The sequence below is a fragment of the Triturus cristatus genome, chromosome 7 (genome assembly GCF_964204655.1).
Source record: "Triturus cristatus chromosome 7, aTriCri1.1, whole genome shotgun sequence".
Lineage (NCBI taxonomy): Eukaryota > Metazoa > Chordata > Amphibia > Caudata > Salamandridae > Triturus > Triturus cristatus.
Window position 1 is genome coordinate 239,694,320 of NC_140590.1, and position 288,358 is coordinate 239,982,677.

The window sequence follows — 288,358 nt, forward strand, 5'->3', positions numbered from 1 at the left end:
TAAACCAACAGACTATTACATAAATGGAGCCTGGGTAATTGTACAACGGCAAAAGTGCTATGAGTGTATCACTTTATAACACCATAAGTACTTCCCGTGTGATTTCAGAATCAATAAGGCACTGCCTAGGGCCACCGAGGCTTCAAGGACCGGCGAGGCCCACCCTGCATATTTAAATAAAGCCCCGGAGGTTGCTGATCCCCGGTCTTGAGTTGGCCTCGAAGCCCCCCCGAACAATTCGTAAACAATACCCGGGGAGGTGTCGATCTCCTAGTCTGCGAAACGTCTCTATGCCCTCCCGCGCCTAATTTACATGTGACATTAAGATCTCCAGTGCTAGAGAGACCCCGCAATATAATAATAGGATTGGCCCCGGAACATTACCCACCATTGGGCTCATTTAAATGAACGGGTGAGACCCTGCTTCATTTTTTTTTTCTCCATTTTTACCATCCGGTTCCGCTTTATTGAAACGATACGAGGTTTTCCTTCTCTGGCTTCAACGAGGCAAACAAGAATTTACTATCACAGGGTGCAAGCAATGCTTCCGTCCTGTAATAGCAAACATAAATGTCCCGCGCTTGAACCACCCAGGACATTGTATGACCTGCGCCTGGGAGATGGCGCTCTATGGGATCATGATGCTTTGTTTAATGCATAACTACAGAATTAGTATAAACGCAAACTAACACTACTTGCACACGTGCGGTACAGCAACCAGAGTGTAGTGAAGAGGCAGAGGAAGCCCAAAATCAAAAAATATAAATCCTACCAGAGGTAGGATCACATAGTTCGATCAGCCGACGCCCCTGGGATGAGTAGAAACAGATTCACCAAGAAAACGGGTCTTCAGCACACGATCCTGGGATGAGTAGAAACAGATTCACCAAGCGCAAAATCTTGGTGAGTGCTGCCTTCTTTTCACCTTCTCCTGCTCGTCGCCAAATTTATGTAGTGAACAGAATGACAGCAGTGGATCCGATAAGTAGATTTATTACAGAAAAAGAAGACAGCTTAAACAGCCACCACCCGGACCAGACACCAAGGCATCCGTCTTCTCCAGCACCGTGTACAAACTCCCCAAGATTCCCCTCATGACAGCCCTACATTCTAACATTACATACTTACATTATAGTATCATTACATACTAACATTGTACTATGACTTACATTGAAATAGTACACAGAGCACATCACTTTACAGCAATGAGCTCACGGTTTAATCCCCAAGTCTTCAGACCAGTAGGGTTGAGTAGTTTGCTTCCCACTCCCTGTATAGTATAAACACATACTAACACTACTTACAGTTATACTGCAGCGGCCAGTATGCTACAGTGCCCACAGCCCATCACTTTACAACAATCAGCTTGGTTTGAATCCCGAGTCTTCACACCAGTAGGCTTAGTATTTCGCTTCCCACTTCCAGTATAGTATAAACGCACGGTAGAGCTCAGTAGTTCGCTTCTCACTCCCTGTATGGTATAAATGTCTTCTAACACTACTTCCACAGGTATCCTACAAACACCAGAGCACATCACTTTACAGCAATGACCTCCCGGTTTAGGCTCTAGGTTTCATACCCGACTGTAGCAGCATCTCATCTCAGCACCATGTCACTCTGAGCAACACCACACTTTCAGACCGGTAGGTGTGACTACTTCGCTTTGCACTCCCCCACAGTGATTACAGTGCTCCTATCCTCCTGTTTCCTACTCTTTTTGCCCTTTTTCCCCCTTACTCGCTTCAATGGAATCACAAAATGGTGGCCAACCCTTCCTAGTTGCAACCGCTCGCACCGCTCACAACCAATAAGCAGCAAGCTTGTGCTCGTAACGCCTCAGCCATTTAGATGGCAGAATTCCCAAATATCAATATCTGTAAATTTCGATACTTCTATAAAACTACTGAACGGATTTACACCAAATAAACAAAAGCATGGTTTCTAGACCAAGACCCTTCTCCCTGCAAATTTGGGACAATTCCGTTCACCCGTTCGACCTGTAGCCTTGTCTAAAGTTTCCTATTGAAATTAACATGGAGAAAACACGTTTTGGGACCCCCTTTTTCTCAGACCCCCCAGACGAATAACCCCCAAACTTCCCAAATAGGAACTGATATGAACAAAGAATTAGTATGGAAAATTTCATGAAGATTCATCAAACGACGCGAAAGTTATAAGCAAAACAAAAAATGCTCTTCCTATGGAAACTTGGTCCTAACTATAACTACCTACAGGCGACCGCCAGTAAGTAAAATATAAATGTATGTATGTATGTATGTATGTATATATATATATATGTACCAGCACTCACAGGAACAGTTCCAATCCCAGATTTTATTGAGAAATTAAAACGAACACGACAAGACGCGTTTCAGCAACCGCCTTTTACAATATTGGCGGGCACTGATTAGAGGCAGCATTTAAACATCTCCTCCATAAACATCAACATAGGACACCGGACTTTCTTCAGTCCAACAGTGTTGGCCATTTCTTAACATCCAAATTGACACAATGAAATAAAACGGCAATTCCACTTCGAAGCCTGTTTCCTAAGTTATTTCGACCTGAATGGGCACTCTTCACTATTTGGAACATAAGATTCACAATTGCCACAGTGTTACCCAAATACAAGAATCCGACCTGACATCGTAACTTTGGCTCCATGGTATATCACCCTGAATGGGCATATTCTTTTTCATTTTCAAAAACTCAACACACATATAATCTATGTTTCTAATAACATTTGCACAATTGTGAGCACTTGATATACTCCTAGGATGGAGTATCATATAAAGTATCTTGGTCATGATCTCTTCTTGTTCTCAATTGCGTCAAATTGATCGCATGGCAGAAGGTCACTTTAGAAACAAAATCCCCCCTTCTCTTTTTTGCAGCAAGTACATGCCATAACACAATCCCTATAAATGGATATCCAATTCCTCCCCACTGTTTAGACCCCTCTGCATTTTTGTCTGATTGTTGATAATGTTACTAGACTCCAATCTACGCAAATGTAGTTGTCTATCCCCTCCTCTCATGTTGGGGGGAACATGATCCATACAAAAGAATCACAGCAGATCCCTGTTGCTTTGGTGGTGTAGCTCAAAGTGGTGTGCCACCAGATAGGTGACATCCCTGTTTGTGATGGCGTTCTAAAACGCGCACTTTCATTTGGTGTTTTGGCACGTGTGGGGAAAGTATGAGTATTTAATGTCGTACAACCCACTCTAAAGTCCTTGGGATATGTTTGCACTATAGAAATCCACATACATAAATAAAGAATGCTGGCTTACTGTACCTTCCTGTGATCAGCTGATGTCCATCACCCCTTTCCACCCACTACATATGGGTGGAACGTATTACTGGTGGTCTGTGTGAACTGATGCACACAGAGCAGCAAGTATGTTTGTTGGTCCATGTTTATGAGCGTAGGAGTTGAACAGTCAAATTGTCAGTGTAACTGTTTACATGATAGGCTATATAAGCATGTGTCCACATGGTGCATACTTGTGTGCATTATATACAAATCAAACAAATTGGTTTGGTCAATTTCTGACTCTCCCCATGTCTGGCTGTCACCTGGAAAATGTAACAAATGTATATTTAAAGGGACAAAACGAGAAGGATGGAGCACTAGAAGCACTAATGGAGAACTATGTTGAACCAGTTCTAACCACATTGAGCTGGTCCCATGGGCACTTACCCATCATATATCGAAGGACACAATGACAGACAGTGGGGATCATGTGTCCAGGATGCGATGAGGCACAGAGATGATCAGTAGCAGTGAAAAGCACTCAATGACAATGGATATTGACACTGGCTATACTGACAGATGCAGGACAGTATTAGTACTTATTGAGTGAACTATAACAGGAAATATTGAGGGATACTTGGGGAAATGGCTGTTTTGTGGGACAATGGGAGGCAGTTGCACCAGATGTTGTAAAAAAACACTGCTAGTGCAGAGAACAAGTCTTCACATCCCTTTATGGCTATTCTATGGTTGTTCTTTATTTGTCTCACTCAGCTTGTGTGTTTATACTGCACAATCATTATGGTGACATACATTTAATACAATTGTAGCTTTAGGGCAGTAAGTGTTTTTCCTAAGTAACTTATCCTGCTGATGGTCCGTCACATTATTTGGAATGAGGATCAAAATATCAACTTCAGAGGGTTGCTTCATTGTATATAGTTATTTGCAGGGATAATTAACAATATTTAGGTCTGGCTACATACAGCATTGTTTGCGACAATTCAAGTCTGAACCACAGAAAACATATAGAGAGCTTTGGATTAGCCTCCTTCAGCCTTCAGTTGTTACGAACAGCCTTTTTCAGAACTTGCTTGAAAAAGGTTTTATTAACATTTTGTTTCACCTCTTTGGAGTATATTGTCCCCACCATAATACCATTGGCTATTAGGTGTATTATTAAGGCCAAGGAGAGCTCAGAGAATGGATTGGGTAGAGTCCAGCACAATGGAGGTACATTGTTCCCAGGAGCAGCAAAAAGGTGGCTGTCCTGAGATACAGCTTCAGCTCTCCATTCTCATTCAGCATCCTCTAGCTCAAGACATGGGGTAGGGGCATGAGGCTCCAAGGAGCCACTTACCTGCTGATGGGGCTCTAGATGAGGGTTATACTGGGGAAAAACAGAGACACCCCTCCTCCTGTGACAGCAGCATCTCCGTGGGCAGGAGGCCTCCATGGTCTGAGGACGTGCACAATCCACTACAGCCAGTTCCTCCCTGTCATATATGGTTTCAGCTGTGGCTTCTCCCGCAAGTGCTCCCAGCTGCCGATGAAGAGAGATCCAACAGTGAACTGCCCCAGGAAAGCAAAACTAGACATTATAGTATCAGAGAGCAAACCTCTACTCCCAATTCAAGTTCAGGAACCCATAGTTACAGTGCTTGGGGCTGAGTAGAGGATGGTGCACAGCTGCCACAGGGGGATGGCGCTGCATCGTCTGGAGAGGTGGCATACCTAAATGTGTAGCATAGGAAGCAGTTACTGCCTCGAAAACACAAAGAGTTGCAAATAGGATTTAGTCACGTGCTTTCCCTGTCTATGTTGTGATCTGACCCTCAAAAGCTGCCCATCCACCATTGGCATCCCTGCCTGTGGAATTGTCTGACACTTATCTACTAATGTTTTAGCTTAAAGTCGACCTATCCAGAAAAAAGATACTTAAGGCTATCACATGAAATAGCCTAACATTAAAGCCTCATCCCTGCCTGGGTAAAAGGATTTGAACTGTTTCATGGGAACAAGCAAATTGCCACATGAGAAAATAAGAAAATGTTAGAATAATAATTCATTAGCAACTTTTGTTGATGAATTTGCACAGACAAAAAAGGACCAATAAATCTCAAGTTGACTTAAAGAAAAGTGTAAAACCCTACAGAGCTAAGCAAGGAAATTGGATAAGGCCCAGCTAAAAGACACAGATGACACAAATACAAAACATTCATGCTTTACCTTGCTTATTTGAGACAGATGAAAATATCACACTTTCTTTAAAATGTTACTAATTCTTTATGAGTGTTGTACTTACATGTAAGACACTCATTCTGCATCAAGAGCGTATAACTTGCCTGGGCACACTACAAGCAAGACCTTCAGGGTTGAAGTTCTTAAATTGTACCAACTTTATCACCAGTCATCCACGCTTTGGAAGGGTTACCAGATTCACCAAAGTTGTCAGTTATTTTGTTGTCTTTAAAAAACACTTATCTCATATTTATTTTTTTATTGTATATGTTAAATCAATATTACAATATGAAATTAATTTAGAATGGTACAACTGGGCATGATTACTGAAAGTAAACAATAATGGCTAATCATATCTGAACTTGTTATTTATGTGAAGTCTCGTTTTAAGCTGAACTGTATGCAGTCAAATACTACTTATTTCAATTAAATACAATCAAAAATACTAAAAATACTTATAGGCATAATTATAATAATTGCAAATAGTTTAAAAACAATTGATAATTGCAAATAGTTGAAAAACAATTGACTGTGAACTATACGTCTCTAGTAACATTACTATCCTATAAAGCAATATTTATCTTAGTTCCTAGAAAATGGTTTTAAAAAGTTCAATCTTAAATTTAAACCATTTTGGAAGGTCAAACAACGAGAGGATTATGTTTCATGTTGCTATATGGTTAATATGGAAACTTTACATTTATGACCAGGCAACGTGTAAGTAAAAAAAAAATTTAATTGGAAAATGTAGTTGACTTCATTAGTCAGCTGATTGCAATTTCACCAGCACTCCTACCACAGAGACCCATTATTTATGACATAATTTAGATGCTTCATGATCTATTCTCAAATTATATGAGAACCAAAGAATTTCACAAGTACTGCAGGAAAATGGCATGAAAACTTCAACTAAACACTTGTCTCCCTCATGACACTTAGTGCCGGTTATTGCTCTTCCTAAACTCAAAAGAAAGTAAGGTGGCTCAGAAAATTAAGCAATTGCTACTGATGTGTGTGTATGACTGACTGGTAATCAGATAGATGTCTTCTGGGCTTGATAATATGCCCTGGGGAATTCCCATAGAAGCGCATGGTCTGGTGTCAACATGGCCTTCTATGGGAATTCTCAAGGGCATATTATCAAGCCCATTATCGCCGGTTTAGCGGCAGTTTTCTGCCGCTAAACCGGCGATAATGTTAACGCCGTCCTTGATAATATGCCCCTTAGTACTACTGACTTTGGAAAAAAAACCAAAATGCCTTTTGAAAAGGGACCACCTTTTCCCCATTGGTTTCCTGTCCAAAGAAGTGAAATCTTTAATTTGTGAGTCTTCCATGAGGCCTGGTGAAAAAATTCCCTTTACTTCTTGCCTGTTAAGGTCAGTTGGTACCTTCAGGACCTTGAGGTCAGCCTTCAGATATATCCAGTGTTGTTGTACTGAGAGCACCTAAACCAGGGTTGTAAGACCTATCGGCTGACTGCTCTCTGTGGGCACAACCAAGGTCTATTCTTATGTTCTGGCTACTGTTTTACATAGCACAAACATGTTCTGACTTAAGAGAGTCCTAATAACAAATAATATCATACCTTTCTGTCAAGCACTAATTAATTGTGGTACTATGCACTATGTGGAAGCCAGTTGTATTTTACAAGTCTAAATGAACTCAGTTTTGACTTGAAATCCCTAGTCAATATGTCAAAACAAAGCTGCCATACAACACACAGAATAAAACATTTGTTCACATTACGTTGCATGCATCCCATGTAGCTATATGCCTCTTCGCCTTTGAGTGTGCATTTACATGTCCATTCTTCACTTTAAAAAAATAAGAATAGATTGTAGGCATGGTGGCTTCACGAACCGGATAAGAACTTTTCATAAGATGTGACAATTTATCCTGATGGCATGCCATGAATACTAATGAAACAGTCAGTGAAATATGAAGGCCGCACTGCTAAAACAAGTTTTACACACCAGGGATTAATTACATTTGTTCACTTTCATACTGCTCATAGTAAAGAGTGACACTTAAATATTCATGAAAAGGAGAGAAAAAATGTATGTGGGGAAAATTATCCCGCAAATTCATTTTGAATCTCGCTACGTCTTTCAAGAAAACATTTCTGAAGACTTTGTAAAACAAGACAAGAAAGAACATTCCAGGTTGGAAAAGACCAATGGCTTTATCCAACTTTTTATGTTAGCCTTCTCTCCACGCTGACAGGTTCAGTTGACTTATTCTGTCACATCTTATGAAGTCTTTGGGGTACTCGTTGGCCCTGAAAACATCCTTTGGCACGTGCGTGATCCCGGTGTTCGCGCAGATTATTTGAGGAAGAGAGACACGCCCCAGAGCAGTGCGTTGCCAGTCCTTGAAAACACCAGGATTCTGCCACCAAAATCTGGGGGACATTAATAATAAAATGCAAGTGTTAACCCTATTTCCAAAAGGTAAAAGAGTCACATCAATGCAATGACTGTCAAATGACCTTCAGAATACTTTCCAGAATTCTAGCATGAACAATCAAGATTGTATTTCACACACATCAACGCTCTTTTATTAGGATTCATTTGACAATAAAGCCTCTGAGGTGTAGACCCTTATTTTAGTTGAATGATGTTTCCACTCTGTCTGGTTTTAGAACAAAAGAAAATATTGTAATTCACAGAGATCAAAGCTTTTTCAATAGGATTCATTTTGACTGTACAGCCTCTAACGTGTGAACCCTTATTTTAAAACATAAAAATTGCTGCGAATGAGATACACACTTTCCCCCAAAATGTGCATGTGCATGTGTTTTTCCAATTTCCAAATAACAAACCAAACAGATAGATTTTCTGACTCTATAGTTGTATTATGTGTGGACATTTCCACCTGTGGTGTTGGATGTATATGCCTGTAGGATGTATGTGTCCAATGTGAGCATGCTTCTTGTGCGTCTACGATTTCTGCATGGATGCATTCCTCCTACATGTTTGCTACCTGTCTACCCATGAATATTGGTACGTGTTATCTAAGTGTGCAGTGTTGTCTTCATATTTGCATTCAGTACATGAGAGTTAGACCTATTGGCTTTCTCAGTGATTGTTTCTTCTGATTTGTTACTTCAACCACAAACACCCGGTGCTATGAGCTGTTGGGCCCGGAATAGGCATTACAATGCAGGCTCAATGTTTCCAGTGACTTTCACTCATGTAGATCATCAATATCGGTCTAATAGTCGGTCCTTTTCAACTCTAATTTATCACTTGCTCTGAACAGATGGTAAATGAGAAGTATAGGTACAACGTGGCTCCGCAGGGCGGTACAATGCCTCCAGATGGCGTCAGAGGGCTGGGCAGGCTTTTGAAATACTGGCTGTAGTCAGTGGCCTAAAGTAACTTGAGGGGGGCCACCTGCAAAGAACAAGGTGGGGGCCTTCCACAGTTCGGACCCAAGCAGGAACTCTCAGGCCAGGGGCCAGCTGCCCATGCACAGTGCTGTAAGGGTCCCCCTGGAGCTTGGCCCCCATCCCCATCCCTTCCGCACTGCAGGGTCTGCGGTGGCTAATGTTACGCCAGTGGCTGTTGCTTTGAATGCACACCCAGTGGTGTTGCATGTGATCGGGTGGGGTGTGCACTGTCATCAACCAGCAGTCCGTTGTCTTTGCAGGCTGCAGTTTTATCAGGTATGGATACACCTGGAATTGTGGCTGTGGGAACAAAGTAGAACTTGCTTTTTGTTGGAGCGGTCTACCCCCTAGGAATACTAATATGCAGACACATAATGAGGGATTATACTCTAGACCAGTAGTCTAAGGAGCTTATACCGATTCTGGCGGTCCATAGACCTCCAGACTCGTGGAGACAGTGGTCTTGCGGCTGCCTTATTATGACCAGGGCAGTCGTGCCACCCTGGGACCACTGCAAACACCAGGGATCAGAGATCCCTGGCGGTGGCGCAGCGGTCTTGAGGCCGCAATTTGCTTGGTGGGGCTGCTGCAGCTCCACCAAGCATATTACAAGTTTCCTCACCACCCCACTTTTCATAGGGTGCGACCGCCATGAAAAGTGTGGTGGCGAGGAAACTAAGGTGCCTCTGTGCCATGGGGTGCACGTACCCCCCTGTTTGCATTCACTCCCATGTTCCTGCATAGAACAAAATGCACAACATTGTGCATTTCAGTCCGTGCCGGAACATGCTTTGACGTTCCCATTGCGTTGTCTATTTTAAAGGCACTGTCATGGGAATGCCAAATAACTGTCCACCAGCGAATTAAAAAAGCCATAATCTGGTGGTTGGTCTGTTTTGGATTTGGCAGTATGGGAGCAGCATAGCAGCATGGCGGCCCTGCTTCCACACCGCCAAAGTCATAATATGGCACTTAGGGCAAGATGTATGACCGTTTTTTGCGGTTGCAAAGGGGATTTCGGCCTCTTTGCGACCGCAAAAGGGTCAGCATAATGTACGAACCCTATTTTGCGAGTCGCTAATCTATTAGCGACTCGCAAAATATGGTTAGCAACTTGCTATTAGGAAGGGGCGTGCCAAGGGCGTCCCTTCCTAATAGTGAGTCCATACCCACTGTATGATTGTTTTGCGACCGCAATTGCGGTCGCAAAACACTCATAGTTTACTACCCTTCTCAGAAGACCCCTTCCTTTTTGTGAATGGGTGCGCAAATATTTTTTAAGAGCAGGCAGTGATCCTAGGGACCATTGCCTGGCCTTATAGAATGAAACTGAAAAGTTTCATTTTTCTTTTTTGAATGCAGCCCATTTTGCTGTAAGGAAAACGAACTGCATTTTAATAAAACTGCTTTATTGACAAAGCAGTCCCAGAGATGGAGGTCTGCTGACCACAGCAGGCCATCATACCTGGCTAGCCATTCCCAATGAGGTCGCAAATTACGACACCCTCATTATCATTCATGAGGCATGCAATTTGCGACCCCATTGGGAATCGCAAACAGTGGCTGAGACACTGTTGTACATTGAATTTTGTGACTCGCAAATTGCGGATCGCAAAATTCAATGGTCGTACATCTGGCTCTAAGTGATGTAATGATAACAGTATTGCTGATAAATACTTGAGGAAGAAATAGTTACACAATGTGTGCCCTCTCTTCAAAGTGAATGTTAAAAAGTTAACTTTACCACTACTTTACTACTAACATTGGATTGATTTGACCATCCGGAGTCAACAAGGTGGTAGCCCTTCCAGTAGAGGTTTGCTACTGAGGGTGGAGAAGAGGCAGAATCAGAACTTGCATGGAAGCGGTACATTTGGCTTATATTAAAGATGACCCTCACATGTATATTCAGGAGCAGAGCAGGGAAGTGCATCACTCCAAGCAGACTTGGATTTTGCAAGTTGGAATGCTCTTAGAACATTGAATAAAGGCAATTTTTAAGGCTATTTCCAGTAACTGATCTCACCTTTATATCTAGTAAACCATGGCAATTGCATATTAATTAAATAGCATAATGGGTTTGAGATAGAGTCTGGGATATCACATTAGGGTTTCAGATTTATTATTACCTGTCTCCGTTACGGATTTTCCTAAACTGCGTTCCTAAAAGGCAGGATAAGAGGGGTCCAACTCTTCCGTTCTTGACAAAGGGCTCTGCCACTCCTCCAAGCCAAATGTCAATATTTTCAGGTGTCTTGTACACTTCAAGAAGCTTTCTGGCAAGCTCTGTGTTTTTCAGGACCAAGGCCAGCTCCAGCAGGTTTCTAGGGGCCGAGAGATTGCAGAACCTTCTCCAAGAGTTATAGCCTGAAACAAACAAGGAGAAGATATGGATGTCATGGTAGAAGCACAAGCATCTTAATAACCAGTTAAAGAATGTGGACATGCACATCCTCCTTCGAAACAAGATAGTTCCTGAACAGGAAGGTTGTCTCCTTGGTTTACTACCACCACGTGTTCTCTCTATTCTCTCCCATCTGATGGGATATTTTTCAAAAGATTATCTCATATTTTGCAAAGATCTGCAGAACGTGCCTCAATGCTAGTGTCAAACAAGCTATTTTGTTTCCTTTTTTATTGTAGACCTATGTCCCGACTTTGGTAGTGCAAGTAAACAGGAGTTTGCACAGGGATTGGGCATGGAGTAATTACGAATTTATGGATGTGATAATTCCTTTGCCTGTTCAATTTTCCCCTGAAAAATGTTGGCAGGTTAAACCTGACAAAATTGATTGTGGAATAAAGCCAGAGAAGAGGCCAAACATTTAGAATTTGGTGCGTTGTATACCACATCTGCATTTTATGCCTAATTTCCAGGGATATAACTGGGAATGAAGAGCATTTACCACACTGAGTAAATATGTCAACAAAAGGCTTAGGAATTTACCGGATGCAGTAAAAACGACCCTGTACTACATAACTAGTAATCACGGTGTTAGAAGTAATAATATAATTATTTTTCTTTTTGCTTCAATTTTGGACTGTCTTACTTGGACTCAGAAGGCAAATATTATTTCTCAGTTTGCTGGCTTATTTGCGGGCTGCTTATTGGTGCTTTATGGCTTAGCAAAAGATCCTAAAAGGTGAAAACATTGAGGCCCAGAATTACTAAGCATTTGCACTGGTGTAAAGTAAGCATGATATCTAACCCCCAGTTTAAACAGTATTTGGGGCTGCAAAGATGCCCTTTTCTTACTACAAACTGTACTTTTCTTTGCTTTGTGCTTTGTTTCAAGAGGATGTTACCGGAACGGGTGAGTGCAAGCACCTGTAGGTTTTAAAGCAAAGCCTGGATGACTAAATTAGACAGACTGGGAGTTGAAGCAGACAAAGGTAGAACAAATGTGTTTGTTTATTAAAAAACAATGGGCCCGATTCACAGGACTAAAAGACAAAATCCTAAACTTACTACCATTTTGGTATTCACAGAAGGCACTTACTCATTTCGGTATTCACAGCAGTCCTAACTTTAGGACTCCTAAATGCCTTCTGTGAATACCGAAAGTCTTAAAATTAGGATTTTTCTCAGTTTAGGAGTCCTAAAGTTAGGACTCCTAACTTTACTACTACTAAACTGAGAAAAATCCTAATTTTAAGGCTTTCGGTATTCACAGAAGGCATTTAGGAGTCCTAAAGTTAGGAGTCCTAACTTTACTACTACTATATTGAGAAAAATCCTTATTTTAAGACTTTCGGTATTCACAGAAGGCATTTAGGAGTCCTAAAGTTAGGAGTCCTAACTATACTACTACTAAACTGAGAAAAATCCTAATTTTAAGACTTTCGGTATTCATAGGAGGCATTTAGGAGTCCTAAAGTTAGGACTCCTAACTTCTGTGAATACCGAAATGAGTAAGTGCCTTCTGTGAATACCAAAATGAGTAAGTGCCTTCTGTGAATACCAAAATGGTAGTAAGTTTAGGATTTTGTCTTAAGTTAGTTCAGTGAATCGGGCCCATTGTATTGCAACAAAGCACTACATGTGTGCTGCAGTGCAGAACACACAACCAATGCAAGGGTTCCTTTTGGGGCTGTACCTAGTAGACCTGTCAGACCTCACCTCTCAGTGTATAAGGGAAAATGAAGGCCTGATGTGGATTCTCCAAGCAATCATTTTGTAGGTCAAAGCCTACTAGACAGCGCAGTTGTCTGGTTTGCTAACATCGTCTTTTGGGCATTCTGAAAGCTTCCCTGGGAATGCATTCTTCCCATTGCTGACCATTGGATTTGTGGTTTGTAACTCACATTTGCTTGTATTTTATTTGCTGACTTTATTTGATTTAGGCTGTCCAGCTGGAATTTGTCCCTCCGGTGGTTCAAACTCTGTTTACTCTATTCTTTCATTAACTCAATTTCTTTAAACAAGCGGTTAAATCAATTATTTATCTTGTCACATTTGCTGTGCACTCAAAGACACAGGTCAAATGTCATGCTCCATCTTCAGAGAGAGCTTGGTGTTGACTTTTCTTTCTCTGACTTCAAAGTGAGAGAATTTATGTGACAATCTTGCTCTGAAAGAAAATGCTTTTTTCTAGCACACAACAAAATGGAAATGTCTGTAAATGCACAGTGCTGATATTTCAGGATATATCAGAATTTAGGAAGTAGAAATGAAGCACATTTTTTGTAATTCTGAAGTGGTCTATCCCACTCCTTTCCAATCTACCCCACTCCACTCAAATCAACCCCAGTCTACCCAACTCCACTCCAATCTACCCCACTCTACTCCAATCTACCCCCTCGACTCAATCTACCCAACTCCACTCCAATCTATCCTCCTACAGTATACCCCATTCCAATCTATCCCACTCCACTTTGATCTACCCAAATCCACTGCACTCCAATCTACCCCAATCCAACACACATGCACCCCAATCTACCCTACTCCACTTCAATCTATCCCACTTCACCCAAATACACCCCAATCTACCACAATATACAATTAAACCAGTCCACTCCAATTTACCCCAGTCCACTTCAATCTTCCCATGACCACTACACCTATGTCTACCCCAATCTACCCCACTCCACTCCAATCTACCCCAGTCTACTCCAATTTCCCCACTCCACTCCAATCTACCCCATTCCGCTCCAGTCTCCACCCCACTCCAATCGATCCCACTCCACTCTACTACAATCTACCCCTCCTCCACTCCACCACTCAAGTACACTCTAATCTATCCCACTCCAACCTACCAAATCGATCCCACTATAATTGACCCCACTCTACCCCACCCCAGTCTACCACACTGTTACTCCAATCTATCCCACCCCACTCCAATCTACCCGACTCCAAGCTACTACAATCTGCCCCACTCAACTCCAATCTATCCCAATCTACCCCACTTCACTTCTTCTCAGTCTACCCCTCGCCACTCCAATCTACCCCAATCTACCCCACTCCAATCTATTCCACTCCAATTCAATCTACCCCACCCCACTCAATCTACCACACTCCACTCCAATCTACCCCAATCTGCCGGACTCCACTTCAGTCTACACCCCTCCACTGTAATCTATCCCACTACGAAGAAGTTTCTTCTTTTCCCCCAAAACACAGATGCTCAAATATTGATGACAAAAAATCATACGAAAGTGACATTCATGTTTTCTATTACAATATGTTTACACAGCACCACTAAAAATAGCTTTATAGAAAACTGTGACGAAGAGAAACCATATGTTTTAACTAGACCATTGATCATTTTGATTGGTATGGTATGCTATTGACTGTTTGTGTGTGATGTTTCTATACATAACAATTGGGATTGTGGTTTAATACGTTGTATTGTATTGTTTTCTTATTGGAAAGCTGAATATCTTATTACCGCGAAGCCCGTGATCTCTCCCGCGCTGCATGTTGAAAGAAGCCAAGTCAAATCCTAGTTTTGGAGGTCTCTCAAAGAGCCTTTCCCGCACCTCGTCACTGAGGATCTTGTCCTGCATATTCAGCTTTGCCTCATTTGCCAACAGGCCTCGGAGCAGAGGGTCAATACCTCCTGCAAAGACAACAGCCAATGAGTAGAGGGTTAATGTCTCTTGCATAGACAACAGACAACAAGCAGGGGGTTAATACCTCCTGCAAAGACAACAGACAATGAGCAGAGGGTTGATACCTCTTGCAAAGACAACAGACAATGAGCAGAGGGCCAGTACCTCATGAACAGACAACAGACAATGAACAAAACATCCGACTAAGCATCATTGAACTAAGGAACTAGGCCATTGCTTTCACTTTGCAAGATTGAATTTCTATGATAAAATACAAATTCTGTATTTCTTAATGAGTATTTTGTGGAAGTGGGCAGCAACTGGAAAGACTGGACTGTGGTTGATTGAGATTCTCTGTACTGTGAGCAAAGAATATTTACTCAAGCTCCTTTGGTGGGCCTATGTGTGCATATATCTATGTTTTAGAATTTTGTGATCGTAGATTGTGTACACAATTCTTCTGTATTTTATTAAGTATAAATGTTTGGTTAACCTGTCTCTCCTGTACAATTTAAAACATATTTTACCCACTATTTAATATGGAGAAAATAATTATCAAGATTCAAACAAGCAAAAATACAACATAAGTAATAAACATTTAAATGTACATAAATTGAAATGTACTTACTATTAATAATTGAATACCATGTCAATAAAGAAACAACTAAAAATGGCAATATGGCAAATACTTTCTCCCTTCTTTTTTTTCTCATTTATGTCCTACTATTAAATTTATCTAGGATAAGAGTGTAAAATATAGGCATAGCAGGGCAGGTCCATGACAAATATTTAGGATAAACACGAGGGTCCTCATTACAATGTCGGTGGGAAACATTTCGGACCCTCTGGTTATGATGCAATGTAGTCAGTGGGTCAGTCGGAATCGGTTCTGACCAGCATTCGGAGAGTCCGAATCGGTCAGAGCCAGATTGCACAGGTCTACGGACCACATTTCCGACCGACCAATTACGATGTCATATTCCGACAGTCTTTCCGATTCGGTCAGTCTGATATGGATCGGCTGTCGGAAACTGACTTTGGGGGCCGGTAGCAGGCCCCCCTTCACTCGGAGGCCTCTGGTAAGGGCCTGGGGGTACCCATGGGTCCCCTCTTTGCTACCATGCAAAGTATGGCAGACACCATGGGGTGCCTGCCCCAGGGTGCAAGGTTTTCCGCACCCACCCCTTTTTTTTCAATGGGAGCCTGTGTAGTCGGTCAGAACATGGGCTCCCTTTGAAGTCAATGGGAGTCCGACCAAACAGTGTTCGGAAACATCGTAATCGGTCGGCCAGACTCTACAAACTCGAGTCGGTGTGAAACCATTCCGACAAAGAGCCGGTCAGAATGCTTTCCGACTGACATAGTAATGAGGCCCTGAATATATAAATGAGTTTTACTTGGAGTCATTGAATATAATTTTATGAGGCGGAGGTCTCAAAATATGATGCATATCTGTCCCGTTTGAACCCACGTTTGATAATCTTGGTCTGGTATCATCATGACAAATCCACTGATTCAAAACAATCAACACAATATCTGCTACTTTATTGTCATGCCAAGTCAGCCAAGTGTTGCTAAAATAATAACATAAAATCCATAAAATATTATAGTCCATTCAGTACAGATCCTTTCATTTTCCAGGATGTTTGAAAGTCAAGTTTTATGTACTGTACACACATATTAATCGTCCTTAAAAGGGTATCCCACAGATAAAAAGAATGAAGCACTAACATGTAGGTGCCATGCACAGTGCAGAGACAAAACAGCTACGGGGTCTGAAGCCTCTGATACAACCTTGACCAAGTGGCTATACCTCTGCTAAGCTTTGACCTGGAAAAACAACCTACAGGCTACAATATGACAAATGGCGATGTGTGGGGATCACACTTTGAGTCTCTAAGATTATGAAGGGAATCTGTCTCTTTTACTTAACTGAGAAGTCTCATTGGCAAGGACCTGGCTGGTCTGTGCTTTCTAAAATAATCCAGGTGATTGAGCTTCCGGTGTGTCAAATTATCTTAGTCAACTGTGAATGAGAGAGAAAGGTTTTTAAGAGCAGAGTGCTTTTGTATTCCTCTGTCGTTTATGGGCCTGGACTTGTGTTAACCTTGCAGCCCACTCCAGGCTTCATGGGAGTTGGAAGGGACGGTGACATTTAGAGACAGGAGAGGACCAATGAGAGGCCTCTGTGTGCCAGAGTGGGTGGTGTGAGGTCGGCTAAGGTGACACTGTATATAGATTAATATGAGGAGTGGCCTACGCAGAGACAGCGGGGGCAGGTGAGGGACTCTCTTGGCCACAGAGGTGGCAAACATTAGTTTGAATATTTGTGTGAACACTTGTAACATCCCACGTACCTCATTTCTGACAGCAGCAGCCGTTGCAGCAGGCCTCCCTTCCAGCTCTGCTTAGCCTTAAAGTTCAGTAAACAAGGAGCTTTTATGAGTTTCTCTATTAACTGATTCGGTCTTTTTTGGTAACTCAAAGCCTAGCAGTGTTAAAGGGCGAAACGAAAAGTCCCAAAATGCAACACTTTGTTGGTTAAAAAAAAAAAAAGCAGTCCTGGCTGCAGGTGATGTCGGATGGTCCAATTAGATTAGGGAGGGAGTGAGCATGGTTGCCTATGTTCCCAATTAAGTTGAAAGACCAATTATGTTTTAGCCAAGTAAAGGCTTTATTTTAGCCGTCTTCCACTTAAACTTCCACGGTTTCAATGCTAACAGGAAAACTACATTTAACCCTCTTGTTCCCAACTCTCCCTCTAATACATCTCCTATTGTTGGTGTATGTGGGGGTTAGACACACTTCAGGGGTGTCACGGATCTGTTAGACCACTGTATTGCAGAAATGGGCGAATTTGTAAAATATATATTTCGCTACAGAAACGTAACTATTTTATTTTACATGCAATAAAGTGTTACTCAATGTATCACACACAAGACTCTGAAATATCACACAGAAGCCAAATAAAGGCATGAAAACGTTACAAAAAAACAATCTGAAAACTCGTAAGCTATGCTGCTGCTCCTTAACGGTGTGGACAGAAATTCCTGTGTCTTGAGCTCTGAAGAGCAAATGAGCTGGCTCATTCACTGTCAGGGATGTTAACTAATCAGTTGGCAAGAGCACTGGATGGTACCCTCAGGGAGTGTTCCATTCAAGCAGGCAAAAGCCATACCACCAGTGGGTGGAGATGGCTGCCATGCTTGGAGGTGCAGAATATTATTAACACCTGCAAAAACAACAGGTCTCGCCTATAACAATTGTTTGCTTTTCTACTGCTTATTGTTTTCTTAGGCAAATGCTGTGCAGGCAGGGTGCGCCATCTTTTATGGATTTTATTTTGTCTGATGAAAGCTATTCATAATGGTTGCCTCACATTCTCCCACAAGTGTGCTGGCCATCTTTGAATGGTTAATTCATTAAAAAATTATCTCCACGCATGTGGGCACATGTGCACGCATTGGCGGCCATTTTAAATAGTTAAACAAGAATTTAAGATGTTTTCACATATATGCAATGGTGGGAGGTAGTGGTACTCAGTGAGCAGAGAAGCCTGGGCAGGCACTTGGACGTTGAGAGGATAGTTTTTAATCTTAAAGACAGCAGGATGCCAAGGTGAGAGAAGGATAGCATGGACAAGGAGAAGGAAAGAAAACAGATCCCTATATGGACTGCAACGCTAGCTCTGATGTCAGCTGTGGAAGGAATCATGCCATCCAATCAAAACATAGTGAGAGCAAAATGATATTTGGGTGTGATTAACAGAAGTATAAGGAGGACAACAATTGTATCAGGAATAGGGAGGTGACATGGACAAGATTGCAATCCATTCATGAGAAAAGGGCACGCCTAAAGCCCCCTCCAAGTATTGTTCTGTTCACGATAGCTCTCAGACAATGCAATCCCCTTATCTGCTAGATGAGAAACATGACACAGTGAAGGGAGTGCAACTAACTAAGTCTGACACCTAGCTAGCAGGAAATGGACAGGCAGTGCTGAGGCAAAGTTCAGGGTTAGTCTTTCTGACCATAGACTGGAAAAAGATGTGTACACACAATATTGCAAGAGATTTCCCGTGAATAAGAGAATTTGCAGGTTGTGACTTAAATGGATACAAGACAGAAATGCATCTCGAAGGAGATGCCCAAGATGCCAGACATGACCATAAATAAACGCCTACAACATCCAGCTGTGTGTGTTTCTAAGCTATGGCCAACAGATCTGAAACCGCAGGGATCACTATAGTCTTGATGACTTCACGAAGATCAATACCTACCTTATGCACAGGGCGGACAGAATGATGAACTAGTTAGGAGCCAGATAGTTCCTCAGCACATTTGTTTTAACCAGTGGGTAGTAGCAGATTGTTATTCTCCTTTCTTCCAGAACCCCCTTTATTGTTGAGTAAAGTAATGCCATAACACTATCTGGACTGAATAAAATTGGTATTGTTTACTACCTGCTGAGATGCCAGAGAAAAGAACTGTTCACTCTACTGCCTCATTGATTCTGGCCAAATGACACCTCTGAACTTTCATCTTTTCTGCATAGAGCACACTATTTAACCCAACCTCACTCGTGACTGAGAGACTTCAAAGGGTACGTTATCTGCTACAGCAGGACTTTATCATAAACGAGCGCCTAATAACTACACCAATGTTTCTAAGATAAATATACATTATAATTGTTCCCTGGGCATCACCAAAGCAAACAATAACAGTGCCATTTGAGAGAGAAAAATAGATTAAACCACACGGTTTGAGAGCTACACGTTGTGTTTTACCTTCTGTTATGACTCTCCAGGTGGCAAAGAACGTTTTATGAAGAGGAACCTTATAATTGTCACCGAGGGGTTTATAATTATTGTCCAAGCGGTAGACGGAGGGTGGAATTGAAGTATGACCAAACCGAAAGGCAATGGAGAAAATGTTTGCAACTCGCGGGTCCTCATCCTCATCATATCCAGAATACTCAGGAATTTCCCTCTGATACCTGTCGCCAAGCACATGAGGAAGGTAGTCTCGGAATGTGATTATCTGGAATAAACAAGCAGAATTGTTGACAGGCAGATTTTACTTCATCTTCAGATATATTTCCTACCTGCATCCCACCCACTCTCTTCTACTGTCCAGCGGGTGCAGGGAAATTCCATCTTGTCTTCAGCACATTTGGAAAAAATGTATGTGTCCATGTTGCATGTTGGAGCCTTTCCTGTCACAGGTACAAGTCCTACCTACTTAAGTGAGGTACCATTGTTATTGAGAGACTTAGAGGGATGGTAGGAAATGAGTTACCCCTGTGGATTCCAGAAGTTTCCATCACAGAAATGTGAAGGTAAAATGTGCTTTATAGTCAAGATTTAATGTTTGCAAGGGATTCTCGGTAGGAAAACCTGGTGGAAGTAACACAAGCTACTGCATCCTGGATTCCCCTAGGTGTCTGTTTTTCAAAAATGTGCAGGTTTGCTAGATTACCCTTGTTGCTGGCTGAGCTAGGGTACAGAATCCACAGCTAGACTCATTGCACAAAAATGGTCAGTTTTTAGTGAAAAATATGATGTGTCCATGTTGCGTTTTGGGTCCTTTCCTGTTGCGAGCACTACCCCTACCTACACAAGTGAGGTACGATTTTGAGGGAATGGGAGGTGATAAGACATTTTGTGCTCCCTGCAGATTCCAGAACTTTGCATCACAGAAATGTGAGGAACATTTGTTTTTATTGTCAAAGTTTGAGGTTTGCAAGGGCTTCTGTGTAGGAAAACCTTGTGGGAGTCACACAAGTCACTCCACCCTGGATTTCTCTTGGTGTTTAGTTTTCAAAAATGTGCAGGTTTGCTGGGTTACCATAGGTGCTGGCTGCGCTAGGGCCCAGAAACCACAGCTGGGCACATGGGTGTTGTCTTACATTATAAGCCTCCCAGGCTTTTGTTCAGCAGCACAATATCTTAGTGTGCACTTGCATGGTGTTTGGACAAAATATCAAGGAAAAAATACCAATTGGACAAAATACCGTGTCAAGAATATCAAGGACAAAAATATTGTGAAGGTAAGTTTCTATGGGAATACAAAGTTGTACGATACTTAACTCCACATCTGCGTACCATGATGATATATATATAAACAACATTTACTGCCTTACCTGTTTGGGTCCGTCTCTGAAAGGAAGTACGAGGAGTCTGGAAGAAGGTTTACACGGAACGTGGTTGCTTTCCGGTGATGGGACCCCCACCCCATAAGCAGGCAACCGCATGCAACCACGCATCAAGTTGGATTCCGAAGAGGAGTATTTGGCGGTTTGCCCCCTACAAAAGCTGGATATTTCGGAGCCAGTCGGCGATCGACAACAGCAGGGTTGGAGGACCCATTGAAGACGTTACCCGGCGGTGAGTAATACGGCTTGCTGTGTAGGAGGGGAGGCAACAGTGTAAGGGCAGGAGTAGGAGATCGGCGGACGCCGGTTTTCCGCGGAAAAGACTTTACTCGCTCTGAGAGAATGTCTGCTGACATATTAAGAGAACGAGAAGCGGCAGCGGATGAATTGTTTAGCAACCCGCCTAAATTTATTCCGAGTGTAGAAGGCTCACAAGGAAGTCAAGGCATCGTGAATCAGGATGTCAAACAGCTATTAAAGATTTTAGAAAAGAAGTCCAAAAAGGAAATCACCAAATGGTGGGAACATCGATCGCTCACCAAATATGAAGAAGTGGGGAGAGTGACTCGGGGTCTCAGGATCATGTTGGCTCCTAGTTTTGAGGAGCCTAACCCCGAAATGCTTAAAGAATGGGGAGAAAACAATCTGACAGCCTCCATGAACCTGGTAAAGATTTTAATTAAATATGCAGCGATAGATCGTCAAAAACTACTAATTGAAATGGAAAAAATAAATGAAGAGCTGGATAGATCAGAGTTGAAAGAGTTTATAGCAAAATCCCGCAAAGAAATGATTGAAAGATTATGTAAACATGAAGATAGAATAAAAATACGTAAAGCACATAAGTTTGCCAGAGCTCAGGATGACTATGAACAGGGGCAAATATATACCTTTTCGCAAAAGTTTGACCACGCAAAGAAATTGAAATATGATGACAAGCGAACAAATAGAAACCCTGTTGTACCTCCACAACAAAGCCATGTAGAGGAAGTATCCGATGGAGACACAGAGTCATTCATAAGTACATCAGGCTCTGAATACAGCAACTTAGGAGGTCAAAACAGTAAAACCGTATTAAGTCTGGGTGAAGAGATCGATTTTTTAGCGGAGGAGCGACGCCAGACTCTCCGTCCGAGAAATCGGAACATACAACAAAAAAAAAGAGAAACGCAAGGAGAAGAGCTAGGCGCAAAAAGCAAAAGTAAACAGCCAAAGAAAAAACAACAATGGTTCAAGAAACAGCGTTAAATGATCAAACCATCATAAATCTATCGGAGGTCACACTCACAGAAGCAGAGAAGCAGCTCTTAGCATTAGGACTTAATTACTGTGCTGAAAGTACATTTAATTACGCTAGCACGCGAATTGATATATTTTGTTTCATAAGAAAATTAAAGTTAAAAAAATTCTTTACTATTAAAGCAGGAGTTCAAGCTACAATAACAACTCCCGAATCCAGCAATGATAATGTGCAAACATTATTAGCATCAGATGCCTCGACCCTTCTCACCCTTCATGAACTAAATACACCTGGAGATGACACTCAGCAACCAAATGAGACAACTGATTTAAGTACTCAATCAAGACTACAGGCAATTGATATTGCACAAAAGGGTGCAGGTGAAAGCCCATTCAAATCAAAAAGCACCTTTATTCCTATGATGCCGAAAGACGCAATAGACATTTTCCATGAATATGTGACAGAAGATCTGAAATGATTATGTCATGCCACAAAAAAGAAAAATTATTTCAAGAAAAACTACAGGGACATGCAATATGTTAAACTAATGAAAAAACTAGGGGGCAATCAAGAAATAATCATCAACAAGTCAGACAAAGGGGGAAACATTGTCTTATGGCCTAAAAAAGAATACATTACGGAAGCCATGAGACAATTAAATGATGAAAAATGTTATATGAGGACTAACATGAAAGAATACAAGGCGAAAGAGGACCTCAAAAAACGACTATCACAATACAAACGAGAGGGATTGGTTTCATCCACCAAATTCAATTTTTTGCACGTTGAATGCCCGGTTATTCCCATCATGTATTTAATCCCCAAAGTGCACAAAATGGTCTCGCCAACACTAGGTAGACCCATCATTTCTGCCATTAACAGTGTCAGTGAACACATCTCGCAATATGTAGACTACTATTTGCAGGATTTTGTGAAGAAATTACCGAGTTACGTTAAAGATACAGGAGATTTCTTGAACAAAATAAATGACACCAAGTGGGAAGAAGGTCTCATTTTAATCACTTTAGACATTGAGTCGCTTTATACAAGCATCAATCATGAAACCGGACTCAATGCTGTCAAATTCTTTTTAGACAAGAGACCTGTCGAATATTATGGGCACAACAAAATGTTATTGGACTTGATTACATGGTGTTTAAATAACAACTACTTTTTGTTTGGAAAAGAAACCCTTAAACAGGTTAGAGGTGTAGCGATGGGATCCTGTTTCTCCCCCAGCTATGCTTGTTTACATGTTGGCTGGTGGGAGGAACAGGTCCTGAAAAGGGTTCACAATGTGCATCATGTGCGGCAGTGGCTGCGTTATATAGACGATGTCTTTATTGTTTGGGATGGAGATGAGGAAGAAGCTCAAGAGTTTATTACAACTTTGAATACCAACTCTAGCAATCTCGTTTTTACCTCCAAAATAAGTATCCAAGGATAGAGTTTTTAGATGTACAACTCATGATTATTAGCAACAAATTAGAGACATCGCTATTCAGAAAACCACAGCAGGAAATAGCACATTACATGCAAGCAGTGGGCACCAAAAACACCTCATAGAGAGCATACCCTACGGCGAGCTACATAGACATAAACGCATTTGTAGCACAACCCATGAATTTGAAGGTTGAACACACGATGCACTTAACAGAATGCGCATCAGAGGCTACAGCGAAAGAGTACTCAGCAATGCGTTAAGGAAAGCACAAGAAAGGCCAAGGGAGATGTTACTTTTACCTAAAGAGACACTAGGGGATACAATTAAAGAGGAGGACAATCCTCGCCTAATTACGACTTATAACAAACAAGAAAGAAAGATTAAGTCGATTATTAGGAAGAAATGGCTTATTGTCCTTACTGACGGAATATTAGGAAACAGACTCCCTGAATTACCTGTAATAACTTACAGAAAATCGAAATCTATGAGGAGCCAATTGGTTAAAATGAGCCCAGAATTAGGCTCATCAGGCACATGGCTTAAACCAAGGCAGGGTTTTTCTAAACTTTCCTCATGCCGTGCCTGTAAATTTGGCATTAATACTACGCATTATGCAGTCCCATTTTCAGACACTAAGGTGGCTATCAAAGGTAGCTTCGGATGTAGAACAGAGTATGCTGTTTATGTGCTGGCATGCACCTGTGGCTTACGTTATGTGGGAAGTACTAAGCTACAGGTGCATGTCAGGATTTTACAGCACCTCAGGGCGATTGTTAATAATGATAGTACAGATCCGGTCGCCAGACATTTCAAAGCCACACACAATAATGATCTAAGCTGCCTCACATATTACGTGATAAATGCTATTGCACCATTAAGGAGAGGGGGCAATAGGGAAAAACTACTAAGGAAATTGGAGACACGCATTATTTTAGATCTAGACAGTAAGGTACCCCATGGTTTGAATACCACAGAGGACATGCATAATGTTTTATGAATAGCAATCAACATCTTGCCATTTCGTGATTGTATGTCAACAATATTTCCAATGATTGTTTTGCATGTACATTTGGTCGTAACAGAATAAGGGATCAGTTTTCATCTATTACACGTGTATTAATTAGGGAATCGTTTTTTGTACTATTTTTTTATGTAAATCTATTAGATAAATACAGAAGCACTTTTTATGGGTGTTTTTAGTATTACTTTTTTTGTCGCTGTTCTTATCAATATTAAGATGTCAATTAGATTAGGTTTTTTAAGTCCATGGGTTTTATATTACACACAGTATGTTTTTGGAGAATTGTTTAGCAGCACTAAGCACTTTTTAGATATCACATGTTTCAATAGGAGAATAGGATGATAGGAACAGTAGCATCCGCATTACAACCTCAAGTATAAGTTATTGTATTACAGAAACACATGAGATGTTGCAACTCAGCCTAATTTAGGTGGATATTTAGAGACATATTGATAACTGTAAGGTGCATTCAAGCAGATAATTATCTATGCTAAACGTAGGGAGGAAGTGCATTGCATATGATGACATTTTAGGTCATGATATCAAAGAAATAGAGAATTATTATCACCAGGAATAGGTGAAATAGATCAATTATCTTTTTTGCTGCTATATTTATATGTTCCATCTTGCATATTTGCACAAATGCGAATTTTTGCACAAATATCATAATGTTATATTTATTGAATATATATTTATTATTGTATATTTGTTATCACATAGGCTTTAGTCACTTTTTACCCACAGGTATGCGTTGGCATTTTTAGTTATTTTCAATTGTCTCTATTTTCAGCATTATGCTGATCAAAATATGCAATTTGTATGCATTTATATGTGTTTTCTGAGATGCGAATTATTTTCACAATGCACAAACAAATATGCTGGTTGTCTTTAACAATAATTCTTCTATGTCTATGAAAATGTGATTCACCAGTGGGTGGACAACTAGCATTTAAAAATAATGGCGGACGTTTGCTTTCTCGTGTGATCAAGGGCACAGGGTGCTCGAAACGCGTCGCAGAGGGAGACAATAAACAACATTTACTGCCTTACCTGTTTGGGTCCGTCTCTCTCTCTGTTCGTCGAAAGGAAGTACGAGGAGTCTGGAAGAATATATATATATAAATATATATAGCCCACAAATCCTGGAAGTGCGGAGCTTCAAGCACGGCGGTCCTGGATGGGCTCCGGTAGCCCCATAAATCCAAAACGCTACTTTTCGAGGGTCCCGAAAAGAAATCCAGGACTCCCAGGAATGCTGTATTCAAGATTTTAATCCAGGCAAAGTCGTAGCCTTAACCAACGCGTTTCGCAATAAAGCTTGTTCACGGTATGGCTTGCAATACAAACACATCCTCCTTACATATGCGCATTCAACAAAAATAGAAATGGGACTAAGGAAAGAATATGCTTTCAAAGTCTGAGCGCCATTTTACAGTGGTGTAAAACAAAGTTAGTTGCAACCCAAACATGAAATTTAAATGTGCATTTCATGTCAATATCTAGCGTATCCTTGATTATGAACAATATTTAAATAGACAAAGATCAATCCATTTACAAAATAGTATGTGGTCTTAACAACAATAGAAAGTGCATACTCTGAGATACAGACGTCAATGCCCCAGTGGGCAAATATTACTAGTGTCATAGCGCAATTAAGTTCAAGCAATAGCATTATTGAATCAATACACACTGCAAATGTCATCATGTGAATCAACATGTTAGCCCAAGTGGGCATTATCTGTGTTCTGCAGTCCATGGCATGCCACGTACGAATATAGGGTTTAAGTAAAGGTTGTATAAACAATCCACTTGGCGTTTCCTCAAGTACAATAACTCCACGTCAAATCAGTTTTAGGAATGCTACATCAAGGAGAACAAAAAAGAAAAGGAAGGGAAAGAAGGGAAGCAACATCGGTCAGCATGATTCATTAGGCAACGTCACGAAGGTGTACGCTGCTCGGTGATCCGTGCGTGTAACGATTGAATCCTTGCAGCGGGGGCAAGCGGAACGGAGCCGTCAGACCTTGGAACTTTACTATTGGTCTGTCAGGCACGGGTTTGCTGTTTAAAAATTAAGGCTGGTATCCAGGTTGGGTGCAATTGAAATGGCTTCTAATATAGAAGCAAAACGGAAAGCAACTTCAAACAGACTTTTTTTCACACAAGGTACAACTGACTCTTTAACACAAGGAGCATCCAGTAACGAATATGTTCAGATCAATAAGGAAGTACAAATCCTGGCATTATACGATCAACTGGAAAAATTATATAAAAAAGAATTAGCCAAGTGGTGGGAAGCAGAATCCCTACAGAAATACATCGATGTGGGACGTGTACCTAGAGGATTACGTATATATACAGTCCCCATGTATGAACATCCAGACCCAGAGATGCTGCAAGAATGGGCTGGTAATTACAAAGAATGCTCTACAACAATGATGCGTATATTAATTAAATACGCTTTGAAGGATCGTACCAAGATTTTTGAGGAAATCAATAAAATAAGTGATGAATTATTGAAATTGGTCCCCCAAGAGGCATTGGATGAATTCAATACAACAGTACAACTTAAATTGGATAAAATTGAAGACAAAATTACTGGTAAAAAACTGCGGAATTTTATAAGAGACTTTAAAGATTACCAGTCAGGTAGAACTCTAACCTTCCATGGGAAATATGATCATTTATTCCTGGAAAGTGGTACTATGAAACGTAGTGGAGTTCCAGAAATAACATCAAGATGTGTAACGACTGAAAAGATTTGACTTGCACTACAAATTGCTGTGCACCAGTCACAGAACTACATTCTCACTCACTGCTCTGTGAAGGTGCGTCTGAGCCGCAGGCTCCATAGCTGCAGCAATACTCAATAGGGTTGTGCAGTCTCTGACCTCTGTGATCCTATCACCTCTATGGGTTGGAGCAAGGACCCTCTTCAGACGTTTTTGACCATGCTGAGGGTTATGTGTCAGAGGAAGTCCAGCCTAGCTTTGGAAGGGTGCCAATGCCACCATTAGGGGTAGCATACAGGGCAATATTTTTGTTAGTTGTTGCTTCTAATAAATTTGACAAGTGTATGATAATATTGTAAGATTGGAAACTTTACCCTGCTTTGTACCATTTATTATGTGCATGTCTTGTATGTATGATTTATAAATTCGCCAATAGTTTGGTATAGCAAATACATTGGAAAAATAATGTGGCTACAGTCTTGGCATTTTGGAAGACCCATTCAGTTGTTTTAAGTAGTGTACACCAAGAATGTGATGGTTCTCACTGCTTCATGCATGTGGAAATAGTGGTTAATACAGTAGGGAAAGACTACAGATGGGCTGATGACTGGTGAACTTTGAGTTCTGTGTGGAATCCAGCAGGTGAGGAAAGACTGACAACTAGGAATATTACTGTGGAGCTACAAATGATGTTTATACATAGAGTTGGAATGCACATGAGGTTTAGTGCTTATTTATTTGTGAGTTTTATATAGCGTGAACATGACCCTAAGGTATCAGAGCACTTTACAGAGTAAACACACAATAATAACATGAGGTAAATAGAGAGTTTTATATATATCTATAATGGTAAATGTAATGGTAAAAATGCAAACAAAGTACAGTGGGGTATGGAACAAAATAACAGCACGTACCGGGGTTACAAAGAGCATTAAAAAAGATACACTGTAACAATTATATGAAAGAAGTGTCCAAAAGACGGTAGGAATACAAGAATGCAGAAAGTTCAGAGGTAGATATGATAGGGGGTTGCCAGGTTAGGAAGAGTAGATGCATAGATTCACACAAGGAGGTGGATACATATGGCATCTTAGCATGAACGTTCAATCAGCTTGGCGCTTTACAGAGTAGGAACAAGATCAGTACATGAGGTACATAGAGACCAAAAAAGAATATATAGTACACAAATGTAATTGAGATATATAAACAGAATAGCACCGGTTCCAGAGATATATAAAAGTGTAAATCAAAGAAGAGTACAGATCAACAGAGTATATATAAGTACTGAGGCAGTTATGGATGCAGTGTAGGGAGACAAGAGACACAGTTTTCCCCAAGGTAGCTATGCGCAAAATAATGAGGGGGGGGGGGTGGTGATGTGAAGCATAGGTCCAAGACTCAGGCATGTTATGGGGTGACGGGAGGTGGCAGACAAGTTGAGGGCGGTGTCAAACAGGGAGCAGGGCCAAGTCCTCTATGAGAGAGGAATTTTTTCGATAAGATTTTTTAAACTTTTTTCTTGAAGAAGGATGTAGATGAGTAACATATGGTGTCAGTGGGGAGAGAGTTCCAGATGTTAGGGGCCATTCCAGAGAAGGGACAGTATTAGGCTTTCTTACATTTTTGTAGCTTGAGCAGTAAGGAGCTCGTACTTCTGGAGGATCTGTTTCCACCCAAAAGGGTCAGTTTCTGGGACAGGTAGGAAGGGGTGTTGTGGTGCAAAGCTTTACGAGTCATGCAAGCAATTTTGAGGTGAGTCTTGGCCTCGAGTGGTAGGTCAGGGGTGATGTGATCACTTTTTTAGATCCTGTGATGTGCCTTGGTATTTTGGCAGACCCATACAGAGTTATTTTAAGGACTGAACTTAAACTTGAAGTAAGGAACTTGAAGTAAGGAGTAAAAGTTCTTTTTTGGAGACATAGGGTTTCTGGAAGATCCTTCCTGCAGTAGATGACACACAATTTCATGGTTGTGTTTGTCAATGATGCCCAGAATGGGATGAATGTCATCTGCACAGGAACAATGAATGGGTTCTGGTTCTTGAGGATCTAAAGTGGACTTGATGAAAGTGTAAAAGAGTACAGGTGACAAAGTGATCTTTGGGAAACTCTACCTAAAACCTGGTGAGTTTAGAAATGTTCTAATGTAGGTTGTTCATGAGCTAAAAAGCAGAAGACCCAATGAATAGGGAAGGCTATCTCTTCAGTTTAGCAAAGGAAGACCTTTTCATATACAGTGCAGAACGCTATGTACATATTAACTAGCACCATCAGTCAGGTATCTCATTCTTCTAGAACTATGTGGGTGTTGTTGGAGATTTTGAGCAGTGTAATTTATCTACATTTCCTGAGAAGAAGCTAGAGTGTACTGAGCTGTGGGGATGGTTGCTGTTGAGATTGTTTTGTTGCTGAGATGTAATTCTTTTTTCAGCTGTGTTTTATTTTATGGGGAAGTAAGATATGAGATTATAATTGGTATTGGCTCTAGAGTCTAGAATGACTTTTCTGAAAAGGGGGTGATCATGTTTTGTTTCAGGTATTGTACTGAAAGGTAGGTTAGTTGTTCACTCTCACAAGTGTCTTGGTGGTTACGTTGCTGCTAAGTCCTCTTGTCTTGACTGGTAGTCGTGAGAAAAGGTATTGGTGAGAATGTCAGTGTTATTAATTCTCCCAGACCTTAATTTGTAATATATAAGTGACTGGGACCAACGTGTGAATACCAATACTGTCCACTATGTGCCTCATTTATCCTCCATCACAAAATGCTTTCACCTTTACTTATCTCTCCTGGCTTCTTTTTCATCCCTTCTTTCTCCCTGTGTCACTGTGTTTCTATATTTGACTTCTTTTTCCACCATTTATCTTATTCTCTGGATCAAAGTGTGAAAATCAAAAAATAAGACCTGGTGCCCAAAGGTGAGTGTGTTGGGCCCCACCTACAACCACCAGCTCAACTTCTGTACATGAGATGAGTGGTGATGGCTTTGTCGTTCTGTTAAATGTTTGGAATTTGGGCGAGTTTTATAAATGATCACAATGGATATATATATATTGCAGAGGACTCAGTGTTTGCTGACTATTGTGTGTTCTAAGCAAAAGGAGTTTATACCCAAGAAATTTATTTCAAATAGGTAAACGGTTATATTTTTGCTTCAGTGATTTTCAAGTTTAATCCATTGTGATGCTTGCTGTGTGCATTTCTCAGCTAAGTTTTTGTAAAATTTTGATTCAACTGATTCTCAGGCTTTTTCAGCTCTTGTGCGCTTTGCTATGTAAGGAAAAGTCATTGAACCATTACGTTATTTGTATTTGTGTGCTGGACATAGGGTAGCAAAACATTCAGGTATTTTGGAAGAGTAATGAAGCAAGTACATTACACAAACTGGTTCACCATGTTGTTATTGATGATGCTGTCTTTTGGGGAGGCGGGTTGTTCAAGGTAAGTATGATTGTCATGGCTTTGTGGTAGTTTGCTCTATATGTTTTGCTGGAAGACAATTAATTGGATCAAGTAGAATGAGGCAATGGCTTTGCAGTTTGAGTTTGGCCCTGGTTTGAAATTCAGGAGTAGGATGGGTTTGCTTTGTTATTTGGTGTAAGCAGAGATGAGTTGTTCTAGGAATAGATTTGGTTGGATTTGTTTGGTTAACATTTTCGTGAATGGACTTTGTGTTTGACCGATGAACATTCTTCGTGAATAATGCAGGGATAGTGAGGTTCACATGTGCAACACTCATTGTTATATTCACATAGGTGGTGTTCCCTTCTTCCAAACTTGTTTATATTGAACATCATCAAAGTCCAAGTCCTCACTTGTTGAGACACGTCTCTTAACACATTGACATTTCCCAATATGTGATTTTGATGCCTGATTCATAAGTCTTAACCACTGACCTTTCTTTTTGATCTTGGTAACTCGTATCTTATGAAGATAAATAGTTAATAATTTTATTATTGAGCACAGATAAAATAAACACAATTTCTAATAAAGCATATGGTAGAATGTGGGATTTGCTATGGCACCTCACATTAAAGTGCCATAGGAATTGTATGTGTTAACGTTTAGTATCTGGTGCATTAGGCACAGTAGTGGCTCCTGTTGTCGAATTGTTTAATAAGGCAGACCTGTATAGAGCAGCTAACATACATTAAACTGTAGGGGTGTTACTACAATTTAAATTACCCAGTTAAAATCTTGGAACGATTAGTTAGTAAAGCACTCTCCCAGTTTTTGGAAACAAACAACATCCTGGACAAGGTGCAATTTGGATTCCGACCAGGCCATGGTACGGATACTGCCTTGGTGACCGTCATGGACGACCTACGTATGCTTGCAGACAGGGGACAGTCAGCTATAATGATTCTTCTTGACCTGTCTGCCGCATTCGATACGGTAAACCATGAGATTCTTCTGCCCAGGCTTCAAGAGGTGGGGGTTGAGGGCACTGCCTTAAAGTGGTTCCAATCATACTTATCTAATAGACAACAGGCAGTAGCCCTCCCCCTTTTCGCTCCAAATTTCCAATACCTTGCATGGTGTCCCACAAGGATCGACGATTAGTCCCATACTATTTAATATCTATATGAGCCCTTTACTTGCTGTTATGAGGGCTCATAACATTAATCTAGTAAATTACGCGGATTACACCCAACGTATCTTGTCCTTAGAGGGTGAGCAATCCGTATCCCTAGATTTCCATGCCTGTCTGCAGGACACAGCACTTTGGCTTAGGGAGAATTCTTTTCAATTTAATTCTGACAAGCAGGTAGAATTCCCCCTACACTTCCGTCTGACTTCTGGCCTACCCCCACAACTACTCCATTCGTTCCCAGGTACATAATCTGGGAGTCATGTTTGATAATCAACTGACACTTGAAAATAATGTTAACAAAACAGCCGGGTTCTGCTTTACCTTGATTCGAGCACTCAGAAAAAATGTCACAATGATCTCAATACAGGCTAGAACACTGATAGTCAGTAGATTGGACTACTGCAATGCTCTGTTGTTGGAGTCACCTAAGTACCTGATTGAGAGATTACAGCGAATACAGACCGTGGCGGCCAAGCTGGCATTGATGAGAGCACGCCGCTCTTCCGCCTCTCAGGCCCTCTCAGAGTTGCACTGGCTTCCAATCTCGCAGAGGATACTTTTTAAGGCATTGTGCATTGTGTTCACTGCCTTGCATGGCTGCGGACCCAAATCACTGCAGGACAAATTTACATGGTATGCCCCCCCCCCCCCCCGAATGCTTTTTTCCACCTCGGCCAACCTGGTGAAGGTGCCTAGAGTCAGGAAAACTAATCCAGGAGGCAGGGCCTCTAGTACGGTAGCCTCCCGCCTCTGGAAAAAGCATCCGCCTGATATTAGACAAATAGATGAGCTCCTGCAATTTAGAAAAAGGGTAAAAACCTGGCTCCACCCTCAAGCTGGCCTATCTACTTCCTGATAATTTTTCTTTTTAGTAAAGTGCTTTCCACTGGTATTTACACTTAGCCAGGCATTCGTATCACACCGCCAGGGTACCCATAGGATGTTAGTTGCGCTATATAAATGCTGATAATAATAATAATAATACATTCTTTAATACTATAAGATTTACGCTCACAAGTGCGATCTTTTAATTACTTCTATTTTCACAAATCATTCAGTTGCTTGCTGTACAACTTTGCATTCAAGGACTGTAAAAGAAATCTCCCTTAGCGGAAATTATTATTTTAGCTATTTTCTTGGCTATTTTATTGTGCAGGATGTTTGCATAAAAGATACATCTTTATGCCAGCCATTTAATGATCGAGAGAAGGCACAGATTTACCAGTTGGTGGTTCACAAAGTAGAATTATGCATGACACAAATGTGGCTGGCTATTGTAGTATTATGTAGCAGCAGAGCATTTTCCATTATTATACTTTACAACTGATGCATGGTTGAATAAATTGTCTCATAAAGTAAAAGTAACCTTTTGTCTGAAACTGATATTACCAACAAAGATTTTACTTCACATATCTTCTACAAATAAAAACAACTGTGAGACCTATTATTCCAAAAATCATAGCTTTATCATCCTAATTCAACAATCTGACAATATTTGTTGGAGCGTAAACCACTCAGAATTTCAGGGCCTGATTCACCAAGATAAACTGAGACGAAAATCTAACTTTACAACTTTTGGTATTCACAAATGACATTTACAAGTAGTAAAGTTAGACTACGTTTCACTCAAGTTTTGTCTCAGTTCAACTTAAGTTTTGTTAGACTTCAAACCAAACCTTAAGTAAAACAGATAAAAGTCTAACTTTACTACTCATAAATGCCCTTTGTGAATACCAAAAGTCATTAAGTTAGACTTTTGTCTCAGTTTAACTTTGTGAATCAGGCCCTCAGAGAGCAGTGTTTTGCTGTCAAATTGTTTATTGTGCAGGAAGCTAGCATTTCCAGACTTTTCACTCATGTGAAAAATTCTTACAGCTATGACACTTTGTGGGTATTTATTTTTTATTAAATTTCATATTTAAATTATTCATATCATGGGGTTTTTGGTGTTAGAAACAGAACATGGTCTGGGTTTCCTTCGTGTCACTAGAAATAGAAAAAGAAGCAGAGTGCAAATGTGTATTTCCTTCCTCTTCCTCAAATCCTTCTCTTTGGACTTCCTTGCTGCTACGTCCCCCTTCTTCCTTTTCCCTCACTTAAAGCTTTTCAGCCCTCATCCATCTCTAACCCTCCCTTGCCCTCTTTCATGCTTCCTTTGCCATTCCACTTAAACCCCCTCCCCCAAAGCCCCAGAGAGGAAAAATAAAAATGGTAATTTATTACGAGTCGAGTGTCAGGATGGGGCGAGGCCACTGCTGAGTGACAGCAGTAGAGAGGAGGTTAGGTTGGCTAATGCACTGTTTAAAGTGCTTGTGTCCTTTTGGCCGGCCGTCTTGCAATGACCAGCCAGACATACACACTTTAAACCTCTCAACCCTCTGCTGTCTTAAGACAGCTGGGTTGAGAGTAAGTGCAGGCCTCCAGAACGCTTTGCGGCGCTATCTGAGGCCGCTCTCACCAATCCTGGTGCTGCTCCCTCCCCGTAGATGCCAGCCGCCACTGATTACCCTCTCCTTCACTCCCCTCTGGTCCCCTTCAGTAGCTCCTCCCCTTATGCCACCTACTCAACCTTTCTCTTCAACAACTCTCCCTCTACATTGCTCGTCTTTCACCTGTTACTTACTCATTTTCTGTCCTCCTTCTATCATGTTCTTCTCCCCATTCCCCACCTCTCCTCTTGCCCATGTTTTCTACATTTACAAACTTTCCTCCCTTCCCTAATCCTCTCTTCTATCCTTTGTCTCACTATTTCATTCTCAACCTCTCCATCCACATTCTAATTGTTCTTTTTCCAACTCTCTCCTTCCCATACTATACCTGTCTTCCTCCCCTCTCCTACCTCCCTGTCTCTCTTAGTATTGCACTTTCCTTAATCACTCCTCATTCATCCCTCCCTCTTGTACCTGCTCTAGCACTCTTTTTTATTACTCCATCCTCCATCCCTCCCCCATATTCATTTTTCTCACTCTGCACCTCCCTGGCTCTCATTTTCGCCTCTGCTCTTCCTTATTCTGTTACTCATGTAGTAGCAACTAGTTCCCACTCTGAGACCGACTTGTGCGTCTTCTAGTTATGTTATCTGTTTGCTCATTCTTCTTCTAGACTGTTTTATCCATAAAAGCAAGGCTCAGTTGGTATTTATATGTAAAGAGATCTAATACCTCACTGTGTTCCGCGCTGTATAAAACTGTTATATAGATAATTAATAATCAAAATTGTAATTTGAATAACTATTCAAACAAGTCCCATTGATGATTTTTTCAAATAGGAAGTACCTTAATGTGCATTAGAAGAAATGATTGCAATGCTACCAGTTCTGTTCTGAATGTAGTGGCACTCTACATAGAAGGAAAGCCAAAAAACAAGCGTCCCGACTTCTCAGGTGAGCAGTGAAAACTTAATCGGTAGCTGGATAGAACTATATATATGAAAAAGCAATTCTTCAGTCATAACCTTAATGAGTATTCATGGATTCAATGTCTCACCTATGTTTGTAAAACAATTTTTGACATAAGGTCTTAAAATTGCACTAAAATTAAATGAAATGTCAGTGAGATGTATAGAGTGTGCTCATACCCAGGGGTGTCGAGTTGCTGGGCTCAGACGAAGATAACCGACTGAACTGAGGCAGGTTGCAAAAGAGAGGATCTACTGATTAAAAAGTGATGCTTTAAGGGCTTTCTTGAAGGCTGACAGATCTGTTTTCTTTTTCAGTTCTTTTTCAGTTCAGTGGGGAGGGAGTTCCAGAGTCATGATGTACTGCCCACAAAACTCCTTCCACCCCATTGAGATTTTTTACATTTAGGGACAACCAGGTTGTGGGCCACAGCAGAGTTGAGTGACCTTGACGGGATGTACCAGTGAAAACATTGCCTGAGATAAGCGGGGCCGCTACTGTGAAGCGACCTGAAGGCAGGACTTAAAATCAAAGTTCTTCTTGACAGGAAGCCAATCGAGGTAGATGTGCGCGAAGGAAACAGATTCATGTTTGGGAATGCCCAAAAGTGGTTGAGCAGTCACATTTTGTATGGTCTGAGTTATATTAAGGCATTTTTCCAGATCTTGACAAATAGGGCATTGCAATAATCGATTCTATAAAGAATGACGGATGATATCACGGTTTTCTGTGAGTTCATTGGGATAAAGAAAAGACTTTTCTGAAAAGTTTAATTGTAAAGAAGGAGCCTGAGGTGATGGAATTGACAGGGCCCTCAAATTATAGTTTATTATCGAAGACTACGCTTAGATTCTTGACCATTGTTACTGGAGTCCAGAGTTCCAGAGTGACAACATAGGGGACCAAAAGGAGGTATTCCTTCCAAAAAGCAAAACCTCAGTTTTACTGGAGTTAAGCTTCAAACAATTGTGGGACATCCATTTTCCTTATTTTTTTTTTATTTCAAAGTATTTTATGAATTTTATAAACAAGTACATTAGCATTTCTGTTATGAGGTTAGCCAAACATAGTTTGTATTGCAGTGATTACAGGTACTTTGAAATATATGTTTTGCTAATCCCCTCTACATTGACTTGCTGGGAAATTAGGCAAAGGAAGATAGAAAGAAAGAAGCAGGAAAGAAAGGGGTAAAAGGAGTATAGAAGAGAGGTTCTGTAGCAATGAGCCTAGTTGGGTTTATAGCCATGTGACAAAGCCGACACCCCACTAGTTTGCCTGTGGTGGGATTGATAGTCCTGTAATGCCCCCCGATGCCTCCCCGAGGGGAGGGGAGGAGGGAATCGGAATGACCTCAAGGGGGTTCGTAGGAGTCTAGGTAGGTGTCGAGGGAATTCCACTTCCCCCTGGTAGCTGGTCTCCAGGGGGAAGTGGAAGTGAGCTTTATTTATGAAACCAAAGATTTTCTCTCAGAACGTTTTGAGTGATGGGCAATAGTAGATAAGGTGTGCTAGGTCCCCCTTCTCCTTGCTACAGTTCCAGCATAGATCATCTTCCCTGAGGCCTAGTGAGAGTAATCGAGAGGGGGTCCAGAAAGCCTTGTGTAGTAGCCAGAATTTTGTTTGTGATAGTATTGGGTAGATTTTATTACGTGAGGCAGAGGTCCAAAATATAGCCAGTTCTTGCTCATTAAGTGAGATATTGCCTTGTTTTACCCAATAGTTAGTTGTCTTATCGTTAAGTTTGGTGGAGTTTGGGCATAGAAGTTTGTAGAGGTGTGATACCTGATGACCTAGTCTGTTGATCTTCGCCATATACTGTGTGATTGACGGGTTGGCAGGCGATAGTTTGGATTTGGATAGGGCTGTTTTGATTTTCAGGAAGTTGTAGAACTCAATGTCTGTTAGGTTATGTCTAGATTTCAGTATGGCAAATGTGGTGGGGTATCCCCCCTTCCTATAGTTGGGCTGGGAGGGAGATGCCTTTCTCTATCCATGTGTCAAGGGCTAGACATTTTCCCTTGTATCTGATCTTGCTATTGGCTCAGAGTGACTCCAGCTTCGACTCCTTTATGCTGGTCTCCATTTTCTTATCTATTCTTAGTAGGGCAATTTTTGTGTTTTTAAAAATGGAGCTGGAGGCATGAGTATGCTTGTTAGCTGTTAACAGCGCTATTGAGTTTAAATTGTTCAGTATAGCTCTCTCGACTTGTAGCCATACCGGTGTGTATCCATGAGGAGGTGATATCCAGTAGGATCCTTGTTTTGCCAGAAATGCTGTTTAGAAGGTTCTAAAGTCTGCTAGATTTAACCCTCCCAGTTTTTTCTCCAGTCTTAGTTTTGATGCCTATATGTGCCTTCTGCCCACGCCATAGGAATTTAGTAATCAGGTTATCTACTTTATGGTGGAAGTCATCTGTGAGTAGAAGTGGGATCATGCTGACAGGTAGCTGATCATTGGGGTGAACATCATTTTGATCGTTTCGATTCTGCCCCACCAAGTTATAAATTTTGGGGACCAGGCCTCCAAGAGTTTCTTTATTTTTTCTAGCAATAGTTTCTCATTGTTACCTAGTGTGCTCATGAGGCCGTTACCAAAGTGTATACCTAGATATTTGATAAACCCTGTTTGCCAGGCCAGACCGGAACCCCCTAGGGTGTCCCTAGTGCAATGTATGTTCAGGGGTTCGTCCCTGTTGAGCTTATATCCTGAGTGTCCTAAGTATATCCCTACGGTGTCTATCAGGGCCTCAATTGAGGTCTTTGGTTGCTCCGTTACATTAAGAATGTCATCCGCGTATGCGGCCAATTTTATTTCAACACCATTAATATTGACCCTTTTATATTCGCGTTTGCCTTGATGTCTCTGATCAGGGGTTCCAATGCCAGCAGAAAAAGTGAGGGGGACAGTGGACAGCCCTGTCTAGTGCCGCGTTGTAGCGTAAGTGGTTCTTAGAGTGACCCATTAATGACAATACGTGCTCTTGGGTCCCCATACAGCGTCATAACCTTCCATATATAATCTTCCCCTAAGTTGAAGGATTGCATGCATTGCTCCAGGACGGTCCATGATACTGTATCGAAGGCCTTCTCGGCATCACGGATAATAGCTACAGCTGGCTCTGTTTTTTTTGCTGTATGTTCTAGTATGTGGCAGAGGAGTCTGGTATTGTCGTTAGACATTCGGGTTCTTAGGAAACCTACTTGGGAGTTGCTTATTAAGTTGAGTAGGATGGAATTTAGTCTGGTTGCTAGGATTTTTGCATATATTTTGCAGTCCACATTAATTAGGGATATGGGTCTGTAGTTTTTGGGTCCTTATCCGCCTTTGGGATGACTATTATGTTGGCTTCCGACATGGATTGTGATACCAACCCATTCTCCTCACAGGGAGTGAACACCATCTTCATGGTAGGTTTCAGCTGCTCTAGAAAAGACTTGTAAAAGGTGGCTGTGTACCCATCTGGGCCTGGGGCTTTGTTATCCTTCATAGACTTGACCGTCATTTCAATCTCGCCGATGCTAATTTCTTGCCCTAATCTCTGTGCTTCTACACTGGTTAACTGTGGGAGGCCAAGTCTGTTAAGGTATTTTGTGCACGCCTCCAGATCCAAGATCTGGTCATTTTTATAGAGTTCCTAATAAAACTCTTGAAAGTTTTTGAGGATGTCTTTGTGTCTTGTGTGGGTTTGTTGTGTGGGTCTGTGATGGATGAGATGATAAATTGGTTACGCTTGTGCTTCAGGTAGGAGGCTAGTAGCTTTCCCGCTTTGTTTTCTTCGCAGAGGTTAATGGCCTTGTACTTGTCAAACCACAGTCCGGCCCTCTCACTCAGGATCTTATTGTATTCATACTTTTTTCTAGTTAGGTCCGTTAGGAGTTTGGTATCGTGAGTGGCCCTGGCATGGGCCGTTTCTAGGCTTTTGATGTCCTGCTCGAGCTGGGTCAACTGTAAGCTTGTGTTTTTGTTTATTTTGGACTTAATTTCGATAATTGTGCCTCTGACGGTAGCCTTCAGTGCGTCTCATAGGGTAGTGGGACTAATCCCCGGAGAATCATTGTGTCTAAGGTATCCCCTTATGGCCTCCTCAATCATTTTTTTGTTTATGGAAATAGCTAGGATGACGCAATTAAACCGCCACCTCCAGGGAATGTCTTCGTTGTGGCATCCGCTCAGCTTTAGGCTGATACATGAATGGTCTGACACTAACCTAGGTGCTATGTCAGAATGTTCTATTAGGTGTGTGTGTAGGCCTGTGATTAATATGTAGTCTATCCTGCTGTACGAGTTGTGCGGGTTAGAGTAGAATGTGAAGTCCCTAGTGTCCGGGTGCTGGAGCCGCCAAGGATCATTGAGGTTGAATTTGGAGCAGATATTCTTTAGTGTAGTGTGTGCACTTGTGGGCTGGTATTGGCAGGCCGACTGTCTATCCAATATGTGCCTGTGCTGGTTGTGTCTTCGCGGAGGGTGTTAGGAACTTGCACAGTGCCTGGGCGTTTCCTTAACTCGGCTTCCCTGTCTTCCTCGCTTTGACTTCTTTGGCTGTGGCACTGACAGGGCTCTTGAGGGGACCGCAGGTTCAAATTAGCACTCCAGAAGTCTGCTGTGATGCCGGCCTGGCCAAGGGGGGGACTCGGCAGGTCTGTCAGGTGCGGGGAGCAATTTCCTCCCTCTGTGATGGTTTCTAAAGCCAAACTGGGAGGTGTCAAGGTGACCCTGTTCCTCAAAGAAGGATGTCAGTTGAAAGTTAATAGCTTTCTTAATGATTTTTGTAGAGAATGAGAGGCGTCAAATAGGGCAGTAGTTATTAGGATGAGAGGTCCATATTTGGCTTCTTGGGAAGAGGAAGGATGGATGCTAGCTTCCACTTCATTGAGAAGTATCCTTTGCTGAACACCTGAATAAAAATGTTTGAGCGATGCACAAAAATGATCTCGGGAGCAATATGTATAATTTTATGGGGGCAGGAATCCAGAGGGGAGCCCAATTTAATTTAGGTGAGTAGGGTCATGACTTGTGCTGGGAAAAGTGAGGAGACGGTGGACAGAGTGACAGGGTCCTCTCCTGAAGTGGGCTGAGGGCAATTGTGTTATCTATAGTGGCCGCAATAGGTCCTGACACTGCAAGAGATACGTGGGGTCCTGGGTTGACTGGGGAACATCCACGGGCAGAGCCTGGCTAGGTCTGTGATTTATTGAAAAAAGGTTGAAGACTGAATTCACCTTGAAAGAAATAGGCGAATACGTTGCAGAAAGCTGGACTAATGTTATTTTTGTTTTCTGAAGATTCTGTTTTGTGGGTGTAGTAGCTAGTTTTATCTTTGAAGGTAAAGTCTTTGAAGGTTGCTAAAGAAGGGTTGTATGTCTCTTTTTCCATTAGATCATAGTTGAGTCTCCATTTAATTTCGAGCCTGCAGCATGCCTGTTTCTGGTGTCTCAGACTTTCCATTAATCAGGGTTCGGAAGGCAAGGTCTTGGACTTTTATAGTGCTTAAATGGTGCTAGCTGATTAAGAGCAGAGTTAATCCATTGATCGTCGGAGCTGGTTGCCAAGTCAAGGTCATTAGAGGCTGCAAGCTGAGTTGGGACTATCGTGGTTTTTAGGTCTTGCCTGAGACAGCTCTTTAGCGCTGCTCTCGCGAGAGCTTTTGTAAATGGGGGATCTGGAAATGCAAACGAGTGCTTTCAGGCCTCCAAATACAGTGCATGTGCGCCGGACGGGCGCGCGCACCATTTGGAGGCCTGAAAGCACTCGTTTGCTTTCACTTTTGCGGGCTGCACGGCCGCTTTGATGTGATCGCGATCACTTTCACACAGTGCATGTGCGCCGGGCGCGCGCACCATTTGGCACCCTGCGTGTACATTTCGCGGGCGCTTTGATGTTCTCAGTGAGCCGCGCGGCCACTGCGAACATCAAAGCGCCCGCGAAATGTACAAGCCATTTGCCACCCCCTCCCTTATCGCACTTCCTGCTTGTCTTGTTCCTACCTCATCGTCGTCATCTCTCCCATTGCAGCCCCCCCACCTCTTCTTACCTCAGCATTACCCCAATTATGATTATTTTCTACTTCTATCTTCCCTCTGTCCTCTCTAAATTTCTTCCCTTCTCTTCTCCCATCTCTTCCTCCTTTTCTCGCACCCAATCTCTTTCTTTCGCATCTCATGGGATGGCAATGACTTTATTTGCAACAGCTCGTGGAAATACTGGCCCGTGGTTCATGTCACTGTGAAAGGAAGGTGTGATAATTGGAATTAGAAAGTTGTACCGATTTTAAAGTCACTGTGTCAAGAAGGCTTGCAATAGAACTCATCACAGTGTGGTCATGTGTTCACTGGGAATCAGTGGATTTGGTTTAAAATTTCACGACAGGAAATACGGTTTGGTTTGAATCAGAGGTGTCCAAAGTTGGGCCCACAATTCAGGATCAAACAGGAGTTAAACTGTTCTCATTTGGTTAATTGTATCTGTAACGATCACACATGGATCTCTGGAAGATCCGTCATGGCGTGGGCCCTCGTGGACCAACATTGTCTTAAAATCACAGAGAGTTAAAAAAAGATTGGTTAAAAAAAACAGTGTAGCAGAGAGTTTGCTTAAAATCTCGAAGGACGTCGGCAGGCTCGGTTTGAACTCAGTCTGTTGGTGAGACCGGTTACATGTACCAGTGTGTCGGCGGAGTTGGTTCAAAGCGTGGGTGCGAGGCAGGAGGCAAGTGCATGTGGACACGAGTCATACACCAGACCTCAAGGCGCTGTTGCTGCATTGTCGACAGTAACACAGCAGTTATATCCTGCAATAAAACGACATTCTTCAGCCGCAAACACATTTCACAAATGAAGAATTAATTTAAATAGCTGGCTTTAACCCTCCACGCTTACTTACATGCTCAGAGGAGGTAAAAGCAACGCAATTCTTAACCCCGCTAGCAGACTTTGTGTAATATATATGTGAAAACATCGACAGCCAGTCTCCCTGACTGGTCCTCGTGACAGCGGTCTAGCGCGTCACCGTGAAAAAAATAAAATTGACCACCGGACAAAATTTGGTGTATATAAAATCGGGTGCATATTAAAAAAAATCCCGCCGAGCCTGGCAGGCCGTGTGTGGGTTGCACTGTGTTCACTAGAGCACAGCTTCCGGGGACATCTAGTGAGGACGAGGGAGATGGGCTTCTTGAGAACAGAAACAGCTCGATGCTAGCTATGGCCTATTCATCAGGAAGGCGTCTGTCTACCTCGAAGAGGAAGGGCTGGCTCGGTCTTGGGGCACCATCTGTAATCCGGCCTTCACCCCTTATCCCTCCACACATCTAAACCAAAACAGCCCTGTGTTTTCACTTCTTTCTTTTCGGATAAACAGGTTCGTTTAAATCACAAATCTACCACCTGCTCCGCTTCCACCTCGCTAAGTGCATTTCATTGTGTTTTCCCGCCTCCTCCGCTGCGAAACAAAACACCAGGAAGTGAGCCTTCTTGTCAGCCGTGGTCGCCCGGACTGGAACCAGGGCTCCCCCTATATGAATATACAGTTTTCAGATAGCACGTGACATAATACTGGCTTGGTGTTTTTTTTTCTTTCTTTTTTGTTGCTAGTATGCGTTCAGGCTTGCACAAACAGATGACAATACGTGCTCATTGGCACATCCTTCTGTTGTTAAAGTCCTGATTCTTAAATTATTTTGCGCGGCTTGGTTTTTAAAAAGCTACAGGAAATGTATATCCCACTCTGTGCCCGGATCTTCCCAGTTGCATGTCAAGTCATTGGGACTGGCGGCTTGTCCAAATGCAGAGTGCATTTCCTAATGCAGAAACTTTGACAGAATAAAGACATTTTTAAGTCTCGCCTGAGACAGCGCTTTAGCGCTGCTCTCGCGACAGCTTTTGTAAATAGGGGATCTTGAAGTGCAAACAAGTGCACTTCGTCCTCATCGTCGTCATCTCTCCCATTGCAGCCCCCCCACCTCTTCTTACCTCAGCCTACCACGCCCATACGCACTTCTCTGCATTACCCCAATTATGTTTATTTTCTACTTCTATCTTCCCTCTGCCCTCTCTAAATTTCTTCCCTTCTCTTCTCCCATCTCTTCCTCCTTTTCTCGCACCCAATCTCTTTCTTTCGCATCTTTTTATCACTCTCTTTTGCTCAACCCTCGCTCGTTGCCTCTATTTACCTGTCTCTCTGCATCTTCTTATATACATCCGTCTCCTTCTCTCCGTCTCTTTCGCTCTCTACCCTCTTCAAGTATTTACCTCTCTCAATTTCCTTTGCTTTCACCCCACCCTTGCTTAGTCACTTCGATATTTCTTTATGTCTCTGTCCTTCTCCAGACACCCCCCCCACACACACATACACTCCGAGCGCTCTCTCTTAACTCTCTAACACTCGCCCTCCCCTTTCTCCCTCTCTGCCTCGCCTTTATGTCTCCGTCTCAGCACCCTCTCCCCGGGTCGTTTCCCTCTCGCTCTCTCTTACACTCTCTCTCTCTCGTTCGCCCTCCCCTTTCTCTCTCTTTCTCTCTCCCCCTTTCTTCACCGCCCCCGCCTCCAATTTCCCCATCCCAGTATATGTTGCAGTGAGGGTGTGGTGGGATCTGATTGGCTTGTAGGGTGCCTTTGGGCAGCCCCACTTTTCTCCCCTGCTGGTTGTTCAGCTCCTGCCACTTGTTGTCGTACCTAAGTGTGGAATTTGCGTAGTCGTGCTATGCAAAGCTCATCGAAACGGTAAAAAATCTCTGCAAGCCCGCAGAAATTCCACAAACAAACGGAATTGCTTGTTCGCGATGCTTTTTTCCTGTTCACGAATGCTGTTTGCGTGCTCGGGGGGAAATATCTCTCAAACACGCATTTTGAGAACGCGAAGCCGCGGAACTTAGAATTTTGGGCAATTCCGCGTTCTTCGCAGAACGCGAAATTACCCAAATTTTGCAATTCCGCGAGCGGAACGGAATTTACCGTCCAGGCCTACTGTTAACAATTCACTCCAGCTTAGTACCAGTTAGAACATTCCGGTGATGGTGTCACATCTTCAAGTCTTCAGCTGTGGCTGGCACTGGAACATTCTGCAGAACAGCAGAACCCATTTTCATACAGGGGTCATACACAGTGAAAAACACTTTGTTACACAAGAAAAAGAGTTGCTGTGAATTCTCTTTCGACTATGTAACTATCAGTCACTAAATAGTGTATCAATATTACTCCTGCTGAAACAGTCACTTCTATGCAACAACTTTAATTGTCATTTCCGTTGTCATACACTTTGTCTTGCGACTGAGAGTTTCTGGCCTGCTCTGTCATAGAGCTCTTAGGTGAAGATAATCAACAGTCTAACTTAGATTATAGTGAAGACTGATATTTATTTAGCAATAACTATGGTTAGCATAATGCAGCACACATAGAAAGAGGAAAAAACAAGGAGAAGTAAAGTTATCTCTCCTCGTTATGCCACCCCTGGGAAGGCGCACAGTTTTGACGCAATGCCAGGTTTACAGATCCTAGTAAATCTGGGAATTTGTCAAAAGCCATGGGTGTTGCATGGGAAAACGCTCATGAATGCCTTCTTGACGTAAAGTAAGGCAATGCAGCACCTTGCGCTGCCTTGCCTTACTCCATATTAATGAGGCCATTAAAAGACTCGCAGAGCGGCTTTGCGTCGCCTCCTAGATATGATTGAGAGGCCTGCTCCACCAGAGCTTCATTAAAAACGACGCTCTGGCAGTGCAAGCTTCTTATCAACAAAGCCTTAAATGTACAGAAGCCAATCAGTGAGGTCAAAGTTTGGATGTGTGTCTATAACAAAATGTGAAGTTATTTCTGGTGAAACTATGTATTCAATGAATGCACATCACCCCATATCTCCACGTCTCGGACGCCATATGACGAAGACTGGCTATTCAGAAATTTGCAATTATTTAGCATGTATATATGCACAATACTTCCCTCATAGCACATAACACATAATACCTGAACCATGGCTCCAACTATCTTCCTAGTCTCCTGATAGATTTTCTCCCCATCCCATGTTGGATTTAAGGTCTTCAGGATTCCAGCAAGGCGATTGTGTTCTCGCAGAAACAAGGTATGCATAGAAAGAAGACCCATATGTTCGTTGGCGCGATTGTCACCTTGGGGACATAGATAACGTTTGAGTTTCATATATAAATATATAAGTGCGTATAAATTATGTTCATTTAATTGGTTATCATTTCAAACAGAAGTGCTGCAAAAATGTAACACCCATGATATGTTGAGACACACTGTAGTGGAAATGAGGATAGATACAAGGCAGTAGAGACCAGCATTATTTTTCAGCGTAATTTTGAACCTCCGTTTCCAGCAGACGTGATGGTACCCTAAAGTGTGAAAAGGTAGCTTTCAATTGCATTTTCCTAATGGAGAAGACCGATCTTACAGCTTTATGTTGAGTGGTTGTGTGCAGGGGAGTCAGCAGGGAGACGATCTAATGGTACGGAAAAATGTGAAGGTCACTGATGGTCACTGGAAGGCAACTTGAGGGCAGTATGAGGGACTTCTTTCAGGCGTTAGCTAGTGCCTGGGTCAAAAGCAGATGCTCTGCATCTGGTAGAGAGTGTTTCTCCGTTCACCACAATTCACATGATTAACAGAGGTGTCTCTTCACATTCCCTCCTCCCATGTGCTTGTTCAACCTCCTGGGCAAGGTAGATTTACTGGCCCCAGCCCTTACATGAACTCTACAATGTTTAACAAATGAGTTTACATGAGGGACAACTCTTCAGGCATCAGTTGGAAATCATAGACTTTTATTGTACTCAAAACGTCCTGGATTCTTGCCCAGGTATGCCCAGTTAAGTTGGGTGCTCAACTCTCTGCTTTGCTGGCCTTTCCGTTTCTACAGTTGCTTTCTGCCTCCAGGTGAGCGCAATGTTTATATAGAGAACAACCAAGGTCATGTGTCCAAGTGCTGAAGCTAGCTCTCAGCCTTCTCGGGATACACTTCAGTGGACCGAGAGATAAACAACAGATAAATAACACTGTGCTTTAGTCCTCTGAGATATTAGCTTGAGCATCAATGTACTGAGATATAACCTTGATGATTCAGGCGACCAAGATCACACTAGAGAAAAAAGGCATTTGCAATGCAATAGGTCTCGCATTTGCGGAAGTCTGAGCTATTGGCATTGTAAATGGCACTGCCTTTTATTTATGTGTTTTGAAAACATGCAAGTGGGGCGTAAACACCCACAAAAACATTGCAAAGGATGACCCCGGCAACTATCGCTAACGAGATGCAGAGTAGGGGTTCTCGAGCAAAAAGCCGCAACAACACCACACCTCAACATTCTCAACGACCAGCCAGATCGGCGATAAGATCACAAAACATGCGATAAGGCATGTTAGCAGCAGGAAATTAACACCTGCTCTGACCTGGCGCAAAGTCAGACAACAACCTGCACCATAAAAGGAAGCCCAGACCACAGCCTCACCTGAAGAACAACAGATGCCATGGAGCCACTGATCATGCAGCACGGAGCCACAACAGGGCCACAACAACCACCGCCACCACCCCCAGGACCACCACCCCTCTTAACCCCCAGTCCCCCTCCTCCCCACCTCCTCCCCCGGACCACCACAGAGGCAGTGCAGACCAAGACAGCGGACCTTCGGAAAACGCACCAACCTCACACACCCAACACCAGAGAATGTCATTGCCCACTACAGGCTCAAAAGGAAAACCATCCTACGCATCCTGAGCACCATTGCCCACAGGCTGACGGTACCAACACAGCGGACAACCAACATCCCTCCGCAGACAAAGCTGCTGGCTGTGCTGTGCATGTTGGCCTCTGGGACCTTCAAACCAACAACCGCCAGAGTCAGAGGAGTCTCACAGCCAGCCCTATCAAAGTTCATCACAACTGTCTTGAATGCCATCATCAGCTTGGTACCCTAGTACCTATACTCCCCCCACACTGTGCAGGAACTGCTGGAGACCAAGCAAGCCGTCAACGCCATAGCTGGCTTCCTGCACGTGTTAGGGGGCAATTGATTGCACACATGTCCTACTTGTGCCCCCTGGTGACACTGCACACAATTACCTCAAAAGAAGGCATAAGTGTGCAGGCAACAGTGGACCACCTGGGAATCGCCACCATTGTTTATCCAAGAACTCAGATCTTTCTCTTTTATATGGTAGTGGCACTAGTTCTTCTGATCCCAAGAATCCGATCTTATCAGTGATGCACAAATCTTGGCAAAGGGGGCATCGTATACTAGGCTCAAACGCGCGTATTCATGTTAAGGCTCCTCTTTGGAACAATTCAGCTATTCGTATCAATGGTTGCACTTTATCCTGGCCTTTCTGGCAAGCAGCTGGTATTTACTCCCCAGATCAACTTCTTCATGATGGAAATTTTAAATCATTTTCTCAATTATGTGAGGAATTTAATCTTCCTATACAACACTCCTTTAGATACTCTCAACTTCAACAATGTCTGAGGAAACACTTGGGATCTCCCCCTTGGGTGTTGCAGGTGTCCCCAATACTATCTTACCTAAATCTGTGGGGAAAGTTTAGAGGAGTGACCTCTGGTCTTTATAAAACCTTTATGTCTCCTTTATTTTCACAATCTCTCTCGTATGCTCTCCAATATAAATCGTTTATCTATTTCTTATACGGCTTCTGAATGGGACAAGATACTGGAGGGATTACATAAAGGCGTTCGTGAAGCAAGGATTACATTTTGTATATTTAAAATCCTTCATGAATGGCACTGGTCACCAACTAAGTTACATAAAGCTGGATTGCTTTCACACACTAAATGCTGGAGATGTTCCACCTCTGGTTGTGACATAGTTCATATCATTTGCGATTGCCCAGCAACAAGGTCCTTTTGGTCCTTTGTTGGCAAGACTTTACATTCCACAATACCATTATCCTTACCATTTACACCTGCCACAATCCTTCTACATGATTTTCGACACTTTCCAAAACTTTCTAAATCACAAATACGTCTTCTGCACACTGCATTGGCTACACCTAAAATCTGTATTTTGCGTCATTGGAAGTCTCCTTCTCCACCCTCTCAGAAAGAATGGCTGGTGGCAATGATGCAAACAGCCCTACATGAGCGCTCAATTTATAACCTTCAAGATCAAGTTGATGTATTTCTCCAGACCTGGTCTTCTTTTTTAAAAACTGAAATTAACACTGATGCCAACTCCACTCTCTCTCCTAATGCAAACACTTGAATTAACTAATTCATTATTTTATATTTTGTGTATTTCCTTTCTTTTTCCCTTTCCTTTATCCTTCATAAATTTATTTACCCCACTCCCGTCCTCCTTCTCCTCCCTCCCTTCCTCTGGCTCTATTATCTCTCACTGTTCTCTTATTCTCTTCTTTACAGTTTTTCTCTTCTTTTCTTCTTTCTTCTACTTTTCATGTCAATTTTCTCCTCCCTTTTTTTTTTTTAATTTTTGTGCTCTGATCTAATTATTTAAATTTTCTTGTACAAAGTCATTCTCTTTTATATTTAGATTTATTCATATGTTATATATTATAATATGTATAATATCCAGTTCTTATTCATGTTCTTTATACCATATATCTACTCACTTATTTATTCATTTTAATATTTATATATAATATGATTTCTTATTTATTCATTCATATTTATCATCAACATATGTATTTAATATTATCAATAATTCATTGTTTTATTATTTCTGTGTTACTCTGTATTTCATGATAAAATTCAATAACAAATTTCAACACAAAACTATATTTGTATTTGGGACAGCATTATAGAAAAATCCCAAAGCTCCCCATCCCGTTTAAGATTGAGGAAATGAAAAAACTGTAAATAATAAAACAAGCAATCCATATTGTGTACATGACTGCAAACATAACACCATACTAAGGGCCATATGTAGGAAGCCAAATACCGGTCGGTAACGGCCGATTTTCGGTAACTATCCCGTTACCGACCGGTATTTTGGTTTTTGCTATGTAGGGGGCTGATTTCAGGATTCGGTAATTTACCGAATTGGTAAAATTACCGAATCAGTAATTTTACCGATTCGGTAAATACCGAATCCTGAAATGATATGTAGGGGGAGTGTCTTGTTGGTGTGGGGATTCGTTATTTACCACCAACTAATAGTTGATGGTAAATGACGAATACCTGTAAAAATGCATTTTTGTGCAATTTGAAGTGTGCAATGTGGCAGACATACATGCCCTAAGGGCATGTATGTGCGCCACATGTGCACACATGGACGAATCAGGGGTGCAACAGGGTGTCAATGTGACACCCTGCCACCCATGATGATGCCTCCCCCATTACCGATTCGGTATTTACCGATTCGGTAATGGCAACTGGCTTCCCATTCATTCCTATGGGCCTCCAGGCCCATAGGAATGAATGGGAAGCCAGTTGCCATTACCGATTCGGTAAATATCGATTCTAAAATACCGACATTTACCGAATCGGTAATAATTTACCTACATTACATTTACCGATTCATAAATACCGAATCGGTAAAATTCGGTATTTAAGAATCGGTAAATGTAATTTACCTACATATGGCCCTAAATACCTTAACAAGCCTTTGCAAAACTACTGTGAAAAGTAAAGAAATGCATATAATTTCAAAACTTGTAAAGACAAAGTATATGTGTTACCAATAAACAAAACAATAAAGCGAGCAAATCATTCTGTACATACCTGCAAACATAATACGTTTACTGCTGTTTTTATGAGGGAAGAAGGACTGTGGGAAATGTTGTTCACCGCAGGAGAGTGACTTGAACGCACTGCCAGCCATCACATCCCAAACAAGCGGGATTAGCCTTGGAAAGACACCCAAACACGCATGAGTCCTAGCAAAAGTAGCCCAACGCTGGAAAAAGTCACGGGGAGTAAATAAAAGCAGCGATGAGCAGTGGCAGAAAGGAACAATTAAAAAAAGAGTTCGCCTGCATAACATCTGAAGAGGAACAGCGTAAGGAAGCTGCAATTGGCCGGTGTACCTGAGCCTTGCAGGGAAGTGATGTATCGGCAAAGCAAACGAGTTAGGAGGCAGCGAAATAAAAGAGACACTGAAGTGAACCAATGGTGAGTAGGAGGAGGGGAAAAAAGTGATGGTATTGATTACATGCAGGTCTTGCAGACAGCGCATGCGCGCTGTAGGCTCGATCTAAAAAATAGTCAAAAAAACAATAACAAACATGGCAGTTGCAATACCAAGTACATACTTTTCAACAGAATTATAGCAGAATGCGTTCTAGGCAATCGGCAGATTTGAATGCAAGAGTAAATGGTGAAGCAATTTTTCTTAATCTTTAAAAACAATTTGAATTCTATTTTCAAATTTCCTTTTTATTGACTCAAAGCAAAAGGATTTGTTTTATATAAGTACACTTTTTGGAAGTCTATCACTATTTAGTTTGTGGGGTATAGGCTTACCACAAAGTTTTCTTAAGAAAACGTAAGAGTTATTTAATTACCGTACTGCAATGCTGTAAAATTACAAAATACAATTTAGAAAGCCAGAGTGGATTAATTAAAAAAGCAAGACATTTTCAGGGAAATAACAATGTATTGTTGGTTGCATGTGTGCCTCTAAGTGACAGCTATTAAAATATGATGATAAATTTAAAAAAGGAAGTTACTATGGTGTTTTTACATTTCGTGATGCTTTTTCTCTGCCTGATGGCCTTGAGTGGTTTATCTCACCTTCAGACATCCAAATGACCTGGTCTTTTGCTTCCTATTATCAAACGTTGTTTCCAGCAGTTTATGATACAATACCAGTATATCTGAGCATAGGAAACAGGCAGTGATTTCGCTATGATACTGTGTAGCCAGCCCCTTCCTCTATGACTGGCAGCTAAGCTGGCACTAATGATCTGAATATTCTGTGAAAAGACCAGCCGATTTTTATGTAGTTCAAAATATGAAACATTTCCATAATCCAGGCCCAAATTAACAATTGATCGAATCAAGATAGCCCTTAATTCAGGGGTAGTACATTTTATTATTTTCTTGAGGGGACGTCGGATGGAAAATGTTGTTTGCAAATGCTTAATCTACCTACGCGTTCCTGTAGAGGATTTCGTCTTCAATGTTAGGCTGAATAAACTGGCCAAAGGTACCCAAGAATGTTGATCAATGTTTGGAACTAGCTTTAGTTACAAATAGAATGCTTTCCATGTTGCTCCCATTCAGTTGGGCGTAGTTATTTTCCTTCGTAAATCACATTATCCAGAAAAGTGAGAAGTGGCTGGGATTGTGCTTTATTTCCTTCTTTTCTTTTCAGCAAAATCAAGATGTACTTTTTAATTATGTTCAGAAATCAGCAGAAATCCATAAGTAAAGGCTGAAGAAGCAGTGAGAAGGGAGACCTTTTAGGATTCTCAACAGCGACCAAAGAGTATGGGGGCCTACATTCTGCTAGTTGATGGCCCACCGCTCTTAGGAAAAGAGAGGTGGCGATGAATGGAAAGATTTTACCACAATCCTTTAAATTAAGGATTAGCAACCTAATTTCACACATTGGTCTGCATTTTAAACATGTTGGCTTCAACGTTAACTAATGCTTTTTTGGCCTTACAGCTAGATTGAACGACTAGCTAATTATTATTCAGAATGTTGCAATTGTTATGTTATGTGTTGTTATGTTATTTTATGTTATGTTATATTATAAGAAAAGTGAATTGGCATAGCGCACAACTCACCTGGGAGGGTATCTTGGTACCGAAGGAAGAGTTGTATGTACTCCAGCAAAGCCTTGTAGTAAGTCTAGCCCCACAAATGGCCAAGCACAGGAAAAGGTAGAAAATAATGGAGGCAGGGACTTACAATAAAACCCCAAAGAAAATACTTACATTATTCTGATTATTAAAATTAATATATTTCTATACATTTTATAATGTTAGAAAGTTACATAACATTTACCATTACATTTGTGATAACTTAATAAATAATGAGTAGCTAATTATTTTGAAAACATTAACCTTTTAAACTTTTATAAACGTTTTGAAATGTTTTACGTTGATTAAAATATAACTGTTACTTGAAATTACTATATATTAATTTATTAATAAAATGCTAGTGATGGAAGTTTTTTTTAATGTTTTAAGAAAATATTTATATGAAATAATAAATTAATATATTTTAATTGGTCTGTTATTTAAAAAACATTTAATTTGATGAGTTAATATGTTGTAATTTCTTTTTCATAAAGCTTATTATTTTAAGCTATACTTTACCATAGGAAGATTTCCATCCCAATAGTGGAGGTTTCCAGTTACATGTGAAAAGCTACTTGTAGTAACTTTACTCTGCTAAATTCAATCTTAGATATTCCAACCCTTGGTTTTAGGAGGTGGGGACAGGCACTTTTATATTGATGTAAATTGACACTTTTTTGCTCACTTTTGGGCTACATTTTGTGCTACATTTGGGCTCTTTTGTCTCTGGTGGCCATCTTGGGAGACTTATTTGTTATGAAGTTTCCTAATTTCCTCATTTACTACAGTCTCCTCAGTAGGAAATACTTTCAGTTTTTTTTACTTTGATTCCATCAAGAAGGCATTCAGATATGTCACACATTTGCCATAAATTCAGAATGTTAGCACTGTAGTTGCTTATCAGATCACTGTAGTAAAGCTACTGCTTACCAGGGAAGTCTGCTGCTGGTATTGAAAGTGCATGTTTCAGTCTGCATGTCAGACTTCTTTATTGAAATAGAAGAGGATTTGAGAAGTCATTCAAAATGTGCCCTAATTTTTCTTTTTTCAGCACTAATCATAATTTCTATGGCAAAATGAACCCCCTCATTGTGTTCCATTTAAATTAAACTACTCACATGCTACTACTCACTCGCTACTACTCTCTACTACTCACTCTCTACTACTCACTCTCTAATACTCTCTACTACTCTCTACTACTCACTCTCTACTACTCACGCTCCACTACTCTCTACTACTCACTCTACTACTCTCTACTACCACTGGCCACCAGGGATGAGGCGCAGGTGGGAGCCTGCGGGTGGTGGAGGGCCTCGAATCACCGGCGGCAGCAGAAGACAGCGGGGTGATGGTGGAGCTGCAGCGGGGGGCGACCTACCAAGAAGGTCAAGGGTCGCTCTCCTCACTGCGCAGCGGGCGCCATATATGGGGAGGTGGGGAGGGAGGAGCAGCTGGGAGGCGGGAGGCAAGGGACGGGTGGAGCGAAAGGGCGCGGAGGGGGCGGGCCGCAGGGGAGGCACAACGGGGGAAAGGAGACCGGCGCGGGGCATGGACTTGAGGAGGGGGCACAGAATACGAAAAGCACAAAATCAGAGGGCACAGAAATACAAAGTAAGCACAAGTCAGCGGGGCACAGAAATACGAAATAAACACACAATCAGAGGGTCACAGAAATCAGTGGTACAGAATAAAAGGGGGCAAACTGGCGAGGGGTTCAGAATCAGAGGGGGGCACGGAAGCAGGCGGCGAGCGGGGGGCAGGGGGGCACAGAAGAAGGAGCGGGCAGACAGGCAACGCAAGCAACAGGCACAGTGGAAACGAACCTTAGGCCACCACTGGCCACCAGGGATGAGGCACAGGTGGGAGCCTGCGGGTGGTGGAGGGCCTCGAATCACCGGCGGCAGCAGAAGACAGCGGGGTGATGGCGGAGCTGCAGCGGGGGGGAGCGACCTACCAGGAAGGTCAAGGGTCGCTCTCCTCACCGCGCAGCGTCTGCCATATATGGGGAGGTGGGGAGGGAGGAGCAGCTGGGAGGCGGGAGGCGAGGGACGGGTGGAGAGAATGGGCGCAGAGGGGGCGGGGCCGCAGGGGAGGCAGCGGAGGGGGAAAGGAGACCAGCGCGGGGCACGGACTCGAGGAGGGGGCACAGAATACGAAAAGCACAAAATCAGAGGGCACACAAATACGAAGTAAGCACAAGTCAGCGGGGCACAGAAATACGAAATAAACACAATCAGAGGGGCACAGAAGTCAGTGGTACAGAATAAAAGGGGGCACACTGGCGAGAGGTACGGAATCAGAGGGGGGCATGGAAGCAGGCGGCGAGCGGGGGGCAGGGGGCACAGAAAAAGGAGCAGGCAGACAGGCAACGCAAGCAACAGGCACAGTGGAAACGAACCTTAGGCCACCACTGGCCACCAGGGATGAGGCGCAGGTGGTGAAGGGCCTCGAATCACCGGCGGCAGCAGAAGACAGCGGGTGACGGCAGAGCTGCAGCGGGGGGAGCGACCTACCAGGAAGGTCAAGGGTCGCTCTCATCACTGCGCAGCAGCCGCTATATATGGGGAGGTGGGGAGGGAGGAGCAGCTGGGAGGCAGGAGGCAAGGGACGGGTGGAGCGAATGGGCGCGGAGGGGGCGGGGCCGCAGGGGAGGCAGCGGCGGGGAAAAGGAGACTGGCGCGGGGCACGGACTCGAGGAGGGGGCACAGAATACGAAAAGCACAAAATCAGAGGGCACAGAAATACGAAGTAAGCACAAGTCAGTGGGGCACAGAAATACGAAATAAACACACAATCAGAGGGGCACAGAAGTCAGTGGTACAGAATAAAAGGGGGCCCACTGGCGAGGGGTACGGAATCAGAGGGGGGCACGGAAGCAGGCGGCGAGCAGGGGGGCACAGAAGAAGGAGTTGGCATACAGGCAACGCAAGCAACAGGCACAGTGGAAACGAACCTTAGGCCACCACTGGCCACCAGGGATGAGGCGCAGGTGGGAGCCTGCGGGTGGTGGAGGGCCTCGAATCACCGGCTGCAGCAGAAGACAGCGGGGTAATGGCAGAGCTGCAGCGGGGGGGGGAGCGACCTACCAGGAAGGTCAAGGGTCGCTCCAGTGTGTTCAAGATTGCAGTTTCATAGCTCTATTATCTTAATAAATAGCCACACTGATGAAATTACATAATTGCACAGTGAATGTTACCTTTTTCTGAGTTCATAGCAATTTGTGACTATCTTAAGGTAATAGGAGCAAATGAGAAATAGTCATGTTATGATCAGACGGTTTTGTGACTTAGTATTTAATTTTTACGCTAAAGCTTCATTAATGATAACAAATGTGAAGTCGTTCTGCAAACGATAAGATTGTTTTGAAAATATTTTATTTATTGTTAATTAATCATATGATTTTTTTTGTAGAGTAATGGTTTTAATTAACTAGGCAATTTATAAATGAACTTGACACCTCCCAGTTTTCGTTTTTTCCAGGAAGGTTGTAGTTTGCTTCTGTCACTTAAGATATCAACCAGCTATGACCCCTGTTATTTTGGTGAACACACACCAGATTACATAATGAAAAGTCACTCAAAATGTGCCCTAATTTTTCTTTTTTCAGCACTAATCATAATTTCTATGGCAAAATGAACCCCCTCATTGTGTTCCTTTTAAATTAAACTACTCACTCGCTACTACTCTCTACTACTCACTCTCTAATACTCTCTACTACTCTCTACTACTCACTCTCTACTACTCACTCTCTACTACTCACTAATACTCACTCTACTACTCTCTACTACTCTCTACCACTCACTCTCTACTACTATACTACGCACTCTCTACTACTCGCTCTCTACTACTCTCTCTCTACTACTCCCGCTCTACTACTCACTCTACTACTCACTACTACTCACTCTCTACTACTCTTTCTCTACTACTCACTCTCTACTATTCACTCTATACTACTCACTCTCTACTATTCACTCTCTACTACTTGCTCTCTACTGCTGTCTACTACTCACTTTCCACTACTCACTCTCTACTACTCTCTACTACTCACTCTCTTCTACTCGACTACTCTCTACTACTCACTCTCTACAACTAAATCTCCACTAGTCTAGTACTCTCTACTACTCACTCTCTACTACTCTCTACTACTCACCCTATTACTCTCTACTACTCTCTACCACTCACTCGCTACTACTCTACTACTCTCTACTACTCGATCTCTACTACTCTCTACTACTCACTCTACTACTCACTCTCTACTACTATACTACTCTCTACTACTGTCTCTACTGCTCACTCTATAGTACTCTCTACTACTCACTCTCTACTACATACTCTCTGCCTCTTGCTCTCTACCTCTTGATCTCTGCTACTCTCTACTACTCACTCTCTACTACTCCCTACTACTCACTCTACTACTCACTCTCTACTACTCTCTACTACTCACTCGCTACTACTCCACTACTCTCTACTACTCACTCCCTACTACTCACTCTCTACTACTCTACTACTCCCTACTACTCTCTCTCTACTAGTCACTCTCTACTACTCACTCTCTACTGCTCTTTACTACTCTCTCTACTACTTCCTCTCTACTACTCGCTCTCTACTACTCGCTCTCTACTACTCTCTCTACTACTCACTCTACTACTCACTCTACTACTCACTATCTACTACTCTCTACTACTCACTCTCTACTACTCTCTCTCTACTACTCTCTACTACTCACTCTACTACTCACTCTCTACTACTCTCTACTACTCTCTATCTGCTACTCACTCTCTACAACTCACTCTCTACTACTCTCTACTACTCACTCTCTACTACTCTCTACTACTCACTCTACTACTTACTCTACTACTCTCTACTTCTCTCTACTACTCACTCTCTACTGCCCACTCTCTAATACTCTGTACTACTCACTCTCTACTACTCACTCTCTACTACTCTCTACTACTCACTCTCTACTACTCACTCTACTGACGTATCTACTGTCTACTACTCACTCTCTACTACTCTCTCTACTACTCTCTACTATTAATTCTCTACTAATCTCTACTACTCACTCTACTACCCACTCTCTACTTCTCTCTACTACTCTCTCTCTACTGCCCACTCTCCACTACTCTCTTCTACTCACTCTCTACTACTCACTCTCTACTACTCTCTACTACTCACTCTCTACTACTCACTCTACTCACGTATCTACTCTCTACTACTCTCTCTACTACTCTCTACTATTCACTCTCTACTCTCTATTACTCATCCTCTACTCTCTACCTCTCTACCTCTCTCTACCTCTCTCTCTACTTCTCTCTACCTCTCTACCTCTCTACCTCTACCTCTCTACATCTACCTCTCTACCTCTACGTCTCTACCTCTACACCTTTACCTCTGCACCTCTACCTCTCTCTACCTCTCTCTACACGCACACATATTCACATATATATGCATATATATGCAAATGCATTTATATATATGTATCTATATATTCATCAAAAAGGTGCTCAGATATGAGGCCGCACTCCGCATACAGTTAGGTAAACAACCTCTTTATTCAATAAGTATGCAACTTTTACCCCAGTCATTTATTCCTCAGGCCTTACGCGTTTCAAAGGTTTGTCCTTCTCGTCAGAGGCCAACCATGCAGAAAGAAAATTTATCGCCGGTACAGCACCTCTACCAGGCTTATAACCATTCAATGAGCATCCGGTGGGCTCGGTGATGTCACTTGCTTTTCACAATGCCTGCTGGGTGATGTAGTTACATTCGGCGTTTTCCTGCCCTCCAGTGGGTTTCAAACTGCATGCATAATCCAGGAAAGGTTATTGAAAAAGCCCTCCAGTGGGCCCCAGGGGAGAAAGTGCATACCTCTCAATTTCAAACTGCAGCGCCGTTATCGAAGGGGTTCGGTCCCCCTGCCGGTACCTCATTGCTTTCAGGTTGGTGCGTCGCCTCCACGGCCGGAGCCGCCGTGATTTGACATTCATCAAAAAGGTGCTCAGATATGAGGCCGCACTCCGCATTCAGTTAGGTAAACAACCTCTTTATTCAATAAGTATGCAACTTTTCCCCCAGTCATTTATTCCTCAGGTCTTACGCGTTTCAAAGGTTTGTCCTTCTCGTCAGAGGCCAACCATGCAGAAAGAAAATTTATCGCCGGTACAGCACCTCTACCAGGCTTAGAACCATTCAATGAGCATCCGGTGGGCTCGGTGATGTCACTTGCTTTTCACAATGCCTGCTGGGTGATGTAGTTACATTTGGCGTTTTCCTGCCCTCCAGTGGGTTTCAAACTGCATGCATAATCCAGGAAAGGTTATTGAAAAAGCCCTCCAGTGGGCCCCAGGGGAGAAAGTGCATACCTCTCAATTTCAAACTGCAGCGCCGTTATCGAAGGGGTTCGGTCCCCCTGCCGGTACCTCATTGCTTTCAGGTTGGTGCGTCGCCTCCACGGCCGGAGCCGCCGTGATTTGACATTCATCAAAAAGGTGCTCAGATATGAGGCCGCACTCCGCATACAGTTAGGTAAACAACCTCTTTACTCAATAAGTATGCAACTTTTCCCCCAGTCATTTATTCCTCAGGCCTTACGCGTTTCAAGGGTTTGTCCTTCTCGTCAGAGGCCAACCATGCAGAAAGAAAATTTATCGCTGGTACACCACCTCTACCAGGCTTATAACCATTCAATGAGCATCCGGTGGGCTCGGTGATGTCACTTGCTTTTCACAATGCCTGCTGGGTGATGTAGTTACATTCGGCGTTTTCCTGCCCTCCAGTGGGTTTCAAACTGCATGCATAATCCAGGAAAGGTTATTGAAAAAGCCCTCCAGTGGGTCCCAGGGGAGAAAGTGCATACCTCTCAATTTCAAACTGCAGCGCCGTTATCGAAGGGGTTCGGTCCCCCTGCCGGTACCTCATTGCTTTCAGGTTGGTGCGTCGCCTCCACGGCCGGAGCCGCCGTGATTTGACATTCATCAAAAAGGTGCTCAGATATGAGGCCGCACTCCGCATACAGTTAGGTAAACAACCTCTTTATTCAATAAGTATGCAACTTTTCCCCCAGTCATTGATTCCTCAGGCCTTACGCGTTTCAAAGGTTTGTCCTTCTCGTCAGAGGCCAACCATGCAGAAAGAAAATGTATCGCCGGTACAGCACCTCTACCAGGCTTATAACCATTCAATGAGCATCCGGTGGGCTCGGTGATGTCATTTGCTTTTCACAATGCCTGCTGGGTGATGTAGTTACATTTGGCGTTTTCCTGCCCTCCAGTGGGTTTCAAACTGCATGCATAATCCAGGAAAGGTTATTGAAAAAGCCCTCCAGTGGGCCCCAGGGGAGAAAGTGCATACCTCTCAATTTCAAACTGCAGCGCCGTTATCGAAGGGGTTCGGTCCCCCTGCCCGTACGTCATTGCTTTCAGGTTGGTGCGTCGCCTCCACGGCCGGAGCCGCTGTGATTTGACATTCATCAAAAAGGTGCTCAGATATGAGGCCGCACTCCGCATACAGTTAGGTAAACAACCTCTTTATTCAATAAGTATGCAACTTTTCCCCCAGTCATTTATTCCTCAGGCCTTACGCGTTTCAAAGGTTTGTCCTTCTCGTCAGAGGCCAACCATGCAGAAAGAAAATTTATCGCCGTTTCAGCACCTCTACCAGGCTTATAACCATTCAATGAGCATCCGGTGGGCTCGGTGATGTCACTTGCTTTTCACAATGCCTGCTGGGTGATGTAGTTACATTCGGCGTTTTCCTGCCCTCCAGTGGGTTTCAAACTGCATGCATAATCCAGGAAAGGTTATTGAAAAAGCCCTCCAGTGGGCCCCAGGGGAGAAAGTGCATACCTCTCAATTTCAAACTGCAGCGCCGTTATCGAAGGGGTTCGGTCCCCCTGCCGGTACCTCATTGCTTTCAGGTTGGTGCGTCGCCTCCACGGCTGGAGCCGCCGTGATTTGACATTCATCAAAAAGGTGCTCAGATATGAGGCGGCACTCCGCATACAGTTAGGTAAACAACCTCTTTATTCAATAAGTATGCAACTTTTCCCCCAGTCATTTATTCCTCAGGCCTTACGCGTTTCAAAGGTTTGTCCTTCTCGTCAGAGGCCAACCATGCAGAAAGAAAATGTATCGCTGGTACAGCACCTCTACCAGGCTTATAACCATTCAATGAGCATCCGGTGGGCTCGGTGATGTCATTTGCTTTTCACAATGCCTGCTGGGTGATGTAGTTACATTCGGCGTTTTCCTGCCCTCCAGTGGGTTTCAAACTGCATGCATAATCCAGGAAAGGTTATTGAAAAAGCCTCCAGTGGGCCCCGGCGGAGAAAGTGCATACCTCCCAATTTCAAACTGCAGCGCCGTTATCGAAGGGGTTCGGTCCCCCTGCCGGTACCTCATTGCTTTCAGGTTGGTGCGTCGCCTCCACGGCCGGAGCCGCCGTGATTTGACATTCATCAAAAAGGTGCTCAGATATGAGGCCGCACTCCGCATACAGTTAGGTAAACAACCTCTTTATTCAATAAGTATGCAACTTTTCCCCCAGTCATTTATTCCTCAGGCCTTACGCGTTTCAAAGGTTTGTCCTTCTCGTCAGAGGCCAACCATGCAGAAAGAAAATTTATCGCCGGTACAGCACCTCTACCAGGCTTATAACCATTCAATGAGCATCCGGTGGGCTCGGTGATGTCACTTGCTTTTCACAATGCCTGCTGGGTGATGTAGTTACATTCGGCGTTTTCCTGCCCTCCAGTGGGTTTCAAACTGCATGCATAATCCAGGAAAGGTTATTGAAAAAGCCCTCCAGTGGGCCCCAGGGGAGAAAGTGCATACCTCTCAATTTCAAACTGCAGCGCCGTTATCGAAGGGGTTCGATCCCCCTGCCGGTACCTCATTGCTTTCAGGTTGGTGCGTCGCCTCCACGGCCGGAGCCGCCGTGATTTGACATTCATCAAAAAGGTGCTCAGATATGAGGCCGCACTACGCATACAGTTAGGTAAACAACCTCTTTATTCAATAAGTATGCAACTTTCCCCCCAGTCATTTATTCCTCAGGCCTTACACGTTTCAAAGGTTTGTCCTTCTCGTCAGAGGCCAACCATGCAGAAAGAAAATTTATCGCCGGTACAGCACCTCTACCAGGCTTATAACCATTCAATGAGCATCCGGTGGGCTCGGTGATGTCATTTGCTTTTCATAATGCCTGCTGGGTGATGTAGTTACATTTGGCGTTTTCCTGCCCTCCAGTGGGTTTCAAACTGCATGCATAATCCAGGAAAGGTTATTGAAAAAGCCCTCCAGTGGGCCCCAGGGGAGAAAGTGCATACCTCTCAATTTCAAACTGCAGCGCCGTTATCGAAGGGGTACAGTCCCCCTGCCGGTACCTCATTGCTTTCAGGTTGGTGCGTCGCCTCCACGGCCGGAGCCGCCGTGATTTGACATTCATCAAAAAGGTGCTCAGATATGAGGCCGCACTCCGCATACAGTTAGGTAAACAACCTCTTTATTCAATAAGTTTGCAACTTTTCCCCCAGTCATTTATTCCTCAGGCCTTACGCGTTTCAAAGGTTTGTCCTTCTCGTCAGAGGCCAACCATGCAGAAAGAAAATTTATCGCCGGTACAGCACCTCTACCAGGCTTATAACCATTCAATGAGCATCCGGTGGGCTCGGTGATGTCACTTGCTTTTCACAATGCCTGCTGGGTGATGTAGTTACATTCGGCGTTTTCCTGCCCTCCAGTGGGTTTCAAACTGCATGCATAATCCAGGAGAGGTTATTGAAAAAGCCCTCCAGTGGGCCCCAGGGGAGAAAGTGCATACCTCTCAATTTCAAACTGCAGCGCCGTTATCGAAGGTGTTCGGTCCCCCTGCCGGTACCTCATTGCTTTCAGGTTGGTGCGTCGCCTCCACGGCCGGAGCCGCCGTGATTTGACATTCATCAAAACGGTGCTCAGATATGAGGCCGCACTCCGCATACAGTTAGGTAAACAACCTCTTTATTTAATAAGTATGCAACTTTTCCCCCAGTCATTTATTCCTCAGGCCTTACGCGTTTCAAAGGTTTGTCCTTCTCGTCAGAGGCCAACCATGCAGAAATTTTTTTTATCGCCGGTACAGCACCTCTACCAGGCTTATAACCATTCAATGAGCATCCGGTGGGCTCGGTGATGTCACTTGCTTTTCACAATGCCTGCTGGGTGATGTAGTTACATTCGGCGTTTTCCTGCCCTCCAGTGGGTTTCAAACTGCATGCATAATCCAGGAAAGGTTATTGAAAAAGCCCTCCAGTGGGCCCCAGGGGAGAAAGTGCATACCTCTCAATTTCAAACTGCAGCACCGTTATCAAAGGGGTTCGGTCCCCCTGCCGGTACCTCATTGCTTTCAGGTTGGTGCGTCGCCTCCACGGCTGGAGCCACCGTGATTTGACATTCATCAAAAAGGTGCTCAGATATGAGGCGGCACTTCGCATACAGTTAGGTAAACAACCTCTTTATTCAATAAGTATGCAACTTTTCCCCCAGTCATTTATTCCTCAGGCCTTACGCGTTTCAAAGGTTTGTCCTTCTCGTCAGAGGCCAACCATGCAGAAAGAAAATTTATCGCCGGTACAGCACCTCTACCAGGCTTATAACCATTCAATGAGCATCCGGTGGGCTCGGTGATGTCACTTGCTTTTCACAATGCCTGCTGGGTGATGTAGTTACATTCGGCGTTTTCCTGCCCTCCAGTGGGTTTCAAACTGCATGCATAATCCAGGAAAGGAACCCCCTCATTTTGTTCCTTTCTAAATTAAATGTTTTAAGAGTTACCACTTTATTCTAATCAAGATGGCTTCAGGTGTGCCATGCGTTTGTCATAAACAGGACTGTTAGCGCTCTAGTTGTTCTTTAGAACACTCTGGGAAGCTGCAGTAGAACACAAAGGAATCAACTGACAGTCTCTGCCCTTGTTGGATGTACATGTTTTACTGAGAATGTCAGACTTCATTCTCACATGACTGAGAAAGATAATGTGAATTTACAGCAAATATGCTCTCAGTTTAGCTTATAGATCACCTTCCAAACCTCTGTGGGAAAAGCATGAGAAAATAGTTTTCTCTCAAACATGATTCATGATATCCCAGCAGAAGGCTTCTTCACATGGTAAAATCACCTTAGAACACACCACAATTCCTAAAATGAGTATGGTACCATCAACAAATGATTTATAATGTAACTAAAGTCTTACTACCTTCTATTAACTGCAATGCTTTTTAATGAGGTGCTATCATGTATAATGGTCCCAAGATGGCTGCCAACACGTCTTGGATGAAGTGCTGACAGCCAATCAGATCTCACAATGAGATGTGTGGTTAGGCTCCGCCCAGATATATCTATGATTTTACTTTTGATTTTCTCAGCAACTACCGTTCGGATTTACACCATTTAACCAAAAGGCACGAGTGTGAACCAAGGGCTACCTCTTTGCCAAATTTCGTGTAATTCCGTTCAGCAGTTCGGGATGCAGCTGCGATTAACGGTTCCTATGGAAAATTGCACCCCCCAAGTGGCCCAACCTATTAATTACATTCCTGTACTGCGGTGGCCCTGTGGCCAGAGTCATCTATGGCAGTATATCTGTGTCCACTAATCTTTACAATTTCCATTGCCTCACATATGTAGTCTAACATAGTTTAAAAAAAGAGAATGTCATTAATAGGTTGGGCCACTTGGCCCGAATTGTACATTTACAGGAAAAGACAATGTATGAGTTAATATATTTTCTTCTGCATAATTTAGTATGTGATGAGAGAACAATGTACATTAATAATGTTTTCTGATGCCTAACATTGACAGAATCCTTTTACATGCACGATGAAGATAAACTAAAAAAAACAGTATTTTTTCCATGCCGATACCTCGCAGTGGTCCTTCTTCTATGTTTTGTATATGCACTGTATAATTGGTGATCATCTGTGGTTTAAAGTTGGCCTTGTGAAGAAGATTGCCAGATCGACAGGTGTTGCCAGTAAACCTTTTTGAGTACATCGACTCTGGAGTGCGAGTCTTTATTTTCTACCCGACTTTGGGAAAATCGGAAACTTTGCGTGCCATTTACAGCCGGGAAACGACACCCGGAAACTCGCACCGACCCCGTTTGGAGTGGAGTCGGTTCTGTGTCGGAGCCTTTCCTCACAAAAACTCTCTAAACCGGCTCCCACCGCCGGATTGGAAGTATACGAAGCAATAAACGGAAAGGTCCAAGTCTACGGGATGCTGCGGGTAAGTACGGGATGAGTGTGCGTGTGTCGAAGGACACAGGTTTACTTTTTCGCGACACCCAGCAGTTCCCCACAGCGACCCAGTTTCAACATACCTAACAAATCCAAGGCAGGGGAACCGCGCACCTTTGATTTAGTAAGAGGAGGCAGCAGAGTGACCTTTGATGTACGGCATATTATCGTGAGAAAATGAGCCAGGGAAAACAGGCGGGCACAGCGGCAGGACCGTAAATAGGAAATGCAGAACACAGGAACAAGAGAGCAGGGAGATCGGACGAAGAGCGCTCCCTTTTCTGTGAAAGTGAAGAGGAATGAGGTGGGGGCAGCAATGAAATGAGCACACCTATGGGAGAAAAAGGCAAGGACAAGAGTTTAAAACAGTCATTGTTCCACTACAAGAAGCTGCAGAAGCGTGAGAGCAACAGATGGTGGGAAGTTTCCTCCCTGGGCAACTACATCGAAGTGGGGAGGGTCCCTAGGGGACTCAGGATTCTGATCACACCCACATATCAGAAGCCACATCCCAAACTACTGGAAGACTGGTCAAACTTGATGGCAGAGACATGCAAAAACATGCTGGGACTACTCCAAATATGCTTCCATAGAGTTAGAAACAATAGTCAAAGAAATTGATAATCTCAAAGAAGAACTAGACAAACATCCTGACCTGAGTGAGATCAAAAGAGCCTTGGAACAGATGGAAGTGAGACTAGACAAATATGAGACAGAAATTAAACAAAAGAAAAAACACACATTTTTGAGAGATAAACAGGACTATGCCAGTGGACGAATTCTGACCTTTGGAAGAAGATACGAAGGGCCTATAAAGCAATTTAAACAAATGGGAACAATGAGACAACAGGAGGCAGCATCATCGGAATCCGGCTCGGACATCTATTCGGATGTAGAAGACCTGCAAGGTGGCCAAGGAAGAGACCCCCTCACTTTCAAACCCCTTGAAGAATACCGTTTTTTACAAACAAAAATGACACTCAGAGCGAGACCTCCGGAAAGGGGAAGAGAAAGAGGACGAGGAAGAGGCGCAAGCACAAGAGAAAACCAACAAGGAGGGGAGGAAGAAAACACAAAAGACAACATGCCACATGGGAGAATAACGAGGCATACGAAACGGAAATGAAGGGTGAGCAGAACCTCACAGTTGTTAATTTGTCCTCACATGAATTGACATTGGCAGAAAAAACATTGCTCGAACTAGGCCTGACTTTTTGCCCCACGGCCAACTTTGACTATAGTAAAACCAGAATTGATTTGTTTTTGTATGTACGGAAACTCAAACTTATGAAAATGTTTTTAAACAAAGAAAAATGTGCCATAGAGGGTACATGTAGAATGACAAAGGGAAAGGAACAACTGCCAGAACTACTATGTTTAAATGACATTGAGGGACTAGCATGCCTAGCGGAGTTGGGAGGAGAACTAAATGAATGGTCGGATGAACGTGATCTTTTAGATCAGATGGGTTGTGACATAAGGGGTAGAACTCCAACGGTGTTCAGAGCTAGATCCACCTTTAACCCCAATTTACCACATGACAATCTGGACACCTTCCATGAGGTGGTTACACGAGACCTGATGAAATCTGGAGCAACAGCAAGAACAGACATGCACACAACCTCACTTTAGAACAGCGTAGAGCCCTAGGAACACTAAATAAAGACCCCAGTTTTGTCATCAAACCATCGGACAAGGGGGGGAATGTGGTCCTGTGGGATGTAGAACTATACGAAAAAGAGGCCATGAGACAACTCACTCTCTCTGGTAACTATGAGAGAACTAGTAAATCGAGTTATGATGAAGCCACTAGTTTCTTCTACAGCAAAATTGACCACTGGAAAGATCAGGAACTTCTTGGGGAACAAGAATACAAGTTTCTCTACAAGAAACATCCCACGGTAGCATGTTTCTACATGGTACCGAAAATACACAAAGAATGTGTGCTTTATTGCCAGTATTAGGGCTCTCAGTCTTGGTTATATGTAATTATTGCATTTATGAAATAATGCGGCAGGCAGCCACTTGCTTGGTGCCAGTAGTAAGGGCCCTCACTCCAAGTTATGTTCAACTCTTGGAATTCAGGGACAAGATAATGTGTACACCTGTGAATCGTGGTACTTGACCTCCCTCCTTTCAGAGGGCTAAGAATGTTTACACAATGTCTTCCAAAAGTAATTACATCAGCTTGTGTTTATTTGTAAATTGCTCCGTAGTATTGAGTAGTGTGTGTGTAATAAATGTACTTTTCCTTTTTCTAAAGCAAAGAAAAACAGACCGGACAGTCATTTATTGAGTGTTATTATTGTGTATCTGTAAATGTTGATTACAAGCTCACACCACCTCTCTTGAGTAGGCCTTGGACTACTCTGCAGCGCTAACCTACGAGAGTCAAGCTCTACAATGGGGTGTTTGGTTCCCAGTGGAGGTCAAACATAGACCCATTTATTGTGCAGGCCACACAACGAATGCCTCATTTTCCAACACAGAAGCCCTCCTTATGATGTGGGGCGGTCTGCGACCAACAGGCTGTTGATGGCAGTCCGCCCGCCATCCAAGGCATCGGTCCTATAGCTGCATTACAATGCAGCCTGTTGGACCACAGAGGTCGGGAGTGGGACGTTGGGACGGCGGTCAGATTTCTAACCCTACAATGCCGACAGTGCCATAGGGATTAGGATATCCCTTTTCGACTGCGGTCTCAACACCATGAACTGGCAGACGGAAAGGGACTTTGTAGGCCCCAAGAAGGGCCCCTGTTCCCTGTAGGCCACTGTTATGTGGCCTTGGGGGCACATGTAGTGCTCCCCTACATATCCATGTACCCTGTGCCAGGCACCGCATAGTGCCTGGCACACTGTGCATGGATGTGCAAAAAGTGCCTTTTACTATTTTGGCTTGTGTTGCAGGCCTTTTACTGTGTCGCTGCACAAGCTGCAATAGAAAAAAGGCTCTCCTGCCCGAAACAATGTTGGTCGGCAATCTGACTCACTGCTATCGTAAAAAGGCCCAGAGTGAGTAAGAATGAGTGAAACTGATTGAGAATGAGTGAGAGTGAGTGAGTCACAGTGAGACTAAGCAGTCAAAATGGGTGAGAATGAGAGAGACTGAGTGAGAATGAGTGAGCCTCATTGAATCAGAGGGAGATGGTGTAAATCAGAAAGAGTGGCATTGAATCAGATTAATTAGAATAAATGAGATTGAGTGAGTCAGTGAAACTAAGATTGAGTAAATCAGAGTAAATAAAAGTGAATGCAAGAGCGATGAGTGTAAATTAATAAGACTGAGTGAAAAAATTAAACAGTGCAAGAGATTGTGAGCAAACTCCTGGAAACTTCTGAGACGAAGTCAGACTCGCTCACTGGAATTTGAGCCTCGGATTATGAACACACACCACTTTAAAAGGTCAACCGCCACCACTGGATTTGTCATATTGATATAAGAGTGATACATGAGAGGACTTGTGCATCTCTGTGATGTTCTAAGGTCATATTTCACTAATAGAGCACATGAAAAAGAAATGAGTTCAATACATTTGACACTCTGTCTCTGTCAATTGTTTCAACATTCACAAGCACTTATTGCAACGATTTCCAACAATTGCATTTCCAGATGTTTGCAGACGGGATCAAAGTCAACATCTCTCTTGGGAGCGAAATAAGGAGCCAGGTGAGAATCATGAAGGAACTACATTACTCCTGCTTTTAAATGTATAACATCTACCTACACCTTATAGGGTCTCAAGGCATGTTCCAATGAAGGATGGGTCATGTTCTCTATGCCAAAAACGTTTGAAGCAGCCCCCATTGCAAAAGGTTGACCTAAGGGCGTGATATGTGACTAAGGCCCCCATTACTAGTGGGCGGGTGGTAAAAATCTCCATTATTTCCATCCCCTGAGTCTCTTTCAGGGATTGGAGTTTTTTTTTCTCTGGTAGTCCAACCTGAGTCTTTGTCTGCTTGAAGCAGGTGAAATCACTTGGAGGATTCCTATTCAGCACTGTGTTTCCGCTGAACTCATAGGGGCAGAATTACAAGCCCCTTGCAACACTTTTTCGCCCGTTGCGTCAGTTTTGTGACGGAGCGGCAGCGTAAACAGTGCGCCATATTTACAACGTGACACATCTAGGGAGATGCATCATGTTGTAAAGCCTGTACCACATTATGCCCGCTTCAGGTATAATGTATGCAGGCTGGGCGTTTTGACGCAAGAAAGCCTCGTAAAAGTGACAGAGTGAAATCTACAAGATTTCACTGCACCACTTCTATGATGCCACTGTGTTAAAACATTACGCCTGCTTGAAGCAGGCGTGAGGAGTGATGCAGCACAATGAGTATAGGCTGCACCTGAGCATTGCTGGAGTTGCATTGGGCTTGCAAAACGATTCCAGCAATGCGTGACCTTTGCGCCAACAGATGCGTGACTCATCTTTCAATCCTTGCACCATGTGCGCTGCATTGTGAATGCAACGCATCCACTGTGGCGCAAGGTTTTTTTTGCACGACGTAAGTAAACTTACGCATCTCTGCTATAACGCAGAGGTGTGTCAGTTTCTTGTAAATCTGCCCCATAATTCCTATGGACCCAGCAACTATATTTACTGGGCCAAATAGAATTACCAGGCCACTCTTAATTAGGGTATGTGACATTCAGGCTCATGCATCAAAAGAAAAACCGGTCGCAAACGGGCAGATTCTCAGAATCTGCCCCTTTGCGACCGGTATTTTTGCATTTGGGATGCATCATCCCAAATGCAAAAATCGCAATTTAAGTAGTGTGTAAGGAGTGTGGCTCAATGGTTAGAGTGGCAGACCCTGAAGCAGAGTTCTGGCCAGGGACCAGGGTTCAATTCCCGCCTTGGCGGGGCTCGGGCTCAATTTCCTCGGACCTGTCTATTCTCACCTCAGTGCCTATTCTAATCACAGGCCCCACGCTGCAACTCTGGGCAATAGCTTGCTTAGCCTCCACACTGGCCCCAACAGCACTAAGAATGCCTGGCTTCACCCTGGGGGTGCCCAGTAGTGGACACCTCACAGGGAAAGCCGGGAGGGGTTCCACAGCGGTATGAGTATCAGTGCCAGGAAACCGCAAAGGCAACACTGCAAGGTGGCCATCTGGTGACAGTGCGCTCTATAAGTACCTTGACATTTACATTTTTACATTTAATCTCTAAATTGCGATTACTTAAATTGCGATTGCATTTAAGGAATCGCAAATTCAGATTCCTTAAATGCAATACATTAAAGTAAAAAAACTACCGATTTCGCTAATAGGGGGAGCAAATTACCATGAGGTTGAACTTCATGGTAATTTGCAAAAACTTTGAAAAATGCACTGTGTGTGCAAGATGTACTCATATGCAGATTTTAGGGGTGCAACAGGGTGTCCTTTTGATACCCTGGCACTCTTGAAATTGCATTCTCAATTTGCGAGTCTCTAATTGAGAATCACAAATTGAGAATTTCTTCCCATTAATTCCTAGGGGCCTCTAGGAATGTTTAGAAATTGCTATTTTTTAAGGGATTTCTACATGCATATGCTTTTGCTATTCCTTAATTGCAATTCCTTAAACACCGCAATTAAGAAATCGCAAAAGCCAACATTGATGCATGTGTCTGTTAGAGCTTGAGTTAAGTCAATTCAGGTCAAGTGTGATTGCAAACAAGTTCATATAATTAGGTAGTCAAAATTAGATAACCGTCAATTTAAGAGCATATAAGACCCACCTGAGTACTTCTAGGGTTCTGCAATTGTTGCAGGTTTTCATAAGTACTCACACTAGTAACCATTTTGAAGTATGAAAATAAATAAGTGTACCCTTCCAAGAGAAATTTTGTTGTTTGCGAAATGTACAACATTTGTGTGTGATTTTGCCAACTTGAGATGGGTTCAAGTAGAAGCTGTTTTGCAGAGCAAGGTATTTACTCCTCGAAACAGTATTCTGCTGGTATCCTACACTACGGGGCAGATTTATAAGCCCCTTGCGCCACTTTTGCATCACTTTTCCCATGTTAAAAGTGACGCAAAAGTGGCGCAAGGGGCTTATAAATCTGCCCCTACGTTTTTTGTTCAGCCAAAATTTATTCAAGATACAGGTGAAATAGATTTCACGTAATATGTGAATATTCACAAAAAATACATTCATGTTTGGAAAAAATACACCCTCAAATCATGAGTAATCGTTCATCTGGAAAATGCACCCAAAAGGTGGATACGCTGTGTAAGCACATCATATTTCTGCGGGCAAAATCCCACTATTCTTGATTCTGTGAATCAATATAATATTTATTGACCTCCTAAATGAGAATTTCTTTGTTGAAAACATTCTAAAACCGGGTAATAGAAAAAGAAAAAAGAGAGCAAGGAAAACAAGCACATAATGACTGAACAATCAAATAAAAGTACACGAGAGGATTCATGAATGAACATGCACTACCTCATGGGCGAAGTGAGCCCCATTTGCACTGCTATTGCTCTTATTAAACTTTTGACTTTTAGCTACTGTAGCCTCAAATTGTGTCTCTTTCTTATTCAGGTACCTAGTAAATGTCTTGATGACATTCACTAATAGAAGAAACTGAAAAATGTAACTTTTATTTTAGAATTCCAATCTCTAAAATCAATCGATGCTCATATTAACAATAATACACATCTAGAAATGTCATTAAGAAATTGTAACTTTTGTTTTGTTCTCGCCTACACAGCGCATGCGATGTGCTGCGAGACGTATTGTTTATTAATCAGTGGAATAACAACCTGCCAAACAGCATACTATTAGTTATTTTTGCGGCCGGTTTTAGTTATTCTTGTTGCCAGTCTCATTTTTTTTATTGGTAGGCTTCTGTAGGCTTCCCTTCCTTCCGTGTTCTAGCTCCTCCCTGGAGCGTGGACAAAGTACATGTGTTCTTTCTTGTCTTTGTTCTTCGTCATTTTTTACAATGCACTATTGTTTTATAAGCGGTTTGGCTATTATTCCTGGACAAGCAATAGGCTTTCCTAAATTTAACACAGGCATGCACTTTCTTATTTATGTTTTTGTTAACTTTATCTGCTGTCTTTATTGATGCTTTAGTTGCTAACGCCCACAACTATACTAATCTACACCAATCTGCTCTATGCTACTTCTCTCTATGCCACTCCACTCCATGCCTCTGTACACATCTCCACTCTACTCTACTGCACTCTACTCTATGCACTCTAATCTATGCCACTCCACTCTAATCCACTCCAGGTCACTCCACTCAATACCACTCTATGGCACTTTACGCCGCTCCACTCTATGCCATTCCATTCCATGCCACTCTACTCTATGCCAACCCGCTCTACACCACTCCACTCCCCTCTATTCTGTGACTCTCTATGCCACTCTACTCTATGCTACACCTCCCTATGCCACTATATACCACTCTATGCCAGTCTATGCCACTGCATGCCTCTCTGCGCCACTCCATGCCCCTCTGTCTCTCCACTCTATTCTAAGCCACTGTACTCCATGATATTCCACTCTAAGCCACTCCACTTTACTCCACACCACTCTGTGCCACTTCACACCACTCTACGCCACTCCAGCCTACATCACTTCTCTACATCACTCTACTCCACTCTATGCCACTCTACGTCCTCTATGCCAATCACCTCTATACCAATCTACTCTTCTCTACACCACTCTACGGCAGTCCACTCCACTCCAGCCTTTGCTACTCGGCGACACTACCCTTCACTTTACACCAACTCCATGCCACTCCACTCTACACCACTCCATGTCATGCCAAACCACTGTATGGCACTCTATGCCATTCCACTGTATGCCACACCACTCTAGGCCACCTAACTCTAAACCAGTCTACTCTAAGCCACTCAATGACATTCTATGCCACTCTACTCTATGCCATTTTACTCTTCATCACTTGATGCCACTCTATTCTACATCACTGTACTCCAGGCCACTCTGCATCACTCTACTCTACTCTACACCACGCCATTCCATTCTGCACCACTCCATGTCTCTTTACTCTCCACTACTCTATGCCTCTCCACTACTTCACCCCACTCTATGCCACCCTACTTTACAGCAGTCTACTCTACGACACTCTACTCCACTTAACTCTATTGCACTCTCTTTTATGCCACTCTACTCTACACCACTCTACTCTATGCCACTCCAATCTATGCCACTCCTGTCTACGCCACTCTTCTCCATGCCACTCTCCTCTATGCCACTTTAGTGTACTCCACACCACTAACTTTTAGCCACGCAGAACAATAGCCACGCTGGTGGACAACATGACTAACAGATATTGGCAAAGCCAATAGCTCTCACATAGGCGAAACCAATTGGCTTTGCTAATGCTCAATATTCTTATTACATATTCTCTTGATGCTGATAGTGCAGATAAACCTCACACCAGTCCAACACCTCACATCAGTCCACAACAGAAGGAGAAGAGCTGTTTGAACAGTATGTTTCAGGAACAAAAGTTTTTAACCTGAAATTGCAGTGGTCTTCTGCAGTTCTAGTTTGCAGGGGGATGAAGTCATAAAGTTCAAGGCCCCCCGCTACATTCTGGTGAAAATATCAATGCCTGCTTAAAATTCCTGCTTGATCTCACAACTTATTTCAACACCAACAAATATTTAGAGCTACTTAACACCCTCACAGCATAAATGACTTTCAATAGCAACATCCTGCAACACTTCATACCATACCAGAAAAACAGAGTGTAGCTGATCCAGAAGGGTTCCAATAGATCTGAACACCACCACCCCGCTTCTAGGCAACAGTCTCTTGCCAAGGTTTTTGAACCTGTACATGAAGTCGACTTAATAGCAGCTACATCAGAGACACATACATGGGGTTCACACATATCTATCGGTAAGTTTCAAGTGTTTATGAGATCAATCGCCCGATCTATTTTCTTGCTGCAATCCAGGCTGGATCTGGAGCCTAGCAACCACTGGATCTGGAAAGCCTAGCAACCTCTGGATTTTTGTTATCTCGATGGAATAAACACTCTGCTGGCTAGTGACTGTAGGATCCACAGAACTCCAAAGACAAGATGCCAGTTGCTATCTTGCTATGCTTCTAAGTCATAGAATGCGGTCTCAGTCAACACCTACCAGGTGCTACTCTTTTTCCACAATATAACACCTTTCCGCAACACCACTAGGATGCGGAAGATCCCCTAAAGAGGTTGTACTTTTCCCATGTGCACCTTTGACTCACTCCTCAGAGTCCGACCATCCCTGTGTGCTCTCTAGCAACTCTGTCACCACCACTTGCTCCTGTCTGTGCTACTTTCTGTAAAATCCTTATAGTGTGCAGTGCTGAATTGCCTTGTAGCTATATTCATACTAAATAAGTCACATACATAAATCACAAGATCTATTTATTGGAATATCTATAACTGTAACACTTTCATTGTAGCAGATGATCCCATTGATAATATCTTGGTTATTTAGACTAAGTACTGAACATGGTAGTACATTTCATGATTGCAATGATAGATCTTACCAGCACTGAAACATGGAATTCCCAAAGTTGCATTGATGGATGCGCATGCACTATTTGGGTTAGCTTCAAAGGGCAGAAATGGTCTGGTTCCATCCTGAAACCTATTGTTGACAGCTAGCAGCCCCAGATCATTGGTCTTATTCCTTAGCTTGTCAGCTGTAGAGGGTGTACTTCCATACACCATGCCGGCATCAATGAAGGAGGTTAAGCCATTCAGTTGCTCTCTGACTATTGTTTCAGTGGGGCACGCTGGACCAGTGCGAAATAGGGCAATGCAGTTGCCCCTTCTATCACCCATTGGATCGTTTGGCGGTATCTGAAAAACCATATTATAGATTATGTGAGCAGTTAATGTTATATCAGTCCACCATATTCAATTTAACATGACATCTAGTGAAGAACATTGATGGTATTCATAACCTGAGAGCTCAGAGAGTGAACCAAAAAAAGGCTAAGCGGATATTGCAAATGTTACTTAATAAACAGAGGTATTTAAATGTATATTAACATTAGGGTCCTCTGTTTCAGGGAAATCACACTGATAATAAGATAATATGATGAAAGTAATCAATCAATCAAACAGCATTTGTAAAGCACAACACAGTCACCCGTAGCGGTATCTGGGCGCTGTGTCTCAGTCGAAGAGCCAGGTTTTGAGTCTCTTTCTGAAGTCTGACAGAGCTGGAGGGGAAGGTCGGTCCAGGTCTTGGCAACAATGTAGGAGAAGGAGCATCCCCTGCTGCGGCTTCAACGGATGTGGGGTGTGTGTGTGAGGGTGAATGAAGAGGAGCGCAGGTGTCTAGAGGGTTGGTTGAAGTTTAGTCGAGGGTTGATGTAGGCAGGTCCTGCGTCGTGGAGGGTTTTGTAGGCGTGCCTGAGGATTTTGAACTGGCATCTCTTCTGGATGGGGAGACAGTGGATGTCTCTGTTGTGTCCTGTTATTCCTTGTGCTCGTTTGTCTCCAGGTCTTGGGCTGGAGTATGGATCTTTGACCGCATTCCAGGATGGCTGGAGATCGGGGACGAAGGAGAGAGAAGGACTCTATTCAGGATGGTGGTTGCCCGTTACTTGTATCTTCAATAAAGATTTCTACAACTGCCACGGCCTTCCTTAACCTTTTAACACTGGTGACGATCAAACCCAGTTTACTGAGGCGAGTGTATGTGTGCCAGTGTCATTTTGCTGCCGCGCCGCATTTCTCTGCAACAATTTGCTGCTGCGGCTGAGTGTGCCCATTCAGAGGACTTCCACAGAGGGAAGGAAGCTCTACCCATAATTCGCCACCAACTTGCACTTTGTCTGTTGGAGCAGCCACCCCATGCGCATGTGCGCATGTGAGCATGTGCGTATTATCGCGCATACTCAGCGACCATTTTGGTCACAAAACAAGGTCAGGAAAGTTAAATAAGCCTGACAGTGACCACATCGCTATACACTCCATTCATTGGTTGTTTTCTGCGGCAGCCATGTTGTTTGCTTGACCCAGGACTGTCTCAGAGTCATGCAACACAGTATTTCAAGAATTCTGTAAGTTTTAAACTGTTGTTTTGATTTTTGTTATTTGCTGGCTCTTTGGACAAGTGACTCGACTATAATTTCAGGATACAAGCTCTATGCTATTTTACAATTAAAACATTTTCTATATTTTGCAATCTTTTTTCTTTTCTCTACCACAATATATACAGTCTTATTTATTTAGTGGTAAAAATGTAGAATCCAATGCATCAATCCTCCTGCACCTTTTCAGCAATCTCCAGGGGAACCGCCTGTGTCTTGGAAAGAATGGTTCAGAGTGTTTAATGCCTTTTTGGGCACAGTTGATGGTTTTCAATTTAAACCTGAAAGGAAAAAGTGTCTGTTGGATCATTCTCTGTACATAGAAGCCCAGGAAGTATTTGCACACTTATATGATCTACTAACGGACGATATGGATGAGTATGAATTAGGAGTAGCAAAACTTGAGGAACATTTCTGTAAACCACCAAACTTAATTCTCAGAAAGCACCAGTTCTTTTCTGCAGAATCTATTGACACTTATGTAGCCTCATTGCGAGCATTAGCTAAGTGTGAATTTGGAACATTCACTGATCAGCTTATCAGAGACCAACTGGTAACCAACAAGAGAATACAGGAACGTCCACTGACCTGCAAGAATCCATTGCTTGAGGTTGTGGTTGATATTGCTAATAGTATGCAAGACTCAAAAGACTCACTCAAATAATTGAATAAGGACACTGAAGATTCAGTACTCCTAGTGAAACCTATCAAGCCTACTGTCACTAAATTGCCTGATAAGAAGAAAACATTTAGTTGAGGTGGTGCATATTTTCGTTGTGCTTCAAAGCTTCATGGGGCCTCATTCAAGTACTGTCCTGCTGTGGGTCAAGTGTCTCAAATATGGCACATCTGGCCATTTTACTCGAGTGTGCCCTTCTCAGGCAGGTAACAACAATGTGAACATTGTGGATGAGGGACATGATTTGGTCCACAGTAGGGATAATATGCCTCTATGTGTTAGAGTTCATGAGAATGATTTACCTAAATTGAGAGATCCTGTAGAAAATTATGCCATTAATGATAAAACGTTGCTATTGCTAACTGATTCAGGTTCAAAGATAACCATTTTTTTTAAAGATGCGTAAACTAATAAGAATTTTACTGATTAGTTAGAAATTCCAGTTATTGGACCCTTTGGGTACAATGGTGAAATAATTGATCTGGAAGGTGTTTTTCTATGCAATAATACAATTTGGGGGCTGAGAAGTTCAGGGAAAAGCAAAACTGGGTATATGTTCAGGGAAAAGTCCATGTGTCACAACATGGTCCTGGCATGCTGGGGTGGCATCACCAAGGGTGTTTGGGAATTATTTTAAAACCGGGGCATACTGACCAAATACTGCTGGTGGATGACGGTAATACTCCTAGTAGTAGTAATGACCTGAAGTTGGTATTGGAGGACATGTTTGAAGACAAATTAGGAAAGTTGATTGGATTCGAACATATTGTTAAATTAAAAGAAAATTGCATGCTGGTCAAACATAAACTTAGATGCATTCCTCTAAGCATTAAAGGCAAATTGGATGACCTAATTTCACAACTATGCCATGATGGCGTCATAGAACCAGTGGAGTTATCCATATGGTTGTCTCCGATCGAAGTATCTTGCAAGAAAAATTATGAGTTAAGGATGTGCACAGACTTGAGGAGCCTTAATAAGGCTCTATGGATGGATTAGAATCCTTTGCCTTGTATTGAGGAGAAGAATCACACATTAAATGGTGCCAAGTGCTTTTGTAAGCTGGATATGAAATCTGCTTATCAGCAAGTGGTACTAGCAGAGGAGTCTAGGCACCTCATAGTATTAGTAATGCCACCAGGGGAATTCCAATTTTGCAGGATGTCGTTTTGCCTAACGTCAGTGGTAGCTGTTTTTCAACGAGTAATTGGAGAAGTTTTGAAGGATTTGAATGAAGTCTTGGTTTTCCAGGACGACATTCTAGTCTATGCTGAAAATGACACTGAGCACATACACAGATTAAATGCTGTCTTGTGTGCACTCCACTCAGAACCAGGGGTTTGAGATTAAGGAGGAACAAATGTAGTTCGGAGTGGATAAAGTTGAATACCTGGGTCACATGGTATCTGGAGAGCTCATTGCACCATGACCCAGGTTACTCAAAGCTATTGAGGAAGCCAACACGCCTGCAGATAAAAAGCAACTCCAAGCTTTCTTTGGCATGTGTGAATTTTATGCTAAGTTTATTCATAGTTTTGCCACTAAAGCAGAGCCTTTGCTCAGATTCCTAAAAAAGTATCCAAAATTTGTTTGGGAGGAGGTTCAAGAGCAGTCTTTGCTTACAATCAAGAAGGAATTAACCAATGCTTCATTGTCTCTTTATGCGCCTGGGAAACAATTGTTTATGAAAGTTGATACCAGTGGGGTAGGTTTGGGGGCTGTACTATCACAAAACAAAGGCACTATGAGCGTATCCTTACTTTTGCCTCATGCACACTTAAACCATAAGAATGTCTTCATTCAGTAATTGAAAGAGAAATGCTGGCTTGTGTGTGGGCAGTGGAAAGATTCAAGGCTTTTGTGTGGGGAACAACATATCTGTTACAAACTGATCACAAGCCTTTCATTCTGATCATTAGTGGCTAATGTTCATTTACGGGAGCTGCTGCCAGATTGGTCAGATTGAGTGTGAAGCTTTTGTAATATATCATTTGAGGTACAATACAGTCCTAGGGGCAGGAATATAAAAGCTAATTGTCTGCCACATCTCCTGTCCCCTCAAAATGATCTTGAAATACAATCAGAGGACATACAGGATGAAGATTGCTTGGTGGCAAATATTGTTTGGCATAATATAAATGTAATAGTGAAGAAGTCTGGAGGGAAGAATTGAGCCAAGATAGCATTCTGACAAAGATGATAGAATACATGACAAACGGGTGGCCCAGAGAAAAAAAACTTACCCTTGACTTTACAACCTTACAGCAAGTTACAGGCTGAATAATCACTTGAAGCGGGTCTGTTGTTCAGGGAGGACAAATTAAAACCAGCATGTAATGTAAGAGATTCATTGATGCAACTAAATCATAAAGGGCATTTAGGCATGATGCTTAACCAAAAAAGGATTAAGGAAAATCTATTGGTGGCCAGTTATTGGGCTGGACGTGTAGAGTGTGGTCAAGAAATGTTCAACATGTTTGAAAAATGATAAAGGTGTCAAGAGTGCAACACCTCCCATGGTAGCAGTGGCAGCCCAGAGAAAATATGGGGTAGAGTAAGTCTGGATTCCCTTGGTCCATTTAGTAGATTGCCTCATAATAACCAGTGTTTTACCATAGTTTTAGTAGACCATTTATCCAGATGGATTAAAGTAACATTTGTGAAAAATGCTCTAATAAAACTGTAATCATCTATCTGGATATCTTTTTTCAAGAGAGGGTTTTCATCAGAGGTGATTTCCGACAATGGAGTAACATTTCTTTCAGAAGACATGGTGACATTTTGATGCTGTTATCAAGCACAAAAGATGTAGGGCCATATGTAGGTGGCCTAACATTTACCACTTCATAAATACCGAATTTTACCGATTCAGTATTTATGAAGTGGTAAATGCTATGTAGGTAATCCATCGGTAATATTTACCGATTCGGAATGGGTCGGTAATTTAGAATCGGTATTTACCGATTCGGTAATGGTAACTGGCTTCCCATTGATTCCTATGGGCCAGGAGGCCCATAGGAATCAATGGGAAGCCAGTTACCATTACCGAATCGGTAAATACCGATTCGGTAATGGGGGGAGCACAATCAAGGGTGGCAGGGTGTCACAGTGACACCCTGTTGCACCCCTGATTCCTGCATGTGTGCACATGTGGCACACATACATGCCCTAAGGGCATGTATGTCTGCCACATTGCACACTTCAAAGTGCAAAAACATGCTTTTTCACAGCCATTCGTCATTTACCACCAACTTTTAGTTGGTGGTAAATAACGAATCCCCACAACAACCACACACTCCCCCTACATATCGTTTCAGGATTCGGTATTTACCGAATCGGTAAAATTACCGAATCTGTAATTTTACCGATTCGGTAAATTACCGAATCCTGAAATGTGCCCCCTACATACCAAAAGCCTGAATACCGGTCGGTAACGGGATATTTACCGAAAATCGGCCGTTACCGACCGGTATTGGGCTTCCTACATATGGCCCGTAGTCTTTATCAGCAGCAAAGTAATTGTGAAGTAGAGCGGGCTAACAGATTGATAAATGAATGTGTCAGAGGAGCAATCATTGAGAGGGTGGATGTGATGGATGCTGTCAGAGCCATGTTATAGTCTTATCGCAATACTCTGTATTGTGTAACTGGAATTCCACCTTTTCAAGTTCTTAGGGGAAGGGTTATTCAAGACTAGTCAGTCAGCCAAAATTAACTTTATTCTGCTACTTAAAGCCATAAAAGTAAAACAATAAAAAATATCATAAAATCCTACTCAAGACAAAGTTAATAATCTGCAGCCCCCATTGGGAACAGCAAAATAAGAAGCACACCATCATATAATATGGCAGTTCATAGAGAGTTAAAACACATATCATAAGAACCATGACAAAACATGAATAAGAGATCAACCAGCATAACATAGTTCAACCTGAGAGTACAGAATAAAATACAATTTGCCCCACATACCCTTGCTCATATTTACACCTAAAAATAAGAGAAAAAGTCATATTAAACAGGACTGCAACATACAGAGAATAGAAATATGTTATATTTTTTTTAAAATTACATAGCATGAACCTAAATCTAATCGCCCCTAATAGAAAACTGGCTACACCAAAACAGACCAGAGGTGACGCTAATGTCGCCGGCCTAACCTGTACGAAGTTACAACTTCTAAGCAAAGGGAGGATAAACTTTCTGTGCAATGGATTGTAATATTTGCAGAAAAACAATATATGGAAGGTGTCTTGCTCCGAGAAGTTGTCACAGGGGCAGGGTTTTAGTGTGCCCTCCCTAAACCTAGCCTAGGGAAGGCTAGTAGCCAGGGAACCATATTCAATCTAAATCTTGTTAGAACAAAGAGATTGTATGGTTTATTAATATAAGATAGATATGGTTGCATATGTAGGTCCAGGCTCAGTGTGACAAATCTTCTCACCATGGGTTTTTTCAGTTTGTTCTCCTCCCTTAGTCCCTTTCGTCTGTCCAGGAACTGTTGCTTGACGTCTCTACTGGCCAGTTTACCTAGAGAAATAGGACTCAAAAATAAGTCTGGGCAGCCAAGGATTTCCATTTGGTCCTTAATATTTTTCAACCAAGGAATCTCTAACACCTTTTCTAGGGTAAGGCAGTCTTGGATGATCAGTTGGTTTAGGTTAGGGGTCGTTTGGGCCCAAATTCTCAGCCAACGTATTAAAGGCGCAGCCACGATCTGGTCAGAGATAAAGCCCGCTCCCAATTCCTCATGAGTGCGGGGAGCGGTTTGGATCCTAGTCTTTTAGCAAAGTCTAGAGTATGCCCCGATGCTCTAGCTAGCACATTCTTTTTATGGACATGCTGAGTGCGCCAAGTGAGTTGGTCATCAAAAAGAACCCCTAGATAGGGGAAAGCGGGGACTTTTACTAACTCTACTCCCTTGCAATAGAATTTAGCCTTCGCTACCCTCCTCGAGCCTATGGTCATAGCATGCGATTTTTTTAGGTTAGTAATTAAGTCCAACGACTCCATAAAATCTATAAAACAATTTAAAAGGAGTTGCAGCCCCCTTGCTGTTCTATCCATTAAAACCACGTCATCGGCATACAGAAGCGTGGGAATCATTTTGGAACTGGCTCTGAGTATGTCTTTACAGCAAGAGACCTGAGAATCCCCTAGTTTGTTGATATAGAGGGTGAACAGAAAGGGGTCCAATATGCGCCCCTGCTGGACCCCTCTTTTTATTGCCCAGGAGTCAGTGAGGCTGCCCTCTTCGTTAAAGCGTGCCGCCGCTGTTGTATTTTTGTGAATGGCTGCCAGAAATGAGATCAGGTCAACATCTAGCCCTATGTCTTGAAGAATCAGCCACAGGTTTGACCTATTAACAAGGTCAAACGCCGAGGTTAAGTCCATAAAGGCCAGATGAAGATCCCCGCGCTTTACAACTGTATACTTCCCTATCACCAGATGGAGGTTAAGGCATTGGTCCAACGTACCCCTCCCCTGCCTAAAGCCATATTGGAGGTCGGAGACTATACTTGCTTGTTCAAGCCACTCTGTTAAACGCTCCAACACGACTTTCCCCATAATTATGGCTGCGGAGTCAAGGAGCGAAATAGGCCTGTAACAAGCCGGATCACCCCTTGTCCCCTTTGTGAAGATTGGTATGACAACCCCTTTTGCCCATGATGGGGGAAAGTCAGACACACAAGCTGCATTAAAAACATGAGTTAAAATCTTAGCCCAAAGCTTGCCTTGTAAAGATCTGTCGGTACTCCGTCAGGACCTGGAGCTTTTCCCCCAAGAGTTGTAGTGATCGCTTTGTGAACTTCATCAGTTGTAAAGACAAGGGGGAACCTACTAAGCCATGAACGGATATCTCAGTGGAAACTCCTAAAGTCATATCGCTGTACATTTTCCCAAAATGTTGCACCCACGTCTCCGCAGGCACTTAAGAATCTTTACTGGAGTTTTGTGTGTCGTCAAACATAGGACTGTTTACAACAGACCAGAATCTTGAACTATTAGCCAGCACACTGGCTTACCTAAGCTCCTCCCAAGCCATCTCCCTCAATTGCCTTTTCCTGCTTTCTACTGCAAGTTTATAAGCCTTCCTTATGTCTTTGACCCGAGAAGCCACCCTTGGCTTTTGCTTAAGCTCCCACATTAGTTTTTTGTGAGTGTTCATGCAGGCTTCATCAAACCATTTTTTACATTTTGGCCGCCTAGGTCTATTGGCTATAGTTAAATCTGAAACAACCTGCTTCCCAATTAGGTCAAAAGCATTTAGCACAGAGCTTGGTTGGGAATCCTGGTCTGTGCAAATCCTAAACTCCTGAGCATATTTGATGAGCAGACTATCAATGAAACTTTCAGGGGTAATCCTTTCCCACCTCACTCTACAAGCTTGATCTTTAGGGGCAATATTAGCATTAGTAAGTTGGGTCATGATCCGTCCCTTGTTGACAGCATTTAAATTAAGGTCCAGTATCATGGGATTATGATCACTGACACAATTTTTTATTATGCTTAGTCTACCTATTACCGTCAGCAACGGAGATGATACCAAGATGTGGTCAATTATGCTTTCATGGCCATGACCAACATAAGTAGGCACGGGAACAGTCCTGTCCGATTGTTCAAGGCATATCAAGTTATGAGCTGATAGAAGACTTTGTAAAAAAATACCAGACGAGGTGTGGTCAAAATGATTTAGCCCCTGTGGGCCACATTCCTCCTCCAGCCTGGCTGAACAGATAGTGGGGCAAAAAGGAACGTTAAAATCTCCCAGGACTAGTATGTTATAGTGTAGTGTTGAACTATTTCCATAGTTTTCCAAAAAGGCCGTGAGAGCCATAAGATGCTCTGTGTCTTGAGTTCTAGTAAAAGAAATATAAAAATTAACCACTAAAAGAGTTGGGAGGTTCTTCCCTGTCAACTCTACCACTAAAATAAGGGGAGAACAAGAATCAATCAGCCTTGCCTTATAAGAAAGCTTGAAGTTGATCAGCAATAATAGCCACCCCCTTGCTCTGTCCGTGCTGGACGGTATACCCAATTTACAAAAGGATATAAACCCATCCAGATAAAAATGCTCATTAGACTCCCAGGTTTCCTGTAGAGCTATAAAGTGGTGAATAGCAAGAAAACGTTCCCAAGAGACATCGCCCTTTTTTGTCCTTAAACCAGCAATATTCCATGTTAAAACTTTCATTGTATCATCGTCAGTTATTATTGGCATGACCTGAGATTGTTGAGTCAGGGAACAAGAAGTGGTAGAAGTTGGCAAACTGACCATGGGGACAAGGTTTTCTTCAACCGTTGTTTCAGAAGAACTATCCATAACAGCAAATACTAAGTTGGAAAGAGGTAGTCAGTCTTGGGCATCGATACCAGAAAAGGCCTGCAACCTGTTAGATATGGAAATAGGGGAGACAACCGACAACGGGAATCTTACAGAAGGCTTATAAAAAAATCCCAGTGGAAAGGCCCAGATAAAAGTGGGATTCTTAATACAAGAATCTTGGGCCCTTAGTATTGATTTAACAACCAATGGGTTACGGAAGTCAATTACCACACAATCCCAATCGATATTCTTTGGAGATAGTCCCACCCACCCGACTCTACGAACTGTAATTATGTTTTTACTCATAGGAACCCTGAACCCTTTGTGTTTGGATAGCCAGTCTACAGATTTATTACGCAATTGGATCCATGATTCAGTTTGATCTGGCCTGAGAGGGGGCACACCAGCCAAGACCAAAACATACGGGAATCCGGCCGGAGGTAGGTCTAGTACATCTCCAGAGCCCTTCACAATCAAACGATTCATCACATTTGGGCCACCCCTACCGTTATTGCTGTCTCCAATACTGGTGTTGACCTGGATATTGGGTAAAAGACTCGAGGGCCCCGCAGGCTGGGACAGTGTATAATCAGACGGATTAAAAGAATTGACCATCCCACCTGTCTCCAGTCCACCCGGCCCCTGGTTGATTGTATTTCCCCCGGGGCCAGATGCCATAGGTAATAATCGAGATGTGACCGGAGCCCTAATACCCATACTAGCTTTGCCTGCTAAATGGCCAGGTTCCCTGTTGTTACCCCCCACAATCCTGTTCGCTTCCGGTATTACCAGAGCCATAGATGCTTCAGCTGTCCCCCGCACTGCACATTGACACCCACAAACCTCCCAGTTAGATGACACATTGCTAATATTTTGAAGGTACAGCAATTTTTCCTCAATTACCCCTAATTTACGTAATAGGGGGGCTAGAAGAACAGTTATTAGAGTCTCTAAGTGTTTCCAATAATCAGGGTCACTCCTAAAGTTCGCCCTGGTACGGAGGTCAATATTTGACAAATGGGACATACCACCAGTGACTTCTGAGATCTGATGCTCATGAGGCCCTGACTCTTGGTGCGTAGGTTTAGGGTTATACTTCTTCCTCTGTGCCACTCTTGCCCTTGTACGTTTCGCAGGCGGCTTACCATTGCCTCGCGTCAAAAGTTTAACGGGGCGTGCCATACTTTCCCTTAGACCTCTTTTACATCTGGTTGCAGGGTCACCTTGGGCTGGGCAAATTATATTTGAAATATGGGCTGGGGATAACACCGGGGGCACAGGGGGATCTATTATCTCCAAGGTTTGATTAACTGTTGAATCCTGGGTTTGACTCATTGCTGTATTTTGGGCAGGTTCCAGATTGTTTAAGAGGCCCCTCTCTGGAGCTACCCGGTACGGCAACTGCATAATCAGCTCGATTCCCATCAGAACTTATAATCGGGATGTCAGCGCATGACGATCCAGATGTTGTGATGTGCCCAATCGAGATTTAGCCATAATTAAGCCTCCCAAAGGTGACCTTTTTTGTCCTGAGTAAGTGTCCATGGAGAGTCGTTTTTCAGTAAGCTGGATTTCATGTGACAGGACTGACTCAGCCCTAGACAGAAACGCATCCAAAGTTCCCGCAACCCCACCCCCTACCCATGCTCCTATTGCCTTACGTTTTGAAGTCATAGTCTGTTCCTAGAAATGTATGTAGCACAGAGTTCTAGACAGTCTAGGCAGTTATACGTATTACAATAAATAATAAATAATTATAACCTTATGTGATAGCTGCTGGAAAAAAATGCCTCCTACGACTAAGCGGGGTGGCCCAGCCCTGCCTCCTCCTGCCTCGGATCGGGCTCAGATGGGCCCGCCCTTGGTCTGGGCATAGTCCGCGCGTGCGTCCCGCGATGCGGGAGTCTGCAGGCAATTTTAAAGCGCCCCTGGTGCTGTCGAATGATGTTGTGGCCGTGCGTGGATGATAGGGAATGTGGAGGGTGTAGTCCGCTAAACTGCACCACGACCAGGAAACAGATCAGGGACCCGTGATGCGGGAGTCTGCAGGCAGTTTTAAAGTGCCCCTGGCGCAGTCGAATGACGTTGCAGCCGTGCGCGGACGATAGGGAATGTGGAGGGTGTAGTCCGCTAAACTGCACCACGACCAGGAAACAGATCAAGGACCCACGATGCAGGAGTCTGCAGGCAGTTTTAAAGCGTCCCTGGTGCTGTCGAATGATGTTGCGGCTGTGCGCGGCCGATAGGGAATGTGGAGGGTGTAGTCCGCCAAACAGCACCGCGACCAGGAAACAGATCAGGACAATTTAAAACCGGCCTGGTTAAGTATTTTGTCTAAAAAGGGGGCAGGTTTCAATGTTAAGCAATGTTAAGCAAGCTGTGGTAAAAATGTGTGATAAAATTGAGCAAAGTCAATTGAAAAACAGAACAAGGTATGAAAAGTGAAAAAAAAGGAAATTCATTCATTTCCAGAAAGGAGATTGGATCCGCATCAGCTTACCGAGTGTTAAGATAGCGAAGGGCAGGGTAAAGTATGGTGCACCTTGCCAAGTCGTTGAAGTAACTTTTAATGGGAGTGTAGCTCGGATTAAAAGTGGACAGTGGTGGAATGTTGCCAGAGATGTAAAGTTCCACGTCCGCATGTCCCTGACAGAGGAGATGAAAGCCATCAGTCTGCCAAATCCGATATTGTGGGTGGGGAAAATGGTTGTGTTCATGAGAAGCGTGGGATGTTTAAGCATTTTTTCATGACTTAATTTTTTGCTGTCATGTTATTAATTGATTAATGTTGTTTTTCTTGCTTTCCATATCGTTTACTGTTGATTCTATTTGTGGTTTGTTTACTGTATTATTGATCATGACAGGTTATTCTTATTTTGGTTACGATGTTGTGTATATTATATGCAACTTTTTATGCTTTTTTTATTTTTTGTTATATTTTCAGTTATTCGTGTAATGAATTTAGTATGAAATAATTTGCTATTGTTTTATTGTACATGGGGAAGATGTGTTGTGTCCTGTCATTCCTTGTGCCTGTCTGTCTCCGCGTCTCAAGCGGGGCTTGGGTGTAAAACTTTGGTTAAATTCCAGGGCGGTTGGAGATTGGGGAATGAGGAGAGAGGAGGATGCGTTTCAGGGTGGTGGTAGCCCGTGGGTGGGATCCATCTAAAGATTCTGAGGAGCATGCGAAGCGTGTAGAAGCAGGAGGAAGAGAGTGCATTGACTTGTTATTTCATGGTCAGTTGGCTGTCAAGGATGATCCGTGGTTGCGTGCATGGGCGGTCAGTGTAGGTGTAGGTCTGAGTTCTGGAGACCACCAGCTGTAGTCCATGCGGATGTGTCACCATCAACTGAGGAAAGGCTATCCTAAAATGCATTGTGATGCCATTGGTCTCTACTGAAATATACTTTTCTCTCTTTTTCTACAGTGAAGTGAAATGCAAAAGATTGAATTTTATTTATTTTATTTTTATAGGAATTGTAAAACATGTAATGCAGTTGGAGCAGCCTCAGAGTGCTACCTTGAGAGCTGCATCTGTTCACTGTAATATACTGTTACTCGTTGAGATGGCTGTACTAATTATGACACTATTCAAACCATCATCCTTCAATGGTGCAAGCAATATTGAAATTTGAAATCTTGGCAGGAAATATTACAGTAATGTTGGGTTTCTCCCTCAACCGGAAGCCACATTGGACATTGACAATCACCACAATCTGCTCATTCAAACCTCCTTAAAAATATGTTACTCTGGGCCCCAACTCACCATGATAGGAAAGCAGTTTGCTTCTTTAGCACAGGTTGTGGTGCACTCCGCTCTAGTTCTGTTGGGGCTAGCCACAGGGCTCTCGGGAGAAAAATCAAGATCATGGTCAATCCACTGGCCCCATACCATGAATATTTGAGATCTTTCCTGGTCCAGTACCACTCTGTCATCCAGATATCGAACAACACGGTTTGATACATCCCTGACCTAAAGAAATAAAAAGTGAGATGTTTGGGATCAATAAGGCCAAAGACATTTGTAGCTGATATACAATGAACTCATACATGACAGAATTTCTCAATTCTACATCAACTCCTCGTATATATCAGATGATTCGAAACTCTTTAATGCTTAACATAGACATGCGTTGTTGATATCAACTTTCACTGCAACTATAAAACATGGCACTGACAAATATTGCTCTGGAGGGAATCTTTAGGTTTAACTCAACTGTATACAGAGACTACTCGATGCCACCAAATTGCTTGCAATTCTCAAAGTGCAGAACTGAGTGTAAGATTTTTCTTTCGTGGCATGCACGATGCTGCAGGAAACAAGGTATGCTGCAATTTTGCAGCACTGTAACTGACTCGCGTTAATATTATCCTAACCTGTGAATTTGTATTGATGTTTCAAAAATCTTGCGCATGCCCAGTTCCGAATGCAGCATGACTCTTTGAGTAAGACAGACAGATTTCAGCCCTGGTATATTCAGGGCCTCATTTACAAGAAAGTGCAGCAGCATGGCAGAGCAAGCCCTTTGGCTGCGCCACGATGCAGCACTTTCAAAGCACATGTATGGTTCATATCTACAAGATCCCGAAACAATCTGGAATGGCAAGTTCTATGTGTCCTGCATTAGCACACATAGAACTTGCAAAAAGTCATATTTAGGTCTCGCCTGGCATTGCAGCGCGAATGCGCTGCTATGGCTTTGCGAGGCATGCAGTACATACTGTAGTGTGGCAGCTTTGTGGAATCTCCGCCCACTCTCTGCCCATTGGCTTTTGTCTTAAATGCTGCCTTCCGATTGGATTGAGGCTTGTTAGTCCCTCCTCATTCATCATTTGTATCCTTCCACAGCTATTGGCCCCTTTACTCCTAACACTATTTTCTTCCCTGTCTCCCCACTCCACCACCCGCTCCCTCAGTCTGTGGCTTCAACCCCTCCCCCCCCACTCCCGCTCATGATTTCTTGCCCGTCGGCACTTCTGTTTTCATCTTTATTATTGCCACCTTGAAATATGTGAGTTCAAGATGCGTGCTGTACAAAACCTTCTCGTGTTTAGTAAACTAGATTTTAATGTTACTCTAAATATAATAAGACACTAGGCAACATTCGGGGTATGACGCCTCTTAGTTCACAAATGGCATTGTTGTCAGGCGGGAGGAGCGTCAGTGTTTTAACTCATGCTTAAAACAAGCACTTTTGATAACTTCCTCTCAATTCAGTGCTATAATCTTGTGTAATGAGGTGACGCGCTAAAGAAATGCACTTTTTTTAATTCTGAAGAGACATTATCGCACATTTATATCATGTTTACTGTATGATTAACATGCCGATCATTTTCACGGCTCGCCCACTGGCTCGTATGCGCTTGGCTCGTCACAGGCTGGCTCTACTTGTTAATTAATATATTGGCTTGCACACCTCTAACAAAGAGAGATGAATAGATACATGACAGTGAGCCCAGTAGATGGTAGAGAAATAGACTGGTGCAGATAAACAGACAAAGTCAGTTTCCATTGCCTCACGTCAGAATCATCACTTTCAATGACCTGGAAATCTGCCGGCAACTCCCGCATGCTCCAACTTCATCCCCTCACCTATTCTTAGCAGAAGTGGTAGATTCTGAGCTGTGCACTGCAGGTGCAGAGGAGCACAGCAGAGTCTGTAGAAGCGTTGGGATCCCTAGCCTCTCCGAGTGGGCACCTAAACCTTTTGGGTGCCTTCACACTCAGGATAAATGAATACATTTTGTTCTGTGCTTTAGTCACCCCTCTGTGAGCACTGTCTGGTAGATGAAGCTCTGTGCTAATAAACACATTCAGAGAGGTGGTTGTGTACAAACAAACATCAGCCATAATACCGTACGTTTTGAATGTGCAGTTAATTACCTGCTCATCGAGTACCTCATTGGCTGATCATTCCATGGCACTACCAAAATTACATTTGGACACATTTGCTCAACTGTAAAACACTGCCTTATATGGGTCATTTAACAACTCGGGGCTTTGGGGTTAGGTAACCTACTTTGGATGCTGTGTAAAAGAGTAAATACAAAAATTCATGCAATCAAAATTAAGCAACCAGTACTGTCTAAAACACTGTGAAAACTGACACACATTCTGGCATTTTGTTTAGTTAATATCGATTTTCTCATAGATGCAAGTAAAGTACTCCTAATATCTTAATGAAATCTGCACACTTTTAACTAATAGCACCGGGCAACCTTTGACAGCTAGGCAATGAATACATTTTCATGTACCCCCGAAGACCCCCTGCTCCCCGCCAACTTGGCAAACGTCATTGCATCCCAGTGTTTGGGGGATAACCAAGATGCAGGAGAGTGAGTCAAATAGTCTAGAAAATGAAAGAGAAGCCAGGATTCGGATTCACATGCTCCAATCCTGATTGCGTTGGTTAGTCTGTAAGCACTACTTTTATTAATGAGTTGCGCATTAGTAAAGCACCACGTTGTGCATGTGTGGCTACACTTCACCCATGAGGTACGTACCAAGCAATTGTTGACACAATCCACACTTTGCGTCTTTTTCAATTTATTTATTACGAAGTGCAGGCCCTTTCCAAGGGATTATGCACACTACATACATTCACTCCAAAAATAAAACGTCCAGGTAAAAAACATTGCCATTTACAATGTCAATAGCTCTCACTCCCAAATGCGAGACCTATTTGCATTGCAAATGCTTGTTGTAATTATTGTTTATGTGCAGGAAGGAACACCTTCCTGCACAAAAACTATCACTAGAGGTGATTTCCTTGTTCTATATGTGCTGCAGAATACAGCATACATAGAAAGAGAAAAAAAACGAGGAGAAATGAATACATTTCTCCTTATTGCGCTTCCCTATGCCTCCCCTGGGGGAGCGTAGCATTCAGAAGTATTTCCAGGTTCATAATTTCTCGTAAATCTGGAAATGTGTCAGGTTTCATGGGTGTTGCGTGGAAACACCCACAGCAACACCCATGAAACGCCCTTTTCACTCAAAGTGCTGCGTGTAAAGTGGCCACATTTACAAGGACAGGAAAAGCCACATAGGGTGGCTTTTCCTGTCCTTGTAAATATGGGGCAGCAAAATGCGTCGCTGGTGCATCACAAAAAGTGACGCACCAGCAGCGCAAGGGGCTTGCGAATAAGCCTCTCAGTTTGTACACTATCACAAAGCTCTTCTTAGTGCATACAAGAATTTCTCCAGCTAAATTATTAGCTGGCAAGGAAATTGATAACTGTTCACGTGAAAAATGGCTCGAATTCCTGAAAGAGAATATTAGCTAGTTAAAGGTTACATGACAAACGTGCTAACACAATCCTCCTTTATGAAAAGGCAGTGGTAGGTCAGTCACTGTTGACAGATAGGGCATTATAAGATGGTTAAGAAAATTGTTTTACACTGGAATATGATCCAAAATGCCAGAAAATAAGTCGTCTGTTCCTAACTGTAGAGATCAATTATCTACTCTTGCATTTTTCTATCTGTAAGTAATCAATTTCTCCCCTATGATAACGGCTTCCTGTATGTATAGCATTAAAAGAGAACTCTATAATTGGAGGCTAGAAACATCATTAAAATATATTTTAACATTAACACATGTAGGGGCATATTCACAAGGAAAGTGGCAAAGTGTGTCGTTAAGCCAAGAAGGCTAATGACACGCTCTGTCACTTTAGAAACGCAGGGCTGCACCATATTTACAATTTAGGGTGCAGCCCTGTGTTTCCCCCTGCGCTGGCGCTAAATTTAGCTGCCTAGCGCCAACGCAGGCACCTTTGCACCATAGTGCAAGGGTGTCTGCATTGAGGGGAGCGATTGTTTATGGGCAGGAATGTGTCCCTTCCTGCACATAAACAATCTGAAAATGTGATGTGAAACTTCTATGTTTGCTGCCTAATGCAGCACATATAGAAGGTGCAAAACATAATTTTTTTTAATGATTGTTTATGTGCAGGAAGGGACACCTTCCTGCACATGAACAATCAAAAGCGTTTTGCTGTTTCCATGTGTGCTGCACAACACAGCACCGGGTTTTACCTGATTTTAGTTTTGGCGCTGCCTCATATTTACGCCACCCTTGTAAATAGGGGCAGCGTCAAAATCAATGGGTGTTGCGGTGGAACTCCCACAGCAACACCCATTGCCCTCCCCTTTCATGCTAAGTATAGTGTGAAAGGGGCCTTATTTGACAAGTAGCATTAAGTGTCTTAACTCTGCCTTGTAACTAAGGTGAGGCCCGTATCTTTAAAAGTCACGTTGTGGTGGCGATAAGAGCATATAAATATGCCCCGTAGTGTCACCTAGAATTCAACTGAAAAACACCAGTTTCCAAAAGGATGTTGTTTAGGGACTCAAAAATATCATATTCCTGCAATCCTCTTCTCCTCTTTTCAATATGTTGTCTTGGGATAACAGCAGAACTTTAGGACTCGAACACAAAGATGTATCCCACTCTTATTCTAGTGAAAGCAACTCCACTTCTTTGGACCCATCAAGTCAGTGTTTCAGGAAAATCGCCATTGAATTCTGACCAATGTCACCATGCACAAGAAAGACACCATGCACATTCTTGTTGTGCCTTTAAAGAGTCTACCTGGAGGCACCCTACATTTGCTATGACATACAACTATTGACTGTGTACGCATACATTCTTTGATATGTGATGACAAATGTTTATAAGTATTTCTCTCCGATGCATCTATATTACACGATTATAACTCCATCATAAATCAGGGAACGGTAAGACCTGACCCCCCTTTAACTATTTGTGCAACTCAGATTTTTTTAAAATACGTGACTCCAAGATTACCATTACGCCATCACATAATCTAATAGCAGTTCTGTTTTATTTGAGATGCAGGAGAAGTTTACCCTTTTCAAGACATTTTAGTTTTTATAATTTATGGACCATGAAGGCTTGTCTTATTCATTAAAGGCTCGATATATTTTCTCTTTTAATATCCGTGGTTTATATAAAAAGAAAGAATTAAGTCGAAATTGAGCTATGAAATTCTTCTAAGCATTCTCCCAGGTAGGTGTTTTCTTTGTTGTCTTTCCAGGTTGCAAATAATCCATGAAAATTGTGCATAATAAATCCTTCAAAGTATATCTTGATGTTAGTTAGACCAACTCTTCCTCTCATTGTCAGAATTTGCAGTCAAGTCCTTTTAATTAAAGTTAATTTTGCATATAGTTTGAGAGTCAATAGTTTCCAAATTAGTTGTTTTCTCTTTAGGTCTCTCAATTAGAGGGTCTAAGTTGATCCCTGACATCTTGCTACTCTCTCTTTTCCTTATAATTGTGAGATAGGTTAATACTTTTATTTAGCCCATTGACACAGCCGAGGTGTTTTTCTAATCTGATGCTGCTTTTAGATATAACTATTCCTATACATTTTCCTCAGTTCATAATGCTACTGCTGCACTCTGTGTCGGTCTCAACTTTAGGCTACGTACCGCTCCCAAACTGCTAGGTATGCACACCTTCATCTATTAAAATACTTTCCACAACACCTCAGTCATCACATCAAAAGTTCACCCTACCATATTTCAAGCGTGCCTTTGAGACTCACTCACCTCCTCCAACAACTATAAGAGACTGAACCCCTGGATGCACTGAAAAAAGCCGCCACTGTATAAGCTACCGGGCTCACCCAGAAGCAAACATACATGTAGTAGCATTTGTGTTCACATGGGCATTAGTTGTTTCATCTATGGCCTATCTTCAGGATCGCATGTCCATCCACTTTCAGGTGAGTCATTTAGTGACTGCAAGAGCTGAGTTATTAGCCCAGAGACTCAGTGAGTGATAATGTGAAGAGAGATGATAGGAGAGGCCAATCACCCACCACAGCCACTCCAAAGGCAAGCATGAAGAGCCTGCCAGAAATCAGGATTTTACTCTTTTATAAGGAGATATGTTCCTTGGGTGTGATATCAAACATTCATCACAACTAAATTCGGCGTGATTCTGAATCAGACTACAGCAGTCAGAGACACTAGCCACCTTGAACAGATGCAGGCGCTGCACCACAGGCAGTGTAGCAGTCAACCGGCCTTGGGACAGCCTGTGATGACATCACTCCAGACAAACCAACAGAAAACCATTACTTCCCTTGAAAGGGTGAACATTGGCAGCTGCTGTGTCTGAGGCCCTGTGCACCCTTTGAGCTGCTGGTGAGCTTTTGGACAGGTGGTCTTCCTCAGAGCTGTGGTGTATGGACTCTGGGGTAATTCCAGCTGCAGTGTTGTCATGGATCTCCCCCAGAGGAGGAGGGGAAATCAAAGAGGGCAAAAAGTTCAATAAATTGATCAGGATATACAGGCAACCGAGAAACAAAGAGATGGAAACCAAGAATGTGTGAGACACAGTTACCAGGAAATTAACGCACTGAGAGGTAGAGGTAAGTGGAAAAACAGGAAGACCATTTTTTGAGAAGGAACTGACTACAAGATCAGATTTAAAAAATGTGAGGATGAGCAGAGAAGGAATTATAACTGGAGTAGTGAGGACAAGTTAATGAAAACACAGAAAGAACAATCTGGACAGATATTACAAAGATAACAGAGGTTGCAAAAGAAAAAAAAGGGGAAAGGACAGCCAGAGTGATATCACCCCTGGAACATGGAAGGTAGATTTTGAGTGGCCCATAAAAAGTATAGATGAGATAAGCAGGAGAAGATTCAGAATGTGCATCACCCCTGCACTGACAGGATGGGCAGCTCCCCTGGGACCAGAAGGATGGAGAGAGAGGCTTGTTGGCATGACAGCAGTCTGACAATTTCTGCAGGAACATTGAAGATGTGGGGCGGATCTTGTTAGAAGCATGATAATTGAAAGCATGAAGATCTGACTACAACGAAAGCAAGCTCATTGAGAGCGGTCCCCTGCATTGCTGCACAAACACTCAGACGTTTATTTCACCTAATGACCTGATAAGTCTAGAGTGGCACTTTACCATTTAGAGGCTGTGAGGAATCTTACTGACAGACTATGTGGAGAGAAACACAATATTGATGTCAGATGATATTGAACAATCACACTGCCTACACAGAAGAACCCTCAAGCAGAACCCTGTAGTCTTTAGTGGTGTTCTGTGCTTTCCTTGTCAGTTTGGTCTGAGCAGTAAGAGGAACATTTGAATATATATTTTCCTTAAATGAATAGTTAATCTACAGGCCCATTTCAAGCAGCATTAAAATGGGAAAGTAAACAGTTATAAGGGATACTGACTGGGAGACTCCCTTGGAAGTCTGATCAGGGTTCTGTTTACCACAGCCCAGGCACAAGTCCATGCAGTTGAAGATGCAGACAGAAATCAGAGAACCTCGCCTTTTATTTCCTCCGAGCAGTTGCTTTTCTTTTTTTCCATTTTTTCCAGGCTCCAAATGTAAGTCAATGGGAGCAGAATATTTTTAAACAGGACAGGTTTAGTTTGTCATTTGTAAAAAAAGCCTAACCCCATCCATAGCTGTTCCTCATAAGTCCCTCTTGACCTATCACAGCAAAGCAACGTAAGCCAGGACTGGTAGACATGTACTTATGGTCGTGAAAGGCCCAGAGGTCCTGTTCTGTCCTAATCAAACCGATAGAGCAAATATCTCATGGACAGTAAACAAACCTCCTCGTCTCACAGAGGACTGTCACACGGCCTAGTAATAGCCTCACTTAATACATGCGTGTTGTACCGTGAGCCAGTGACCTCACACTGTACTTTAATCAATGGGCCTTGTATATAGTTCTCGGAGATCCCACACAATTTACACACCAGTGGCCTAGTAAGAAGCATGAATGGCCACAAACAGTGCAGGGTACACATGGCATCAGTGAGCCAAAAAAGCAGCTGCAACAGTGGCTCCAGTAATTTGTGTAAACGGCGCTAAACTGTAGATTGTCAATGGACCTAAGTCAGAGGCCCTACAGACTACATTGATCAATGAACCTGGTGGCAACCGTGTGTGTAGGAAATTGGATTACAGTTTGGGAAAGGAGCAAAACACTAGTAAAGTAGCAACTACAATCTCTGTCAGGATGAAACACAAGCAAACCCCAAATTATCCTATGCTTAACCCTCCTACTAGCTTGGCACAAGCAGTCAGACTTAACTTAGAGGCAAGTATTTGTGCAGCACCTCCAACAGTAACAGAGTGAAAAGACACCACAAAAAAATATCACACCAACTTAAAAAAATAGAGTAAATTGTAATGAATTATTTGAGAACAAAATTTAAAAAATCCAATATGTAGAACCTAAGATATGCAATTTAGAATTTTAAATAAACCTGCATTTAAAAGCGCGAAGCGCCAACTGTGATTATCTGTCTTCGTCGGACCGGGACAAAGTCACAAGTTCAGGCAGAGTGTGCTGGAGTGAGCGTTGGCTATAGGGACCAAGTCAGGCCTGCTGATCCAAAGTACCCTAAAATCTGGTTTGCATAGCGTTGTGAGATTCTGCTTTGAGGATTTGCTGTGCCTCTGCTGTTCTGAGATGCTGCAGGGCTGTGGCTTGTGATGTGGAGTCCTGTATCCTCATCGAGGATGCAGTTCGATAAGGGGATTGTGGTAGGAAGTCCTACATCGAAGATGCTTCATGCACCAGCTGTTCTTAGGAGCTTCGGGGTTGTGATGCATAGTCCTGCGTCATCGTCAAGGAGGCCGTCGACATGGGGCTGTCTATGTGGAGGCCTTTACTGACAATGCATGACACAGCGTTAGTTCTGAGGAGCCTGCAAACTGATAAGCGAGGCTAAGCGAGGTCTAGCATCTGGAATGTGTGGCGCTGCAGAGGGTTCTCTGTGAGATGCATCACATTGCATCTGTTCTGCTTCACAGGTCCTCAGCCGGCTGGCAGAGTACCATTAGGTCGACTTCCAAAGGTCCAGGACTGAGTAGGCACCACTAAGGGGGTAGGACTCACGGCAGGTAGACCACAGGTATTGAGTTCCAGGTGATTAGAGCCTTTTTTCTCCCTGAGGCTCTGATCTGAAGGCTAGCCAACTAGCCATTAGATCATTCAAGTGGTCCTGAGTTCAAGATACAGCCCAGTCCATCACTCAGGCAGCAGGGCAGTTGAGTAGCAGTTCTTCTTACAGGGCAGCACAGCAGTCCTTCTGAGACTTACACAGGTTCGGAGATGTACTGAACAGTTGGGTCTAAGGGTCCATTACTTAAACCTGGTGCCCGGTTTGAAGTAGAAGAAGGTTCTGGAGGTTTCCACCCATAATTGTGCTTGAAATTTCCTGCCTGCCTGCCCTGGGCCCAGCTTGTGAGGGGCCACCATAGACTAGTGTCAAACCCTTTGTGAGTGTGCCCAAGCATGGCCTTTGCTATGTGCAAGTGTGATAGGTGACAACTCCTTCCCCTCATCAAGTCAGAGATGGTCCATCCAGCTAATGCCTATGTCCTTTGTCTTACTGTCTGGGAGCCAAACACTAAGGCCAACTGCCAGTTACATCTAGCCATAGGACCCAGGATGCAGCCTGCAGCTGCAGGCACCAAATGGTTAGGACAAGAAAATGTAAACTTTCCAAAAATATGTATATAGAACAGTCCAGCCCGAACTGCAAAGCCAGGTCCTCCCCGAGCTGAAATGAAGCAACCCAGGATAGGTTACGCTCTAGTTACGGGCTCATCATCCAGGTACAGCCTGTTCCAGTGACATAGTGTGCATGGGACCCACATCTGGTAATGAAACAAGTGGTCCGTGACTGCTTTAGAGAAGAACAAATTGTAGTTTATCATGTGTGTGTAGCTTAATAAGCCAAACACTGGTAAAGAATACCAAAAATGAACGCAACAACATACCCTGCTGTTGAAGATAGCATTGTTCAAAATGTACAGCCAATGTAAAACACGAAAAGCACCAAGAATTGTTTAAGTTCAGTATATTTAATTTCACATACTTGAAGCAAATTAAAATTAATTTGACAAAAGGAAGATACAAGGTTGCTCAAGGAGGAGGAGAAGAATAGGTGTGCTCGTGATGGGTAGGGAAAAGTGGTTAGTCACAGATATTCAGAGTTTATACATTTTTTATGTTTTGGCAATGGACTGGTAAAGAGACCAGTACAGAAAGGCCTGTCCCAAATAAATTATTTATAATATTTTTTATAGTTTTTGTAAATGCATAAATGCAACATCAAGCGAAGGGGATGTGACATGATACAGGCTGTTAGTGGGTGGGGTGCGTCGCCGTTTCGACTCAACTTGTGCATAGAGGGTGACTTATGCCTCCGCTGCGAGTCTTCTTCAGGATGAAAGGGGGGGCGGGGGGCAACCTAGAGGTAAAAGATCAACTGTGCATACAAGGTGCCCCACTGGTAGAACATTTCACCACCTTTGGGCACTCGGCCGAGAGCCTAAAATGGTGGGTCATCGAAAAAGTCCACAGGAACCCAAGGGGTGGGAATTTCTCCAATACCTTGAACTATCGTGATTGTAAATGGATTCATACATTTGTTACCGCACTAAGGGGGTTAAACAAATATGAGGAGATAGCCAGACAGACGGCTACTTTGAGTATTGGCTAAACACCTGTTACTAGGACCATGGTCCCTAGACCTGCGTATTTAGACATGGCATATGTAGCCAGTAGGATGTCAATAGGCAGGCTATATCGCTACCCAGTACCTACCTTACAGTTTGTAAATAGGCAGAATGTACTAGATTCCCCATCACTCCATGTATGTACACCGCTTGTAAATATGATTATTAATTATATGCATCCATATCATTATGTATATACAACTACACCGCTTTTAAATATGATTATTAGGATATTGATGCACCGCTCATCCACGTCATTATATACATACACCTATTTGTTGTCGATCTGTACTTTTACATGTGACTGTCATCGTGATTTGAACCTTTTATACATGCACAAATATGTTTCTCAATGTAATGGTAGACAACAATGTGAATACTGACGGGTTTTGTCTATGCTGCATATTCTCATGCATGCAATCCCCCAATGTTACACTGTAAAAATGTGCACACATCCGTACGCGAATATGTATTCCCATTGAATACTTATATGATTTTCTCCAACTCTGCGTACTCCTAGTATGTAATGGATTTCCAATAGCACACTGTATATATATGACCCTTCCGCTAATTCTGGTTGGACCTTATTCCTTTGTAGGGATCCCATTAAGTACACATACGTGTTATGCAATTCCTACACGTATTTCTGATTAGACATCTCTTTATGCACATGTAATCCTCCAATCAAGATTGGATCACAGTCTATTGTCGGTACGTTCCTCTTTTGGAAGTCATCACTGTACATTCTTGCACCATTTAAAATTGCGGGTATCGCTTTAATGACATAGCAGAATTGAACTCTCTGGCATCCACCCTGGGCCTCAGAACACGAGCTCTGGCCTCCCTAGATGACACGTGAGGGCTGAACGTGCAACGTGCACGTTTCCCTGGCTCCAACCGGCTTTCTGCATATAAACAGAAGCCTTCTGCCAGTTCGTCCTTGCACTTGAACTTGGCAGAAGGGATTCTTCGAGGCGTGCGGTGCCAGGCTTTTCTTGCAAGGTAATTTTCTGAATTTTCTGCCAGAACGACTAGTGTTACCTTGTCAGCTTGAGTTATTATTAATTTCCGTTCTTTTCCTTTAACCTGTAGGTCTTTACAGATTAATTTTGATGTCTTATGACCTTGGTACTATTAATTCATAGTTTTAAATACAGGTGAGGACTTCACAAGGTGGACCCACACAAGTGGATTTCAGCTCACTTTAATTGGGTGAGTGCCTAATCAGAGTAACCACATACCTTGCACCACAATGCAGAATTGTATGCATACTAACTAACCCTGGGCGTTACACTACGCTTCGCCCACATAGTGTACGTAGCGCTGCCTGCTTCGCAGTTTTCGAAGTAGGCGAAGCAGGCAGCGCTACGCACACGCCAGGGCGAAGCGTAGCTGCCTGCCGCCCGCCACCCACCTCCCTCCCGCCCTCCTTTTAAATCATATCTTGCATGTAAAATAATTAAAAGTAAAGAGTCTTACCTGAAGCGCGGCGTCTCCGGGGCTCCCTCTTCCTCGTTTCCAACTTCTTCTGACAAATGCGCATGCGCGGGCGCCCGCGCATGCGCATTTCTTGCGAGAAATGCGCATGCGCGGGCGTCCGTGCATGCACATTTGTCAGAAGAAGTTGGAAACGAGGAAGAGGGAGCCCCGGAGACGCCGCGCTTCAGGTAAGTCTCTTTACTTTTAATTATTTTACATGCAGGGTATTATTTAAAAGGAGGGTGGGCGGGAGGCGGGCGGCGTGTAGTGGGGCTACGCGGAGCGCGCGAGTGTGCGTAGATTTGGGCACACTACGCGCTGCTTCACGTAGCCCCACTACGCCCACCCTTAATACTAACTTTAGATCTGGTTTTCCACAGAAAACCCGGATTGAGCCACTGAATACTGAACCTCCAGGGTTATACCTGAGATGCCTGTGTGGCAACAGGATTAGGTCAGTACTAGACTGTTACTCATTTCTCTCGAATTGGGTATTAGGCACCTATTAACGCACAGTTGATCTTTCACCTCTAGGTTGCCCTCCCGCTCCCCCTTTCATCCTGAAGAAGACTTGCAGCGGAGGTATAAGTCGCCCTCTATGCACAAGCCACCAACAGCCTGTATCACATCACATCCACTTTGCTTGATGTTGCATTTATACATTTACAAAAACTATTAAAAACATTATAAATAATTTATTTGGGACAGGCCTTTCTGTACTGGTCTCTTTACCAGTCCATTGCAAAAACATTAAAAATGTATAAACTCTGAATATCTGTGACTATCCACTTTTCCCTACCCATCACGAGCACACCTATTCTTCTCCTCCTCCTTGAGCAACCTTGTATTTTTCTTTTGTCAAATTAATTTTGATTTGTTTCAAGTATATGAAATTAAATGTACTGAATTTAAACAATTCTTGGCGCTGTTCGTGTTTTACATTGGCTGTACGTTTTGAAAAATGCTATCTTCAACAAGGCTTGCACTGTCACTTTGGACGAGGAGGGGGAGGTGCTAGTACAGCGTCTTGTCATCCTTCGAAGTATCCCTAGGTAACCCAAAGCTGTCAACGCAGGAAATAAAACCTAGCACCACTATCTTAAATCTTCCCCCAGAGGCTTCTCCATATGTTTTGGTTAAGGCTAAATCGAATCGTGGGAGCAAGTCGGGAATAAGGTGACTCGTTGGCTTGCGGCTAACAGAAATTTTAAGATGTTGGAGGGGAATTACATTTTAATGGTCCGATGGATGAGCTGGATTGGGACTGTCCCACAAGACATACCCGGCAATTGTATTATAATCAAGCTTTGTCAGTATAACACTGGGGAGAAACTGCTACATCCCAACTTACCAAGAGCACAAGCAAAATCATGTACCGCCAATCTGCCACTGGGCTATTTTTATAGACCTTTCCAATCGATAGCTCATACTTTGCCACATGATTATCATTTGGAGCCTTTGTGGGGCCTTCCAAGTAGTAATTGATACTCTCCGCTCTCTGACAGGGTGTGCTCAGTTGAGTGCGCCGAATGTTTCGGCTGCAGGGCCTGGGACTGTGGATCTCTTGGGCTTATCTGACTCAATAGTCAACTTCTGCTCATCTGACTCAATAGAATTAGTTTGTGCAGGCCCCACACCTAAACCATCTCACTGAAATGATGTTGCTAAAATTGTGTCTGTCTCAAGCCATCTCCGTCCTTTATCAGTCTTGAGTTGCTGGTATGCGTTCTAGGATTTTACTCCTTGAGGGGCAAGTGTTCAAAGGAATTTATGACATTTTTCTTTATCAGGAAACATGCGACATTGATCCTATTACTTATTAAGATGTTGTGTATTTTTTCCAAGCTGCAGTTTCCTCTATGTCTGGACTTCCATCTGGGGGGGCTTTCTATATGGATTAATTTGCTGCTTGAGGGTCGATCAGAGCTCTTAGAAATAAAGGAAAATAATTTCAAAGTAGTAGCATACAAGGAGACCTTGGAGCTATATCTTGTTAATTTTTAATAAAATGATTTTTGTCATTATGGAAAAAAAAGTACACACAGGTCACCAACTGTATGCCTATCTTGCCTGGGATTTTAACTCCAGAACTCCCAGCCAAAAGTAAATACTATACTAAAAAAAGATGTTGCTGATGGGGACACAAGGAGTAAGGAGCTGGAGGGACTTCTTGATTCATCTGTTTTGTATAATGCAATGGAGATAGCTGGCAGAGATTATTTAGGGGTGCCTAGGTTTAGTGGGAGAAATTGTTATACAGTTATAAACTATGTTTTTATCTCCCATAATGTAATAAATTGTTTGTTATGTGGCACCATTTTACCTACTCACTTTGGTGACCATATTCCCATTGTAATAACATTTAACATCATAGCTAGAAAGGCTCCCAACTTAGCACCTGACCTTATCGTGCTACGGCTGTCTACAGATAATTTAAGATTATGCTGGAAAAAGGCTGATTCTGTGTGATTTCTGATGAAGGTATAGCAGAGAACATCAATCTAATGTTGGGGTGCTTAGCAGTGCCTGGAGATCAGGGGGAGGTAGTTAGTGCATTTCTAGGTCTTTTTGACAAGATTACACAGACCTGCGGCATAATGCCCACAGTGGTTTGATCATGAGTGCTCCCTAGCAAAACACTTAGGGGCAGATTTACAAGCCCCTTGCGGCACTTTTGCCTCGCTTTTAACATGGGAAAAGTGATACAGAAGTGGCGCAAGAGGCCTGTAAATCTGCCCCTTATTGTGTAGAGCCTTGGTTAAGAACCCTAGAGACTACGCTGAGGTGACTTTTATACAGAAGGGGTATACAGTCATAATCGCGTACTGGAGAAATAAAGTTATCAACCAATAGTAGGAGGCTGTAACTGACTAAGCGCACGTATAGGACAGTAAATTGTTGTGTCCAGCATGCGCTCCTCAGACCAGACATCTATCACTATCTGTTGTCACATAGAGAGCGATGTGTGGGTTGAGCACTTTTCTAAGATGTATTCAGATACTGACCCAAACTTTCTACCCTTATTAGGCCAGCCTGCTGACGCTTTTAAAATTTTAAGCTTCACTCTTCATGAAGTTACGGTAGCCATTCAACAGAGCTCTAGGGGTAGTTCTCTGGGCCCGTCGGAGCCCGCATCGATTTAATAAAATGTAATTTGAATATATGGGCTCCACTGTTAACCAATGCTTTCAATAGCTTGACTCATTTTACCATACCAAGATCCTGGGCGAACTCCACTATAGCCCCCATCTTTAAAAAAGGTGTTCGCTCGAAGCCCCACTGATATCCTCCAATATCATTGATCGACATACCGGCAAGGACTCTTGGGTGACTTCTTTATAACAGGATTCAAGATTGGGCACTCAACATTCTGGACCTCTGCCAATATGGCTTTTGGCCTGGCATTGGCACTGTGGCACAGTGTCTAAATTTGAACCTAGTGATTGGCACGCATACATTGGCCAAACAGTCCCTTTTATGTTTAGGTTTCATGGACTTGTCCATGGTCTTTGATTGCGTTAATCGTAACATGCTTTGGCAACTCCTTCCCATTATGGGACTTGATGGGGCCTAATTCATTTACTGGCCTCGCTTCATTCTAACACCACAGCAAGGGTACAAAGAGGTGGAGTGTGCCAAGGGTGCGTACTTGCCCCATTATTATGTATTTTATATATTAACGATATATATCCGGCACCCTGGAGCTCTCAAAGATGAATGGCCCCCGCTCCCAGCACTTTTGTACGTGGATGATGTGGTTTTAATGGCCAGCACACCAAAGGCTCTGCCAATGATAGTTCATACTGTCATGATTTTTTTGTCGTAGCTCGATCAATTAAGTTATTTTTTAATATCTTTTATAATGACGTGTGACCAGGCTCTTAAAATCACAGTTGGTTCAAACACCGTATTAAGTACAAAACCCTTCTCTTACTTAGGTGTTACTTTTAGTGCCACAGGCTCCTGGGTGCTGCACATTTTGCATAGCAGGGCAAAATTGGCTGGATCAACGGGTTCATTCCTTAGTCTTCCACAGTTCTCTAGTGGGTGGTCTCTGGTTCCGGTGCTACAAATTTATGCTGCACAAGGTACCCCAACAGCCTCCTATGAGAGGGGGGCGTTTGGGGATTTGCAGATTGCATGCCAATAAAGAGTGAAAATAATATTTTTTGCAGGAGAATTATGGCTCTCCCCGCATCCTCTTCACTTGTATTTGTCATAGTGACCTGGGTCTGACCTATTATTTTAGTGATTTTATTCAAACTAGACACCCATTATTGTGGCTTTCTAACTGGCGCACTAAGGAAGCATCTTTGAACGGTTCCGTCATGCACGTCGGTTGCGCTGTGCGCATGACGGAACCGTTCCGTCATGGCCCCGCCCGCGCACGGAACCTTCAGCGTGGCGCGGAAATCCGCGCCGCGCTGAAGGGGTTAACAAGGGCCAACATTTCCGACAGTTTGGCATGTGACAAGGGCCTGTCAATTCCCTGGTTGTCATATGTGAGAGATTCATGTGATGGGGTTGGCCTTTCGTACACATTTTATGACACAGATTCATGAATTGCCATTGATAAAAAACAGGTGTCCGCATTGTTTCTAGGTCAATTGCATGAAAAGAGGGTGAGGGCCCAGTTACTTGTGGAAACCAAGAAGGAATTGGTTGTGTTCTTTTTTGTTCCAGTTTGGAGCAGACACGATAAAGTACCTAATTTGTTTTCCTATAGGGTACCAGTCCAGTTTAGGCACAATAGTATGCCCGTGTAACAATGGTGCTAACCAATCAATGGTCTATTTTATTTCCTTTTCCCAAATTTATGAATTGTATACCAAAACATTTCTGAGATCACGGAGTTTAAGACATTGCGTTCCAGTTTATCTTTTTCTCCAGTGACTCTCAGATGAGGAAACTTGCACTGTTGTAAGTCGATTCCTACGCGCTGCTGTACGATTGCGGGGCACTATGCACTTTATTTAAACTGTGTTTACAGGGTGTTATCTGGATTTATTTTGTGTGATATAATTTTTTAACGTCTATCAAATGTGGATGTATTTTATTATTGTTAGGCTTTTTAAACGTGTTTATGCTTGCATACTTTCATGATTGTATTATCAGCTGAATAAAGTTGTTTAAATCGATCAAATTAATCAACCACTCGGGACGCAACCCAATCCATTGTTATTTTGCACACCATGCCACCTCAGTTTGGAATCACTTATGTGCAAAATCAGTCTTGACCCTGCTCCAATAGGGCCCCATCCCCCAGGGCATAAAGTATTTTAGAGGGGAGGGGGGCCACATAGCTTCCTACTATACTCCCTGAGCCTCATTAGGCCCTGGGAACCCAATACCTCATGGCCATTTTTTTGTTATAGGGGAGGGGGCCACGTGACCCCTGAGGATTAGGCCCTGTGGTCCTTATCACTAGAACCTTTTTGTTATTAAATGGGAGGGGGGCTGCATGACCCCCCTTCCCGAGCCTTATCATGTTCAGGTGACTCCCATCTTCAAGGGCCTTTTTTTAAATTAAACTGAAGGTGGTCCCCCCTCCTGAGACTTATTAGGCCCTTTGATCCCATCTCCTCGTGCCGAGTTTTTATTAAATTGGAGGGGGGCTGTGTAGCCTCCCTCTCCAAGTCGTTTTTGGCCCTGGGAACCCCATCCCCGGGGACTGCATTAATTAAAGGTGGGTGACCAGGGCACCACCATACACACGTGCTGGAGCCGGCATTGCTCCCACCACGATGGAACAGGTATTGATGCTGCTCCTCCCATGTGGGAGCAAACACAAATGTCCCGGCCCTTGCCAGTGCGGGAAGGGAAACTTCTACTGTGTCCTAGGGATGAGCTCCCTGGGACACAGCATGTTAGTCAGCCCTGGAGATGGGGTCGCCAGAGCTTTAATGGTTCAGGGAGGGGCCACCCTCCCTTTTTTTTAAAGTAGCAGCCCTGATGGATTGGTTCCCCAGGGCCTTTCAAAGGCTCGGGGATGGGGCTGTGTGTCCCCTCTCCTTTTTTGTAAGTTTCAGCCCTGGGGTAGACTTCTTGGGGACTATAATGGCTTGGGGAGGGGAGTCATGTGGACCCCATCACCTTTAACTATAGAAAGCCGCTCTGGGGATAGGGTCCTCAGGGTTTTAGAAGGCTCGAGGAGGGTTACCACGTGGCCCCGGGGCAGGCTCCACAAGGTCTATAATGGCTCAGGGAGGGAGGGGCCGCTTGAGCTCCTTCCCTTATGGCAAGCTACTCAGAGTGTGGCTCCCTAGGGCCTATAATGATGTATAGTGGTATTTTGGACCCCGGCAGGGTCCCTATGGGGCCCCCTCATGGTGTCTGATGGGCAGGATATATTTAACCTGCCCCCGTAAATCACTTTTTATTCAACTTCATGACAAGGGACTATCAGGCACATGCATCAAAGGAAAAACCGGTCGCAAACGGGCAGATTCTCAGAATCTGCCCCTTTGCGACTGGTATTTTTGCATTTGGGATGCATCATCCCAAATGCAAAAATCGCAATTTAAGGAATCTCTAAATTGCGATTACTTAAATTGCGATTGCATTTAAGGAATCCCAAATTGAGATTCCTTAAATGCAATGCATTAAAGTAAAAAAATTACCGATTTCGCTAATAGGGGGAGCAAGTTACCATGAAGTTGAACTTCATGGTAATGTGCAAAAACTTTGAAAAATGCACTTTTGAGCATTTTTCAAAGTTTCATGTTGCACACACACACATGCTCTTAGAGCATGTGTGTGTGCAACATATGTGGACAGATCAATTTCAGGGGTGCAATAGGGTTCATTTTGACACCCTTGAAATTCCATGAGCAATTTGCGACTACCTACTGGTATTCGCAAATTGCTTATGCAATCTCCAATTCATTCCTATGGGCCTGGAGGCCCATAGGAATTAATGGGACGGCATTCCTTAATTGCGACTCGCAATTTGCGAGTCGCAATTAAGGAATGTGTAGGAATCGCTATTTTTATAGCGATTCCTACATGCATAGGCTTTTGCAATTCCTTAATTGCGATTCCTTAAAAATCGCAATTAAGGAATCGCAAAAGTCTTTGTTGATGCATGTGCCTGTATGTCCCTAAGTCCTCTAAAAAACGTTATGTTCATTTTTCTGGCAGCCATTCAGAGCACTCCCACCCACAGGAGTCTGGCTTCCGCTGGAGCAAGATGGCCAAAGGGAACAAAATACTCCTTGGGTATAACATAATGGTCTATTTGGATTTGTGCTCCCGTGAGAATCTCTCTCCTCTTGTGGTCTCAGCCATCTAGATATACAAATACCTTTTAAACTTAATTTCTTAAAAACTACTGAATGGATGTACACCAAATCACAAAAAGCACAAGCTGAGGACCAAGATCAAGCTTCCTGCCAAATTTGTGTAATTCCGTTAACCAGTTTTTGCTACTTTCTGAATAGTTTGTACAGAGAAAGTATTGGGTGTGATCCATCAAGGGGGAGCTGAGAAAAAGAGGGAACTTCAAAACCCAAAATCTCAGTGCATTTTTAATAGACTTCTGCCTATAGATTATGGCGGGCCCTCATCAGTCCTAAAAAATCATTTGCTACAGGCAAAAAACATAACACACATTACCATAATATTCTCTGGCACTGAAGGGAACTACTGTGTGTGCGGATGTGTTTCTTTTGAAAGTGAAGCAAGCCATAGTGAAGACAGCCAATGGCAGAAGTGGGCTGATGCATTTCTCCTTAATGGATGCTGGAGTTGGTGAAAGAAAAATGAAAAAATGCCACCGACCACAGACTAATGGATGAAATAAGGCTGAAAACCCTATAAGTTACTATATTAAACACATAATTTTAGTAAAATCAAAATGTCTTGGCTAACTCAGACCTAAAAATGTAACTGCACCGGATGCAAGCCTCTTGCCTTGGAGAAACAAGCAAACAAAGTAGGGAAGAAGGGAAGAAGGAAAGAAAGAAGGGAGGCAGTAAAGAAGGCAGACAAGCAAGAAGGCAAAAAAAGAAAGTAGGCAAGAAAGAAGGAGGGGAAGAGAAAGAAAGAAGGAAAGAAAGAAAGAAAGAAAGAAAGAAAGAAAGAAAGAAAGAAAGAAAGAAAGAAAGAAAGCAAGAAAGAAAGAAAGAAAGAAAGAAAGAAAGAAAGAAAGAAAGAGAGAAGGAAGTCAGAAAAAATCAAGAAAGAAAGAGAAAGAAAGGAAGAATGAAAGAAGGTAAGAATGAAAGAAGGAATCAGAAAAAAAGTAAAACGAGAATAACTTAATACAGGACAGCTTAAAATGGACCCAATCTGGTATGCTGTGCAATAGTAGCAAAACACTCCAAAAGGAATTTACAACAGCATTGGCATGAGATGGAATCTGATAAATATGAATTGCGCCAGTGTTCATATTGGAAGAGTCCTGCTATCACATCAGGCTCTAAACACAAAGGCAAATCTAAAGTAATTATAAAAGTAAAAACAAAAATACTGGCACTGAAGGGAACGAGTTTGCGCGCTGATGTACTTTTTGTGAAAGAGCAAAATGCAGTCACTCAAAGTGAAGTTAACCTGTGGGTTAGGTAGGCTGTCCCACTGCCCCATGCTATATGGAGTGGTGGGCAGAAGCAAAATGTGAATGACAAATGGATGAAGAGAGGTGGCTGAGCATCCCTAAATAGTATAATCAAAAGTTCTTGGCTAATGCCAGACCTAAAAATGGCCAGGCTCGGTGGGCGTGGCTTAGCAAGCCATCATGGCGGACGTGTGCTAAGTGAGCTCTGTCCAGCCTTACTTCACATCCTGCATTATCCGGTTTCTCCGATCTGATTTTTGGTTCAGACTGAGCCCCGTGAGTGGCGCGAATCGGATCTGCGCCTTCTGACCGAGTCCCGACACGCAACGTGGACCTGTGCAGCGGAGCGGCGGCAGCCTGAGACTGGGCCTGTGGTCGGTGGAGCCTCGCGGCCTTGTGCTGAGGCCGAGCCATTGATTTGGACGGCGCCTGGAGTCCCCGGAGGGAGACGGGGATGCAGCTGCGGAGCCCGCGCACTGCATAGGTGCAGCAGGTATTTCACACGAGGGTTGCTGCCGGAACTGATCGTCTGCGGCTGGGGGTCGGCTGCCTCCCCCATTCTCCTGTGTCCTCGAAGTGAGCCCCATTGGTCGGCGGCCATATCGGGCCATGGGGGGGGCAGTTAGACGCACACACGGCTGGGCTGGAGGGCCGATAATCATTACCTGGGCCCCGGGCCACAGCAGTGCAGGTGACCACCCTGGGATTCCCTCTCCCTCCCCCAGCTATACAACGCACTCGCCCTGGCGGCCTGTCAAGCCGCGGGAGTGAATTTGGGGGTTCTCGAGAACTGTGGCCTTCCGGCAGGAGACATCCCCTCAGATACCCAGATGCCCCCTTCCTCCCCCTCCAAGAGGCAATACCGGACAATCGGCAGCTATATCGGGCCACGGGGGTGCCGTTGGAGAGTGAGGCTGGGCTACAGGACTGATGAGTGTGATCCAGATTCCGGGTGAGGCAGTGAGGGGGACCGCCTCGGAGTCCAGGTGCTTGGTGGGAGATCTTTATTGTGCCCTCTCCCTTCTGCTGCATGGAACACAGCATGGGCATTTCCAAGGCTATTGGCGGCAGACCTGTGCTGTGACGACATTGGTGGCACGCGTGGATCTGTGGTGTCCGGCAGAGAGCCCTCATCTGGCAGTGCGACATCCCTGCTTCAGCAATCCATTGGGCCTCGTGTACTCGCAGCAGTGCTGCTGGCAGCTCTCTTGGGCCAGAATAGTGATATTGACACGTAGTATGGAGGACCCAGAGGGGATAGAGCAGGGTCTGTGGTGGCTCCCCCTGGCTTCCAGCTTGGTGACAGCGTGGGAGAGGTGCCCTGGGCTGCAGAGTGGTCGGGTAGGGTAGTGCGATCAGCGCCTGTGATCACAGCAGAATTGGATTCTTTGGTTTCCTCCCATTCCCCTTGCTGACGGGCTTGCGATCGGCAGCCGGGCCAGGCTGCTCTGGCTGTACCTTCACATTCCTGCTGTCTTTGCCCGGATCTGACAGCCCTTCAACGCCGGCATTGGGATGAGTCGCTGACATAGGGGAGTGTACGTCTTCTTGCCCACAAGCCCATGGTCCGAGGCCCACTATACCCTCACGGTGCTGCACGGCACACAGGTGCTACGCTTTATACGCCATGAGTAGGCTTGCTGTCCGCCATGACGAGGGACAAGACAGGTAGTGGCTCGGCCAAGCAGAGCACGATCGATAAATTCATGGGCCCTGGGGCCTCTGCAGTGGCATCCGGGGGTTGCATGGAGATGTGCCTGACAATGCTACCCTTATGGCTGCCATTACCCAGTCAAGGGATGCCCTTGAAGCAAAAATTGGAGCAGTTGGTTCTGACGTTATGCTGTTGCGACAAGACCTACGCAATGCAGTTGCACGCATCACCGAGACCGAAACGAGAATCTCGGGGGTGGAGGATGTGGTCGCCTCCCTGCAGAAGCATGTGACCTCTCTAGAGACCGTGCAGCATGGACTGGCATCGGGGTGGAAGACACCGAAGGGAGAGCTCGACGCAATAATCTTCGCTTTGTTGGTTTCCCGGAGGGGTGCGAAGACGGAGACGTGGAGTGGTTCCTGACTCAGTGGCTGGAGGGTTGGCTCCCTCCGGAGTCACTGTCCAAATGCTTCGTGGTGGAACGCGCCCATAGAGCCTTGATGCAGAAGCCCTCACCTGGAGCCCACCCGAGACCTATTGCCAAACTACTCAATTATCATAACCGGGACGCTATCCTGAAACAGGCTAGGGCCAAAGAACCACTGTTATGCGACAACATCCGTATTCTGATATTTCCCAACTATACGAAACTGGTCCAGCAGCGGAGACAATTCTTCATGGCGGTCAAAGCCTGCCTCCGTGAGCTCAAGCTTCACTACGCTTTGTTGTATCCTGCCAGGCTGCGTGTGGTGTACCAGTCCTGTACTCACTTCTTTGATTCACCGGAGGAGGTCTTCAAATTGACCGATGAGACAGTGTGGCTTCTTCCTCACACACCGCCCAGGAGAGAGTTGGACTCTTCCTCAAGCGAGGCAGCTCGGAAGCAGCCCAAATTGAAGGCAAAGGGACACAGATGCTCTAGGTCCAGACGACCATCCCAGTCATGCGATGCCTCCTCCCGGGCTGGGTCGGCCCCACGACAGCACACGTCGACGGACTGGCTGATGAGTGGGACCATGGTTTCAGGGGTCTTTGATGCTTTACCTCGACTGGAGAAGTACAGAAGAGGGCCGGTATCTCTGTTGGACCTTAGCGGACAGAGAGAGGGCTGACTAACAATGGGCAGTAAGTTGGGGATCCATTGGCGGGTGAGATGTGCGATCTCCTTTTGGGGTCTGCCACCCACGCTCGCCGCGACAGGTACTTCACTGTTATTGAGGTATAGGGTGGGGGGGAAATTGTTGTGTTGGGGGGGTTTGTTCTTTGATCGCACTGTCCTACATTACTTCAGAGTCATTTTGCGCTTGTTGTCTGATGTTATTTGTATCACTGGTTTCCATCAAGCCCTCCAATGGTAGATCCGTTAGGTAACCAACAGGATCCCCCTGGGACCCTTCGGATCATCAGCTGGAACGTCAGGGGGGACTAGATAAGAATAAGCGCGTGGCTATACTCAAACAGGCAAAAAAAGCCCACGCGGTCATTCTTATGCTGCAAGAATCACATTTCATGGGGACTAAGGCACTTTGTTTCCAACGTTTTGGCTACATCCATGTATTCCATTCAGGGTTTGTGAGAGGGTCTCGGGGGTTTGCGATATTGATCCATTGCCGGGTTCCTTACACGCATGTTAAAAAATGGAGAGAAACTCAGGGCAGGTATTTGTTCATACAGGGTACAGTGGGTGATGAAACTATAGTACTAGGGACTGTCTACGTCCCCCGCCATTGTCCTGGAGTTTGGTGGAGAGACTTATGACCCTATGGGCAGATGTACCAGATGGCCTGGCAGTTGAGGGAGGAGATTGGAACAATGTGATGGATGTGGCCAGGGACCGATGGAGACCTGGGGGCTTAATAGATGTCCGACAACCTACCAAACTACACTCCCTGGTGATGAGCCTTGATTGGGTGGACCCCTGGTGCAGATTGCATAACACGACACAGGGATACACGTACCTCTCGACGGTTCACAACTCCTATTCTCGCCTCGAATATTTATTTGTTCCCTGGGCGGCGGAGGGCAGGGTGTTGACAGCCGAAATCCTTCCACGGGGGCTCTCGGACCACTCGCTGTGGCCCTCACATTGTGGGAGGGCTGGGCACACCATCCTTTTCGGTGGCGCCTCTCGGTTTGGATCCTTCAGAAGGAGGACTACAGGGAGCATATAGAAGGTGCTATCGATCAGTACTTGACACTTAATGTGGGCTCGGTGGCTGGGGTGGAATCTGTATGGGAGGCACTGAAGCCCATGATACGTGGTGTGTGGACTTTTCCTTCTGTGCAGTGGCTCCCAGAGCACATAGGGAGTCCCTGGTATGAGCAGAGGCTGAAATTCTTGGGCTGGAATCGCACAGTAGGTATGATGTGGGTAAGCAGGTCCGTCGCCAAGTACTGCTGGCACAACAGGGTTATTCGCATCTCCTGTTAAATGAGGCCCATCAGGCCTGGTTGGTGACTCGGAGCAAGATCTATCAGTGGGGGGATAAATTTAGCAAGCTGCTGCATAGACTGTGTCAGGGGACACTATACCCCCAGGCCCTACCTAGCATTGTGGACCTGGACGGGATGCCCCTTACGGACTCCTCTGCTTTCGCCGAAAGCTTTGCTACATATTATGCAGACCTCTATACCCCCAAAAGAATGTATATCTGCGGATGTGATAGGCCGCTTCTTAGATGACCTCCCACCTATGGCCCTCTCGGATGACGTGAGTGAGGAGCTGGATCTCCCACTCACAGAAGACAAATTGGGTGCCGCACTTGGGGATATGCAACCCGGAAAGGCCCCAGGACCGAATGGCTTTCCATGTAAATTCTTTATACAATATTTTTTGCAACTGGGACCCCACTATCGTAAGGTGGTGGAAGAGGCCAGAGAGTGGGGTCATCTGCCTAGAGATTGGAAACATGCGGAAGTGGTGGTGTTCCACAAGCCTGGCAGACCTTCCGATCAACATGCGTCGTACCGCCCTATCTCGCTCCTGAACGTGGAGGCCAAGATTCTGGCTAAAGCTTTTGCCAACCCCCTGCAGCCGCATATTACTTCTTTAGTCCATCCCGATCAAGCCGAGTTTATGCCCCAATGGGTGACCCGTCACAATATTCGACGGGCACATGTTGCCGTTGCGACCGTACGGGGGTTGGGGACGCGGGCAGCACTTTTGCTGGCAGACATGGACAGGGCATTTAATTCTCTTATCTGGGTGTATCTATTCGCGCTCCTTCGCAGGTTGAATTTTGGGCCTCGCTTCCTGTCCTGACTGACCCTGCTTTACACAGACCTCACAGCATCCGTCCGCCTGGCGGGCTCTGTTTCCTCAACGTTTTCTATTGGACGAGGCACCAGACAAGGTTGCCCACTGTCCCCCTACCTATTCGCTCTGGCTATGGAGCCCCTCGCTGCCTGGGTGTGGATTGACGCTCAAGTGACCAGTCTCGAATGGGCGGACGGACTGTCGGATCGTATTGCCCTATACGCCGATGATGTGCTGTTTTTTCTCACCGATTTAGATAGGACGGGACCGAGACTGCTTCGCACCATACACATTTTTGGGGAGACCTCCGGCCTGTACATTAACCCTCAAAAGTCTACCCTCCGGGTTCTGGCCGATGAGGGGGACCTTGGTTCATGGGCCTCTTCAGTTCAGGTAGTGTCTGGGGGGATGAAATATATAGGAGTGTTCTTATTGGACTCACCTACTACGTCCTGGGATAAAAACTTGGCTCCTGTATGGGATCGAGTGTGGGAAGATATTAAAACTTGGTCCCATATGCCCCTGTCCATATATGGCCGGTCCGCCATCTTTAAGATGGTCTCGCTCCGGCGCTTGCTTTAACAATTGCAAAACCACCCATATCTGATCCCGCCCAGATGGTTTAGGCAGGTTAACACGGCCGTTGGGAAGTTTTTCTGGGCTGGTGGAGTGGACCTGTTTTCTGTCCACATATTGTGGGGGACTGGCGACATCCAATATCCTATCGTACTATATGGCCTCCCATTTACTAGTGCTCAATGAATGGTGGTATAGGGATAGGGCCGATCCGGCGTACACCGTTGGACGAAGGTGCATGGGGGACCATACTTTACACACAATTCTCTATTCTGCTCGGCTGCGTGGCTACCTACTGTCTGCCACGAGGATTGTCTTTCAGATCTGGCGGCAAGCGCTTTGGAGGATGGGTTGATGGAATACGTTGACCTGGGAGACCCCTCTTTGGCGCAATGGGCGCCTGCCACAGCTGGCTGCCCTGCCTGGATTTCTTGATTGGGACTGTATCAGCATCTCTACTTTAGGAGATGTCATGCGGGGGCCGGTCCTGAAATCGTTTCAAGACTTACAAAAAAACTTCCACATGCCAAAAACCCAATTCTTTAAATACCTGCAGTTTAGACACACCATTTCCCCTAGCTTGGAGGGCTTAGAGACATTGGCTGAGTTCAGCCCGGTGGAGGCGAAGGTCTTCATGGGAGATCTCCACAACCATAAGATTTCCAAAATCTACCAGTCCCTAGTTACCCATTGCTCCTCTACACTACAACATCTTAGGGAGGCCCGGGAGGGTGATGTGGGTCCCCTGTAGGAAAAGGACTGGACGGAGGCTCTGGCCTCCCTGCGGGGGGCGGCCATTGCCATAAGCCTACGCCTTATTCAGTTCAAGTACCTCCATAGGATATATTTTACCAGGGTTAGGTTGTGGAGGGCAGGTCTGGTGGCTTCCCCTTTATGTCTTAGATGTAGGCAGGAGGAAGGTACTCTGCTGCATACAGTTTGGCAATGCTCGGCTTTTGCATGATTCTGGAGAGGGGTTATGGCCTGCCTCTCTGAAGTGCTGGGCTGGGACCTCCCCTGCTCGCCGAAGCTAGTACTCCTGCACGTTATGGACGGAATTGGGGGAAATATATACAAACTGCATTTTATGCTCCTGGGATTTACCCTAGCTAAAAGAGATATTGCCAGGGCTTGGAAAGAGTCGGTGGCGCCCTCAGTGTCTGCATGGAAGAATGGCTTAGACTTCTGTATGGGCTTGGAGATTCCCATCTTTGTGGCAAGGGGGTGTCCACACAAACATTTTAAAATTTGGAGGCGCTGGGCGGATTATCGTGGCCTGGAGCTGGAGACCGCTCCACCGGCCAGGCACTTAGACCTGGCTTAACTCTACACTTGGTTGACGCAAATACTGCTTCTTGGAAGATAACTGCACATATCTGCATAAATGACGTGCTTGCCAGTGACGTCACTAGGGGTGTGCGGGGGTGCAGACCATACCGGGGGACACCATCACATGGGGTGACACAGTGAAACCAAAATGCAAAATATTACTGTCTGTCTATGATTCTAGGTCACTCTATGAAATTATTCTTATGCATTGTTTCAGCCCAGCAACAGAAATTTATAAAAATATCTCTGTTCTGTTAGTTATGAACACAAAAACGTGTTATAGTTTTGTTTTACGTCAACCCTAGTGATGTCGCTGCTGAGCCTCTGCTTTAAATCGCTACATAAATCAGGAGGAACCCGTTACCCGGCCGCCGGCCAAGATTATTGTCCAATTAGCTATATGATGTCGGCGTCCGGACGTCAACGATGTTTGAAACGTAGCTCACGTTGCTCCCGGACCTGCCGTTTTCATCAGCCCACTGCCCACGTATGGTCCCATTATTTGGCACTGTGGGACTTGGAGGAGGTCCATCATGGGGTAAGTCGTGAGGGGGTGACACCATGAGTTACCGCACTGGGTGACACCGACCCTAGTGACGCCGCTGCGTGCTTGCTTTAGTTATACTGCTGTGTATTGGACATTAGTGCGATGGGGGGGTGGGTTCGTGGGGTGCTAGTTATTTTGTTCTTATTTCATTTGTATTTCTCTTCACTTCTGTTTTGCTCATGCAAATAGTCAAAGTCAAAATGATGTATGTTTCTTCTGCAGCTGTTTTTGAGGCGCAGAGCTCTGCTTTATATGTGTCATTTGGCAAATAAAATTTCTTAACAAAAAAATAAAAAATGGTCAGACTCTCAATATGTAGATAAATGCAGCGAAAATCATTTTTTTTCTGCAATAACTTTAGTATGCAATAAAAACAAGTGTCCATAAATGACCCCTTTCTGTTAATGCTGTTAATTTTACAAAAACAGGGAAAAGGTAGTTCCCAATTTTTGTTGTTTAAGCTGCATCTGTAATGATGAATGATCTGTGACCTACCTTTCACCTTGGCTGCTGGTCTGGAAACAGGCATTGTGAGGTCAGAACTCGATAGAAATAACTTATGACACCTGTGCAGCTACATGAGTTTGTTATTACAGGGGACTAGAGACGTAAAAAGTTGCTTGTACTGAGGAAATTAGAGTCAGGCTTTTATAAGGGATTTGAAGGCCCATATGTATTATAAACAAATCACAAACAGGCTCCACTGGTTTTCATTGAGGTTCTCATTGCTATGGCAATGGCTCACATATTCTGATGCTGATGTTTTCCTTTGATTATCCTGATATGTGTCTGATTTGCAAATTGGAGTAAACTAGCACTTTACCGTGATTATCATAATGGCCTTTGCAATATATAAGGCCACACTTAGAAAGAGGAAACACTGAGGAGAAATAAAGATATTTCTCCTTGTTGCTCCTCAGTTGGGAAGGGGTACAATTCTGACACATTCCCAGGTCTATCAATTATGGCAAATCTGGGAATGTGTCAGAATTCATGGGTGGATGCATGAAAACACCCACGCCCCACCCATGGCACGCCTTCCTGCCCCAGAGTAAGGCAAGGCAATAATTAGTGCTGCCTTATGTTACTCTAGATTTATCAAGCTACTCAGGACCATGCAAGGCAGCCTTGCGTGGCTTGATAAATCTCATTTTGTGTTTACGTCCCCTTGCACGGTGCAAATCCTGCTACGACCTGGAATAGGGGGCACTCACCGCTGCTGGGCCTCCAGAACAGCTACCACCTTCACCTCCACAGTCGCAAATTGAGACGCGGCTCTGCCTCCCATGACGAGGGGGCTGTGCGTGTGCTGGACTGTGCTGGACTTTGCTTCCCAGCATCCTTTGGGGGCAAGCGCCCCGGAACCTGAAGCCACAGTGCCAGGGAGGTGCATAAAACCCGAACAGCGCTCCCGCAGCGCGGGAGTCCTTGCTGCAAACCGTGCTACGACCTGGAATAGGGTTCACTCACCGCTGCTGGGCCTCCAGAGCAGCTACTGCCTTCACCGCCACAGCCACCATTGAGACGAGGCTCCGCCTCCTGTGACGAGGGGGCTGCGTGTGTGCTGGACTGTGCTGGACTTCACTTCCCAGCATCCTTTGGGGGCAAGCGCCCCGGAACCTGACACCGCAGCGCCAAGGAGGCGCATAAAACCCTGACAGTGCTCCCACAGCGCGGGACGCGCGTGGATGCACCCAGGCTGTGCCTGGGCCAAAGGCGGGCCTGTCCGTGCCCGTCAAAGACCGTAAGAGGCCAGGCAGGTTCACCTCATTAACATCTTGTGTCTTAAAATATAAATACTTATTGTCTGTATCGGAGGGCTAGTGTTTGCGGGACAAGGGCCCTCACTGGCACAGCAAATTAACTGTTCTGACTAGTAGACCACCCTCTGCCACAGGCTATCATATTTCCTCATTTTGTACAGCCACACCAACAAGATGAACAAAAGAAAATCCCTTACAGGAAAGGGAGTGGTGGGGACTCTTGATGCCTTCTTGCTTCGAGCTGAGTCAGCTCTCATTCACGAAATCGCCCTAACAGAGCCTAGACTGTCCCTGGAACCAAAATCATTCCAGGGCCAGCCTGACCCGACAGAAGCCTCTAGCAATAGCGATCACCAAGGATGTCCTTCCTCAACTAGGACAGAGAGAAGCTATACTATAGAAGCAAATGATAGAATCACACCGAGGGTTGATAATGCCAAATCCAGAATAAACACCAGGGGTCAGGAAAGCAAGACCAATCAGGGGAATACCCCCCATAAAACCCAGAAAAAGAAAGATGCAGGGTTCAAACAAGCTTACACATCCAGTATCAAAGAGAGGACGCAAAAGTAAAACCACGAGGGAGGAGCTGGAGGAGGTGGTTGAGGGGCACTCGTCCGCATTTAGACCCGTTACTATAGTGCCCCCCATAAGCCCTCTAATTACTCCACAAGGCACTGACAATCCAGAGTTCTGGGCAAAAATCGGGGGGCTGATTACAACTCTCTTAGAACCCCTACTCCAAAAACTAAATCGTATTGAAACGAGCATAGGAAAACTCCAGCGGCTGCAGCAGCCCTTGCCGGGTCACTCAGGTCCGCACACAAACCAGCCCCCATTGATCAACCTTTCCAACTATCATTGTCCCATCAAGAACATTAAAACACTACGAGACGATAGGCCCTTCCCCACACACACAGGATCTTAAAATCCCGGCCAGGCGACAGTACCGCACACAGGTCAACTGGCTCCCCAAACCACGAATCAGAAGAAGGCAGGTACGTCCACTGTACATGACAAGCCACAGGCCCCAAGTTCCGTTCAGGATCGCTTATTAAGAATTCAAAACGAGCCCCTATTAGGTAGAGCAAGACATGACACCCCAAGGAACCCATCAATGAGAAATACACATTATATAGCTCCCCATACACCCAGAAGAACATTTGATTCAAACACCCTACACCTTCCGCCGGAAGCCACACCTTATACAATAGTGCTGGCCAATGTTACCCTGTTGCAGAATGGCACAAGAGAACATTGGCCCTCACTAAAAAACAAGGCACTGTCTCTGCTAAGCATGAGGTCTGGATTATCCCGCCCACTCTTCTCAGAATTCAAAATGGTTAGACGGGTGGGTTGGATAGGCAGATCAAAAAAGCTATTTGGGGGGACTGTGTGGTGCTTTCTTTTGGGTCGCCCAATCTAGTTCAAGCAATCCTCGATAGGGCGGGAAACTGGTCAGTTGAGCAAGTAGGGATTCACATTCTACCCTTGGGGTTTTCCTATAAGCTGCCTATCCTCGAGCAGTCGCCAACTGGTATGGTTGATGGTGGGGGATGGACACAACACAGATACAACATCCCAGTGAACAACCATTACGCGGTCCTCGGTAACATGGAGGATAATGATTGACTGGAGACATTCAATGTTGAGCTATGTGATAGAAGGGCAGTAATAAGAGGCCCATGGAAACTCGAACCAAATCTGCCAATCCTAAATGTGCCCGCTTTGAATCCTATTGAGCATAGCTCTAATGCTAACAGAACCGACTCAGTTAAGTCTTTGAGTGTGGATCAGGCACCCCACATTGTTGGTATTGCAATGCCCCATATGCAGGGTCTAGCAAAGGTTGGTGGAGATAGTAGGGGAGAAAGAAATGAGGTAATAGGAGAATCTACCTACAATAACAACACAGAACCATCATTAGAAATTCTTAAAGCACAAGAGCAGGCAAATATACATATTATAACTGCAGATGCAAATCAGTCCATAGTCAGGAGTGATTGCTGCCCTTTGGACAAGGAGCCTGAAAACCATAGCAATCCCATAAACCCCTCACCGAAGCTCCAAATACTATCCTGGAGCTTTGCAGGGTTCCGCTCCAAAATTGACAACCCGGAGTGGGGTACCTTTATTCAAAACTTTGACATATGCATGTTCCAGGAAACTTGGGATAGGGAGATCACACATAGATCTGGTTATGTAACCTAAAACATACCGGATACATCAGGGGGGAAGGCCAGACCATCAGGGGGACTCACCATCTGGGTTGCTACACATATGGGCTGTACAGTCGAAAAGGTTGAGACGTCATCCAGAGATATTCTCTGTGTCATCTTGAATTCCACCTGCAGAACTAGGCTAGTGTTAATTAACGTATATTCAAAGCCAGTAGGGCATGGGCGAGAGTCTCCGATCCTTGATACACTACTATCATTTGTATTCACAGTCATTGATAATGACATAGTGATTCTGGCTGGCGACTTCAACTGCCAGTACGAACCTTTGAAGGACCTGGGGGCTGGGGACCTAAATGAGGAGGATTTGCACTGGGCCATTCCAGTGGCCAATGCTCCACCAGCCCGGATATGGACCCCCCTAGCTGTACAGTTGAATACCCTTGTATTGACCCATTCACTTAGGGTGTGCAATGGGCGTTTTAATTCCGATAGTCCGGCAAATTTCACCTACAATAGGCCGGGCTCCCCTTCGATTCTAGACTACATCATGGTGAATGTCAAATCCTGGCATCGGATGCTCAATTTTAAGATCGTCCCGAGATATGATAGCGATCATAACGCCCTGATCCTAGAATTGGACTTTCCATATACTGGGGACGTCCATAAGGGTAACTTGTTAAAAACACCAGGCCCAATTCTAAGAAGCTGCAGGAGGAGAGTAAGATGGGGCACCCTATGTGAATCTCCAGATAGACTATCTTCACACTATCAAATAATCATACCACATCTGGAGGTAGCGTCCCAATTGAGTAAGTCTGACGCTTCTAGTCGCTAACTTAACAAAATTGCAGAAAATCACCAAGGTCTAGTGACAGCCCTGGTGGATAGATTTTCTTATGTAGCACCAGTAAAGGAGGGTAAAATATCCAGACATTCCTGGTACAACGTCAAATGCCAAAAGGCCAAAACAACCATGCTCACAGCTATTAAATCCAACAACAAGCTGGCAATTAAGGAAAGAAGGTTATTATATAAACACGCAATTGGGCATGCCAAAAAGGAGTGGCAAATGGAAAAATCGGAGAGTTTGAAAGATGCCCTAAATAGGAGAGACATGAGGACCTTCTGGAAACTGATAAGCACAGACTCAAAAGAGGGCAAACGAGCTATTGAACCCAACCTGGGTGCTGAGGTCTGGAGGGTCCACTTCCAGTCACTTTACACCAGGCCAGAGGGCATTCACGAGCAATTTGAAAGTTACATTCCTCTTTTACACTCAGTCTGTCCGGAAACTCCTGCAATAACTTTAAAAGAGGTAATGGCTGCTATTGCTCGAGTAATCCTGCAAAGGCACCAGTGCTATATAAGATCCCCGGAGACCTCTATCGCACTGAACCTAACGCTTGGGCTCTGTACCTATGGTGCATTTTCAATGCTATTCTGCAGGGAATGGAGATCCCCACAACATGGCTAGGGGCAGAAATCATCCCTATTTTTAAGAAGGGCTCACCCCTCCATCCCGCTAACTACCGGCCCATTAGCCTCATTGATGTTGCACAAAAAATCTTTGCCCGTGTGCTTCTGGACCGTTTGCAGAACTGGATGGAGGAGTTCTCCATTCTTAGTCCCTATCAGGCCAGATTCCGAACAAAAACGTCCACAATTGATAACATTTTCAGGCTGCAATTACTACACTGGAAAACTGTGATCGTGGAGGGTGGCAGTCTCTACATGATCTTTGTGGATCTAAAATCGGCCTTCAATCTAGTCCAAAGGGAAAAACTATGGGTTATCCTATCTGATTTGGGGGCGCCCCCGTATCTATGTGAGATCTTGAAAAGATTGCATGCGAACAACTATGCCCAAGTCAGATATGGGAAGAACGGAGACCTCACTGACCGCATACCCATAGAAAGAGGTGTGAGACAGGGGTGTTTTCTGGCCCCTCCCCTCTTTTGCATTTTTATCAATGGCTTAATAGGAGCTTTTTCAGCGGGAGGGGACCTAGACGCTCCAAAGTTAGTGGGCAGTAAGGTGTCTGCCTTAATGTTCGCAGACGATACCTCATGCTGTCGAAATCACCAGTGGGCATTAAAAGGTGTCTGGATATCTTCCATCTATTTTGTAAGGATAGGGGCCTGGAAATCAATACCCAGAAAACCAAATACATGGTGTTTAATGCAGGGCACTCCAAACGACCTAACCTGCAACTAGCAGGAGAATTCTCAGAGAGAGTCTCGCGGTGTGAGTATTTAGGCCTATCACTTAATGAGAAAATGGACTGAGGTGACCAAATAATGAAGGCCGCATTAAAGCTGACGCAAACGTCTGGGGGCCTTGCTCAATAAGAGAGGAAGTATGTACACAAGATGCTGGGGCCGGTGCTGGAAACATACAAGGTGCAATTGGGGCGACCCTGTATGGAGCGTAGTTCTGTGACCACAGGCTTTCCGAACAACTTGCTAGGATTGAAAATTCATTTCTCAGACAGCTGATGGGACTTCCTAGTAGTGCCCCTCTAGCCCCACTCTGAATGGATTTAGGTGTTAGCCCATTGTCTTTGGAGGTCGCTCTTAGAACTCTTCTCTACTGGCGTCGCCTATGGAGCACCCCAGAATTATCCTTGTACAGGGAGTAACTTAGGGAAGTGATAAACCTCAGGGGAGCCTGTAAAATACCTTGGCTCACCTTTATTAAGAATTCCTTTTCATCCATCGGAAAGGGTGATCTATAGGTTAGTCCGTAAGAGAGCTCCTTAGCATAACCAAGAAAAGCTTTGATAAAAATCTTCAAAGACCATCACCTCAACCTACTGCTGAGGGGCTCCAGGTCAGGCATACTCACTACATCCTTCCTAGAAGTCAAACTGCAATATACCACAGAATCCAACATAGAGGACATACAGCCTTTACTTGCTAAAAATCTTTATATGCAGTTTAGACATGGTGTACTCCCCCTACGTGCTGTTGGGGGGGGGGGAGTTCTACGAAAGACTGCCGTTCATGTAACAACTGCACGGAGACTGATCTCCATATGTTGTTTTTTTGCCTCACCTACAAGGCAATAAGAATTCATTGGCTACGACAGCTTTGCAGGAATCTTGGAACCCCTCACTGCTCACAGGCTTCTAGGATGCTCAAATATGACACTGGAATGCCAATTGTTTACTCAGTTTCCCGCTAACTGTTTTCAATGTGGTGTGCTCGCTGTGCGGTCCTAAAGAAAGCTCAAGTTTAAATTACCCACCCTATGCATCCGACATGATCTGGGACTTTGTATTTTTATTTGATTCCAATATATATGAACTTTGTATCGTATGTTTGAGATACTACTGCCTTTGAGCTCATTTAATAATTATTTTAATAAAATCAATGTTTTTATATGTTTAAGTGTACATAAGAATTCTTAAACCGTTCATTTGTACTGAATTTTTAAAATGTTTTATTTGTGCTTATATGGCCTTGTGAGGCCGAAATAAAGTATTTTAAATAAATAAATTAAAATAAATATGCCCCTATAGTCAATATTTCTTATGCTAATGATAACTGCAGGTTGCATACACGTTACAAAAAGACAATTCTTCTGGGGCTCTTACCGATGGCAGGGCATGTCCAAAATACTTCTTTTCCTCTTTCCATCCTCGAGGAAGAGAAATACCATCTTCATAATCTGCTGGGAGCCACCGAGCAAATGCTCTGTCTGCAGCTCCTAGCCAAGGCCTCCCCCTACAAGAGAAAAGTACATAGCCTTGTTGGGTCCTAGTTCATCTATTTAGTAAGTCAAATACAGCAAAGTCAATTCAGGGGCACTTGTAAAAGAGTGCTTTATAGATAGGCAGTCTTGTTCACATCGACAAGAGGAAACCAGACTAGACTATGGGTCCTCTTCTAATAACCCGGTAAAGTTCCTAGTATTACCACAGCATCCCTCTGGACTAACCTGAGTATTTCTAACATCTGTCAGTTGGGAGGAAAGAGAAGGTGAAGTTAGGTGATGAAATGCAGTTTTAGCAGGTGAATTGGAAATACTAAATACGATTCATTAACAAGCATTGACAAAGCCAATTGGCTTTGTCAATGTTTTGTTAGCTGTTTTGTACAGCATGAAGGCTGGAAGAATAAAGAAGTGCTGTGACAGGGTAAATGATGGCAATTTCTATAACTTTTTTCCTTACTTTCAGCCATGTTGCCCAGCAGCTTCTCTACTGCACAAAATGACTAGCAAAACATTACAAAGGCAAATCGCTGTCATACATGCAAGAGCTTTTTGGCTTTGTCATTTGTTTTGCATCAAGACTGGAGGGATGGGGGAGTAAGCAACAATGCGGCAGGGCTGCACAGCTACTAAAGTTAGAAAAAAAGAGCTATGACATAGCCAGGGTGGTAGGGGGCAATCAACATGAGGGACAGCGGGCGGTGCTGCAGTCCGTGGCAACAAGACAACAAGGAGTGGCGGGAGGATGGGAGGGAGCGGGAATGAGTGCACTTTAAGAGATACATCTGGTTCAAAAGCATTGTTATACCTGATATCACATGGTCACTTTTGTGTTTTCTATGGAAATGTGTGTGTCTGTGAGGTTTTGCAATTGCATGTGTTGGTGACTGTGTGAGAGTTAATGTGTATGTGGATATCTTTGTGGGCCTGCGTGTATTTGTGTGCATGTGAAAGTGTGTGCATTTTTGTGTCCCTGTGTTTGCTCATGTGAAGTGTGTGTACTTATCTGAGTGCATACATGGGAGTGAATGTGTGTTTGTTTTGGGGGGTACTATGTGCTTTTGATTGACTGTCTGTGTTCACCTGAGTAAGTGTGTCTGTTTGAGTGCCAGTGTGTGTGCTTGCGTTCACACATCTCTGAGTATCTGTGCTTGTGAGTGCATGTACTTATGTGTGTGTATCTGTGGTTGTGTTTGTGTGTATATGCTTGTGTCTGTGCCTGTGTTTTGTGCGTATCATGGATACATGTGGTTGCCTGTGTGTGTATTGTGGTTGGAGTTGCATGGGTGTATGTGTCTGTGAGTGTGCCTCTTGGTGCCCGTGTTTGTGTGTGTATCTGTGGTCATGTTTGTGTTTACATGTGCCTGTATGTGTGTCCCCCATTCTTGGGGTAGGCAACTGAGGGCAGTGGCAGCTGTTGACATTTGAAAGTGTAGAGGGGTAAAGGTTTGGTATGACTATTATGTAGTAAGCGACACAGGCAAGCTTAATGGACAAATGTGGGGTCCAGGCTGGATCCTCCTCCAGAGAATATTTTTAAATTAATTTATTGATAAAGCAAGGCTTGTAAAGCAATGGGAGTGTATAGTTTTGAAATATTAAACACATGAAAAACTGCCCAATATCTTACTGCATCAATATGTTCAACAGTTATTGTAATGTGTAAATCGTACAATGCAATAACTTCAGCCTTTTAAAGTGTGTCCTTGCCCAGGGTCTTGTACTGCATGCAGCATCAACTTAAAAGAAAATGCTCTAACCAGGCTTAGGGAAGGACCCAAAGCTCCTGATTTCAATCAGTCATGTAAAATATGTGAAGGCAGGTCTTTAAGTGGAATGAAAAATATGTTAACTCTTTAAAAGGGAACACACAAAATACATTTCTGTGATTCCCATTGTGTGCTACCCGACCAGTATTTTGATTTCTCTCTAAGATGCAATTGCATCCAGATATATTACACAACAACTGACCTACACCTAAGACTTGTCAGTACCATTGGCTTTATCATAAATGAGTAACAACAAGCAGTTGTTTTAAATAGTTAATCTTCAAAATGTTTCACTTCTGAAATTTCAATAGTAATGATGCCTGTGAAAGTAGTTCTGGCCTTCAGTTATGTGTGCTTTATGTTAGATATACATGTTCATTTTCTCTGCACATCTTTCCATCTGTACATCTTCAACCATCTCTCTTTCTTCTTCAGCAGCCGATTTTCACTCTTCTCCGAATGCACTTCCTTGCATCTCCCTCACTTCATGACTTCCAAACATACACTGTACTCACTCACATCTGAGCAATTTATTTACTTTTGCCCTGTAAATATTATGCCATCTGTGCCCCCTTGACACACATTGTCACAAAATGGCAATTACAACTGGAATACATGACCATTGTTCTGTGTGCTATGCAAACAGGATAACACTCTGACAGTCACTTTGCTTTGGCTTCAGCGTCAAAGCTCTCAATCTATGCCCCTCATTAACACTTGTACAGCTCAATATATGCATGGAAAAAATACAGAAAGAAACACAACATGATTAAATAGCTAACTCTTGAGGGAGGCAAGATTGAGTAAAACTTGAAATAAGAGAGGAAGTAAATCGCTGACATGCATTGTCATAATGTTTTTAACACTCATAGTTCGTAATGCAATCCATGTTTTTGGCATTTATTTTGCTAAGGGCACGAAGATAGGGACAGTTTTAATGTCATACAGCAGATAACTGCCTACAGGAAGCACATTTCTTTCGCTTTATGTTTGACTCACAAGGGAACAAGAAGCTTGGACTGATTGTCTTTTGAATCCATTTTGCAGGGCAACAAATGCAGCTGCTCCACTTCTAACAGGGCCAGCGATGTGCAGCCAAAGCCTGGAGTGTCACAGTGGGGGAGGTTAGCATGGCGAGGGGTCTCAGCACAATATGTACAACAGAAGATTAGCATTTTAACACTTACCATTACCGAGAACAATGCACTAAAACACATGTGGTTGCATCCACTTCTACATGTGACGAATGGGAAAGGCCGGGATCTATGCATGCAAATGATGGACTGCTGCTCTCATGCAGGGACAGAGACCTCAATGCCCGATACTATGACACTGAAAGCATCACTGGCCTACAGTGGATACTGCCATAGACTACAATAACAATGATTCAATATGAAGGGCTTTAGAACAGTAAGCCCTGCGTCGTGCGTCAGTCTCCTGCTTCAGAGCGAGGTGGAGCAGGCAGCCACGGACACACAGCCCAGACTTAACCCCTTCGATGCTGCTCAGATTCCGCCAGTGTGCTGGCGGAATCTTGCGCGGGTGTGGTCATGACGGAATGGTTCCGTCATGAGCACAGCTCAACCGTGGGTCATGACGGAACCATTCCGTCATGAGCACCGAAGGGGTTAAATACATCAGTTTGTTTAGAGATACAATCGTATCTCTAAATATTTGGATCTATTTAGTAATAGTACAAAAATGTGAAGGAATATCAGGTGGGCAGAGCCCCAGAGCCCTAATGGAGAATCTGCCCCTGCTGAGGTGTGTGCCTAAAGTGGACACCAACCGTACCTTCTTACAGCTCTGCAGACAGCCGCCTGTATGCCTCATCTAGCAGTACATGTCTTCTGTCCCTTTTTTGAAACCCAATATGTGTATAGAAATGGACATCATGTTCAAATAGAGAAAACATGCCCGAAGCTGAAGGGCAAGCATTTGTTGAGCAGATTGTTGGGACAGGTTAGGAAGGGGCAAAAAGCAATGTGGTAAGGCCCCACTTCTTATAAAGTTTTTAAAAAGTACAATGATAAGGCCGGTGCTGGCCACGTCATAGCGATTATTTGTTATGGTGGGTGGAAGATGTCCAACAAGAGCATTGAGAGGAGGGTGGCACAGTGCAGCAAAATGACAGCCAGCAGGAGGATGCCAGGAGGGGGCAAGCGACACAAGGGACAGCGAGAGAAGGACAGAGGGGGCAGCAAGGTGACAGACAGAGGAAAGAGGGCCGCAAGAGTATGGACAGTGAGAGAAGGGTGGAGGTGGATTGCCCAAATAAGACAGACTGCAAATACATGCCCAACATGGTAAAGATTGTGAGAAGTAGAGTGGCTTTACTGTAACTGCCACTAAGATCAAAATCATTCAGAGGGTTTATTGGAACTTCTAAAGATGAAAAAAGTGTGCATTGATGGTAATGTATGAGCAATTTGTCACTATGTCCATATATTTGCAAAGTATTTTAGTGTAGACAATCACTGGCCTCAAATAATAAAGATAACAGCACTATTGGATCTTCAATTTTACCTACATTTCATTTTTATCATTCTAGTTGTCAGTTTTTAATATATAGGCATGAGGGTTGAGAGAGCCAGCTAATAATTACATACTCTTAGGTAGACAAAGGCATGTGATTAGGACATCTTTGTTTGTAGGAATCAGTGTGGTTAAAGGAAATATGAGCACAATGACTGAAATCTCTATTTGTGTAGCATATATGGCAGATCCTGTAATTAGTGATCAAATAAATATGTTGATTTTCAAGGAGATCAGTAAAAAGTGAGTGGACTTGATGAATCTCAATGAAGAACACATTTCCGGAAGGAATATCTATTAAGAACAAGGTATTCACTACATTAACATTTAGCACTTCAGACCCTGTTGGAAAGTGGGTTATTGGTAGTGGTAAATTGGCATCTACCACTGGCAATTAGGCCACTACCACAGTGTAGGGCTCAGTACAGGTCCCAATAAATTATTCCCATGCTCAACCCTTGGTAGCTTAGCTGTGAGCAGGCAAGCTTAACTTAGGAGACAGGCATGTAAGGCATTTAAAAACACCAATCCAGAAAAACATTAGGACACAACACACAACAAAAATCCAACACTAATTTATAAAAATAGGAACTATATTTATCTTTAAAACAATACCAAAGAAAAACAAAAATCCAATGTAGGGAACTGATTTTTGAAAAGGATTTAGCACTAAATAGCACTTAGAAACCTATATCACCACTTTGGGAAATTTGGCCGCACTTCACTGTGACAAAGTCAAGTTTTCAGGCTGACTGCGATGGAGTCCTCTCGGTATACCCCTCGTAGTAGGCCTCGGTTGAGATTTTAACTTTAGACGTAAAAACTTTTCTGGAGCTTTTTCTGCCAGGGTCCCTCAATGCTCTTTACCAGTCCGAATTCGGTGAGGGTTGGCCGGCTTGCTTATCAGAGAGCATCCAGCCAAACTCTGGAAATTAGACCTCCTGAGCTTTTCAGTAAGATGAACCAAGCCAGCTCGCAGTTGAAGGTGGCCAGCTTTGCTCTCTCTGTTGAGTCGGTTAACTTATAAATCTTTTTTCCAAAGTTGCTTCAAACTTCTCCAAACATCTAGAACTTCTTCTTGAAGCTGCTCTTGAGGATCCAAAGTGTCAAAAATACAATCCAAGGGTCTAGAATCTCTAAGATGGTCCTTGAAAGGTTTGGATCACAATCCCAACAATGCATCTGAACAAAACACTTATAAATCCACTGGACACACTGCAGGTAGGGGATTTTTGGTGGTGATGATCCAGGTGGGCTCTGTTCACCTGTGGCTTGCAAGGAGTCCACTCTTTATTCCCATTGAAGTAAGGTACACCCAAAGGGCTGTAGTTCTAGATAATGCAGCACGCACAGTCAGTCAGAATGCAAGGCCTGATGGTGCAAATCACGTTTCCAGCTTGATAACCCTTTCTCTTCTTTTAGTTTAAAGCAGCAGATCTGACAGGCTCTGCACCTCTCACATATGTATTCAACGTTCTCTGGGGTCAAGCAGGAGAGCACTCCTGAGGTGCAAGGCAACACCCCAGAGCATGACCACTTCCTCCAATGTGTGGCATAATCTTCTCCCAGAAAGCACTATTCCTCCAAAATCCACTATGGCTGAAGTCTCAGCAGAGGAGCAAGAACTAGTTAAACCAACCTCCAGTATGGCTCTTTTCCAAAGCTTTCCTCACCCTACCATCTGCAAATTCCTGCTTTAAGCCTGCCAACCGGCTGGTTTTGGGGGATAGATGAACCTGGCCTTCCTTGCCAGTCCTATCTCTCCTTTGAAGCTCATGGTTTATAACTCCTCCCCCCTGCTCTGCCATTCCTGTGAAGCACAGCTCTCTCAAACAGATAGCTTCTCTCGGGGTGAGCCACATATCAATTCATCAAAGCAGCCTGGCTTATTCTGTTACCTCTGACCAATCAGGGAAGACCGCAGGAAGGCTGAATTGTGGCTTACAGACAAGAAAGTCTTATAACTTATTTTCTGTCTATATTTGGATAAATTCAACAATGGCATAATGTTGGATTCATCAATACCATTCACCTAAGTCCTTGAAAAATATTTTCGTAGATTCCTACAAATAGTTCTGCATTCATAAACGATTGCAATGTTATCCGATGTGGCTGGGGATCTACAATGGGAAACAAGAAATGTGCAATTCCTCCAACACCAGGGCATATAAAACATACTTTATAAGAACCCTGCTTATGGCTACAAGACCCCCACCGCCCGAGACACCTAGGGGAGACATTAGGGGTCCTGAATGTGCAAAAACAGTGTAGCTCCTCACTCCACAGTGCTCCTAGCAACAAAGTCGATTTTGGGAAGCACTTTACTACAATGTGGGATGGGAAATGTGCAATGTTTCTATCCCCAGAGAGCCTCTTATACCAGGCAGACCAGACTGGTGCACCTTTCAAGGCCATGGATCTGTGTGTTTCCTTGTTTGGTAATGGGAACATGGGGAATGTATCTGCTCCCAAGAGAGAGTGCTTTTTGATTGACCCATTGTACAAAATCAGGTGCTAGCTTTGAAGTAAGGGAAGGTTCTTGAGGTTTCTACCCAGAGGTGTTTTTTGTCTCCTTTCAAGAACTCCAGCTTGTGTGGGGGCACAAAAGACTAGTGTGAAACCCTTTCTGAGTGTACTGGGACTTTGTGATGTGCAAGTGTGGTAGGTGACAGCTACACCCCCATCAAGTAAGAGGTGGCCCACCCTGCCATCACATATTTCTTTTTTGCCTCTGAACAATGCACAAAGAACAGCTGGCCGGTATACCTAGTCGTGTGACCCAGAATACAGGGATAGGCACCAGATAGTTGGGACAAGAAAAAGCCGACTTTCTAAAAGTGCTATTTTCAGAATTTTGACCTAAAATCCCGCTTTCTCTTTAAATAGGGTTTTAGATTACAATTCTTTAGACACCAACCTTGACATTTCTACTTACTTCCAATGGAAAGTTATCACTTATTAAAGGCAATAAGATAGCCCAATGCTTTCCTATGGGAGAGGTGAGCCTTGCAGAAGTAAAAAAACAAAGTTAAGAGATTTTCATGTACCAGGCTATGTAACTGTTAAAAGTACATGTCCCTATTTTGAAATATCCAATCTAAAGAAGACTTGGAGGAGGGGATAGGAGTTCCTTCTCCTCAAGCCTAAAGGGTGAGAGGTCCAACTTATGGAAAAGTGAAAGTAAGGATACGTCCTCCCAGACTATATTGTACACACACAAAGTATCCCGTCTAAAATTACAACGTGGTGCTATATGCTATTGTTATCAGGTGGAACATCGCCTACCTCGAGGCGCGGATGGAAAGGATTCCTTTCATTTAAATAACCCTCACACACTCGAATAGTGTCATGCTTCATCTTTGATTCAGCCTGACTCCTAAAGGTCAGGGTAGTCACGAACATGTTCCAGGGAGCGCTTAAAAGAAAAAGACCAGGAGGCATAAAAATTAAAAATACTCCGGCTTTCTCCATGGTATCCCTTTATTAGTGGAGTAGTCGGGGATGTTAAAAAGAATATCAAGAGTACGATCCAACACAAGAAATCATGATATGCCTGAAAGTAGAGGCCCTCTACACGAGCATTCCACAAGATGAAAGCCTCTGTGTAATAACCAACATACTACAGGATCAAGATTGGACCTGTCAAGCACCGATCAAATGGATTATGTCATTAGCACATCTAGCACTGACAGAGAATTTCTTCAAGTTTGAAGATCAGATAAATTTACAACCAAACAGTACTTCGATGGGCAGTACATTCACCCCACATTTAGCCTGCCTTTACATGAGCTGGTTTGAGCAAGAGAACATCTGACTGAACAATCCTTACCAAAATGAGATACACCTTTGGCACCACTACATAGATGACATCCCTATAATATGGCACAGGGATGAAAAGAGCACAGAGGGAATCATAGGATGGCTAAACCAACTTAATCCATACCTTTACTTTACCATGACCACCAACATTAACATGGTCTATTTTTCTGGATGTTAACATTATAGCCATAAATGACAAAATTGAAAGCACATTATACACAAACCAGCAGATCGCAACAGCTTTCTCCACTTTAACAGTGCCCACCCACGATCTTTACAAGAAAATCTCCCAGTGGGACGATACCTCAGGATCAGAAGAAACTATTCGGATCTACACAGTTTCAAAGAAGAGTCAGACCAACTACAAGTCAAAGTACATTTTCCATGTGGTTCTTGCACTGTTTGTCCATTCAACACACAATCCAAGTCTATCCATGAGAACAGAGACCCCATACAAATTGCAACAGCAGTAAATTGATTTACATGATCACATGCCCTTGTGGTCATCGCTATATAGGGATGGACTCTAGAAAAGCAAAAACACATATAGATGAACACAGGAGTACTATACGGTGTAAAAGGTAAGCTGCAAAGTTAACAGCACATTACATTAAGAAGGGACACACTGACCAGGATATCAAACTGGAAACTCTGGAAAATGTTCCAGTACTCCTCAGGCCCATGGAATACACATCACGATAAAGTTCACATCGCCCGACATGGGTGAGGTATATGATCGGATCAGCCGCTACAGCAATTTTGCCCGTAATTAAAAACCCTCCCTCACATGCATGTGGTAGGAACAAGCCGTTAGCAGTGGACCCAAATAGGAAGGACCGCAGGTTCAGATCCCTGATGAAGTGAGTCTCTGTGTGTATGCTTTGTGGCACATAAATCTTTTTGTCTGTCACGTGCAATATATGCATTTCTCTCAGCTCACCTTTGGTTTGTTTCCCATCTTCAATCTCCATTGTAAATTAAAAGAGTGTGTTAAAGCACGATTGTTCTCTTCCATTTGTAGGGGTGCATCATAATCACAAGTAGTTTACACCTGCATTGACTTTTGTTGTGTTAACATTTGGTCATTAGAATGTGAAACGTAATAACATGAAAAGGTGAAATGATAGACATATTTTGTGCAATTTGAAAAGATTAACGTGGCAGTTGTGTTCTGATTAATAGATCTTGGTGTTTGTTATAACTGATTAATGAAGTTCATTCACTGAAATGTAATGCATTGGTTTAAACGTGCACCATTGGCGTGTTGACTGAAACTTTAAAGTGCAGATTTTGTGTAGGTTGCTTACAATTATGCATATATTTGATATGTGTTCATATGATTTAAAATGCTTAGCAAAATGGTTATTCACATGTGGCTTCATACGGCCTACTTGCTATTTCCTTATGTTGGCCGATTTCCGTAGGCCTGACATGCATTTTCACTGGACGCTCTCATATTAGACTTGTCAGTTGAATTTAATGCGCATGTTGAACTTTCCCTTCCTCACATTTCTGTTGCAGGTGGAGAAATTCTTCTCTGTTAGCTTTTGTTTTAGGAGTTAGGCTCAGAGAGAAGAGGATACATTTGTACAAGGAGTGCTGATACTGTGAGACAGTGTTCTTTCTCACCGGAGAAGACCTGGGAAGCAAGGTGATTGAGCCAGGAGCTGGGAGTATCGAAACCAAATGTTGCGCTGCTTTGCATTACTGTGCATCAAGGGTGCATCAAATGGGTGGTACATGAGCTTTCCCATGCAACCATCTCTGCTTTTTGACGCTAAACCCTAAATACTAACATTAGTAGACAGGGTTTAGTGCCAAAATGAATGCTGCTGTAAAGCAGGCGTTAAAAGGAGAAATGTTTAATTTCTCCTTAATTTTCTGAATTCACATGCGAGTTGCACTGTGCCGCACACATACAAAGTAGGAAAAGCTTTGAATGTGTCTAGTCATAGTATTTTGTACAGGAAAGGTACAATCTTTTACAATACCTATGCTGGACTCAGAGACACACCCTAGCTCTATGGCGCTAAGGTGTGTGCCTGGTGCACGGTAGCTCAAATCAGCACCTGCGCTAGGGAGAGGGGAGGTAAGTGCCATATCTCTGGGAATATGGTGCTCTCCTGCTTTTCCCCTGTCACGCAGCGCAGCCTCTTCGGCGGTTGTGCTGTGTATTGAGACAGTTTTCAGAATCTGGGCCCCAATTTGCATTTTGAAGCAAATTTTGTTGAGCAAATTATTGTGCAATGCTTTAGAGTTTGAGGCTGGATGTGACCTTCATTTCTCAATCTTTTCTTATATTTGAATTTCAAAAGCTGAGAAGTTTGAAGAGATAACTGGGAGGAATGGAATTGAAAATAAGGAAACATGATGAAAGGGAAACTGATGATACAGTCATGGAATGGAGACGCTACTTATAAAAGGACTAATCTTGTTAAGCCATTGTAAGTAATTTTATCGGTTCTATTGTCAGTTTTCAACCTGCATGCTTTTTAAGCACTTTTTTCAGTTTTCATTGAAAGTGAGTTACATATGCCTTCCTCATCCCTTGTGTACCTATGTTAAAATGATACACTCCCCTCACATGTGCACAGCACACTACTAATAGGTATAATGCCTAATTTAGGTTAAGCTTAATCCTACATGAAGACTTTGTTTTTGTATAAAGGGTCTGCATGTAACATATCTATTCTATAATGACTGACTGCTTCTATAGAACAGGGGGCCCATTTTAAAACGCATAGGAAAGAACTGCTATGCCAGCCATTTTTTCTGAAAATGTGTAGGCTGCAAAAACTTATATCTTGGTTATACACTGAACGAGTGAAGTGTAGCAACATTTATAGCTAAATGGTAGTTTTAGATCATTTCTTTTAAATAGTGAATACCAGGGAAGGAAATCTGTTCTGTTTCTGGTAGTGGTCTGAATATATGTAATAGAGTGTAATCAGCTACCTCCACAATCTTGCCTAGTAACCAGTGTTTTTGGTGAGAGTTTTCCATTGTTGCCTGTGTTGTTTGATGGAGAAAAATCGAAATTCCTTCCAGTCATGCCAAGACCTGGGTGCAAGGGCACCGAAGCTGCATCTGTACACTGCACAATGTAGGGGGCCCGGCTGTGTCTGAAGTTCTCCTTGTGCCTTAACTGTGACAGGAGGACTGAAAGACTCCTGTAAGATCTGCTGAAACTGGCATGTCTGGAGGCCAATGATTGGCCAGTGACTAACAGTGCCTCAATGATTGTACTACTGAATATTGGCACCAACAGTACCGTGGCATACTAATTTTGAGGACAGAATATACAGGGGAAATATTTCATAAAGTAAGTCCACATAGGGAAGCAGAGATTCACTATTCCTAACTCCAAATCGACGTGCCTTGAAGACATATCTACCACGTAGGTACATATATGTGTAGTAAGGTATAGAAATTCTAGACTTACCTGTCAATTTTTTATTTGTCGATATTCTGTATTCAACAATCTGTCCCATCAAAATGTTGATTTGATTTTTAGAGGGCACACCTCCCACCACCCATTGCACACAGAAGACCGATGAAAACCAAGGGTCAGGAAACCCTTCTAGTATGAGGTGTTTTGTTTTGGGGTATTTTGTTTTCAAATAGAAACTTAATATAACTTGATTGTTATAAAAGAATGACAAATAGGCCATGGATGAGCCTTGTGTGAAAATCGCTTTTGAAATATAGGGTTTACAATGTTATAATTTGGCTGTTGTAACATTGTACCTTCTACAGTATTTAATACAATGCCTGTCGTAAAGAATTACACTTTTAGATGACGAAGGAGTAATATTGGATCAACGCACAAACACGTTGCAAACCTTACAACATTGTCATATAGAGTCATCTGCATCTCCCCTTGCAATGGACAGGCATGTATGACCAATTTGGGAATTCTGAGGCTCTCCATGGATTGCTGTGAGAAACACATACAAAGAAGCCAACGTGAAGCTGGAGATGGAAAAATGGCACATTGGTTGTTCTCCAGTAAAAGGAGTATAGAGATATTTATGATCCTCTTAAAAATTACTGAAGACGGATCGATGTTGTGCGAATTCCTTTCATTTGGAGGAATTCAAAGACATAGATCCGTGGACTAAGTTTGCTGCAGAACAGGGCTTCTCCAGCCTCCCTTCCAAGCATAGTCACGTGATATCCGCCTGCTTTGCCCAGTCCAATACAGCAATGCTCAAACAGCACGTGCGCTAAGTGGCACACAGGTCTCCTCTTTGTATCACGAGAACATGTGGGTGGTGCAGCCCCGAGGCAAGCTGCCTACTTGGCAGGACAATTGCTAGGAAGTGTACACCGAATTACCCTCATTTACAGCAAGGCCATTGTTCCCCTTCAAAGCAGAGCTCAGACTCAATAGAACATCTTGGGCAGTATGGATTTCCCATCTTTGGAAAGCGGATATTGCTCACTTTGTTTCTGTTGCATTGCACCACGTCCGGTATGGGCCACAGAGCCCATTAGGCCAAGCATGGGCATGCCTGACAGTACAAATGGAAGGGGAAAGCAATCTGTTTCTGTCTAAAATGCAACAGCCGCATGCACCACCTTTAAGAGACTCAAGCAAAAAAGAATAAACACCTGACACACTGAAGCGCGTTGTAATAGCATTCGAGAATATGATTCCACGCTGTATTGTGGACTGTGGGTCAGAAGCAGCCTATTCATAGCACAAGTACAAATATCATATAGTCAAGTAAAACAGAAATGAGAGACCCTTCACATGATGCAGACTGTGAATCCACAGTTAGCACCACCATGGCCACACTGTTCATACAACAGCAGAAAAATATACAAGACACGTCATCTCCAGTCATGCTCACATATTGTGGAAAAGAAGAGTAACATTGGAGAACAACAGTGGCTTAAACAGTGAGTACTGGCAATGACCCAGGTCAACAAATTTATTTATTTATTTATTTATTTAACTTATATGGCACAACAGCTACCCAACAAGGGTTTCCCGGCGCCTGAAAACTGAAGCGGGACCCCCCCTTACAGGTCAAGAACCTATTTCAAAAATAGTGGCACTGACTATTAACTGCTTTGTCATTCTTAAACAGGGCAGCTTTGCTTAAAAAGTTTATAAATACAGTTTGCAGTACACATATAGGGACCTGAGAAAACACAGGGCCTAAGCAATAATGACCTTTCTGTCCCTTGCTCCCCTTCTGAAAGTGAGGGACTAAGCCTTCAGTGATAATCGTCCCCCTGAGCACCAAGTTACAGGGGAGCTGTGACAGAAGGGGAAGCCTACAGTGGCGTAGCTGGGGGGTAGGGGGTGATCTGCCCCAGGTGGCACTCTTTTTGAGGCACAGAGGTGAGAAAGTCTTGTCTGTCGACTACCACCATCCCCCCGCGAACAAGTCTTCTGTCAGCTGCCACCCCTCACCCCGAGAACAAGTCATCCGTCGGTCACCACCCAGCCCTCCCCAGGAACAAGTCTACTGCCACCCCACCGCTCTAACCTGCACTGGGCGGCACACTTAGGGGCTGCTCCGGGTGGCAGTAGGTCCATCTACGCCACTGGAAGCATGTAGCAGAATTTAATAGACCTAGTGACACAAATCTATTTAATAGTAATAGGAACGTGAGCAAAGTAAGTTCTGACAACTGACACAGCAAATGCACAACACAAAGTGCTACAAGACACTGACTAAAACCTAAGACTTAAGTCTGCATTCAGGAAACAGCTCAGACTTACCTCAAACTATCTCCAGCCTCCTGCTTCAAACCCAACCTCTAGTACTTACTTATCATCCTACTTGTAACACTGATATCCTATATATTACTGATTTCTGTAAACAAACTTGATGAGTGTCAAGAATGTGTGATCAGAAGCGTGCATTTGCCAGGGCTATTTTTCCAGCAAGAGACTTACTTGTTGTTGCAGGCTCCGGTAATGTCCCTGTAGACATCATGTTCGGGACATCGCAACATTCTGGTCTCTGAAGCACAACCACTCTCTGCAGAAAGGGTATCCAGCTGAGGTTTGCTGAGTTTATCTGAAAAAGGACCCCTTAGATTTGAACTTTTCCTATCAACAACAGATTTTAATAATGTAAATCACAATACAATTATTCCTTTTCCTGCATAAGCAAGCTAAACAATAATAGTTGTCCTACTTTGTAGAGACTGCTGATGAAGCGCAAATTTTGCTCATACAGTACAATGTAAACATGAAGAAATTAACATTGCAACTAAATGTGTTTAGCTGAAAACATTAGAGTGTAGAATTCCTACATGCTGCTGACGATTATTCACATATTTGATGTGCTTGTACAATGTGCTAACATAGAAAGGTTCAGTAAATAGTGGTCAGTGTATATGTAATTTCATGAGGCCTTTGTGCCGTTTCTTATGTTGGCCTATTTCCTTAGTCCTTAGATGCATTTTCCCGGGAAGCTCTTTAGATTTAATAGCTGAATTTCATGTGAATGTTGGATTTGTTCCTTCTCATGTTTCTGTTGCAGGTGGAAAATTCTACCTTGTTAGCTAGAATGATGTCTTTGTTTTAGGACTTTGGCTTAGGGAGAAGAGGATACATTGGGCACTGATACTGAAAATGGAGAACTGTTGTATTTTCTCATCAAAGCAAGCCTGGGAATCATGGTCATCTTTCCAAGGCCTGGGAGCATCACTACCTAATGGAAAATCACCTACGAGGAGGTGGCTTGACTAGATGGTGTGATGCTGCAATGTATATTGGGATACTACCTGTGGTATTGTTGTATCGAAGTTAGGGAAAGTATCCGGGGACTTCTGCCTTGCCTTGAGAGAGAAAGCATCTTAAAACAAGCTCTATAGCGTAACGCTACCTGACCCATCTGATCTGAAGAAACGTTTTAGGAAGACTTCACATACTGACACCTTAATGAATCTTGCCATGTGAAATGCTATGTAGGGATGTTACACAAGTGGTAGTGTAGGGACAGATTAATACTTTATACCCACGAATGTCCTATGAAGGGGAATCTTGATGTCTGCTTTATTATTTTCTGTATCCTGATTCTTGAACTGATTATCCTGTGCAGGCTGCACCGCCTTAACTTCATCCGAGGATATCGCTTTGTATTAGTTCCCATTTCTTTCTACAACTTCACCTTGAGGTGCCTGTATGCCCAGCTGTTTTTAGCTTTGTGATAAACTAACTAAACTTGACTGGGAGTCTCTGATTCTTAGGAGTCATGGTAAACTGGAATTAAAATATTTGGTTGGCCAACGATTTCTCTCCCCTCGACACTTTCATGCTGACAAAAAGTACCATCAACCTGAAGTTCCAGAGCAGATCTAGAACATGGAATTCGGCTCCTTCACTGTCCAGTACAGCCAGAGTTATTAGGATTTCCCCTGACTGAAATATTCAACTTTTATCTGTAGCTGTAGTGTTGAGGACTTGTCTCCTATGTTTTCATACCATCTTTCAGACACACCCGCATACACACCTGCAATCAGAGGACATTAAAGAGTTGCACTTGTTTTCTCTTGTTGTTCTACAGTGAAGAGGTTTATGTTTTTAACATTTTAAATCAAAATTTCTAACAAACCTATACTACTGGAGTATACTACAACCTGGAAAGGGGGGTGATGTACAACATATGGGGTGATAGAGTTATTGGGGATTAAATGTGTGGAGGAAGAGGTGTGTTTTGCATCTCAATGCTTATCTTAGAGAGGCTGTGAAACTAAAACAAATCTAGCACTCTTACCTAATCTTTCATCGTCACACAGTCATTAAGAATATAAGGATCAAGAATGTTTTGTTGTTTGCTGATATATAGTTTGGTTGCCAAATATATTGTGACGTCATTTACTGGATGGCATGTGTACAGAGGGAAGTGGGTGGTGTAGGTGTCCATGCTCCCTCCGTTGCTGCTTGGACATGGAAGGTGTGTCATAGAATGCTCACTGCATCAGTGTGTTATCGACTGGGGTGGGGCAGTAGGTAGAGTAGTCTGATTTGATGACGCCCACTGTTTGTACATCATTATTAACAGCTAGCACGTTTCCTGTGGGTGGTAAAGGAGGCTTCTTTTCATACAAGCTGTGTTTCATGGCTTCATTGCGATTGCTATTTTCAGATTCACCTTCTGTTTCTATACTTTATACATTATAGTCTATTCCTGCATTTTGCTGTGTTGGAAAATGGCTCCATCTAGTTCCTTGACAATTGACTGCATGAAGGAAACTGTTAAAACACAGACACAGAATGTTTTAATCAACAGTACCTGTTAAATTGAAGTTTTCGCAGTTGAAGACATCCAGCTTCATACCCAGGAGACTAATAATTTGTTCTCTTTTCTCAGCTGCTCTGAGGGCATTTCTTGTACTGCCTGTGGCCTGCCTGAAATTTGCCATGAGTTCAAATGGAGAGAAAGACCTGGCTCTCAAGAGCTGCTTGAAGCTGAAGGGAAAATATAATTGTTCATCTTTAATATCACTGTCAACAAGTAGGTGCATGTACAAATATCATTGATTATGGGAAAACGTCAATAATAAGTACTGTAGGTAAGTGCCCCTTTTTAGACACGGTCACCTGCACGTTTTTCCCTAGTACTGATGCTTTATGACTGAGGTGGCACTGGGTCCCTGCTAACCAGGCCCCAGTGTTGGTGCCCCTTCCCTCAAAACAAGGTAAATGTTTGATTGTACCCCAATTGGCAATGATTTTAGCACCCCATGTAAGTTCCTTATAAATGGTACCCAGTGCATGGGTCCTAAAGAGTATCTCTAAGGGATGCAGCATGTAATATGCACCCTAAAGGACCCACACAAAAACTACATACAGACTGCCATTGCAGGCTGAGTGAAATGGTGCAAACTATTCTGAAAACATGACATGGCACACTCCCTGTGTGCCATACCCATGCTCACTGCATATACTATATGTAAGTTACCCCTACAGCAGGTCTTAGAGGCCTAAGTCAGGGTCCCTTATATTATGTGTGAGGACATATCTGCATAAGCAGATTTGCCTCTGTGATGTCTGGTTCCATTCCCACAACATTGCAAGGGATCAGGAAGCCATCTTAAGCATATGTACTGAGCACCGGTCATTATGAGTTTCCAAGCACATAATGGTTTCACCAAAAATAATGGTGTTTGGTATCAAACACCTCATTTAATAAATTCACATGGATACCAGTGTTGGATTGATTATGAAATGCACCCAGAGGGCACCTTAGAGGTAACCCCGAAACCTGCCAGTCATTTAGGGCTGACTGGACTCTTCTAGCCAGCCACCACAGATGAGTTTCTGACCCCCTGCCCGGGAAAGCCCTCACTCTCAGAGTCCAGAAACAATGCCTCCTCTGGCAGAAGGTGTTTACACCTCCTCCTGCAGAAGGCTAGGAAATTAGCATGTCAGGGCAAGAGGCTTCAAAGCCTCTGCTGCCTTTGATATGCAACAAGGGCTTCCCCCCAGACCTGGGTAATGCCACCCCTTGGCCTGAGGCCCATTTAGCACCAGAGCTTGTGGGAAATTAGATGGTCAGAAGGCGTGTCACATTCACAGGCCAGGCACACCCCTAAGGTAGGCCACCTGTACTGGACAGCTGAAGAAGGGTTTCACCATTTTGAATTTAGTGAAATTAGGAACTCTTGGACAGGATCATACCCACTCTTCACAGGACGTCACAGAACGTGGTCATGCAGGTTGTGTAGTCACCCCAGGGGTAAGTAGCCCATTGGCTACTAACTTACACTCCACTTAACGCCCCTAAATTCAGTATTTAGCTATCCCCCTGACACCAGGAACTCAGATTTGGCTACCTGGTAACCGAAGAAGGACAAAGAAGAGCCAACAATGAAAGAACTGTGGACCTGGAACCAGAATTGGCGGCAAGACCTGCGTGGCTGCTGCAAGAAATGACTTTTCCTGCTGCTGAACAGCCTCCCAAAAACCTACCGAGGACTGTCCAGTGCTTCGACAACCAAGCAGCATCACCCTTGGGGTCGAGGAGCCAATCCCTGCAGTTGCAGTCACTGACACACTTTTCCGGTACATCTTCTTGCTGATCATTGGATCCACCAAGGATATATCACACCAGGAAGAGGTCACCATGGTTCCAGGAGCTCAAATCAATCTCCCTGCCACATTTAGAGATGCCAGGCCCTCCAGGAGCCACCCAGCACCAATACCCTGGGTATCAGAGCACTTGCCATACCTAAGGCTTGTTGTGTGTAAAGCCCAGACAACATTGACGTCAACCCACTACCTTCCAACGAGGGATTCAGGACCCATGAGAGCCTCACTGAGAGTGGCCTTGCAATCTTGTTTTCTTCCCCTCTGCAGGTCAACTCAAGAAGTAAGAGCCTTTAACTCAAGAGACCTTCCGGCCAAAACACCTCTGCACCCGAGCCCCAAAGCCCGAGTTCAAGTAACCCGATGGTGTCCCTTGTCCCAGAGACCCTCAAGAGTCAAGCCCACCATTGCATTCCGGCAGACTTGTCCCCAAGTCCCCATATGCAGCCTTTCTTTTTAGGGTTCTTGCCCATACACTTTAACGTGAAGAGCTTGAGGCTACCAACGCGACCAGCACAGCTGCACCCGGACACAGCAGGGCAGGTAAATCCGAACTGCTGGTGGGCTCTTGGACCTTGGCCCCTGAGCACCTTAAGCCCCGAAAGGTACCATAAAGAACCGCTTGCAAGTAACCGCATGCAGTGTATGTTTCTCCCATAAAATAACATACCTCAAAAATATTCAAGTATTTTATCACTTCAAAAACCCATTACTTTCAAAGTATTTACCTGATTCCAATGTTCTTGGTGTCTACAATTTTCTAAATGGGTCTTAGATTTCTTATTGAGTGTGTCTCATTTATTGACTCTTTGTGCACAACAAATGTTCAACACTCCCCTCTGATGAGCCTAAACTGTTCGACCACACTACCACAAATATAGCACTTACAATTATCGAAGAAAGCCCTGTAAACCAAATAAGGGTCATCTAGACTATTAGTATGGTGTAACCCTACATTGGTAAACAACATGAATGGCCAGCTTTCCACAAATACTTTACATTTCCCAAGTTTTGGCTTACAGTACATAATGATGCTTTACTGCAAGAGAAACTAAAACAAGGGTACATTTTTAAGCAGCATGTTGCTTGCTGTATTAAACAATTGAGAAAATATTTTATGTCTATTGTGTGATGCACAAATATTCAAAGGTTACAGGTACTTCAAAAGTGGGCTAATATGCTACAGCCCATAGCCACATCAATGTACTTCACGAAATGGTAAGGACTTCCTTTTTCATCAGTTTCCGACTGGGGCATAAAATAGGCCCGGACAACAACATAAAAGTGACCCCAATTAGCGAATCAGATATTTATAAAAATGACCCACGATTCAAAATCATGGAAGTTTTGAACTTGTGAAGACACGCTGTATAGATGTTTTGCAAGCTATGGGATATTCTAAGGAGATCATTACAATGGCGTTGGACAAGTGTCTGACCGCCTTCGCAGCGGGAGTGCGACTGCTTGACAGGTAGTCAGAGGTCCCGCCTGCCAGATTAGAATGCTCTGCTGTGTGGGCGGTCGGAAACATCCCTTTTTCTATTGCAACTTGTGCTGCGGCCTGGTAAGGGGCCAACGGAGGATGGGGAACATGCTAGGGGCGTCCAAAGCCACTTTCTGACAGCCTTTTTATGGCGGTTGGGCCGCCATGAAAAGACTGTGGGAAACTGACATCCTAATCCCTATGGTGGTACCTCTGCGGGTACAGTCTTCATTGTAGGGATTAGGCTCCTTGAGCATTTTGGAGGTGGTGGTCTCTCCACCTACCTGATGCGCCCTGACCGCCGGCATCATAATCCAGGGGTCAGACCTCTACCCCAGATGTTGGATGGACCGCCACCGATGGCCTGCTGGTGGCGGTCTGCCCGACATCGTAATCGGGCCCTAAGTGTTTGTGCTTGCTGAATGTAATGTTTGTGGTAATGCTTAGCAAATCAACAGTGAACACCAGCGCACCACACCATAAAATACACCACAACCAGCCAAAAAACAGGCCTACAAACTGATCGGTCAGATAAGCCCTGCAGGCACTGCCAGACTGCACTGTAGGCCAATCCAACACTGCTTCTCATTAGGACTTGTAATGTGCATGTGCATCCCTATATTACAAGTACTGAAGCTATGCAAGTGTTTCACATTCCATTATAAAAGCAAGTGTAGTGCCTCATTCTTTAAAGTATAAATGTATGTGTGCCCAGATACAGCTATTGTAGCCGCATCACAGAAACAATTTAAATTCTTTAGTGAGAGTAGGGAATGTTTGCCTAAAGTGTGCATGGCTTGAGTCTGGCTTTAGTGTCCGTGTGGTGCCATGGATTTCTGTTCATCTTGACAACACCATCATCCCATAGTCGCCCTCTTGCTGCCACAATGACATCATCAGATTGTGGGTATAGCAGTGCACATAGAATGCTCTAGTACCCATTTCTACTAATGTTTCATGCAACACGGTGTAGTATTCAAATAGCTGCACTGCCTTGCACAAAAGGGAAAATATAGCGTAGCTCCATATCTACAAAGATTGCCCTGCTTCAGGTGTCATCCCATGTGCTGGCACACTAACAGTCTACCATATGCTGCTCACAACCACTCACCATGGCACAAAGGTGAATGTGTGCTGTTTATCGGAGGATTTGATCTGGAGGCATACACTTCCAGTGCAAATTCCTATGAGTAGGCAGTTTGCTGTTCATTACAACATACATTCAATCTGTTATTTTGGTTTTTTTTAGAAATGAACACATTTCCCCTTGTTTGCACCTGCCTTTAGAAGGCGTTCATTTTGAGGCAAAGCCTGGTCTGCACCAAAATCTGTGGGGGTTTGTGCTGACCTGCCCCAGTGATGCCAGCTTGCTGCAAAGTGGTGAAAAGCAGAGCAAAGAGTTTTTTTGCGCTGTGAAAATGTCCCCTTTACAGCACAGAACTCCTTTTGCACTGAACAGTAAACAGTATATGCCACCTTGAGTCACTCTAGAGTCGGCACAAAGGCGTAGTAAATCTGGGCCTTTGAGTTTCTGCGCTATGACCTTCAGTTGATCACGGTGGGCTTTGGTTGCCTATCCTATTCTATCATTAGAATCACCCTCCTCTGGATGTTGACAGTGTTCTCAAGATGGAGTACCTTCCATAAATTCATACACAATCTGGATTCCTGAAAGAAAGATTTCCATAAACCAATGACTTACCTGGAGCGAGTCTCGGTGAATGCTTGGTCCACCGATTCCTTAGCTTGTTTCGCTAGTCGCAGAAGGGATGAAGTATCTATTTGATCCAGCAATGGGTGACCAGCTGTAAAGGGAGATAAGAAGTTTCAGAATGTCAGAAGTCTGCTGCTAGTAGTGGGCTATATAAATACTAACACATTCATGGTATAAAGCAAATCTCACCTCACGTTATCGGGATATTGCAAGTTACTAAGCAGATTGCTGACCATGCAGAGGAACAAGGCTGAAGCCCACGTTTCTTTGAAATATCAAAACATTTTGATGTAATCTACAACATCTTACATATGGTACGAGATATTTAATTTCTTATAATACATGACTATTCATGCCATCACCATACTCCTAACTCTCTTCTACACCACTACTCTCACAAAAGACATCCCCCGTTTACAATTAGGTTAAATATTATTTACTTATGTATGTTTGTATTTACTGATTATATTGTGGTTTTGCAGAACATTGACATGGCTAAAGGGTGGCATAGCATGAATAAATGTAAACTAAATCAATTTCTAAAAGTTTGTTGGCTAAAATATGTGGTAATCTTCAGACAGATTTTTGTTTTCTGTGAAACAAACATAATAATATAAATATCCTAATTGATAAATCCCTTAATTATTAGATAACACAAGTATTTTTCCAGGAATAAAAGCTTGAAAAGAACTCATCTGATAAGCTTGTTGACCCTTTGTCATAGCAGCAGTTGCAGCTCTACTCGTCAGCTTGTCTTTCAAAGAGGTTGCTGTCAGCAGGCACTACAGCTGAACTGTAATATTTATCACAGTCCAGAAGCTATGCCAGTTTCTCATTACAGCCAGGTGAGCGGTAGGATCCCTACTAAACTCCTATTCATGGATGTCAAAATATGAAACTTTGCAAGGTCCATTTGATATGCAGGAGCAGCAGGACACTACATGATGTACTGCAGCCAAATACCCTGCTGAGGGCATCTGGTGGCACACATTTCTGGACAGCCCTTTTATTGCACTGGGCATAGTCCCAGCTAGGCTGGAGCCCTTGAATGTCACTTCCTGTGCCTCTGTCACGTTCCCCAACTCCCTGAGGTTAATAAGAGGTGGCACAGGAAGGCTTCAGGAGAGAGAGGAGGAGAGGGGGTAAGGTAGAGAGAAAGCGATCAGAGAGGCAGAAGGGAGAGCGGGCAGGACTTCCGCCGGGGGTGCTATGCAGCATCTTGCCAATGTGGATACACATCTTGCTATTGTGTCTTGCCAACTACTAACTGTAAACAAGCATTTTCATTTGTGACTGACATGCTCTTCAAGATAGATTTCACTGCAATATGCTTTGTCCTACTCTGTCTCATCTTTCTTTGAATCCACATGTTTTGTTCTCCCTACCTTTGTTTGGGTCCTCACCTCTCTTATTGCCTTATACCTTCTTATGTTTGCTTTATATGTATAAGCCAAGGACATTTTTTAGAGAAAGACTGTGTGTTTATTGGCCATATCTCTTTCACAATAAAAAGATGAAATACAAAATGCCCAATTGCATTAAGTAAAGGAAATCTTTAAAACCAAAATCACAAAATGGTCGAAAGCACGGAGAAGAAATGGATTGGTGATTAAAACAACTTTGGGAAGATTCCCTCTGCAGAGCAAATGCGCCAGAAAAAAATCTGGCAAGGTCTACTTTGCTCAGAGGACTGTTACTGCTAAAACACAGCTCTCAGCAGATTACCAGCCATAAAGTGTCTGCACAAGATATTAGCCTTCAAGGAAATGTTACACCCTCTCAGGGCCCGTGCACTCCACTGATGGTATACTTCTTGAAAACAAATAAGAAAATGTAATCAAAAATGCAATTTCATCGCCATCCAGTGAAGCTGGCTGTCAGGTCCATGGAATAGAGGGTAACCAGAAAGTCCTCAAGGGTTGATATCAAAACAGCAGCCTCACACTGTGCTAGGGAGCTCTGATCATGTCAGTGTGTCAGGACAGGAGATACATGACTGCTCAGAATGCTCTGAGTTTTGCTGTGTAGACGTCTTGCAGAATACGCATTCTCTTCATTTTCTCTCTTGTTTGCAGTGCTCTTCAAGAGAATAATAAGCAGGTGTAATTTAAAAGAGACAGTAGGCAGCCACTGATTCAACTGGTGGAAGTAATGAGTAGAAGCTCGCAACGTCCAGCTGAGTCATCGACTCTTTACTTCACAAAAGTAGCTCAGGAATAGTGGTATGAGGAGACAGCGACAGAGAACTCCAGATCTCTCCCCGCAAGATCCAAAGATTATAATAAAAGCCTTTTTCTCTGATCGAGCTGGAGATGCATGCTGCAGTCTGCAAACAGTGCCCCTTTAACCCTTCAAATGCAATACGAATTGCCTTGGGGTTTTGGATAAAGTGCCATAAAGTAAACTCCCAGTTCAGAGTTTTCAGTTGTCACTCCCTTTAAATATGGATGTCTCCTAATGTGGGGGTTTATCAACTCTGGATCAGCGGCTCCACAATCTGTGACAGTGGTACCCCCTACAAGAGAGCATAGCACACACACTGGGAGCACTCAGGCCCTTTTTAATGAGGCTACAATGGAACCCACCCAGGTGCAACAAAGCAAGTTTATGAGAGTAAAAAAACATTTAATGTACTCTCCAGGAAGAGTCATCTCTCAGTTTAGCTGCACTTATAGTAGTTGTGTCTTGAGAGAACCCCTCTTTTAGTCTTTGGAGAGGAATGAAAGAGCTTAAAGTGGTGTTTATGTAAAGTCAGGGCTTCCTAGGCACGTGCACAAGGAGGGTCAGTACCAAGCCGGCAATCAGAGCTTCATCAGTTCTCTAAGGCTTGTTCACCGCCAAAAAGGAAAGAACATTTCCCAATTCTATGTTCTGGAGCAGAAAACCAGGGTTCAATCACATCTTTGTTGTAGGAGGTGTTCCGAAAGATGGAGGGGAACTTAAGCTCATATGACAAGCTTCTTGGATTTGAGAGCTGCCCTTAAGAGTAAGTTACCTTAGTAAATCCAACCAAATAGGAAGAATATAGCTTCCTTCTTTAGAAGGGCTTCTAGGAAACCTTCCATACGCATATAAAAATGTTCATAATCGGCCAAGGGTCACCCAATGATCTATTAAGATGGAGTTAAGACCACAAAACTGGGTGAGAAATGGAGAGTCTCTGCATGTCAGGGCACAAATGTGTCCCCGAAGATCACTAGAAAGTAAAAAGTTAATGTTTGCCTATTATATAAAAAAATACACAACGTTACAAATAAAATATTTTCAAATAACATTAAATTAAATTGATACGTATTTTGAAAAAGTTGAAATAAATACATTTATTTTACTATTATATCCTGTGCGTTTTATTTTAAGTCTATGCCTCAGTTGTTTTCCATTAGAGGTTGCTGTAGTACCAGTAGTAGGCTATGTGTCTTGCTGAAGTTACTCCAGGTCTGAGCTGGAGGACATTAATTATTGTGGGCAGGGAAAAGGGTATGGCCAGACACTACATCATAACCCAGAAAAGGTATGTCAACACTGAGGGGAGCGCAAATTGTGCACTGCATGTACCATGATGTAGTGTCTGGCCGTACCCTTTTTCCTGCCCAAACTGTTTTTCATGACCTTATCTACCATTTATCACGCATTCCTAATGTTCCTTTTTGTAAAAATGTCAATCCGGCCCATTGATTACACTTTATATGGCCCCAGCCGGAGATTACGGCTCGAGTCGGAGAGTACGGCCCTAGCCTGAGAGTACGGTCCGGGTGGCAAGAGTACGTTCCGAGTTCCGAGTGCGGAGAGTACGGTCCGGGTGCGGAAATTCCGTCCAGAGTACAGATGTAAAGTTAAGAGTCGTAAGTGCATTCTGTCAATAACAAAAATCATAAGTGCCTTCTGTGAATACCAAAGTAGTAAGTTTAGGATTTTGTCACAGATTAGTTCTGTGAATCGACCCCAAGATTTGGTGGTCTTTCAGGAGATTCACTTACAGACAGTGCGCACATTTGTTGATGTTGTTCTTTGTCTCCTATAACACCACATAACATGTATTCTAAGGGAGTGGCTTTTTATGAAGAAGTAACAGGAGTTTGTATAGGATATTGGACATAGAAGGTAGACACTGTATTATACAGGGTTTACTAGGCAACACTCATGTGACAATGATTAACTCATGTGACTATGATTTCATTAACAAAGGGATATACTTATGGATGAACGCTAACCTCAGTTCCTACCTATGTCTGAGATCTAATTGTTGTACTGGAACTGCCACCAGACACATCCACTGACACGGAAAGTCCACTTTCAGCGAATATGTGATGTTACATCGCATGCACTACAACGCATGCGATTACAATGTGGTCCTTACAACAAACGTGTTGTTACAACGCAAGCCATTACATAGCAAGTTGTTTCTTCAACTTGCTGTAGGGGGCGTGCTGGACTTAGGAAGAGTATCATTTACTATTCAAACTCCAGCATGTGCAACTGAAGGGAAGGTGTTGGAATACTAAATTATACTATTCCTTAGTTTAGCGCGCCCCCTACAGCAAGTCGTAGAAACAACTTGCGATGTAATGGCTTGCGTTGTAACAACACAGTTGTTGTAACAACCGCGTTGTAAACGCATGCGTTGTAGCGCATGCGATGTAAACGCTGTTTCCCCTCTCCGCAGCAACATGAGCAATTCATGAACAATTCATAGAATAATGCAAAAATCTAGCCTCATAGATGTGTGGCCAAGGTCATAAAGCTTCACTTACTATTCATCTCTCTGATGCAGAATCACAAATTGATTATTGACTATTTCAGCAAGATGCCTGTACTTAGATATCTGAAATTGGAATGCAGCCTTAAACACTATTGGGTCACTCCCCTGCAAATGTAACAATTAATTCCACCACTAACTCAGGGGCATAACACAGGCCCCTGCAGTCCCCGCATTGCGGGGGGGCCCCATGCTCCATGGGCCCACTCACTCACCAGCGGAGCCAGCAAGGGCAAGCCTCTCCATCATGATGGTGCGCACGCCCTTAATAAATTAAATGGTGCGCACGCCCAGGCCCCAGCCGGGCCTCAGAGGCTCTTCTTCATTGATAAAATGGTGCATAAGTTCAATTGCGCAGGCGCGTGCCCTGGCCGGGCCTCTGAGGCTCTCATTAATTAAATGGTCAGTGCGCGGCACGCAGTTTACTGTCTTAGCAGCTGCGCAGTCTTCAAAGTGGGGTTGGCCTGGTCCATTGTCATGCGCATTGCAGAGCACAATTAAAAGTGCGCGTGACTTGAGGTGAGGCATCCCAGGACCCAGCCACGCCAGAGAGTGAGAAGGACCATCCGTCACCGGCCATGCCATAATTTAAATTATTATAGCCCCAAGTCCCTGCCTGGCTAGCGCTAGCGTTGCCCTACCCTGTCTTCTGCTGCCCACCCCGCTCGCACCTGCCTCTGAAGCTGCAGGCAGCAGTCTAGGCCTCAGCCCTTGGGTGAGTCAGTCCGAGGAAGGGGTGGTCCGTGGGTGGTGGCGATAATTTGATGAGATCATAATTTGGATTCAGGGAGGAGAGGGCTGTTGACGTCACACTCATATAGTGTAGTTATGTTATTTTAAATCGTGAGGTCGCAGGCTGATGCTTTTGAAGAGGTTGACTGTGATGTAGCGCCTAAAAGTTTTGAAATTTGTAGGGGTGCACTATACTCACCGTTAGTTGGCACCCGCATATAATCAATGTATCTTTATTTATGTAGTGTGAAATGTATTAAGAAATGTATCAGCTATATCGCAACATAGAAGTGTTAGAGATGTGAACACATATTGTGAATGTATTCAGTAAAATGCATAGTGATTAAGTTTCCGTTCAATGCAATATATTAGGCTAAACGTGTAACCTGATTAAATTTACTCATGTATGTCGCTTATTCATGTATATGAAAGTAAAAGCACTAATGCTTAGAATGTGATTTAATAGTGTGTTTAACCGAGTAGAGGCCCAAATGCACATATATCGTTGAGAAGAAAGGCCTGTTATTTCTTATGTTAGCTGAATGCGGTAGGCCGCAATGATTTATTCAAGTAGAGGTTTTGGGCTGCAGTAAATTGTAAAGTTAAAAGATGCGAAGTATTTTTCCATCCCATGATCTCACCGCAGGTGCAAGGACAGTTGGTTCGTTAGTAGAAAAGGTCTTTGTCTAAGAATTGAATTATGGGGGAAGCCAGACATGGGAGTGCATTGGAATGTGCCAATCGCAACTCCTAGTGCGGACGGTGTCTGGGACTCAATGCCAAGCTGATGGACGATGGAAGATGGACAGAGCTGGATGGAAAATTACTGGAAGAATACCAGGTCGAGGAGGTGTGCCGGAGGGTGTGTTCTGTGATTTGGGGTTTTGTATTAGGGACAGCGCCCCGAGAGTTGAGCAGAGAAGAGGTAGGCGAGGAGCTAGAAGGAGCGTTTTAGATCAAGCTCTCTAAGTGAAGACTTCTTAGGAAGTTCACTTCTGACACCTTTTCACGATTTCTTGCGGTCGTAAGGGAATGGTAAGCAGGGATGTCATCTAGCGTAGAGTAGGGACAGAGATGCTTTGGTTTAATGATTCCTAATATCGACATTGGCTTGGTAGTTATCTACCTCATGCTTTTAGAAGCTGTACTTTTGTTTATATTTAGTCGAATGCAGATTCTCCGTAGAGTGGCATTTGTGTTAGTGCCCATTTACCTGTTGTGCCTTGTGCTAAGGTGCTTATATCTGCAGATGTTTATGCTGATAATAAAATCCCGAGAGCAATAGATATTGAGTTTCGAGTCCTTAATTATGTCAAATTGCGGAAAGTATTCTCTGATAATTGTGTTTGCTCCCTCCACGCTATTGGGCAAGTGAAAAGGTTCAATCGACCAGAGTGGGTTCTTGGAGATAAATGGTAAACAAGAAAATTGGGCCCCAGCAACTGATATCACTGCGCAGTGAGGCTGAAAGGCGCTAGATGATGATAAGACTAGGGTGAGAATGCATTATGAGTATTACACCACTGATAGGTGTGAATATGACCAAGGAGCGTGTATGAGATTTCTAAAATGCCATAAGCGAGTCCAGAATATGCCAGGCGGAGGCGGCTAGGCCTCGTCCCCTATTTTGCCATACCCCGGTACCCTCTCGAAGGTTGAGAGGACATTTTGTAACACTGACGCTCACACTCCGAGGCTATGCAGCGACAAGGCCATAATAAGGCTGCAATAGTGCTGGCAACATAATGCCTAAATGGTAAACAAGACAATTGTGCCCCACCAGTTGGTAGCAGAGTCGGATAGTTACTTCCGATAGCGAGGGACGATTTGACTAAGATAAGTGATCCTTGAGACCCATAGACGATAAGTGATGGTGAATCATCAGACGGTGAGCAGCAGATGACGGCGGATGATGAACATAGACGGTGAGTAGCAGTGCGGCAGGAAGCAGCAGTTTGTGGAGTGAGTATGAATAGGATGAGATGTTGTAGATTGCGGTGTTGATTCGTTGTGTGATGTCTTGCGGAGTTGGAGTGAATGTTGAGTGATTGTGAGATCAGGCTGTGAGCGCGCGCAGCCCGGGAATTGGGGTGTAGAAGACACCCGTGGTAGATTTTGTTGACCACCCAAAGGAGATCGTGAGGTACCATCGATCACCTGGACCGAGATAGGGGGAGCGAATGTGTGAGTGCATGACAACTCGACGCTGGTCGTGGGTTGCTGTAAGTGGATTTGAGTATTTGTAACCTATCAGAGGCGATCTGTCTGGCCGGACGGGGACAGACAGTTGCCAACCGAGGTCAACAATTTCGAGAGACTGTGGACGAACAGTCAGAGGCTGTGGACGGACAGCCAGAGAAGTAACTTGTTTGGGACAAACGGTTATTTCAGTGTATGAATGGGACGAGTGCAGGCGTGAGAAAGGGAACTGCTGTGAACGAAGGAAGGTGACGTCAGAGAGTGTCGCGCTGTGATAGGCTGGTTGGTGTTAGTCGCGCTGTTATTGGAGGGTTCGACATCAAGAGGTAAACAGTGTGAGAGATCGAATTTTGTCAATCATGAAGTGTTTTAAGGTTTTTCGAGAACTGTGTAGAGGTGACAAACATGTGGTTACTCGAGAGGGAGAAGAAGCCCCTCCCGAGGATACTCCAGCACATTACATGGCAAAGAATGTGGGATTGCATACGATAATTTGGCTTGAGAATTGGCATAAAATGACTCAAAGTGAAGGAGAATTAGCATTCCCGAGGTATGGCTCATTCAGGTTAGCAGTGTTGTACCAGTTGAAGACTGTGATGGCGGCTTTACGACCTTTGCCAAGGCCAACACAATTTGAAGCACTACATGCGTGGATTAGAGCAGCGCATGATAGAGAAAGAGGAAGAAATCAGGAAAGGGTGAAAAAGTCGATCAGGGCTTTCCAGGATGCCAGATGGGATGCAGCGGACAAAAGATGGAGGGTACAGGCAATAGAGGTAGATAGACTGTATCCCTTATTGATCACTTCGGAGGGGGTAAAGAACATAAAGTCAGAAGACGAGGATGATAGTGATACTGATGATAGCCTATTGGAGAGGTTGTTATCGGAGAGACCACCTCCGTATAACCCAGAGGTCCCAGAAGAGACGTTGGTTCAGATAGAAGAGACTAGAGGAGTAACGATCCAACCAGAGACGAGAGTAGAAGGAAGGATCTCGATAGGAACAGAGAGTACAAGAAGCCCGTCTGTGGCTAGAGTAAAGGTCGAGAGAGATGTGAGGTTACCGGATGCTCTAAAAGTACCGGTCACTATCGGACCTATTGTTTCGATTTATCACCCAGATCCAGAGGAAGGTGCGAACCCAGAGCAGACAGCCGAGGGGGTAAGGAGAGAGGTCGCAGGAAGTGGCCTAGTGGGTGGAATGGCCCGGACTCCGGACCCTATAGAATGGAGTACACCATTGCCAGCCATGTCAGACTCATCTAGGGGACAAGAGGAACATAGACCAGAGAGGCCGAGGTCTCTGATGGAGTCGAGATCAGATTTACGATCATGGGTACCACCAGTGAGAAACCAAAGCCCAAGAGTGATGACAGCAGAGAGAGAGCGGGTCATTTTCATGGATCGGTCTGATCCAATGGGTATACCAGAAGAGAGTAGGTCGCAGCACCAAGATTGTGAGGACAGCGGTAGGGAAGGGGCAACCTGCCGAGAGATGCTGAGAGGAGCCCTGAAAGGGGGGATGATGATAGATGTAGTGAGGTTAAAGGCGGAAGTGGATGAGATAATAGGTGGAAACTTACCCCTTGAGAGAATATTAATATATGGACCAGATGAATTACTCTTCGTAGCAAAGGACGTGACTCGGAAGGCACGAGTTGCATATGAGAAGTTGTCAGAATTGGCTAGGCGATATGAGGTGGATTTGTCCAAAACTAAAACATTGCAAGGAGGTCATGTTGCAGTACAGTGACCAGGAATTGGAGGAGAAAAGGGTTACTGGACTAAGGTCCCACAGCAGAGATCTGATCACATCTATACGTGCATGGATGATGCTTGATAAATGGGAAGAAAAATGGTCCAAGAAGAAAAGCTCTAGGAGAACGATAGGAGAGACCCCACCTCCGGGTGGAGGGGTGTTGGAAATAAGGAATTTCCCTTTGAGGGAAGTGCAGAATGGAGGATACGTGCATGTGCCCTGGAGCAGGGGTGATTTGGCGGCGTTTACCAATGATTTTCCCCGGCTTAGGGAGAAGCCCGCAGAGTGGTATAAGCAGGTTGACCGCTTTGTCAAGATTTCAAAGGTATTGTGGATCGACCTGAATACCTTATTTGATATTGTGGTTCCGGGAGATTTGTCGGCAGCATGCAAGATTGCCGTTGATTGGCCGACTTACGAGCCTGATAGGAACGCGATCACGAATGGTCCGGCAATGATAGTGATGAGGAAGTACGAGCAAGTGATTGCCTGGTCGAAGTCGAAGGTTTCACCACAAGACATCGATTGGGTGAAGATAGATAGGACAGTGCAGGAACCTAAAGAGACGGTGCATGAATTCTATGAGAGACTCTTGCAGGCTTTTAAGCAGTATAGTGGCCTAGATGCGTTGGACACGAAAGATATGGGACAGTTTGTTTCAAAGTTTGTGTTGGGATTGAGGCCAGAGGTTAGTCTCATGATACAGCAGCATTTGATTTGTTGGCAGAACAAGCCTGTTGATGAGATTTTACGGTACGCCCGATATTGCACAGATGAGATTGAATCCAAGCACAGGAAGTTGAAAGATAACTTGATGCTTGTTCAGATGCAAACCGCTCAGGGACAGCCTAATGGGGGAGCGTTGGTAAGGAGACAGGGAAATTATCAGGCGGGAAATCAGAATGTTCAGGGGCAGGGAAGGCCAAGACCAATAGACCCTAGGACAGGGATGGATGTGGCGACATTGAAAAAGACTACAGCATGTCATCAGTGTCACCAGGTTGGACACTGGAGACGCGAGTGTCCCCTGAACCCATGGAATCAGATACAGCCGGAAGGAGAAGTAGTTCAGGTCCCTGGGACGGAGGCGGTACCGACAGTGACTAGACCTAGAATGATAAAAGGGGGGACTGGTGTTCCGCAGGTGCAGGTTCCCCAGCCACCTAGAATACAGAATGTACAGCAGGGAGCTCGAACTTATTTGCAGATGCCAATGTTTGAAGTGAGGGAGGAAAACGAAACAAGCCTGTTGGCACGATCATGTTCAAACAGAGATAAGGATTGCATGCTTAGAGCCATCTTAGAAGTAGATCAGAAAGGACCCTTTGTGGAAGCAGACCTTGACGGTCACCCTACAACCTTTTTGGTTGATACGGGGGCTACCAGATCGACTATAAGATCGGCAGTGGTTCCAGGTCTAGCTCTTTCTGGACAAAGTATCCAGGTTGTTGGTGTGGCAAATAAGAAACTGATTAGTCCACTGACGGAGCCAATTCCAATCAGGATAGGAAATTTCAGTGATCGACATCAGTTCGTGGTGTGCGATTCTAGTCCGGTTTGCCTGTTAGGGAGAGATCTATTGTGCAAGCTCAACTGCACGATCTACTGTACCCCGAAAGGAGTGGAGGTACAGACGAGAGACGATGACGCGACCTTTAAGGTTGCAAATCAGCGTGTGTGTGGAAATGTACCCAGCATTGACCGTGGAGGAGCTTCCACTTGATCTGAGGGACTCAGTGTCTATTGACGTATGGGACCTTAGTGGTGAGGAGATTGGTTTAGTCAAGGTAGTAGACCCAGTGAAAATTCAGATTAAACCAAACGTAGAGTTTCCGAGGACACCCCAGTTTAAGTTATCTCCTCAAACTATTACAGGGATTAAACCTGTGATTGAGTCTATGATCAAGAAGGGAATACTAATGGAGATTATGGGTAGCCCATGTAATTCGCCTATCATGGGACTACAGAAGCCAAGTGGGAAATTTAGGATTGTGCAGGATTTGCGAAAAATAAACGAAATAGTTGTTCCATGTTGTCCAGTGGTACCGAATCCATCTGTGATCCTATTTCAGATCCCATGTGAAGCTGAATGGTTCACAGTGATTGACTTGTGTCAAGCTTTTTTCTCGATTCCTCTACATGATGAAAGCCGATTTCTTTTTGCATTTCGGCTGGAAAATCGTGTGTTAACATGGTGTCGTATCCCACAGGGGTATACAGAGAGCCCATCTATTTTTAATTAGATCTTGAAGAAAAATCTTGAAGGTCTTGTGTTGCCACAAAACTCTGTTTTAGTGCAATACATTGATGATCTGCTTGTTGCGTCGGAGACGGAAGACGCCTGCAGAATTGATACCGTTGCTCTGTTGAATTACCTGGGAGAGAGTGGTCACAAGGTGTCTCCAAACAAGCTGCAATACTGTTTGAGCGAGGTACAGTATTTGGGGCACCGAATTGAGAAAGGCAAGAGAAAGGTGTCTCCAGATCGCATTGATGCGATTCTGAGAATGCCAGTTCCCTCGACTCAGAGGGAGGTCAGAATGTTTCTGGGAATGGTGGGCTATTGCCGCCAGTGGATCCCAAACTTTTCCTTTGAAGCGAAGCCTTTACAGCGGCTGACGCGTAAGGATGTGAGTGATCCGGTACCATGGGATAACGACTGTTTAAGGCCATTTTTGAAGCTGGGAGAAGCTTTATGCAGCACACCAGCTTTGGGAATGCCAGAATATAACAAGGCATTCGCCTTATTCTGTTGCGAAAAGGAAGGTTGCGCATTAGCAGTGTTGACTCAGAGTCACGGAGGTGTCCGTAGACCAGTTGCTTACTTTTCAGCTACTTTAGATCCTGTAGCTTCTGCGTTGCCCGGATGTCTCAGATCCGTTGCTGCAACAGGTGTCAGTATCGAAAGATGTGAGAGCATTGTGATGGGTCATCCGCTTACTGTTCATGTGCCACATTCTGTCGAGTTGTTGATGACTAGGACTAAAACACAGCACCTCACAAATAATAGGTTGACTCGTTATGAGCAAGTCATCCTTGCTGCAGAAAATGTGACGCTGAAGAGGTGTTCTGTTTTAAATCCTGCTACATTGTTGCCTATTCCAAATGTAAATGATGATGAAGATTGTGAGGACCATGATTGTCTCGATGTGACGGAACTATGCACCAAACCGAGACCTGACATTGTCGATGAACCGCTCCCAGTTTCAGATGAGATTTTCTTTGTGGACGGTTCATGTTTAGGAGACAGTGTTGGTCGACTGAGAGCAGCATTTGCTGTGTGTACCATCACAGGGGTGGTTGAAGCCACGTGTCTAGAAGGAGTACACTCCGCACAGGTGGCTGAGCTTATTGCCTTAGCCCGTGCCTGTTTGGCCGCTGATAAGATCCGTGTAACGATTTACACAGATAGTCAATATGGGTTTGGTGTGGTTCATGATTTCGGACAGCTATGGTCCCAGAGAGGGTTTATGACATCTTCTGGTTCACCCATTAGAAATGGGGATTATGTACGACAATTGTTGGAGGCACTGCAAAGCCCAGATGAAATTGCTGTCGTTAAATGTTCTGCACACACTAAAGGAAACGATTTTGTGTCATTGGGTAATAATTACGCAGATGAAGTTGCTCGATATTGTGCAGAACAGGGATGTAATTATACTGAGAACAATGTTGTGGGAAGCGAAGAAAAAACATATTACAATGTGATGTTAGCTATGGCAGACTCATGGGAGGAACTGAAGCAGTTACAAGATGGAGTCTGTGATCAGGAACGGGACAGCTGGATACGAGCGGGATGCGAGAAGGGAGATGTGGATATATGGGTTTTGAATGATGGACGAGCTGTGTTACCGGAATGTTTGCTGAATCCCATGGCGAGGTTGATACATGGTGCTGTACATCTTGGCAGAGATGCAATGATGCGAGTGTTTCGCCAGACATGGTACAATCCGAAGTTTCGGACGGTAGCTGAAGCTGTGTGCCAGAGGTGTGTCACATGTCAACAGATGAATGTAGGAAAGAGGACCGCTGTGACATTGAGTCACATAGGTAGGTCAGGTGGACCTTTCAATAGAATGCAGCTGGATTTTATTGAAATGCCAAAGTGTAATGGGTTGAGGTACATATTAGTCATAGTATGTGTCTTTTCCAGGTGGGTGGAGGCTTACCCAACACGTAGGTGTGACACACTCACTGTAGATAAGTTACTATTGAGAGAGCTAATCCCGAGGTACGGTTTTTCGACCTCTTTTGAATCAGATAGAGGAACGCATTTCCATAGTGAAATCATGAAGCTGCTTTGTGCTGCCTTGAATGTAGACCAAAGATTGCACTGCAGTTACCGACCAGAGGCTTCTGGGATTGTGGAGCAAGTTAAGGGAACTTTGAAAGCCCGAATGGCGAAAGTGTGTTCTTCGACATCTTTGAAGTGGCCAGATGCATTACCTTTAGTTCTTATGAGTCTCCGTAGTGTCCCTGATAGGAGGACTGGATTGTCACCCCACGAAATCCTTATGGGGAGGACGATGCGCTTGCCAGCAATACCTGCCACTGCTTTGATTAACATCACTGATTATATGATTTTGGACTATTGTAAAGGCCTGGCTGACGTGGTCCGTTCTGTGTCTCAGCAGGTGCAGACAGCAACGGTTCCAGCCACAAGTGACCAGTGCCACGACTTGTGCCCAGGGGACTGGGTATTGGTGCGCAAACACATGAGGAAGAGTTGCCTGGATGCTCGGTGGCGTGGGCCATGTCAAATCATTCTAGTTACGAACACAGCAGTGAAGTGTGGAGGATTGCCGAACTGGGTACACACCACCCATACCCGTAGAGTTCCTGCACCCTTGGAAGAAACAGCCCCTCTCGAGAACGAGAACCCAGCTGAGGTGGCAGAGCCATCTGAGAGGGCAAGTCAAGCTGTAGGGGTTGCTGATGCAGCTGGTTGTGCACTAAATCAAGCCGAAAGGGAACGTGAAGGTAACACTGAAACGGACTCGGAAGAAGAAGAAAGAGCTGCAGTGGGCAGTATCGAGTCGAATTCTGCTGGAGAAGACAGCAGTGCACAGGGTACCAGTAGGGAGCGTGGAGGTGCCACAGAAGCAGAAAGGGTTTGGCCCGTGAGTCAGAGATGGGTAAACTTGAGATCGGCACCAAGAACAGATCTCGCCCCAGTTTCCGAAGAATCAGAAGCGGAGCAAAGTGACGAAGATCGACCCCAAGGTGCTCCGAGAAGATCGAGGAGAACAAGAGTGCCGTGCCAAAAGTACGTCTCACCAGAGTGGACATATTCAGTGACTGATGCCAAGTTTACTGAACACAGGAAGGTTGAGATCGATCACACTGGTCAACAGTTTCCCGTTTCCGAGAGTGGAAGTGTTGCTGAAGATTCCAGGATTGGAGATCGAAGGAATATTGACCATCAATATTCCGAATCCGCCACTTTTGAGCATCATTTGTGATCTGATTCTGGAAACGCTGGACTTCCCAACCTTTGCAGTCATACCAGCTCCCCAAGAACTGACAACCCTTAAACTTGAAATTTTGCAGGCGGTCCTAGAGCTGTTGGGACCGGCAGTTATTCTGGACTGATCATAAAATTGCTGTATATAAAGTTCAAAAAGAAGATAACCTAGGCCCGAGAGGAAGAAGAATAAATTTAGGGATTTTCCATTGGAAGGCTAAGAAGAATTAGGGAAGTCTTTCTGATCAAAAGAGACGAGAAATTGAACTGTGCTAAAGGTTTCCCCGGTTGAAGAGAGCAGCTGAACTGAACTTGCTGGATGAGAAAGAGACTTGTGTTAGCAGAGACTGTACTGAATATTGAGGACATTTCAAAGATGGCGGAACCTGGAAATACACATAGTGGAGCCAAAATAGTGATAGGCACACTGTTAGGGGTAGTGATAGCTGTTATATTTGAAGTAGTATTGACTTCATACATGGTGGCCCATAGACAGGAGGGGGAGGTTCAGGGAACACCCACACCTACCACTCTAGGACAGGGAGGGGTCACTATTAGAGATCAGAGAGCTCAGACGCTCGAGGAGAGTCGTATATTTCATATAGATTTGTCTAGAGCTGATTTTAAACTTAATGCTTCTGCAAAGCTGTTGTATGAGTATGTTGACGCGATAGATGCGAAAGATTGTTATGTGTGCATGCAGTTGCCTGCTTCAGTAGACGAAGGTATTAGATTCCATCATCTCCCATTGACATATGGGATTTCGTGTAGCCTGTTGCTTAGTTTGTTTTATGACAGGAGATGGAAGAGATACGACAGGGTAGAATGGTAGCAACTACCATTTAGATCAGCTTCTTATTCCAGGAGAAATGAGAATATGATGGTGTGATGACAGTTGTCATCAAAGGGGGGAACTGATGTAGCGCCTAAAGTTTTTCAAATTTGTAGGGGTGCATTATACTCACCGTTAGTTGGCACCCGCATATAATCAATGTATCTTTAGTTATGTCGTGTGAAATGTATTAAGAAATGTATCAGCTATATCGCAACATAGAAGTGTTAGAGATGTGAACACATATTGTGAATGTATTCAGTAAAATGCATAGTGATTAAGTTTCCGTTCAATGCAATATATTAGGCTAAACGTGTAACCTGATTAAATTTACTCATGTATGTCGCTTATTCATGTATATGAAAGTAAAAGTACTAATGCTTAGAATGTGATTTAATAGTGTGTTTAACCGAGTAGAGGCCCGAATGCACATATATCGTTGAGAAGAAAGGCCTGTTATTTCTTATGTTAGCTGAATGCGGTAGGCCGCAATGATTTATTCTAGTAGAGGTTTTGGGCTGCAGTAAATTGTAAAGTTAAAAGATGCAAAGTATTTTTCCATCCCATGATCTCACCGTAGGTGCAAGGACAGTTGATTCATTAGTAGAAAAGGTCTTTGTCTAAGAATTGAATTATGGGGGAAGCCAGACATGGGAGTGCATTGGAATGTGCCAATCGCAACTCCTAGTGCGGACGGTGTCTGGGACTCAAGGCAAGCTGCTGGACGATGGAAGAAGGACAGAGCTGGATGGAAAATTACTGGAAGAAGACCAGGTCGAGGAGGTGTGCCGGAGGGCGCGTTCTGTGATTTGGGGTTTTGTATTAGGGACAGCGCCCCGAGGGTTGAGCAGAGAAGAGGTAGGCGAGGAGCTAGAAGGAGCGTTTTAGATCAAGCTCTCTAAGTGAAGACTTCTTAGGAAGTTCACTTCTGACACCTTTTCACGATTTCTTGGGTCTTAAGGGAATGGTAAGCAGGGATGTCATCTAGCGTAGAGTAGGGACAGAGATGCTTTGGTTTAATGATTCCTAATATCGACATTGGCTTGGTAGTTATCTACCTCATGCTTTTAGAAGCTGTACTTTTGTTCATATTTAGTCTAATGCGGATTCTTCGTAGAGTGGCATTTGTGTTAGTGCCCATTTACCTGTTGTGCCTTGTGCTAAGGTGCTTATATCTGCAGATGTTTATGCTGATAATAAAATCCCGAGAGCAATAGAGATTGAGTTTTGAGTCCTTAATTATGTCAAATTGCGGAAAGTATTCTCTGATAATTGTGTTTGCTCCCTCCACGCTATTGGGCAAGTAAAAAGGTTCAATCAACCAGAGTGGGTTCTTGGAGATAAATGGTAAACAAGAAAATTGGGCCCCAGCAACTGATATCACTGCGCAGTGAGGCTGAAAGGCGCTAGATGATGATAAGACTAGGGTGAGAATGCATTATGAGTATTACACCACTGGTAGGTGTGAATATGACCAAGGAGCGTGTATGAGATTTCTAAAATGCCATAAGCGAGTCCAGAATATGCCAGGCAGAGGTGGCTAGGCCTCATCCCCTATTTTGCCATACCCCAGTACCCTCTCGAAGGTTGAGAGGATATTTTGTAACACTGACGCTCACACTCCGAGGCTATGCAGCGACAAGGCCATAATAAGGCTGCAATAGTGCTGGCAACATAATGCCTGAAAACTGACAAAGGGGGTCAGGCAGAGGTTACCGGCAAAGATCGAGGATATAAAAGGAGAGATTAAAAATTGGACCCCTCTAACGGCCTGCTGACAGCACGACTGGTCTCCGTCCGTTTTAAGGCGCATTTTATTCGGCAGCTGCATGGTTGAGTGGCAGGATGAGGTAGCAGAGCCGGGCTTAGCGTCACAGGGCGCGGGAGGGTCGTTGCACAGTGAGGCAAGTTGTGGGCGAGAAGGGGTGGGACTGGGCGATGCCAGGTTTTGGGACATGGTGGAGAGCAGTTCCGAGAGGAGGGTGCCTAAAAAGAAAGCTGGGCTGTGGGATAGCGGTGGCTAGGTGTACTTGAAGAGGGACGGGCTTTATGGAAACATTAGGTCTGTGGGGCTTGTGGAATTTGAGACCCGGAGGAGCAGTTAGCGAGTAAAAAATCGAGAGCCCGTAATAATAATGTCCGGTGAATGATAAGCGGATTGAAGAAGGGTGCAACAAAAATTAAAGGAAGCCCGGAGCAACGAGTCTCCATTTGCGATGACGCAGGTTACTTGTGAAAAATGCCTCAAATCATATGTGGCAGGATGGGTGTCCAAACCAACATTTCTTTAACCTGAAAAAGTGAAAGGGAGCAAGTACATCCAGCCAAGATGATCAAAAGTAACAAGGACATCTCCCAGCAAACCTGCCTGTACTCATCCTAAGAGCATTGATAAATGCAATGTCAAACTTTGTGAATAATTTTTGTGCACACACGATTTTTATGCATCACAATAGTGCACAGTTTTATCTCCCGTGCACAAATGGCATGCAAAACCATCAGTGTGAATTTACGGTCGCTAAACCTATCAAATTACAAAAAAAACAATCTGGTGCAAGAGAAGGAACAGGAACTCCTCGGTTGACCCCTCTAAATAAAAGCACACACTAAACAAAAACCCCAAAGCATTGGCCAAAGTTAATAGGTCTTACCATTGTCAATGCGTTTTGGAGATGCTGTGAAGCATGGCCAAAAGGGAAAAGGTGTGATGACTAGCCACGTTATTTTGTAGAAGTACGTATAGGGGAGGAGATGTGCACCAATACATAAGCAGGTCGTTACGACATGAAGGAGTACCTTTTTTTATATGAATCGCTAAACAAAAAATAAATAAAAAGGAAGTAGCGCAAAATAATTTTATTTTAAAGTGGAGGGGCTGGCAGGAATTTGCTGCTTACACCCCCCAACCAAAAAATAGAATTGGTTTTAAAAAGATAAAAAATAGGATCCCCGGGGTGCAGGAGAGCAATAGAGTGGGTCGGGTGGTGGCCGAGTGAGATGAAGTAAACATAACGGGTGGGGATAAGGGGAAAGGCAGCACAAGAGTGAGGGCATCAGGGTCGGAGCCGGCCGGGAATAAAAGTAAAACATAAGATAGTAGGCCCAGTGAGGAAGCCTCTCTTCGTTAATTAATGGTGTACACGTCAGGGCCCCGGCCGCTGAGGCTTTTCATTTATTAAATGGTGCACACCCTGGGTGGAAATAATGTCATACTTCACGTCTGCATGTGCCCAGTGGGCTCTGCTTCAAGTTCAGAGGCACCACTTAAGACAATCTGTATCTTCAGCTGGCTTCATACAATAGCATTAGAATTTTTAGCATCGCTATATCACCTGTATGCAAAAATATCACATAATGTTCTTTTATGCCCGGTGTTAGACCTGGCATCTTTTGGCGTGGTTACCCCAGACTTTTTGCCTCTACCTCCTGTATTTTTGATGCTATGCTGAATGTCGTTTTTACTGGTATAGATGCTTTGGGCACTTTGTCACTGCTGATCAGTGTCAAGGTGCAAGTGCTCCCTAGGGAAATTGTGATGTAATTGGCCATACATGTTTGGCATATTTGTTCTACCTATAAGGCCATAGTAAAGTGCACTGAGAGTGCCAGGGCTGGTAGTACAAATGCTACTAGTGGGCTGCAGCACTGATTGTGCCACCCACAAGAGTAGCGCTAAAATGATGTCTTAGGCCTGCTTGCAGTGCCTATGTGCAGTCCAGGACTGCCATGTCGACCTGGCCAGTGCACCCACTGACCAGGCCTTATCCTTCCCTTTCTGTACCTCTAAGGCATCCCTATGGTGGCCCTAGGTACCCCCCTGGGCTGGGTGCAGTGTATCTGAAAGGTAGGGCATGTACTGAGGTGTGAAACATGCCCTGATAGTGAATTACAGCCATTTTCGTTTTCCACTACTGAGAGGCTATCTTGCCCATAGGACAGAATAGGGAAGGCTGTTTACATGCCTATCTTCTGATAAGGGCAAGATAGAAAATCCAAGTTTGGTATCTTTGTGTTCAGAATTGAATTACACATCTTTTTAGCAAGATGGTTTTTAAATTGACTGTGTGAGAATAGCCCTTTTTATAAAGTAGCTATTCTCCTGTTTAACCTTCCTGTGTGCCTGTGTGCTGATTGGCTGACTGGTGTCATGTGATGGGCTAGGTGGCTACAGGAGTCTGGATGAGTCAGCAGCAGGGTGAATAGTGAGATCTGCTCTAGATGGGTGGGAGGAGTAGCCCCTGGGTTTGAATAGGGCTGCCTCTGCCAGCACAATGCCGGCTCCACCCCCTGCTGGCCAGGCTGAGGACTCTGCCTCTGCCAGCACAAAGAAGGCTCCACCTCCTGCTGAGCGTCTAACGACCCTGCCCCTCACTCTGAAAGGAACCAGGTGCTCCAGGGCAGAGCACACCCAGGAACCAGTTTGAGCAGGGGAATCCCCCCACTGAAACAAAGAGAGACAAAGACTTGGAGGGGTATAAGAAGAGGACCCCAGACACCTAAACTTTAGATCACTGTGGAACTAAGAAGGAACCTCTGCCAAGGATAAAGCTGGAAGGAACTGAAGAGGAGAAGACTGCCTGCTTGCTGTTTTGCTTTGCTGCCAAGGAGAGGGGAAGGACTTTGCTGTGTCCCCTTCTTTTGATTCTGATCTCCAAGGGCCTGAGGAGAGCTGGCTCCCTGTTAAGAAGTCCCAGGAACAAAAGGACTTCACCACCAGCTCCCCTGGAACTCTGCTGAGGGAGTTCTGACCTGCCTTGGAGTGCTTGCCTAGTCTTGGGGCCTCAGGAGGTCGTTTTGCTGTGTTTGGGAGCTGGAAAGCAGAAAGCGTGAGCAAGAGTAACTGGTACCCATCACATCATCCGGTTGCGAGTCGCAAGATCAAGAGTGCGGGAAGAATTTCATTGCGGCGTCATCGCAGCACCCGGAGTCCCCGCATCGCCGAATGCGAGAAGATTTCGTCGCAGAACCAGTTTGCGGGCCGCACCACTGCCGGTGTGTGAAAGTATCCAGTCACCGCGTGCGTCGACGCAGAGTCCCGTTCCGTGGGGCATCGAGGGTTGCGGCGCCGGAAGTCAACGCTGCGCCGCTCATCGCACCACATCGAAGAGCGTCGCACCGTACCTGTGCGTGAAGCTTCCCCCTGAGAAACCTACGCAACGAAAGCCAAAGTCATCGCACCCTCCCCCTACAGATCGGAGCAGGCGCATCCACCTCTGCTGCGTGAAGCAGGGCTGCTGCAAAGCCTCCCCAAGGTCTCAGGAATATCGCATCGCCTTTGCCATCTTCATTGTTATAGCTTTTGGGAACCTTTGCGCAACTACAGGTACTGTTGGGCACAAGAGTGTCGCATTTTGTGCATTGAGAGTCGCATTGTGCAGGACACTGATTTTTACATCCTGGAGTACTTTCCGCAAACTCTTGAACTATCTTTAAAGTAACCTTTTTAATTGTATGTTGGTTTTTCTGTAGTATTTGGTATTGTGAAGTTTTTAGTAAAGATACCTTATTTTTCTAAAACTGGTGTGGAGTAAATCTGTGGTGTTTTCACTGTGTTACTGTGAGTGTTGGTAAAAATACTTTACACATTGCCTTTGATAGCCTAGACTGCTCAGGCCAAGCTACCTAGAGGGTGAGCAGGGGTTATCTTAACAGTGTATCCCCCTTTCCCTGACTAGAAGCAAGGGTCCCTACTTGGACAGTGGTACCTACCCTGCCAACTAGAGACCCCCAGATCTAACATTGGTGGTCAGCGGTGAGGATTGAACTTGTATTTGTACTTGACCCACAGTAATTGGTGTACATCACTAGGAGAGCAGACCATTACACAGCCACATACTGCTGATTGTTGATTTTTGGTTCTATTTTTGAGGTAACTCTTTAATTATCATGGCTCCAAGTGAGAAGGCAGCCAGTGTAGAAGGAGACCTAGAGTTCACCATTGAGGATTTGTATTCATACAAGGTGGAGGAGCTCAAGCGGTTCTGCAAGGATTTTGGTTGTCCCATAAAAAGCACCTTCAGAAAGGAAGAGTTGCAGAAGGTTCTGAAAACCTGGTGGGAGGCTAAAGAGGCTGAGGGAGCAGATGATAATAATGAAGGGAATGGGTTTGGGGCAAATGATTTGCCAGTGGGCTACCCCACCAGCGGAACGGGGAGCCACCATTCCAGCAGAGGAGTTACAAGAGAATCAAAGAATCAGAGAACATGAGCTGGACGTAATGAAAATGAAAATGGAAATGGCAAAGGAGGAGAAGAAGAATGCCCTTGCTTTTGAGGAAAGAAAATTGCTTTTGGCTCATGAGTTGAGCATGAAGGAGCTGGAGGTCAAAGGCAGAGAGGTGGAGACCGGCTTACATGGTGGCAGCAAACAGCCAGTGAAAGGGGGTAAGGTATATATCCCCAAGGATGTGGTTCAGAGTTACAGAGTGAGTGATGATATCTATGGGTGATTTTCTGCTTTGTGAGATTTCTTGTAAGATGCATAGAGTGCCTGAAGAAGATTGGGGTGCAGGTCTGTGGAAGCATTTTGAGGCCTCAGGGAGGAGTGCTGTAGACCCCTTAGAAGCAGCAGGTAACCTGACCTATCCCCATATGAAGGAAGCCTTATGCCTCAGGTTTGGGTTAACCACAGAACAGTACAGGGTACAGTTCAGGAACTCCAGGAGGGAGGGCTCCCAGACTTGGGTAGAATGTGTGAATCTGTTCTCACGTGCACTGGAAGATTGGATAAAGGGCAGCAAGGTGAATGATTATAAGGGGTTGTTGAATTTGATCATTTGGGAGCACTTGAGTAGTATATGTGTTCCAGAGCTGCGCCAGCATCTTTTAGACCGCAAGCTTACTGACCCCCTTGAGCTTGCACAGGAGGCGGACAGCTGGGTCAGTACCAGGGTCCATAGGGGTTTTGTGGGTACCACAGCCAAAGGTGGGCAGGGTCCCCAGCAGAAGAGTGGGGGGGACAAGGGTAACCAAAAGGAGTTCTCACAAGGGCCCCAAAACAGTTCCCAGGGTAACCAGTCACAGCCCCCCAAGTCAAAACCCAAACCAACCTGGCCCCCTAAGGGCAGGTCGGATAACAGGGGTCCCATAAAGTGTTATAACTGTCAGGAATTGGGTCACAAATCCCATATGTGTCCCAAGAAATCCCAGGCACCCTCTGGTGCTCCAACACCGGGTATAGCTAGTGTAGCTTTTGGTGGGGATTTAATTTCTAGTGATTTGGAGGGATTAGCAGTTATGTCCCTTGTCTCTTTAGGGGACACAGAGATGGTCCGGGAAACCCCTGTCCCTGATAACACTAAGAAGTACAGGCAGTGGGTGACCATCAATGGGAAGAGGGTGGAGGCTCTCAGGGACACTGGAGCCAGTGTGACTTCGGTCAGGTGTCAGTGGGTCCCTGAGGAGCTGATCATTCCCGATGTACTTCACCCTGTAGTGTCAGCTGACAACTCCGTGCGCCTTTGCAAGGTGGCACATGTTACCTTTGAGTGGGGGGGGGTCTCAGGGCCTATCAGAGTTGTTGTGAGTCAATCCATGCCAGTATACTGTCTGGTAGGTAATGACCTGGAGAGTTCCCCATGGAAGGAGGTGGAACGCCAGGCTCATTTGGAGATGTTGGGTTTGCCTGAGTGGGTCTGGGTGACCACTCGGTCCATGGCAGCCAGACAGGGTTGTGAAGCAGACCTGGAGCCTGAAACAGTGGCCCAGGTCCCTGCCAGAAAGAGGAAGGGCAAGGGGCGTGAGGCGTCCACCCCCGCTGTTCCCACGGTCAAGGAAGGAGCAGACCCTGAGGGGGATGCCCTGGAGCCTACAGGGGAACAGGTAGCTGAGCTGGGAGACATACCTGAGCTGACCCATTGGCAGCAAGAGGTTGGTCCCTCCAGAGAGGAGTTCTGCCAGGCGCAGAAGACATGCCCTACTCTTGAAGGTCTGCGGCACCAGGCTGCAGACCAGGCAGCAGGTGCTGATCCAAAGAACTTCTTTCTCTACTGGGAGAATGACTTGTTGTACAGTGAGCCTAGGTTTGCTGAACCCAGTGGATCACATACCCTGGTGGTACCCGCAGGGTTCAGAGACTTCCTACTGGGTCTGACTCACGACGTGCCTCTTGCAGGACATCTCGGACAGGACAAGACCCGACAAAGGCTTGCCACCCACTTTTACTGGCCCGGGATGAAGACGGACGTCGGTTCCTTTTGTAGATCATGCCAGACTTGCGAGGCAAGTGGCAAGACTGGAGGGAAGTGCAAAGGCCCTCTCCAGCCTTTTCCTGTAGGGAGCACCCCTTTCGAGCGGGTGGGGATAGATATTGTGGGGCCACTGGACCCCAGGACAGCCTTGGGCAACAGGTTCATCCTGGTCCTGGTGGATCATGCCACCCGGTACCTGGAGGCTATCCCTCTCAGGACAACCACAGCCCCGGTGGTGGGCCGTGCGTTGATGGGGATCTTTTCCGGTTGGGTTTCCCCAGAGAAATGGTATCATACCGGGGTACCAACTTCATCTCCAGGTATATGAAGTCTCTGTGGGAGGAGTGTGGAGTAACTTATAAGTTCACCACTCCTTCCCACCCTCAAGGAAATGGGTTGGTTGAAAGGTTCAACCGGACCCTGAAGGGCATGATCATGGGGCTGACAGAGCCCATGAGACGGAAGTGGGGCGTCTTTTTGCCATGCCTATTAGTTGCCTACAGGGTGGTACCACAAAACTCTCTAGGGTTCAGTCCCTTTGAGCTTTTGTACGGGCACCCTGTTAGAGGACCTCTCAGTCTGGTGAAGGAAGGTTGGGAGAAATCCCCTGGGAAAACCCCCCAGGATGTGTTCAGCTATGTGCTGGCCATCCGCAACCAGACACAGCGCTTCAGGACACTCACTCAGGCGAACCTGGAAGCCAGCCAGGATGAGATGAAGAGGTGGTATGACCAGCATACCACTCTGGTGGAGTTTCAACCTGGGCAGATGGTGTGGGTCATGGCGCCAGTGGAGCCTTGCGCGCTCCAAGACAAGTGGACTGGGCCATATGAGGTGGTGGAGCGCAAGAGTGAAGTGACCTACCTGGTCAACTTGCGGTCTCCCAGGAACCCCATGAGGGTCCTACATGTGAACCGCCTCAAACCCCATTTTGAGAGGTCTGAAATAACAATTCTACTTGCTACAGATGCAGGGATGGAGGAGGACAGCGATCCTCTTCCTGACCTCCTGGAAGCTAAGGAACAAGATGGGTCAGTGGATGGAGTGGTCCTCTCGCCCACCCTGACCCCAAAACAGCAGAGGGACTGTCGCCATGTGTTGGGTCAGTTTGCATCTCTGTTCTCCCTGACCCCCGGTATCACCAACTGGTGTGTCCATGATGTGGACACTGGAGATAGCATGCCTGTAAAACAAAAGTTTTACCGGGTGGCTGACAAGGTCAGGGCCAGCATCAAGAAGGAGGTTTCTAAGATGTTGGAACTAGGGGTAATTGAGCCCTCCAGCAGCCCCTGGGCTAGCCCAGTGGTACTTGTACCAAAAGCTGCTGCGCCAGGTGCCACTCCAGAACTTAGGTTTTGTGTGGACTACCGTGGGCTCAATGCGGTCACGAAGACTGACGCACACCCCATCCCCAGAGCTGATGAGCTTGTGGATCGGTTGGGAGCTGCCAACTACCTCAGTACGTTTGATTTAACTTCTGGGTACTGGCAGATTGCCTTAACTGATGGGGCCAAAGAGAGGTCTGCGTTTTCAACGCCAGAGGGGCACTTCCAGTTCCATATCATGCCCTTTGGGTTGAAAAACGCCCCTGCCACATTCCAGAGACTGGTCAACCAGGTACTGTCCGGGCTGGAGCAATTCAGCGCCACATATCTGGATGACATTGCCATGTTCAGCTCCACTTGGGAAGAACACTTGCAACACCTCTGTGCAGTGTTGAAGGATCTGCACAGTGCAGGCCTCACTATCAAGGCCAGTAAGTGCCAGATAGGGCCGGGTTCGGTGGTGTATTTGGGACACCAGGTAGGAAGCGGCCCGGTGGCGCCCCTACAAGTCAAGATAGATACCATCTGGGCTTGGGAACCCCCCAGGACCCAGACAGAGGTGAGAGCCTTCTTAGGACTCACCGGGTACTCTCGCCGTTTTGTCAAGGGGTATGGCACCATTGTTGCTCCCTTGACAGAACTAACTTCCAAGTAGTTACCCAAGAGAGTGATTTGAACCAGTGCCTGCCAAGAAGCTTTTGATGGAGACAAAGTCGAGGGGAAAAACAGAAATGGGTTTTTTTTGTAATAAGGTCCAGCATACGTACCCCAAAGACTATATATATATACAAAAAGTATGCAGTTCCTAATAGAAAGAGAAAGACAAAAGACAGATCCTAACTGTAAATTAACCACCAGTATAATGCAGGAGAGTGATCTCCTTGTTGGAAAAAGACCCTCACACACCTGACAAGAAGGTGTCTTGCTTCATCATCGGGTCTGCTCCTACTCGGGCCGGCGCTGCAATGCCCAATCAGGCGCCCGTGATGGGGCCTACTTAACGGAGATCTTTATTCCAAAGCCGGCAGGTGAAGTGCGAGTAAGGGTCTTGGTGTAGGTGAAAGTGAAAGTGTATTTTGAAGTTAAAATAGGGAAAAATATTCCACTCAAAATAACTTTAATGAAGTTGGTTCTCTCCCTAATTAAAAGTAAAGAAAACGCGTATGTTCACCCAATGTTGTCATTTATACGCAAAAATGTGAGGTCGACATGTTTCTTGCCCTATTATCTATTCAATGGCAATTCCTCAGGACCTAGTTGAAAACTACCTACACATTTTTTGGTGGTGGAAACCAAACACATGTAGTGAGAAGTGCCCACCCTTACAGCACCCTAAAAAATGTGTGGGGGTACCTACAGTGTCAATTAAGTTAATCAAGTATAACCCTTGTTATTAATGGTCCTGTCCATAACAGTACCAGTCGCCGTCGACACTGAATTCTAGTGTCGGTTCACTCGGTAGAGTCAAGAGTTGATCCTACCCCGTCGGCGCCTCCGGTCCATTGGGACTCGCACTTCCCCTGCCGGCTTCGGAATAAAGATCTCCGTTACGTAGGCCCCATCACGGGCGCCTGATCGGGCATTGCAGCGCCGGCCCGAGTAGGAGCAGACCCGATGAAGAAGCAAGACACCTTCTTGTCAGGTGTGTGAGGGTCTTTTTCCAACAAGGAGATCACTCTTCTGCATTATACTGGTGGTTAATTTACAGTTAGGATCTGTCTTTTGTCTTTCTCTTTCTATTAGGAACTGCATACTTTTTGTATATACATAAGAAGCTTTTGATGCCCTGAAGGAGGCCATATGTACAACACCTGTACTCAAGGCGCCTGACTTCTCTAAGGAATTCATAGTGCAGACAGACGCTTCTGAGCATGGAGTGGGAGCAGTGCTCTCACAACTAAATGATGAGGACGTGGACCAACCTGTAGCTTTCCTTAGTAGGAGGCAGAGGTGGAGTGCTATTGAGGGGGAAGCTTTTGCTGTGGTCTGGGCTCTGAAGAAGCTGAGACCCTACTTGTTTGGGACTCACTTCCGGGTTCAGACAGACAACAGGCCCCTTAGATGGTTGATGCAGATGAGGGGTGAGAATCCTAAGCTGTTGAGGTGGTCCATTTGCCTACAGGGGATGGACTTCACGGTGGAACACCGTCCCGGTACAGACCACGCCAATGCTGACGGTCTGTCCAGGTTTTTCCGCCTTAGTGATGAGAACTCCCAAGAGGGTGGGTAGTTCTCCCCACATTTCAGCTGGAGGGGACACGTGTTAGACCTGGCATCTTTTGGTGTGGTTACCCCTGACTTTCTGCCTCTACCTCCTGTATTTTTGATGCTATGCTGAATGTCGTTTTTACTGGTATAGATGCTTTGGGCACTTTGTCACTGCTGATCAGTGTCAAGGTGCAAGTGCTCCCCAGGGAAATTGTGATGTAATTTGCTATACCTATTTGGCATATTTGTTCTACCTATAAGGCCACAGTAAAGTGCACTGAGAGTGCCAGGGCTGGTAGTACAAATGCTACTAGTGGGCTGCAGCACTGATTGTGCCACTCACAGGAGTAGTGCTAAAATTATGTCTTAGGCCTGCTTGCAGTGCCAATGTGCAGTTCAGGACTGCCATGTCGACCTGGCCAGTGCACCCACTGACCAGGCCTTATCCTTCCCTTTCTGTACATCTAAGGCATCCCTATGGTGGCCCTAGGTAACCCCCTGGGCTGGGTGCAGTGTATCTGAAAGGTAGGGCATGTACTGAGGTGTGTAACATGCCAGGGTAGTGAATTACAGCCATTTTCGTTTTTCACTACTGAGAGGCTATCTTGCCCATAGGACAGAATGGGGAAGGCTGTTTACATGCCTATCTTCCCATAAGGGCAAGATAGAAAATCCAAGTTTGGTATCTTTGTGTTCAGAATTTAATTACACATCTTTTTAGCAAGATGGTTTTTAAATTCACTGTGTGAGAATAGCCCTTTTTAGAAAGTAGCTATTCTCCTGTTTAACCTTCCTGTGTGCCTGTGTGCTGATTGGCTGACTGGTGTCATGTGATGGGCTAGGTGGCTCCAGGAGTCTGGATGAGTCAGCAGCAGGGTGAATAGTGAGATCTGCTCTAAATGGGTGGGAGGTGTAGCCCCTGGGTTTGAATAGGGCTGCCTCTGCCAGCACAATGCCGGCTCCACCCCCTGCTGGCCAGGCTGAGGACTCTGCCTCTGCCAGCACAAAGAAGGCTCCACCTCCTGCTAAGCGTCTAACGACCCTGCCCCTCACTCTGAAAGGAACCAGGTGCTCCAGGGCAGAGCACACCCAGGAACCGGTTTGAGCAGGGGATCCCCCCACTTAAACAAAGAGAGACAAAGACTTGGAGGGGTATAAGAAGAGGACCCCAGACACCTAAACTTTAGATCACTGTGGAACTAAGAAGGAACCTCTGCCAAGGAGAAAGCTGGAAGGAACTGAAGAGGAGAAGACTGCCTGCTTGCTGTTTTGCTTTGCTGCCAAGGAGAGGGGAAGGACTTTGCTGTGTCCCCTTCTTTTGATTCTGATCTCCAAGGGCCTGAGGAGAGCTGGCTCCCTGTTAAGAAGTCCCAGGAACACAAGGACTTCACCACCAGCTCCCCTGGAACTCTGCTGAGGGAGTTCTGACCTGCCTTGGAGTGCTTGCCTAGTCTAGGGGCCTCAGGAGGTCGTTTTGCTGTGTTTGGGAGCTGGAAAGCAGAAAGCGTGAACAAGAGTAACTGGTACCCATCGCATCATCCGTTTGAGGGTCGCATCATCCGGTTGCGAGTCGCAAGATCGAGAGTGTGAGAAGAATTTCATTGCGGCATCATCGCAGCACCCGGAGTCACCGCGTCGCCAAATGCATCGAGCATCATCCCGGTGCGTGAAGATTTCTGCCGATGCGAGAGTCGTCTCAGAACCAGTTTGCGGGCCGCACCACTGCCGGTGCGTGAAAGTATCCAGTCACCACGTGCGTCGACGCAGAGTCCCGTTCCGTGGCGCATCGAGGGTTGCGGCGCCGGAAGTCAACGCTGCGCCGCGCATCGCGCCACATCGAAGAGCGTCGCACCGCACCTGTGCGTGAAGCTTCCCCCTAAGAAACCTACGCAACGAAAGCCAAAGTCATCGCATCCTCCCCCTACAGATCGGAGCCGGCGCATCCACCTCTGCTGCGTGAAGCAGGGCTGCTGCAAAGCCTCCCCAAGGTCTCAGGAGTATCGCATCGCCTTTGCCATCTTCATTGGTATAGCTTTTGGGAACCTTAGCGCAACTACAGGTACTGTTGGGCACAAGAGTGTCGCATTTTGTGCATTGAGAGTCGCATTGTGCAGGACACTGATTTTTACATCCTGGAGTACTTTCTGCAAACTCTTGAACTATCTTTAAAGTAACCTTTTTAATTGTATATTGGTTTTTCTGTAGTATTTGGTCTTGTGAAGTTTTCAGTAAAGATACCTTCTTTTTCTAAAACTGGTGTGGAGTAAATCTGTGGTGTTTTCACTGTGTTACTGTGAGTGTTGGTACAAATACTTTACACATTGCCTTTGATAGCCTAGACTGCTCAGGCCAAGCTACCTAGAGGGTGAGCAGGGGTTATCTTAACAGTGTATCCCCCTTTCCTGGACTGGAAGCAAGGGTCCCTACTTGGACAGTGGTACCTACCCTGCCAACTAGAGACCCCCAGATCTAACACCCGGTCAATAAAAATGCCACCTCACATTTTTCTGCAAACACTTGTTGGCATTTTATTCTTGCCGATTTTATTGAATGAAGTTACAGTAAATTAAAACATTGAATTAACAATCTACACGCCCAGATTCATACAAGAACATAAGATTTGAGTTTATCGCAGCATCAACTCCTGCTTTTCCACATTAATAAAAGGTGCAAATGTTTTACTGCATTTCAGAAAATAACGTTTTGCTGTGTAGAAATCAAACACTTTTACAAGAACGTACCTCTTTTGTCCATAATTTTGATCATTAGAAGGGGCGTGCAAGTTCTTTTTTTCTAAAGTTCTCCAATGGCAATTCTGCTACACATATGCAAATGATGCGTGTAATGTGTCGCATTTAACAAGATACGATTCTCTCCGTGTTGTTCAGTGTTTACCCGGCTTCCGGGTAAAGAAGAGGCCTGGGCTAAATTTCCGTTCCGCTCGCGGAAATTGCGATAATTTGACATTTTCGCGTTCCGCGGAGAGCGCGAAAATGTCAAAATTTCCGCATTCCGCAGCTTACCGATAATTTGTTTCTGGCTCGTGCTGTAAAATAACACATTCTCGCGCGCGATCGCCTTACCTGAATCCCCGCGTTCGCCAACAAGTTTTCCCGATCTGGTCGCGTTCTCCACGAGATGTAGGATTGTTGGTAGCCATTTGCGCTGTCTCGCGACAGTTCGCGCCCGCAGCAATGTCATTCGTCGTGCGATCACGTCTTTCTTCTCGTGATCATGCACCGCGAGAAGAGTGAAAACAAGATGGCCGCGCCCGCGAGCAACCGCATGGGTAAGTTGGCGAGCCGCGACCACGCAGAAAATACCCCGAACAGGCAGGAAAAAAACTTCTGCATCTTCGCAATATTTCCGCTTGTTTGCGGAGATTTCTAACATTTTCGCGATAATTTGCGAAAGTCATTTTCGCAAATTCCACCCACCCCCAGTAAAGAACCGCCGCCGTCAGTAAATGCGATGGCATTGTGTAGACTAGTTAATTTAGCGTCTTCTGCTTCCAGCAAACTAAGAATGAGCTTTTTTGGGATTGTCAGCAAATGGGGGGTGGAGGGGGCAGGATACAGGGACTCAGAACTAAACCTGCACAGTGGGGCTTTTGAGAAATGTACTTAATGTTCTTAAAATGACCAAAAATACTAAGAACACAGACTATTTGCATACTCAGTCTAATCAATAACAGATTACGCCTCTGAGGCCCGGGCGTGCGCATTATTTAATAAATGAAGACCCTCAGAGGCCCGGCGGTGGCCCGGGCGTGCCCACCATTTAATGAATGAAGACCCTCCAAGGCTCTTTATCAATTCAATGGTGGGTGCGCGGCGCGCTGTTGTCTTGTCAACAATCATCAACCACGCTCTCCTAGATTTTAAAGTTTGAAAACAGGAATATTGTCACAAAGTAGGACACTGTCCACCTTAAACAGTAATGCAATAGAACGGATCATTGGCAGGGGAGGCTGCGAATCTGCAGCTAACAAGCACGTGAAAGGACCCGGTTTGCACTTGAGGGGCTAGGCTCGTGACACTTTACAACGGATGTTTGAAGACATGTCATTTGACTTCTTATTTGCATTGAGTGTCAATCAGGATACAGGAGTTATATGTACATAAAATATGTGGTGACGAGGCTCGTCTGTCACACCAGCTCTGGTGCAACAAATCTGAGTTACGGTCAAAACGGAAGTTAGTGGTAGCACGTACTGCTCGGAGAGCCAGAGAAGGACAGCCTTCAGCTGAGATCTGGCGTCTTGCTACTGGTACGTACATGTAAAAAAACATGATGCCAGCTGAGGGCAGTGCTGCTCCACCAAACATAAATGGTAATACAATTGTGTTATATGGTCTTGGCACATTTCTACAGTGCTTTGAAACCATATGCACAGGGCTCAAAGCGCACAGTAAATCGGTTCATAATATTTGTGTGTGTGGTTGCTAGAAGTGTGTTAGTGGTGGTGTTATCAACGGATGCAGAGTTTGTGACTGTGGCCCCCTCATACCCAGTAGTTAGGGCAGGTTTGTGGGCCCGGTTGCTATCAGTCCCTTTCATTGCTACATTTAGGCGCTACATCTGTGGATGTTAGTGATTACACGAGGGGTGCTTGTATCTCACCCTCACAGATGTATGAGGTAAATCGGTGCCTGTAGCACGTGTTAGTGTCCCAGTGCTGTGTCCATACAATCCTGCGTGCTCCTTTCCTTAAACACAGCGCCTTCACTGAAACACGCCGTGTTTGCATTTATGCTATGTGTCCATTCAGTGCTAGACACACAGGGACACAGTTGCTGAACATCACAGAACCACTTTTCTGACGTTTCAGTGATAGACAACTGACCGCATGATGGGATCCAACACACATCAACAACAGTCACACAGGGCGATCTGAAACCTTGGCAGCTATGCCTCCAGTAGCCCCTGTTTTCCAGCCTCCAGGGGTCCCATCAGCACTGTAGCGCACACAGGCAGCACTACACTCCCTCACACAGGCAGCACTACACTCTCTCGCCGGTGTTGGTTGCACCAGTGAGTTGCCTCATAACAGTCCTACCTCATAAATTAAATGGTACGTGCGGTGTGCGGTGGGTGCAGGTGACCTGAGCTTCCAGGCCCTGAAGCAAGCGGGGTGAAGGCAACTGCCTCGAGGCCAGAGACCATTTGTATTTACATCCCTTTGTAGACTGGTTACAGTACCCCGTCGGCCTATTCCTTACATTTGAAATTTACATTGACTGCTGTAGTGTGAGAAGGCATTTCATGAAAAGGAATATAAAGTAGGATTGCCAAAAGAAAAATGCCAGCCATGTGTTGTTTAAAGACACTGAAAGACCTCGTCTTGACACTAAATAGGGTTATAAATAAACATTTATGTATCAGTTTGTAATGTGACTTTTCTGTCTGTGTTCCCTTTAATTATCAGTCATGGATCATTCATGCAGCCCTAAAACACAATTAAAAGTGTTTTCTATTTATATTTGCTGCTCGAAGTATGCACAGATAAGTGCTGAAAATACGGCTTTAGGTGACTGCTTATTCTTGTCCTGTATGGGGCATCAAAATAATGAGCTGGCAACCCTAATCATAAAACTGGAATTTTGTTGCAGAATCAGCACATTATTTCCTACACCCTTAATCCCGATTAATGCCAGAATAACGCCGCTGTCAATAACATGCTGGGTTACTTCAAGTGTATTCTGCACTTTGAAAGTTTTTGCTTTACCAACTACAGTTTGTATGGATTGTCATTAGGTACTTGCTGATATGTTTGTTTTTATTCAACATGCAGTGTTATTTATGGTGTTGCTTGCACTTGTCTGTAATATGCGTGCCTTAAATCTTGTAAATAGCATTGTTTACACTACAGGCATGATACATTCAGACAAACATCTGCGCAATGTTCTGAAGCATCCAAACAGTTTTCTTCCTCAGCCGTGTTTGCCTGCCTGTTTTGCAGTGCTTACTAATAAAGACATTATGATTGAAACTGCTTCCTCAGTGCACGTTATTATCATGCACAACCCTTGGCAGTCGCCAGTGTGTGGCATGCAGATAATTCACCAGTCTATTTCTCTTGACTTTTGCAGGATACTGAATTATATCTTGTGTACTTCTCATGTAAATTGTCAGTTGAGTATTTATGGATTGCAGGTTTGGGTTTGTCTTTCAAAGTTTCAAGCTATTGTCCATTAATGTCAATTTTATTTTAGACCCTTCATAGTTGTTCTTTGTTCTTCAGCCATAGGCAGTTCCTGAGACAATAGGACCGCTACTTGGCACTGTTCTGATTGTTGCCTCTGTTAAATAATGTGCTTTTGACATTATTGTTACAAATGGCATAGCTTGTATGAGCATTTCCCATTTTCTCATTAGAACTTAGACAAAGACAATATAGAGGCATTTCATTTAAATGTTGGAGGTTTCAAATCAAAATATACTAGATTTCTGGGTGGTAGGGCAAAGTGGTAGGTGGTGGGCCGGGCCGCCGGGGGGCCCCCTCTCCATGTGCTTTGCAGGGGGGCCCCCTCAAGTTTCGTTATGCCACTACACTAACTATAGGTCGTACACATTTTCCTAGGCAGAGCTGGTGGACAGAGTGTGACAGCAGGGCTGAGGCAAGACAAATGGTGAATATTTCAAACTCAAAGTGGTTCAGTTGAAAGTGTGGGTGTGTTATGGAAAGCCTTTAAAGCTTATATTAAGGGTGTACATATTTCTAGGTGAGCAGGAAACCTGAAGCCAATAAAGCACTAGATACATTAGAAAAATACATCAAAAAGTTAAAAGAAGAATATACTGCCTAACATAGACAAGAGATATTGGGAGATTTCTGAATTTTGGGCAACAACTGGTTTTAAAATGAAACATTAGGAATGTGTGTGACAGCTAGAAGGTACTGGGAAAATGACTGTCTCCATTCGGCTCTGCAAATTCTGCCAAATAAAGGCCCTTCAGATATGTGGCTGGCAAGCAGTCACATGCTTCTCAGGAAGATAGTGTCATGGTGCTTCATGCTCAGAACTAAACAATCACCCAGCAGTGTAATCACAGATTGTGCGACCCAGTGCTTGTCATTGTTAAAAGAAAGCACTATAATGCACAAAGATAGTCAGTACTACAGACAACAGATTTGAACACTTCACAGGGCCAGAGCAACTGCACATGGAAGTAGGTATTCTACCCCCGCCCTCCTTCTTGTAGGCATGTTTTGCCTTTGGTAAGTATCAAGAGCAGATGCAGTTTTAGAGTTTGTGCACTAAGTTACTCTCGTAGTGACACTTGTTCTTAATTCATTTTAGTGTCTCTTCTTGGAGTGCAGCCTGCAGGAACCTGCAGCATGTGTCTGGCTCCTTCCCTCTTCCTTGATGCTGTGGTTTTGCTAGGCCATATTTTCGTGTGAGTTTAGGTTGTGGGCTATGTGTTCATGGGCCTCCTTGAGAGATTATTCTTCCAGAAGCATGACTTCACCATGGTATGCACTGTTGAGCTAGAGGCATAGTCCCCTCAGGTACAGTTTGTCTTGGTTGCAGCAACATCTGCTCAGGCATAGTTCATTGTCAAAGTTGCACAATTTTCATGGACAGAATTTCATAATGATGCAGTGACACAGTCTACTCGGGTACCGCTTCAATATGTCGCAGGAACACAGTTCATCTGGGTACAACTTCATGATGATGCTGTGATCCTTGGCTTGAACTGGTTGTAAGGAGAGAATGCACTCTTGTCCCTGAGGCACATGAATTAGTCTCCTCTGTCTTCCTGGGCAGATGGACCTTCACACTGTGTGGTCAGCTGCTTCTGACTCACCCTGGACAATTACAGCTCCTGGAGGGTTGGCAAACTCCTTTACTACTCTCTCCACAGCCAGATTGGTTTATAAATGCTTCAGGGCAGCGGGACAGATTCTTCCCTCCAGATCAGACTCATGTCTGGGAAGCTGTTTGTCAAGCAGACACCACCCCTGGTTGCACAGTGGTCATCTAAATACTATGTAGAGCACGCCTTATGGTCAAACAGAATTTGACCTGGCAAAGCAAGTGGGTCAGAAGCTCCCACATTTAGACAGTCAGACAGCAGATGTGGATTCTCTGTCTTTCAGAGTAAGTTTGGGGTCGGGTGTGTCGTTTCCAGGCTGTGCCTCATACAACCTTTGTGCAGAGTGATGCTCCTGACAGCAGGAGCAACATGGGCCTGTGCATGCATAAAAAGGTGTGGGCTTTCTGCACCTATTAACAGTTACACTGGACAGTGAGAGTTTTCTGCACTTGACTATTAACAGTTACACTGAACAATGATCAGGAAAGGCACGAAAATCTGGCCTCATCCAAAGGACACTCTGAACAGCAGGAACCGCCATCCCAAACTACACCCCCACTATCTGCCAAATGGCAGTGCTCCGGAAGGCTAATCTACACCCCCTCACCAAAAAGGCCTTATTGAGTTTCTAATGGGAGGCCTGTGTCCACTCTCCCCACTTCAGTGTCAGGAAAACACTTCCACTCTCTGGGAAAACAGACTCACTTCAATCTTGTGCACATGAACAGGCCAGCAGCTTTCAAAATGGTAACTGTCCACTGTCGGACAAATTAGGTCATGTAGTTGAAACCCTCCAGGTCCAGGAGCTTATTCTTGTCAAGGGAAAGAACTCTGACTTTTTACAGATGCTAGATTAGCTGCAGATAAAATCAAAAACCAAGTCACCAGAGACTTGCACTCAGGTACTCAGGGCATGGCAACACGATTAAACACCATTCAGAGGACAGCCCCAACCCAACAGAAGGTGAGGATCTGCACTAAACGTGAGGTCAGTTATTCAATCTACATTAGGTGGCCCAAGTGCTGAAAATCAACAGTAGCTCGAGTGGGACATGTAGAACTACTGAGATTTTAGCAATCTTCACAGAATAATACTCATGGCTCTATACTGCCCAAAAAGGATTTGTCAACAAACTTGGCAATATCCTATTGAGATAGAAAGGCAACGGCCTTTCTTAAGCCACATGATTAGGGGTCTGTAATGAAATAAAGGAAGCTATAATTGCAATGTCTGGCAGGAAGGCAATGGGCAAGGACAGATTGACAGCAGAGGAAATATTTGAATAGGCCATGGAATGAGGGCCTGATTTAGAGTTTGGTAGATTGGAACTCCATCGAAAGTGTATAGAATACTCTGTTGCTAAACCGTAGGTTCACCCGCCTCATTTAGAGATGGGTGGACCTTAAACATTCCATCGATGGAGCCACTGATGGTTCCGTCTACAGAAAAATTCATCAGATGACCTGATGGAGTAGGGGCAATTATAGGGAGAAAAGTTCAATACTGGTCTTTTTAGGTGTTATAGTGTGTCTTTGTTTCCTATCTGCCACGCCAGGAAAAACCTAGCAATGAGGAACAGGAAAAGATAATGCCCCCCACAGCCTGAGAGAAAACTCCCAGAGTGTAGATGTCATTAGTTTGTTGCTTTTCAGAAACAAACTCCAAATTTGGAGTTTGTGTCTAAAAAACAAAAGTATGGAAAAGTATGTTCAATGACTTTGAAAACTGATGAAGCCTGTTTATGAACAATTGTGTACATTGAAAGGAGCCGCCGCAAAGACTGTTCCTTTCAATGTAAAGAGATGACTGTTGGCCATCTGTAAATTTGAAGAAGGATAGTCCTTCAGGATGGCAGCGGTAATGACGGACAGAGTATTGTCTGTCAAATTCTAAATCAGGCCCATAATCTTCAATTTATATAACATGATAGTGCACACTGGAGTAGCTAAAACAAATTCAGGCAAATGACACTCGGAGTAAGACCTGGAAATGACACACAGACAAAAATGGAGCTATCGCTGCTCCCAAATGAAAAAGGTGTCCATGAAGAATACGCAAATTATTACACTGTAGCTAATTATATGAGTTTCTTTAAACGCCTGCAAAATTAAAGACAAACAACTTACTAGGAGATTCTGAGTGACCAAGATGCCAAAAACCATTGGCAGCTTGACAGCTGCCATGGTTTTGGCAAATCTATACTCATGGCATGGATTTACTCCCAGATGTAAGTTTTTTAGGTTTAAGTATTTAAACTGGCAATGAAAATAAGAGGGATATGTGCCACATTGCCAATCTTGCTTCCACTGTTAGGATCATTCAGTGAAGTGCCTGTCCATGTGAAGCATTTTACTGCCATAGCCTTTTTGTTGTGGAAAAAAGGGTGAGAGGCTATCCACTGGGGTAGAGACCCAGTGCCTATTATTAAAAAATTGATTCAGGACTTAGGTTTGGTGGACAGGAAACTCTTGGGCTGCCCACCTCATTTAGAGAACAGCTGTAACCTTTCTGTTGACAGAGCCTCCATTGTCAACGTCGACAGAAGGCTTCCGGGAGGTGGAGCCTTCAGAGAAACAGCAGTACTCTGCCTACCCTCCTCAGAAGGGATGGTGTGATGAATCTTTTTTCTGTCAGTGACCTCCAAGAAAAATGTGGTTGCGAGGAACAGAAAAAAACGTAATCACCCTACAACCTTGGAGAAAACTCACAGGGTGTGAAGGTTATTAGTTGTTTTGTTTCTCAAAAACAAACTACCTCCCACTTTGGTTTGATTTTGAAAACCAACAATTTTTAAAGTTTGGTTGACAGCCATTAAAACCAGCAGTGGAGGCTTACCTATCATTTTGTACCTTTAATGAAACCACGGTGACAGCGGTTCCCTTCAACTTACAGAGATATCCACTGGCCCGGACATACCCTCTAAATTTGGCAGACGGTACTCTGTCAGGGCGGTAGAGGCATGGGCGCTGGAAGTAGGAATGTAGTGGGTGATGAAGCACCCCCCGAAACAACCATGCTGAGTTCAGAAGATGCATGTCCAACGAAGATGGCTTGAAAGCTTGTCTTTACCTTCTTTACCTTCTTACATTTTCTGAGCGTTCGAAGCCAAAGATCAACTGTCAGGCTCTGTCCTCTGAAAAACTCCTGCTTATTGGTTTGACATGGAGATTGGTGTGAAAGTTTTCATTTTCTGACTACAAAGTGAAATGATTTTTTTAAAAGTGACTTTGTGGCAGTCTTGCTGGAGTACAAGGAGTGTGAAAGGAAAGGTTGTAGGATATCTTTATTTCCACCAACATAAAATTTGAATACATCTACATAAATTGTTGAAACATTTCAAAATATTACAGCAGTTATGAAAGCACAACTGAAGCACTGTCTTCGTAATTCTAAAGTGTGATTGAAGCAAAGATTTGTAACAGTCTGAAAGCAAATCAAGACAGTGATAATTACTCGCAGAAACCTGATTTCCAGACATTGTTGTTTGTGCGTTATACGGTTTTATCAGTAACATTTTATGTCTCTGAAAATGTATTGACCTTTTCAATAGAAAATGTGCAGTGTGTAAAACAAAGTGCACTGCCGTGCCGTTCTATATTAATATATTTGCGACACTGCGCGCTGCCAGCCACATACCACACCCACATCACTCTCCTGCTGAATGGGCGTGGCTCATTTGCTGTACTTGCTCTTTGTGTAGTGCTTGGATTTTTCACAACTCCTATGAGTGAAGTGATATAATACCGATGGCAGCACCCCCACTCTGAAAATTGTTCAAGCACAACTGGGTAGAGGTAATGTCCTCCACCACCCAGATGGACTGTACTCCGTTTGTTAATTCCTAAATCGTCCCCTTAGTTCACTGTAGTGATGCGATGGAAACATACGGTACACTGATGCCCTGTACATCACCACCAAAAGATGTGTTTACTCAAAACAGTATTGATGTCATTTGAGGTGTTCTGAAGCGATACAATAGCAATTTACAGGATGGGAAATTATGCTCACTGTGCATTTTGCATCATGAATCTTCAATCTGTGATGTTGTGGATGCATATGTAAATAATAGGATCTATTTTTCTAGCTAATGACCAAACTTATGCTCGTCTTTATGCATGTGCTATGCCACACACATTCCTATATACCAGTCTTGAGAAATTGAGTATTGATTACAATTTTTCGTTTCTCTTCTTTTTCATCTTGATGTTTTTTTGGTATCAATATTGAAATAATGTTTATTTGTTAGCCTAATGTACATCACTCAAAGTAAAATGAATATATCTTGTTTTCTGACTCTTCATAAAAAGTTTGTTCTCATTACATTTCATCATTAAGGAACACAGTGTATGTCATTTTAAGTTCACCATTAAGTAACACAGTATGGGGCATATTATCAAGAATCGGCGTTAAAATGATCACCGCTTTAACGGCAGAAAACTGCCGCTTTAAGCGGCGATAATGGGCTTGATAATATGCGGCAGAGAATTCCAACAGAAGCCCAGGTTCTGGTGTGAACATTGGCTTCTATGGGAATTCTCTGTGGCATATTATCAAGCCCATTATCGCGGCTTTAGCGGCAGTTTTCTGCCGCTAAAGCGGCGATAATTTTAACTCTGTGCTTGATAATATGCCCCGAGGTCTCGTATGTCCTTTAGAAGGAAACAGAAGAAAATGAATGTTTTACAGCTGTGCTTCTTAGCACACCTTTTACATAGATTCAGCATAATTCCTCCCAAGATTCCAGAGGTCAAATTGACTCCACTTGGGTAAACAGCCTCTACAGCAAGGTTTTTACCATGTTGTGACTTTACTACACATTTTCAACAACATGCATATTTTTACAGTGCTTGCCTTTACCACGCATTTAAGGTACGTTGGTGGGTGTTGGGGGCCTCACCCCACAAATACATTGTTTTTCAATATGTATATTAACAATGCACGGTAATGGCATAGGTTAAAAAAGCATCAGTGTTGTAAAAAAATGCGGGCTAAAAAATGCATGGTTAAGGCATGCTGAGTATTTCCCTGCTTTGTTCCGTCGTACAGTTCTCCACTTGCTACCATACAAATATACACAGATAACCACTTGAGAAAGAAATATGGCGTATCTAGGAAATAGTAAACTCTGCTTAAGGATGGGTGTCCTTTGACACAATGGTTGCCTTGCGATCAAACATAAATTAAGATTTTACTTACTATAAACTGATTTTTGAATATTAAAATTAATTTTTCATCAATAGCAAAGATTTTAATATAAAGTGATTACACATTGGATTCGTTTCATGAATGAAAGAGTGGTAGATTAGGAAGCGTCACTTGGACACAGTTGTGCACTGGGACTCACACTTCCTGAATACAGGTGTGCCTGTGGATTTAGGTTTTACCTACGGCAGAGGGGTGTATTTCAGTAGTACACAAAATCGATCACCTAGGATAACATTAAGCAAACAGGGGTGCCTTTCAAAGGGTTTCTTCTAATAGAGTTTATAGCACACAATTTTGCATTCTGGCATTTGCAGTTCTCTTTTTACAAAGACGAACCCACATATACAAGTATCATGTTGCAAAGTAATTTTAACGAGAAACTCTTGACCGGCCGCACTCTTCACATGTGACATATATGTCTTGTGTGGTCTGGATTACCTCCTCGTTAGTCTTCCTCGTCACATGACTAACAAAGTGAGCTTCAGCTCCACACCAGAACCCTCCAAAGCAAAAAGTCAGCCTCCCATGCCTCCCATCCCTTCCCAATATGGCCGACCCATTATACCCTGACATCTATAAGAGGCGGGCCAGCCCAACCCAACCCAACAGCCTGTTTTTTTAGTTCTGCGATACAGATTCTCTAGAGCGTCTTATCAGGTAAGTTGGGCTGACGTCCTGCTCCAGCAGGTCCCGGTGCCCTGGTGGGGAGGCCCTGCTTCAGCGGGCTCGCTCTCTGGTTCCCCTACCTTCTAGCCCTCGCACTGTCCGTTTGGGTTCACAGCTCTTCTCTAGCGAGCTTCTGGTGCTTGCGGGCTCTTGGGAGTTTTTGCCCTGCGCCCTCTCCATTCCTTGCTTTCTGCTCTGCTTTAGCGGGCTTTTTATTTGGGCCCTGCTGTCACCGAGAATCACTGTGGCCTAATGGTTAGGGTCTGAGACTCTTACTCTCATGGTTATATGTTTATTTCCAATTGATTCTGTTCAGTTGTATCTCTTTATATGGGACGGCTGACGGGCTCTGGCGGGGTGTGCTGTCATTGCCCGGGTAGCTGCGAGCTTCCTTTGAATCTCGCTTCTTCTCCGGGTGGGCCTCCCTGCACCTCATGCCTCATGGGGCTTCCTGGTATTCTACGCTTGGGAGCATGGGTCTGTCTCTCCGCCGTGGCCCTGTGGCTGTTCCACCCTGTAGCCCCTGCTCTCGTCTGTTCTCAGGAGTTGAGTGTGGTCAGGGCTGGTTGGTGCCTGTTTGGCAGACCGCCTGGGTGTACCAGGTGCTGTGGACGTGGTGTTGGGCCTTTCGCCAGATTGGGGTGTGTGTTTCCCTTTCCCGGGCTTCGCTTCCTGGTTTTGGCCCGGTGGTCTTTCCTTCCTGTGTTCTCCTGTCCCCGCCTGCTCTCCGCTGTTGTCCTTGGCCGGTCCTGGTTAGTGTGGCCTTCGGGGTTTTCGGGGGCTGTGAGCGCCTGCATGTCTGCTGGGGGCGGTCCTCTGTTTGCTCCTGTTCTTCCTTCTCTGGCTGCTTCTCTGGTCTCCGAGTGGGCTTTTGGCTTCTGCTCCGGTTGTTGCAGTTTGGCTTGTCTTCCATGGGCCGCGGCGGTGGTGTCCCCTCCTCCTCCTGCTCCATGGCCCGGTGGGCGTCCCTTGCGCCTACCTCGTCGTCGAGTGGTCACGGTTCTCGGCTGGTGCATGTGGTGCATGTTCACTTCTACTGCCTCCTTCCGTGGGCTCTATTGATGCCAGTTTGCCTGTGTGTGCGGTGTTGTATTCCCCCCCACGCTCCCGTGCTTAAGTTGTGGCAGGTGTTGCCTGGTGGTATTTTTACTGTTCCTCGCTGGAATGGCGTGGTGTGCTATAGTGTCCAGTGGATTTGGTCCCAGTTCTCTTGTGCTGGGGTGGATGCGTTTCATTCTGCTTTCTGTCCGTCATCCGTGCGCTCCTTGCCGCTGGTTTCCTGCATTCCTGGCTGAATGGGTCTGGTCCCATGTGCTGTGGCTCTGTGGTTGATCTCCTGCCATGGGTGGCTGTCCCCTTCGTCTAGTTTGGTGTGGCCCCCGGGTCTGGGTTGTATACCCGGCTGATGTCCTTCCGTAGGGTTGGTTTTGGGCTCCTTGTGCCTGGGTGACTGTCGGTGCTTGGCTGATCTGTCCGTTGGGGGTCCTCCCCCTCTGGTTGGTCCTGGTGCTCTGTGGGATTTCCCGATTTTGCCTGTTCCCATGGGTGCCCCTTCCGGTAGAGCGTTTGACTGCAGATCAAGGTGTCCCTGGTTCAGATCCGGGTGTCCCCTGACTCTAGGGATGGCTCTTCTTCCACCCTGTCTGCCCGTGTGGCCGGTGCTCTTTGTGTTCTGGTCTCCCCTTCCCAGGTGTTGGCGTCCTCTCCACCTGTGGGGCGTGCTTGGGTCTATGCTGGGTCGGTTGTTCAGTTTTTTGGCAGTTTCTCGTCTGCCTTCTGTTGGCCGTTTCCTGGTTTGGTTTTGCCCCTGCCTCGCGGGGGCTTCTTATGGCTCTTGCCTCGGTCACTCTCTGTCTGTGTCCCGGGAGCTGGCTTTTCCTGCCTTCTTGTCCGGGCTCCCAGCTTCGCGCCTGGGCTTGTTGACCCAGCCGAGATGTTTTTCCTGTTGGTGGGTCTCGCCTCGGTGCTTCCCGATTCTGCTCCTGCGGATTGTGGTTTCGTATCCTGCCACGGTTTTTTGTTGCCCCTTGGGGTTTTTGGCTCACGCAATGCTTGTGGTTGTCCGGGGCTGATGGTTTTCCCGGTTCTCTTTCCCGGTTGGGGCCCGAAGCTCCCTGTGCGGATTGGATCCTGTTCTTCTTTGTCCCTGGTGGTCCTTCCGGCTCAGGTTTTATCCCTGGGGGTATGACCATTCTCGGGCTCGTTCCGCCCGGCTCTTCTGTCTTTCTCGCCTTTGGTGGCTTGCTGCCTGTGGCCTTGCCCCTGTGTTCACTCCAGTCCTTGTTGGATCTCCGTTATTCGGCTGGGTCGGTCCTGGGTGTTGGTATGAGTAACTGTGGACTAGTGGACTAGTGGTTCGGTTAGTGGGCTCTTCCTCCTAGGGTCATGAGTTTGTGTCCCGGGGGTGGTTGGTTTTGCCTCCTGGGTGCTCGCCTCTGCGGCTCATTTGTTGCGTGTGGACTGTTGCTGGGGTATTTTGCTTGTCCTCTGCGCTGGGCTGTCTTGCTCGTTCGTTCTGCATTCCCCTTCCTTCCGGGTCCGTTATGCTTTCTTGTGCATGGGTCCCCTGGTGGGTGTTCACCTTCCTGTTTGGGGTTTGGCCTTGGTCCTGGTCCTCTTCAGTGGCCTTGATGACGGGGTCACTTTGCTGTGGTTTCCTGTGGCCCCCGGGGTCTGTTTTGCCTTGCACCTGCCTGGGCTCTCTCGTTGCTGTCACGCTCCCGTCCGGGGATCCTTTGGGCGGCTGTGGTCTGTGTCCCACCTGCCTCTCCTTGCTGGTGGGGCTTGGGTGCCCTTCATTTTTGTTGTTCGGGTGGGGTGCTGGTTTCCTTTTCTGTGCGTCCGTCCGTTCTTGCGGCTCCTGCCGGTCTGGGTTCCCTCTGGTTCCTTTTACTTCTGCCCCTGATTGCCGCAGGATCTGGTGGCGTTTGTTTTCTTCTCCCCTCCGGTCTTTGGTTTGGGGGTGGTTCGACACTCTCGCTGTTGGTGGTCCACCGTGCGTGTGGATGGGCTTCGGTCGGACTGGGTCTCTTGCTGCTGTGGCCTTTTTTGTTGGGTCTCTGTGGTGTGGTTGCCCTCTGTTTCTTCGATTCCTATGGGGCTCCAGTGGCTCATGGGCTGTTTGGGTTTTTGCTCCCCTCTCACTTTGGGCTGTCCATTGGGCGGTCTTGGTGTTTTGGACCGGCTTGCTGCTTTCTGTCTGAGGGCCTGTTTCCGGTTGCCTTTTGGCTCCGTGTGGTCTGGTGCCGTGCCTTCTCTGTCCTCCTTTGTTCTTTTGTTTGGGGCACATTTTCTGTAGGCACTTTGTGTCTTTGGGGTCCGGTTTGGAGGCCCTACAGGTGTCTTTCTGTCCCGGGCTGGTTCTTCCTGCTCGTGGTTGCCTCTCTCTTGGGTGGTTCTGCCACTTGCTGGCCTGTTGGATTTTGCCCTCTTCGGTGGGGGCCCCGTCCTGGTCCATTGGTTTCTTGTGAGTTTCCATGAAGCCACTTGGCTTTGGTATGTGCTCACTTTGTTAGTCATGTGGCGAGGAAGACTAACGAGGAGGTAATTCCCCGATTACTTACCGGTAACCTTCATTACTCCGAGTATAGTCTTTCTCGCCAAATGAGTTCCCATCCATCCCTCCCTGTCTGGTTATCGGTTTCATGTTTATGCTCGGTAGTTTCAGGCTGTTGGGTTGGGCTGGCCCGCCTCTTATAGAGGTCAGGGTGTAATGGGTCGGCCATATTGGGAAGGGATGGGAGGCATGGAAGGCTGACTTTTTGCTTTGGAGGGTTCTGGTGTGGAGCTGAAGCTAACTTTGTTAGTCATGTGGCGAGGAAGACTATACTTGGAGTAATGAAGGTTACCGGTAAGTAACCGGGGCATTAACATATTTCTCAGGTCTCAGCCAACTAATTCGAGGGGTGTTCTGTGGTTGTTTTACAAACCCAGACATTTGACCCCCACGTTTGTTTCCCACTGAAACCAACTGGTCTCATGTCAGGTTGTTCTGTTTCTTGTAGTTCAGTGGCAGGGGGGATGCTTGACATAGACCAATTATGAGAAAAGAAAAACTTTAAGCGGGAGAACTGAAAAAGCGTTTTTCTGTAACAGAGAGCACAATATAACTTTCTTACCCCCCAAAAAATGACAGATAGATCGAGGTGGGCTCTAAGCCTTACCTGGACATCGTGACTCTGATTTCTCAAACTGGCCAATGACCAACAGAACCCAGACCAGAGCTGAAAGATGCCCCATCCTGCAGAAGAAAATCACAAAACGTAAAATGATGCACAGCTGGAGTACAGCAACTCAGAAGTGTTTTTACATGCACACTGAACACATCATTCTTCATAACGTTGACACAATGAGGAACTAGTATAACGTCTTGTGGTGTAATTAAAATGAATTTTATGTACAACATAATAACAGACGTTTGATGTTAGAGGTGTGGGAAATTGGAGGACTAGGTTTCAGCACATTTCAGAAAATCCTCCATAAACTACATCTGAAATGAAATTTCCAAATGTTTTTCCAAAGAATTGTTTCTCAGGAAAATTAACTGGCAATTCAACTTTTTGCAGACTTTCTATATGAAAAATAAATGACACATCTACATGATTTTTGTTACTTTGGCTTTGCTTAAAAAAAGAAAAGTGTTTTTTGCATGAACACTTTTCCATAAATAATAATAATTTTTCCAAGTTGGCAAAAAAATTCATTTGGCCTCATTTAGTGTTTGGACTGAACTGAAAATTCTCAAATTTCTGTAGCAAACGTTTAATATGGAGAATAATCCACTGGTTGAATTTCCTCTACAATAATGTTACAATCTTGGAGGAAATTCAGCCAGTGGAATGTAATCTGTATTTATAGTTTCTACAAGACACTGGCAATTTTTCAGTTCCTTCCAAAATCTAACTAATGTCCATCATTTTGCAGTTTCATGAAGACCATAGAATGAATTGGGCTAAATTCTTCTTGTAGAATTTATGGAGAGATTAGGAAATATAGGCATTCTAAATAATTTTACTCACCCACCTAGTGTTGGGGGAAGCTTTAATGTTTTCACTAGAAGGTGAGAGAAAAGGACAAACTATACACAATGTTCCGGCTTAGGGGGTTATTGAGAGTTTGACGTATGCAGGACATTGACCATAAATAACCCCCTTTGATTGTAGGCGAACATCTTTGCAATATCTTTGTTTGCATGAAAAGTATCTACTAAAAGTGAGCTTTTCTTCATTTACCACCCTTTTAGAGGATATCGTTTGTGACTATTTGCTATTATGCTTAACATTTTGTACTTTGTGAGGTCTGCAGAGATTGCAGAAATAAAAAAATAAATGCTCAAATATTTGAAGTTTAGCATATTGCAACAGGCATTATGTCCCATTATTGCAAGTGGACGTAGTAATAACCTTATGCAGAACATTCCCAGCTGATCTGACCGAAAAACTGGGAGCACTGAGACATACTGATGATCCTTGTGTCAGATGGCAATATAGGGTAACTTGTACTGGTACCCATTTTGAGTGAAGCTAGCACTGGGTTTTTTGTGCTTGTTTTAATGTTCTAATTTGTTAAGTGAGTCAGCTATTTTGGAATCAGCCTGACTCTAATTTTGGATTGCACGATTCGGGGCTGATTCCTATTTCCTGGTTGCCTTTGCTGGCCACTGTCTTGAGGTACAATTTAATAGTTTTTACCACATTTTGAGCCAGTCCTGCTATTTACATCTGCCACAGGTACATCTGCACTGATGGCCTGCTGGAAATGCCTCAAAGGAAGCTCGTCTGCGCCCATCTGGGACCAGACCACGACCTGCACTCACAAACACCGTCTCACAGTGAAGAAAACCTGTGGTAAGCAAGCACTAAACCATCCTTCTAAACAATTATATGGATTTGACAAATTTAGTAAAATCTTAGATGAAAGGCATCGGTCAGCATCTGTCACAATATATCTGGACTAATTGTACAACATATATCGCCAAATGGACACCTGACGGAAAGAGGATTGTACAGTAACTCTGATTGTTCTAGTTCCTCCTGGATATCATACAATCTGTGATGAGGAGGGGAGCTCAGCAGTGATTGTGAAACAAGCTCTAAAATGTGAGAAAGTAATAGTGAATATCACCCACAGTTAGAGTTACTACTAGAAGACTGACCGACCCTATATGAGCTGAACGGCTGATCACAGTTTGTCATAGACCTCTTTGAGTTGCCCCTGAGTTGCTTTGAAATGCCCAAATGGACCCCTAAGCTCAGCACCATCCACAAATATTTGCAGTGTAATCAAAGAGAATTTGGATGAACATTTCGATATCTCCACGGAAGCGTACCAGTTACATTTTGATGTTGAATTTTAATTGAACTTCGATGGGTCCAGCACATAATTTGGGCCACATGCTTGATATGGTATGTTGTGACAATAAAATAAGTGGTATTAGGCCTGTTTTTGCAGTCGCTTGGTTGGACCATGTTGTCATTTCGTTTGTATGGAAGCTCAATGTTGGTGATGCCAAACATGGAGCAGAACGCTTGATCTATATAGTTAGAAACTGGAACAACCGCAACGCATTTAAAGTAGCCAAATCTATGTGAGAGCTAAAAATATATGATAATGCTGTGGATAATCCTAACCAACTACTAATAAATACAATTGAAAATCTGCCAGTTGATAGACTGCTGATACACAGGCTCCTTGTAGAAAAAAAACTATAAAAACCTATAAAAACGTGCATTAATCAATGAATTAATTTATTTATTTCTTTACTTGTTTATGGGAATTTATAAAGAGAACAGTCACACCTGGAAGTTTCTCATGGTTGGTGTTGCCTGGGGACCAGAGGAATAGGTAGGGTCACATTCAGGTTTTGATAGATTTTCTGAAATGAAGGAGATAAGAATTGCAGTAGCGGTCCGTGGAGGGAGTTCGATGGGGCAGTTAGGCAGGGCGGGGAAATGTAAACACCGGAATATGGATGCACGGAGGTAAGTACACATTTAATTAAATAAAACAAATTTCGTTGCGCGCCCTGCATCGCATTTTGCGATGCAGCGCGCGCAAAAGAATTTGTTTTATTTATTTAAATGTGTACTTACCTCCGTTCATCCATATTCCGGTGTTTACATTTCACCACCCTGCCCCTCCCCCGCCCCGCCTCACTGCCCCACCGAACTCCCTCCACAGACCGCTACTGAAGAATTGGAATGGATGTCAGTAGGAATGAAGTTCTAGAGTTTGTGGACGAGCACGCTGATAGCGTCTCAATGTGTGAGCTTAAAGGTGAGAATTATAGGCAGGTGTTGAGAGCTTGAAAACAGGGTATGGGATAGCTTATGTTTGCTGAAGTTATGGGATAGAAATGTAGCTGCCCCACCAGCCTGGAGTTTGTGCATGATGCATGCCACTTTGAATAGAATACTTTTAGCAACTGGGAGCCAATGTAAAGATGTCCAATGAGAGGAAATGGAATCATATTGTCTCAGGTGAAAACTACTTCTGATCAGAGTTTGGAGTTTTTGGAAGCCTGACTATAGCAATTGTATTTGTGCCAAGGTAAACTTTACTGCAGTAGTCAAGTCTGGAGTTAACAAGGGCATTGGTAGCCAAAATAAACTGAGGGAAGGAAATGAAGAGTAAGATCCTCCTCAGTAGCCTGAAGACAAAGGAAATTTGGCATTAGGATCAAGTGTATTATCTAGAAATATGCCCAGATTTATGACCTTACAAACATTGCCCAGATTCATGACCTTACAAACAGGGGCGGGACATAGTCCCAATGTTGAGGCTATTAGGAGCTGCATCAACAGTTAAGTCTATGAAAGAGAGGAAGAATTTCTGATTTCGTCATGTTGGTCTTAAGAAAGTGTGAACCCATTCAGCACACAACAGAGTCACGATGCAATGAACACAGGTGGGCTGGTTCGAAGTTTTGATAGTCAGATATGTGTGATCAGCATAATGATAGCACGTAGATGGAACATATTATGCAGACAGAATTTTAAATGCACCAAACTCCGTCAAAGTCATGTTTCAAAGTGATAAAAGAACTGAAGGAATCACTAGGCTGCTCGACAATTGAGTGAGTGTTAAATAGATGCAATGATGGTAGTGGATTTTACTAAAACAACTTCTGGGGTTCTGGCCTGCTTTTATGTCATCACATCCAGGAGCAACAGTGTGTGGATCACTTTGAGGGCGTCAATAACCAGGGTGTTGACCCCCATGGTACCTGTTAAAGCTGGTAATCGAGTGGTCTTTACGTTAGATGAAATCCAACAAGGAATTCTTGCCCTGTCCAGCAACAAGGCCAGAGCCCAGACAGTATACCGCCAGACCTGTTAAAAGCTAAGCTAGAAGTGTGGGCCCCCTTAATAACGCAAGTCTTGAATGCAGGTGCACAGGAGGGGTTGCTACCCTCTTGGTCCAGCGCCGCTATCATCCTGATTTATCTCCATTCATTTATCAGCAAATATACTGTGGCTCGGTCTGAATCTCTACACCTTGCATTTATGGACTTGACGTCCACATTTGACAGGGTTAATCGAGCAAAACTCTGGGCTTTACTCAGCGAGATGGGGGTTGATGCCAGTATTGTGGCATTATTAGCGTATCTTTATTCTTCAACCTCTGCCTCAGTGCGTGTTTCCCAAGGTGCAGTGTGCACTAGTTCCTTTTCAAGAAGCTGTGGGCTTCGCAAGGGGTGCATACTTGCACTTTTTTTGTTCACCTTGTATGTGAATGGGCTAGATTCCGCACTCCTATCAGTTATGGCCAACTGCCCTAAGATTGGGGACTGATTTCTCCCCGTTTTGTTATATGCAGACAATGCAGTCCTGATGGCTTGGAACGCAAAGGGGTTGGACATGTTGCTGGCCAAGTATGTGTCTTTTATGGGACTCCTGGACCTGTCGGTCAATTTCTCGCAGTCCTACATAATGATAGTGGGCCCCAAATCTACAAGGTGTTGGACATTCAAGGTATCCAATTTTACCTTGTGCAAAGTGAAGGTCTTCCCTTATTTGGGTGTTTTTTTTTGGACGGCACCATCTGCTGGAAACCCCTGGTGGAGGCCAAAAGATCCGAGTCTATCTCTATGGGGACGGTTTTCAGTTTAGTACATAGGCTTGGGTCTAGGACACCAATGGATCTTTTAAAAATCTATCAGGCCAAGTGTATCACACAGCTGCATTATGGTAGCAAGGTCTGGGGTATGTCAAGGTGGACTGGATTCAGACTATGGAGAATTACTTTTTGTGCAAGTTGGGCCAGGTCCCCTAGTCTACCCCAGCGTTTTCTGTGCATGCAGAGCTAGAGCTCAATTATGTCTCGGACCTGATCTCCTTAAGCCCACTCCTGTGTTGGATTAAGATCTAGAGCGGGGCAGAGCTGAAGTTAAGCTGGTTGATCCTCAAGGAAAGTTTGTCTTTAGACCGGGCAACTAGTATACCCTGATTTGCTCATGTTAAGGCATCCTTCTCTTCTCTAAGCCGGCCTGATATTTTTATGAATCCTATTTCTCTCTCCGCCCTCGAGTTGGGGAGCGGTAAAAGATTATTCCTGGAATGCTCCTGTTCGGAGGGAGAAGGTTTAGAACTTCAGAAGCTATCAGTTAGGGGCCACATGCTTTTAAAAACTCTACAGGGGATGGAGTCATACCTGGGCTTGGTAAGCTACCAGCATGATAGATTTTTACTGGTGATGTTCAAGTTTAATCAATTGCACCATTTTTTGGCTTCCCTGTCTGGTTGGGTTCAGCCTGTGGCAAGGGAACCCTGCGGCTGCGAAAATGTGCCTCCGCAGGACCTGCTCCACTTTACAATGTTTTGCTATTACTTCAGTTTGCCGAGGAAGCATTTTTTAATCCCCTTGCTGAAATCACTGCAGTTTAAACAAGTCAGGTCCGCCTTGTTGTATCTTCAGATGCACCCTACGGAGCATGTCATTTTTACTGTTTTATTTTTATTACGAGCTGTCTGGGCATCGAAGAAAACGAGGCCTAATGAATTGTTTTATATGTTCTTATGAGCAATATTATTGTCTATGCTTTATTACTTATGAAATTGATTTTATGTTCTTTTATGATGATTTTATTTACCGAATAAAGATTCATATTGATTGATCAACACAAAAAAATGAAGGCAATCAATGGACAGTTTTCAACTAGTGTTTTTTATGATGATTGTACACATGTGGAAGTTGGGAAGACCTCGAAAGAAAGATGCTGTTTTGAGAGAATGCTTTCAGCCATTAATCAAAAGAAGTAGGCATCTAGCTCTGAGACCAATGATCTGTGAGCCAGGATTCATACGAATTTTTATTAGAACCATGTTCAGCATTCCTGGCCATTATTATAGCCCTATAGCCCGCTATAGCGGGCTATACTGGCTATTAAAGGCCTGTTCCAGCGTTTGGTGAGGGCCTTTAACAAGGAAGCGGGACTTTAATAGCCGGTATAGCCCAGCTACGAAGGGCTATAAGGCTATTAAGGCAAATAAATCAAAGGCTTTAGGGAGCGCGATGGGATTGAAATCCCCTCAGGCTCCCTGAAGCCTCTGTTCACAGCCAGGGCTGGGAACAAAGAAGCATTGGAATGTTGGAGCGGGGATTTTAACATTCATCTGAATAGAAATTTCAATCTTCATAGTAACGCTCATTACTTAGGTAGGAAGGTTAAGACCTTTAAGGCTTTACAGGGACTATGTCAGGAACACGGATTGGTCGATATTTGGCAAAGACAGCGGCAGGCTGAGGCAGGTTATACTTACTTCTCTGGCCCTCATCATTTGTATGATTAGATTATTTTTTTGTTTCTAATTTAATAACAGAAAGGATTAATTGTGAACTTTTCCCTAAATTGATATTGGATCACAATCTGCTAGTAATCCAACTTCCGACTGGTAACTCAATACAAGCTGTGGCAACATGGACATTTGATAGAAAGTTACTACTCGATCAGGTATATTGCATATGTATGGCTAAGTGGTTTGCTGAGTTTTTCGGCAGGAATAAGGGCACTGCATCCGAGTTCATAGTCTGGGATACCTTGAAGGCAGCGGTGAGGGGGGAAACCCTTAGTTTCTCTTTACATCAACAGAGGAAGATAAAAGAGAAGATCAATGACTGGGTATGTTTGCTCCAGGAGGCTGAGGAAGAGCTAATTCGAGTAATTGGAGATCCGCAAAAAAGAGATTAATGTAAACGGCAGATTGCAGCTGTAAGAACTAAAATATATCAATATTATGGGGAGGAATTAGCTCTTAAATTCACGCAGCACCGGGCTGACATATACAAATTTGGTGAGAATACAGGCAGATTGTTAGCCAAGCGTATACAGCAAAGAGCATTTTTTAACAGAATTTGCCAAATAAAAGACCAAAGGGGACAGATTCAGGATCTCCCAGCTAGGGTCCTGGAGGTCTTTCAGGAATTTTACCAGGGGCTCTATTCCACGGAGAAGGATGTCCCGGCAATGTCTGGTGAGGATTTTCTCCACAACAATGTAACCTCTCAGATTACTTTAGAACAGAGAGATATGCTTTCTGCCCCGATTTCGGTGGAGGAAATTGAATTTGCCATAACCTCACTGGCGGCTGGTAAGGCTCTTTGCTAATTTAAACCGAGTGTGCAACCTTAGTTGCTACGCTATTCTCTCCTGAGTACGCGCCAGATTACCGTTTACTATTTTCCCACAAAGGTTATTGTACAGTGCAATGTTGTTTCTACTAAACTGATCACTACGCATTACGGCATTTATACTATCAGATACTCCTGCTAAGCATACTTGTTAACAATGGTTGTTGCTATGCTTTTTGATGTAGCTATATGTTGCGCACACCACTGTCCCTCTCTTCCATCACGGCATTCATGTTACTTGCTCCTCCTCCATAAACGTGGTTTTTGTAACTCGCATTGTTCCACGTCACGTTACTCACTAATACTCTCTTATTTCATGGCATCCCTGCTACTCGCTCCTTCCTTCACAAACGTTGTTTAGTGTAACTTACAATGTTCTATACCACGCTATTCCAGAGTAATTTTGATGCACACCCTCACTACCTTGGTATCCATGTGACCCTCACTTTTCATTATTTCGTCCAGAGAGATACCTATCTGACACATATCTATACTTCATCTACTCCCACCGTCTTGCCTTCCAAACATGTGATTTAATTCTTGCATCTTTTTGTCTCCTCCTTTTCTCCCATTTTTCCTCAATTGTTGCTATGTTGTCACTTATGTAATATAATTCAGGCATTTGTGTACGGGCAATTTTATTTAATTAGTCCTGATGATGATCCGATATCCTCCTGATAAGGATCGAAACACCGTCGACATAGTTGTCAGCCTTACACACTCTATTTATTGTATATAGATTATTGTGAAGGTGACCTAATGTATATTTGATGCTTCACCATCTAAAGTATCTACTGACAGAAACATTCTTGAAATTGCCTGAGCCTTTTTCGCACCTTGTTTTCTATGCGATATGTAAGTTTTAGGATACAGGCTTGTATCCCACTGAGATTTAACTTACATCTTCTGTACTACTGTTCCAAAACATTGGATATTAAAGGTGCCTTTGTCCGGCTGGACACTGGCTTAAATATAGTACCGATTGAGACTATATTCATTGTATTTATATCCTTTTTGCTTTCAGGGACCACTGTTTCCTGTAACATATAAGTTCCCAAGGTCCCTGACCAATCCCATTGGGTGCCCCTGTTTTTTCACACTTTGATGTATGTTGTGTCATAACTATTGTCATTGGTTAAAAAAGAATAATAAAAAAAAGGAATGTTGGAGCTTTGGGCTTATACCAGCCATTATAAGTCCGGAGCTACTCCATTGTTTTCAATTGAGCTTCCAATATTCCAATGTTCTAATAATGCTTCAATACGCTGTGGTATTGTACCAAACTAGCTAAACAAGGCTTGATTATTTCCATTATTGATTAAAAAAAACACATTACATCCTCACTGTACTGAAAACTGTAGATCGGTGTCCCAGCCACCTTTCCTTGCTAAACTGCACAATTGTGCAGTTTCTGATCACTTGCCTATGTTGATTCTTAAGTGTTGCTTCATCCCACTCATGCTGGATTTTGAGCAGGATGCAGCAGGGGTTATTAAGGCATAACTGGACCATATGCGGCAGTGCGCCAATCGAAATATGGCACTAATTTTGCTGGATCTTTCAGCGGCGTTTGATACCAATAACTATCAGCTGCTGTTATAATATCTGTCTGGCTTTGGTATTAAGTGTACTGTGTTAGTTTGCCTGAAAAGTTTAATTTTTCTGATAGGGCGATCCAGGTTGATCTTGACCGTCATCTGTCAATACATTTTTTTGTGGCGTTCCCCAGGTTCCGGTGCTTTTGTCTTTGTTACTTAATCTTTATATTACATCACTAGACCAGATGATCCACGGATTTGGCAAGCAGATCTTATTTGTGGCTGCTCAGGATCCTAGCACTAATGCCTCTATTCTGCAGGACTCCCTGGCAAATGTACAATCATGGATGGATCCAAACATTTTAAGTGAAACAATGTGAAAACAGAAATGATGCTACCTAAGCAAAGTCCGGTATGGAATTATGATTTTTGGCTTCCAGCTATGGCCCAAAAACCTACCCCAGTGCATATTGTAAAAAATGGAGGGGTAAAAATGGACTAAAGACTTACATAAGGAGATCAAATAAATACGTTTGTTAAGACCTGATTCAGATTTACTGAAGAGAATTATATTTCTTTTCAAGAACAAAGATCACAAATGCCTTTGTGGACTTTGTGGACTATTGCACCACAACCTATCTACGTTTACTATTGAAATATCTGAACAAATTACAACTGGTTAGAATGCAGATGCCAGACTGATTTTAAAGATCAACAAATTGGAGTCTATCTCCCTGGTACCAGTGACATTGCAGTATGTACCTAGTCGTAGCTTTAGATCTGAGACACCACAGACAGTCAATGTACAGAATTTTCTAAGAGCCTCTACTGGTGGTGGCGCTTTTCCGGTAGAGGCAGCAAGGTTGTGGGCTGATCTGACACTACAACTTAGCAAAGAACAGTCACTTCTAAAATTCACGAAGCTGTTAAGGTCCTGGCTCTTCTCTGCTAGTTAGTTGAGGGAAGATGAGCCAGGTCTGTATATGATGAATGATCCTGATGTCACAAAAACTGGAGAATCAATATACATATTTCAGGGCAAAGCTGGTGTTAGTTCGTGCTTAATAAATACAAATAAATACATAATGATAAATGATGCATTTGATCAGTTTTCTTGAGTAGCTCAGAAGTACATTTATTGACTAGCTGAATGTACAATTGAAAGTCTATTGCTTGGTATCTATAGCAGTGTTGTTTGGGAAATAATGCAGAGTAAAACTCACTGATGCATCCATGGGCTTAGTAAAATGCCATGCATGTCGGTATTCAATCCACATTTGTTAATTATATTTGATTTTTTACTTTTCTTAAAACATTCAAAAAGCCTGACTTCACCAGCACCCGCCAAACAGCATCATAATGTACCATCACCAAAAGTAAAGGAAGCCACAAATAAAAGCAGACATTTAACAAACTGTCGAAGGAAAGTGCAATTAAAATGCTAAAAAAGTCTCAAAGACTCAAAGCAAAAACGTAAAATACATAAAACACAGATCGGCAGTTAACACTGAAACCATAAGATAGTCTTTAGAAAGTTGCAGCAGGAAGGGTATTCCATGTCAGGAGAAAATGTGATAGATCAGGAAATAGCCAAACATGCACAGGAGAGTGTCCCAGGCAGGCATTGGATTGGCTAAAACACATGGAGACATCTCGAGCTAGCAAAGTCAATAAGACAATGTTGTCAAGAGGCGAGTGCAATAGCCAGGCGAGGTACCATATTAATTTGTAATGACTATTTTTTAAAAGGTTCAGGTTTTTTATCAGCCAGTCATTAACAGTTACTTCTGTAAGTAAAGTGTGTGCCTTACCTGAGTAGCGCCTCTCTCCTCGCTCATTCAAACTATTGACCCCAGTAAATTTATACCTTTTAGTTTGGGCAAAAGAATACACCCACTCTTGCTTCAGCCATTAGCTAAGGGGAGACACGCCCCTGGCCCTCTTGATGGAGCGGCCCTGCATCCCACCCAACGCCATGATGAGGATGTGTATGGAGGTGTGTGCGTGCCAACTGGCTTGTAAAAAATATGATGGCAATCTCAACTGGCTATGTTTAGATTTCAGTGAATCAGACATTCCAATGAACGGTGTCTTCTATTTTACAACATGGACTGTCAAATAGTGTCAGTTCCCATGTGTAGGTGTGGAACGAACCATTTTGTCACTGGCAGGTTCAATCAAGGGGCATGGATGACATCCCTCTTTTTGCAGGATTAAACTACCTTTCTATTTGCTAACCAATAGTGACTAATGTGACTGGAGGCTGTTGCCCTTTAGGGGTCTCGAAAAATGTTCACCTGGACAAACAGTAGACTGGGGGGAAGATTTACGTTCCCTGGCGCATCCCTGCAAATCAGCAGGGATGCGCCAGGGAAGATGCGTCACGCAAGTTTGCCGGCGCATCTGCCGGCATAAGGTTGGCGCAGTGCTGAAGTTGTGTCACAAGCGCGACGCAACTCCAGCACTGATCCAACCTGCCCTATCCCTAACATGGTGCGTCACACCTTACACCTGCTTGAAGCAGGCGTAAGGATTTGACGCACCAGCGTGGGAAAAGTGACGGCGTGAAATCTTGTAGATTTCACTGCGTCACTTTTCCAAGGCTTTTTCCGACGTAACGCCCACCCTGCATACATTAAACCTGGCGTGGGTTTAATGTGGCGCAGGGCTTTACAATGTGACGCATCTCCCTAGATGCGTCACGTTGTAAATCTGTCTCAGCATGGCTTTGTGCCGCCGCTGCGTCACAAAAGTGACACAATGGCGCCGCAAAAGTGGCGCACAGGGCTCATAAATCTGCCCCTTGGTATCTGTATAGTGTGCGCAACGTAAGTGGCTTTTTTTATTTTCCCTTGTTTTTGTCTGTCGACTCACCTCCCTAACCCTCTCCTCCAAAGACCCACCGGTTTTACCTGCAGCAGCGTCGGCTGATGCACATAATTTGAACGCAAACCCAAGATTACTAGCCTTTGTAAATCTGGGTTTGCATCAAAATGCATGGGTGGATGCATGGGAACTCCCATGTTCAAACCATGTAATCCTTACCCGACGCAAAGTAACGCAAGGCAGCACTATGCACTGTGTTGGCGTTACTTTGTTTTTACTAAACCAGGTAAAACCATGCAAAATGGATGTTGCGTCATGGCTGAACCACAAAAGTGATGGAGAGGATGTGGTGTAATGGCCAGAGCTACTGAATTTGGAAGTGTGGAACATGGTTCGAGTCTTGAGTTCGGCTTAACATCCTGTGATTCTGGGCAAATCACTTAGGGGCATATCAGCAACGGTCGGCGATAATTATCGCTAAGCGCACTTAGTGCTAGGATATTTATCGCCGGCTAGCATGGATTTTTATCGCTGAGATAGCGTGCTATTAGCAACTCTTATCTCAAAAGCGATAAAAATCCTCGCGCTAACTGCCAAAAGTGAGATTATCGCTGGAAATCCAGCAATAATCTCACACATTTTGGCGTTAGTTTGCTGATAAGGCAGGGCATACTTAGCCATTATATCCACCTTACATTGAATATAATGGCTAAGTCAGGGTGAAAGCAGGTGTAAGGAAAGTAGCGTTAACTGTGGTTAACGCTACTTTTCTTATCGCTATGCCTGTTAGCGATTCCCTTGATAATTGGAGAAATGTCGGTTAGCGACATTTCTCCAGTTATTTTGGGACGGAACGCCCACTTTGCATCTCATTAGAGATCCATAGGGGGGCGTTATGGGAAAGGGAGCTAAAGCAAGGAATCACGTGTTAGCGTGACCTTGATGATTAAGCGATAAAATTATCGCCGCTTTTCGTCCGAAAACGGACGCTAAAGCGCCGATAATTTGTCATTGCCAGCTTGCTGATATGCCCCTTAATCTCCTGTGCCTAAAAAAACTTGGGGGCAGATTTATGTTTCCTGGCGCATCCCTGCAAATCAGCAAGGATGCGCCAGGAATGATGCGTCACGCAAGTTTACCCTTGCGCCACACATGATGCGCCGCATTTACAATGTGGCGCATCATGGCGCAGGAATAAACAGATGCGTGACGCATCCGATGGCGTAAGGTTGGCGCAGTGCTTCAGTTGCGTCGCAAGCGCGACGCAACTCCAGCACTGTTCCAACCTACCCTATCCCTCACATGGTGCGTCAAGCCTTACGCCTGCTTCAAGCAGGCGCAGGGTTTTGGCGCATCAGCGTTGGGAAAGTGACTCAGTCAAATCCTATAGATTTGACTGAGTCACTTTTCAGGGGCGTTCCTGCGACGGAACGCCCCCCCCCCTCTGTCGACAAGCCCACGTGAAACCTGACGCAGGTTTTACGTGGCGCAGGGCTTTACATCGTGACGCATCTCCATAGATGCGTCACGATGTAAATATGGCGCAACGTGGCGCAGGGTTTACACCGCCGCTGCGTCACAAAAGTGACGCAACGGCGGCGTAAAAGTGGCGCATCTGCAATATAGATCTGCCCCATAATGCTCCCTTATGTAATGTAACTGGTGCTCATGTGAAGTGATTTAATACCTTCAGGTCCAGTTTGTGCCATTTAAAACTGCACAAAAAAGAAACCTTAAAGCAAAAGTATAGTAAATCTGGGCCTTAATTATGTCAATGTCTTGTCTTTGTGAGCATCTTTCCAAGCAAGAACTTTAGTGGGATCTACTAAGAGGATCTTGGGAAACGCTTAATTACTCATGGGCCGGATCTGCAGGAGCAGGTTCCCATGCCCCTTCCTCTGCACCAGAATCCTCCTCTCTATGAAGTACAGGAGCAGACTTTCCAAACTCAGAAGTTATTGACCTTAACAGGAAGAGGCGGCTACCCCTAAGGTATCTTTTGGATAAACTGTTCTTTCAAGGATGAAACATGAGGAACAATTTTAATTTACCATTTCTGAAGTAAAGTATGAGGAAGAGAAGCTCAGCTGACAACATTTTAAAATGTGAAAGTACCAGTTTCAAAATAACGAGTAACCTTGGCAGGGAACCTAGTTATGTGGCCATTGCCTGGTTTATTACCTATTACCCAACATGGCATTTCAGTCATAAAACTTTGTGGTTTCAAAGTGACAATATTTGTGTTTGATACATATCATACGTCATTGAAAGTTAGAATTTATGAAGGGAAAACAGATTTGTGTCATTAAATATAAAATTAAGAACTGCTAGAGTGAAAAAAAATACAGGGAACATATATATTTCTTAATCACGAAAGAATCTTTATGAACAGAAGAGGACTGACATGATCATTAAAGGTGAAACTAAAAACTGACAGGGTTTAATCCTGTGATGATTCGGGCACAATATTTGGTATGGCTTTAGGGCCTTACCCTGGAATAGACTTGCAAAAACTGCCTTGGGGCCAGTCTGGCTCACTTAAACAACCTTAAGCTCAACCCTGGATAGCTGTGGCTTTGAGCAGCAAGACTTGAACAAAGGAACTTAGTGTAAAGCATTTAACAATGCCATACAACAAAACTGGAAAGCCACACGACATGAAAGAAACATGTTGGAAAGTGTGTTATAAGTAGTGGTAAATATTTGTCTACCACTGGCAATAAGGCCACTAACACAGTATAGGGCTCAGAATTGGTCTTAGAAAATTATTCCCCTGCTCAACCCTTGGTAGCTTGGCTGCGAGCAGACAGGTTCAACTTTAAAGACAGGTATGTAAAGCATTTAAAAACACCAATTCAGTAAATCATTAATACACAACACACAATAAAAATCAAACACCAATTTAACAAATAGGAAATATTTGTATCTTTTAAATGACAAGAAAACAAAAAAATAATCCAATGTAGAGAACCACAGATATGAATTTTTAAAGATTTCGCACTACATAGCGCCTATTGGGGCATCTGGTCACGCTAGACCGGGACAAAGTCAAAGTTTCAGGTAGACTGTGATTGAGCCCCGAGCTGCTAGCCCTCGCAGTATGTCTTGGTCAAACTTTTTACCTTCTGATTTGGAAACTTTTCTGTAGCTTTTCTTCCAGGGGTCACACGAAACTCTCAGCCAGTCCGGATTCGGTGAGGGTTCGCCGGCTTGCCTTGCAATGAGTTCCCGGTCAAACTTGTGGAAGTCCAACCTCCAGAGCTTTCCAGCGGGATGAACCAGAGACCCAGGATCGCCCACAGTTGAAAGTGGGCAGCTTGACTCTCGCTGTTGGTCCCAGTCACCTTTTCTACATTTGCACTTAAAAAGTTTTACAGAACTTTTTCTCGCGGGGTCCCTCGATGCTCTTCACAAGACCGGATTTGGTGAGGGTCGCCAGGTTGGGTTTCATCCAACTCCAGGTCAAACTCTGGAAGTCGGACCTCCGGAGCTTTTCAGCAGGACGAACCTGGAGGGTATGCCAGCTCACGGTTGAGGGTCGCAGGCTTGGCTGGCTGGCCAGTTCCAGTCAGTCCACTTATGGAGCTTTTTTCCAAAGTTGCTCCAAACCTCTCCAACCTTCTGGACATGCTTCCTGAAGTTCCTTTGAGGGTTCCAAAGAGTCCAAAACTTACTCCAAGGGTCTGGAAGCTCCAACGGTCTGGAAGCTCCAAGGTGGTTCTTGAAAGTTTGGTACTTCAATTCCCACAATCCATTAGGACAAAACCCTTACAAATCCACTGGAGTAACTTCAGCATTGGGATTCTTGGTGGTAATGGTCATGGTGAGCTCTGTTAACCTGTTGCTTGCAGGGAGTCCATTCTTTAGTCTTTTCGAAGCACGTTTTTCCCACAGGGCTGTATATCCAGACTGTGCAGCAGTCACAGTCAGTCATTGTGCAGGGCCTGGTTGGTGCAAATCAGACTTTTAGCATTGACCCTTCTTCAGATTTGAGAGACTCTGCCCCTCTCAGATACTTATTCCAAGATCTATGGGTCAAGCAGGAGGGCACACCACTCCAATGAGGTGCAGGGTAACACCCCAGAGTATGACCATATACTCCAAAGTGTGGCACTATAGTCTCCCAGAGTGCACTGTTTCTCCAAAATTCAACATGACTGATTTTCCTGCAGAGAGACAAGAGCTGGCTAAACAAGCCTTCAGGATGGTTCATCCCCATATTGTCCCTCCCCCTTGCATCTGCTCATCCCTTCCATAATCCTGCCATCTGGCTAGATTGAAAGAGTAGGGGTGTAAATGAAACTGGCTTCTCCCGCCTGTCTCCTCCTTCTTTTGAAGAATATTGTTAACAACCCTCCCCCTACTCTGGCATTCCTATGTAGCAGAACCTGCCCTCCCAAAACGTCTCTCTAACCCCAGGGGCTACTTATCAACTCATCAAACCAGCCTGGCTAATCCACTTAACTCTGACCAATAAGGACAGACCACTGGACGGCTGGCTTTACGCTTACAAACAAGAACTTCATATAACTTACTGTCTGTGCATTATAGGATAAATTCAACAATAAGATATTGTTGGATTTACCAATACCATTGTAGGAAACCATTGAATGATATTTTTATGACATCTTAGGCGTTAGTTACTCTTTAATAACTTCTTGCCATGTTAACCTATGTGGCTGGGGATTTGCAATGTGGAAAGTGACTTGAGCAATTTTACCAACATCAGGGTTTATAAAACATCTTTTATAAGGACCCCGCCTATATCTATAAGACCCCACACCCCTGGGATACCCAGGAGAGATTTGAGGGGTTCTGAATATGCAGAAATATTGCAGTTCCTCCCTTCATAGTGCTCCTAGCACAAAAGTCGATTTTGGGAAGCATGTTACTGCAATATGGGGAGTGAAATGTGCCATCATACCAAACCCAGGGCATTAAAGCCATTTTATAAGGGCCCTCCTCATAAATACCTGACCCCACACCCATGGAACACCTAAGGTAGACCTGGGGGGGAGGGGAGGTACCGAATATGCCAAAACATTACAGTTAATCTTTTTGTAAGCACCCCAAACACCAAAATTCTACAATGTGCATTTTTAAAGCAGTCCTGCAACATAGGGCTACTTTTAAACTGGACTCAGGCCTCAGCAGTGTACACATGCAAGTGCAGAAAGGGCTGCTGGCCTCTAAACTACCTTGCCCTATTATATACTAGGGACTTAAATGTAGTTTTGATCCCCCTGCCCTAATATGCACCAGGACCTTATAGGGGTGGTCATGCCAATCATAGGGTTGCCCTAACCCATTGTGTACCCTGTTGTATGTAGGTGTTTTAACTGTATTCTAAGTGTCTTTTCAGCATAGCACTGTCCTTGGGCCTGGTTAGGCAGTCAGAGTCAGTTACCACCAGTACCTGTAAGCAATAAATGGAGGGGGGGGTGCCCAGGGCACAAGGATGACTTTGCAACAAAACACACCACCAATTTATAAAAATATATTATATTTGAATGAATTTTTAGAGTTCTTGATGAGTAAAATCAACTGAAGGGTTCCAGCGATACAAATTTTTGAAGGTTTTATAACGTTTAATTTCAACCAAAAACAAGCATTGATCAATCAAAAGTTTACAAACTTTTCAAAAGTTTGAAAAAGTTAGTTCATCTACACTGACAGAGCTTGGGTGACCAGATACAACAGGATGAAGGTCTGGGTGGCCAATGGGGTAGATTTGGATAGTTACCTGGCCACCAGAGTGTTTTCCTGTCCAGTTCCAGACCTTACAGCACATCAGGCCTAGACTTTAATGGAGTGGTTCTGATGCTGGGGATACAGGATGAAAAAATGCTCAAAGATGCTCCGGTTACAATGCGATTTACAGGGCTGGTTTGACGGTGATTCCTTGGTCTACAGGTCATGTGCGGTGACTTTGGCCACAGAAGTCGGGTTCCCTTGAAGTCCTCTTTGAGACCCTGGAAGGCAGGCTATTGCTCGGCTACCACTCTCTGTACACCGTGGGTGGAGAAAAATCCTTTAGGGGAGGCTAGTGTCCCTCTTGTGTGACCAATCTCTACTTTGACAACACTTCTGGGTCCAGCAGACTCAGATGCAACTTTGGCCATTGAGAATCGGTCTCTTGGGGTGCCCAGCAGCAGTCAGTGGTGATTCCCTTGAAGGGGCTACCACCTCACCGGTCCGGTCTTCTTCAGCTTTAATGTCCCTGGTGCTGTTTCAGGGGGCCAGTCAACAGACCTTTGGAGTCAGTGCTTTGATTTGGGGCTGAGGAGTGACTTTTCCCAGAGCCAAGGTCCACAGATACAGTACTCAGTTTCTTAGCCAAAAGGTGCAGCAGATGCAGTTAATCCGATGGTGCAGCCTATCTTTGTGCAGTCTAGGGGCAGCAGGGAAGTCCTTCTTTGATCCTTGTTCCTGTTCCGATGTGATGTGAGGTTCAGTGTTGCCCGGAGGGAACAACACAGTCACTAGCCAATGGGTTATTAGGTCTCCTCCCTCTTGGAAATGATTTTACGGCAATATGCGGCATCTGGCAATCCCAGAGTGCACAATTCTGTCTACTCTGAAGATGTCTGAACCCCTTGCAAACTGTGTAGAGCTTGGTAGCCCACCCTAGAGGTATGGCTACCCAGGGGCTGCACGCCCTTCGATAAACTGGTTTGGGCACTGGTCTTCCCTGTATGGCCCAGTCTCCTGCCTGTCTATCTCAAGACAAGGCAGCACTTAAGGAGTGCTATCACCATTTGCCCACCACACGCAGCGTTACCTTTGAAGATCGCCTTTTGGCCTAACACCCCGAGTAGCTTCCTGCAAGGGGGAGGTGAAACCTCTCCAGGCAGTGGGTTGGTATTGTTGTCCAACCTGGGAGTCATACACATGACTCCCTAGGTGGGCAGAATGCTCTCTTGTGGACCAGTGCCTGTGTGAGGCTACTGGGCCTGCTGGATCACAGAGTGGCAATTTTTTAAAAGTTGCTTTACTTTAATAGTGACATTAAATTTGCCCTGGGCATCAGGTCGGGTTTAATGGCAAAATTAATTTGATATCTTACAGTACCCAGATAGGTAGTCCCATTCAGAAGTTAACCAGGCTGGGGTGCCAGCCTGTAACCCTGTATTAGCCAATGGGGCTACTAACTTTATCAAAGCAAAATGACAATTTGAGAGGTTTTGCTACAAGAACATATTTAAGCAAACATGTCCAAATTAATTGTATACAGCTCCCTGCCTTAAGGCTCTGTAGGCCTTCCTTAGGGGAGAGGTATATATGTTGGTAAAGGTAAGAGTGGCTTTGCCTTTAATGGTAGTGGCAAAGTCGAAATGACAGTGCGACAACTGCTCTTCCAGTCTGCGGTGGCAGTCTGGGAGTCATTTTGTACTTTGCCACACACGAGGTGGCAAAATCAGTCCTAAAGTCCTGGGTGTATATTCTGTGTTACATGCTCTTGGTACCCTGGGTACTATATATTAGGGACTAATAAGGAAGTTCGTACTTGCCAATTAGAGAGAGCTGATTTGACATACACTTTGTAATGGGTAAGAACACTGGCACTGAAGTCTGGTTTGTAGGCCTCAGTCACTCTCAGAGTAAAAATCCCAGCAGCTGGCAATCTAAATGGGGTGAGAAAGGGGAGGGGGGGCTGCACAAATCCTGTTTTCTTCCTGATCCTATTAATTTTAGTTCTTCACAGTGCAACATAAATGCCCTTCTATGGGATTAATCACAGTATCAAGTTTTCATTGATAAAGGATAACCAAATTACACAGAATTGAATTTCTAATCATTCTGACAATAACTTTGATGAATGGGTGAGACTATGAAGGGTAAAAATAAGTTGAACAAACAACTGCAGTCTGTGGAACGGGCTTAAAATGAGTCATTATTACCAAATGGTCTGCTACCCTGATGACTACACACCTTCACTTTTAGCTAACTCTACATGATTGCTAGGGTTGTCTGTGTATTGGAACCGGTGGTGTAAGTAGTGTTTCATGGGCCTCAGTGCAAGCAAGGAAATGGGACCCCTAGCTGCTGTTCTAATTATAACACACAGCAGTAATCAGGGTTTAGTGAGCTCCTCAGAACTTTGAGCCCCTATGCTACTGTGCCTGCTGCACTAATGGAAGCTATTCCCCTGATTGGAATTTGTTGTAAGAATCTTATGGCAGTGTCATGATCTATGTAGGAAAGTGTCCTTTTTTTACAGGCCTCCTCCACTTTTTCCCTGATGTATGATGTGATTTTGACTGGAAGTGCACTGAGTCCCTGCTAACCAGGCCCACAGTGCCAGATCTTTTTCCCTAAACTGCCATTGGTTTTCCCAGTTGGTAATACCTTTAAACCCCTCTGTAAGTCCCTAGTAAATGGTACCCACAGTACCTAGGGCCTGAGGCACTAAAGAGGGCCCTTAAGGGCTGCAGCACAAGTTGTGTCACGCTAAGGGACCCCTCACTAAGCTCATGCAAACTACTACTGCAATCGTGGTACAGACAAATGTGAAAACACGATATGACACACATCCTTGTGTGTCATGCCACCTGGCACTGCATGTACTATTTGTAAGCAACCCCTACCTCAGGGCTTACCAACTAAGGCAGGGTGCATTGGGTAGGTGGGCCACCCTCAGACTAGTGCCACCCCTAAAGTGGGCAACCTGAAGTGGACACGACTTTTCAAAAGTAGCCATATTGGTGGTGGCAAAATCTGGAATTCTGGGACAGGTTTATTACAACCAACCCCAGGAAGTGGTCATACAGGGGGTGCAGTGACCCCAAGGGTAGGTATTCATTGGCTACTACCCTACACTCCCCTAGTAACCCTACATTCAGTATTTAGGGGAACCATGGCACCAGAGAATCAGATCCTGATTGCCTGCGAAGAAGACAGACACTGAAGAACAGCAAAAGCAAGGACTGAGGAAGAGCAACCGACTTGACCCCATTCGTGCTTGCCTGTCTGCTGTTTTCCCATTGAATTGCGCCAAAGCTGTCTCCTCCTGCAAGCTGTCATGCCCCCAAAGCCTGGGAGGACTGCCTGCCTTCAATAAAGACTTGAGGACTCCTGTGGAGCAGCAGAGCTGCTTCCCTGCATTCTGCAGGCACCTAAAACAAGACTGAGAGACTCCAGAATTGCAATAGCCCGACGCCACAAAGCACCACGGCACCCACGCTTGCTAGCCCGAGCTGAAGTGGGCAAACGTTATCAGCATGGTCCCCAAGCTCTGAAGAGTCAACTTTGGTTTTGCCCCTCGTGAACTCTCTGACCCGGCATGCAGCCTCTGTTCACAGCCCCCCTCAACCGCGATTGTTCCTAGACAAAGAAACCCGTCATCCCAAAGGCCATCAGCACCCGTCCGCCCTGGCTTGAGTAGAAAAGGACCAAAGGTGTCCGCACATCCCACAACATTACAAGACCGGAACCCACTCATTGGTTCAATCGGACTGACCTCTCATTCCCCACCTACAGCCTCTTTGTGACCGACCCATCTCAAATTAGATAACAGTAGGCACCCGACGCTGTTTAGCACCACTGCACCTGGCCGCTCTAGTGCCACTGAAGGTGGGGTCTTGGACCTTTACTCGCCTTCAGTCCAGAAGATTGGGCCCGTAAATCGCTGCTGAGTGCAATACAGGCTTTTCCTGCATAGATTAACATCAGTGCGAACAGCTTGAATTCCGATTTAACGTATCAAAATGACCTGAAGCTGAAACACAAACCACTGCACTTGGATGCCCCCATGCCTCCTGTGGTGACCTGTTGGTACTGGCGTGGACCTTGCCCCATACACACCTCAACCAGAGGAAGCGTCCCGTGAGTTGTTGTTAAGTGATTGTATGCAGCATATGCTTTCTTCTTAGCTTAACATCACAGTGAAGTGCTTCAATTACGATATTAAGTATCAAAACCCTGTTTTCTTCAAACCTGCTATTTTAAACAGTACTTACCTGATCGTATTTATTATGGTCCCCAAACATATATAAAGATACTGGTTATTTTTCTAATATTGGTGTGGATCTCCTTATTGAGTTGTGCGCATCATATATTGACTGTGTGTGTGTTACGGATGCCTAACACTCCTCTCTAATAAGCCTAAGGCTGCTCAATCAAGCTACCCTAAAAGAGCACCTTGGGATTGCTAGAAAAGCCCTGAACCCCTGGAATCTTTGCACAGCGTATCACTTTTAGGTAGACCATATAACGTGCCGGCTTCCAACAATCTACATTTAGAATGAACTATGTTTGCGAAATGTTAATTATTTTGCATAATTATAGGAATTTAGCACTAGTCTTTTTATGCAAAATGACAAAAATTAAGCCATTAAACCATTTCATGTAATTACGCGTCATTTGTGGTAAACATTTGCCACAAGTGCACCATTCGCTGCAACAATTTACTGCAAATGCACAGGCACAACAGAACATGTGTGTTTTTATGTTTTTTGCTCTTTTTGTAGCACAATAGGAGTCCTTGTGCCAAAAATTAATATAAATAAAATATATCTAAAAATGTCTGAATTACATTTCATTTAATTGCTTTGTAATTTTGACTACATTTCGTGTAATAACACAAAAGGAAATTACGTGAATTTCGAACGTGCCTATTATGAGCACAAGTATAGCAAAGACTGAAGATTTCTCAGTGCCCTGTACCAACAGAAATAAGGTCGTACCACTTCTATCATGTTATTATTATCAAGGTATCCTGTTACCCAAATGTCAGAGAATCCCTCAGGTATACAATACCTATGAGCAATGGTTGGAAGAAAGAGGTGTTATTTATTTCAGCACATAATCCACCTTCAAACTCTAGGAACATTTGGATGAAGAGAAAGGCATTATTGAGGCCCATTTTCAGTGGCAGTAAGACAGTGCCTTTTAATGAACCCCTTAATTCATTGGTAGTTTGAGTGTAACTTTTTTTTTTTTATTGTCAAAAAGAAAAGATATTATAATTATACATTGCAGAATAGTACATATAGCATTATAGCATAATGTATTATAGGAGAGAAGAGCAAAAATTCAGAATACAATAATATGTCATTAAATTAAATCATAATCAAGAACGGACAACAAATAAATAAGCAGATAAGTCGGCTTGAAAATAAAATCAAAATCGAAATCAGAGATCATAGTCCATGATCGACATTCTTAGTTAACTCAGTGACCATAATAGGCAATCATTTCATTTACACAGTTTCTTTGTTTGTTTAAAACATGGAAAACTAACTTAGAGTTTTATTAATCTAAGACCCCCCATATAGATCTGTATTTTAGGAGAGCCCGAGCTCCCCTATTCTTAGCCAGAGCTTTCTCTCTTTCCCCGATTTCTCTGAGAACTGACCACCATTCCATCTCTGTGGGAGGTTTGGTCGAAATCCATGCTCTAACGATTACTAAGCGTGCAGTAACAATCATTATAGACAATAAGGGGGAATTCTGTCGTACTCATTCTTCCTTATAACCTAGCATCCGTTCTGCCGTTGACAATTTTATATGCAAAGTAAATCTATCTGATTTGTCACCAAGATCTTATCCCAAAACTCCTTCAACAAGGGGCAGAGCACGAACATATGGATAATATCTGCTGCGTATTGGCCATATTTAGGACAATTCTGACGCAAGCCTTGCTGGGGGGTAGAACTTAAATCCCCAGTTACAGACCAACGAGCAATTTTTTCAGGTGTATAATAGAGACAGCATAATGTCCGAAATTGCTGAAGCTGCAGATTAGTAGAGTGTACTGAGTGAGAGATATCGTCAAAAGCCAACTTTAACCTATTGCTTGAAATAGCCTCCCCAAGATTCTCACTCCATTTAACAGCTAGTTTTTCGCATCCATCAACTCGATTTTCACAGAGGATTTGATATGCCCTACTGATTGTAGCCTTTAAATTCTGGCCATAAATAAGTTCCCACATAGTGGCATCCTTAGCCAACCGTATTCCCAAACTCCTAAGCAAATGATCTTTAAATTGCAAATACTTTAAAAAAAAGGTTTGTGGGATATTATATGTTATAGAAAGATTCTCAAATGACTTTAGGCCATTGCAATCGAACAGTTGTCCCAGTGAATGTACCCCATATTTAGCCCACTGAAAGGCAATACTATCATGGTATATGCGGGGGAACATTGGATTACCCCAGTGAGGAAATCTACTATGGATTACAGGAAGGCAGAGTCTGTATTCAAAATTTTTCCAAATATATACCAAATCCCGTATCGTCTTAAACTTAACACGCTTCAAATAATTAGGATCGTGAATGCGATAGAGAAATAATTTGCTTTCGGCACCTAGAATCAGCCAATGCCAATGTTGCACCAATTCAGGATGTAATAAACTCCGTAGATGGTCTACAAAAGCTGAAAGATAATACAATTTAAAATCAGGTAAATCTAGCCCTCCCTGGTTATAAGGGAATTTCATTAGTGCTATTGCCCTTCTTGCCTTCCGGTATCCCCAAATAAAGCTATTAAAAATTCCATCCAGTTTTTTAAAGAAGCATTCGGGATACATAATGGAATTGACCTAAACAAATAAAGAAATTTAGGAAGAATATTCATTTTGATAAGATTACATCTGCCCAAGATGCTCAGAGGTAGCTTATGCCATGCTTTTGATTGTTTTTCAACTTTATTTAATAAAAAAACATAATTCAGCGATTATATTAGTTTAATATTAGCAGAAATTTGGACCCCAAGATAGGTAGCCTTCGCACAGACGCCTTCAATCAGATCGTGCGATTGAAAATTAAGCAAAACCTGGGTTTTGTTACGATTGAGCTTATAGCCGGAGAGTTGACCAAACTTTTTGCCTCCAGAGTTATTTGTTCTAAAGCCTCCTTAGGTTTGATAGTAACCATAGCCATATCGTCGGCATATGCCATCCGTTTAAGGAGGCAGTGCTCGATGCTCAGTGAGGAAATTGCTTTATTAGCCAGTAGTGTTCTAATGAACGGCTCAATATAAAGAGCGAATAAAAGAGGTGAGAGAGGGCAGCCCTGCCTCGTACCGCGCCTTATAGAAAAATAGTTAGTATTAATGTTGCAATAGAGCAGTTTTGCCTTCGGATCTTTATACACAGCTGTTATCAATTTTAGAAACTTTTCTTTAACCCCAAACGCTAAAAGTGTCGCCCATAGATAGTCCCAGGCCACCCGGTCAAATGCTTTTTCAGCATCCAAAAGAATCATGCCAAATTCGATTTTTAGCTTCTCAGCAGCATCGAAGGCAGCTATTGTTGTATTAACATGGACAGTTGTGTCCCTCCCAAAAATAAAACCGTGTTGCTGAGGAGAAACCAGACTTGTCATCATTGGGGCTAACCGGGTGGCCAATATCTTGGCAAACACCTTTGTGTCTGTATTAATTAAAGAGATTGGGGCGATATGAGGCACGTTCTTCAGGATCTTTGCCTTTTTTTTTTTTAAAAAGATGATATTAGCCGTATTCCAAGAAGATGGTGCTTGACCCGACCTAGCAATTTGAGATATGACATTACATAGTGTAGGAGCTAAGAGATTTTTAAAACATTTATAGAACTCTGCTGGGAGAGCATCATCTCCTGCAGCTTTCCCTAGAGTAAGCCCTTCTATTGCATTAGAAACCTCCTCTTCTGTAACCGCTTGTTCTAAAGAGGTTACATCTTCCTCCGTCAGATATGGGAGGTTGCTCTGATTTAAATAGTTCGTCATAACAGATGGATCAGCCGCCTCCTGGCCTATATCTGGAGAGTATAATTGTTGGTAAAAAAGAGAAAATTGGTTAACTATCTGCGTGGGATCCTTAAAAAGAACCCCGCCTTCCCCTTTTATGGCCTTAACCTTAATCTTTTGTTGGTTATCCCTAATTTGAAAAGCCAGAACTTTCCCGATCCTGTCCCCATACTCATATTGTAGTGACTTATGCCTCATATAACAAGCCGCTACTTTTTCCATTAGAAAGCTATTAACAGCAGCCTTCTGCTCCAAGAGAAGTCGATACAAGTAATCTTGCTCTGCCCTTCGGTGATAGACTGCATCAGCATGTTCTACTTCGGCCCTAATGAGCTCCTGAAAAGCATCCTTGATTTGACCGTTCATTTGTCTATTCTGCTTATAAATAAACTGCTGAATAGCTCCCCTTATATAAGCTTTCATCGCGTCCCACACAATCAAGGACGAAGCAGAACCAATGTTATCTATGAAGAAGTCAGAGATTTGTTTCCCAATACAAATCCCAAACTCTTCATTCGTCACCAAATGTTTAGCAAACGTAAAAGTTCGAGCAGTTTTTGTAGAATGTTTAGCATAAAAAGAAAAAATTATGGGATTATGATCAGAGGTCATTTTGGGACATAACTCCATATCTGCAAGTGGCAGTAGGGTTTCTGAAACCCAGGCCATATCTATTCTTGAATACTGGCGATGTGGTGCCGAATAAAATGTATAACCAGGTTTATTTGAATATAGGGTGAGCCACACATCCTTTAAAGAATATAGTCTAGCCAGTTCCAAGATGGAAGCTCTCACCTTCACCATTCTTGAAACTAGAGGTTGGCTAGTGGAGTCTACCCTATAAGAGATAACACAGTTGAAATCACCCATCAGTATCAGCTCCCCCTGCCAGGCAGCTAACTCTAGAGACAAATTATCAAATATAGTGGGATCGTCAGTGTTCGGGCCATACAAGACACAAAAAACATAGGAAGCACCATTAATTTCTATTTGCGCTATGGCCCACCTCCCTCTTTGATCTTCTAAAACTTTACGAACCTGGCAAGAGAGTGATTTTGAAATTAAGATAGCCGTTCCTCGAATCGATATACTTTGAGAAGTACATACAGCTATCTCTAGGCCAAAGAATTCCAAAAGTCGGCGATCCTTATAGGCTAAATGTGTTTCCGTCAGTAGTACTACTTGAGGCTTATAAGTCTTAAGCTCTTCGCGAACTAGTTGCCTTTTAGACCTTGCATTCAAGCCAGCAACGTTCCAGGCTAAACATCTAATTAATGCCATATCTGCTTAAATAAAAATGCTAAGAAAAAACACAGCAAGAAAAAGAAAAATTCGCTACTCCTCTCCCATATCCATATCAAAACAATCAGAAAAAATACTCCTCTTTTTGACTTTTTTCCCCTTTTTTTTAAGACCCACCCACCACTCAAACACGTTACTCTGTCTTTAAGACCATACTTTCTGTTCCCCACATAAGGAATCATCCCCCCCTAACCAACTGCCGTTGATATGGCAGCTATCATCTCAACTAACCCAGGCCCAAACCCCAATGAACCTCCCTCACCCCCCCCCTATATTAGTGCTATTAAGTCATTTTCAGAAAAGTCTCAAAGTCCTAGTTCATTAGTCTGAAGCAAAAAAAAAAAATAGTTTCTTTTTCCCCTTTCTTTTTTCCCTTTTTCCCCCCTTATTTCTACTCCTTTCCCTTCCTTTCCCTTTCTTTCCCCCCCCCCCCCTTCTTTTGAAGAATATGGAGTGGGGAAAAGAGAATAGAGGTAAGCACCGGGTCTCATAAACCCTTATTTACCACTGGTACGGTGTGTGGTTTGCCACTTGGTCAATGCCTTCTTAGCTTCAGTATCTGACAGAAAAAGACTGTCCATCTTTAACAACTTTCAGCTTAGCCGGCTCTTGTAAATTCAAATTTATTTATTATGTTTTGGCTCTCAAAGAGGGCCACATAAACATGTACAGACAAAGCAACACAGTCATCAAAAGTACAAGGATTATAAAAACATAGTATTCGAACCGTGATAGGTACACTGCAAGCCATCAGTCCCACAAGGCCGGGCCGGCACAATCTTCCAGAAAATTTAATAAATAGCTAAAAATCCTTTAAAAAAGTTAAAAACATAAGCACAAAACATTTCATTTGGTGAGCAATAAAGTGCATGAAGAAAATCTTGTAAAGTGACAATGCTGAGGCGTAGACAGATTACTTTAAGCCATCGCTTGCGCAAGCTACGTAACATAGGACAAATCAAAAGTACATGCATACAGTCCTGGTTATTTAATTTACATAGATTGCACAACGGTGAAGTGCCATGCCATTTGGACAGCAACACGTTAAGAGGGATTAAGTCATAACGTAATAAAAACCAAAACCTACGTATCCCATGTGGCAAGTTCCACAGGGCATACGGTTGGGGCTGTTTCAACCTATAGGAGGAGATCAGCGGCTCCACATTCCTTTTATCTCCAACTGTTTTTTTGTCGGATAGAAAACAATACTCCCACGAAGCCTCCTTAAGGACCTGCTTTAACTGCGTGGGAGAGTAGGAGAAAAGAGCGCTTTCATCCAGTCTAAGGATTTTCACAGCCCCTCTAAAATTACTAACAAGTTTAGAGAACTCCTTAAAATTGCCCAAAAGTTCATTTTTGAGTAAAACTCGCAGGGTTCCTTCTCTCGCTCTGGCTAAGCTGGCTACCCACCTTATTAAGGCGCACAGCCCCTGAACCCAGGCACTCCTGAGTCCGAAATCCAGCCTGCAGGCAGCCAGTGGACAGGCATTGTTAAGAGTCGAGAGGGATCTTAGGAGTTTTCCCTCAGTCTTGTGGCAAAAGTCCCAATATTTTATCTCTATTATTTCTATACCATACAAGATGGTTGCGGGGATTTTAGCTCTAAATACTTCTAGAAGGCAAGAAAAATGTCTTTTCCCCGTTGCCAGGTATAGGGACTTTAACCCATTACCATGGGCAAGAGCTTTGCGAGAGCAATGCTCTATATGAAGATTCTCGCTCATATTGGCCGAGAATATTTTCCCTAAAAAGGTATAACAAGTTACGACCTCCAATCTAAGCCCTCCAATAGCCCAACCAAAATTTGTCGAGCGGCATTTCTTCCTACCAGCAATACACATCACTTTACTTTTATTAATATTGATCTTCATATGATGCTCCCCTGCAAAGTCCTGAAGAGCCTGAAGCCGATTTGCCAGACCCACGGGAGTTAAGTCAAGCAATAACACATCATCGGCATACATCAGACAGGCTATTGGCACCCCTCCTATCAACGGTGCGATCCCCTCACTATGGGACACAGCAGCAGGGAGGTCAGTTGTGTATAGGGAAAACAACAGGGGCGCCAATAAGCAGCCCTGTTTAAGGCCATTCTGAGATGGTATTTTGGCCGACAGCCCCCTTTCGCCCCCCATTAAGACCCTGCACCAGGTCTCAGTGTGCAGAGCCCGCACCAATTCCAGCAGGGGAGTAGGGACACCCAGCGTCGCCAATTTTCTCCACAGCGTTCCCCGATCTACTTTATCGAACGCTGTGGAGAAATCAATGAAGGCGGCGTATACAACACCCCCTCTCACCTGGACATATTTATCAGTAATAACCTGAAGGGCAGTCAGGTTGTCCAGAGTGCCATGTTCCCTTCGGAAGCCAGTCTGTTCCAACGGCAAGATGTTGCGCTCCTCGACCCAATCAGAAAGAGATCTCAGGAGGCATTTCGCAAAGACCTTTCCGATGGAGTCGAGGAGCGCAATCATGCGATAGTTACTGGGGCTGTCCCTTGCTCCCTTTTTGAAGATAGGGACCAGAATGCTTCCTCTCCACGATGCAGGGACACGTTTGGAAAGATGGCATGCCCTAAACAGGGGGTACAAGATTTTACTCCAGGTTAAAGGGTCTTGTTTTAGGACCGTCATCGGAAGCTCATCCGGTCCCATGGCCCCAGAGGATCGCATATTTTTTATAGCCAACTCGATTTCCTTCTCAGAGGGAAAGAAGACCGAGTCATCAGGGGCAGCGTACATGAAGTTATCCACACCTGTGGTCCCGTTCCCTGCATATAATTCTCGGATATGAGAGGACCATAGATCTTCTGGTATAGCTATGGGAGTAGGGGAGTGGCGTGTACCGCATCCTTTCCCGATTATTGCCCAAAAATCTTTAATGTTGCCATAAGCAGCAGATTCCCTTAATTTAATCCATACTTCATCCTCCCTGTCCCTTTTAATTTTTAGCTTGAGTCTGCTTCTCTTTCTTTTTAACCTAGCGATATCTTTCCCACGTTCCGGTACCCTTTCAACGTACTGTGCACGGATTAGTTTGTTTAATTCCCTATTCAGATTACGGAGAGTCAGAGGAACTACCTCTCCTTTTTTCCTAGGGGGGACAGTTTTTTTAGCATTCAATAGAATCTTTACCATGAATTCCTCAAAACAAACTATTTCATTTCCGTTCCACTCTTCTATTTCCCTAAGGGTATCGGTCAGTAGCTCCTGCACCCCATTAATGGCAGCATTATTCCAGAAGCATCTTCCAGATGTCGAGTGGAAGGTAGCCTCCCTGCCATTTAGCGACCAGGATGCCGTATTCATAGAATTTAGCGAAATTGATAGTAACAATATACTGTGGTCGCTCAGAGTCGTGGGTGTGATCTTTAAGTCAAGAATCTGGGGAAACAGACTGTAGCTGGCGATAGCATAGTCCAAAATTGATGACCCAAAGGGGGATTTGTGGGTATAATTTGCGGGGACGTCAGATGGAAATCTTCCATTTAAGATAATACCATCCCCGATCGCTAGTTCTTTTAACAAGATCTTCCCCCTTTTATTTGTCCTTAAGTTTTCAGGGAAGAGCGTCTGGGGGATGCAATGTGCTTCCTCCTTAGCTTTATCCCTGAAGAGTTTTAGACTAGCGTTTGAAACTTTACAATTCAAATCACCGATAAGCAAGATTACAGGAAAAGGAGGTGAATTTTTTATCTTATCCATATACTGGAGAACCCGCTGCAATTTATCATTAAAACATTCCTCAGGCGGAATATACACATTGAAAATTACCATGGTGTATTTTACATTGTCATGGAACATATTTTCTAATGTTATTGTGTGGAAAAGTCTACTGGAGTCAATATAATGGGAAAATCTCCATTGAAACTTATTTGACAGTAAACAGGCGAGCCCCCCCCTAGCATGCCCTTTCTTAGAGGGCGCAGCCGGAACTTCCAAAACATAAAAATCTTTTAAAGGCGTTAACCTATCTATGCACCATGTTTCCTGGATGCACAATATATCAGCCTCCAGAGTGGATAAAAAGGTCATTTTCTCCGGGCTGCTATGGAATCCGGCCGCGTTCCAGGAGATTATCTTTAAGGCTGGGTTAAAGATGGTGGAACAATTTGGGGTTATCCTTATTTTTTGTTGATAATGCACTATGGAGCCAATTCCACCGGTTATTGTCATCATTGAGTGTGGAATTCTCAACTAGTGGGAGAGGCTTCACGTGCGATACTGAGCGTTTTCCCCTGGAAACCCAAATTTTCAGGTCTCTCAGAGGAGATGTTACCCCGTTTTGCTCACCACCCCTCAACCCCTGCTTATCGAAAGAATTTGGCTTGCCTGGGGTAGAGATAGGTAGAATATCAATACCTAAGCGTTGAAAATTTTCAGCCTGTTCTAGTATCAAATTTGTTATGATAGGGGAATAAAATTTCACCCGAATACTCAAAACCCGACTTCCACCCAACAGAGTCACCAGTTCAATGTCTCTGGACTGAATGTGGTAGAGACATTCAACCTCACTGAAACGCTTGAGAAGCCAGGCTCTATTTAATAAGAGGTCAGTATCAAATAATGGAACAAAATCTAGTACACGCACATCCACAGGGGCCTTTGACGTACTTACAGGCCGGGCCGGAGGGCGAGAATTTTCAGAGTCAATTGTTACCACAAAGGGGGGGGCCAAAGGGTTTAAAAACCCAGATGGATAAGAAATTGGTCCTCCCAGTGCACTCCGAGAAGGAGAGCCTGGGAGAGAGCCCCCAATTTGTGGTAAATCTTCCTGGGAAGGCAGGCTGCCTTGTTCATTTTCCTCCTCCACTGAGGTTGAAGTGGTTAAGTTCACATCCATGTCCACTTTTAAGGAAGTGGATAAGGATTCCCCATTCCTTATTTCATTCTCCCTTGTCTCTGTGCATTTTTGGAAAATGATCCTCCGTTGCTTCTTCTTTCTATACTTTCGAATTGGTTTCCTCTTACTGGGTTTGGTACTTTTTTGTTTAACATATTTTCTCTTTTCTTCATTGACCTCAGATTTGTCGGCCAGGAGGTCTTTTCCGCCATCCGGGACAAAGATAGGAAATAATTCCTGAACCGTTTTGGGGCCTGGCAAGACTTTATCCTCCTCCTCTATCTCCAGGACTATATTCTTGATACAGTTAGAGGCTGCAGTATGAGGCATCTCCTTATGAGGGACCATAGAAGACTCTTCATTTTTCCTAACTAGTTCGCTTCTAATGGCTTTGAATTTCCCCTCAGATACAGATTGTTCAGGCTTAGGGGGAGAGGCCTTACTCGCATCCGGCACTTTCTGCAGCAATAACTTTAGGATCTGGGTAACTGATTCAAGGATACAGTCCGAGCTGCCTACAAATTTCCCTAGAAGCAGCAAAATTGAAGCAAGGAGTTGTTCCAGCGCGATCATGGACTCAGAGATCGGCTTTTCTCGTGCTTCCGCAGTGCAAATATTATCAAGGAGATTGAGGTCGGGGCTCTTGGAGGAGTTTAGCAAGTCAGATATTTCATGTCTATTTAGCGACGGGGTGCTACTATACAGCATTAACCCTGATGGGGTGGCTCCCCTCTGAACTTTAAATTGCTCCAGAGATTCCACTTTAGCAGGGCTTACGTAGCGTCCCCATAGTTCCAAATCAATGGATAGTGCAGACAGGTCATCCCCCAGCCTGTCATTCATGGGTAACTGAGGGATCGATGGTATGTGCACTGGCTCACTTATAATCGTCAGCTTCCCGTCTGTAGGGTCCCGAAAGGGAGACCCTCCTACCATAGTTTGGGGGGCCCCCTGCTGGACCTGGGGAGATCGGGGCACAGAGGTAGTTGGTACGTGTACTTCCAGGGCTTTAGTATCTGGATTATGTAGAGTCGCACATTTAGGTTTTTTTATACCAGATAGATCCCAGAGTTCAGATAACTGACATTGTCCTTTCAAAGGTGGGTTGTTTACTGACTTGTTTCTTGTGCGGATGGTAGTTAATTTCCGGGCAGGTTTTTCTCCCACTACCCTTCCTGATCGTAAAGTTTTAGACATTTTTCCACAGTAATAAAAAAAGAAATGTAGCAATATAAAACGTATAAAAGTCTGGAATTGAGTCAGTCCCTGGCAAAGCAGGTGGGACCAGGGTGCAGTATAGCTATCACAGTACTTGCATCAAGTTACCCTCCTACTCAAGTGGGCACGAATGCAGACAAGTAATTACAATGTATACAAATGAGAAATAAGGGACCGGGCCCAGCCCGGCCTACCTCGGTCACAGAGGGCCCACCCTTTGCCCGGGCTTCGCCCGGCGTCCCGCTCGCGTCCCGCGGAGCTGGGGCTATGCTTTAATTTATGCGCCTCCAGACGCACTGCTCGACAATGTCACTTCCGCCCCTGGGAATGCTGGGAGTTGTAGTTCCAGCGTCCCTCCCCACTGCGGCCGCGAGGAGCTGGAAACTGCGGCGGCGGGAGGGACTCGACCAGCGGGGTTGGCGGTGTCAGCGGAGAATAGCAGGGTTCTTTGGCCACAGGTAGCTTCACAGCGAGAGGGTGCTCCAAACAGCAGAGTTTTTAGTAGGTAGTTGCAATCTCAATAAGGGAGCGAAAGGGGGACAAAGGAGGGCAAAGGGGGCGAGAGGCACAGAGGTCACAGCGAAATGCGATGCGACAGCAACTCACCAACTCACAGTCGCCGCTGTATTCCAAAACTCTGTGTCCGTCATGCAGCCTCTGCTCCGCTCCGCCAGTTCTACCTCTGCGCCTGCTCCCCTGCTGCCTTGTTGCCTCGCTCCCCTTCGCCTGCCACACGGCCGGAAAAAAAAAAAAAAAAAAAAAAAACTCCCCAAGCACAATGCCTCAGACTGGGGGTTGAGCTGGGAGCCACGGGAGGCGAAACTGCAGATCAGCAAATCGAATCAAATCAGCAGATTGCTTCCACGATGGTACCTGCCTGTTGCGGGGGCAGGAGCTTGCTCCTGGGCAATTCTGAGCCCGCTGAAGTTGCTGAGGCTGCTGCTGCTGTTTTATTGCGCCACGGTGTCCTCCGTGAATGAAGCAGAATCAAAATCCGTACACTGTACAGGGCCTCCGTGCGGCGGACTGAGACTCAAGGCTGACGCCAAGCTCCCGCCTCGCTTCCACCAGCTCCGCGAGTCGGCGGGTCGATAAGGTGCCCCCGCTGTATGTGAGAAACGGGGGGGGGGGGGAGCCGTAAGCTGGGAGCAAGGCTTGAGTCTAGAATCACCGGGAGCAACCGGCGTCCTCGCGTCTCCCTCGCGCTCACACGATCAGCATGAAAACACGGCTCTTGTAAAAACACCTGGGCATCGATAGCCTTAAGTGGGTCAATTAATTGGCGCAGTCTCCATCTCCTTTCCATAGTTGCCTGGCTCAGGTCCGACCTGAAGAAAAATGACAGAGAATCCACATTGATCGGGGTATTAGGGCGAGCTTTAAGAGATAGCGCTTGTCTCAACAAGAAATTTCCAAAAAAGATCAAAATTGGGCGAGGATATCGAGCATTGGTTCTTTGCATAGAAAAGGGAAATCGGTGGGCTCTCTGCACTTGACAATCCCAGTCTGATAGGTCGGGGAAGGCCTTCTGGAGGAGTTGGACAATAAAGCCTCGTGGGTCCAACCCCTCCTTTCCCTCAGGTATCCCAAACAGCCTTAGATTGTTGCGTCTTTGCCTATTTTCCAGATCTTCGACCTTAGCCAAGCAACCATAAATCTGTTGTTCATGTAGCTGGGTTTCCTGTACTACCGTTGTGACTGTCTCCTCCACCTCCGCAACTCTGCCTTGTAGCTCCTTCACATCCTTGGCAACATTAGCTATTGTGTTTATAACCTCATCGAGTGATAGTTTGATATTTAAATAATTCGCCTTCGCCTGTGTATAGTGTGCCTGTGCCTCCATACGCTGCTCTTGTAGAGATTGTAAAATTAGAGCTAAAGAGGGCTCTAGCCCTGTAGACGTATTGCCAACGCTAGCTGCTGTCGTATCTATAGTTGCCACTATCGGTGGCTGAGGGTTACTAATTTGAGCCTCTTGAGGCAGGGGGGGTTGATCATTGCTGTCTATGTTACCACTTTCAAGACCAATATTTATAGTAGTTTGGGGTCTAGTTAAGCAGGTAGCAGACAAGCGTGAAATTATAGCACGAACATCCCCTTTAGCATGTACCCATTTCCTTAACGGGCTAGTTTCTAAACCGCGGGATGGAATGGTGTTTGTGCGAGCAGTCTTTTCTTTTAAATTGTTAGTTTTCTTATGTTTATTAATAGTTGTAATAGTTTTAGCCCTTTTCTTTTGGCTAGGTGGATTGTGAATTCTGTCCGGTGTTATTTGTTGATCATCAGATGGAATAAGGTCCTCTGTTGGAGTAGCTATTAGCTGTTGCCGGATACTGGTTACTTGCAATGGTAGTTCCACGGGCGGGATAATGGCCGGTGTTAATCCATTACTGCACAAGTTGCTAGGGTCAGTGTACTCAACGCCATTAGATAAGTTAGCGCTTGTAGATTGATTGTCTCTAGCAGGTAAACCTACTTGGTTGAAGTCCGGGCTAAATACTTCGCTGGTTTGAGTAGAGTCCTGCGGGCTGATACAGATAGTTTTGCAGTTACCTTGAATATTGCTAGGGCGGCTTACAGCAGGAATATCATGAATCGGCTGCTTCTCGTTATAGTCTAATATGTTAGATTGTAAGTTGGAGCAAACTTCACGATGGGGCATAGCCATCTTCTCTCCTCTCCCACAGTTTATCAGAGATACGCCATTTCCTGTATCTTTATAATTTTTGCTAATAGTGCTAACATTAGAACTAGTAAGTAGAGCAGCAAGGGCAATAGTATCCGTTGTAGCAGCATGTAGCCCCCCTTCCTCCAACAGGAGCGCTGCCTTTCCCGCCCCCACACATCGAACTGCAGTCCTACCAGACTTGGAAAGAGTAGTTTTCCCGCTAGATTCGGCATCTTCATCGGGTAGTAGAGATGTTTGAGCCCCTGCAAGCCGAGCAGTCCGTGCACCTTTCGTCACGTTCCTCGGAGGCGCCATACTCAGGTGCAGCCAACCGATCGTCGATAGGAAGGGGCAGGGGCAGGGGCCGCTGCCGATACCAAAGCCAATGCCGATGTAGATGGCGTTGCTGGAGGAGCGCAGGCGGTATGTGATCAGTTTCTTGATAGCTTGGATAGTTTTTCTGCTCAGAATGAGCATAGGAGAAAGCAAAAGGGCAGCCGAGAAACAGCTGACAGTTCGGTAGAAATCGGTAGAGATCCCGTCGAGATCCCGCCGATGCGGGGAGCAGGAAGCAGGGGAATACAAACGTAAGCGCTTCAGCAGGGGGGGTGTGTATATTCACAAAAGAACTTAGAAGCACCACACCATATCAGTTGTCAATTAACATATTTACAGCGTAGATAAGAATATGCGGCTGCATATGGACGAGGCAGATCATTTAGGGACTGGAGCCATGGGCTGTGAGGAGCAGTGGCGCTAGTCCGCCATCTTCCTTCCTCCGATCGTAGCAAGTCTAACTTCTTTTGTAAACATTTATTGCAGAACGGTCAACTGTCTCCTATATTTTGGATGCAGATCCCAAATCTGTTTGTCCCTTTCCATGTCAATTGTTTCGATACAAGGCAAGCAGCATCATCCTCAAAACCTCCAGTGATGACATCTCTCTCTGCTTGGCAAGCAGGAAGCAGTCCCCAGGTGAATCACACAAGACATGTTGAGCCTGGTGTATCTGAACAGGGATGTAACCTTAGAGTCTGGATTATTTGGAAAGTGAGGGACTACAAAGGCTGGAGCATCTATACAGAGATGAAGCTCTTGAGTCAGTCAGATCTGGACAGGGATAGAGTTTAAGATTTCAGCTCCAACCCTATCTAGACACATGAGGCTCTGGAGCTGAATTCATCTCCAGATTTTCCAGGCTGGAGCACCTTCCCTCTCCAGATCAGTAAGGTTGGAACTCTATCCCTGTCCGGATACGCCAGGCTCAATCTCACCACCACTTTAGGAGAGAGCTTTCCTCTTCTAGCACCATCACATCACATTGTAACTCGATGTTGCCTCCCCTTCTATAAAGAGCTGACTTTCTATATACAGTTCCCTCCAGCTCCCAAACTCAGCATTTTCGCACCTCTAATGAGCAGTCCTGCGCCGTCTATGGTTATCTCCTTGGAAACAAGGCCATTCAATCCGAACCCCCTCTCTCCTTACCTGTTGAACCCCCTATTCCCATTTGTAGGGATCTTTACCCACTCTCCCCTCCAACTGCAATAAAACTCCTCCGCCTCTCTCGCTGCTTTCATGCTTCCTCCTCCCTGTGTAGTTGTCATCCTCTTCCAAAGTTCTTTTTGCTTGGTAGAAAGGATTGCAGAACAAAAAATACTTCCCTACATACTCAGGGACATATTTACAAGCACCTTGCATCATGTTTGCACCATGCAACGTGGTACAGTCTCAACGCAAAGCCCCACGCCATATTTATGAAGTCACGCAAAGCCATTTTGCGTGGCTGTGAATGGCTTCACAAATATGGAATAACGCAAAGCAGCGTATATTGCTGCGTTGTCTTACTCTGCACAAGGAAGGCATTCCCTAGGCATTGCGTGGATGTTTCCATGCAACTCCCATGGTTTGTGACGCATTCCAAGATTTACAAGGATGTGTAAACCTGGGAACTCAACAAAATATTATGCCTCCCCAGGTGAGGCATAACCTGGATAAATATGTTCATTTCTCCTCGTTTTTATCTCTTCCTATCTGTGATGCATTCCGCAGCACACATAGAAAGAGGAAAATGCCTCTATGGATTGTTTTTGTGCTGAAAGGTTCCGCTTCCCAAACAAAAACAACCCTGCCTCTAAGGCAGGCACCCTTGCACTATAGTGCAAGGGTGCCTACATTGGCACTAGGTGCATCACAAATCATTTCCCATCCACATCCCAGCTTTCTCTCCTCTTACTTATTGGCTTTATGCTTGTCTATGACCATGTGCAGCACACCACTGAGTTTTGTCTAAGTTTGCGCTACGAATATACCATACAGATATATAGATACATATATACTTACAGCATTTAATGCCAAATATCTGCCTGGAGTCATGGCTAGTCCACCTAATCCTTGCTAATAAAATTCAGGGTCATACCACTTTACTGGTATATTGTATTGTATTATTTTGTGATACAGTATATCTTACTACAGAACAGCAGTGCAGTTCCTTTAAATTGTATTATATATCAGTGTGCACTTTTGTGCGTGTGTTGTCCCAGTCACACTATCAGACAAATATTGTCCATATTTCCTGGTGACTCATGTGACTCATGTGATTGGCTGGGCTTCAGGTCCACGCCTTTATTCTTAGCAGGTTCATCTCAGGAAGGAAAGTCAACAACATGACCACAAGTAAGATGTAATCAGTACAATTTCTATTAAAAATCTCTTATTCATTAGATGTATTGATTTTTAATTTGCATGAAGCCACACTATGTGAGTACTTTCTTTTTATGTGGCTTTCCTTGAAAATGTAATACAGGTGCTTGACATTTAACAGCTGTCAATCACAGAAACATTTGTTTATGGCATGTATTACTTCCCGAGATGTGAGTAATTTAAGTATTATAATGAATGTTGGAAACGTGCCCTTTCTGCAAGTCCACCCCAGTTTTTTGCCTTCTTTTACTGACCCTTTTTTGTCAGCAATAGGACTCTGTGCACTTTTCTCCTGCTACAGTGGTGAAGTACTTGTGCTCTCACTTTTAAACATGGTAAAATTGGCATACCACTGATTGGTATATTTACTTACATTTTCTTGGTTAGGATACTTCGTATACTCAGGGCCTGTCATTGTAATACTACTAGTGGAATGGAGCTCTCATTGTGTCACCAACTAACATATCAATGTCTCAGACCTGCAATGGCAGCCCATAGTGCTGCTGAAATCTGCTGTTTTAGTCTGGCAAAATAAACATTTTGCCAGGCCTAAATCTTTTTTAATAGTTCTACGTCACACCTGTGGTAGGCCCTAAATGGCCATAGGGCAGGGCGCATGGTATTAAAAAAGTAAGACATGTTACCTTAAGTTTTACATGTCCTGGCAGTGAAAAACATCCAAAGTCCTTTTTCACTGTTGCAAGGCTGGCTCTCCAATACACTAACACTAGTTTACCTTGCTCATTTAATAACTACTACATTCAGTTGGGAACAGCTAGAGAAATACTTCTTCCATTCATTTTAATCATGATTTATAATCCTCTTTAATGGAAACTTCAGAATTAAATTGATGTTTTGTAAATGCCATGTTTAGAAAGTTGGCATTTTACTGCCGATGCCATATGTGCCTTTCTGTCAGTACTCAGGGTCTCCTGACTGTTGATGGCTCCCCAACTGGAGCCAATGTGTATTGGACCCAAACAGTGGACCAAGGACCTGGGTGTAGAGGAAAGTTGTCTTCTTGACAGGAGGACTCAGGGGTCCCTCTTGACTTCAGATGAATCTTACCCTTCACCTCCCACCTGAAAGTACCTGCCCTTTGTTTCCCTAGCCAGACTGGTACCAAATCCATAGAAAAGGGAAGAACTGACCAGAGCAAGGTTAGGGTAAGACAAATAGTGTTGGCCCCACCCATGGACTGGCACTGGGCATAAAACAGGCATCAATAGAACCCAAAGTCAGAAAATTGCTGGACCTGTGATAACTCTGAAGAAGGACTGCACTGCTGTCTGAAGAAGGAAGAATGGGCCTGCTCAGTGGCGTAGCTAGGGGGGGGCGGTGGGGGCGGTCCGCCCCAGGCTGCACTATTTTGGGGGCGTACAAAGGCATTCAGATAAGAATCGGCTTGCTTTCGTGGACGTTCGGGGACGGACAGAGAAGGAATAGGACTCGGGCAATGTCCTCTTCTTTTTTTGTGCTGGCAGCTGTCCCCCCTCTCTTCCTATTATTCCCTCTCTTTCTGTCTTGCTCCTCACTTACTGAAAACTGTAACTTGAAGAAACGGTTCACAAACTCTCTTTCCTTCTTTCATTTAGTTGCTTCCCTGTGAAATGGATCCAAAAAAGAAAAACACTTTTGCGGGAAATGCCCTTTTTGTGACATTTTTCTATTCCAAAGTGTAGCGAGATGGAGAGAAATAGAAGGTTTTAAATATGAAAAATAAATACATAACTAAATAAAGCAAGACAGAGTGGTCTCAAAGTGGCCAGATTGGTTTTATTCACATCCAAATACATCAGCCTCACTTTACAGAGTTTGCCAGTGAAGCGCTACTTTTGTTTTCTAGTCTTTCTTTGAACATCATTGTTGTCTTCAGGTGGGAAAGTGTACCATTCCTGGAGGGACTGCAATACCTGGTTGATGGGTGGATTGGAAAACCAAGGGCCCGATTCACAGAACTAACTTAAGACAAAATCCTAAACTTACTACCATTTTCGTATTCACAGAAGGCACTTACTCATTTTGGTATTCACAGAAGACACTTACTCACTTCGGTATTCACAGAAGTTAGGAGTCCTAACATTAGGACCCCTAAATGCCTTCTGTGAATACCGAAAGTCTTAAGATTAGGATTTTTCTCAGTTTAGGAGTCCTAAAGTGAGGACTCCTAACTTTACTACTACTAAACTGAGAAAAATCCTAATTTTAAGGCTTTCGGTATTCACAGAAGGCATTGAGGAGTCCTAAAGTTAGGAGTCCTAACTTTACAACTACTAAATTGAGAAAAAACCTTATTTTAAGACTTTCGGTATTCACAAAAGGCACTTAGGAGTCCTAAAGTTAGGAGTCCTAACTATACTACTACTAAACTGAGAAAAATCCTAATTTTAAGACTTTCGGTATTCACAGAAGGCAGTTAGGAGTCCTAAAGTTAGGACTCCTAACTTCTGTGAATACCAAAATGAGTAAGTGCCTTCTGTGAATGCCAAAATGAGTAAGTGCCTTCTGTAAATACCAAAATGGTAGTAAGTTTAGGATTTTGTCTTAAGTTAGTTCTGTGAATCGGGCCCTATGTGTACCATGGCTCTGTGTTTATGGATGTGGTCTTTTTAAACCATACTGCTTACGTTTTGTAAGGATATAAGCAATGGACATTGAAACGGTTCCCTTCAGGGCCCTGTAGTCATGTCCTTAACTTTTCAGGTAAAACAACTCGCTGATTTCTGAATAGTGAGTGCGAGATCGTTAAGGTAACCATGTTGTTTCTGCTTACATTTCACATGTTTTACTTGCATTCCCTATGAGTGTTTGCTTTTACTTTTTAAAAACATTTCTTAGGCAGCATATTACTCTTATCAAGTGTATAATTTGAATTAAGCCACATCCAAGTGTTTATAGCGGGCACAATTAGGTTGTAGCTGAAGGCAGTGCGAGTTTCTCTCAGTGGGGCAGTATGGTGTTCAGTGGGGGAGAGGAGGTGGCACTATGGCCAGAGCTGTCGAATTTGGAACTGGGGAACTGGGACCTTCATGACCAGTCCACCAGACCACTCTACTGAGGGAGTATATTCCCATGCTAGACCTTAGAAGGCCCCACTAGACCTTAGAAGGCTTGATGTCTTAGCACAAGCAGGTGTACCCTAGTGGTGTCAATTGTGAGTTAACCTTGAAGGCCTGTCCACCACAATCCATACTGAAGTTCATCTCCAGTCTTCCGCACAGGCCTACGAAGCAGCACACCCGAGAGCAACAGTGATCCAGTTACTGTGACTCTGTCACTGAGGTCACATGAACCTTGAGCTGTTTAGGGCGGTACGAATGGTGTGACCGCACTGGGTACCTATTTCAGGTGGGTGTGTAGTGTTTGCAAGTATATTATGGTTTAAAAAAAATTGCTGCCTCCTTCCTGGCCTCCAGCAATTTTCAGAAACAATAAAAATGTCATGATAACTTCGGTGATTAATGTTCTTCCTAGAGAGATCCGAGTTTTGTCTAGTGGAAGGGTTGACTCCTGGAAATGTAGCACAGAAGGTTAATGTGCCTGCTGCAAAGAACATGTACCATGCAGATCACAAACTGCACTGCTTTAATGGGGGGACCATGGTGAATGGTCATTTAATGTCAGCTGTAGGTGATGGATCCCTGAACAGTGTCATGTATGTGCATGTTTGCATTGTGCTGAGGGGATTAACAGGTAATTGTTCACGCAGCTCTCTGATGGATGTCACATGCGGTTTTTCTGACTCCCCAGATAGATCATGCAGTCTGTGTGTTCTCTTTTGTACTGCCAGTCACTGCCTGTCACCAGTGTATTCAACTGTGTAGCCTTGGACCGTGTCATGTATGTGCATGTAACTTGCATGATCGAGGTAACTATTAGCAGCGATACTACATGTCTCTCGGTCCTCTTTCAAGTGCTTGCTGTCCTTTTTCCCCAGCAACCCCCCCACCCCCGGGGCGGCAATCTGAGGGATAGCCCCGGGCGCCACAAGCTCTCTTGGCCTGCTTGCACAGAATCCAGGACCTCAGAACGGACTCCAAGTGCCAGTTGGCTGACCTCTTGTTTGTGTTACAGGGACACAGCAAGTTCCATAGGCCTTTTCTTCTTTCCAGCTGGTCCGAACCAACTAGACGTGACTACACCTCTCTGTTGGCTTCTGCAGGTGTGTGCTCTGACTCCCAAGTACTATCCTCAAGGTACTGGACCATTGACTGAAGTCACAGTGTACTTCTCCCAGCTTAACTGAAGGCTTCAATGGACCCAAATCAGCTTGACACAGAGCTCTGCAGTCGCACTTGCAGCCCCAAACTAAAGGATTCACCGGATCAGATGCCGTGTGGCGCAGATTCCTGCAGCTCCCCACAAAGCTGTGCAGATTCTGACTCATAGTCTCACCAGATTCTCAACTCGTAGTATGATGCAGACCCCCCCCCCAAAGCTGCACCACACCGTCCTTGCCTCAAAGTCAGAAGGTAAAATTTCTAGTGGGACAAATCTGGTCCTATATTCTGCCTGCATTCAATTGCAGTCAGCCTGAACTTGTGACGTTGTCCCCAGTCCAGCGTAAACTCAAACCCGAAGTTTAAGATATGTGTATTTTAGTGCTATGTTTACCCAAACTTTTCAAACTCATTTCTCTGGTTCTACTGGTCGCAATTTTGTCGAATTGGTATCATTTATTTTGTTAAAGCTTACTCTATTTTCCTGAATAGGTTTTGGATTTTTCTTGTGTCTTTTCTTCCTTTTATCAAGTGCTGCATAAATACTTTACAAATTGCCAAGCTACCAGAGGGTTAAGCACAGGTTTATTTATTGACTGTTTTTGTTCCCCACAACAAGGATTGTGATTATCATTTATTTAATTAAACCAATAATCTAATTTCTTACAATAAAATATTAATATAGTTTTATGACATGGGGACCCTTTCCTCCACACCTGTGAATAATGATATACATGCAAGTGTTAGGCGATTGTTAGGCCTGTCAACCTTAGGGTGAGTTTCCCCAAACTTTGTGCTTACTCCTCTATTTTTGCTGATCCCTGAGGACTCTGAGTACTACAGCACTGCTAATCAGTGCCAAAGTGCATGTACTCTCTCCTCTAAACATAGTAAAATTGACTTACACAAAATTGCCACATTTAATTTACTTGTAGGTGTCTAGTAAAGAGGCACTACATGTACCCAAGGCCTGTAAATTAAATGCTACCAGCAATTCTACAGCAAGTATTCTGCCATCTACTTCAGTTGTCCTTTAAAAGTGCCCCAAGCCTGCCATTGGAGCCTTTGTGTGCAATTCTAAACTGCCATTTTGACCTGGAAAAATAAACATGGGATTTTCCTTTTTAATACATGTAGGGTAGGTCTTAAATTGCCTTTTGGGCAGGGTGCAGTGTATTTAGAAAGTTGAAAATGTTCTTTTAACTTTTCCATGTCCTGGTAGGGACAAACTTTCAAATTTGTTTTTCACTACTGCAAGGACTGCCTCTCCCATAGGATAACATTGGGTTAGCATGTTACATTTAATAAGAGATAAGTTCAGTTGGGAACAGGTTGGGATGTTGAGTTTTGTGTCTTAGGTATTGTAATTTAAAACCCTCTGTAATGGTAAAGTCAGATTTTACGTCACAATTCTGAAAATGGTGCTTTTAGAAAGTTGTCATTTTCTTGTCTTAACTATGTGGTGCCTGCAACCTGTGTCCTGGATCACATGACAAGATACAGATGGCAGCTGGCCTTTGTGTATTTCTCCCAGACAGTGAGACAAAGGAGAATGGATGCTGGCATAATGGGCCATCTCTGACTTGATGAGGGGGAGGGTCTGCCATCTACCACATTTACACATCACAAAGCATCCGCCTGAGCACACCCAGAAAGGGTTTGACACTGTTTTTTCGTGTCCCCAGACAAGCCGGCACCAGAGCAGGAGGGCAGGAATTTTCAAACATCTCTCTGGGTGGAAACCTGCAGAACCTTCTCCTACTTCATGGTGGCACTGGGTATAAATAATAGACCTTCAGATCCAACTCTTCAATTCACCTCTGTTCAGTTCAGTTCAAGTTTATTTATGTTTAAACAGAAGTCTTCAAAACAGTAAATACAAACATTCATAAAAGATTACACCCCCTGACCCCTCTCCACCCACCCTCTTCCCAACCCCAGCTACCCGAAGAGCACTACTATGACCGTTCAGCACAAACTACTGAGATTCAATGTGTCTTGAAATGGAACCTTTGCCAGCCAACCCATTTATACATAACTTCGAGTCCAACATTTTGAGAACCCCATTTTCTAGTCCACACTTGCTTTTAGAAACTTTGCAAGGGCACATGAAACATCTAAAAATTCCATGTTCGTCACCTCTAGACCTTTAGAAGTCTCAGAAGGACTGCTGTGCATTGCTGCTGCCCTGTTGCCTGAGTGAGAAGGACTGAACCTGCATCTTGAACCCAGGACCACAAGAGTAGCTCAAATTCCAGCCTCCAAACCCATGGCATGGGTCACTTGTTGAAATCTTTCTGGGGGTAAGGGCTTCATTCCTCACAATGCCTCTAGCCAGGGAGAGGTGGGGCAGCTGGGCAAGAGCTCAAATTCCAGCCCCCAAACCTGTTAGGGCGGTGCATGCCTGGGCGCCTGCCTGTGTGAAGATCGGGCCATGAGCGGGCCCATCTGCACTTGTCCATGGTCAGACAAGGCTGGGCTAGGCACCCCTCTTGGCACTGATGTTCATTGGTCCGACTCCGACCCCAGAGATATTGTGCAATTGAAATGTTTTGTCTGTTTCCAGTACATTGGAGTAGTTTACTAACATGCTATCCTTGGGTAGGTTACTTCTATTACTTCCAGACACTTTCTCACATTTTGTTCTATTTCTTTTGAAGTTAACTTAAAATGGGGAAAAGAAAGGCGAATATAGCCAAAGGAGGGAAAAACTCAAATGCACCAGCTACCTCCTTGATCACTCATTATTTGACTACTGTTATGGCTACTATTAACACCTGAGTCGGGCCTTCCTTAGGAAAGAATTGATGCAGTCCAATGCCGGACTATGACTCTTTCCTCTTCATCATCTGAACTGTTGGAGCATCCTTCCACGTCTAGCGCAGCTAGCAATAAAGTGAGAGGTGAACATTCTCCATCAAACTGCCAAGATCTGGGGATTCCTAGGCGAGCAAATGATGAGAATATACCAAATGAATGTCCACATACAACCTCCTGTATCAATGCTGCTTTTACTGATCGAGCAGATGGCCCCCATATTTCAGCAAGTTCGCCACCTCTAAAAAGGAAAAGGAAAGAGGGAAATTTCCAAAAGAGAAAGACCAAGGGCAATCAATTAATGGCATCTCTCAATCATTTTACTTGTAGACTGGGAGGGAGGACCGAGGAGACACGGACTTTGGGCTCTAAATTGATAAACCACAGTAATGGCATGTTTAAACCAGTTAAAGCAATGTTGAGAGACCTTAAAAAGGAGATCAATGCACACTTATACATCCTTGCCAATACAATTTGCCAACTAATAATCACAGAGCAATCTTGTCCATTTATTTCTCCAGGCAGAACTTTATACCTCATAGTGCCCTAGAACAGCCCATTTCCTTAAACTCTCCATCTGGAATGGCTGCCAGTTTGAAATCCCCTGTTAATTACAACATCATTTCTTTGCTGTCTAAGGGGGTTGATTTTCAATAGATCCTCCCCAGACAGCCAAGCATACGGAACTCAAGGATGGGCCATGAGAATAGGGGCACTCACTTACAACTCCCCCTGGAATTCATACCCTATGTTATTATTTTAGAGGTGATACCACTCTTGAGCATTAACCAGAAAGATATGCTCAAGGAGATACTTACTGTGAGAAGGGTTGAATGGGTTGGCCACTAGCCAAAATACTCTCTTGGGGATTGCATGGTTATAAATTTCAAAAAGCCTAATATTGGTAAAGGAACTTATACAACATTTGAACTATCTTGTTAAATGCCCTGGTAGAATTCAGGTACATTCTTTGGGCCACCTTTTACCCCACTTCATCCTAATCATCTAGGAAGGCGAAATATCAACACTGGTTCGAATCTCAAGCTACACAATTGATTCAACCTTCGACATTATCAATGACAATGAATGACTGCAATCGGCATGTAGCTCAGAAGACTTAAGCTCTCCTGAAAGGAACTCCCTAAATGTGGACCAAGCTTTATCCAGTTCCCTGGTTATTTTATTCACCCAAAGTAACCTGATCACTGATCATAACACTTGGGTAGCCACATTTACCAGTTTGTCATGCAGCGCAGTAGAGCAGCCGCAAATTCTGTGCTGTACTGTGTGAAAAGGAGAGAGCAGGAGAGGGCCATATTTACAGAAATATGCCAATCCCCTCCCCTCTCCCTAGTGCCAGAGCTGAAATGTGCACCATAATGCAAGGGTGTCTCTGTGAGTCTAGCATTGGTTTTGAAATGGTAGGATACCCTTCCAGTGCAAAATACTATGCTTAGAATAACTTTAAACATTTTCCCACTTTGTATATGTGTTGTATAGTGCAGCACACATGCAAAGTGAGAAAATAAAGGAGAAAAAGGCACTTCTCCTTCATAGCGCCATTCTGAAATGGGCCATATTTTCTGGCACTAAATCTTATCTATATTTTTAAGTAAATAGGACTTAGTGACAGAAACCTTGGATGGTTAAATGAGAACACCCATGCACCACCTATGGTATGCCCCCTTCGTGAAAAGTAATGAAAAATAGCGCTATGCGCTGCTTTGCGTTACTTTCAAGTGATTTTGCAGCATAAAACAAGTTTCATGCTGGAAAGTAAATAGGTGAAAAATATTTAGCATAGTTCTCTGAAACCTTTATGATGCACACACAGCGTTAAATCTTAGACCAATGTGTCTCACATCTTGGAGCCTGGCTGGTATTGGTACAAAACTAGTAAAAAATAATCATCTACACAGGCTTGGGTCTCTGAAGGTAAGGTCACCATGAACTGCGGGCCGAACCCTATAACATTAGGTGTTTCGTACTCCACATTTTTCTCACTTTGAGGTAGTCACCAACAGCCACCCACCTTCAATTTCTAATTTATAAAAGCTAAGTCAAGAATTTTACTTCCGGCAATCCCCTTCAGGAACCTCTCAGTGTAAGAACTCGTACGTCAAATACACCGGGTATTTATACAATCATATGAAAAAATGTGAAGAAACAAGATGACACCTCACGTGCGCACCACCAATTGAGCTTGCTGATTGGTACTCACCAGCTCTGCCCACTTTTATCATCATTGGTTGTCATCTTGCCCCAAAAATAAATAAATAAAGTGTCCACAAAAATAAACCCAAACTGTGAGTGTAAGTGGTTAGAAAATCACATACCAGGATGCGACTGAATAGTGAGAAATAAAAAATGAAAAAGATCAAACTTTATTCCTCCTTAGATGTGCACCCAGTTCAAAGTTTAAAAAAGGTTGCTTAATATGCATACCATTGTAATGTGCCAACATGTTTCATCGCCAGGGGTATTTGTAGCGATTTCGTCAGGGCAACTACAGTCGCTTGGCACTGGTCAAGGACACTTCTTAAAATTTCCTTCGGGAACTGCCAGAAGTAAAAGACACACAACACACAACTATCACTAAGTACCCATTTTTCCATTATTGGATATATATCTCTCACATAGATCCACTCATTACCCTTCTTGAGCTATGGTCTCGCGTACCAGCTCGTTTTCACAGGTCGTTTTTACAGGTCACAACACGGGCTCCTTCTGTGAGTCCTCGTAGTGGTTCCGCATTCAGCTGTAATGCGAATCTAGAGGTAATCACATTTCTCATGAATCCCTATTTCCTACGTTATCTTTTCAATTTAGCAAATCTAAGATTTCACTGGGCTATATCGAGATTCCGCTGTTTGTTTAATATGTATGTACACCCGTAGCACCAGCGTTCCAGTACACAAAACTAGTAAACACTGACTGATTGGTTAGATTTGCTGAAAAACTATGATGTAGTGTGCTGTCAAGAGACTTGGATGACAGCCAACTTTTGTATCGATGGCTTCCATGTTTATTGTCACCCGGCAACCTCATCATCTGTGGGCAGGCCAAAAGAGGGCTATTCTCATTTCTGTCAAAATTGCCAGTATTGTGTAAAAATAGTGTGTTGTATGCCATGGTACCAAATAATGTGCCTATCTTTTCCTGTTTCCACTGATCTGTTGCTTATTAATTTCTTTTACAATATTTTTGATAAATGGACGATAGAAGTAATTGACCAGCTTGATAATGTTATGACAAAATCCACTACCAAAGCTAATCAACCTTCTTTTATTACATGGGCAGGAGGTTTTAACCTAATTTTGTGTAAATTTAGCAGACAGGCAGTCTGTGGATATGCTGACACAAATGGGTATGATTCAATCCATTCCACCCATTCTCCCTGTGGGGAAGCTTTACACGGTCTACTAGTTAAAAAATCTGGTTTTTCCGAGAGACATTTCTTCAGCAGGTGAATCATAAATCCCAACTTTTACTGACTATGGTCGGTGTAGTATTATTGATTTTACATTACTATATTCAGATTTAAGTGTTGTATTTCCAGATTTTAAGATTATTGTAAATTGTATCAGTACTCATAATCCCTTCCACATAACCCTACATTTAGACACTATGGCTGCAAATGAGAATAGAAGTATGGGAGTGTTGGATTTTCCAAAAAATATGGGTATTAGGGACTAGAGAGGTAAAATAGATCCTCCCCTCTCTATGAAGGGTTTAGTAGTCAGTAATACTGACTCTGTACTCAATTGTTTGAACCCAAACACCAAACCTAGCATAATAATTGTGAGCTTTAATATGATTCGCTAACATAAATCGCAGATGATCAGTGCCAAAGTATCTATGTCTTTGACTAATGGCACAACCCCACATAGGTGATTTAAAGCTTCCTGTACGGCAGTGCATAAGCATCTCAAATCTTCACCTTGTGGACCAGAGTCTCCCTAGTGTTAAGAGGCTGTTGATAGATCTTGAGGAACTACAACTATCTCAACTGATGACGTCTGCCACACATATCAAGGGTCATATACTTGATCCATTAATCTCAAACGACCCTAATATCTCAGTTTCCCCTCCAGCACCAGTACCCTGGTCAGACCACTACCTTTTTCGGTTTACACTTAGTAATAGGGATGTTGGACAGAAAAAGTACCAACCTTTTGTAGTTAAGAAGACGAGACACTGGTCTAAGCTGAAGGCAGACACATGGGGGGATCTCTTTACCTCATTGGCCCCCAAGACACAGTGCAAGGCTGAAGAAGCCTATTCCAACTGAGAAAGTTGGATTACACTATCACTGGATAAAATGGCCCCTAAAACGTCCATTAAGATAAAACTCACGCCCAAAGAGGCACAACTAGTGTATCTAAATAAAAACTGCAAAAAACTTGAAAGGGAATGGAGGATGTCTTATGATTTCCAACTTAAAGCCAGGTATAAGAATTTTACCAGAAGCCCTGGCAAAATTCTTTGAGCTAAACATTAAACAGGCTCAGAATTCTTCGAAGGAACTCTTTCAGTGGTCAAATCATTAACCTCCCTCACACATGACAACCATATTGCTGAGGTTATGGAGGAAAGATGCAACGATTTAGCCACTTTCTTCCTAAAAAAAAATACGGACATATATAGCTCCTTCATGACGGGGAGAGAGACATATAAGAGTTAGGAACGAGACCAGGTGCAGACCCCTTCTACGCCCGCCCTCACCCACTTCCCACCAATTTAGCACAAATTATGTGAGATTACTGATGGATAAGGTCAAATCAGGCTCGCCATTAGACCATGCCCCACCACATGTTCTTAAAAATGTCACAGAGGTTATGTTTCCGACATTAGCTAAAGTCATGAACCTCTCATTAGAGTCAGGTGAAGTACCAAGTGCATGGAAACATTCAATAATCCGACCACTGTTAAAGAAATCCAATTTAGACCCAGCCCAATTAGAGAAATATCGTCCCATCTCACTTCTGCCATTTGTTGGTAAACAGTTAGAGAAACATGTAAATGGAGTGCTGACAGAGTTTCTGGAAACAAACCAATGCCTCCTTCCAACACAGATGGGTTTCTGCACACACCAGAGCACGGAACCAGCACTTCTACCAGTGGGAGAAGAATTAAAAATGACTCTGGGCCAAGGAAGGTCAGCCTCTATACTACATCTTGACCTCAGCACAGCATTTGAAACTGTGGACCACCACACTGCGAAATAGACTGCTGGACCTCCGCATCCAAGACAAAGCCCTAGAGTGGCTGCATTCTTTTCTGGAGGGTAGAACATTTCAAGTTATGGAAGCTGACCTTTTTTCTAAGACGATGCCACTGACTTGTGGGGTGCATCAGGGCTCCTCGCCCAGTCCCTAATTGTTCAACGTCGACATGGGACCACTAGCACGGATAGCCCAAGAGTTCAATGTCTCAATGATATCTTACTCAGATGACACACAACTGGTGGTCTCCGCAAACCCCAGATCCAACAGTGATTCTGACAGTTTAGCACCCTGCATGGAAAGGGTTGTGGAATGGATGACAAATAGCTCAATGGGATAAAACAGAGCTGATGGCCCTCAGAAACAATGCGGTTCCCAGGCCTTTGATCAGCTGGCCTATCTGCCTGGTGTTAGATCTGGGGGTCTCTAGTAGGCAGGGTAGGTACCACTGTCCAAGTAGGGACCCTTGCTTCTAGTCAGGGAAAGGGGGATACACTGTTAAGATAACCTCTGCTCACCCTCTAGGTAGCTTGGCCTGTGCAGTCTAGGCTATCAAAGGCAATGTGTAAAGTATTTGTACCAACACTCACAGTAACACAGTGAAAACACCACAGATTTACTCGACACCAGTTTTAGAAAAAAATAAGGTATCTTTACTAAAAACTTCACAAGACCAAATACTACAGAAAAACCAACATACAATTAAAAAGGTTCCTTTAAAGATAGTTCAAGAGTTTGCAGAAAGTACTCCAGGATGTAAAAATCAGTGTCCTGCACAATGCAACTCTCAATGCACAAAATGCGACACTCTCGTGCCAAACAGTACCTGTAGTTGCGTTAAGGTTCCCAAAAGCTATAACAATGAAGATGGCAAAGGCGATGCGATACTCCTGAGACCTTGGGGAGGCTTTGCAGCAGCCCTGCTTCACGCAGCAGAGGTGGATGCGCCAGCTCCGATCTGTTGGGGGAGGATGCGTTGACTTTGGCTTTCGTTGCGTAGGTTTCTTAGGGGGAAGTTTCACGCACAGGTACGGTGCGACGCTCTTCGATGGCGCGCGATGCGCGGCGTTGACTTCTGGCGCCGCAACCCTCAATGCGCCACGGGACGGGACTCTGCGTCGACGCGTGCAGCGACTGGATACTTTCACGCACCAGCTGTGGTGCGGCCCGCAAACTGGTTCTGCGACGACTCTCACAGCGGCAGAAATCTTCACGCACCGGGACGATGCTCGACGCATTCGGCGATGCGGGGACTCCGGGTGCTGCGATGACGCCGCGATGAAATTCTTCTCGCACTCTCGATCTTGCGACTCGCAACCGGATGATGCGACCCTACAACGGATGATGCGATGGGTACCAGTTACTCTTGTTCACGCTTTCTGCTTTCCAGCTCCCAAACACAGCAAAACAACCTCCTGAGGCCCCAAGACTAGGCAAGCACTCCAAGGCAGGTCAGAAGTCCCTCAGCAGAGTTCCAGGGGAGCTAGTGGTGAAGTCCTTTTGTTCCTGGGACTTCTTAACAGGGAGCCAGCTCTCCTCAGGCCCTTGGAGATCAGAATCAAAAGAAGGGGACACAGCAAAGTCCTTCCCCTCTCCTTGGCAGCAAAGCAAATCAGCAAGCAGGCAGTCTTCTCCTCTTCAGTTCCTTCCAGCTTTCTCCTTGGCAGAGGTTCCTTCTTAGTTCCACAGTGATCTAAAGTTTAGGTGTCTGGGGTCCTCTTCTTATACCCCTCCAAGTCTTTGTCTCTCTTTGTTTCAGTGGGGGGATTCCCCTGCTCAAACCGGTTCCTGGGTGTGCTCTGCCCTGGAGCACCTGGTTCCTTTCAGAGTGAGGGGCAGGGTCGTTAGACGCTCAGCAGGAGGTGGAGTCTCTTTGTGCTGGCAGAGGCAGAGTCCTCAGCCTGGCCAGCAGGGGGTGGAGCCGGCATTGTGCTGGCAGAGGCAGCCCTATTCAAACCCAGGGGCTACTCCTCCCACCCATCTAGAGCAGATCTCACTATTCACCCTGCTGCTGACTCATCCAGACTCCTGGAGCCACCTAGCCTATCACATGACACCAGTCAGCCAATCAGCACACAGGCACACAGGAAGGTTAAACAGGAGAATAGCTACTTTCTAAAAAGGGCTATTCTCACACAGTGAATTTAAAAACCATCTTGCTAAAAAGATGTGTAATTAAATTCTGAACACAAAGATACCAAACTTGGATTTTCTATGTTGCCCTTATGGGAAGATAGGCATGTAAACAGCCTCCCCCATTCTGCCCTATGGGCAAGATAGCCTCTCAGCAGTGAAAAACGAAAATGGCTGTAATTCACTACCAGGGCATGTTACACACCTCAGTACATGCCCTACCTTTCAGATACACTGCACCCAACCCAGGGGGGTACCTAGGGCCACCATAGGGATGCCTTACATGTACAGAAAGGGATGGATAAGGCCTAGTCAGTGGTTGCACTGGCCAGGTCGACATGGCAGTCCTGGACTGCACATAGGCACTGCAAGCAGGCCGTAAGACATCATTTTAGCGCTACTCCTGTGGGTGGCACAACCAGTGCTGCAGCCCACTAGTAGCATTTGTACTACCATCCCTGGCACTCTCAGTGCACTTTACTGTGGCCTTATAGGTAGGACAAATATGCCAAACATGTATAGCCAATTACATCACAATTTCCCTAGGGAGCACTTGAACTTTGACACTGATTAGCAGTGGCAAAGTGCCCAAAGCATCTATACCAGTAAAAACGACATCCAGCATAGCATCAAAAATACAGGAGGTAGAGGCAAAAAGTCAGGGGTAACCACGCATGCCAGTTCTAACACCTGGGTAGACCAACAACTCTGAAAGCTACTATCAAAAATCTTGGCTTTTGGCTCGATAAGGATCTAACAATGGAGATCCAAGCCAAGAAACTGTCGGGCACATGTTTCGGATTACTCAGAATGCTCCGCAAAGTCCTGGAGCTTATTCCCATACAGCTCAGAAAGACAGTATTCCATTGCTTGGTCACATCACGTTTGGACTATGGAAACTCACTCTTCCTGGGGACTCCAAATTATGTCATCAAAAGACTCCAAGTGGTCCAGAATGCAGCAGTAAGACTGCCGTGTAAGGTCCGAATACAGGAATTAGCTGGAAAGCATCTAAAAGCTGTTCACTGCCCCCCGATTGAGGCTAGAATCAAGTTCAAGGCACTCTGTCTGATACACAGAGCCTTACATAACAAGGGCCCAGGTAAAACCAAAGACCGGATGACCCTTTATGTCCCAAACAGAAGCCTCAGGTCCTGCTCTGAATGGCTACTAAAAACCACCAGAATTAGGAGAGCCATATGGGGAGGCAGATCCTTCACACATCTGGCACCCAAGCTGTGGGATTCTCTTCCACACAAATCTAGATTTCTTGGAAAAGAAGCAACCTTCCGGAAATCGATTAAAGCCTGGCTATTGCATCAGTACTACTAATCTTCCTCTGACTTCTGTCTGGTATCGGTCTCCTAGTGCTGAGAAGCCTTTGGGCAGCCACACGCTCTATAAAACCTTTAATAATAATAATAAGGCAGCCCTTGGTGTCACCACATGCAACACTGACCTGATCCATCAAACACAGATGAATTACAAATCAGTTTTACAATCTGAGAGGGAGAAAATTAGGAACACAGCATGGGCTGACCTTGAAGCGGCAGGGTGTGGAAGGGATTGTAGATGTTTTTGGGAGGTTGAAAATAGACCCTTTTTTTTTTAAAGCGCAGGTACCAGAATCAATATCACATTTCAGGCAATGTCTGGAGATCTTAATTTGAAAGAGTTTTTGATTCTGGTTGTAGTTCTAATGATCGATTAGTTAAGGCAGCTGTTGTCATGATTGATTGTGAGGCTGATCATATTCTGGGACAATACATTAATGTTAAGAAATTAACCTCTGCCATAATGAAAAGCCCCCTAGGGAAAGCTCTGTGGCCTGATGGCATACCTAGGCCAATTTGCAACTTTGGGCACCAACGCTAACAATTGTCTTGCATGCGGCTATTGCGGGCCTTTTTCAGATACTTGAAGGGAGGGAATAGTTGTGGCTACTTTTAGGAAGGGTGAGAGAAATAACCCAGGGTGTTACCGAACAATTTCCCTTTTGGATTCAACATCAAAGATATTAGGGCGGGTCCTGCTCTCCAGCCTTGAGGAATGGGCCGAAAGAAATAGTCTCTCATTGGATGTCCAATATGATTTTCAATCCAGAATAGAGACCGTGGAGCAATCCCTTAACCCATCATTACTAATAGGAAAGTATGTCAAAGCAAGGCGAGGCTCCTTGCACACTGCTTCATGGATCTCTCCTGTGCTTCTGACAATGTGAATCGACCAAGAAAGTAGAGTATACTAGAGGGTATGAGAGGCAAGAGGCACTAGTCACATTATTGTGAAGATTACACACATACAATTCCATTAGAATACGATACGAGACAACATGGTGAGTGGTATGGTCAGTGCGCTCTACTCGTGGAGTACGGCGGGGGTGCATTCAGGCTCCCTTTTTGTTTCTATTGCACATTAACAGATTTGAAAGTCGCTTGGTCCAATCAGGGGCTGAGGTACCTCAAGTGGGGAAGCATCCAATACCCACTTTGCTCTATGCTGACGATGCAGTTCTCCTTGTGACAACTTCTACTGACCCCCAGTTATTGCTGGACACATGAACTGACCCTTTGTGGTGGGCGTCTGGGGGCACACATAAATCGAGGCCCTGCAAAGAACTGGGAACAACTTTTTACGTAGACTCCTTTCTGGTTTAAAAGGTGTCACATCTGTCACTCTGAATTGGAAATATATTATCTACTGGAGTCTGCTACAATAGCTCCTCTCCTATTATGGCTCGAGTGCCAGCCTAGCCCGGAGGCGTCTTTATCCAGACTAATTCTGAAAGACTCCCTACAGTTCGACAACACATTGACTATTCCGCGGTTTAATTATATTAGGCAGACCTTTTCATACCTGGGAGTACCGCATTATTTTACCAAGTCAGAATCTGTTGTAAGCTGTAAACCAAAAATGTGTCTTTTATTGCAGCAATAAAAAAGTTCATTGTGTTCAAAATATGCATATTCTCCTTTAATTACTACCCACTGTTTAGAACCCTATTTGTTCTCTATTTTTAGCCCACAATATATATTTTATCTTACAAGATTTGCATAAGCACGCTGCCCTTTCCATTGACTCTTCCTGTGCAGGGTGGATGGTTCATGGACTTGCTTCTGGCAGCGTCTCTCCAGGGTTCTATGCACCTTATACTATTTTTCACTTTATACAGTTCATAACGTAAAAATGTTTTATGACTCTGCCATCAGAAATTAAAACTGCAATGTAATATACCTACAGCTCCTCGAGTCCCCGAAATTTGTTTCATTGTGATTAACTTTAATCATGAGACCTAAGCAGTGGGGATAAAATATATTAACATTTGCTGGATCACAATTCTTTTTGTTTATAATGATAGTATGTATCATACTACGTGAAGTTGTATGTTTAATTTCCATGCGACTTGACTAGATATTTTGACTTTGTAAACCCTCTGTTTTAATCACTTGCATGTTCATTGGTGTTGTCTTCATAGAAAGTGCAACTTACATTGTACTTTTATGGCTGTTTCGCCAAATAAAGTTTATGATGATGATGACTCCAAGGGCTAGTTTCTGGCATCCTGAGCAGAGCCTGAGGGACAGGAATGGCTCCAGCACCTGTATTCTGCCTGCTGTGAGTCTTGCCCCCAATGTGGTGCCACCCGAGCCCTGGACCCTTGGAAGTGGGCCTGAAGGTGCTCTGCCAGCCCAGCTGTGGTCCTGTGAGAAGAACCGATGCATATCCTTGCATCTGTATCAGAACCCGCCACTGTGCGACGCATCCCTGACGCAGTACCTCGCATCGCAACCCACAGCTTCCCCCGAACTGCTGCTGTGTGACCCATCCTCGACGCAAGACTTTGCATCGCAAGCCCCTCATCAACGGCATCGCTGACAATGATGCAGGTCTCGAATCGCAGCACTGCAGCTTCCCTGGAATCACTGCTGCGCGAAACGTCCTCGATGTGGGATCTTGCAACACTCCACAATCCAGGATTTAAGGTACTTTGGGGCATATCAGCAACGAGGCGATATAAAATTATCGCCACTTTTGCATCCGTTTTCGGGCGAAAAGCGGCGATAATTTTATCGCCTAATCAGCAAGGTCACGCTATCGCGTGAAACCTTGCATTAGCACCCAGATCCGTAACGCCCAGCTTTGCATCTCTAATGAGATGCAAAGTGGGCGTTCCTGACCTGACATGACTGGAGAAATGTCGGTAAGCAACATTTCTCCTATCATCAAGCCCCACGCTATGAAGCATAGCAGCACGAAAAGTAGCGATAACCCCTGTTATTGCTACTTTCCTTACGCCTGCTTCAGGACTGACTTAGCCATGATATCCTATGGAAGGTGGATATCATGGCTAAGTATTTGAGGCCCTATCATCAAGCTAACGCCAAACTTCGTGAGATTATCGCTGGGTTTCCAGTGATAATCTAACATTTGGCAGTTAGTGCTAGGATTTTTATCGCTTTTGAGATAAGCGTTGCTAATAGCACGCTATCTCAGCGATAAAAATCCACGTTAGCCGGCGATAATTATCCTAGCGCTAAGTGCGCTTAGCGATAATTATCACCGGTTGTTGCTGATATGCCCCCTAGTTCAGTAGGCCTAACTTGGTCCATGTGACAAGCTACGAGAGAGTTAAGCAAAGGTTAATTTGGGGTTTTCTTGTGTTTCACTCTGACAGAGGTTGTAGTTGCTGCTTACGGATGGTTTCAACCCCCTCAACCAGTAAGCCAGTTTCCATCAGTTATGTGAGCTCATATCATTTTAGCTGCTAATGGAGAGGGAGTTCAGATGGAAGTTCATAGGTCCTTCAACCTGAAATATAAAAGAGGGCAATGGTTAGAATGAGTGTTGTAACCAGGGCCTAAGTATCGTTTTAAGGTACTAAAACAATTGACAATCTGAATACAATGATGTGCCAATACTTTTACAACACAATATGTATGTAAGAAAATATTTTTGGCAACAATATTTTGCCACAAAACCTGAGTGAGTACTACTGGGATATGAGAGGAATCACATTCATATGGATGCACCTGTATTCGTTAAAGAACCAGGGCATTGTTTAGAGTTGGGCTGCTCCTTCAAAACATGGCAGATGTCCTAGCTGCTGTATTTCAGGTACCATAGGCTATAATGCACTTACTTGTAATATGGCAGATGGGACATCTGCCTCATTAGTGACGGAGCATCCCATCTGTCAAACTCCGTATTAGACCCCAAGATGTGTAAAATAGTAGCATCTTCCAATTTACTGTGTAAGAGAGAGAAAACCATTGGGCAGAATTTTGGAGTCGCTTTACTGTTGTTTATGGAGCTGCAAGAATAAAACTTACTCATATCCCTTAGTTACTTACACAGAGAATCGTCCCAGACTCCAAGGCCAATGGGCTCTATGTTATGGCTTGCTGTCGAATTTACAGGTTCTTCTGGGACTCCTGTAGCAATGTGTGCGGCTGGAATCAGGAGCTCAAACACCGCCTCACAGGCTCATATAGTGGAGGGCAGTAAATTGTTTTCAGATTTATTAAGTAAAAAATTATGATAGGCACTCTGTCAAGCAATGAATTGGTCTGGCGGAGTGAAACTTTAATAAAAGCAGTTTGCAAGGCCTTGGATAATGTCAGCTCAGATCTGATATGTATTGTATACACAGTAAACGTACAGGTTGTGGAATGTAGACTGCTTTATAAAGGCACCGTTCAAGAGCATGTGCACACTTATTATTGATAGGCATTGACTTACAGAACCCTGAAAGCTGCCCAAAATTGGGATTGAAAGGTCCGTAGGGCTGCACCTCATAAATATCCTATAAACTTAGATGTTTCTTATAATCTCTCACACAACATTTCCCTTTATGGATATCTCTGCCTGTGAGAGATCAGAAGGCAGCAAAATAAACATAAACAAGATGCCCCTCAGCTGCGCATTCAATCCCCTTGTTATGTAAAATATAGTCATTGTGAGTACATCTACACCTGTGGGTGGAAAGTGGGTTTTCCAGAGTCCGGATTTTCCGGAGGTTTGTGTACCCCATCAAACATGCATATTTGGGAGTATTAATAGGCGATTTTCCGTTCCCCTAACCATCTTGGGGAAAAACAGAGATATTCCTCTCAAGGGCAGGAATTAATATCTCTTTTTTTGGAGCAAAACCACCCCAAAAATGACTGAGGAGTAAGGGAACCTGTTTAGTCATAGGTAAAACACTTTCCTATACACAAAACGAAATGTTAGCATGTAAATTTGCAGTTACTCTATATTTTGGCATGCAAGAATATTCATATGAATATTTTTGAGTTATTACTATTGCAGTCTCCAACTACTCCAACTACTACTCCTACTCTTATCCTACTCACTCATACTCTTACTTCAACTTACTCCAATTCGTACTTCTACTTATTGTCAGGTCTAGCCTACAAAACAGGTTCAGCTATCTGCTGTGATGAACAAAGAGACTACACTGATTTCTTTCAGCACATAGGTGTTTATTGGTTTACTGTGAAGCCATTGGCTAGTAGCTTTTATTCCCCCAAAAGAGTCCTTCTTATTTCAGTGCATGAATGGCACATCATTTCTGCACTGCAATGGAGTTGCACCCCTTTTCTTACTCATAACCTATATCTACTATCCTTATTTTCTCTTCTCCTTTTACCCCTACCCCTACTCATGTCACTACTCTTACCCCACTCCTACTTCTTTCTCCATTCCTATTCCCACTCCACTCGGCCACCCTGTCTACTGTTATTCCTAATTCTACTTGACCTCCTACCCTTATTACTATTACTACACATTGTTTTATCATAATCTCTCACTCAGGCATCCCTTCATACTGTTTCTTCCACTTTACATACTCCGCTTGCTTTTACACATCTTCTGATTTACCACCACACTTCCTACTGCTCACAGTTATAATTGATTTTACTTCTATTCTTAGTGCTAATTACTCTTACTCCTACTCTTACTGAGCACTTTTACTCACACTAACTCCAACGCTCACTCCTTCTTACTCCTCCTTTCATATTTCTGCTCTTACTCTCTTATTCATACTCCTGCTCATACTTCTAGTATTGTTCCTACATACAATACAACTTATGTTTATGCCTTCTTTTTCCCCTACTTACGCTTACCCTTCTACTTATTATTACTCAACTATTTATTTGTACGCCTACTTTTTGTCTTCTTCATACTTAAACGTAGTGCTATTATTCTGTCTGTTGTGCATGTCTCGCTTTACACTTTGTACCATGTATAAAAAATGGACTTACTGGTTTTCCCTGAAGTGCTTTATCCCTGATCTTACTTCTATTCCCATTGTCCTACCATCAGCATTTTCCTTCCCTCTATACTTCTCTCGCCTGCACTTCTCTCCTCACTTCAGTACATCAGCAAAACCATCCCTTTCTCACTCCAAGTAAGCAACACTTTGTCGCTCTTTGATCAACCTCCGGATCTGTAAGCAAAATGATATTCAGTGAGTTGCTCTGATGAATTGACAATACCCCTTAAGAAAAGTATCCCCATTGGAGACGGGGTTCTATGTGCACACATTGCTATGTTAGCATAAGCGCTCTAGATGTAAAACGCCATCTTGCCACTTTGCTGCTTTTGCACACGACACTGCAGGTAGCTGTTATTGCAAGAAAAACTGCTTGCTTGCTTTTTCTTCACATGAGAACAGCCTGTTGTTCACATCCCTAGACGTGCACCGCAACCTTAGTCTGAACACTGTGTGCAGAAGCCGTCAAGGTCAAATAACAATGTATGCTTTTGAATTCAGGTTGATCGGCCCACGCTCTAGACATAACACGCACACAGCTGCAAATATCTGAAACTCGTGTGCTTTTAATATTGCATTTGCATGCATGATTCAGGCACTTGGAGAACCTTTCCAGACACAGAGAGCAGAGCTGATCCTGTGATGTAATTCACCTAAGCTGATATTTACGGTATGGGGTGCCCCATTCAAGCCTATTAGTTTCATACAACTAGTTTACTAGTGAAAAGAGGGTGGTTGTTTTCCACTATCATTTGTAATATGATTTCTCCCTTCATTTTCTATGGTATTGTAACAATGCTGATGGTTTTGTTTTTAATCATTTGTCTGCTTACGTTAGCCAAAGTACTGCACCTTAGAGCGCATAGTTAAAAATAAACATTTTAAACTTTACTGTGTCTCTGATTACTTTTGTTGTGGACTGATATGAGAATAATAACAAAAAGGTGTTTCTGATTCCCACCATTCCTGAGAGTACTCTAAGTCACTTGTTCTGGGTTGTCTAATCATTGGTAGCTTCGAGATGATACGGAGAATGAATGAGACACTGATGCTAGTCAGATAGGGGTTCTGGGTACTGAGGTGACTTTTTTGGTACACTGCAATTCACGGAAATCCTGGTTTCCTGCACATAGTTCTGTGCATGAGCAGAATCTCTGCAACAATACCAAGCCTTTCAAGTCACGTGAGCCATTGAACACCCAGACGCTCCCCTTCGATCCATAAAACACCTGCAACTCTCTCAAGTTAACTGTTCACTGTTCAACTCAGGCAACAGACTTAACTATGTGCCTACATAAAGCCAAAGGCTCTCACTCCAAACACCCCATCATAAATATCTTCATCTGTATCCAGGGAATCCCAACCTACACACCGTATAGTTCAAGCCCCTACTCCAAGGTGATCAAACCTCTAGAACTTTCAGGATGAGGTTCTAAGTTAATTTTCTCAATTCTCACAAAATGGTACCAAGTAGTAATTTGAAATATCTTGTAGTATTTCCTGAGCCTTGTCCTCTCCCCTGCCCTTTTCAACTTATACATGAAGCAACTGATTCTAATGTTATGGGATATGTTATAGGATATAGGTATTTCCATAGACCAACATATTATATAGATGACACACAAATACACCTCAACTATTGGTAATTAAAGAAATGGCCACTCTTAACACTTGACTTAGAAGACTGCTGACGTGGATATCAGACCATTTCCACATACTCAACCACCATAACACAACAGAGTGCCTCCTTTTTACACCCCCTCACAAAAAAAGGCCCAACCTGTCACTGTTGGACCTAGTAAAATCGAAATACGAATCCTTATCTCACCCTTCAAAATTACTAAGCTTCACACTCGAGTCTACCATCCCTTTTATATTTCAAATCAACAGAGGGGACAAGTCAGCAGCTTTCTACTTTTACTCACTCAAATCAATTAATCATATATACTTATCCCATCAGTTGAAAGCAGCAGTTCAGGTTCTTGCTGTTTCCAGTCTGAATTGCAGAAACACCACCCTCGAAGTTTGATTTATGCTTGTGGAAGTATTTGTTGGAGGTCTATTGTTTTCTTGTATGCTCTATGTGGCAATTGTTCTGCTGCTGAGCAATGAGTGCCACTTGCAACACAACAACCAACGCTGAACATCACTCACCGCAAGTGCACAACCAGCTCGCCAACATGTGTTAGTGGACAACACTGAAAAGGGACAAAAGTTACTGATGTATCCTGAGTCTATCAACACCTGTAGGATGTTAATACTTCTGTCCAACTTACGTCTCCCACTGACATTTTCCACAGAAGTTCGTCTAATCATCCTTTGGAGACTTGCACTTGCTAGGTGACTCAGGTTGTCTAGGGCAGCCAGGAGGGAGTTTTTTTACAAGATGTGCAATAATGCCACATTGACCTCAGTGTCTCCCCTGTCCTTTTTCTTCTTGCCATGGGCAATAGATTTGGATATATAAAGTGATATTTCTGACTTAAATGTTAGCAGATGGGTTTATGTGTTACAAACGTGACGAATATCCTGTCTGCCGTATTACAAGTGCCATTGGACACAATGCAATTGTAATAAGGAGGAGGCGATATCTGTCATGATGAACTAACCCATCCGCCGAACTCTAAATCAGGCCCTCAGTTTGTGCTTCTGCTGGCCATATATTTCAGCTTGAACATTTAGGGATCCTGAGCGTAACTACAGGTAGAAAATTGTTTGTGGAAAGTATACTATAACATAGTCTACACCAGGCAGTTGAGCGCCATCAGCTTCGAGAGGGAAACAGCATTAACAATGCGGTTGGAACCACGTGTACCGTCACAACACAAGCCTTACTACATTTGCCATGACCACGCATATCCCTTTACAATGCATATTCCTTTACCACACAACAAATACTGTTGTAAAGGGGGTAAAGGCATATGTGTGGTAAAGGCAGTCAAAGCTCTAGACAAAAGAGGAATGAGCAGGGGGTAGGCGAGGGACTTCCTGCCTGACCAAGAGTGGGAGGAATGGGAAGATTTGTGGGTCGGTGAGTAGTTTTCTGTTTTTAAGGTTGGAGTCGGGGTAGTTTCCTGGGCTGCAGTCCTGTTTTATGGCTCAGGGTGCGGGGCTGGGGTGTTTTTAGGGCTGGGGTCAGTTTTAGGGCTCAGGGCGGGGGTGTTCTTAGGGATAGGGTCAGGGTCGTTTTCAGGGCAGGCGGCCGGGTTTTAGGGCTCATGGCGGGGGGCTGGGATGTAACCTTTACCACGCTTATGCCTTTATCAATCATGCCATTACAGCGAAATTCATTGTAAAGGCATGCAGGTAAATACTGTGTTGTTACGGCATGCGATGTAATCAAATGCATTGTAATCAAATACAGCCGCTCTGAGAAACCCCCTTTTCTGTGCTGGAAGCAATTACATTCCCAAATATTAACCAAACAAATCTTTCTAACAAATTCAAACCACCCATAAACACTAACTATCCCGCACACAAATTAATGCTGCAAAACTTTACAGCCCATGCTCCTGTCCGCATTGAGAGAGGAGTACTATACTGTGAAATCTCCAAATCTGTCAAATATTCGACAAGCTTGTCCTACTGATAGGAGGCGCCTCTTTTGAGAGTGCAGGGAATCTTCAAATACAGATTAAGTGTATATTTTATTTTATTTCAATTTTCACTGGATTTTTCATTTATTTTGATCTTTGGTGGAGATATTTGACAGGGTGTTTTAGTATAACAGTGTCTTATCTACAAGAGGTCAAACTCAGTAAAGCTGAAATGAATGTGAAATTTTAATACAAGTTATGTTTTATCTGGGTGTATCTCCTGGGCCACAGAAGAATTTTATTTAGAGCGAGGTGATCTTTTACATGTTCATCTACAGGGTCTGCTCTTAAATACTTGATAGACCTGGCATCATTTGGCATGATTTCCATAGTATTTTTGCTTCTAACCTCCTGTTTTTGGACTGTGTGCTGCATTTTGTTTTTGCTGTTTTTAGGACTCTGGGCACTAAAGTGCAAGTGCTCCCCGTGTAAAATGTATTGGTTATTAGTTTATCCATGATAGGGATATATGATTTACTAGTAGGTCCCTAGTAAAGTGCATCAGGTGTGCCCAGGGACTGTAAATCAATTGCTGCTAGTGGGCCTGCAGCACTGATTGTGCCACAAACATGAGTAAAAACATGTTTCAGACCTGCCACTGTGTCTCTGTGTGCAGTTGTAAACTGCCATTTTGAAATGGCAAGTGCACCCATTTGCTGGTTCCAATCCTTCCTTTTTAGGTCTCGCCGGCGAACGCAGCTCGAAGCGCTGCTGTCCGCAGCGAGATCTATTGTTGCTGACTTGCCTCGGAAGTGGGACAGGAGATGGGCACGAGCAAGGCTTTTGGTGGATTTGAGCCGGTGTACACGCACATGAACACGCACGTGCACACACGCAATGTGCACATCTCCTGTCCCACTTCCGATAACATGCCAGCCCCGTTGGAGGCTCCGTGTGGGCTATTGTTGGCATAAAGTGTAATTCTGAGCAACAATAGCCCACACGGAGCCCCCCCAGCCCTTCTTAACTCACCGGGCTGCTCTTCTGGGGGGGGCTCCTCCTCACGGCTGCAGCACTTGCGGGGCTTGCCTGCACTCCTGGGAGCCCCGCGCTGCTGTGGTTAACCTCGGCCGCAGCATTATTCACCCGGGCCCCCTCCTGGGACCCGGGGCTTCTCTTCACTCCGGCCGCCACCGCGGGGCTCTCCCTTCAACATGGGAGCCCCGCGTTAGCACGGCACGCCGGTTTCTGTTTTTGCCGGAGCAGGCCCCGCCCACGTCCCGGGCAAGGGCGCCTGACTTCCGGCTTAAAGACTAGAAGTTAATAAGCAATTTCAATGCCATAGTTCTCGCATTGACGTGAGTTTGAACTATTGACATTTGCAAATAATAATGCCTTTTATTTTTGTTTTCTTTTTAAAAACCTAAATAAAAGGCATTGTTATTTACAATGTCAAAAGCTCAAACTCGCATCAATGCGAGACCTATTGCATTGCAAATGCTTGTTACTACATGCAAGTCACTCCTAAGGTAGGCCCAAGGCAGCTCCATGGGCAGGGTGAAGTGTATTTAAAAGGTAGGACATGTACTGGTGTGTTTTACATGCCCTAATGGTGAAATACTGCTAATTTCATTTTTCACTATAGCTAGGACTATCTCTCCCAAAGGGTAACATAGGTGTTGCCTTGAAATATCCTTCAAGAGTATTTTCCCATTGGGAGCAGGTACAGATTTGGAGTCTGGGGTCTCTGAACTCACAAGTTAAAAACACATGTTTTGTTGAAGTCGGTTTTTCTATTGCGTGTTTGAAAATGCCACTTTTATAAAGTGGGCATTTTCTTGCCTAACCATTCTTTGCCTCTGCCTGTCTGTTGAATACACGTCTGGGTTGGCTGACTGTTTGGCTCTTATGCATTCACTCTAGACAGTCGCACAAAGGGAGCAGAGGTGTGCCTTGGATATCGTGATGGCCCATCACCAGTCTGATGGGTTTTCTTGAGCTAGAGTGGTGGGAGGAGTTGTCACTGACACCTGAATGGGGCTGTGCCTGTCCTCACAAAAAGCTGTCTTCACCCCTTGAGTGTGTCTGGAGCTAGGGCACGGAAAAGCAGGGTCTTGTGCACTACATATACTTTCCTTTGAAGTTTGCCTACTTCAAAGACAGAAAGGGGAATAAGTAATGGATCTTTGACACCCCAAAATCAGAACAATTCTGGACTGAGGACATTCTGCCAAGAAGAAGAGCTGGAGAAGCTGTCAGGTGGGACTGTAACGTTGCTGTTTGCTTTGCTGTGTTGGCATGCTGCTTTGCCATTGCTGTCCTAAGAGTGAAAGGACTGTGCTTTGCTTTCTGTTTCCTGCTTCCAAGGCTCTACAAGTGCTTGAAGTGAGCTTGCCTCCTATTAAGGAGTCTCAAGGCCATCAAAGACTTCACCTGCTAGTGCCTGGGCTCTTCTGCATAGAGTCCTGACAAGCCAAGTAGTGCCAAATCCAGTTACGGGGCCCTTGGAAGTGTAACCTAGTGATCTTCAGGAGAAAATCCATGCATCTACTCCCAGTGCCTGTTTTATTGATGCCCCAATGTAAAAGATCAATGCATCGCCACAGCCTGCCTCAAAGCATCGCTGTTGCTCGACACAACAACCACTACTTTTAATGCAGGCCCCAGAGTGCCATTGCAGAGCATCAGAAAAATCGCTGCAGCGTTAGTCCTGAGCACCGTGTACCCATCGTCTGTGTCACCTTCTCCAACTCTGACACAGTGCCTGCTTCGCTGCTGAGGAATCAATGGAGCGCCTGCTTCGCGACTATGGAATCCACGCGGCTCCAGCATCGCCGCTGTCGCATTGACACAGCGCGTCTGGATTTTCGATGCATTGTCCCTGGATCGACACCGCACCACAGTGAGCAGCCGAGGCTGCGTGTCCAGAAAGCGACGCATCACCTCCCCTGCCAGAAAAACAACTGATGCATCACCTTCCCTGTCAGTAAGGAACAGACACGTCTCTTCCCTTGCTTAACAGTAAGGAACCAACACATCACCTCCCCTGCCAGTAAGGAACCAACGCATCACATCACCTGTGTAGTAAGGAACTGGCGCATCACCTTGCTTTTCCAGCGCCTCACCTCCCCTATGCCTTGCACTGTCTTTGATTTTTGATGAATCTAAGTTACTTTGTGCTAAAACAAACCAATCCAATGATTTCTATGGTCTAAACTTGCTTAATCTTTTAAGAGTGGTATTTTGACTTGTGTATGTATGTTTGATTTTTGTCGTTTTGGTCTTGTTTTACTCATATATATATTGGCTCTTTTTCTAAACTGGTGTGGACTCCTTTTCTAGTGTTATCACTATGTTACTGTGTGTGTGCCCAAATCCTTTACACATTGCCTCTGAGATAAGCCTGATTGCTCGTGCCAAGCTACCAAGGGGGTGAACATGGTTTATCTTAGCTGTGTGACTCCCTTACCCTGACTAGAGGGAGGGTCCCTACTTGGACAGGGTGCAAACCACTGCCAATTAGAGACCCCATTTCTAATAATGCTCATGTGCAGTAACTGGTATGCTGACGTCTGTGTGTAGGTCCTTCTTTTCTGAGTGCTATTGTACAAGAAGAGAATCTTCTCTTTTTCACTGCATGGTCTGATGTAGGGTATGGCCCTCCTGCAGTGAACAAGTTGTTTAATCTTCGATTCATGACAGGCCTGTTCCTTCATTTCATTTTTGTCCAACATTAAGAGGAGCAAGCCATACCTGAATGTGACAACAAATGGGCAAGTATCTTGGGTGCCCAAGTTCTTTTTTCAAAGAGGAACAGAGGCCGGCCTGAGAAAGAATTTGAAGTGAGGAGTTTTTTTATATCAACTGCCAGCCAGAAATTAACAAATTCTAGATTTGCAGCTTTCTTGAAGATTGTTTGTGAATTAAGTCCATATATGACAATATATCCTCTAACGAACTGCGAACCTTCAAACTTTCTATGTGCATCCTTCTCACCTAGGGCCCTCTGTTTTGGGGAATTTGCTGTTTACTTCCAGTTTTCATTCTCTCAGCATCTGCCCTGTACCTGGGTTGTTGCTCCGAGTACACGGCCCAAAGTTATTGTATGGCAATAAGTTTGGATGACAAATAGTGCAGGAATGGTAGAGCCTGATGTCTGGATATATGTGCTCACACTAACCTCACTCGATGTTCTTGGTCCTATATGGAAATATGCAGAGATAGGCAGCAGCAGTCATGAGATTGTTGCATATCCAAAATCATAATATGTAAGTGAACGCAAGATCTAAATGTCAAACATTTGGTGCTACCACAATACCTGCCACCATGTTACTTACTGATGGTTCCTAGGCCTTTGGCCATATGGCTGTATGTATTTAATGATAGAAAAGTATGCATTGGAGCACTCACTAATTATTCACATCAAAATCATCAATATGAAACTCAAACTTAGTTTTAACATAGTAAAGCATTTAATGCTGATTAATGTATTCCCAAATGAAAATATGCATTTCTACAGCCAATACATGTTTCATCCCGATGGACATTCTCAAGGATCATTTTTGAAAGCTAAAGTAGATTAAAAATTGGAAATCGTCATGGATATTAGCCATGCAGGTGGACATGGTAGTACATGGTAGAAGTTCTTTCTATGAAGGTGGAGGTTATAGCGATGTTTCTTATGTGATGTAGTGCTTCCTTAGTCAGAAAGTTTAAGTAAAGTTATAAAAAAGCATTAGACGCATTTAAAAAGGATCCTCTGTGTTCAGTAAGTCTCATCTGTTCATTTCATAGTTTCGGCATTTGTAGTGGGGCACTACACCCACCTGAACTGTGGTACAAGCAGATGATATAGGCCTATCATAGCATTCACCTTCTACTTTCCCCGGAGAGTTAATCATTCCAGAGGATCCTTTTCAAGTGCTTGGAACACAATCTTTCATTCCCTGCAGAACAGAGTCATCAGAGTACTCTAGTACAAAGTTTCATCGGTCACCCAACATGTACAGTTGAGGCATGAATGGAATATAGGTTAGAGATACAGATTTCTTAGTAGGTGCTGAACTCACTGAGAAGAATGTAGAAGTAGGCAAATGAGTGAAGCTCTGAAGCCTTTCTCTTTTAAGTGATATTTCACATTAACATCCTGAAAGTTCTGCAACTGTTATTCAGAGACCTGCTGTCACTTTGTAACTCTTCTTGTCACACCCCACAGCCTTGCTACTGTCACTTCCTGTAGATACAAATGCTGCCATTCAGGTTTGGCAGTAAACCTTGTAGGAAGCTGGCTCTGTATATACTATTCCAAAATGAGGTATAGTGGGCACAGAGTCCAGTGGAACTCCAAAGGTAGGCAGAGGTAAAAGTAGATAGAAACTTACTCTCTAATTGTGGTAGTGTGGGCGATCAGTAAGGCTGTATTAGAGGGTAGCGTTAAGCATTTGTTGTACACACTCAATCCGCAAATGATGTCACACACTCAAAGACTGAACTCAGACAATTTTGTTTGTATAAAAATATTGTTTAGTTATTTTATTTCTAGAACCAAGCAGAGCCTGGCCCTGGTAAGTTAAATAAATGCTTTGCAATGTATTATGCAGTGTCTACGAGTGAATGCAAGTTCAAATGCAGTTGTTTGAAATACAGGTAGGTCAAGGTATTGAAATTACTGTACAGATTTATTTTTAGTTACTTTTTAGATTCCTTTTTTCTACTCAGTGTGATATGCCTAGATATCACACTGGGACATTTCCCAGAGAAAAAGTAAGTAAAATAATTTTTCAGTTTCCATACAAATCAACTCCACACTTTGAACATTTTTCAGAGATAAGGTTCCTATGGAGGGAAATGAAGTTAACGGTTACCAGGTAAGTAATCGGTCTTCGGGGTTGAGTTTCTGTGGTTAGAACAAAGGTTCCCCCAGGATCAAGGATGCACTCTTGTTACACCCTCAGCTGCACTAGGGCGGCCGGGTGCAGAGGCCCAATGTTATCCAATGGGGGATAGGAGGCCTCTGGTTTGTGGCTGTTTACGAGCAGGCCACTGGGTTGTGGGAACAAAGCTTCTGGTATTAGGCTCAGGGCACAGGGGGATCCTGTTTAGCACAAAAAGTGCACCCGCAGCAGTCCATGGTTAGCTGGGTGCAGGGTGCTGTTTTAGCGTTGGGTTCCTCGTTGATTGCAATGGAGATTCTCCGGTTTCAACAAAGACTGCAGGCTCTGGGAGGAAGATCTTCTGGAGTGACCACCAGCTGGAGAGGTAAGTTAGGGTGCCTGGGGATTCTGGGACACCATCGGTCGAGCCACCCAAGGCCATGGGGCTTCGGGTGCATGGGTGTCTTTAGGCGTCCGGTTTCTCTTACCAGCTCCGGTTGAGGTCAGGGTGATCCTCCAGAAAGAGGCTACAGGCTTTGCTGGGAGATTCGAGGCAGGTCAGAGATCATCAGATCTCGGGTCAGAATCACAGGGGAGACCTCCTCGTGGTGTTAGGCCACTCAAACTCGGGTCGTGGGAGACGGGTGCAGAGTGGTGCAGACTCGTGGATTTTGCCAGAGCTGGAGTCTTCCCTTCCTCACTTGGTTTTCCTGCCGATTCTCCCACCCAAAGTGGGGGTCAGAACCAGTGGGGACCAGCTGCTGGAAGCAGCAAAGGACCTGGGGAAGCTCACAAAGGTGGCATACCTTTGAAGCTTACCCTTCGTGGACCCTGCCCATCCTGGGGGAGGAGGCTTGGCACCTCATCCCAGGATATGCATTGTTTCAGGCCCCCGAGATCAGCAGGCTCTCGACCCAGGGGTCCAGAACTATGTTCCCTTTAGGCTGCGCGCCTGTACGTGCGCGCAGCCTGGCCTTTTCTTCTGCCCAGATTGTCTCTGAGAGTGCCCAGGCCACTTCCAGGAGAAAAAGGGACAATTAAAGGACAGTCTGCTGTCACCACGTTGGAAGTGTTTTCACACCGGCTGCGTGGCGCAGACAAAATGTCCTTTTATCGTCTCTTTAGCCAGGTGTGAAATCTCCTCTTTCTTCTGTGGCAGGCTGTGCTTCAGGAGGCCCAGAACATCCCCAAAGACAAAGGGACTCTGCTTTAGGAAGTTTAAGAATGGAGCATTTCAGGAGGCCGTGTGAAATAAACGTGTTACTCCGGATTATTTTGTTTAAAGACTTGGCTAAAACCTTTTTACCAGGCCTCCTTTTCTTTCATTATCGCATATGAGAGAATTATTGCATATGAAAGAACTCGTTCAAATATGTGATTTCAGGATGTTTTAGGGTTGTGCTGTGCATTCAGCAGTTTTCAGGCAACAATAAAATGTCAAGATAACACATGATTAATGTCCCTGCTGGAGAGAGATGAATCTTTGTCTAGTGGCAGTTTTGACTTATCATAAAGTAGTGTAGAGGGTTAATAGGCCTGCTGCAAAGAACATGTGCCATGCAAATAACATAAGTGTATTTATGGTGATAGATTCAGTGGTTACTGCTTTTGTCACAGAGATTCTTTTGTTACTTGCAATGCATAAATTATAATCCTTATATAGCACAGTGACCTACAAATTGTTATCAAAGAGCTGCTTGCAAACTGCATAGTTTAGGTTAGAACTTTATGCTATTTTACAAAGCCTTAATTATCCTAATGTTGCTAAAAAAGGGTTTGTTTGGGCGGAAATAGGGCTATATTTACAAGAGAATAGCGGAGCGTGGCGTTACGCTTCAAAATGCTAATGCCACGCTCTGCCATTTGAAAACGCAGGGATGCACTATATTTACAAAGGTTCCGTGCACCCCTGCATTTTCACAAGCGATGGCGCTAAAGTAAGCTGCCTAGTGCCAATGCAGACACCCTTGCACCATTGTGCAAGGGTGTCCGCGTTGATGGGATGATTGTTTATGTGCGGCAAGATGTCCCCTCCTGCACATAAAACAATCACAAATGGCGATTTGTAACTTCTACACACATACAAGTTGCAAATCATTATTTTTTAAATGATTTTTTATGTGCAGGAAGGAACACGAAGGGACACCTTCCTGCACATAAACAATCATTCATGGCATTTTACTGTTTTTATTTGTGCTGCACAATTGGGCACACAAAGAAACAGCAAGCATGAGGGGAAATAAAGCATTTCTCCTTGTTTCGCCAAGTTAAGGCCAGGTTTTCCTTGGTCTTAATTTTGGCGCTGCCTCCTATTTACACCTCTTTTGTACATAGGGGGCAACATCAAAATCAATGGGTTTTGCATCAGAATGCCTGCCACAGCACCTATTGCCCATCCCTTTCACGCTAAGTTTAGCGTGAAAGGGGGCCTTACTTACAAGGCAGCATTAAGCCTCCTTAAGTGGCTTAACGCTGCCTTGTAAATAAGGGGAAGCCCCTAAACTCACAGGGTCATTGTTAAAAGTGACGTTCCTTGTAAATAAGCCCCACAGTCTTATTAGTAATGCTGACCCCAACCACTGAGGCCAATCCCAACCACTAAGGTAAGTTTTAAATCCTGAGTTTGTGCTTCTCCAGACCAAACACTCAAATATACTGCCAACTAGTATCGATGACATGTGATTCCTATATCCTTTAATCCTCATTGTCTTTTGTAACATGTTCTATAAACTGATGTACACACATGATTCATTGTCCCTGTATAATGTGCATGTGTGATGTACAGTGCTCTGACACCCAACACTGGTATGAGTAGTGCTGTACAACAAAATGATGGTGTGTGAGAGGGGGGCATTTGAGAGATGAAGTATACTGTTGGAGGGTGGTAGTGAGGAAATCCATGTAGAAGGAGGTCATTTGGGGGCCCCTAAAAAAGATTGTCGCACGTACGCCACCACAGGCGCTATGTAAGCAGTGTTTTGCTCGTCGTGGAGACATACTATATATACTATGAACTCAATGTTTGATAGAACTGCTTTTTAAAGATGTGTACTTGTCTAATTCCCATTAATAAGTCAGTTGGCATTTTTATTTTTTTATTTAACAAAATGTACTTAAACAGTTTGCAAAGGGTTTAAAGTGTCCACTTAATTGATATGTGAATTCTTTGAACATATGACTTTTTAAAACAAAATTTCTATTTTTTAATTTTTTTTTAATTTAAATCGAAAAACTGTTTTTATCTTAATGTAAAACTATTGCTGTACTTGGTGTTGATTCAGGCCGGGCCCTGCACTTCTGGCGGCAGCTGCAGCTAGGGCTGGAAAAGCACAGCTCCAAGATCTGTTTGTGCTGTGTGCCTCTGAACTTACTGACCTAGTCAGTGGATTGCCTCCCTCGCCACACAGCTCCACCTGGTATCTGTTGCCCCCTGATGCTTCTAGGTTCTGTGTTCGAGGCCACGATCCCTGGTGGTCAAGTGGGAAGCATCTCTGCTTCTGGAAGGATGAGGGAGAAGTGGAGGAGAGCAGAAAGAGAGAAAGGAAAGTAAGGAAGATAAAGAGGTGCAAGGAGACAAGAAAAAGCTTTTAAAAAGGGAGGAACAAGATAAAGACAACCAAGAGAGATAGAGTGGAAGTGAATAGGGATAAGAAAATGTGTGAGGAGGAGATAAGAGACTTGTGACAATAGCTAAGAGAGAGGAATGATACATAGAATGATTAGGGAATAAGATTGTGTCACTAGGGTTCAGAGGTGCAAGTAGCCCACTGCACCCCTTTAATGGGTGTCTTTTAATACCAATCCAAAGGTAAATAATAAATAAATCCAGTATTGGTAAAGAGCACAGCTACCCGTAGGCATCCCGGCACTGGGGGCCGTCTGGAAGATTAAGCAAGCTATTGCCCAGAGTCACATGGTGCTGGGCTGACCTGCCACCGGTGCTGGGGATCGAACCGTGATCCCCAGCGTCCGACGTCAGTCGTCCTGGCCGCTGCGCCACACCTCTTCGCTTTCCAAAGGTGAGGCGGGGTCAAGTTTTTTTTAACTTAGATTAGGGCCAATGGTACCCTTACTAATCTACTGATTTGGGTAGCTCGCACGAGGCACATACTTTCATATTAAGTTGTTGCTCGTCTTCAGGGCACGCAGCCTTGCCTGGAGTGCACAAAGCACCTTTATTGCCGCACATAAAGGAAAAAAATTAAAGGGAACATTCGTCCAGAAACATGTCTGGTGGTGGCAACTGGGGAGCAGCCACTCCAACTGGACACTAGTGTTAGGTCATTTTTCAGGGGGCATCTCTAAGATGCCCTCTGCGTGCAATTTTCATTTAACCGCACACTGCCAGTGTGGCTTTAATGTGCTGAGAAGTTTGATGCCAAACTTCTCAGTTTTCAGTAAAGCCATTATGGTACTGTCGAGTCCCTAATGACAAACTCCCAGCACCATATAGTCTTAATGGCATTACTGCACTTACAATGTCTACGAATTGGCTTAGACATTGTAGGGGTACAGGGCTCATGCACCTGTACCCTCACCACTGGTATAGTGCACCCAGCTAGAGGGGTGGCTGGTCTATGCCAGGGCAGTGGGTTGTAGGCACGGCACACAGGGATGTGTGCAATGTCGACTCTTCACTTTGTTCTCCACCAAAACACGCAGACTGCACAGGCAATGTGTGAGTGTAAAGGTACAGGGCCTCTAAGGGTGGTAGAGGCCTTCCCTGGTCACATTGCCCTGGGTACCTTTGGTACCATTTACCAGGAGCTGACCTGTGGCCAGAGAGTGCCAATTGGGTTTGGTCTTTATGCAGTTTTAGGGAAAGAACATAGGCCCTGGGTACCTGATTGTCGGGAGCCCATGGCACACTCAGTCAAAGTAAATCAGCAGTTCAGCAAAAAGTGGAGGGCAACCATGCAGAAAGAGGGCACTTTCTCACAAACCTTAGATCTCAAAGGCTGTGCTATTACTATACCAGTTCAGAGATGTTCCCTACTCATGTGTGAATGGGAAAAGGGGGAGACATGTGGCAGTATACCCCAAACAAATGTAAAATGGCACAAAAATGCTTCTTTGCTTCTTATTTCTTCTCCCACCTCCATTGCCTCTTCTGCCTTTATTCCGCCCTCATGTTATTATATATCCCCCTTTTCTCTCTATTCAGTCTTCATCTCCATCCATTCTGTCTTTCTCCATTTTATCATTCGCTCCCCCTTCATGTTGACCACTTTGGCTTACATTCTCACATATCTTTCTATTGCCCTCTTCTGATCCAGATTAATTTATTATATATTCTGTCATTTCCCCACTGTCTCACCCCCTCTAAATCTCACCTATCCCTTTCCTTATATCCTCCTCTCTACTACATCTAGTTCACTCCTCACTACGTAGGGCCAGCACATGGAGTTCTGCCATCCTAGTTAAAGGTACATTTTTCTGTTCCCCCAACTATAGAAACGGTGTTACATTTACTGCTTGTCCTGATAATACAACATCCCCTGCTGGTGGTACAATAAGAATCAACCTAGCAATCTCTGTCCCCCAAAATTCTGCTGCTTTCCCTAGTGCCTCATACACCCCTCTTCTCACAGTTAATCTCTTAAACTCCTTTTTACCGTCATCCTCCATTGCCTTCTTAAACACTTTTCCTTCACACTCCTTCTCTGGCTTAGATACTGCATTTTGTCACACTTACCTCCCTTTTCACCTGGCTCTTGCTACCCTTTTCTCAAGATCACCACACTCACAATCTACTTTCAGTCATCTCACTATTTCCATCATATATTCTTTTATTACATATCTTGTAGTCCCACCTTCTTCTTACGCGTTTCTCTTATAGATACTCCTTCCGCCCCACACATTCATCTTACCATCCCATTCTCAGTCACACGCCCTCTCACAACATTTCCTCTCACTGGAATACTCCTCTCACAAACACATATGCACATTGGCACACAATACCTTCCCTCTTTCTAATAATCCTTTCTACAACAAACCCCGTTTACTTGTCCACACTTACCTCTGGTACACTGTGCGTTTTTGCTCAAATCCCTCTCTTTTCCACCTCTTGTTCCTCACAGACACTTTCATTTTTTCGCTGACTCCTTTGCATGGATACACTTAGTCAAGGACGGCAGTATTTTTATGTTCCTTATGAACCCTGCAAATGTTTAATGATAATTTCTGAGAATTAAGCTGGTGTAAACAAAGCTGTGTTACACAATTTGGTAATATCTACCTAAAGGCTCAGCTGACCCAGTCTGAAGAAAAAATCCTTTGCTGGTGTGTAGTCTTAAATTAATACAGCGAAGATTTCAAGAAAAACATGCATCTCTAGTTCTGAAAATGAAGGTTTGGGGCCATTTACAAATTGCTAGCGTTTGTGTTGATTATTTGGTTTTCTTCATTGTTAGATCTGGTATCCTTGGCGTGGTTTTCCTTTGTATTTTTGCCTCTGCCTCCTGTGTTATTGCTGTGTGCAGGACTTCGTTTTTGTTGGTCCAGATGCTTTGGGCACTTTGCCACTGCTGATCAGTGCCAAAGTGCAAGTGCTCCCTATGTAAATTGGGGCTGTGGATTGGTGTTTCCATGATTGGCTAGTTTGACTTACTACACAGTCCCTAGTAAAGTGCACGGTGTGTGCCCAGGGCCTGTATGTCAAATGCTGCATGTGCGATTGCAGCACTAATTGTGCCACCCACTCAAGCAGCCTTGCAAAAAGGTTCTCAGACCTGCCACTACAGTGTCTGTGAGCTGTTTGGTACTGCCTAGTCGACCTGGCAAGGGGGACGTGGCTTGGAAGCCGAACGTGGCTGTCAGGTGAGCCTGTAGCTCTGCGCCGGCCCGTAATTATCCTGTCACCGCAGCGGCAGATGGGGTCCGAAAGCCCAACCGGGGACGAATATGGTGATCTGAGATACTCTGGAGAGGATGGGGATCTTCCCGCTGCTTGAGGGCACCTACGTGCTTGAACTCTGTGCATTAGTGAAGCCGGCCGGCTGGTAACAAAATGGCGGCATGGCTCCTGACGGTGGACTGGAGTCAATGCCTGGGAGTACCGTGTGGCTGCTGCCGAGCAGAGATGAGGAGAGGGCCCCCGTGAATGCTGACTACAGGCCCCGGGGAGCTTCTTTGGGGCTTGTTGAGTGATCCGGAGACCCGGTGATGATGAGGCCAGGCGTTGAAAGGGCCTGTGCCGACACCAACGGAGAAGCGGTAAGGTCCGGTGACTGCGGGGACTGCGGGGCATCGTGATCTCATGTCGGAGGCTGGCAGCTGACCCTGGGACCTCGAGGGAACGTTAGAGTGGCCTAGGGGCTCTCGCATGTCCTGGTGGACTGGAGCTGAACTCCTGAGCGGTGTGGGGCCTACGTTGCGGATCCCTGGGTTAGTGGTTCAATGTAAGACCCACCTGGGGCTGAGGGGGCGTGGGAGGACACACTGCTCCGGAGATGCGATAGTAAAGGTACACCAGTGAACTCTGGTCATCTGGGCTGCTCTGCTGAGACACCCGGTGGCGGGGTAGAAGATTGCGGGTCTCCACGTACCCTGGTGGGCCGGTGCAGAGCCTTGAGAGGTGCAAGTCCTGCGTAACAGATCCCTGGAATGGAGGTTCAGCCTCCTGCCTGCTTTACAACGTGTGAAGACCCGAGGAGGAGCCCCACTGCAGGTGATGGAAAGTGTGTGCCTGAGGACTTTGGCCATTGGGAGAACGGCCAGATCCCTAGTGGCCGTGGTGACAGCTGCGCCATATCAGGGGCACCACCATAAAGGATATTCAAGGTGAGGTGGGGCACTGAGACCCGGACAACAGGGTACTGCCAGAACTGTGTATTAAGACCGAACTGGAAGCAATTAAGATCCTCGCCCCACCAGACGTGGGAGCACTGCGGACCCCGTACCCTAATAAATGACTCAGGCCTTGGGAGAGCGGGGTGGTCTCATGTGAGTAACTCAATAGGGCCCTGCGGTGAATTAGATGAGAAACACCTGTGCAGTTAGGACCCAATGGCTGCTGGGAATATCTTTGGGGACAGGCTGGCCACCGAACATTTTTGAGTGATCTTGTGCAACCCGGGAGCCACAGAGGGGAGTCCAAGGTGGAGAGACCAGGGTGGGACTTATACACACACCCACAATGGGCACAAATTGTGTGACTACGCTGACTAACGGACACCACGAGACGGTGATTACCTCTGGACCGAGATGGAAAGGATCCCTTGGGCTACTGACCTGCGGCTGTGTACTACTGTGATTGGGGCGGCATTACATGTGGAGAGATACAATGCCACGCAGGAACACGTGAGGACACCATAATAAGACCCTGAGTGTGGGGCCACTGGAGCCGGGTTTCAGTGCAAAGGGGAAGCCAGCAGTGGTTCCCCACAGTGTTCGAGACAAATTTGGGCGGTGATCCTTGGGGGCACACCATTGTAGCAGTGAAGAGACTGAGACTGTCTGGCTGCAATGCGTAAACCACAAGCGAAGCCGGCAGGGAATGCCCAGGAAGCTGAATAAACGTTCTCAGAAAAGGCATAAAATGACCTGGGCTACCCAGTACAGCAGCAAGAATTTTGGAGGCAATAGCTGACACCAAGGCCACCCTCCATCAAAACATCAGTATGGTGTCGGTGGGCCTAGGTCTGCTCAGGGAGGAGCACAAGAAGTTATCCGAAAGCGTAAAAGACACAGAATCCAGAATCACAGTCCTTGAATTGGCGCAACAATCACTGGTGGCACAGATGGGAGACCTCACGGATCGTCTGCTTCCTGGAGCGGAGAGGAGAGGATGCCGAGGCGTGTAATAGGATGCACAATATAAGGGTTCTGGGTCTCCCTGAAGGTTCAGAAGGTAATGATATGGTATCCGTCCTAGAATAATAGCTCCGCACACTGGTGGCTGCCGAGGGCCTATCGACCTTCTAAACCTTGGAGAGGGCACACCGAGTCCCGGCCAGACCACCAGCTCCGGGCCGTCCTCCGTGACCGGTGGTGGATAGATTTCTCCATTTCAAGGATAGGGATGCTCTCCTACATAAAGCCTGGACCGAAGGTCCATATATTGTAGTTAACAGTTTAATCTCCATCTTCCCAGACTACACCTTGGACGTTCAGAGAAAGCGAACCTCCTTTCTGGAGGTCAAGAAAGCATTAAGAGAGGAGGGGCTCCAGTATTCTTTGATCTTTCCTGCCCAATTACGCATACACCTAGATGGAAAGACACACTTTTGTGATGACCCCAAGTCTGCCTGGGAGTTGTTAGAAGCATACACAGCTGGGGTTCTAAAACCGGCACAGTCACAAGCAGTGGCCTCTGAGAGTAGTGAGCCCAGGAACAGATCTAGGAGACGCTCCAGAAGGGGGGCCCGAACTGACCGACATCCTCACAAACTGAAAAAGAGAGAGCTGAGGCCCTGCAAGAGGTAGCAGCCATCATGCAGGACAAGAGACCCCCCTCAGAGGCCCGGACCCGCTCCTTGAGAGAAACTGAGGGGATAGACTCAGACTCCTCTCAAAGTGGCAGTGTAGCACTACTAGTGGTGACCCCTAACACAGCGGACAAGATCATCTGATGAAGAAGTGACCTGGAGACTATTATTGACTTTTTGGGGGGTTGGGGGACCCCTGATGCCTGCTTGGGACCAGATTTAGACCGCATTGCCTTGGGTGGTGCGCCTTAGGCCCTCTACCCATCTTCAGTAGCACCTTTACTTTTGCCACACCCCACTGAGTCCCTTACCTCTTTGGAGCTGGGCCTCAGCTATTGTTCGATGTTTTATACACTTCTTTGGGCGGCTGGCCATTGCCAGACCGCTTTGGGGTCCGGTAGTTGTTCAGCAACAGGGTTGCTATGTAAACTTTTATCTTTTTTTTGTTGTTTGCAGAATGGAGTGGTTCAACATGATTACGGGAATGGTCCTGGGGAGAACTTACCTGATGGCTGGAGAGAGATCCACTGTTAATATGGTGCAAACACATAATGTCATAAGGTTTTTGACCTGGGATATAAGAGGGATGGGGTCCATGGCTAAGCGGCACAACGTCTACTCTTATTTGAAGCGCAGAGATATACATTTTGCCTTTCTTCAGGTGACGCCCTTGGCCAAGGACGAAGAGGGGAAACTTCACAAAAGGTGGAGAGGGCAAGTCTTTGCAACAATCTTCTAGGCATTCTTGAGAGGGGTGTTGATATGGGTAAAGCCCAGAGTCCCATTTGACCTCACGCACTCTATGATAGTGTTACATACCACTGGCCAATGACCGCTGACCACTCTCCAAGCATAACACAACGGATGGCGTTTGATTGGAACAAATACGCCGCCATCTATCAGGCATTGCAGGCGAGCTTGGATAGCAAAAAACCCAGCCGTTACCTCGTGGCATAGCAGAAGAACCACAAATCCCAGAAGCTTGTGCACCGCATCGCGTGCACAAAGGAAGTGACGTAAAGAAATCCCCCAGAAAGCTATGAAAGCCTGCATAGTCGGGAAAGACACCGCAGATTATCCTGTTTGGGTCGGTGATTCCAGGACTTCGGAGTCGGATTCACATGCGTATATGGTGCGGTAAGGGTGTCATTGACACCACCTTTAAGTGCTATTCCGCCTGGGCCTTTTTGGGAAAGGACCACACAAATCTTTGATTTGCCTACAGAACTGACTATCCTTATTAACCAAAGGAGCCCTGTTCTCAGGTTCTAGAAAGGGCTCAGGAAAATACTGAAGATTGTTTCTTCTAGCAGGGGGAACAGTGAGAGGTTGATGCTAAGCGTAATCCTTCCTCCCTTGTGAAGCTTAAACATACACCACTATTGGTGGGTATGAGTGAAAGTACAGATAAAAGTGTGAATTGTTTATATGTATACCTATTGGAAAAAGCCTGATGATACTGGTTTCTGTTCACAATATATACGCAGTGATTGGGTCTAAACCTCTGCGGCTCAGAAATACAAAGTAGTGTCCTTTGGAAGGTTATGATGAGATCTAATCGTCCTTCCTAAAGATGGCTGCATAAGCATGTTATTTTCCTTTACAGGTACATAAGAAGGTTATCTTATAATCTCTGTTCTGTTGTCAGATGATACATTATGGTTCAGTTGTTCTAAAACAAATCTTTCATTTTCACAGGTCTCCCTCACCGCTGTTCCCATCCTTTCCTTCCCCCGGTTGACCACCTTAATCTTCCGTGCTACAATGGCAAACCGGAATTGAGGGTGTCAATAGGTGGACCCATTTGAGCAACTAAATGATCCTGAGAGGCCTCAGAAGGAAACACTACAGATAGAGACGAAGGGTAGGTACATATTTCTGGTGGATAGATTGGAAGGACGAGAGATAACACTGGGAAATATGTACGCACCCAATCAGGATCAGGTCACATACTTGGCTTCCCTATCGGCCAAATTTGCAGTGGCTATGAATGGGCAGGTATTACTAGGATGGGATTTTAATTGTGTAGCGGACATTTCGACTGACTTTTTCCACTCACCACTCCCAGGGGCGTAGTCTCACCGCACGGCTGCAGGGGTTCTGGGATTGGATCCAACATTGGGGAATTGGTGGATGTCTGGAGATGACAACACGAGAGAGACAGGGAATACTCTTTCTTCTCACCGATCCATCAGGGGCACACTAGGCTGGATACCTTTCTCTGTGCGCTGACACTTTCTAGCTTCATTACACATACAGAATATTTGGGGAGCACCCTGTCCGATCACAGCCCACTATTGTTGTCTTATCAATCTTTAGGGAGGCGACCCCCACTCCCTTGCTGGAGACTTAATCTGTTGGCATTGGAGGATATCTCATACCGGTCCTCCTTGATGGCCCTTATCAAATCATTCTTCCCCACGAATGCACATATACGGTGTCCTCTACCTTGGTTGAATGGCAGTCCTTTAAGGTGGTGTTGCGGGGCACTGTATGGGACAGTCGATTGGGGCGAAGCAGGAAATACGCAGTGAGATCTTAGAACTAGTGGAGAAACTACACGGATTGGACAATGCTCAGGGTGCTGATCCTGCTTTCCTGCTTGAGTTACAGGAGACGAGGGTGACTTACCAGGAGGTACTAAATTGACTCCAGTGCCATAGTTTTAAGGACTACCTGGATAGGATGCAGAGGGAGGAGGGGATGGCCGGAAGACTCCTGGCATGGTTGATTCAACTAGAAACCTGTGGATCACCTGTCACCCAGCTGCGGCAGGAAACAGGTGAGTTCCTTTATAGTCCGGATGATATTAATAGTGCTTTCCACAGTTGCTATGAGAGGTTGTACACTGTCACGGCAGCAGCTGACCCAACCCTTTTTAGGGGCTTTCTAGACCCCCTGCCACTTCATGCTGTGGATCGCCAGACACTGGAAGAGTTCGAAGGCCCGGTGACAGCACACAAAATTTATGCAGCCATTGGAGACATGGCAATGGGCAAAACGCCGGAACCTGATGGCCTCCCAGCGGAATTCTACAAGCGGTTCACCACTACTCTGGCGCAACGGCCGGAGGTTCTCTATGCCGATTCGCTTGAACGGGGTGAATTACTGTACTGCTCGATTTTCCCGGCTCTCTTGTGATTAAGGGGACTAATGTGACTTCAGTCTCTTTCCATCCAAGTCTAAGGGTTAGAGTAGTGTATAGAGCCTATTTATTAGGCACTTCGACATGATCCTGTGTTCTTCCCCATAGATTAGGGTTTGCACATATATCCTAGAGGATAGATCCGTTAAGTATTAGGGGTAATCTGTTCTATAGTGAGGGTATTTCATGGAGTCGTGCTGAATCCAGGCCTGGTAGGCCTTAAACGGGAGAGACTCCATCTTTCTTTCCTCTCCGGCAGCTTTCTAGGTCAAGGGTGATGTTTTAGTTATGAGGTGTTATTCGCTTGGAGAGAACCGGTTCAGGCCGGCCCTTATCGAAGGATTGTATTTTTCTTCATGCCGAAGACACTACATCAGGCCGGCCGGCTGGGAACGTGTCCTTGGTACGGGGAGGTACAAGAATTTGGTGGGCGGCAGGTTACGGGCTGGAATTTTCCATGGGAAAATGCACCTCTATATTAGTGAAAGTCTGAGGCAGATACTGGCACTTGCTTTTTAGTTCGTAGGCGGCACCTGGCCGTTAAGCAGTAAAGCTACTACTTATTCCTGGGAAGACAGATGACAAACTCAAAGGTGGAGAAAAACCGAGAGATAGATATTCTTCTAACAGAATAGCCAAAGAAAAGAGAGTAGCCGATGAGGAAGAGGTCCCAGTGACTCGGAGAGGGAGAAGGGAGTAGATCCGTGACTGCGGAGGTGTGACTTCCAGGCGAAGCCGAGGCACAGACGAGAAGGGGACCTAGATGACCATTGAGTGCAGGCTACATACGACCAAGGTGATGTCAACCCCTTTATTATTAGAGTGTACAACTTAATCTATCACTTTTCTTTGCAGGTCATATGTAATATGTATTATGTTCTGTGAGCGTGTATGTAGTGACTAAATTAAGTATCCAGTTTGTAGTGAATCAACATGTGCTGCGTGTTCTTGTATAAGAGGGTAGCCTATTCTTCTAGTCAGCTGTGACTTGATATGAACAGATATTAATCCTGATCAGGTAAGTGGTAGCTGAAGAAGGGAGAAAGGAGCCCCTCGAACTGGGGAAACAGGTTGTGCTCAACTAGCAGTCTTTGTGTGATCTGATACATAGTAACACTGGTTCCCTTGTTGTATGTCGTGGTAATTATAGGATGAACTTGTGCTAAGGCTGCCGTCTGGGCAGGAAGTCCTGGGTCCGTTTGGGACCGCGAGGCTGAGGCTGCCGTCTGGGTAGGAAGTCCTGGGTCCGTTTGGGACCGCGAGGCTTAGGCTGCCGTCTGGGCAGGAAGTCCTGGGTCCGTTTGGGACCGCGAGGCTGAGGCTGCCGTCTGGGTAGGAAGTCCTGGGTCCGTTTGGGACCGCGAGGCTTAGGCTGCCGTCTGGGTAGGAAGTCCTGGGTCCGTTTGGGACCGCGAGGCTGAGGCTGCCGTCTGGGCAGGAAGTCCTGGGTCCGTTTGGGACCGCGAGGCTAAGGCTGCCGTCTGGGCAGGAAGTCCTGGGTTCGTTTGGGACCGCGAGGCTGAGGCTGCCATCTGGGTAGGAAGTCCTGGGTCCGTTTGGGACCGCGAGGCTGAGGCTGCCGTCTGGGCAGGAAGTCCTGGGTCCGTTTGGGACCGCGAGGCTGAGGCTGCCATCTGGGCAGGAGGTCCTGGGTCCATTTGGGACCGCGAGGCCGCCACTTGTATTATAAGAGGTCTTGATATATATATATATATATATAGTAGGAATTCCCTGTCCTTAGGTGGTATATATATATGTGGTTTCTTAGGTGTGGATAGGCCCTAGGGAGGGGGTAAAGTTCTGGCTGGGTTAGAGAGGCTCTGTTGAGCGGGTTCTATCTGATCCGAAAACCCAAGCAGAACATTTGGCGTCACGAACCGTTTACGAAACCTGTGTGCGTTTTGGCAGATTGATTACATTGGTCCACTTCCTATGAGTAGGAATTGTCAATATGTTTGCACTATTGTTGATACATACAGTGGCCTGCTGGTAGCCCTTCCCTGTAAGCAAGCTACCCAATTGAATACCATTAAAACATTAGAATTGATTATGATGTATTATGGTGTGCCATTCCAAATTCAATCTGATAATGCATCCCATTTTCGTGGAAGATTGGTACAGGAATTCTGTGCGGAAAACAATATTGAATGGATATTCCATATACCCTACTATCCACAGGCCTCGGGCCTGGTGGAGAGATTGAATGGCCTGCTAAAGGACCAGCTGCGTAAGTTAACAAATGACAAGTATAAGAATTGGCGAGACTTTTTGCCTCAAGCGTTATTGATTTTGAATAACCGTCCTTTCCTAAATGCTGAATCCCCACTTATGCGTTTGTTTCCTCCGAATGTTGATGCTAAGCCCAATGAAATAAGAGAGACTGTGATGTACTGGGAAATTACTCCTGGAGCTTTGGCTCCATGTAGAGCGACCCCAGGGTCGGCAGGTTTAGACTTGCATGCCATGGATGACACCGTTTTAAAAAGTAAGGATCGGGTCATCATTGCTACCGGTGTTGGTATTCATATACCACCTGGGAATTTCGGATTAATCGCCCCTAGATCGGGCTGCCAGAGTGATGGATTTTAGGCCCCTTTCAATGTTAAACCTGGATTTTAAAATCCTTATTAAAGTCCTAGCAAGTAGGTTGCTCCCCCACATGAGAACCCTTATTCACCTGGACCAGAATGGCTTTATTTCTTCCTGCTGTACCTCTAACAATCTTCGGAGACTCTATTCTGTGTTGTACCATGAGGAACCTTCCTGGGACCAGCAGGCAGTAGTGTTGTCAATAGACCTGGAAAAGGCATTCGACACGATCAGCTGGGAATACCTGTTTGAGGTCATGCTGAGAATGGGCATTGGGAACAACTGGGTGAAGTGGGTGCGGCTCCTTTATGCGTCTCCGACTGCGAGGTTCAAAATGAGCAAGGTGATCTCTGCTTAATACACGATCTTCTGAGGCACACAACAGGGGTGTGACCTCTTTCACCCCTCCTGCTCACTTTGGCAATAGAGTCGCTCACCGTAAGGGCCCGACTTGGGGGCGCTGGGCTGGGTCTTAGGGTGGGTACTTGGGTATATACTATTTTGCTCGATGCGGATGACCTGCTGATCTCTCTGGGGGATGCAGTGACTGGCACCACGTCAGCAATGCAGCTCTTAGAGAGGTTTGAGCAAATATCGGGTCTCCGGGTTAATAAGGCCAAGACGTACTTGTTTACTGTAATGGGGCCACTACCCAGGCCGGAGGCTTTACAGCTGGAAACGCAGTGGGCTTCCCTCTCCTTTATGTACTTGGGTATCTCGGTATTCCACTCCCTGGAGGATCTGAAGGAGGGAAACTTAGGGAGGGCAGTGAGGTCACTCAAATCCTGTGTTCAGTTTTCGCGCACACTGCAACTCCCTATTTGGCTAGGATTTCCTTATCCAAAATGGTAATGTTACCCTGGCTTCTATATTACTTTGTCAACCCCCCAGTCTTGATGATGCCAGGTTGGTTTTGCCTGCTAACTTTGTTACTGAGAGAATTAGTGTGGGATGGTGGGCGTCTGAGAGTCTCCTTGAGGACGCTAAAGCGCCCCATGACTGAAGGTGTGCTAGAAGTACCAAACTTCGAGTTTTATATGCTGGCTGCCCAACTGCAATGGTTGGCGCAATGGTTAGAGGAGGTGAATGAGGAGGGTACATGTTTGTTGGAGCCTGATGGTCATCCCGCTTGCTGTTAGCTCAACTGTTAGACCTGACTACCCCCACTCCGTCTCACCCAGTGTTACAGCGCTTCACGTTGCAGGCCTGGAAGAGATCTCTGGATAAAGGTAAATAAGCCCCGAGATATACCCCTATGCTCCCACTTGTGAACTTACCACACGGCACTCCCATGTCGTTATTTACTGGAGACTAACTGGGCTCTTGGACACAGGTAGGTGTGGAAAAAGTAGGAGACTGTTATCTGGAAAAAAGCCTTTTCCTCTTTGAGGAACTGGTGGATGGTAGTGGACTTCCTCCGGGACAGTTTTCGCATTATGAAGCATTAGTAAGCACTTTTAGGCAATTGTGGCGGGAGGAAAGGGAGGAACCTGAGATGCACCCAATCTTGCATGCACTGATAACCCACTAGGTGGCTTGCGAGGGAGATGGGAAAAGACATTGGGAGGCATATTCACTGATACTGAATGGGGTGAAATCCTGCAGTACTCCAAGAAGATTTCCCGCAACACGCACCTTAAATATACACAATTCAATGTCACCCATATGACCTACATGACCCCTCATTGACTCAACATCCTCTATGGGGGGATCTGCAAAAATGCTCGTGATGTGCTCACCCTGATGTTGATTTCATGCACATGCTCTGGAATTGCCAAATAATACACCCTTTTTGGGACGCATTTGTTTTTAAACTCAAAGAGGTTCTGGGGAGGGAACTGGCATCTACGGTCCGGGTGCGCTTGATGGACTCTTTCCTCATCCACAGAAATGTAAGGTTGGGAACAGATTGATCGACTTAGCCCTGGGTCTTGCTAAGCGCAGAATAACATTAGTATGGAAGTCCATGCAGGGACCTAAAGTTAAACAATGGAATCGAGATGTGATTAATTGTGCGGGTACTGGGGGTAGAGCATTGAGCTGGCAGGAAGCTAAAGGAGTGCAGAAACACCCCATAGCTAATTTATGGAAGGAAATGTTGATGTCATGGGAACAGCCGGCGCACATTAGCGAGGAGGAGGGGGAGGGGGAGCGAGATAACCCGAGTGATGACATTGAGCCGTGATGGTTTGCTCCTATCCCTGCAAAGGCAAGGGCGTACATGCTGCTTTCCTCAACCTATTTGCCGTGGTGACAAGTGATCTGGAATATGCTGGATAATGTTGGGGGGGGAGTTCTTCCCTCTCATTGGCTACACCCTGGTGGACCCTCTACCTCTAAGCTCAGATCCCCCAGATATGAATAGCTGATTCCTAACCTATACCACTCCACTGCACAGTTTTAAGTTTGTTATAGAAGATTTTTTCTCTCTCTAAAATGTAAATTCATTTATATTGAGTTATTTTGTCATACCTAATGCGAAGCCACCGGCCGCTAATGTGAAAGACTCGAACAAAATGTATATTTAGTAATAGAAGATATCTTGTACAATAAGATTTTGAGGATATGATTCACCTGATTATTGAAATGCAGTACGGCGATAAACATGAAAGCCTTTGAACAGAACTCTCCTGGGACGATATATCTTGTATGAGTATGTTAATTCAAAGGAGGACGCTATCTGTAGATTTATTCACTGTTTGTGTATTGAACTGTAGTATAAGAAATGCCAGTAAAAATACGGTTTAAAAAAAAAAGTCGACCTGGCAAGTGCACCTACTTGCCAGGCCCCAACCTTCCCTTTTCTGACAACTGAGTCATCCTTAAGGTAGGTCCAAGGTACCCCTGTGGGAAAGGTGCAGTGGCTGTGACAGGTAGGATATGTTTTGATGTGTGTAACGTGTCCTGGGAATTTCGTTTTTCACCACTGAAAGGCTATCGGTCCCATGGAATAGAATGGGAGTTCATTTTTAACATCTTATAAATATAACTTTCCATTAGGACAAGATAGAAGGTAAATATTTAGTATGCCTGAACTCAGAATATAAAGATGTATCATTTAGTAAGGATTAATTTTACATTCTGGGTTTGAAAGTCCCACTTTTAGAAAGTGGGTATTTTCTTCTTTAGCCATCCTGTGTGCCTCTGCTGGTTTGTGAATTGGCTGTCTGGCTTTGGAGTGACAGGGGCTGGGAATGTGCATTCACTGTATACAGCCACTTGGGATTGAGGTGTGTCCTGCCTTTCCTGGATGAGTCAGTGCTGGGCTGAATAGACCTGGGCTGCATTTAGAGTAGGGGGAGGAGATTTGCTTTCATCTGAATGGGCCTGGTCTGCCTTACACAATGCTGCCAGGAAGCTGCACCAGAGAGGACAGAACTGGTTTGGACTGAGCACAGAGCCTCTCTGACATCAGAGAACAAAGAGGAATGGACTATAAATGTTGGGGCTCAGACCCCTGAACTTTAGATTTCTTCTGGAATTCAAGAGGAGCCTCTGCCAAGGAGAAGAGCTGAGAAAATTGAAAAAGAAGTACTGCCCCATTGCTGTTTGCTGTTTGGGGTTCGCCTGCAGTGGCTGTTTCTGCCAAGGAGAGGATAAGGACTTTGCTTTGTGCTGTGTCTCCTGCTTGAGGAAGATCTCCAAGGGTAAAGTAGAGCTTGCCTCCTGTTTTGAAGTCTCAGCGATACAGAAACTGCACCACCAGCTCCCCTGAACTTCCTTGCTGGGAGATCTGACCTACCAAGAGGTGGCTATTGCTGAGTTGGACCTCTGGAGGCTGTTCCTGCAGTTGGGAGCTGAAAAAGAAATGCACCTTCAAGAAGAGCGACACATCCGCAACTGTTTCTGACACATCGCTGAAGAAACCTACTTAACGCCTGCCCACAGCTGGAGAAATCACTGCACATTGAATCCTGAGCACCGATCTCAGAAGTCTGAGATCACCTCACCGATTCCGATGCAGGCCCTGCTGTGTAGCTCTAAGAACCAACGCATCGTGGGACCGTGACTGGAGAAAGTAACGTAGAGCAGTTGGTACCGCCGCATCGGGAACCAAGGCATCCCTGATCATCAAGCATTGCTCCAGGGTGCCAATTCTACAAGAACACTGTGGTCACAGTAAGAAACGCCATATCACCTCCCCGCAAAGTAAGAAATGACTCATCACCTTCCCTTCAGTATGGAACTGACGCATCACCTCCCCTGCGTGTCAGTAAGGCACAGAAGCATCACCTTCCCTGGGCGTAAAGAACCGATGCATGGCCTTTCCTGTGGCTGTTTTTGTTTGTGACGCATCCAAGGTACTTTGGGCCTCATGTAGGAAGCCAAATACCGGTCGGTAACGGCCGAAATTCGGTAAATATCCCATTACCGACCGGTATTTAGGCATTTGCGATGTGGCAGATTTTCTGGATTCGGTATTTACCGAATCGGAAATTAAGAAATCGGTAAACACCGAATCCAGAAATGCTACGTAGGGGGCACTCAAGTGAGTGCATCATTGGTGTCTGGATTCGTTATTTACCACCAACTACTAATTGATGGTAAATGACGAATACCTTCCAAAAAGCATTTTTGTGCTATTTGAAAAGTGCAATGTGGCAGACATACATGCCCTTAGGGCATTGGTCTTCAAACTGTGGGGCGCGCCCCCCTGGGGGGGCGCGCACTTCACGTTTTATTGTTGCTGTCAGGCGCCAGTCCTGTAACTCAGCCCGGGCTGCTGCAGCTCCAGCTGCTGGGGGCTCGGCCGAGAGTGTCTGGAGTCACAGGTCTTTAAAGGCCAGAGGCGCAACGATTTCGGAGGTGGTGGGGAGGCAGGGGCTCTAAGAAGGGGTGAAAAACACAAAGCCTCATTAACGAGCAAATGGTCTTTTAAAGACCTGTAAAGTACGGGTGCGGCTGGAAGCACCAAAACTGTCTGTGTGTGTTTGCCCGGGAAGCTGTCTCAGCCGGCGCTGACACACACTACGGGTGGGTTTGGGGGCCAGGGGGGGTGAGGGCGCTGAAGCCCTTTGAGTCCTATGGGCGTTGCGCACCTGATGTGAAGGCAATTGTATCCCCAGCAGGTCTTAGTCAGAAGCCCAGTGGTCGAAGTGGGCGGGAGCGGAAGGGCACAGCGTGCCCCTCCTGCTTCAATTCCTAGGATTTTGTTCGCCTACTTTTTTATTCTGAAAATGCGTCCCAGGACAAGAAATCACCATCCCCTTTAAATAAGGGTCAGCCTTTCCTGGCGTTCGAGGACGGGCGGCAGAGAAGTAACAGGACTCTTCCCTCTCTTTCTGTCTAGCAGTTCTTCTCTTACTGAAATGTGACTTCAAGATTGGGTTCTAACAACTCTCTTTCCTTTCTTTTATTTGCTCCTCTGTGAAATGGATCCAAAAAAGAAAATCATTTTTGCTGGAAATGTCGTATTTTAATTCCAAAGTGCAGCATCTGGAATAAAAGGTTAAAAATATGAAAAATAACTAAATAAAGTAAGACAGAGTGGTAGCAAACTGGCCAGATTGATTTTATTCACACCTAAGCACATTAGTGCCACTTTTACAGAGTTTGCCGGTGAAGCGCTATTTTTGTTTTCTTGTCTTTGTTTTCCTTGGGCTTGCAACTTGTGCACCAATCCTGGAGGTACTGCAAAGTGTGGATTGGAAAACAAAATGTGTACTGCGGCTCTGCGTCCAGGGATGTGGTCTTTTTACCATACTGCTTACGTTTTGGAAGGCTTTAAGCAATGGACATTGAAATGGGTCCATTCAGGGCCCTGTAGTCATGTCCTTAACTTTTCAGACAAAAGCACTCACTGATTTCTGAACAGTGAGTGTAAAAGCGTTAAGGTAACCATGTTGTTCCTGCTTAAATTTCACATGGCTTGCTAAATTTTGCATTCCCTATGAGTGTTTGCTTTTTCCAGGATGTTGTTACTTTTTTTGTAGGCCGTATATTGCTCTTGTCTATTGCGTCATTTAAATTGAGCCTCATCCAGGTGTTTATAGTTGGCAGCAATTGGGTTGTAGTTGAAGGCAGTGTGAGTTTTTCTCAGTGGGGCAGTATGGTGTTCAGTGGGGGAGAGGATGTGGCACTATGGCCAAAGCTGCTGAATTTGGAACGGGGGAACCATGTTCAGCCTTAATAACCAGTCCACCAGACGACTCTCCTGAGAGAGCACAATCCCATGCTACACCTCCAGTCTTGCGGGCAGGCCTATGAAGCAGCACAGCCAAGAACAACAGTGACTCTGTCACTGAGTTCACAGGACCCTTGAGAAGGGCCAGCTCTAGGGCAGTGCAACCGGTGTGACCGGGCGCTGACTTTGGGTGGAGGCATTATGTTTGCAAGTATATTAAGCTTTTAAAAGTGCTTGCTGCCTCCTTCCTGGCCTCCAGCAATTTTCGGCAACAATAAAAATGTCATGATGACTCTGGTGTTTAATGTTCTTCCTAGAGAGAGATCAGAGTTTTGTCTAGTGGAAGTTTTGACTCATGGATAGGTAGCACAGAGGGTTAATGTGCCTGCTGCAAAGAACATGTACCATGCAGATCACAAAGTGCACATAATGTAAATAGGTCAGTGGGCTACTTGCTTTTGAACCTTCCTGAAGATCCCATTCTCTGGCAGGTAAGAGTGAAGAGTTGTTTGTATTCATTTTTTAAAGCCTCGCTCCTTTCCCCTTTGTCCCAATACTAGTGGGAACGTTGGATGTTTCAAGGAGGAGCGGATTTGGCATTAATGCCATAGGTGCTGACTTTGGTTCTGGGGACCTGGGTTCGAGTCCTGGTATCGGGTCAACATCTTGTGATCCTGGGCAAAATCACTTAATTTACCAGTGACTTACGAAAAAAGAATTTGACCTTGATTAAAGTCACTGGTGCTTGTTTAACATGTTCCAATCCCTATGCGGAGTCCACAAGCCTAATATAACAAATATTGTCAAGTATGCCTACCATCTGTCCTCGCTTCTTTCATAGACCAAATTTAAATGCTTTCTTGTGCAGCTATTTCTGAAGCTTTGGAAGGTGATCTTCTTTATAAGCCAACTATGCTAACAAATTGACTCTTGATGCTGCTAGAGAATAAAGATGTATATATCCTTTTGAATCACTTATATCACATGTGTATGATGTAAATGTCCCCTAGGCTTTCTTGGAAAACTGTGGCTGGCCTCCTACTGACGTGGCAACACCTGGCCATACTCCACATAATCATGGATTTTTTTATTGTGTCAGAAAGCATGTTTTGTGGAACTTCTTTTTCTGATATCTTGTATAGGGGCAAGGATGTGGCGCAACAGCCAGAGCTGAAGACTGTGGAGCTGGGGAGCCAGGTTCAATTCTTGATGTCTGCTCAACATCCTGTGATTCTGGGCAAATCACTAAATCTCCCTGTGCTTCCAAAATATGAATGTGTGCTTGTGTAATGTAAAAGATGCTCCTGCAAAGCGCTCCAATACATTTGGGTCATGTTCACGCTATATAAAACTGAAAAAAATATATTACAACATTTTGTGAGCACTCCCGTTTCCAGGCACTGCTCAAGACTGGAAGTGGAGCACAACCTAAGGATGGCAGAAGCAAGAATCCATCCACACATTGTCTCTGTGGAGAAAAACATGCCCTCCCACACCTGAGTTTTGGGAGTGTTTTTGCTAAGCTAATTTTGTGTTTTATGTGAAAAATAAAGCACCAATGAAATTTTTTGTGCTAATTGTTTTCTTTTTATTTGAACTATAGAATAAGCACATGTACTACAAAAACTTCAGTTTACTAAACACTCTTACTTTATTTAATATTATTTGCCCTATACAACCTGGGCTCTGCAGGAGGGAATGGCCATCAATGATGCAGAGTACCAGCTTCCAGAACTTTTTTATCAGGTGGTGGTGGGGGGGCTCGACGTGTAAAAAGGTTTAGATGGGGGGGGGCTCGGCCATCAAAAGTTTGAAGACCTCTGCCTTAGGGCATGTATGTGCGCCACATGTGCACACATGCACGAATCAGGGGTGCAACAGGGTGTCAATGTGACACCCTGCCACCCCTATTACCGATTCGGTATTTACCGAATCGGTAATGGTAACTGGCTTCCCATTCTTTCCTATGGGCCTCCAGGCCCATAGGAATGAATGGGAAGGGATGCATTATTACCGATTCGGTAAATACCGATTCTTAAATACCGATATTTACAGAATCGGTAATAATTACCGATTGGTTACCTACATTACATTTAACGATTCATAAATACCGAATCGGTAAAATTCGGTATTTATGAATCGGTAAATGTGATGCTACCTACATATGGCCCTTTGTGTTCATAGCGTTGCAATCATAGTTTGCTCTGGACAGAACTGTTTCTACCTTTTAAAAGTCATATTTTGATTACTGTGTTGTGGATATTTGTTGTTTTGATCTTTCTTGATTTAGATAAAGATTAATTTTTTTCTAATCTGGTGTGGTGTCCTTTTGTAGTGTTTTCATTGTATTACTGTGGGTGTGCCCAATTGCTTTGCACACTGCCTCTGAGATAAGCCTGTTTGCTCATGCCAAGCTACCAAGGTGGTGAGCAGTGTATCCCCCTTGCCTTGACTAGGAAGATGGTTCCCAACTTGGAAAGAGGAGCAAACCGTTGCCAACTAGAGACCCCCATTTCTAGCATTTGTATTTAGGAGTCATTGTTTTGGGGAGAAGCCCCGCCACACCCTAAGTAACTATGCTCTAGGCAGGCACACAGGTAGCAAACTCTTCTAAAAGGTTTTGAATTCAGGCATACCAGGTGCTGTGCAATCCCTGCCTTAGAGATGCGCCTCTCCAAAGTATTGAGGTCTGCCACTGAATTGTACACAAACCTAATACAACATACAATGATGTAAATAAAATAGGATGACACATGTACAATGCATTAAAAAACTTGTGGCTGTTATGCAGATTGTGACAGTAAAAGTGAAGGTAAGCTAGCTTGACTATGTGATCCCTGCTGAGGTCTGCCAATACAGTTCCAGAACTGTGTCACCATCTTGTTCTACATAATATTAGACCAGATTTGCTCTGAGATTTTATTAACTAACACAATATACGCATTTGTATGCTCACTAGGGGCTGCTCCTCTACTAGGGCGGAAGAGCATCGCCCCACTGCTTTCTCGCAGTGCGAGAAGCAGATACAGAAAATGGTAAAAACTTTCTGTTATTACCATTTAATGTTTAATTGGGAGGCCGGGGCTGCTCTGCGAGCAGGCACGGCAGGGGAGGAGTGGAATACCCAATCATGAGGGCGCAATGACTGTTTGAACGGCTCTCTGGGGCCGCCCAAACCAGTCATGCAGCCTACATGTAGAAAATGGCCTTCCCGTAAGCCCCTGGCTGGGCAGCGTCCCCACCAATAATAACGCTGCCATTGCAGCATTGTGATTGGCTTAGGTGAGGGGGGTAAGGCTGCCTGCTTCCTGTTCCTGCCCGAGACAGGAGAGCAGGAGCAGTCACTGAAAAAACGCGTGACCCGGCCGGCGAACAGGTATGTTTTTTAAAATAATAAATTAACCCTTCCTCCTCACCCCTGCGGGACCCTCCCCACGCGACCCCTCCACCTGCGATTAATGCTGGCTGCGACTGATGCTCACATCCCCACCTTGTGGCTGAATAACATGTTTATTGTTACCCAGCTCTATCGTACTTAAGACTAAATCAACAGAATATACTAACAGTGATTACCAAATTGCATTTTTTTTTGTGAATCGCTATTTGGTATTCACTATCACTAATGTAAAATGGAGTTCAAGTCAAGTCAAGTCAAAAAAGCTTTTATTCGGTTGGTATGAATACAACCATATAAGCTAGACAAAAAAATAGTATACAGTAAAATATTATAACACATAATTTTAAACAGTTTAAAAAGCAAAAAGTTTTTCCTGAACCGGCCCTAGTATCTCGCAGGGAGTGGTGAAACACTAATCATAAATACATCAATAAATAAACAAATATTACATCAATTAAGGATAAAATCAAGCATGTGTCGCTCCTACATAAGTGGAGATACTCGATAAACATTAATTTCAACGGAGTTGAAAATTCCAAATCACTATAATAAAGTAACTTGTGCATAAGTGCAAAATAAACCTTGTCATTGTAATATTGCATCAATATATAAGATTGCTCAAGAGACATTGATTTTCGTCATAGTAGAGAGCTCTCCCTTGCCATAATAAAGTGACATGTGCATAGGTACAAAAGGACCATAACTAAGTAGAAAACTCTACCTCGCTATAATAAAGTGACTTATGTGTAAGTACAGATTAGGCCATAACAAAACACAATTTCACATTGATCATAAGAACATTAGTTTTCAACACAGTAAAAGGCGCCACCTCACTATAGTAAAGTGACCTGTGCATATGTGCAAAATAAATCTTATCATTGTAATATTACAACAATATATGGAATTGCTCAAAACGCATTAATTACCATCATATTAGAGAGCTCTCCCTAGCCATAATAAAGTGACTTGTGCACAGATACAAATGGACCATAACAAACTAGAAAAGTTCTACCTCGCTATCGTAAAGTGATTTGTGCGTAGCTACAAATTAGGCCATAACAGAACACAGTTTCACATTAATCATATAATTATGGATATCCTGGCGGCTCTACATTCCAACATAAATAGTGCAACATGGAAGCAGACATCTGGACTCTGAAGAGAACATAATAATTTCATAGCATCTGCTGTTAAACGAATATTATATTTTAAAAGGATAGGTTTCAGATAAAATTTCCTTAAAAATACATAAAATTTACAAAATAGCAAAAAATGGCAACAGCTTTGTTTGGAAACATTGTCACAAGGGCACTTTAGATTAGAGCCTGCCCCAATTACGGGGAAGGATACAAGATGGTGTACAATGCCCAACCTTAAACGTACTAGTACAAATCGATGCGATTTTCTAGTCACGTCGACCAAATATGTCTGGAATCCACTCTTAAGATTTAACTGCCTATAAAATACAGAGGTCTTTTGAGTCCAAAGCAATTTATTTCTTTCTTCCGTCTTGTAAAGCAAAAATGTGTCTTTTATTTCCTTCTTGGAGAGCGGTATTATATTATCTGAATCTTTAGAGATATTAATTCCGAATAATGTATTATACCAGAAGATAATAAAGTTCAACCACGGAATGCGGGGACAATGGTCTAACTTAAGGCAGTCTTTAATTACAGACTGTGTAAACTCAGTTTCCTTTTTATGCCAAATTGAACGCCATAATAATAAAGGGAGTAAGGCAGCCAGATCTGATATATATTTAAGACCAGTTTCTTGATGTATTAAGTCAGATGAAGCTGCAGCCGGGACACATAACAATCGTTTAAGGAAATTATTTTCATTTATTTGAAGTTGGACCGTAGAGAAGTAACCCCATAATCCAGCTCCATATAAAGCCGAAGAGACACATCTAGCGTTATATATAGTTACCATGTCTTTTATTCTATGGTCCCCTATTTTTGCAGCAAAACGAAAAATACCATTGGAATTTCTAATCACTTTATGTCTAATGTTTTCCTGCTCATTGATCCATTTACCGTTTCCATCAAAGCTAATGCCTAAATAACAAAAGGTCTTAACAGCTTGAATCTTTGAGCCTTCTAAAAAGAAGAACCGCAGTGACTTTAATTTTTTGCCACATATCATGGTAAATGTCTTTAATTTGTTAATCAACAATTTCCTACCATTTATAAAATCAGTAAAAGCATCAATAAGACGTTGCAGACCCAAAGGGGTACGTGAAATTAGGACAGCATCGTCTGCATATAACATTACAGACACAACAGTATTATCTATTTTGGGGGAATCAGCCGGAATATTATTTAAAACCGAGGCTATTTGATTAATAAAAAGAGAAAATAAAAAAGGTGCCAGTACACACCCTTGTCTGATACCTATTCGCACAGTAAAGAAAGGGGTTCGCTCACCAGTAGACCCATATCGTACGCTGCAAGAAAGTTTCTCGTATACCCTAGCTAAGAAAAACACGATCTCCTTTGGTGCCCCCAATTCAAGCAATACTGACCAAAGGAGCGAATGGTCCACTAGTCAAACGCACTACTCAAATCTGCGAAGCATAAAAACAGATTACCCCCTTTCACCACTGTGTATTTGTTGATAAGTAGATCTAGATTTAAACATTGTTCGATGGTCCCAATGCCCTTCCTAAAACCATATTGAACTGGGGTCAATATTTTTGAATCTTCGGCCCATGTTTCCAATCTTTTTAAAAGCACCCTACTCATCACTTTTATTCAGGAATCAAGTAGTGATATTGGGCGGTAGTTGCATGCTTCAGAGCGCGAACCCTTTTTATAAAGGGGGTCAATTAATGATTCGGCCCATGATATTGGGAAATTCCCCATAGCGGCAACATTAAAAATTTGTGTAAGGATTGGTGCCCAAAAGTCCATTTCGTCCTTATATAAATCAATCGGAACACCATCCGGGCCTGGTGCCTTGCGCTCTTTACTGTTTACCATCCCTTCACGCACCTCCTCGACACTAATAATTAGTGGTAATGTGGGCCATGTAAAATCATTTAATAAAAGAGAATTTAAAAAAACCTTATCTGGATTAAAAATATTAGAAAAGTGTTCAATCCATTCCGTGCAGTTAACATAAGACGTCAGTTCAGGAATATAAAAAGGAGTTATTTAGCCCCTATTCCTTAAATAGCGATTTGTAATGGGTTGCAAAAAGACCTACCTCATGAATATTAATATTAATTAATTAAAAAGCAAAACAAATGTTCAACTTTCATTTTTTAAGAGCGGACAGTGGTCCTTTGGGCCACTGCCTGCTCTTAAAAAATAGTTTTCAACCATTCTCAAAGAGGAAGGGTTCCCTTGGTGACCCCTTCCTATTTGCGAATAGCTTATCACCAACTTTGAGTTGGTGGTAAAGTACAAATGATTTCAGTTGCAAAACATTAATTCATACCAATGCAAATCGGTATTTTGAAGAGACGCTCTAAACACCCCCCTACCAAATACTGATTTGCAAACCCAAATTGGGATTCGGGAACAATTAACTGAATTGCAATTAGGGCTTTGCACATTTGAAAATGCCTTTTTGTATTTGTATTTCGCAGTTTGTGACCACGAAAAGGCTTTGTGCATCCTACCCTCTTTTCATTGGCCTAATAGGAATGAAAGGCTGCATGAATCCACAAGATTTGAACCTATGATTATGAGTCCAACTACAGATCCTTTGGGTAGATGCATTACCCACTAAGTCACCAGACCCAGCATACAAGTCCATTTTGCATTAGGAAATGTCTAGAAAACATATCTTTTCTTCAAGGGTCTGGCCTGCCATACTTTTCAGAGGATATTATGAGATCCCTCAGCAATCTGGACCTTTCATGCCAACTCTCTCACTCCAATTGAATGGGTGTGAATTGAATCGAAAGTAGATAACATCCAGGAAGTAGAATCAATAGTTGGCCATTTTGTATCCTGAGGCGAAAATAAGGCCTTGCCAGTTTCCATCTACATGTTTTCCAGACCATACAGGCTTGTGATTTTTTTGTGATTAGTTAAACTTGTAGGGCCTTTGGAAAACAATGCCCTAACTTTCTTAGAGTGCATTTCTGTAGGCGCGACTCATGTAGAACTCCCATTCTGAGACTGATTTCTGAGAAAATCCTTGGCCAGGACGACTCGCTTGGTGTATCCGACCTCTGCTCCTTCGAAGTCTGAAATCATGCCTAGATCTCGTTCAATCATGAACTGTTGTTTTGAATGGTGCTTTATTGTTTCTAGGCTTCTTTGCTTTGAAAAATGTAAAAATTAACATCTCCGGTTCATTTTAACTTATTTTGATAATTGTGGTGTGTTTTTATTCCTTGAATTGTTCTCTATTTTAAAGTGGTCTAGTGGCTTTATTGTGCTGTGTTCTTTACTTTAAAATTGTTACGA

General features: G+C 44.3%; 1 protein-coding gene across 1 annotated transcript; it reads right to left on the reverse strand.

Annotated features, from left to right (window-relative positions):
- Window positions 1–5,818: 5,818 nt before the first annotated feature.
- LOC146809306 (myeloperoxidase-like) lies at window positions 5,819–189,963 on the reverse strand. The gene is made up of 12 exons (XM_085614336.1): window positions 189,888–189,963; window positions 144,556–144,658; window positions 139,575–139,750; window positions 137,228–137,351; window positions 123,072–123,201; window positions 87,358–87,564; window positions 74,031–74,346; window positions 45,477–45,637; window positions 19,729–19,981; window positions 14,780–14,950; window positions 11,021–11,258; window positions 5,819–7,901 (listed from the first exon to the last, which is right to left on the reverse strand). Exons 1-12 carry the CDS (start codon window positions 189,961–189,963, stop codon window positions 7,700–7,702), a joined length of 2,157 nt encoding a protein of 718 aa, XP_085470462.1. The 3' UTR covers window positions 5,819–7,699.
- Between the last annotated feature and the right edge of the window lie 98,395 nt (window positions 189,964–288,358).

Coding starts and splice junctions, on each gene's coding strand:
- LOC146809306 (XM_085614336.1), bottom strand. CDS start 189,963: ATGGGGCATCTTTCAGCTCTGGTCTGGGTTCTGTTGGTCATTGGCCAG. Junction 45,638..74,030: donor AATTCCATGTTTCAGTGCTG/GTAAGATCTATC, acceptor TATGTCCCCAAG/GTGACAATCGCGCCAACGAA. Junction 19,982..45,476: donor TAGTTGGAGCCATGGTTCAG/GTATTATGTGTT, acceptor TGTTTATTCCAG/ATAATCACATTCCGAGACTA.